Raw genomic sequence first — 285,978 nt, 5'->3', positions numbered from 1 at the left:
CTGACTCCAAAGCCCGAGCTCTTTCCACTGAGCCACGCTGCTTCCCCATATAGAGACGGTCCGTACCCAAAAACGGGCTCGGATCATGCGGTCCCAAATGGAGCCCACAGGCTAAGTATGAGGGAGAAGAGATATTGAATCCCCATTTTACAGATGAGGAAACCAAGACGGAGAGAAGTGACTTGCCAAAGATCACAAGACAGGGAAGTGGCAGAACCGAAATTAGAACTCAGGACCTGTGAGTCCCAGGCCTGCGGTCTTTCAACTAGGCCGGGCTACTTAAGCTTTCTTAATTACTGGCCATAGGAGGACCTGGTGGTGACTAGACAAAGTCTGGGCCTGGAGCCGTGAGAGATGTGCTACTGACTCCTCCCTCCAAGAACTGTGTTGAGCTACTTCATCTAACACTGTAAATTTTGTCAATTTATTGTTGCTTCGCTTTCCCCTGACTGTGAGGCTTCTTTGAAACAGGGACCTAGTCTAATATAAATATATTAGGATATATAATAATTATATTATAATAAATGATATCTAATATGATATAGCATATATAATTCATATAATATAATTTTATAATTTAATATATAATATATGATTATATGATATAATCATATTATATTATAATCATAATAATCATCATGATTATTATATCATTAATCATATTCATATAATCATATTATATTACACATTAAGTGATAAAATTATATTATATGAATTATATATGCTATATCATATATATTATTTATTATAGTATAATTATTATATATATAAACAATATAATAAATAATATATCATATTATATATTATTTATTATAGTATAATTATTGTATATGTAAACAATATAATAAATAATATATAATATGATATAGTATATATAATTCATATAATATAATTTTATAATTTAATATATAATATATGATTATATTATATATTATATTATATATGGTATATGGTATATATAATATATGATTATATTATGTATGGCATATAATATAACCATATTATATTATATATTAAATTATATCATATGGATTATATACTATATCATATTACATATTATTTATTATAATATAATCATAATATGATATAGCATAAATAATTCATATAATATAATTTCATAATTTAATATATAATATAATTATATTATATGTGGTATATAATATAATTATAATTTATATTATATAAATATATAAATATAAATATAACTGAGTAGTTACCTCAGTTTTGCGTCGTGTTTCACCCAATAATAAATGTTCAGGGCGTACCAATTATTACCAGAGTTTCTAGTCTGAGCTCCTAAAGGCGTGGGGTAGTTTTAAAGTGAGAACAGTTCCTCCTGAATTTGACAGCTGCTCCTGATGATGGGTGAGGGGGCCTCTGTCCTCCCCTTCATCATCATCAACTGTATTTATTGAGCGCTTACTGTGTGCAGGGCACTGTACGAAGCGCTTGGGAAGTACAAGGTGGCGACATAGAGAGACACTCCCTACCCAACAGTGGGCTCACAGTCTAAAAGACTTCTCCAGTCTTCTCTAGAAGACTCCCCTTCTCCAGGGAACTGCCCCAAAAACCCTTAGAGCATCAGTACAATGGAGGAAACGGGGTCGGAATGGGTAGAAAAGCGTGTGATGATCTATGGTAGTCAGGGCAGCGCTTAGTACAGAGCTCTGCACATAGTAAGTGCTTAATAAAAGCAGCGTGGCTCAGTGGAAAGAACGCGGGCTTTGAAGTCAGAGGTCATGGGTTCAAATCCCGGCTCCGCCACTTTCATTCAATTGTATTTATCGAGCGCTTACTGTGTGCAGAGCACTGTACTAAGCGCTTGGGAAGTACAAGTTGGCAACATATAGAGAGAGTCCCTAACCCAACAGTGGGCTCACAGTCTAGAAGAGGGAGACGGACAACAAAGCAAAGCATATTAACAAAATAAAATAAATAGAATAGTAAATATGTACAAATAAAATAGAGGGATAAATCCGTACAAACATGTATACAGGTGATGTGGGGAGGGGAAGGAGGAAAGGCGGGGTGATGGGGAGGGGGAGGAGGGGGCAAGCGCTCAATTAATACTATTGATTGATTAGTTTGCAAAGAACAGCACAAATGCCTCGCGTTTCCACTTCCCACTTTATTCTTTCTTCCCGGGACACAAATAATAATAATGGCATTTATTAAGCGCTTACTATGAGCAAAGCACTGTTCTAAGCGCTGGAGAGGTTACAAGGTGATCAGGTTGTCCCAAGGGGCTCACAGTCTTGATCCCCATTTTACAGATGAGGTCACTGAGGCCCAGAGAAGTGAAGTGACTTGCCCAAAGTCACACAGCTGACAAGTGGTGGAGCCGGGATTTGAACCCCTGACCTCTGACTCCAAAGCCCGGGCTCTTTCCATTGAGCCACGAACCAGTATGATGATGATGATGGCATTTATTAAGCGCTTACTATGTGCAGAGAATAGTGCTCTGCACATAGTAAGCGCTTAACAAATGTCATCATTATTATTATTATTAAATACGACTGAATGAATGAATGAATGAACAAACACCATCATTTTCATTCGAGAAGCAGCATGGCTTAGGGGAAAGAGCCCGGGGTCAGGAATCAGTGGTCATGGGTTTGAATCCCTGCCCCGCCACTTGTCTGCTGGGTGACTTTGGGCAAGTCACTTCACCTCTCTGTGCCCCAGTTACCTCATCTGTAAAATGGGGATGAAGACTGTGAGCCCCACGTGGGACAACCTGATTACGTAGTAAGCGCTTAACAAATGCCATTATTATTATTATTAAATAGAACAGTGCTTAGAACAGTGCTCTGCACATAGTAAGCGCTTAACAAATGCCATCATTATTATTATTATTATTATTAAATACGATTGAATGAATGAATGAATGAATGAAAATGAATGAATGAATGAACAAACACCATCATTATTATTGGAGAAGCAGCATGGCTTAGGGGAAAGAGCCTGGGGTCAGGAGTCAGTGGTCATGGGTTTGAATCCCTGCCCCGCCACTTGTCTGCTGGGTGACTTTGGGCAAGTCACTTCACCTCTCTGTGCCCCAGTTACCTCATCTGTAAAATGGGGATGAAGACTGTGAGCCCCACGTGGGACAACCTGATTACGTAGTAAGCGCTTAACAAATGCCATTATTATTATTAGTAAATAGAACAGTGCTTAGAACAGTGCTCTGCACATAGTAAGCGCTTAACAAATGTCATCATTATTATTATTATTATTAAATACGATTGAATGAATGAATGAATGAACAAATACCATCATTATTATTCGAGAAGCAGCATGGCATAGGGGAAAGAGCCCGGGGTCAGGAGTCAGTGGTCATGGGTTTGAATCCCTGCCCCGCCACTTGTCTGCTGTGTGACTTTGGGCAAGTCACTTCACCTCTCTGTGCCCCAGTTACCTCATCTGTAAAATGGGGATGAAGACTCTGAGCCCCACGTGGGGCAACCTGATAATCTTGTATCTACCCCAGTGCTTAGAACAGTGCTTGGCACATAGTAAGCTCTTAACAAACACCATCATTGTTATTAGAGAAGCAGCATGGCTTAGGGGAAGGAGCACGGGCTTGGGAGTCAGAGGTCATGGGTTCTAATCCCTGTTGCGCCACTCGTCTGCTGGGTGACCTTGGGGAAGTCACTTAACTTCTCTGGGCCTCAGTTTCCTCATCTGTAAAATGGGGATTAAGACTGTCAGCCCCTCGTGGGACAACCTGAGCACCTTGTGTCTCCCCCAGCATTTAGAACAGTGCTTGGCACATAGTAAGTGCTTAACAAATGGCATCATTATTTTAGAAAAACAGCGTGGCTTAGGGGAAAGAGCACGGATTTGGGAGTCAGAGGACATGTGTTCTAATCCTGGCTCCACCATTTGTCAGCTGGGTGACCATGGGCAAGTCATTTCACTTTTCTGGGCCTCAGTTACCTCATCTTGAAAATGGGGATTAAGGCTGTGAGCCCCACAGGGGAAGACCTGATCACCCTGTATCTATCCCAGCGCTTAGAACAGTGCGCAGCACACAGTAAGCGCTTAATAAATACCATTATTATTATTATTACCCAGCTCCGCCACTTGTCTGCTGTGTGACCTTGGGCAAGACGCTTCAATTCTCTGTGCCTCAGTTCCCTCATCTGTAAAATGGGGATGAAGACTGTGATCCCCACGTGGGACAGCCTGATTACCTTGGATCTATCCCAGCGCTTAGAACAGTGCTTGGCACATAGTAAGCGCTTAACAAATACCGTAATTATTATTTTAATTAGGAAGAAATGGGGCGGGGGCTCGCTCCTAGTAGACAGGCATCAATAACATCAATATAAATGAATAGAATTATAGATATATACACATCATTGATAAAATAAATAGAATGATAAATATGTACGTATTTATATGTAATACATATGTGGCTCCGTGGAAAGAGCCCGGGCTTTGGAGTCAGAGGCCATGGGTTCAAATCCCGCCTCCGCCAAATGTCAGCTGTGTGACTTTGGGCAAGTCACTTCACTTCTCTAAGCCTCAGTTCCCTCATCTGTAAAACGGCGATTAAGACTGTGAGCCCCCCGTGGGACAACCTGATCACCTTGTATCCCCCCAGCGCTTAGAACAGTGCTTTGCACATAGTAAGCGCTTAACAAATGCCATTATTATTATTATTATATGTAATATGAAGGCTTCCTGGAGGAGGTGAGTAGATCCTGAGAGTCCGTCCTCAAGGGTGTGTTCACAGTTGGGAGATGGCACCGCACCTTAGTCCGTTATTCACAACATCCCAGTTCATCCAGTTCATGTGGGCAGGGATTGTCTATTGTTGAATTGTACTCCCCAAGCGCTTAGTACAGTGCTCTGCACACAGTAAGTGCTCAATAAATCCAGATGAATGAATGAATGATGTCTGCTTTCCCATGTTGGATGTGTGTATGGGGCTCCTTCAAAAAATGTTGGCCTGCTCAGGCACAAACATTACCTTCCAAGGGAAGTTCATTTCCCCAAACAAGCTCCCTCGTGCAGACTTGTTACTCTGCCCGACTTTTCCCTGTTCCTCTTGCTATTTCAGTTTTTGTCAGATGTTGTGATATATTGTGTGGACTCTGATAAAGGAGCCACACAAGGAGTGGGTTTATGAGACTGTTGGAGAGCACTTTTTAGCCGCTTGGTCATCATCATCATCATCATCAATCGTATTTATTGAGCGCTTACTATGTGCAGAGCACTGTACTAAGCGCTTGGGAAGTACAAATTGGCAACATATAGAGACAGTCCTTACCCAACAGTGGGCTCACAGTCTAAAAGGGGTGGGGGTGGGGGGTCATGCCCAAAAGTTCCCGGATGCTAGTGTGTGTAACTTTTATTTTGGGAGAAGACGTCATCCTCAGATCCTTAAGTATGGATAGATGAGGAGACCTAAAGAATCTACAGGATGGCTAGGGGGGAACCCCAACTGTCTGGTCATGGAAGTCGGGGGGATAGGGAACATTATAAGGATCCAGAATACCCTCCCTCCACACATCCGCCAAACTAGCTCTCTTCCTCCCTTCAAAGCCCTACTGAGAGCTCACCTCCTCCAGAAGGCCTTCCCAGACTGAGCCCAATCAATCAATCAATCAATCAATCAATCAATCATATTTATTGAGCGCTTACTCTGTGCAGAGCACTGTACTAAGTGCTTGGGAAGTACAAGTTGGCAACATAGAGAGACAGTCCCTACCCAACAGTGGGCTCCCCTCCTTCCTCTCCCCATCCTCCCTGCCTTACCTCCTTCCCCTCCCCACAGCACCTGTATATATGTATATATGTTTGTACGGATTTATTACTCCATTTATTTTACTTGTACATATTTCATTCATTCAATTGTATTTATTGAGCGCTTACTGTGTGCAGAGCACTGTACTAAGTGCTTGGGAAGTACAAGTTGGCAACATAGAGAGACAGTCCCTACCCAACAGTGGGCTCCCCTCCTTCCTCTCCCCATCCTCCCTGCCTTACCTCCTTCCCCTCTCCACAGCACCTGTATATATGTATATATGTTTGTACGTATTTATTACTCCGTTTATTTTACTTGTACATATTTCATTCATTCAATCGTATTTATTGAGCGCTTACTGTGTGCAGAGCACTGTACTAAGCGCTTGGGAAGTACAAGTTGGTAACATATAGAGATGGTCCCTACCCAACAGTGGGCTCACAGACTAGAAGGGGGAGACAGAGAACAAAACAAAATAAAATGAATAGAATAAATATGTACAAGTAAAATAGAGTAATACAAAACGAAACATATTAACAAAATAAAATAAATAGAATAAATATGCACAAATAAAATAAATAGAGTAATACAAAACAAAACATATTAACAAAGTAAAATATGTAGAATAAATATGCACAAATAAAATAGAGTAATACAAAACAAAACATATTCACAAAATAAAATAAATAGAATAAATATGTACAAATAAAATAGAGTAATACAAAACAAAACATATTAACAACATAAAATAAGAATAAATATGTACAAATAAAATAAATAGAGTAATACAAAACATATTAACAAAATAAAATAAATAGAATAAATATGTACAAATAAAATAGAGTAATACAAAACAGAACATATTAACAAAATAAAATAAATAGAATAAATATGTACAAATAAAATAGAGTAATACAAAACAAAACATATTAACAAAATAAAATAAATAGAATAAATGTGTACAAATAAAATAGAGTAATACAAAACAAAACATTAACAAAATAAAATAAATAGAATAAATATGTACAAATAAAATAGAGTAATACAAAACATATTAACAACATAAAATAAATAGAATAAATATGTACAAATAAAATAAATAGAGTAATACAAAACAAAACATATTAACAAAATAAAATAGAATCAATATGTACAAATAAAATAGAGTAATACAAAACAAAACATATTAACAAAATAAAATAAATAGAATAAATATGTACAAATAAAATAAATAGAGTAATACAAAACAAAACATTAACAAAATAAAATAAATAGAATAAATATGTACAAATAAAATAAATAAATCAGTAGAGTAATACAAAACAAAACATATTAACACAATAAAATAAATAGAATATGTACAAATAAAATAGAGTAATACAAAACATTAACAAAATAAAATAAATAGAATGGATATGTGCAAATAAAATCAATAGAGTAATACAAAACAAAACATACTAACAAAATAAAATAAATAGAATAAATATGTACAAATAAAATAAATAATTGAATAAAGTACTAAATATGTTTTGTTTTGTTCTCTGTCTCCCCCTTCTAGACTGCGAGCCCACTGTTGGGTAGGGACCGTCTCTATATGTTGCCAACTTGGACTTCCCAAGCACTTAGTCCAGTGCTCTGCACACAGTAAGCGCTCAATAAATACGATTGAATTGACTGAATGAATTACGCTATTTATTTATTTATTTAATTTGTACATATTTATTTTATTTTGTTAATATATTTTGTTTTGTTCTCTGTCTCCCCCTTCTAGACTGTGAGCCCACTGCTGGGTAGGGACCGTCTCTCTATGTTGCCAACTTGGACTTCCCAAGCGCTTAGCCCAGTGCTCTGCACACCGTAAGCGCTCAATAAATACGATTGAATTGATTGCATGATTTACTCTATTTATACATATTTATTCTATTTATTTTATTTTATTAATACGTTTTGTTTTGTTCTGTGTCTCCCCCTTCTAGACTGTGAGCCCACTGCTGGGTAGGGACCGTCTCTCTATGTTGCCAACTTGGGCTTCCCAAGCGCTTAGCCCAGTGCTCTGCACACCGTAAGCGCTCAATAAAGACGATTGAATTGATTGAATGAATTACTCTATTTATTTAATTTGTACATATTTATTCTATTTATTAATATGTTTTGTTTTATTGTCTGTCTCCCCCTTCTAGACTGTGAGCCCACTGCTGGGTAGGGACCGTCTATGTTGCCAACTTGGGCTTCCCAAGCGCTTAGCCCAGTGCCCTGCACACCGTAAGCGCTCAATAAAGACGACTGAATTGATTGCATGAATCACTCTATTTAATTTGTACATATTTATTCTATTTATTAATCTGTTTTGTTCTCTGTCTCCCCCTTCTAGACCGTGAGCCCACTGCTGGGTAGGGACCGTCTATGTTGCCAACTTGGACTTCCCAAGCGCTTAGCCCGGTGCTCTGCACACCGTAAGCGCTCAATAAAGACGATTGAATGAATGAATGAATGAATGAATGAATGAATGAATGAATGAATGAATGAATGAATGAATGAATGAATGAATGAATGAATGAATGAATGAATGAATGAATGAATGGTAGCGTTGGCGGCAGCTTCGGGCTGTACGACGCATGCGCCGAGGCCCGGCCCTCAACTCGGCATTTCATTGGCTGAGGAGCTCGCCGGCGCAGGGCGGGGGAGGGAGCAGCCGGAGGTGCGCAAGCGCAGTTGCGGGTTGGACTGGCCTGCGCATGCGCACGAGGGCGGCGGCATGGCGGGCACCGGGCTGGTGGCCGGAGAGGTGGTGGTGGACGCCCTGCCCTACTTCGACCAGGGCTACGAGGCCCCGGGCGTGCGGGAGGCGGTGAGTGAGGACCGTCGGGGTTGGCCCTGGCCATTCAGTCATTCAACCCTATTTATTGAGCGCCCACTGCCTGCAGAGCACTGGACTAAGCGCTTGGGAAGTCCAAGTTGGCAATCAATCATCAAACAATCGTATTTATTGAGCGCTTACTGTGTGCAGAGCACTGGACTAAGTGCTTGGGAAGTCCAAGTTGGGCAACACATGGAGACGGTCCCTACCCAACAGGGGGCTCGCGGTCTAGAAGGGGGAAACAGAGAACAAAACATATTAATAAAATAAATAGAATAAGTATGTACAAATCATCATCATCAATCGTATTTATTGAGCGCTTACTGTGTGCAGAGCACTGGACTAAGTGCTTGGGAAGTCCAAGTTGGGCAACACATAGAGACGGTCCCTACCCAACAGGGGGCTCGCGGTCTAGAAGGGGGAAACAGAACAAAACATATTAATAAAATAAATAGAGTAAGGATGTACAAATCATCGTCATCAATCGTATTTATTGAGCGCTTACTGTGTGCAGAGCACTGGACTAAGCGCTTGGGAAGTGCAAGTTGGCAACATATAGAGACAGTCCCTACCCAACAGTGGGCTCACGGTCTAGAACGGGGAAACAGAACAAAACAAAACATATTAATAAAATAAATAGAGTAAGTATGTACAAATCATCATCATCAATCGTATTTATTGAGCGCTTACTGTGTGCAGAGCACTGGACAAAGCGCTTGGGAAGTACAAATTGGCGACATATAGAGACAGTCCCTACCCGACAGTGGGCTCACAGTCTAGAAGGGGGGGACAGAGAACAAAACCAAACATACTAACAAAATAAAATAAATAGAATAGATAGGTACAAGGAAAATAAATAGAGTAATAAATATGTACAAACATATATACAGGTGCTGTGGGGAAGGGAAGGAGGTAAGATGGGGATGGAGAGGGGGAGAGGAAGGAAGGGGCTCAGGCTGGGAAGGCCTCCTGGAGGAGGTGAGCTCTCAGTAGGGCCTTGAATAATAATAATAATAATAATAATAATGGCGGCATTTATTAAGCGCTTACTATGTGGAAAGCACTGTTCTAAGCGCTGGGGGGGATACAAGGTCATGAGGTTGTCCCACGCGGGGCTCACAGTCTTCATCCCCATTTTACAGATGAGGGAACTGAGGCCCAGAGAAGTGAAGTGACTTGCCCAGAGTCACACAGCTGACAAGGGGCGGAGCCGGGATTTGAACCCATGGCCTCTGACTCCAAAGCCCGGGCTCTTTTCCACCGAGCCACGCTGCTTCCTTCCTCCGTGAAGGGAGGAAGAGAGCCAGCTTGGCGGATGGTTAGAGGGAGACCATTCCAGGCCCCGGGGGAGGACGTGGGCCGGGGGTCGATGGCAACATAGAGAGACGGCCCCTACCCAACAGCGGGTTCGCAGTCTAGAAGGGGGGAGACTTATTGAGCGCTTACTGTGTGCAGAGCACTGGACTAAGCGCTTGGGAAGTCCAAGTTGGCAACGTACAGAGGCGGCCCCTACCCAGCTGCGGGTTCACAGTCTAGAAGGGGGAGGCAGAGAACAGAACAAAACATATTAACAAAATTAAATACAACAGTAAATATGTACAAGTAAAATAGAGTAATAAATATGTGCCTTCCCAGACTGAGCCCCCTCAATCAATCGATCAATCAGTCGTATTTATTGAACGCTTACTATGTGCAGAGCTCTGTACTAAGCGCTTGGGAAGTCCAAGTTAGCAACATATAGAGACAGTCCCTACCCAACAGTGGGCTCACAGTCTAAAGGGAGAGACAGAGAACAAAACCTCCCCCTCTCCATCCCCCCCGCCTTACCTCCGTCCCTTCCCCACAGCACGTGTATACATGTATATATGTTTGCACGTATTTATTACTCTATTTATTTTACTTGAACCTCCTTCCCTTCCCCACAGCACCTGTATATATGTTTGCACGTATTTATTACTCTATTTATTTTACTTGAACCTCCTTCCCTTCCCCACAGCACCTGTATACATGTATATGTGTTTGCACATATTTATTACTCTATTTATTTTACTTGTACATATTTATTCTACTTATTTTATTTTGTTAATATGGTTCTCTGTCTCCCACGTATTTATTACTCTATTTATTTTACTTGTACATATCTATTCTATTTATTTTATTTTGTTAATATGTTTGGTTTTGTTGTCTGTCTCCCCCTTCTAGACTGTGAGCCCACTGTTGGGTAGGGACCGTCTCTATATGTTGCCGACTTGTACTTCCCAAGCGCTTAGTACAGTGCTCTGCACACAGTAAGCGCTCAATAAATATGACTGATTGATATGTACAAGTAAAATAGAGTAATAAATATGAACCTTCCCAGACTGAGCCCCCTCCTTCCTCTCCCCCTCCTCCCCCTCTCAATCTCCCCCGCCTTACCTCCTTCCCTTTCCCACAGCATCTGTATATGTTTGCATGTATTTATTACTCTATTTATTTTACTTGTACATGTCTATTCTATTTATTTTATTTTGTTAATATGTTTGGTTTTGTTGTCTGTCTCCCCCTTCTAGACCGTGAGCCCACTGTTGGGTAGGGACCGTCTCTATATGTTGCCGACTTGTACTTCCCAAGCGCTTAGTACAGTGCTCTGCACACAGTAAGCGCTCAATAAATATGACTGATTGATATGTACAAGTAAAATAGAGTAATAAATATGAACCTTCCCAGACTGAGCCCCCTCCTTCCTCTCCCCCTCCTCCCCCTCTCAATCTCCCCCGCCTTACCTCCTTCCCTTTCCCACAGCATCTGTATATGTTTGCATGTATTTATTACTCTATTTATTTTACTTGTACATGTCTATTCTATTTATTTTATTTTGTTAATATGTTTGGTTTTGTTGTCTGTCTCCCCCTTCTAGACCGTGAGCCCACTGTTGGGTAGGGACCGTCTCTATATGTTGCCGACTTGTACTTCCCAAGCGCTTAGTACAGTGCTCTGCACACAGTAAGCGCTCAATAAATATGACTGATTGATATGTACAAGTAAAATAGAGTAATAAATATGAACCTTCCCAGACTGAGCCCCCTCCTTCCTCTCCCCCTCCTCCCCCTCTCAATCTCCCCCGCCTTACCTCCTTCCCTTTCCCACAGCATCTGTATATGTTTGCATGTATTTATTACTCTATTTATTTTACTTGTACATGTCTATTCTATTTATTTTATTTTGTTAATATGTTTGGTTTTGTTGTCTGTCTCCCCCTTCTAGACTGTGAGCCCACTGTTGGGTAGGGACCGTCTCTATATGTTGCCGACTTGTACTTCCCAAGCGCTTAGTACAGTGCTCTGCACACAGTAAGCGCTCAATAAATATGACTGATTGATATGTACAAGTAAAATAGAGTAATAAATATGAACCTTCCCAGACTGAGCCCCCTCCTTCCTCTCCCCCTCCTCCCCCTCTCAATCTCCCCCGCCTTACCTCCTTCCCTTTCCCACAGCATCTGTATATGTTTGCATGTATTTATTACTCTATTTATTTTACTTGTACATATCTATTCTATTTATTTTATTTTGTTAATATGTTTGGTTTTGTTGTCTGTCTCCTCCTTCTAGACTGTGAGCCCACTGTTGGGTAGGGACTGTCTCTATATGTTGCCGACTTGTACTTCCCAAGCGCTTAGTACAGTGCTGTGCACACAGTAAGCGCTCAATAAATACGACTGATTGAGTGATATGTACAAGTAAAATAGAGTAATAAATATGAACCTTCCCAGACTGAGCCCCCTCCTTCCTCTCCCCCTCCTCCCCCTCTCAATCCCCCCCTTACCTCCTTCCCTTCCCCACAGCACCTGTATATATGTTTGCACGTATTTATTATTCTATTTATTTTACTTGTACATATTTATTCTGTTTATTTTACTTTGTTAATATGTTCTGTTTTGTTCTCTGTCTCCCCCTTCTAGACTGTGAGCCCACTGTTGGGTAGGGACCGTCTCTATATGTTGCCAACTTGGACTTCCCAAGCGCTTAGTCCAGTGCTCTCTGCACACAGTAAGCACTCAATAAATATGATTGATTGTGGCTCAGGGGAAAGAGCCCGGGCTTTGGAGTCAGAGGTCATGGGTTCAAACCCCGGCTCCGCCACTTGTCTGCTGTGTGACCTTGGGCAAGTCACTTAGCTTCTCTATGCCTCAGTTCCCTCATCTGTAAAGTGGAGATTAAGACTGTGAGCCCCATGTGGGCTTAGTACAGTGCTCTGCACACAGTAAGCGCTCAATAAATACGATTGATGATGTGGGACAACCTGATTACTTTGTATCTACCCCAGCGCTTAGAACAGTGCTTGGCACATAGTAAGCACTTAACAAATACTACCGTTATTATTATTATATATACAGGTGCTGTGGGGAGGGGAAGGAGGTAAGGCGGGGGGGATAGGGAGTGGGTGGATGGAGAAGAAGGAGGGGATTCAGTCTTTTTTAATCATGGCTGCTACACACCGGGTAATCGGCACCTCAGGGGACTGGAATAGGGCCCAGTCACTGTTGACCATATTGGCCGAAGTGCTCCAGGTTTGTTGTGTTTCGTCCTCAGGCAGCCGCGCTGGTGGAGGAGGAGACCCGCAGATACCGGCCCACCAAGAACTACCTCAGCTACCTGCCCGCCCCGGACTACTCCGCTTTTGAGGTACCCGGGGGCGGCCCAGGGGGGCGGGGGCCACCCGTTCTCATCGGTTGTGCCCTCTCATTCAGTCATTCAGTCGTATTTATTGAGCGCCCACTGTGTGCAAAGCGCTTGGGAAGTCCAAGTTGGCAACATCGAGAGACGGGCCCTACCCAACAGCGGGCTCGCAGCCTAGAAGGGGGGACAGACAACGGAACAAAACATATTAACACAATAAAATAAATAGAATAAATATGTACAAATAAAATAGAGGAATAAATACCTGCAAACATATAACAGCAAAGCCCTACTGAGAGCTCACCTCCTCCAGGAGGCCTTCCCAGGTTGATCCCCCTTTTTCCTCACTCCCCCCACCCTACCTCCTTCCCCTCCCCACAGCACCTGTATATATGTTTGTACAGATTTATTACTCTATTTTACTTGTACATAGTTACTATTCTATTTATTTTACTGTGTTAATATGTTTTGTTTTGTTGTCTGTCTCCCCCTTCTAGACTGTGAGCCCATTGTTGGGTAGGGACTGTCTCTATATGTTGCCAACTTGTACTTCCCAAGCGCTTAGTCCAGTGCTCTGCACACAGTAAGCGCTCAATAAATACGATTGAATGAATGAATGAATGAATGAATGAATAGGTGCTGTGGGGAGGGGAAGGAGGTAAGGAGGGGGAGAGGAAGGAGGGGGTTCAGTCTAGGAAGGCCTCCATAAGGCCTCTCCCAAGCGCTTACTAAGTACTTTGCACACAGTCAGCGCTCGATAGAAGCAACGTGGCCTTAGTGGCTAGAGCCAGGGCCTGGGAATCATTAGGTCATAATAATAACGATGGCATTTATGAAGCGCTTATTATGTGGAAAGCATGGTTCCTAGTGCTGGGGACATTACAAGGTCATCAGGTTGTCCCACGGGGGGCTCCCAGTCTTAATCCCCATTTTACAGATGAGGTGACTGAGGCACAGAGAAGTGAAGTGACTTGCCCCAAGTCACACAGCTGACAATTGGCAGAGCCGGGATTTGAACCCATGACCTCTGACTCCAAAGCCCGGGCTCTTTCCACTGAGCCACGCTTCTTCTCATGGGTTCTCATCCCGTCCACTACTTCTCTGCTGTGTGACTTCGGGCAAGTCACTTCACTTCCCTCGGCCTCGGTTACCTCATCTTCCAGATGGGACGGTGAGCCCTGTGTGGGACAGGGATTGGGTCCAACTCGATTAGCTTGTATCTATCCCAGTGCTTAGTGCAGTACCTGGCACACAGTAAGCGCTTAACAAATACCATTATTGCTATTACTACTAATAAAAATAAATACGATTGAATGAGTACTACCAATAACAAATACCATTAATTGATTCGATGTGGTGTCGGGGGGGCCAAGGGACTGGCTATTTATAGACTCATTTTGGTATTTGTTTTAGTGTGCCTCAAATTGTAGAATCCAGAACCGACTACAATCTCTAGTAAGGGTCTGGTCAGAGTCGAATATGACTGGAGGGAGATTTTACAGTTTCTACGTACTGTAAACTATGTGCCAAGCATAGTATTAAACTCTGGGCTGATACACTGCAATTAGATCAGATGTAATCCCTGTCCCATATGGGGCTCTCATTCTTGAGAGGGAGAGAGAACGTGTATTTTAGCTCCACTTTACAGATGAGGGAACTCAGGCACAGAGAAGTTAAGTAACTTGCCCAAGCACAGCGTCAAGCAGTAGAGGGGGGATTAGAACTCAGGTCCTCTGCCTCCCAGCTCTTTCCTGTAGGACACGCAGCTACCTATTTAAGTGCCTCAGCACCGTGCCGTTTTTAAAACGGCTATCTTGGACGTTGGCTGTTTCTGATATTTTCGTGCCCAACTGAAAGGTAATTCTCCCTGATTTATATCTACAGACCGACATAATGAGAAATGAGTTTGAAAGACTGGCTGCCCGGCAGCCTATTGAACTCCTCAGCATGAAGCGGTGAGTCCGTTTTCCTGGGTTAGCGCGGGCTGGAGAATGTCGATTGCCAAGATTTTTCTTGGAAAGGACCATCTGACAGTTTCAAGCAGAATTTAGACAGGATCGTAGAAATGATCTGCTTATTTAAATGCTGAAGTGTATACTCTGGGGTTAATCTACGTTAGCCTTTCTTAAAAAAAATCCCTTTTCTTCTGGTCATTTAATTCCGTCATTCACCATTAGCATCTTAGTACATACTTGTCGATTTATTTCATTTAGTCAGTGTTGCTTTTCCCACTTGTATCTGTTTTTCTTCTGTGCACTGTTCTTTTCTGTTTGTTGTCTCCCCCTTTAGATTGCAAGTCCTCAGGGGCAAGGACCATGCCTTTTGTTCTTATATGCTCACAATCACCTAGTGTAGCGCTCCGTACGTAGGTGTTCAGTAAATTCTGGTTCTTTGGCCTGAATTTCAGATATGAACTTCCAGCCCCATCCTCCGGACAGAAGAACGACATCACTGCCTGGCAGGACTGCGTGAACAACTCCATGGCTCAGCTAGAGCATCAGGCAGTGAGGATAGAGAATCTGGAACTTATGTCTCAGCATGGCTGCAATGCCTGGAAAGTATATAATGAGTAAGTAATGGGCAATCTCCTCCTTTCAAATATATTTTAATGGAGAGGTTATACAGAGAAACTGCTGAAGGCATTAACTCCATGAAAGAAGCTTATTACCAAAATTTTTTAGTAGAAGGGAATCCTTTTTTGCGGTCTGGATGAAATATATCACCGTCCTTTAGTAGTATGCACATTCTAGACCTATTTGACTAGTTTCGGTAATAAAGATGGCTTAATTTGAGTTTTTGTTAACTGTAATATTTGGGCACAGCGCTAAAAAACGTTAGACATGAGAAACAAAGTGAAAAGAACATTTTGGAGCCAGCTAGTTTATTTGGGGAGCCAGTTTAGATGTGATTTACAATTTAAAAGACTTCAGAGAGCATAGGAGGATGTGCTTACCTTCAGTGCTTCATTGTAAGGACTTTTTGACAAGTGTGGCCACTCCCAGCAGAGCATCATCATAAAGTCTTGACAAGAAATTTTGGGGGGAGTTCCAGGTGCCCTCAAAGGGCACTCCGCACCCCCTCAGATATCATCTGTGCACTAAAGAGGAAGGCCAGGGAGGAACACAGAGGGGAACTGCATAGGAAATTGCTTCTGAGACTTCAGTAGAGCAAGTGATCCACTACTTGAGTTTTGGCAAGAAAATTGGTCTTCCTTCATGTAAATCTTGCTTTGTAGCATATTTGCAAATGATGACCAACCGCTCACCTTGTTTTCCCATTTTTCTTCAATCTTAAGAAATCTGGTTCATATGATTGAACAAGCCCAGAAGGAGCTGCAGAAACTGAGGTAACTCTTTTACACTGGATTTAGGGGAATCTGAGCAACATTTTGGAACTGGAGCTTGGTTTATTATTTTAACTAAATGAAACTTTGAATTTTAATCAATCAATCAATCGTATTTATTGAGCGCTTACTGTGTGCAGAGCACTGTACTAAGCGTTCCCAAGCTATTCCCAACATATAGAGACGGTCGCTACCCAACAGTGGGCTCACAGTCTAGAAGACTGTGTCCTATAGACTGTGAAGGAGAGGCCGTCCACACAGAGGGTCCCAGCCCCAACTCCCCGCCCAGGTCTCACAGCCCACCTCCTCATTTCCTACCCTAAACCTTCCTCTGCAAGTCAACAGGAGCAGTAAATGCAACCTCACAATAGAGGCCTAGAGACATCCTTTTGTCATATAAAGTATGGGACTGGCTTCTATACTTTCCGTCTGGAAAGTCTTTGCTCCGTCTCTTCAATACTCAAGTTGAGGGGAAAATAAAGGAAAGCCTAAATAACTTTTAGGCGTCTCTGCCCATATACCTTCCTGTGTGACCTGCTGTTTAAAATCGAGTTTCTGTCTGTATTATTTAATAAGGTAACTCAAGGTGGTAATAGCAGAATACTTGTTTTTAGTTTTAAGTTGTGTTGAATTATTCCCTTACAGGAAGCATATTCAAGACCTGAACTGGCAGCGTAAGAACATGCAGCTCACTGCTGGTTCTAAATTACGAGAAATGGAGTCAACGTGAGTATTTAAAAATGCCATCTCTGTTCCAGCCTGTTTCTTTTCCATTAATTCTGAGTCAGGCTTCTGATGTCCCAGAGGATAGGGTAGCAAATGAGACTAACAGTTTAGAGCAGTGTTTCTCCAAGTAGGGTGTTGGGGGAAAATGAGGGAGTGGAGGGACCTGAGCTTTGAGGCTGTGTCCACAATCACCTACTCCTTTCTCCACACCCGCTTCTCTCCACCACATCCCCTCCCCACCGCTTAGGACTGAACCTAGCTTCCATTTTCCCTTTATCATTTTCCTTCTTAGCAGTTTTCTTTTCCCCTTTTGTGCCCAGGTTTAGACTATAGCTCTGGAAGGACATGATAATCTCTGGAATGACTAAAACAAAACAAAAAGCTGTTATTTTCTCTTTTCACAGTTTGCATTAGTCCAGAAGCTATATATAAATGCTCCCAGCCAGACCTTTTTTCTGTCTTTAGTGGACAGTCATGGGTTTCCTGGATGGAAATGCTTGAGAACCTAAGTTTTTGATTTTTAATTTTTGAGTTGTCCTTAAAGAAGTGAGCTTTTCATAAACAGGAAAAAAATTCACTTTATTCCCTCCTCATCCAAATGTCATTTGATTTTCCTCCTATTTTAAAAAGATCAAAGATGCAAAAAAAAACCCTTCCATTTTAATAGCACTCTATTGCTTTTATTGCCTTGCCTTAGCAAAGGCACGTCTGCATTATTGTGACTGTGTAGCCAAAGGACATAAAGAATTTATTAGGTGACAACTGTGTGTCTCTTTTTATGTTCTGTTCCAGTTGGGTATCCCTGGTCAGTAAAAACTACGAGATTGAGCGGACTATTGTGCAACTAGAAAATGAAATCTACCAAATCAAGCAACAACAGGGGGAAGCAAACAAAGAAAACATCCAGCAGGATTTCTGAGGAAATGAACCTGAAGGAAGGGAGGAGAGGTGGGGGTTGTCACGAGTCTCCAGGTTTCAGAACCATTTTCATCCCGTGAATAGTAAAAGCACATTGAGAAACGGGGGGGCCAGTCTGAGGGTTCACGAGTGGAATATATTTTGTTATGGATCTTGCAGCATCCATGTATCAAGTAATGATTCTTCGAATTATATTTAATTCAACCTGCATGCTGTGTCGGAAATAAATTTTTAGCTTGTTAGAATTTTGATAATGGAAACTCATCCGATTTTTATGAACCAGAATATCACACATCCCGAATCCTCTCTTTGGAGTAATGGGTTTCATTGAAGATTTCAAATTTTGAGGGGTTCCATTTAGCTGAAATAACGATTTGAACCCAGATTTGATTGTTAGTTTCCGTATACAAATACTCAGCCAGAAACTTAGCTTTGCAGAATTGTAGAATGATGGATTGATTGTCGTCTCAGTGACCTACCTTGGTTCTAAAGGGAAGGAAGGAAGGAGAAAGCTTAAGTTCCTTTTCCTACAGAAGACAACAGCGGTGGGGGCCATGGGTAAAGCCAGGCACATAGGAGGGGCCTTAAACCAGGGCAGGAGAAATTCTGCCTCATTGCTTTTAGTCAGCAGAGAAGCTGAAAATCGTGTGGAAATGAGTTTAGACAGAACCCACCCCCGTGCTTTGTCCTGATCAATCAATCAGAGGTGTTTACTGTGCAGAGAGCACTGTACTAAGCGCTTGGGACAGGACAACAGAGTTGATAGACACCTTTCCTGCCCATGATGAGTTTACAATCTAGAGAGAGGGAGACAGGCATTAATATAAACCAATTGCAGAGATGATGGTCGCCCACTTTTGGAAAATGACACTTCCCCTTATTAGGAAAATGCTGACATTTTTGCTCCTGGGGACATTCTAAAGTATGCTGCAACTTAGGGAAGGCACACAGTGCTTAACGAACACCATCATTAGTATAAAGTTTGAGACGGTAGAAGCACAACCAAAATGGTGAAGGATTGAGCAGTTGTCCTCTGAGGATATGGAGAAATTAGGGCTCTTCAAGCTGGAAAGATGAAGGTTGAGGGGATGTTTGAGGCCAACTACATAAAGATATAGCTTGGACCATGTGAGCTGCTGAATTCAGAAGCAAACTGTCATTCACCAAATCCCATAACATCAGTCGGAGAGGGAACCCGTTGAAGCTTCTTAAATTTAAAATAAAGAGACACTTGTAGAGTTTGATAGGCTTTTATCACAGGAAGCGCCCAAGTGAATATCACAGTCAATGATATTTATTGAACCCTAACACTGTACTAAGTGCTTGGCAGAGTACAATATGCTGTAGCTCCCTGCCCCATAAAGAGCTTACAGTTTAGAGAAAGACTATTTCTAGACTGTAAAACAGAAAACCATAGCTTCAGAAAGAATTTAGGGAAGTTCGTTAGTATGAACTCTATAAAAGTTATTAAAGGGAAAGTTTGGGATCCTGAGTACATGAAAGTTAACTAGATGAATATGTGATAGATCCAGACTGGTTTAGAGAATTATATGAAAATTGTGTTTAAGTGCTTAATATGTGCCAGGCTGAAGAGTCTCAAGGAGGTGAACCATCCCAGAGTTCTTCCAAGCATTATTTGTTGCCATGATCTGAGACTAAATCCTGGGGGCCTGGATTGACCACTTGTCCAATCTGGTCATGGCATGTCTTTAAAAAGCTTCCAGACCTCTTTAAGATTTAGGAAATCTCTCAGGCAGTGTTGTAGTTCAGTAACCACTAGCGGGTTAAATGCATAGAGAAACGTGAAGTGCATAGAGAAAGTGTCCTGGGGGAGAAATGCCCTAAGGTTTTCCAAACTACTCCCAGGACTTGTAACAGGATATTGGCTTTATCATGGTGCTTTTGTGTCCTGGGAATGGGATTTGTTATTTGTGTTATCTCCTCTTGCCCCCAAGATTAAAGTCATTTCAAAGAGTCCTGGTTGTGTCCTAGGTTTGCCGGGTACAGAGCTATCTACACACCCGCCTTGTCCACCTGTGGTTCTTGTCTTTCCACATTTTAGATTCCCCCCATCTGCTTCCTCTGCTCTGCACTGAGCAATCTTGCTGGAGATGCAGAAATCTAAACCCCTGCCACTACAAACTGAGACTGCCACTACAAATTTACCCTCCTGCTATAACTGAGAAGAGAAGCAGCCTGGCCTGATGGCAAGTGGCAAGAGCGTAGACTTGGGAGTCAGAGGACGTGGGTTCTAATCTCAACTCTGCCACTTGTCCGTTGTGTGACCTTGGGCAAGTCACTTAGCTTCCCTGTGCCTCAGTGACCTCGTCTTTAAAATGGGGATTAAGACTGTGAGCCCTACGTGGGACAACCTGATTATCTTGCATATACCCTAGTGCTTAGAAGACTGTTTGGTATATAAGTAAGCATTTAACAAGTACCATAATTATTATAACTGCACTTTCATCTGCACAATAGATACCTCCTTGACTTCCTTACCCATAACTCCTGCTGATTTCAGATATTTCACTCCAAGCTGAGCGTGGACACTTGCTCCTCTAGTTCCCCGATGACCTTAATATTTTGTTGACAGGACAGAAGATATCAGATGTGAACTTCCTCAAGGGCCGAATACACCTCAGTGTTCTTCCCAGCTGCTTCACAGGAGATCTCCTGGTGTCCTCTTAAAATCTGTCTCTCTCACTTCCTAACAATTCTTGCTCCAGGCCACTGCCTTCTTCCCCTCTTGTAGGGTACCAACGGATTATCTTTTTTCTTTATGGTGTTAGGCACTAACTGTATGCCAAGCGCGGTTCTGAATCCAGGGGTAGATACAAGCTAATCAGGTTGGACACAGTCCTTGTCCCACATGGGGCTCACAATCTTAACCCCCGTTTCACAGATGAGGTAACTGCAGCACAGAGAAGTTAAATGACTTGCCCAAGGTCACAGCAGAAAAGAAGCGGAGCTGGGATTGGAACTCTGATCCTTCTTCTACCAACTCCTCCTTCTCTGCCTTCAGATAAGCCCAAGTGAAAAAGCTTGTTTTGGAGGACCTAATTGCATCCTCCAGTTATGGCCCCATATCCTGGTTCCTAGTCAAGTCATCATCATCATCAATCGTATTTATTGAGCGCTTACTGTGTGCAGAGCACTGAAAAGGCTATGTACAGCCAGTGCCTCTACTTCCACTCCTTTCTTTTCTTAATTCCTTACGATCCGGACTTTCCCCTCTTCAGTCATCAAGTTCTCCAATGTCCCCCTGCATTCTTTAGATAATTGGAATGGATTAATGAACCAAGAGTGACATTTAATAGCACTGTTACAAAACAATCCATGTTGTTTTTATTCTTTTGCTACCTACATGCTACTTATTTTCAACCCAAATTTGTGGAATAACCATATATAATTTTAATGCAGTAGTACGTATCACCTTCTGGCTCCCTCTTTGCTACTGTTCTGCCGCTAAATTTAATGAGCATTCTTCAAATGCAAATCCCTTCTGTATTAAAAAAATGCTCTTATCAGCTAATCAATAGTTTTGAACCCCTACTCTGTGTACAGTGCTGAACTAAGCCCTTGGGAGCGCACAACAGAATTAGTATGCATGATCCCTGCCTTCATGGAGCATAAAATAAAATGAAGCAGTTTTTCAAACAAAGAAAGCAGGATCAAATATCTCAGCATTAAGTAGGGACCTTTTTCCTAGAGATTAGAATAATGAAATGAGTCTTTCTGTATGTGCTAATCAAATGTAATTGTTACATTGTTATGACTGACATTTTTCACTGATTAATACGTAGTTACAACACAGCATAACATGGGTTTGTTACTTTCAATGCATATTTGCCTTTAGGCCACTACAATTTCACAGAAGTGTCATGGAAACTGGGATTTCTTTCATACACTATTATTACTGCCACACTAATAATAATAATAGTGGTATCTTTTAAGCACTTACTATGTGCCAAGGACCGTACTAAGAGGGGTGGATACAAAAGGGAACCAGCATATTGTAGAAGACAGAAATACTAAAACAGACTTGCTGGCATCAGTTTGAAATTGACTAAGCATCCCACAGAGATGTAGGTGGAGTTGACCACTTATTAGCTAGACCTTTACCATTGCCATAGTAACCAGTCATGTGCAATGGTGAGGCTGACTACTTTGAGGGAGAAAGAAACTCATTAGAACAGTCATGCCCAATATATATATATATATATATATATACCGTGCCTATATAGTGGGTGAGAAGGAAGGGACCCTATGGGCAGCACTCGTGAACAGTGAGGGACAAAATGTGAGCCCAACAGTGGACAAGGGCTCTTTCCCCACCAGGTCTCTCTCTGAGCACACACAGAGAAGCAGAGTGGCTTAGTAGATAGAGCACTAGTCTGGGAGTCAGAAGGTACTGAGTTCTAGTCCCGGCTCCCCCACGTGTCTGCTGTGTGACGTTGGGTTAGTCCCTTCACTTCTGTGGGCCTCAGTTATCTGTAAAATGGGGATTAAGGCTGTGAACCTCGTGTGGGACGGGGACTATGTCCAACCTGGAGGGAGAACAGGTATTTAATTCCCATTCTACTGAACGCTTGCATGCTTAATTTTAAAATCTGAATGGGGGTAAAGCAAATCCATTTGTTAAAGAGTACCTAAAAAGGAACAGGTAACAAGATTGTTGCGTTAAGTGCTGGGCCTGTATTAGGCCCCTTGTAACTACCCTGGTGCTTGGCACTTAGTAAGCACTTAAGTACCGTAATTATTATTATGATTACTACTGAGCTCTTGCAGGCTGGGGTCTGGGCACCAAGGTCTTGGGTCTCTTTGACCGATTGGTCTGTGGGTCTATCGGGCAGAGAGGGGAACTCTGATCGGGACAAGGCCTGTTAGGACCCAGCCAATAAACTCAGCTCTATCGCTTGCTCCCGGCAGCGCTTGCAGGTGAAGAACTGGAGGAGTTGCACGGACCCCTGGCTAACAGAGCTCACAGTCTAAGTAGGAGGGAGAACAGGTATTTAATTCCCATTCTACTGAACACTTGCATGCTTAATTTTAAAATCTGAATGGGGGTAAACCAAATCCATTTGTTAAAGGGTATCTAAAAAGGAACAGGTAACAAGATTGTTGCGTTGAGTGCTGGGCCTGTGTTAGGCCCCTGTTAGAGCATAGCTTCTTGGGGGTAGGGAATGTATCACCTGGTTAGTCTGTACTTTCCAAACATCTAGTGATAATAATGATAATAGTAATTGTGGTATTTGTTGAGCATTTACTATCTGCTAAGCACTGTACAAGCCCTGGGGTAGCTACAAGAAAATCAGGTTGGACACAGTCCTTGTCCTACATGGGGCTCACAGTTTAAAGGGGAGGGAGAACAGGTATTTAATCCCAAATTTACAGATGAGGGAACTGAGCCCACTGTTGGGTAGGGACTGTCTCTATATGTTGCCAGCTTGTACTTCCCAAGCGCTTAGTGCAGTGCTCTGCACACAGTAAGCGCTCAATAAATACGATTGATTGATTGATTGAGGCACAGAGAAGCTAAGTGAGTATCCCAATCAGACAAGTGGTGAAGGCATGATTAGAACTCGGGTCACCTGAATCGCAGGGCCATGTTCTTTGCACTAGGCCACAATGTTTCTTCACTTAACAGTGAGCCGTACCAAGTTGGCACTCAAATGCAGCCGTTGCCACTACTACTACTACTGCTACCACTACTACTATAGAGATTGTGAAAAATAACAGCCCCATTTAGAAAACACTCCAGAATCTTCATGAAGAGAGATGAGGCTATTGTCAAAAAGAGTGTTGAGAAAATGCTTTGAAGAGAAGTCATTATTATTAAGGTCCATGGAGTAATTTTGCTGTGTTGTTCACTTATTTATTCTTCATCGCCACCCACACAAATATCTGCCTTCTGTCAATTTTCTAAAATATTTGACTTTCTACTTTAAGAGCAGTAAAATAGCTACAGACTGATTTCCAGCTGGTAAAATGCCCCCAACTGGGCTTATGACTAACATTGTTTTACTTTTGGTATTTGGTTTAATTTTTCATTTTTAACTTCTGGCACTAAATGCCCAGTGCATGTGGGATACATTCTGCTCTAGTGATATGGCAGGTAGGGGTGGTACAACTGTTAAACCACAGTGCAGTCTGAAATCTCCTGTGGGCCAAAAGTGTACAGCCCTTAAGTGCAAAAAATGGCAAAATTAATTAGGAAGTACACTTTCTCCTTACTTAACAGTGCCCCTGTGATGGATATAAACTTGGTTCTCCAAAGAGCCCTTTGAAGAAAAATAGATATAACCCAATTCTTCCATATTTAAATTCTGCTGTCCAGTATTCATTCAGTCAATGTCAGATTTATTGAGCGCTTACTGTGTGTAGAGTACTGTAATCAATCAATCAATCATATTTATTGAGCGCTTACTATGTGCAGAGCACTGTACTAAGCGCTTGGGAAGTACAAATTGGCAACATATAGAGACAGTCCCTACCCAACATTGGGCTCACAGTCTAAAAGGGGGAGACAGAGAACAAAACCAAACATAGTAACAAAATAAAATAAATAGAACAGATATGTACAAGTAAAATAAATAAATAAATAGACAGAGTAATAAATATGTACAAACATATATACTTATATACATATATATTGTACCAAGCGCGTGGGAGAGTACAATAAAACAGAGCTGGTAGGCATGTTCCCTGCCCACAGTGAGCTGACATTTGATTCCAGGGACAGATGTCTTTTAACACTTAATCACCTATTTGCATAGGCAAAGGCCTTTAGAAAGATGTGCTGGCTATCAGTTGATGCTTCAAAATCAGTATTTTGTCTTGTGGATACCAGAATAGGGCCCTGGCTTGTTTACCAAGAGGAGGTCTATAATGGATTGATCTATGGAATCATGTCCTAATGCAGAGATGTCGACTATCCATTTTCAATCTATCAGTGGTATTTATTGAGTTCTTACTATGTACAGCCCACTGCACTTTGGCTCTCGGGAACTGAACTACAATAGATCTGGAATAATATTAACAGTATTTGTTAAGCGCTTACTATATGCCAGGCACTGTGTCAGATATGATTCCTACCTTACAGGGGCTCAAAGTCTAATGGGGTAACAGATATTAAAATAAATTACAGCTAGGGGAAAGGCAGCGTTTAAGGATCTGTGTACATAAGTGCTATGGGGCTGGGGTGGAGCATCAACTTTGTTCCCATTTTGGGTGCAATGATAAAGACGAGGCAGAGTGTTTTGGGGGGCATTGGAGTGGTGAGGCTTTAAGGGGTGGGCAAAATGAATGGAGGAGAGAAGGAAAAAATGGAGAGGACAGAAGAGAGAGGAAAGGAAGAAGTTAGTGTTGGCTTCTTGGCTGTCTCCTCTGCTGTTGCTGCTGCTGACCCCAGTTGATTCAGAGCTGCTTTAGCTGTGGCGGTAACAGTGGCAGCAGCTGCAGCGAGTAGCAACCAGTAGCAGCCAACAGTTTGGGGCTTGGAAGGAGCACAGTGGCTGTGGAGACGGGCCCTACGGGGTTAATACAACAGCAGCAGCAGCAGCCCTGGATCCCAGGCACCCCGCTAAATGATTTGGGAGGCCTCAGGGTGAGGCAGGGTACAGCTTGCCCTTGCTACGCTCTGTGACTGGGAAGGGAAGGAGCTTCAGACAGTCCTCTTTAGTCTTGGGGCCAGGCTGAGGGTTGCGTGGACTTCTGCCAAATGGCAAAAATTGGAGCATGCATCTTGGCTCCACTGCTGGCCCTTTTCAGACCCCAAAGTGTGGGCTGGGCTAGCTATGGCAGACCACCCTGTACCAACAGCTGAGAGTCTCCCTTGCTCAATGGAGCTGGACCACCTTGATCTAGGGAGCAGGGCCAGAGGGAAATAAATCTCTTTGAAGTTCTAGGGAGTTGGGCAACAAAATAACAGTATTAGGGGGAGCAGTATGGCTAGTGGAAAGAACACGGGCCTGGGTTCTAATCCTGGATCCACCACTTGCCTGCTGGGTGACCTTGGACAAGTCGCTCTACTTCTTTGTGCTTCAGTTTCTTCACCTGTAGAATAGGGATTCAGTACCTGTTCTCCCTTGTACTTTCACTGTGAACCCCTGTGGGACACAGACTGTGTCTGATCTGATTATCTTATATCTACCCCAGTGCTTAGTACAGTGCTTAACATATAATAACTGCTTAACAAATATAATTATTATTATTCAAGTCCTTAAATATGGAAGAAATAACCTCAAGATAATTCTGATGCATTTCTTTTGCCCACTTCACTAATACTCAGAAAAGCTCTAGGTAGAAATATTTTTCAAATTATCCACAAAATAGGCAGGCCTATTGCTTTCACTTTACAGTTGGAAAAACTGAAGTTTAGAAGTTAATTTTTCATGGCGTCAAACAGAACATCTCTGGCATGCACAGGAACAGAACTTAGATCTCTTGTCTTCCTATCATATGCACTGCCCCTTAAGTCACTCTTCCCTAACTAAATCCATGAATTAGTAGACTTAGTTTAGTTGAGAATAAAGTACTCTCGTTCACATTTCAAAATACTGATGTGCTGTCGCAACTCATTCATTCAATCGTATTTTTTGAGTGCTTACTGTGTGCAAAGCACTGTACTAAGCGCTTGGGAGAGTACACCATAACAACAGAGACAGACAACTGTTAGCAAGACTATCTTTCAGAGGGCAAATCCAGAAATCAGGAAAACTTGGAAGTCAGTTTTAAAGAAGTGGGTGGAAAAAGCTCTGGTAGATGTCCCCACCTTTTCATTATAACCTCCTGATGGGAGGTGGGGAACTAATCATGTTTGCCAACTGCTGTATTATCCAAAGTGCTTAGTACAGAAGGCTGCACAAAGTGGTCATTAAGTACCATTGATTAACTGATAAAGACTTTGTAAACTGTAAACATAGTATCATTGAGTGACTTATGGGACAATTCACTCTGCTACATTTTTATAATCTTTATTTTCTGTGAAAGACACAAAAAAGCCTCCTGATTTATTTTGAAAGCAGGATGAAGTCTTGTGAAGTTGAAAAGACACAATTCAAAAGCTTGATAAGAAATGTTTTTCTGGGTCCTGGCTGTGATCCAGCCAGCTGAACAGTCGTTCTTTCTCAGTAGCAAGTGGATGCTTGGAGGAATTGGGTGCCAGTTGCCCTCCTTGACCACCATCTCAATGTCGAAGGACATTTATCTAACACTCCTACCTCTTCCCCATTTGGGACTGCTAGTCCATGAACTTCTCCAAATCCTTTTCTTGGATTAACTAATACATATTTTCTGCCTGCACAACTTCTTGCCATAACAAATTCAACAAATTCGTTATGCTTACCTCCCAGTGCATAAAGAAATATTTTTTATTAAAAACTAATTTTTAATAACTTCAAGCCGCCAATAAGTGTCCATTTGTCCTGGTGTTATGGTGTTTCAGTGAACAAAAATTCTCCATGTTCAACCTGTCAACCAATCAGTAGTGCTGTACTGGATGTTTGGGAGAATAAAAAAGAGTTACTAGAAATGATCCTTGCCCTCAGGGAGGTTACAATGTAGATACTACAATATAATACTCAATAATCAATCAGTGGTATTTATTGAGTGTATACTGTGTGCAGAGCACTGTACTAAGCACTAGAGAAAGTACCATATACTGGAGTTGGTAGACACACTCACTGCTCACAAGGAATTTACAGTCTACAATCAATCGTATTTATTAAGTGCTTACTGTGTGCACTTGGGAGAGAACAATATAACAGTTGGTAGACATGCTGCCTGCCCACAAGGAGCTTATGGTCTAGAGGAGGAGAAAGATGCAGAAGGAAGTGGCAGAAGAAGAAATGAGGGCTTAGTTGGGGAAGACCTCTTGGAGGAGTTGTGCTTTAAATGAGGTTAGTTCAGCGAGAAGTAAGTAACAGAGTATATAAGATATGCTCATAAGTGCTACAGGGCATTGTGAGTACTTAAGTGTGAATACTTAGGTGGTGTGAAATAGCCCACTTAAGATCAATTACTATCTTGCAGAGCACCGGTACTAAGCACTTGAAAGAGTACAATACCACAGACTTGGCAGACATGTTCACTTGCATGTTGTCTTGGCAGACAAGCTTATAGTCTAAAGGAGAAGACAGGCCTTAATATAAATAAATGACTTATTACATATAATTTAATGCTTTGGAGTTGAAGGTGGGACGAATATCAAATGCCCAAAGGTCACAGATCCAAGTGCCTCGACGATGCAGAAGGGAGTGGGAGCCGGGAAAAGAGGGCTTAATCAGGGAAGGCCTCTTGGAGGAGATGTGATCATAAGAAGCCTTTGAAGATGGAGAGAATGGTAGTCTGGCATACATGGATGGGGAGGGAGTTTCAGGTTAGGAGGAAGATGTGGGAAAGGGGTCGGCAGTGAGATAGACGAGATCGGGGCCCGGTGAGGTAAGAGGGGATCAGTTGATTGAGTGCTTTCAAGCCAATGGTAAGGAGTTTCTGTTCCTGTAGAGGTGGATGGGCAACCATTGGATGTTCTTGAGGAGTGGGACGACATGGACTGAACTTTTATTTGGAAAAATGTTCCGTGCAGCAGAATAAAATATGGACTGGAATGGGGAGACGGAAGGCAGGAAGGCAGATGGAGTAGTCAAGCCGGGACTGGATAAGTGCTTTGATCAGCATGGCTGCAGTTTGGATGGAAAGGAAAGGATGGATTTTAGCACTGTTGTGTAGAACCGACAGGATTTGGTGACAGATTGGCTATGTGGGTGGAATGAGAGAAATGAGTCAGGGACAACGCCAAGGTTATCGGCTTGTGAGATAGGGAGGATAGTGTTTACGTGATGGAAAAGACAGGATTTAGGTGAGAAGATAAGGATTCGAGTTTTGGACCTGTTAAGTTTGAGGTGTCACTGGGATATCCAGGTGGATATGTTCTGAAGGCAGGAGGAACTGCAGAGAAAGAGAAAGGTCAAGACTGGAGATATGGAATTGGGAATCAGCTGCATAGAGATGGTAGTTTTAAGCCATGGGAGTGAATGAAGATCTGGGGCATATCAAGGGGGAAGAATAAAAGTGAATCATGAAAGGCCTCCTGAAGGAGTTGTGATTTCAGAAGCACTTTGAAGATTGGGAGAGATTTGGTCTTTTGGATATGGGGGAGGGAGTTGTAGGCAAGGGGTGGATGTGAGCCAGAGGTGAGAAGTGGGAGGGACAAGAACCATGGTACAATAAGTAGGCAGTAGATACCAGATCACGTTTCTTAAAACCAATTGTGAGGATTTTCTGGATGACACAGAGAGAAGTGGGCAACCACTTGAGGTTTTTGAGAAGTAGAGACGTGAGCAGAATGTCGTTTTAGAAAAACGATCTGGGCAGCAGAGTGAAATATGAAACGGCGAGGCCAGGAAATCCATACCCTTCATCAGTCAATCAATCCAGTTATCGCCCCATCTCCCTCCTACCATTCCTCTCCAAACCCCTTGAGCGAGTTGTCTACACCCACTGCCTCCAGTTCCTCTCCTCCAATTCTCTTCTCAACTCCCTCCAATCTGGCTTCTGTCCCCTTCACTCCACAGAAACCACCCTCTCAAAGGTCACCAATGATCTTCTCGCCAAATCCAATGGCCTCTAATCCTACTCGACATCTCAAGCTACCTTTGACACTGCTGACCACCCCCTTCTCCCAGAAACACTATCCAACCTCAGCTTCACTGACACTGTCCTCTCCTGGGTCTCCTCCTATCTCTCTGGCCGCTCATTCTCAGTCTCTTTCACAGGCTCCTCTGCCTCCCACCCCCTAACTGTGAGTCCCTCAGGGTTCAGTTCTGGGTCCCCTTCTATTCTCCATCTACACCCACTCCCTTGTAGAACTTATTTGCTCCCATGGTTTCAACTACCATCTCTGTGCAGATGATTCCCAAATCTACATCTCCAGTCCTGATCTCTCTCCCTCTCCGCAGCCTCACATTTCCTCCTGCCTTCAACACATCTCTACTTGGATGTCCTCCTGTCACCTCAAATTTTAATATCTCTAAATCAGAACTTATCTTCCCACCCAAACCCTGTCCTCCCCGTGACTTTCCCTTCACTATAGAAGGCACCAGCATCCTTCCTGTCTCACAAACCTGTAACCTTGGCGTTATCCTTGAGTCCTCTTTCTCATTCGGCCCATGGATTCAATCCATTACTAAATCCTGTCTGTTTGACCTTCACAACATCACTAAAATCTGTCCTTTCCTCTCCATCCAAACTGCTACCACATTAATACAATTACTTATCCTGTCCCGCCTGGATTACTGTATCAACTGCCTTGTTGACCTCCCTGCTTTCTGTCTCTCGCACTCCAGTCCTTACTTCACTCTGCTGCCCCAGTCATGTTTCTACAAAAACATTCAGGCCATGTTTCCCCCCTCCTCTAGAAACTCCAGTGGTTGCCCATCCACCTCCACATCAAACAGAAACTCCTCACCTTGCTTTGAAATAAGTACTCAGTCTCATCGCCCCCTCCTACCTTACCTCGCTACTCTCCTGCTACAATCCAACCCACACACTTCGCTCCTCTAATAATAATAATAATGATGATGATGGTATTTGTTAAGCGTTTACTATGTGCCAAGCACTGTTCTAAGCGCTGGGGTTAATACAAGGTCATCCCACATGGGGCTCACCGTCTTAATCCCCATTTTACAGATGAGGTAACTGAGGAACAGAGAAGTTGAGTGACTTGCCCAAGGTCACACAGCAAACAAGTGGCAGAGCCAGTATTAGAACTCACATCCTCTGACTCCCAAGCCTGTGCTCTTGCCACTGGCCATGCTGTTTCTTTAACCTTCTCACTATACCTTAATCTAATCTATCTCGCCACTGACCTCTTGTCCACATTCTGCCTCTGCCCTGGAACACCCTCCCTTCTCATATTCGACAGGCAATTACTCTCCCACGCTTAAAAGCCTTAATGAAGGCACATCTCCTCCAAGAGTCTTTCCCTGAGACCTCCTTTCCTCTTCTCCTGCTCCCACCTGCATCACCCTGACTTGCTCCCTTTATTCATCCTCCCTCCCAGCCCCATAGTATTTATGTACATATCTGTAATTTACTCATTTATATTAATGCCTGTCTCCCCATCCAGACTATAACCTCATTGTGAATAGGGAATGTGTCTGTTTATTGTTGTACTGTACTCTCCCTGACTCTTAGATCAGTGCTCTGCACACAGTAAACAATAAATACAACTGACTGGCTCAGGGCACTGTACTGAGCATTTGGGCAAAGGCAATACAATAAAGCAGGTAAACACAGTCCCTGCCTTCATTCATGTCTCCTCTGAGCCTGCAATCTTTGTAGACTGGAATATTTACTTTTGAGTTTAACCTCATATGGAATGTCCATCAATCATTTAGGTGGCTCTTTTCTAGCTCTTGTGGACAGGGATCATGCCAACCAATTATTTTGTATTGTTCTTTCCCACGGGCTTACTACAAAGCTCTGCACACAGTAAGCCCGCGAAAAATATAATTGTTTCACTGATTGATTCTATTATTTCCTTCCTAAAATGTGATGCCCAGAACTGTATTTGGTATTTTGGGTATGGACACACCATGGTTATGTATAACGGCAACACTGGGCCATTTGCTTTTTTTCCCCCTACCACCTTTCTGATGATGCCTAAATTTTTTTGACTGTTGCCACATATTTGACCACTGTTTAAAATAACAATCCACAGACACTCATATCTCTTTCCCAAATCTGCCGGGCAGCTTCCTTGATGGCAAGGTAGATTCCAGACAATTATCTCTCTCCAGGAGTTGGTGAGCAATGACCCAGGTTGGGTACAGAGAGGTAAAAGTTTCCCACTGCCTTTATTCCTCCATAGGTTGCCCCTGGGATTTCCCTGTGGAGTATTGGTGGCTTGAGGGAGAATTCCCTACAGCTACAATGGAGAGATAGAATTCCCCTACTGTGGGAAATCCCTTTCTTAGCAGTCAGGACCAGGGATTTCCCTTGCTGTAAAGAAGAGTTGGGGATCCTCCTTCTCCACCACCACCACCACCACCCTCAGACACAATCTAAGATGCACAATGCCTAAGGGCACATATAGTCTTACGGCCCCCACCCCCCACTATGCCCCCCAATATCCTTTTGATGAGTAAATGCTGTCGTCCCATTGAGGTAAGGACAATGTCCTTTGGACATCTGATATTCACCCCACCCCCAACCCCATAACACTTACGTACATATTAGCATGGCATAGTGGATACAGCACAGACCTGGGAGTTAGAAGGTTATTCATTCAATTCATTCAGGAGTATTTATTAAGTGCTTACTGTGTGCAGAGCACTGTACTAAGCGCTTGGGAAGTACAAGTCGGCAACACATAGAGACGGTCCTTACCCAACAACTGGCTCGCCGTCTAGAAGGGGGAGACAGACAACAAAACAACAAAATAAAACATGTAGACAGGTGTCAAAATCGTCAGAACAAATAGAATTAAAGCTATATGCACATACAGCACATCACATCATTAACAAAATAAACAGAATAGTAAATATGTACAAGTCAAATAAATAGAGTAATAAATGTGTACAAATATATATACAAGTGCTGTGGGGAGGGGAAGGAGGTAGGGCTAGACCTGTATATATGTATATATGTTTGTATATATTTATTACTCTATTTATCTTACTTGTACATATCTATTCTATTTATTTTGTTAGTATGTTTGGTTTTGTTCTCTGTCTCCCCCTTCTAGACTGTGAGCCCGCTGTTGGGTAGGGACTGTCTCTATGTGTTGCCGACTTATACTTCCCAAGCGCTTAGTACAGTGCTCTGCACACAATAAGCGCTCAGTAAATACAATTGATTGATTGATTGAGGAGGAGAGGAAAAAGGGGGCTCAGTCTGGGTTTTGGGTTCTAATCCAGGCTCCACCACTTGTCTGCTGTGTGGCCCTGGGCAAGTCACTTCACTTCTCTGTGCCTCATCTATAAAATGGGGATTGAGACTGTGATCCCGGCTTGGGACAGGGACTGTATCCATTTGATTTGCTTATATCCACCCTAGCACTTAGTACAGTGCCTGGCAACATAGTAAATGCTTAACAAATGCCATCATTATTACTTAAATGATTTATTATAAATGGTTTAGTCATATTAAAGTCTGTCTTCCCCTCTACACTGTAAACTCATTATGGACAGGGAACTGTCTGCTAATTCTCTTGTACTGTACTTACCCAAGTACAGTGCTCTGTATGCAGTAAACACTCAATAAATACCACTGATTTGCTGATTGATAAGGGGACCTGAAGAGGGAGCAGAAGGCAGAATCTTTAACCACAAGGAGACAGAAAATGTATGTGCAGTCAGTCAATCATATTCATTGAGCACTTACTGTGTAGAGCACTATAATAAGCATGTAAGAGACATATTCCCTGCCCACAAGGAGCTTACAGTCTACAGGGGGAGACAGACATTAGTGTAAATAAACAAATTACGGTACATTAAGTGCTGTGGGGCTGGGAGGGAGGATGAATAAAGGGAGCAAGTCAAGATGAAAAGGAAAACAGCGATTCAGCTGATAGGTACTGATAAATAGTACTACTATGTTATAAATGGCTTTCATGGATGTTCGCCCTTTATGAATGGGCTCAACCTTTCAATGAATGAATTCCGTATTCCACTCCACCTTGAGAAACTTCAAGGTTGTTGCTTCCTCTCATGTGCAGAGTTATTTCCTTGGGAATTTCCTGTACAGTCCGGGACTCCCTTCACTCCACAGAAACTGCCCTGTCAAAGGCCACAGATGAGAAACAGTGAGGCTTAGTGGAAAGAGCATGGGCTTGGGAGTAAGAGTATGTGGGTTCTAATCCCGGCTCTGCCACTTGCCTGCTCTGTGACCTTGGGCAAGCCCTTCACTTCTCTGTGCCTCAGTTACCTCATCTGTAAAATGGGGATTAAGACTTGTGAGCCCCACGTGGGACAATCTGATTACCTTCTACCTACGCCAGCGCTTAGAACAGTGCTTGGCAAATAGTAAGCGCTTAACAAATACCGTAATTATTATTATTATCTCCTTCTTTCCAAATCCAACAGCCTCTACTCCTGTGAGCCCGTTGTTGGGTAGGGACCGTCTCTATATGTTGCCGACTTGTAATAATAATAATAATAATAATAATGATGGCATTTGTTAAGCGATATGTGCAGAGCACTGTTCTAAGCGCTGGACTTCCCAAGTGCTTAGTACAGTGCTCTGCACACAGTAGGCGTTCAATAAATACGATTGAATGAATGAAATCCTAATCGTCTCTGATCTCTCAGCTGCCTTTGATACTGTCGGCCACCCCCTTCTCCTGGAAACATTATCCAACCTCGACTTCACTGACATTGTCCCCTCATGGTTTTCCTCCTTTCTCTTGGGCCGCTCATTCACAGTCTCTTTCACGTGCTCCTCCTCTGCCTCCCAACCCCTATCTGTGGAAATCCCTCAAAGCTCAGTTCTGGGTCCCCGTCTATCCTCTATCTACGCCCATTCACTTGGAGAACTCATTTGCTCCCGCGGCCTCGACTACCATCTCTGTGCGGATGATTCCCAAATCTGTATCTCTAACCCTGATCTCTCGCCTACGTTTCAGTCTCACATTTCCTTCTTCCTTCAGGACATCTCTACTAGGATGTCATCCTGTCTCCTCAAACTTAACACATCTAAAATAGAACTTATCTTCCCACCCAAACCTTGTCCTCCCCTGACTCTCCCATCACATCACTGTGGATAGTACCATCAACTTCCCTGTCTCACAAGCCTGTAAACTTGGCGGTGTTATCCTCGATTCATCTTTCTCATTCAACCCACATAGTCAATCTGTCATCAAATCCTGTCGGTTCAACCCACCCCTTCCTCTCTATCCAAACTGCTACCATGTTAAACCAAGCACTTATCCTAGCCCGCCTTGATTACTGCCTCAGCCTCCTTGCTGACGTCCCCACCTCCTGTCTCTCTCCATTCCAGTCCACATTTCATTCTGCTGCCCAGATCATTTCTCTACAAAACCATTTGATTCACGTATGCCCGCTCCTCAAGAACCTCCAGTGGTTGCCCATCCACCTCCACATCAAACAGAAACTCCCTACCACTGGTTTAAAGCACTCAGTCATGCTGCCCCCTCCTACCTTACCTTGTTGGTTTCCTACTACTACCCAGTCGAACACATTTCACTCCTCTGATGCCAACGTACTCACCGTACCTCAGTGTCATCTATCGAGTCACTGACCTCTCACCCACATCCTGCCTCTTGCCTGAAATACCTTCCCTCTTCATATCCCACAGGCACTCTCCCCACCTCAAAACCTTATTCCAAGCCCATGTCCCCTAAGAAGGCTTCCCTAAACCCTCAATTCCTCTTCTCCCACTCCCTGCTAACATCACCCTTGCACTTGGATTCACACCCTTCACTCACCTCTTCCCCAGACCCATAGAACTTACGTATATATCCCTAATTTATTTATTTATATTAATGTCCGTCTCCCCATCTAGACTCTAAGCTTGTGAGGGTAGGGAACATGTCTACCGACTCTTATATTGTACTCTTCCAAGTGCTTAGTACAGTGCTCTGCAAATACGATTGAATGAATGAATCCATCCTCCCTCCCCCTTACCTCCTTCCCCTCCCCACCGCACCTGTATATATGTATATACGTTTGTACATATTTATTACTCTATTTATTTTACTTGTACATATTGACTGTATTTTATTTTGTAAATACGTTTTGTTGTCTGTCTCCCCCTTCTAGACTGTGAGCCTGCTGTTGGGTAGGGACTGTCTCTATATGTTGCCAACTTGTACTTCCCAAGCGCTTAGTACAGTGCTCTGCACACAGTAAGTGCTCAGTAAATATGATTGAATGAATGATTGATTGACTGAGGGCAGGGATTGTGTCCATCTACCCTTTTGTACTCTTCCAAGCGCTTAGTACAGTGCTCTGCACACAGTAAGCACTCAATAAGTACCATTGTTTGATTGATTTTGTCTTCAACCACCTGATCAGAGGAAGACTTCCAGGGAAATTGGGAGCTATTGGTCTGCCAACCATGCTGCCTCAGGAACCATTACAGCTGAGTTTACATTTACAGCCAATTAGTTAATACTACTTACTGAACACCTACTGTATGCAGAGACTGAACTAAGTACTTGGGTAAGTACTGTACAGTTACAAGACATGATTTCTACCCTCAGGGAGCTTACAGTTCAGTAAAGAAGATGGAGAAAAATAATTTAGTTAGGAGGGAGAAGGAAAAATGGAAATCATCATCATCATCAATCGTATTTATTGAGCGTTTACTATGTGCAGAGCACTGTACTAAGCGCTTGGGAAGTACAAATTGGCAACATATAGAGACAGCCCCTACCCAACAGTGGGCTCACAGTCTAAAAGGAAATGTATATGTGTCAGTAAAAGTGTAGCTAAGAAAGGCACAAAAGTACCACAGTTGGTTGCAAGTACACAAGTGGCACAAGTGCTTTTTTAAAATCATATCTGCTAAGCGCTTACTATCTTCCAGGCACTGCACTAAGCACGGCGGTAGATACAAACTAATTGGGTTGTACACAGTCCAGGTCCCACATGGGGCTCATAATTTTAATCGCCATTTTACAGGTGCGGTAACTGAGGTACAGAAGTTAAGTGACTTGCCAAAGGTCACACAGCAGACAAGTGATGGAGCCGGGACTGGAACCTCAGGCCCCTGCTCTATCCACTAGGCCAAGCTGCTTCTCTGAAGTGGCTGTTGGGAGCTAACAACCTGGGGAGATTAGAAATTAATCAGGGATGGCCTCCAGGAGGAGGTGAGGTGTCAGAAGGGCTTTGAACAGCTGAGAATTGTTGTCTGCCAGATTTGGATTTGCATCCTTCATTCACCCCACCCTGTGTCATCTGGACAGGAGGGTGACCAGGTTTTCCTCTGCCAGGAGAGTGGGGCAATCTTCCCGTTCTCCCTCTCTGTCTTCATTTTCCTGCCTCCTTGCCCTCCCCACCTGCCATCCACTGCTTAATGTTGCTCCCGCCGCCACCTGCTGCAGCTGCCAACCCCTTCTAGGGCTGCCTATAGGATGGCTACGCTGGGAGTTGGACTGGGATGGGCCCAGGAAGAGAGATGGCAGGAGTGGCAAGGACAGCAGCTGCAGCCACTTGTATCTCTCTGTTACTGCCTTTATGTTTCACAATCTTCACAAAACTTAGGCTCAAAAAGAGCCCTTCTTTTCTTAATGGTAGTGCATCATTTTGGTCCTTTTGCCAAAAATGACTGTTTTCAGCTGTGGTATAGCATTTTCTGAGGTTTTGTTTTGCAGTATAACTTAAAACGTTTCCTCTGTTTTCCTTCCTTTCGGTGACCCAATTTCGGCTCACCAAACACTAGCTGTTTACCCATCCTATCATTTTTCTCACGTGCCCAACTTAATGTGGGCTAAAGTGAGTGTAACTTCAATGTGAGGAGACTGACTTCATTTTAGGAGTTTGATGTTTGTGACCCTGCCTTGCCATTTGATGCTGGGTATAGTCCATAAGTGACACCAGTGGGGCTGAACGTGGGACTGTGTGGATTCAGGAAGGAGAGAAAGTGGGACAGCACTTACAGCTCTCTTGACCTTTTGTTTGCTCTGAAGGATGATACAATGTTGCTGCCAGATTTTCACAGCTTCTCAAAGGATGTGCTGGTCTTCTTCATTCATTAATAATTATGGTATTACTATGTGCCAGGCACTCTACTAAGCACTGGGGTGGATACAAGCAATTCAGGTTCATTCATTCATTCAGTTGTATTTATTGAGCGCTTACTGTGTGCAGAGTGCTTGGGAAGTACAAGTTGGCAACATATAGATACGGCCCCTACCCAACAGTGGGCTCACAGTTTATAAGGGGGAGACAGAGAACAAAACATATTAACAAAATAAAATAAATAGAATAAACATGCACAAATATTTATTCAATCATTTTTTAAACACTTACTGTGTGCAAAGTACTGTACTAAGCACTTGGGAGAGTACACTATAACACCACATTCCCTGCCCAGAATGAGCTCAAAGTCTAGAGGGGGAGACAGACAATAATATACATAAATAAATAAATGACAGATATATACCTATGTGCTGTGGGGATGGGAGGGACGATGAATGAGGGGAGCAAGTCAGGGCAACGCAGAAGGGAGTGAGAGAAGGGCATAGCCAAGGAAGGCTTCTTGGAAAAGATGTGCCTTCAATAAGGCTCTGAAGTGGGGAGAGCACTTATCCTTCTGATACGAGGAGGGAGGGATTCTTGATCCAGTTTTGACTCTCATCTATTGTTGCATCATTTGTCAGTGGGCTGCCTTGGCAACAGCATTCTGAGGCATTATTTAACTCTGTTTTGCTAATATGGAGTTTTGGCTTTGTGTAGGCCGATGAATCATTTTGGTTTTCTTTGGACTTATCGTTAGCCTGTAACACCTGGGTGATTCGGCCAAGTGTAGCCTTTAACCCCCGGGAGATTCGGCCAAGAGGTTTACAATCATCTGCACGTCTTCTTGGATGTGTACTTGTAGGTGGCAGATATCTACCTACAGCAATTCTCAAATGACTGTTTCACGACTTTGGATAATGTCTGAGTCTGTTGAGTTAGGAGAAATTCTTCAGGCTGAAGCATATTCTAGCACCGGAATCCAAGTTTCTAAAGTACATTTTCCAACCTGCCTGCATAGACTAAATTGAACAGGATTGATCTTATTATGCATCTCTGCTTTACCTCACTGACAGGGTGATATGGATTGGACAGGTTTTCCTTGGCTCAGACTGTGCTGACCCTGTTGTCATGAAGTAGTCTTAGAATCTTAATGAACTTTTCAGGGCATACAAATTTGCTAAGCAATTTCCAGATAAGCTGATGGTACCAAATGCTTGTTATTATGATTACTGTGGTTTTTGTTAAGCGCTAATGTGCCAGGTGCTGGGGTGGATACGCCCAAATCAGGTGGTGCCCGGTCCCTTTCCTGCATGGGACTCACAATCTTAATCCCCATTTTATAGATGAGGTAACTGAGGTACAGAGAAGTGAAGTGACTTGTCCAAGGTCATACAGCAGACAAGTGGTGAGCTCTTTGTGGGCAGGGGAGGTGTCTGTTATTGTATTGTACTCTCCCGAGTGCTTAGTACAGTGCTTTGCAAACAGTAAGTGCTCAATACATATGACTGAATGAATGAAGTTATGGAGCTGGAATTAGAACCCATGACATTCTGATTCCCAGGCCCATGTTCTATACATTACGCCATGCTGCTTCTCAGTCTCATTGCACACTCCTTGCCCACGTCCTCCCTTTGGCCTGGAACTCCCTCTTCCTCCACACGACAGACCACTACTCTCCCCAACTTCAAAGCTTATTAAAATCGTATCTCGGGGAAGAAGGCAAGAAAAAAAACATGAAGGACCCAAGGAAAACCGGGGCCTCCAGTGGGACTCGATTTTTCATTCATTCCATCGTAATTATTCTAGGCTAGATTTGTTCTAGACTGTGAGCCCACTGTTGGGTAGGGACCGTCTCTATATGTTGCCAACTTGTACTTCCCAAGCGCTTAGTACAGTGCTCTGCACACAGTAAGCGCTTAATACGAATGAATGAATTTGAGCACCAACTGTGAGCCCCCTCCAATTGTCCTCTCCCCCTCCTCATCCCCCCCAACCTTACCTCCTTCCCCTCCCCACAGCACATGTATGTGTTTGTATGTATTTATTATTCTATTTATTTTATTTGTACATATTTATTCTATTTATTTTATTAATATGCTTTGTCTTGTTGTCTGCCTCCCGGGTAGGGACCGTCTCTATATGTTGCCAACTTGTACTTCCCAAGCGCTTAGTACAGTGCTCTGCACACAGTAAGCGCTCAATAAATACGATTGAATGAATGAATGAATGAAATAACTCCTCCACAAGGCCTTTCCCATTTAAGCCCTCTTTTCTCCTAATCCCACGCCCTTCTGTGTCACACTTGGATCTGTCTGTACCCTTTAAGCACCTGATATTCAGTCCACCCCCCAGCCCCAAAGCATCTATGTACATATCCATAATTTTTTTTTAAAACTGTCTGCCTCCCCCTCCACAGTGTAAGCTCCTTATGGGCAGTGAAGGTGTCTACCAACACTATTGTATTGTATTGCACCTAAGTGTTTAGGTGCTCTACACACAGTAAAAGCTCAATAAATATCATTGATTGACTGATACAAGTCTTGGTGCTCTTCCCTGCACTTTTCCTGTACTTGATGCTGTAAAAATGATGTCTGAGGTGCCAAGTTGGGATCATATTCATTCATTCAGTTGTATTTATTGGGCGCTTACTGTGTGCAGAGCACTGTACTAAGCACTTGGGAAGTACAAATTGGCAACATATAGAGACGGTCCCTACCCAACAATGGGCTCACAGTCTAGAAGGGATCTGAAGGGATCTGAAGCCCCTCTGCAATTCCAGGAGCATTCAGCTGACAATATTCTTCAGTAGTTGTTCCAGAAGTTCTTTGGCTAGGAATCTTGCTGGCAGTGGAGAGTAATGTGGTATATAATAGATGACACCAGACCTAAAAAGAGTCTTCATGAGTAGTCAGAAATAGAAAGCTGGCAAGGGAATTGGTGAGACCACTTGATCATGATATAAAAGGTGCATGCAGGAATGGAAAGGGGATAACTAAGTGGTTCATTCTTCAGTAACTGTGGCATTTGTTAAGCGCCTACTATGTGCCACGCACTGTACTAGCCATTGAGGTAGATCCAAGACGCACGTACAGTCCCTGTCCCACCCTGGAGTTCAGTCTGAGGGCAAGGGAGAACAGGTAGTTAACCCTGATTTTACAGATGAGGAAACTACGTGATCTGCTCAAGGTCACACAGCAAGCAAGTGGTGGAGCTGGAATTAGGACCCAAAGTCTCTGACTCCCGGGGCCTTGCTCTTTCTACTAGGCCGCAGTGCTTCCCTGAATCAGTTTTTTATTGATAGAGAGTAATAGGTAGTAATAGTAATAGGGAGATTTTACAGCCAAACTTTTTTCCATAGCTGACAAGTCAAACTGATGAATCAAATTGTGGTTAACACACATCATAGGGACCGTCTCTATATGTTGCCAACTTGTACTTCCCAAGTGCTTAGTACAGTGCTCTGCACACAGTAAGCGCTCAATAAATACGATTGATCAAATTTTAGGCTAGAGATTGTTTACCCAATCTCTCATCCTCAGGGGAGCTACAGAACCCCAAAGAGGGTACAACCATTATGGTAAACATGGTTTCCCTTAACATCTGGGATACTGCGGAAACACCACAGGATATCAGGGATGTCATCATCACCATCATCATCTTCAAGAAGAAAGGAAAGACTGCCTGAATTGTCAGTGAGCCTGTGTGGACACTGGCAACCCTGATGGTACCACCCTCCTCTCTCCCTTTCTCTCCACCTAAGAGTTCTGAAGAAATTTGGGAGGGAAATTAAGAGCTCTGAGAAAATGCGGATGCTCCATTGTTATGAACTGCCTCTTTCCCTGAGGCCTGGCAAATTGTCATTCGAGAAATGACCCTGGGCAAGAGAGGCTGAGGAGCCTCACTTATATTCCTGGAAAACTACAGAACCTATCCGGGAGCTTTTGGGAAAAATGAGGGGAGAACGGTGAGTACCCGAGGGCTTGAGTGACACAGAAGTGCTGAGGTGGCAGATGGGGGAAATGGCAGATTAATCAGGGAAGGCATCTGGGAGATGTAATTTCAGAAGGGCCTTGAAGATGGCAAGAGTAGTGATCTGATAGACCTGAAGTGGGGAGGGAGTGCCAGGCAGAAGCGAGGGCACGGACAAAAGGCCAGCCAGAACGAGGAGGGGCTCTTCAGGCTGCTACACAGATGGGCGATAGGGTAGGGTGAATGTGTACAGATTTCTGATAAATTGCGTCCTGTCCAGGTTCCTCGTTGCATTCTTCAGTATGATTACAAACAGTAAATTACACAGGACAGGACCCACTTCACATTCTTGCTTTACCTCATTAGCTGAAGGCAATGGATTGCATGGGGCTCTCCTGGATCTAACATAGCCAGCTGTACCATTGTGAAGCAGTCACATAATTTTAAGGGCTACCTCAGGTCAGCCGCTTCTACTGTGGATGTCATGTCTGTGGGGGAGTGGGAAGAATCCGTGTCTCAACTCCAGAGAAAGCTGGACAGATTTATAGCTCTGAAAACTTTTAGTTTTGACAAATCTTAACGTTATTAAGATCATCCACAGGCTACTGTAATCTCCCAAGTACAGGCCCCTGGTACAGTACGTCGATTGATTGCATTGCTGGTTTGATTAAATGCATATTACTTTTCCGGAGACTCTGGAGCTTATCTGAATTAATAACAATTCTATACATACTTGTACCTTGGTTTTATGTAGCGGTTTTGCTTTTTGTTAGGATGATGTCCAACCTTTTATTGGCCTTTTCAGCTGCAGTTGCACAGTGGACTAACAATTTGATAGAACAATGGACAGTGTCACCAGGATTTTTTTTTTATAACTCCTTACTAATGGCTCTGGACCTATTGTGGAGTTGTGGCTTGGATTATTTTTCCCTTGTTCATATTGTCACAGAGAAGCTCATCTACCATTTTTTGTTCAGTGGCTCAGTTTGATGATTTTCTGCAGTTTATGTACATCAGTATTTTATCGTGTATTATCTGCAAACCATTTATCATTTGCTTAGCAGCACCTACAAATGTGGAGATTTCGCTGCTCACTCTTCTTTATGAAAACATTACATAAAATTTGTTCTGGCACTGGCACTTCTCCAATACTCTGTAATATGGGCTGTTGGATACAGGGTGTTTGGGAAAGTGTGGATGGCTCAGCACAACCCATCATCACTACTGAAAACCTCAAGTGCAGATTTTACTGCACTTATCCTTACCTTACCCTAAAAAATACCCCCACAAGCAGACAGTTCTAGATAAAGTTGAATGAATGATTGAATAAATAAAGAAGCAGCAGTGCTGTCTGACAATTTCCTGAATGACCCTATTTCACAAGGAAAATAAAAAAGGTGCCCCCACAATTGCCTGCTTCAATCAAGCTACGTCGGACTCCATAGTAGGCCATGGCCAGAGAATTGCACACTTGCAGGGCCAAGACTTATGGAAATAATTAAAAAAAAAACCCCGCCAGGTTACATAAAGATAAAAAAGGTTAATCTTAAAAAATAACAAAGACTGTATCACATAACCTCACTAGAATTGATAGTGCAGTGCTAGACTATTGGATGAGTTTCACCAATTACAGTGGTTTACCCTCTTTATAGCAATACACTCAGGGATTGGTTTTACAATTTTGCCAGTCTTCTAGATGGTACCTACTGAGGTGAGATTTTAATTACTGAATTTGTGAAATCTGTTGCTAGCCTGTAAACTTTTCCTTAAAAAATCTAAGTGGCTTGTGGTCAGGGATGGTGTTTACCAATTCTATTGGATTGTACCCTTTGAAGCACTTAGTGCAGTGCTCGGCCCATAGTCAGCGCTTAATACCATCGACTGATTTACTGTTGGAAAAACATCTGGGACACTGAAGATGAATGACTTGTATTTTACATTACCATGCCAGTTTTTTCCTTCCTACTACGTAAAGTGTGATTTTTATTTATCAGCTACTACAATTTTATACACCTTAGTTGTGACCTATAGTGATTTACCTATCACCTCCTGGATTGCATTTGCAGTTGCCAACATGGGAGAAATTACTGTTTGAAAAGAGGAAAATCCACTGGTGAAGCCCCCAGTGTTTGATAAATACCATGAATACCACTATCATTTCTACCACTTCATTTTATTATCCTATGCTACGATCCACCACACCTCCTTGGCTCTAGGGTAATAGGTCAGAATTTGTATCACCAAATAATAGCATTTGAGCACTAGTGATATGATAGGTATTTTGTGATTTGTGGAATAACTTTCGCCAACCCTAAGCACTTGAGTCTGTATTTCTTAAAAGCTTAAATTCAAATCCTCATACTCTGTCGCTTCCCCTATCACGCTGGGAAGCAGCTTGGTTCAGTGGAAAGATCAAGGGCTTGGGAGTCAAGAGGACATGGGTTCTAATCCCACCTCCAACACTTGTCATTCATTCCTTCAATCGTATTTACTGAGCGCTTACTGTGTGCAGAGCACTGTACTAAGCGCTTGGGAAGTACAAGTTGGCAACATAGAGAGACGGTCCCTACCCAACAATGGGCTCACAGTCTAGAAGGGGGCGACAGAAAGCAAAACAGAAGATATTAACACAGTAAAATAAGTAGAATAGTAAATATGGACAAGTAAAATAGAGTAATAAATCTGTATAAACATATATACAGGTGCTGTGGGGAGGGGAAGGAGGAGGGCGGGGTGGGTGAAGAGGGGGAGAGGAAAAAGGGGGCTCAGTCTGGGAAGGCCTCCTGGCGGAGGTGAGCTCTCAGTAGGGCTGTCTGCTGTGACCTTAGGCAAGCCACGTCACTTCTCTGTGCCTCAGTTACCTCATCTGTAAAATGGGGATTGAGACTGTGAGCCCCACGTGGGACAACCTGATGACCTTATATCTCCCCAGGGCTCGGCACATAGTAAGCGCTTAACAAATACCATTATTATTATTATTATTATTATGTCTGTCTCCCCCACTAGACTCCTTGTGGACAGGAATCGTGTTCACCAACTCTGTTGTACTGTACTCTCCCAAGCGCTTAGTACAGTGCTTTGCACCCACAAAGCACTCCATAAATATGGATAATAATAATAATAATGGTATTTGTTAAGCATCTGCCTCCCCCTTCTAGACTGTGAGCCCATTGTTGGGTAGGGACCGTCTCTATATATTGCCAACTTGTACTTCCCAAGCGCTTAGTATAGTGCTCTGCACACAGTAAGCGCTCAAGAAATACGATTGAATGGATGAATGAATGTGCCAAGTACTATTCTAAGCACTGGGGGAATCAAGGTGATCAGGTTGTTCCACGTGGGGCTCACAGTCTTCACCCCCATTTTACAGATGAGGTAACTGAGGCACAGAGAAGTCAAGTGACTTGCCCAAAGTCACACAGCTGACAAGTCCCCCTCCCCACCCCCCCCGCCTTACCTCCTTCCCCTCCCCACAGCACCTGTATATATGTCTATATGTTTGTACGTATTTATTACTCTATTTGTACATATCTATTCATTTTATTTTGTTAATATGTTTTGTTTTGTTCTCTGTCTCCCCCTTCTAGACTGTGAGCCCACTGTTGGGTAGGGACCGTCTCTATATGTTGCCAACTTGGACTTCCCAAGCGCTTAGTACAGTGCTCTGCACACGGTAAGTGCTCAATAGATACAATTGAATGAATGAATAAATGAATGAAAGTGGTGGAGCCGGGATTGGAAGCCACGACCTCTGACTCCCAAGCCCGGGACGGATAACTTATGTGACTGGCCTGTTACAGGAGCGAATGCGCGCAAAGAAGGGAAAAGTTTCCATGACTCTTTTTAAAACGTTAAACCGTCACTGTTCATGGATTTGGCCTAAGAGTGTCTCCTCGCCCCTTGTCTTCCTCCTCATCGCCACCAAGTGCGGTCGGAATGGAATGTGCATAGAGCTTTAATTCTATTTGTTCCGACGTTTTTCATTCATTCATTCAATCGTATTTATTGAGCGCTTACTGAGTGCAAAACATTGTACTAAGCTCTTGGGAAGTACAAGTTGGCAACATACAGAGACGGTCCTTACCCAACAACGGACTCACAGTCTAAAAGTTTTTCATTCATTCATTCATTCAATCGTATTTATTGAGCACTTTCTGTGTGCAGAACATTGGACTAAGCGCTTGGGAAGTACAAATTGGCAACATATAGAGACGGTCCTTACCCGACAATGGGCTCACAGTCTAAAAGCTTTTCATTCATTCATTCAATCGTATTTATTGAGCACTTACTGTGTGCAGAGCACTGTACTAAGCGCTTTTGACAACTGTCTCCACGGTTTGTCTTGTTGTCTGCCTCCCCCTTCTAGCCTGGGGGCCCGTTGTGGGGTAGGGACCGTCTTTAGATGTTGCCGACTTGTAATAATAATGACTGCACTTATTAAGCGCCTACTATGTGCAAATCACTGCTCTAAGTGCTGGGGAGGTTACAAGGTGATCAGATCCCTTCTAGACTGTGAGCCCGCTGTTGGGTAGAGACCGTCTCTATATGTTGCCAACTTGTACTTCCCAAGCGCTTAGTACAGTGCTCTTCACACAGCGCTCAATAAATACGATTGAATGAATGAATGAATGAATCAGATTGTCCCACGGGGGTGGGGGGGGTGGGGGGCTCACAGCCTTAATCCCCATTTTACAGATGAGGTAACTGAGGCCCAGAGAGTGAAGTGACTTGCCCAAAGTCACCCTGCTGACAAGTGGCAGGGCCGGGATTTGAACCCATGACCTCTAACTCCAAAGCCCGTGCTCTCTCCACTGGGCCACGCTGCTTTCCGAGCGCTTAGCACACATTCATTCATTCAGTCGTATTTATTGAGCGCTTACTGTGTGCAGAGCACTGTACTAAGCGCTTGGGAAGTACAAGTCGGCAACATAGAGAGACGGTCCCTACCCAACAGTGGGCTCACAGTCTAGAAGGGGGAGACAGAGAACAAAACATATTAACAAAATAAAACAAATAGAATAGATATGTACAAGTAAAATAAATCAATAGAGTAATAAATACGTACAAACATATATACATATATACAGGTGTTGTGAAGAAGGGAAGGAGGTAAGGTGGGGAGGAGGGGGAGGAAGGAGGGAGCTCAGTCTGGGAAGGCCTCCTGGAGGAGGTGAGCTCTCTAGACTGTGAGCCCACTGTTGGGTAGGGACCGTCTCTATATGTTGCCAACTTGTACTTCCCAAATGCTTAATACAGTGCTCTGCACACAGTAAGCGCTCAATAAATACGATCGATTGATTGATTCTAGACGGTGAGCCCACTGTTGGGTAGGGACTGTCTCTCTATGTTGCCAACTTGTACTTCCCAAGCGCTTAGTCCAGTGCTCTGCACACAGTAAGCGCTCAATAAATACGATTGATTGATTGATTCTAGACTGTGAGCCCACTGTTGGGTAGGGACCGTCTCTCTATGTTGCCAACATGTACTTCCCAAGCGCTTAGTCCAGTGCTGTGCACACAGTAAGCGCTCAGTAAATACGATTGATTGATTCTAGACTGTGAGCCCACTGTTGGGTAGGGACCGTCTCTCTACCAATCAATCAATCGTATTTATTGAGCACTTACTGTGTGCAGAGCACTGGACTAAGCGCTTGGGAAGTACAAGTTGGCAACATATAGAGACGGTCCCTACCCAACAGTGGGCTCACAGTCTAAAAGGGGGAGACAGAGAATCTATCAATCAATCGTATTTACTGAGCGTTTACTTTGTTCAGAGCACTGTACTAAGCGTTTGGGAAGTACAAGTTGGCAACATATAGAGACAGTCCCTACCCAACAGTGGGCTCACAGTCTAAAAGAGTGGGCTCACAGTCTAGAGGACAAAACATATTAACAAAATAAAATAGAATAGATATGTACAAGTAAAATAGAGTAATAAATACGTACAAACATATATATATATATATATATATATATATATATATATATATATATATATACAGCGTGGCTCAGTGAAAAGAGCCCGGGCTTTGGAATCAGAGATCATGGGTTCGAACCCAGACCCCGCCACCTGTCAGCTGTGTGATCTTGGGCAAATCACTTAACTTCTCTGGGCCTCAGTTACCTCATCTGTAAAATGGGGATGAAGACTGTGAGCCCCACGTGGGACAACCTGATCACCCTGTATCCTCCCCAGCGCTTAGAACAGTGCTTTGCACATAGTAAGCGCTTAACAAATGCCAATTATTATTATTATTATTATACAGGTGCCGTGGGGAAGGGTAGGAGGTAAGGCAGGGGGGATGGAGGGGGGAGATGTTGCCAACTTGCAGCGTAGCTCAGTGGAAAGAGCCCGGGCTTTGGAGTCAGAGGTCATGGGTTCGAATCCCGGCTCCGCCACTTGTCTGCTGTGTGACTTTACGCAAGTCACTTAACTTCTCTGTGCCTGTTCCCTCATCTGTAAAATGGGGATTAAGACTGCGAGCCCCCTGTGGGACAACCTGATTGCCTTGGACCCTCCCCAGCGCTTAGAACAGTGCTTTGCACATAGTAAGCGCTCAATAAATACTATTGATGATGACGATATCATTACTATTACTTCCCAAGCGCTTAGTCCAGTGCTCTGCACACAGTAAGTGCTCATTAAATACGATCGATCGATTGATTGGCTATCATTAAGCGCTTACTACAGTGCTCTGCACACAGTAAGCGCTCAATAAATACGATTGATGATGACGATATCATTACTATTACTTCCCAAGCGCTTAGTCCAGTGCTCTGCACACAGTAAGCGCTTAATAAATGCTATCATTAAGCGCCTAGTACAGTGCTCTGCACAGTAAGCGCTCAATAAATACGATTGATGATGACGATATCATTACTATTGCTTCCCAAGCGCTTAGTCCAGTGCTCTGCACACAGTAAGCGCTTAATAAATGCTATCATTAAGCGCCTAGTCCAGTGCTCTGCACCCAGTAAGCGCTCAATAAATACGATTGATGATGACAATATCATTACTATTACTTCCCAAGTGCTTAGTCCAGTGCTCTGCACACAGTAAGCGCTCATTAAATACGATCGATTGATTGGCTATCATTAAGCGCTTACTACAGTGCTCTGCACCCAGTAAGCGCTCAATAAATACGATTGATGATGACGATATCATTACTATTACTTCCCAAGCGCTTAGTCCAGTGCTCTGCACCCAGTAAGCGCTCAATAAATACGACTGATGATGACGATATCATTACTATTACTTCCCAAGCACTTAGTCCAGTGCTCTGCACACAGTAAGCGCTCATTAAATACGATCGATTGATTGGCTATCATTAAGCGCTTACTACAGTGCTCTGCACCCAGTAAGCGCTCAATAAATACGATTGATGATGACGATATCATTACTATTACTTCCCAAGCGCTTAGTCCAGTGCTCTGCACACAGTAAGCGCTCATTAAATACGATCGATTGATTGATTGGCTATCATTAAGCGCATACTACAGTCCTCTGCACACAGTAAGCGCTCAATAAATACGATTGATGATGATGATATCATTACTATTACTTACCAAGCGCTTAGTCCAGTGCTCTGCACACAGTAAGCGCTCAATAAATGCGATTGATGATGACGATATCATTACTATTAGTTCCCAAGCGCTTAGTCCAGTGCTCTGCACACAGTAAGCGCTCATTAAATACGATCGATTGATTGGCTATCATTAAGCGCTTACTACAGTGCTCTGCACCCAGTAAGCGCTCAATAAATGCGATTGATGACGACGATATCATTACTATTACTTCCCAAGCGCTTAGTCCAGTGCTCTGCATACAGTAATTGCTCATTAAATACGATCGATTGATTGATTGGCTATCATTAAGCGCTTACTACAGTGCTCTGCACCCAGTAAGCGCTCAATAAATACGATTGATGATGACGATATCATTACTATTACTTCCCAAGCGCTTAGTCCAGTGCTCTGCACACAGTAAGCGCTTAATAAATGCTATCATTAAGCGCCTAGTCCAGTGCTCTGCACCCAGTAAGCGCTCAATAAATACGATTGATGATGATGATATCATTACTATTACTTCCCAAGCGCTTAGTCCAGTGCTCTGCACACAGTAAGCGCTCATTAAATACGATCGATTGATTGGCTATCATTAATTGCTTACTACAGTGCTCTGCACACAGTAAGCGCTCAATAAATACGATTGATGATGATGATATCATTACTATTACTTCCCAAGCGCTTAGTCCAGTGCTCTGCACACAGTAAGCGCTCATTAAATACGATCGATTGATTGACTGGCTATCATTAAGCGCTTAGTACAGTGCTCTGCACACAGTAAGCGCTCAATAAATGCGATTGATGACGACGATATCATTACTATTACTTCCCAAGCGCTTAGTCCAGTGCTCTGCGCACAGTAAGCGCTCAATAAATACGATCGATTGCTTGACTGACTGAAGGGAGGAATGAATGAAAAATGGAGTCGCAGGTTCTCCTTGGGTCCTTCGTGCCCTTTTCTTACCTTCGTCCCCGAGAGCCGGAAAAACGGAAAGATCCAGAAACGAGGGGGCAGAATGGCGGTACCGGGGAGAGGAAGGGGGGGAAGGAGCGACCCGAGGGTGCGGCAATGGCGGCGGGTGGGAGCGTCGTCTGAGGTAAAGTCCCGTCGACATGGCACCGTCGCCTCAGGCCCCGCGCGACGCTGAGGAGACGACGGCACGCGGGCCCGCCCCCTCAGCGCGCGTGCGCGCTCGCTCCCGCGCGACGCTGAGGAGACGACGGGACGCGGGCCCGCCCCTCAACGCGCGTGCGCGCTCGCTCCCGCGCGCCGCGGTGAGGGAGGGGGGGAACTCTCGTCAGGGGAGAAGCCACTCAACGCGCGTGCGCGCTCGCTCCCGCGCGTCGCGGTGAGGGGGCGGAGCTCTCGTCAGGGGAGCAGCCACTCAACGCGCGTGCGCGCTCGCTCCCGCGCTTCGCGGTGAGGAGCTCTCGTCAGGGGAGCAGCCACTCAACGCGCGTGCGCGCTCGCTCCCGCGCGTCTTGGCGAGGGAGGGGGGAGAGCGGTGAGGCTGGATCCGCCCCCTCGCCGCGGGGCGGGGGCGCTCTCGTCAGGGGAGCAGCCGTCACCTCCCTCAGGCCCCGCGCGACGCTGAGGAGACGACGGGACGTGGACCCGCCCCCTCTACGCGCTCGCTCCCGCGCGTCGCGGTGAGGGAGGGGGGAGAGCAGTGAGGCTGGATCCGCCCCTCGCCTGGGGAGCAGCCACTCAACGCGCGTGCGCGCTCGCTCCCGCGCGTCGCGGTGAGGCTGGGTCCGCCCCCTCGCCCGGGGCGGGGGAGCGCTCGTCAGGGGAGCAGCCACTCAACGCGCGTGCGCGCTCGCTCCCGCGGTGAGGGAGGGGGGAGAGCGGTGAGGCTGGATCCGCCCCCTCGCCCGGGGCAGGGAAGCGGCCCCTCAACGCGCATGCGCGCTCGCTCCCGCGCGTGGCGGTGAGGCTGGATCCTCCCCCTCGCCCAGGGCGGGGGAGCTCTCGTCAGGGAAGCAGCCGTTGCCTCGTCCCCTCAGCGCGCGTGCGCGCTCGCTCCCGCGCGTCACGGTGAAGGGGGGGGGAGCTCTCGGCAGGGGAGCAGCCACTCAACGCGCGTGCGCACTCGCGGTGAGGGAGGGGGAGAGCGGTGAGGCTGGACCCGCCCCCTCGCCCGGGGCAGGGAAGCAGCCCCTCAACGCGCATGCGCGCTCGCTCCCGCGCGTGGCGGTGAGGCTGGATCCGCCCCCTCGCCCAGGGCAGGGAAGCAGCCACTCAACGCGCGTGCGCGCTCCCTCTCTCCCGCGCGTCGCGGTGAGGCTGGATCCGCCCCCTCGCCCGGGGCGGGGGAGCTCTCGTCAGGGGAGCAGCCGTCGTCTCGCCCCCTCAGCGCGCATGCGCGCTCGCTCCCGCGCCTCGCGGTGAGGGAGGGGGGGAGCTCTCGTCAGGGAAGCAGCCCCTCAACGCGCGTGCGCGCTCGCTCCCGCGCGTGGCGGTGAGGCTGGATCCGCCCCCTCGCTCGGGGCGGGGGAGCTTCTCGTCAGGAGAGCAGCCACTCAACGCGCGTGCGCGCTCGCTCTCTCCCGCACGTCGCGGTGAGGCTGGGTCCGCCCCCTCGCCCGGGGCGGGGGAGCTCTCGTCAGGGGGAGCAGCCGTCGCCTCGCCCCCTCAGCGCGCGTGCGCGCTCGCTCCCGCGCGTCGCGGTGAGGGAGGGGGGGAGCTCTCGTCAGGGGAGCAGCCCCTCAACGCGCGTGCGCGCTCGCTCCCGCGCCTCGCGGTGAGGGAGGGGGGAGAGCGGTGAGGCAGGATCCGCCCCCTCGCCCGGAGCAGTGAAGCAGCCCCTCAACGCGCGTGCGCGCTCTCTCCCGCGCGTCGCGGTGAGGCTGGATCCGCCCCCTCGCCCGGGGCGGGGGAGCTTCTCGTCAGGGGAGCAGCCGTCGCTTCGCCCCCTCAGCGCGCGTGCGCGCTCGCTCCCGCGCGTCGCGGTGGGGGGGGGGGAGCTCTCGTCAGGGGAGCAGCCACTCAACGCGCGTGCGCGCTCGCTCCCTCGCGTGGCGGCGAGGCTGGAGCGGCCGTCGCCTCCCTCAGGCCGCGCGCGACGCTGAGGAGACGACGGGACGTGGAGGGGGGGGGAGGGAGGGGAGGGGGCGGGCGGGCTCGCGCCCCGGAAGCCCGCCCCCTCGGCGCGCGTGCGCGCTCGCTCCCGCGCGTCGCGGTGAGGGAGGGGGGAGAGCGGTGAGGCGAGGTGGAGGCGGGGGGGGGGGCCGCTCTCGCTGCGGCTGCGGCTGAGGCGGGGGGCGGCGGGTTCAAAGAGGAAACATGGCGGAAAACAAAGGCGGCGGTGAGGCCGAGAGCGGCGGAGGAGAAGGGGGGGGCGGCGGCGGCGGCCGGGCCCGGAGCGGCGGAGGCGGAGCCGCCGCTCGCCGCGGCGCTGGTGGAGGAGGCGGGGGACGACGACGAGGACGACGACGGCGGCGGGGCGGCCGAGGACCCCGCGGCCTCCACATCCACCTCAACCACCACCACCACCACCACCACCTCATCGTCGTCGTCGTCGTCGTCGTCGTCGTCGGGCCCCGCGCCCCCGCCCCCCGCGTCGGGGCCTCCCCCCGGGCCCCCGGCCTCGCTGCTGGACACCTGCGCCGTGTGTCAGCAGAGCCTGCAGAGCCGGCGCGAGGCGGAGCCCAAGCTGCTGCCCTGCCTGCACTCCTTCTGCCGCCGCTGCCTGCCCCAGCCCGAGCGGCAGCTCAGCGTGCCCATCCCCGGAGGAAACAACGGAGACATCCAGCAAGGTCAGCCACCGCTCGGGTGGACTTGGGCATATTTAGTGCTCTATTTTATTCGTACCTATCTAATTTATTTCATTCTGTTGGTACGTTTGGTTTCGTTCTCTGTCTCCCCCTTTCAATCAATCAGTCAATCAATCGTATTTATTGAGCGCTTACTATGTGCAGAGCACTGTACTAAGCGCTTGGGAAGTACAAATTGGCATCACATAGAGACAGTCCCTACCCAACAGTGGGCTCACAGTCTAAAAGGGGGAGACAGAGAACAGAGCCAAACATACCAACAAAATAAAATAAGTAGGATAGACCTTCCTTTCAGACCGTGAGCCCACTGTTGGGTAGGGACTGTCTCTGTACGTTGCCAGCGGATGTATTTGTGCATATTTATTACTCTATTCGTACATATCTAATTTATTTTATTTTGTTAATATGTTTGGTTTTGTTCTCTGTCTTCCCCCTTTCAGACCGTGAGCCCGCTGTTGGGTAGGGACTGTCTCTCTACGTTGCCAGCGGATGTATTTGTGCATATTTATTACTCTATTCGTACATATCTAATTTATTTTATTTTGTTAATATGTTTGGTTTTGTTCTCTGTCTTCCCCCTTTCAGACCGTGAGCCCGCTGTTGGGTAGGGACTGTCTCTAGACGTTGCCAGCGGATGTATTTGTGCATATTTATTACTCTATTCGTACATATCTAATTTATTTTATTTTGTTAATACGTTTGGTTTTGTTCTCTGTCTCCCCCTTTCAGACCGTGAGCCCGCTGTTGGGTAGGGACTGTCTCTAGACGTTGCCAGCGGATGTATTTGTGCATATTTATTACTCTATTCTATTCGTACCTATCTAATTTATTTCATTCTGTTGGTACGTTTGGTTTCGTTCTCTGTCTCCCCCTTTCAATCAATCAATCAATCAATCGTATTTATTGAGCGCTTACTATGTGCAGAGCACCGTACTAAGCGCTTGGGAAGTACAAATTGGCATCACATAGAGACAGTCCCTACCCAACAGTGGGCTCACAGTCTAAAAGGGGGAGACAGAGAACAGAGCCAAACATACCAACAAAATAAAATAAGTAGGATAGACCTTTCTTTCAGACCGTGAGCCCACTGTTGGGTAGGGACTGTCTCTGTACGTTGCCAGCGGATGTATTTGTGCATATTTATTACTCTATTCGTACATATCTAATTTATTTTATTTTGTTAATATGTTTGGTTTTGTTCTCTGTCTCCCCCTTTCAGACCGTGAGCCCGCTGTTGGGTAGGGACTGTCTCTAGACGTTGCCAGCGGATGTATTTGTGCATATTTATTACTCTATTCGTACATATCTAATTTATTTTATTTTGTTAATACGTTTGGTTTTGTTCTCTGTCTCCCCCTTTCAGACCGTGAGCCCGCTGTTGGGTAGGGACTGTCTCTAGACGTTGCCAGCGGATGTATTTGTGCATATTTATTACTCTATTCTATTCGTACCTATCTAATTTATTTCATTCTGTTGGTACGTTTGGTTTCGTTCTCTGTCTCCCCCTTTCAATCAATCAATCAATCAATCGTATTTATTGAGCGCTTACTATGTGCAGAGCACTGTACTAAGCGCTTGGGAAGTACAAATTGGCATCACATAGAGACAGTCCCTACCCAACAGTGGGCTCACAGTCTAAAAGGGGGAGACAGAGAACAGAGCCAAACATACCAACAAAATAAAATAAGTAGGATAGACCGTCCTTTCAGACCGTGAGCCCACTGTTGGGTAGGGACTGTCTCTAGACGTTGCCAGCGGATGTATTTGTGCATATTTATTACTCTGTTCTATTCGTACCTATCTAATTTATTTTATTCTGTTGGTACGTCTGGTTTCGTTCTCTGTCTCCCCCTTTCAGACCGTGAGCCCACTGTTGGGTAGGGACTGTCTCTAGACGTTGCCAGCGGATGTATTTGTGCATATTTATTACTCTATTCGTACATATCTAATTTATTTTATTTTGTTAATACGTTTGGTTTTGTTCTCTGTCTCCCCCTTTCAGACCGTGAGCCCACTGTTGGGTAGGGACTGTCTCTAGACGTTGCCAGCGGATGTATTTGTGCATGTTTATTACTCTATTCTATTCGTACCTATCTAATTTATTTTATTCTGTTGGTACGTTTGGTTTCGTTCTCTGTCTCCCCCTTTCAGACCGTGAGCCCGCTGTTGGGTAGGGACTGTCTCTATACGTTGCCAGCGGATGTATTTGTGCATATTTATTACTCTATTCTATTCGTACATATCTAATTTATTTTATTCTGTTGGTACGTTTGGTTTTGTTCTCTGTCTCCCCCTTTCAGACCCCACTGTTGGGTAGGGACTGTCTCTAGACGTTGCCAGCTTGGACTTCCCAAGCGCTTAGTACAGTGCTCCGCACCCAGTAAGCGCTCAATAAAGACGATTGGTGATGATGTATGGAGCGCCTACTGCGTGCGCGGCACTGGGCTGAGCGCTTGGGGAGCAAGGTCAGCCAACGCTCCGTCGTTCAGGCGGATGTAGTTGTATATATTTATTACTCTATTCATTTTATTCGTGCATATCTACTCTATTTTATTTTGTTAGTACGTTTGGTTTTGTTCTCTGTCTCCCCCTTCTAGACTGTGAGCCCACTGTGGGGTAGGGACTGTCTCTACATGTTGCCAGCTTGGACTTCCCGAGCGCCTAGTACAGTGCTCCGCGCCCAGTAAGCGCTCAATAAAGACGATTGATGATGATGTATGGAGCGCCTACTGCGTGCGCGGCACTGGGCTGAGCGCTTGGGGAGCAAGGTCAGCCAACGCTCCGTCGTTCAGGCGGATGTATTTGTATATATTTATTACTCTATTTATTCATTTTATTCGTGCATATCTACTCTGTTTTATTTTGTTAGTACGTTTGGTTTTGTTCTCTGTCTCCCCCTTTGAGACTGTGAGCCCACTGTTGGGTAGGGACTGTCTCTAGATGTTGCCAGCTTGGACTTCCCAAGCGCTTAGTACAGTGCTCCCCACACGGTAAGCGCTCAATAAAGACGATTGATGATGATGATGTATGGAGCGCCTACTGCGTGCGTGGCACTGGGCTGAGCGCTTGGGGAGTCCCAAGTGGGCAACATGACTGCACACAGTAAGTGCTCAATAAATACGATTGATGATGATGTATGGAGCGCCTACTGCGTGCGCGGCACTGGGCTGAGCGCTTGGGGGGTCCCAAGTGGGCAACATAACTGCACACAGTAAGCGCTCAATAAATACGATTGATGATGATGATGATGATGTATGGAGCGCCTACTGCGTGCACGGCACTGGGCTGAGCGCTTGGGGGGTCCCAAGTGGGCAACATGACTGCACACAGTAAGCGCTCAATAAATACGATCGAATCATCAATCATATTTATTGAGCGCTTACTGTGTGCAGAGCACTGTACTGAGCGCTTGGGATGTCCAAGTTGGCGACATGTAGAGACGGTCCCTACCCAACAGCGGGCTCACAGTCTAAAAGAGGGAGACAGACAACAAAACCAAACATGCTAACAAAATAAAATAGAGTAGACATGTACAAGATAAATAAATCAATAAATAGAGTGATAAATATCATCATCATCAATCGTATTTATTGAGCGCTTACTGTGTGCAGAGCACTGGACTAAGCGCTTGGGAAGTACGAGCAGCGTGGCTCAGTGGAAAGAGCCCGGGCTTTGGAGTCAGAGGTCATGGGTTCGAATGAATGAATTGAATGAGCCCCCTCCAATTGTCCTCATCCCCCCCGCCGCCTTAGCTTCTTTCCCCTCCCCACAGCACATGTTTGTACTTATTTATTACTCTATTTTATTTGTACAAATTTGTTCTACTTATTTTATTTTATTAATACGTTTTGTCTTGTTTGTCTCCCCCTTCTAGACTGTGAGCCCACTGTTGGCTAGGGACCGTCTCTATGTGTTGCCCACTTGGACTTCCCAAGCGCTTAGTACAGTGCTCTGCACACAGTAAGCGCTCAGTAAATACGAATGAATGAATAGCGAGCCCAACAGCGGGCTCACAGTCTTGAAGGGGGAGACAGACAATGAACCAAAACACACTAATAAAATAGAGTAGTTCATTCATTCAGTCGTATTTATTGAGCGCTTACTGCGTGCATAACACTGGACTGAGCGCTTGGGAAGTCCCGAAGCAAAGCATATTAATAAAAAAGAGTAGCTCCTTCAGTCGTTTTTATTGAGCGCTTACTGTGTGCACAGCACTGGACTGAGCGCTTGGGAAGTCCCAAGCGGGCAACGCAGTGAGCCCAACAGCGAGCTTACAGTCTAGAAGGGAGAGACAGACAACGAAGCAAAGCATATTAATAAAATAAATGTAGTAGTTCCTTCATTCAGTCGTTTTTATTGAGTGCTTACTGCGTGCACAGCACTGGACTGAGCGCTTGGGAAGTCCCAAGCAGGCAACAGAGTGAGCCCAACAGCGAGCTTACAGTCTAGAAGGGGGAGACAGACAACGAGCATATTAATAGAATAGAGTAGTTCCTTCATTTAGTTGTATTTATTGAGCGCTAACTGCGTGCATTACACTGGACTGAGTGCTTGGGAAGTCCCGAAGCAAAGCATATTAATAAAATAAATAAATAGAGTAGTTCCTTCATTCAGTCGTTTTTATTGAGCGCTTACTGCGTGCACAGCACTGGACTGAGCGCTTGGGAAGTCCCAAGTGGTCAACAGAGTGAGCTCCCAGTGAGACAGACAACGAAGCAAAACATATTAATAAAATAAATAGAGTAGTGCCTTCATTCAGTCGTTTTTATTGAGCACTTACTGCGTGCACAGCACTGGGCTGAGCACTTGGGAAGTCCCAAGCGGGCAACAGAGTGAGCCCAACAGCGAGCTTACAGTCTAGAAGGGGGTGACAGACAATGAAGCAAAGCATATTAATAAAATAAATGGAGTAGTTTATTCATTCGTATTTATTGAGCGCTTACTGCGTGCACAGCACTGGACTGAGCGCTTGGGAAGTCCCAAGCGGGCAACAGAGTGAGCCCAACAGCAGGCTCACAGTCTAGAAGGGGGAGACAGACAACGAGCATATTAATAAAATAAATAGAGTAGTTCCTTTATTCAGTCGTTTTTATTGAGCGCTTACTGCATGCACAGCACTGGGCTGAGCGCTTGGGAAGTCCCAGGCGGGCAACACAGTGAGCCCAACAGTGGGCTCACAGTCTAGAAGGGGGAGACAGACAACGAAGCAAAATATATTAATAAAATAAACAGAGTAGTTCCTTCATTCAGCCGTATTTATTGAGCACTTACTGCGTCCTTAACACTGGACTGAGCGCTTGGGAAGTCCCGAAGCAAAGCATATTAATAAAATAAATAGAGTAGTTCATTCAGTCGTTTTTATTGAGAGCTTACTGCGTGCACAGCACTGAACTGAGCGCTTGGGAAGTCCCAAGCGGGCAACAGAGTAAGCCCAACAGCGGGCTCACAGTCTAGAAGGGGGAGACAGACAACGAAGCAAAACATATCAATAAAATTAAATAAATAAATAGGGTAGGTCCTTCATTCAGTCGTATTTATTGAGCACTTACTGCATGCACAGCACTGGACTGAGCGCTTGGGAAGTCCCAAGCGGGCAACGTAGTGAGCCCAACAGCGGGCTCACAGTCTAGAAGGGCGAGACAGACAACGAAGCAAAACATATCAATAAAATTAAATAAATAAATAGGGTAGGTCCTTCATTGTCGTATTTATTGAGCACTTACTGCATGCACAGCACTGGACTAAGCGCTTGTGAAGTCCAAGTTGGCAACATAGACGGTCCCTACCCAACAGTGGGCTCACAGTCTGGAAGGGGAAGACAGACAACAAAACATAGTAATAAAATAAAATAAATAGAATAAATATGTACAAATAAAATAGAGTAATTCAATCGTATTTATTTAGCACTTACTGTGTACAGAGCATTGGACTAAGCGCTTGGGAAATCCAGGTTGGCAACATAGACGGTCCCTACCCAACAGTGGGCTCACAGTCTGGAAGGGGAAGACAGACAACAAAACATAGTAATAAAGTAAAATAAATAGAATAAGTATGTACAAATAAAATAGAGTAATTCATTCATTCAGTCATATTTATTGAGCACTTACTGTGTGCAGAGCAGTGGACTAAGCACTTGGGAAGTCCAAGTTGGCAACATAGCGAGGTCCCTACCCAACAGCGGGCTCACAGTCTAGAAGGGGGAGGCAGATGATGAAACAAAGCATATTAATAAAATAAATACATAGAGTAGTTCATTCATTGTCGTATTTATTGAGTGCTTACTGTGTGCAGGGCACTGGACTAAGCGCTTGGGAAGTCCAAGTTGGCAACATAGAGAGACGGTCCCTACCCAACAGCGGGCTCACAGTCTAGAAGGGGGAGACAGACAACGAAACAAAACATATTAATAAAATAAATAGAATAAATATGTACAAATAAAATAGAGTAATTCATTCATTCAATTGTATTGAGTGCTTACTGTGTGCAGAGCACTGTACTAAGTGCTTGGGAAGTACAAGTTGGCAACATACAGAGACGGTCCCTACCCAACAGCGGGCTCACAGTTTAGAAGGGGGAGACAGAGAACAAAACATATTAATAAAATAAAATAAGTAGAATAAATATGTACAAATAAAATTAATAGACTAATAAATACGGACAAACATGTATACGTATATACAGGTGCTGTGGGGAGGGGAAGGAGGTAAGGCGGGGGGGATGGGGAGGGGGAAGAGGGGGAGAGGAAGGAGGGGGCTCAGCCTGGGAAGGCCTCCTGGAGGAGGTGGCCTGCCAGGGTGCCCGGGCCCCACCGGGATTGTGGGGAGGAAGGAGGGAAGCGACTTGAATTGGACGTCGAGGGCCCGGAGGCAGCAATGCCTAAAAAGGGGTTGGGGCGAGGAGCGCCCGCTGCACTTGATAATAATAATGATGGCATTTATTAAGCGCTTACTATGTGCAAAGCATTATTCTAAGCCCTGGGGATTCATTCATTCAATTGTATTGAGCGCTTACTGTGTGCAGAGCACTGTACGAAGCGCTTGGGAAGTACAGATTGGCAACATTCATTTATTCAATCGTATTTATTGAGTGCTTACTGTGTGCAGAGCACTGTACTAAGCACTTGGGAAGTACAAGTTGGCAACATAGAGAGACGGTCCCTACCCAGCAGCAGGCTCACAGTCTAGAAGGGGGAGACAGACAACAAAACATATTAGCAAAATAAAATAAATAGAATAAATACGTACAAGGAAAATAGAGTAATAAATATGTACAGATACATATAAATATACAGGTGCTGTGGGGAGGGGAAGGAGGTAAGGCGATGGGGAGGGGGAGGAGGGGGAGACAAGGTGATCAGGTTGTCCCACGGGGGGCTCACAGTCTCAATCCCCATTTTCCAGATGAGGTCACTGAGGCCCAGAGAAGTGAAGTGACTTGTCCAAGGTCACACAGCTGACAATTGGCGGAGCCGGGATTTGAACCCCTGATTCCAAAGCCCGGGCTCTTTCCACTGAGCCACGCTGCTTCTCTAACCACTTGATCGGTGACATCTCACGTCTCCTTCTCCGAACGGCGGGACGGAGAAAAAAAGCAGCTCTCGGGAACCTCTCTGACACTGTTAAGGGCAGAAGGGGGGAGGAGGGCGGGGAGAAATTCGCTTTTCCCTCCCCCCTCTGCCGGCCTCTCCAGAAAGGGGGAGTGGAAGTGGAGGAAACGCAACTTGTCAATCTGGAGCAATTCGACTGCCTTCGAACCGGAACCACACTTTCTAACGTGACCCGAGTTTGGCTATCTTCGCATTTTGGGAGTGGCAGGCCTAGAAAGTAAAATAACCTTTATTTTTCACCCCTCCCCCCAACCAGTCAACACCACATATTGAGTGCTGAGCGTGTGTGTGGATCATTCATTCATTCATTGAATCGTACTTACTAAATGCTTACTGTGGGCAGAGCACTGTACTAAGCGCTTGGGAAGTACAAGTCGGTAACATATAGAGACCGTCCCTAAACAACAACGGGATCACTGTTCAAAGTGCCGGGATGAGCGCTAGCGAATTGGCGGACATGATCTCTGCCCTCACAGAGTTTACAATCTGACAGAAAAAGCAGTCGCCGTGAGCAGAATTTGAATCCTCCAGTGTGACAGTGGATTTTGAGTCCAACATCTAAACCACTCAGCCATCAAAACTGCCAGAATGAATTTCCTCCCTGTGTTCAATTTTTCTGCCCACCTTTTTTTTCTTTTAAAGTGGACATCATTCTGTAGTTACTGTGTTACGTTGTGAGTCTCTACTCACTGGAGGAAGTGAGGGCTACAACATTAGGGAACCGAGAAAGGATGGGGGTCAACCTAAATTTCTTCGGCTTGTCCTTTAGTTGAGACTTCAGAGAATAGCCTCTTCCAATTTCAGAGGTTGCCTGTCTCTCAAAAAGTAAACGCATGCAGTTGTCAATTATTTTATAGTCTCTATTATAACAGTAAACCTGGACAGCTTGATAGGGCGGCGACTAAAATCTGTTTTAGATTTCAACTTAGACCCTCTCCAGGGGCCCATATCCCTGCTAAAATAGTAGAGTACCTGAAGCTACGGCTGCTGCTCTCAAATGACTCTCACCAACTCTCAAGGACACATGGGAGAAAGGCATATATGGTGGTTGTATGACTCTGAAATGGTGCATTCCTTACACTTCTCACTTCATACTCTCTCTTTACTGGCTCCAGTTCTAGCAAATTCCCACTATAAAGTATTATTTGGCCCCAGCTCTGCCCATACATTAACTATCACCTTAGGTTTAGTGGGTGTAGGATGGTGTAGAATCTTGAGAAAGAGGAAACTCAGATAATAAGGATCCCTCATCTCCCCCCCCCACCCACCCCAACACACATTGTGTGCATAATCTGTCTTCAGTCCCCACTGGAATTGATGGTGCACCTGTCCTCTCTCACCCCTTACACTCGGAGCCCTGAGCAATTAGGTAGACAAGGCCTGTGTCTAATCTGATTATCTCATTTCTACCTGAGCAGTTCGAACAGGGCTTGGCACATAGGAAGCACTTAACAAATACCATTGTTATTATTCAGCAATAGGTTGGTCTGGTCAAATTCACCTAACCCAGGGTTCTCCAAGCTGCTTCTTTGACTTTATGCAACTCCCCGGCTTCCTGTATATTTTTTATGTGGACATCTTGATCACTGGTTATGGTAAGGTGAGAGGTCGAGAAGAAAAACAAATGAAATGATCCCTCATCTTAAAAGAAGCCATAATAAAACCGAACAAAAGTTGCTTGGGAATACACTGCACCGAATTTAATACTAGCATGCAAACATTGCCCAGGTATGCTGGTGGACCTCCTAAGGTTCAAATACCTAGATGCTACCTTCAGGAAAAATCCTCCTGGGGAACCACAACTCTAGGAAGGTGTTAGTTACAGTGTTAAACAAACAAATCAGTTTTAATTGCTTGGTTGCTTTTGTTTCCCAAAATATTGAAAACAAAAATTTTTCAGTTGGGTTAACTTGGAGTTGTCACTTTTGGAGTGCATTTCCTGAACTTCTGACTCTGACTTCTATAGTTTATTATCAGAGCTACTTGGAGTATTTAAACGGGGAACTTTTTTGAGCCACATTTGGTTTAATAAAAAGAGGTTTATATGTTCCTTTCTGGCTTTATAATGAATGTTTATGTAGTCGTAAAGTTCTGTCTGTGTAGAAGGATTTGATCTCAGTAGTTGTCAGACTTTTTAGGTACTTTGGATTTTGACTACACCAAGCTAGGATTTGCAAAAAAGTTTTTAATATGTCATTTGAATTTTGAGAACTTGCAGTTTTAAAGAGTATTCACAAATTTTCGTAGGCACTCCCCTTTTACGCTTCCATTTTTTTATGATGATGTTAGTATTTCAATTTAAAAAGTCATATTTTCATGGCTTTTAAATTCCAAAAAATCAAAGACAAAGTCTGATGTGCTAAATTTTTTATTCCAGTATGAGTGTGTTGTCAGTTTAACTGCTTACTTTGAGTAAAATAAATGGAAATTGTTAAAGGTTAAAATTATGCAGCCATATTTCTCAGGAACATGCAACTGGAAAAATGTCCCTAGATGAAATCCTTGAGGCTGGGGTGCTTCTCCAAGTTCACAGTTGACATTATTGTAAAAATGCTTTTCCGTTTTGTGGGGGGAATTGAGGGTTAAAAGTGATTTTAATGGCCAGGCCTTCCTTAGATTCATTTTTGTACGGTGTATCTTGCATTGTTTACCTCTCAAAATGCATATCTTATTAAGAATTGATTTGCCCTTCCCTGAGGAAAAGTGCTCCCTAATGTGCTGAAGATGTTATTGGTACTTAAGTCGGAAGAAAATGATCCTAAGTATTTACTTTAGTGTGCACACCCACTGATACAACTGCGGCATTGCTACTACTTCAGAGAAACAATGTCCATTTAGCTGGATTTTGACCACCTTTGTTTCTCTGACTCGGTCTTTATTGCCTCAGTTCAAAGACAGTGGACCACCTTATTTGTGTTGTGAGATTAATCACTGAATGAGAACTAGCCGCTGTAGCAGAGGTAGGCCCAGACGATCTAACTGCAGGTTGAAAAATTACAGAATCCACATATTAATGGGCTTACTAGCTCATATTAATCAGCTCTGGTGACAAAGATTTGATCCTGGTTGCAGTTCATGTTGGTATGGCTTAAAAGCATTTGGTTGAGCTGAGGAAGACCTGGAATTTTTCCAGGAGATTGCAACCTTGAGTGTCCCTTTTTATTGGCCCAGGAGTTTCCTAGATTGACTGCTAATGTCTTGAGGTGGTGGGGAGGGTAACTAACAGATCAGCACTACTTCTCCATCCCACGGACAGCCTGTCTGGACTGCCTCGAGGGTAGTGGGGGTCCCTGCAGGAAGTAGAGACAAGATGGAGACTGGAAAAGCCCAAGCATCTGCCAGCCAAACAGAATGTTCTGGCATCATAGTATTCCAGGAGGGTGGGGAGATGGTACTAATGGCCTAGATTCCAAACGATAAATCCCGTCTGTATGGTGTAATACATGCTAGTGTCCAGTTGGCACCCAACTTTAGGTTTGCTGCATGCAGAAATCAGAAAAAAATAGGGTTGTTTTTTTTTTAAACCAGAAAATTCCTTTCCCGGGCAGATACAGTCAGGGTATAAAACTTGAAACCGAAGGCTTATGAGCAGGGATATCAAAGTATTGGATATAGAGCCCTTTTTCCTATCTTATTCTTTCACTCTTAGATGGATTTATAAAAGAATCTATTGAATTGATTTTTTTTCTTTTGAATACCACCCTCTCCCCTAAAGGGGTATTTCCTGAGCCCTTCCCCCCCCCGCCCCGCCCGTGCAAACTCATTGAGATTTTTTTTCTTACAACAGATAAACTCTTTAGAGGAAGTTCATGTCTTTCAAAAAAGAGTCTGTCAAGCCTATGCTTGGTCTCTGACAGACAAATTCTCAGAAGATCACCTTGTTAGGAGGAATTGTAGTAATAGAAATTAGTCACAACGTAGAGGAATTCTGTTTCTGTGAATACCAGGATTTGGGGGGTTGAAGAAATGGTGAAGGGAATACTTTTTAGAAACTACATGGCGGGGGGCGGGGGTTCTCTTTTATTACTCCTAAAAACTTGTACATTCAGATGTGTGAGGAATAGGTCTCCCAGCATTGGGCGGATTGATTTCCTGGCTTAGCCCTACTGCACCATCTCGTGCAATACCTCTTAATATTTATAAATAGAGCCAAACAATTATGGATTTGGTCCATTGTTTCCCGTGAAAATGAGGCAGAAATAAGAAAAGTGGAGGCTTTGGGCTGCAGCTGAAAGGTGGCTGCTGCTAAATGAAGAGGATCCCCTGTTAAGTAAAAAAAAAAATACATAGACATAAAGGGGATAAAAATGATTGAATAAATGAAACAGCTGCATGTGGTCTGTGGATTGCAGCTGGAAGGAGGCTTCCCATTAGGCTAAGAAATACATAAATATGAAATGAGGCAGCTGCAAATTAGTTTTTCCTCATTCAACTGACCCTGAATTGAGATAATGGATAAATGGAGACCATAGCTACCATCATCCCATAGGTGTTAAAGTTGTTTGGTCTTGCTAGAGAAGTAGAGACAGCGCCCTATCTGAGCTGGGAGGTATCTTTCTGTGGGTCACCGATTGGGTTGGTGCTAATACCTCAATTTTCATACATTTACACACATATATTAGGACCTCTTAAAGCTAATTAGTACTAAGAATTTGCATACTATTAGGGTCTCCTCAAGCTTAAAGATTAAGCTTAATAGCTGTGCACATAGAAAAAGTCTCCATTTAGTGCACCACAAAGTACAGAAATTTCATCTTAAAAATAATTTAAGCCGTGATCATTTTATCAAGAGCTAATGTGCAATAGTGGAGGCCCAGAAAATGGACTGTGGAATGAAGAATGTCAGCTTTTCAAAAAATGAATCATCATCACATTCATCAAGGGCCTTTATTAAACACCTGTGTACAAAGCACTGTTCTAGATACTTGGGGATGGTACCAAAAAGGTACATTGTCCCCGCCTTCGGGTCATAAATTTTAATGGCAAAGCTCTTTGTGGGCAGGAAATGGGTCTCTTGTTATATTGTACTCTTTCAAGCGCTTAATACAGTGCCCTGCATATAGTAAGTGCTCAATAAATGACTGACAAATAAAAATTGCAAAATATGCAGCAAGTAAAAAAAAATGAGAACAGATAAAAATGAGCAACTACGCAAATAAGATCTCATCCTTGAAAGTATTTATTGAGCACTTACTGTATACAGAGCACTGTACTGAGTGATTGGGTGAGTACAGTACAGTAGAGTTGGCAGACACATTCCCTGCCCACAACAAGCTTACAGTCTAGAGGTACCCATAAGTGTTAAGCTGGCTGCTGAAATGATGGAATATTTGTCCCAGAATGCTTGTTGAAGGAAGTTAATTGTAGGTGGGTTTTGAAAATGGAGAGAGAGCTTCATGTGGAGAGAAGAGGTGTGCTTAGTGGGTCAGAAAAGGTAATTACAATTAAAACGTTAACGGGGGAGCAAAGAAATGGAGCTGGGGCGTAATAGGAGGAGGAAAACTTTGAGGGCAGTGGTTGGATGCTTTGTTGTGTGAGAAGAAATGGGCAGCCAGTGGAGGTTTTTGAGAAGGGAATCAATGGTGTTTATTGAGTGCTACTGTCTGCTGAGCACTATACTAAATGATTGGAAGAGTACAACTGAATTAGTAGAAATGATCCCTGTCCTTTAGAAGCTAACAGTCTAATGGGAAGTACCGATTTCTGAGCCACACTTTAAGAAGATGTGTGTTGCTGAATCTAGACAGACTGAAGAGAAGAGGGTTGAGGTGGGGGAAACCAGTAAAAATGCTCCCGGAACAGGCAGTCAATCAGTGGTTTTTAATGAGTGCTTACTGTCTGCAGCCATTACTGAGCTCTTGGGAGAGTACAGTACAACAGTTGGTAGATATGTTCCCAGTCCACTAAGAGCTTACAGTGTAGTGGAGGTGATGACCAAATTAAGATCAGGGAAGCAACGGAGTATAAGGGTATGTATGTAAATGTTGTGGGGATGGGGTGAATAGCGAAGGGCTCAGTGGGGTCTGGGCATAGGTGATGCAAAAAGGAGGGAGAATAGGGTAGGAAGGTGAGAGGTTAGCCAGTGAAGGCTTTGTGGAGAAGATGATTTTAGAAGGGCTTGGACAATGGGGAGAGTAGCCGTCTGTTGTTATTAAAGTGAGAGGGAGTTCTAGGCAGGAGAGAAGGTGTGAGTTAGGAGCCAATAGTGAGAGAGGTGAGTTTGAGACACAGTAAGTAGGTTGGCTTTAGAGGAGTGAAGTGAACGTGCTGGGTTGTAGCTAACCAGATGCGAGGTTAGGAGGGAGAGAGCTGAGTGAGTATCATAAAGGCTATGGTAAGGAGTTTTTGTTTGATATGGAGGTGGATGGGTAACGATTGGAGGTTTTCAAGGAGTGGGAAGATATGGACTGAATGATTTTTCAGAAAATTGATTGATTCATTCAATCAGTTGTATTTATTGAGTGCTTACTGTGCGCAGAGCACTGTACTAAGCGCTTGGAAAGTACAAGGCAGAAGAATGAAGTATGGTCTGGAGGTCAGGCCAGGCAGGGAGGCAGAGAGGTCAACAAGGAGGCCGAGGCAGTAGTCAAAATGGGAAATAAAGGCTTGGATTGGTAGGGTAGCAGTTTGGATGGAGAGGAAAGGTTGAATTCTAGAGATACTGCGAAGGTAGAACCGACAGGATTTCGTGACATTGAATGTGTGCACTGAATGAGAGAGATGAGTGGAAGATAATACCGAGATTATGGGCTTGTGAGTCAGGAGGATGGTGGTGTCTGTGGTGATAGGAAAGTCAGGGGAAGGACAGGGTTTGGGTGGGAAGATGAGTTCTGTTTCAGGCATTGTTTAATTTGAGGAGTCCCTGAAGGCAGGAGGAAATGTGAGATTGCAGAGCAGAGAGGTCAAGGCTGGGAAAGGTAGATTTGGGAGTCTGTGTGGAGATGGTAGTTGAAACTGAGGGAGAGAATGAGTTATCCAAAGGATGTAAATGGAGAATAGAAGGAGACCCAGAACTGAGCTTGAGGGGACCCCTGCAATTAGAGTGTAGGAGGCAGAAGAGGAGCCTGTACGTGAAAGACCGAGAATCTGATTAGTTTATATCCACCCCAGCGCTTAGTGCCTGGATCATGGTAAGTACTTAACAAATTCCATTTTTAAAAAACAGAGTGAACAACAGAGATAGGAGGACCCGTAGAGGACAGAGTCAGTGAAGCCAAGGTTAGATAATGTTTCCAGGAGAAGGGGGTGGTTCACAGTGTCAAATGCAGCTTGGAGGTCGAGAAGGGTTAAGGAGTCCTCTGAATTTGGCAAGAAGGAGGTCGTCAGTGAGCACGGAGAGGGGGGCAGAAGGGGGCAGGAGATCTCTTGAGACAGCAGGGAGGGATGAGGTAGTTAATGAAGGAGAAGGGTGCAGGGTGTGTGATGATGAGAATACAGAGGATTAATGGTGAAAAGGAAAGGGTGGTTAATGAAATACAGAGGCTGAGCTGAATTCTGTTCAGTCTGTCTCCACCTCTACACTGCAAGCTCCTTGTGGAAAGGGAATGTGTTTACTATATTGTTCTCCCCCAAGAGCTTAGTACAGTGTTCTGCACCTAGTAAGTGCTCAATAAATATGATTGGTCGATTCACATTTACAGCATGATGGTGTTGTACTTTGAAATTTACTAGATTTTTTGTGACTTCTTGGAGTTTTATATGGAAAGATCTAATAACAATATATAAAGATTAAAAAATTGAAGGTTCTGTAACGTGACTAAAATGTCTACTTTTCCCTACTGAACCCTTTTTCTGATGCTCCCACCATCTAATCATAAAGACCATGCTCTCCTTTAGAGCAGGACTTATGTTGTCCATCTCAATTATATTCTCCCAATTGATTAGTATATAGTACTCTGGATAGAGTTAGCACATAATAAATACTATTGATTGATTAACCAAGGCCCACGGAAATGAGAAAGAGGAGCCAGGGGTAGATGAGGAGAAGGTGGCAGTGTCAGGAAGAAAGCCTTGGAACACCTCTTGATAGATCAAGAGGATTTGGCTGCCTCCTCAGAGTTTGGGGAAGGAGGAGGTGCTGTCGGCAATAATTACAAGCTGAACAAAACAGGCTGCCTCAGATTTTTTCCTAATTAAGAGGCTGGCTGAAGTGTGGGGAGGGAAAGAGGAGATCAGAAAAAGAGTGGAAGGAGGTGTCAGATGTACTGTCTACATCACACAGATTTAATCCCTGATCTTTTTTTGATGTTTAGCAGGGGGCACTGTAAAAGGTAGATATAGTATATACCCAATCAATCAATGGTTTTTATTGAGTGTTCACCGAGTGCAGAGCACTGTACTTAATGCTTGTGAAAGTACAGCACATCCAGGTGGGCAAATGTGATCCCTGCCCACAAGGAGCTGACATCCTACGGGAGGTTACGGTCTGGTTAGAGAAGCTGCATGGCTAGAGGAAGGAGCAGGGGTGTGGGAGTCAAAGGGCACGGTATATAATCCTGGCTTGGCCACTTGTCTGCTGTGTGACCTTGGGCAAGTCACTAAACGTCTTTGTCCCTCAGTTACCTCATCAATCAATCCATCAATGATCTTGAGTGGTTACTATGTGCAGAGCACGCCCACGTCTCCCCCATCCTAAAAAAACCCTCTCTTGACCCCACCTCCCCTTCTAGTTATCGCCCTATCTCCCTCCTACCATTCCTTTTCAAACTCCTAGAACGAGTCGTCTACACCCGCTGCCTCGAATTCCTCAATGCCAACTCTCTCCTTGACCCCCTCCAATCTGGCTTCCGTCCCCTACACTCCACCGAAACTGCCCCCTCAGAGGTCACCAATGACCTCCTTCTTGCCAAATCCAACGGCTTCTACTCTGTCCTAATCCTCCTCGACCTCTCAGCTGCCTTCAACACTGTTGATCACCCCCTTCTCCTCCATACTTCACACTGCTGCCAGGATTGTCTTTGTCAGGAAACGCTTTGGGCATGTTACTCCCCTCCTCAGAAATCTCCAGTGGCTATCAATCAACCTATGCATCAGGCAAAAACTCCTCACCCTTGGCTTCAAGGCGGTCCATCCCCTCGCCCCCTCCTACCTCACCTCCCTTCTTTCCTTCTACAGCCCAGCCTGCACCCTCTGCTCCTCTGCCGCTAATCTCCTCAAAGTGCCTCGTTCTCGGCTGTCCCGCCCTCGACCCCCGGCCCACGTCATCCCCCTGGCCTGGAGTGCTCTCCCTTTGCACATCCACCAAGCTAGCTCTCTTCCTCCCTTCAAGGCCCTACTGAGAGCTCACCTCCTCCAGGAGGCCTTCCCAGACTGAGCCCCCTCCTTCCTCTCCCCCTCCTCCCCCTGCCCATCCCCCCCGCCTTACCTCCTTCCCCCTCCCCACAGCACCTGTATATATGTATACAGAGTCTGAGCCGCAAAGAGTCCCCTTCATGGGCAGCCGCCCCCTCATTCCCCAGCAACCCTGGTGAAGCGACCAGGCCTGGAACCAGAGTGTTGGTGGGCTCCCCTGCCCCGACCCTGTCCTCTCAGGGCCTCAGTTTACCTGATTTTGCAATGGGGTGGGGAGGAGAACCTGAAGGAACCCTGGAGCGCAGGACTGGCAGTCAGAAGGCCCTGGGTTCTTATTCTGACGCTGCCACTTGTCTGCTGGCCAAATCACGTCGCTTCTCTGTGCCTTAGTTACCTCATCTTTCAGACTGTGAGTCCCATGCGGCCTTCTCCAACTAGGCCCTCATTTCCCTGCTCCCACTCCACTCTGCATGCCCGCCTGGGCCTGGATTTGCACCCTTTATTCACGCTTCCTTCAACTCCACAGCACTTCTGAACATATCAATAACTTATTTATGTCAATGTCTATCCCCCCCTCTGGACTGTAAACTCATTGAGAATGGTGGAGAATGTGTCTACCACATTTTCGTACATATTGTGTCTTGTACATGTTTACCATTCTATTTATTTTGTCAGTGATGTCCATCTGGCTTTACTTCTATTTATTCTGATGACTTGACACCGGACCACATGTTTTGTTTTGTTGTCCGTCTCCCCCTTCTAGACTGTGAGCCCGTTGTTGGGTAGGAACCGTCTCTATATGTTGCCAACTTGTACTTCCCAGGCACTTAGTACAGTGCTCTGCACACAGTAAGCGCTCAATAAATACGATTGAATGAATGTATATATGTTTGTACATATTTATTACTCTATTTTATTTGTACATATTTATTCTATTTATTTTATTTTGTTAATATGTTTTGTTGTGTTCTCTGTCTCCCCCTTCTAGACTGTGAGCCCACTGTTGGGTAGGGACCGTCTCTATATGTTGCCAACTTGTACTTCCCAAGCGCTTAGTACAGTGCTCTGCACACAGTAAGCGCTCAATAAATACCATTGAATGAATGAATGAACACGCTGTCCAACCTTGGCTTCACTGACTCCGTCCTCTCCTGGTTCTCCTCTTATCCCTCTGGCTGTTCACTCTCAATCTCCTTTGTGGGCTCCTCCTCCCCCTCCCATCCCCTTACTGTAGGGGTTCCTCAAGGGTCAGTTCTTGGTCCCCTTCTGTTCTCTATCTACACTCACTCCTTCGGTGAACTCATTCGCTCCCACAGCTTCAACTATCATCTCTACGCTGATGACACCCAAATCTACATCTCTGCCCCTGCTCTCTCTCCCTCCCTTCAGGCTCGTGTCTCCTCCTGCCTTCAGGAAATCTCCATCTGGATGTCTGCCCACCATCTAAAACTCAATATGTCCAAGAGTGAACTCCTTATCCTCCCTCCCAAACCTTGCCCTCTCCCTGACTTTCCCGTCACTGTAGATGGCACTACCATCCTTCCTGTCTCACAAGCCCACAACCTTGGTGTCATCCTCGACTACACGCTCTCGTTCACCCCACACATCCAATCTGTCACCAAAACCTGCCGGTCTCACCTCCACAGCATCGCCATGATCCGCCCTTTCCTCTCCATCCAAATTGCCTGTCTAGACTGGAAGCTCCAGGGAGAGTGGGAACTGTGACTTGCTTATCTTGTATCTATACTACTGCTTAGTACAGTGCCTGGCATATAGTAAGTACTTAAGTACTATTATTATTATTATCAGGCAGTGTCAAACCATAGCATAATCCAGGTGGCATCAACTCATGACCCCGTGGATGACTCCAGAGTTTAAATCCTAACCCCAGGATTTGGGAGAGACCCCCCTGCCCCCCAGTCATCATACAAGTTTATATTGGGTGCCTACAGGGTGCATAGTCTTAAAACTAGTTGCGATATGTGTTATTCGTATTTACTGTGTGCTTATCATGTGCAGAACACTGTACTAAGCGCCTGGAAGAGAACAGTATCACAATATAACAGGCACAATCCCTGCCCACAGTGAGCTGATAGTGCCATCTTGCCCTCAAAAAATGAACGGTGTTATAGGAAAGAGAAAATGAGGTGAAATACGTTTATGTAAATATGGAAATTGAGTTGACATGATAAGTATCTACTTGGATAATTGTACTCTGGTGCTGTAAATCTTTATGACTTCATTTGGCACGATCTTCCTTTTTTACTTCATTTAAAGAAACCATTATTTGTTCCCTCTCTCCATATCTTGTACTCAGTGGTACTGCACCCCAAGAGTTGCTGCATTTCAAAATTTGTCAGTGGTCCGGGAGGGAAGGAATGACATTCATTTGGGTGCACATCCATTTACTTGCTTTCTGAATGAATGATTTATACTACTCTTGATGTATAGTTAAATTTTTAAAATGCTCTGAAGCTCTTAATTGGTCTCTGTTCTTGTTAGGTATTGGTCATTAGACTCCAGAATAAATTTGCATATTAATAAAGGGTCTAAATTGTAGACAATGATGTAAATTGAATAACTGGCAATAAAATTTTACATAGCTAAGCAACTGGAGAATCTTCCTGAAGTAGTTAACCAAAAAAGAGCTACAACTTGTAAAAATCATAGTTAATTACTATTTTTAATCATTTTCCATAAAATCCAATAGGTGTGTGCCTCCATATTGTAACTCAGAAAGTTTTAAACTGACAAATATTTTTGGTAACCTGTAGTCTTTGCTGGAGTTGCCTGTGGTTTTATGTTTTCTGGCTGAAAGCAAGCACTTCAGTGGTTAACTCCTTGAGGGTGGGGATCATGCTTACCTATTCTTATTGTACTGACCTTGTCTACATATTATTATGTACTTGTAAGGTGCTTAATCAATCAGTGGTATTTACTGAGTGCTTACTATGTGCAGAGCAGTGTACTAAGTACAATAAAACTAGCAGACACAGTCCCTGTCATTGAATAATATTTATTGAGTGCTTACTATGTGCAGAGCACTGTACTAAACGCTTGGAAAGTACAATTCAGCATAACGAGTTTACTGTGTGCCATGAACTGTGCTAATTGCTGGGGTATTATTTATAATGGCATTTATTAAGCACTTACTGTGTGCAAAGCACTGGTCTGAGAGCTGGCAGGGGAATACAAAGTGATCAGGTTGTCCCACATGGGGCTCACAGTCTTCATCCCCATTTTTCAGATGAGGTAACTGAGGCACAGAGAAGTTAAGTGATTTGCCCAAAGTCACACAGCTGACAAGTGGTGGAGCCGGGATTTGAACCCAAGACCTCTGACTCCAAAGCCCGTGTTCTTTGCACTGAGCCACGCTGCTTCTCATCATGGTAGGTGCGAGGTACGAGACAATCAGATTGCACACAGCCCCTGCCCCTGCCCCACATGAGGGTCACAGTCTAAGTAGGAGGAAAGTAGCAGATAAGTGGAAGGGCCGGAATTAGAACCCAGGTCCTCTGATACCTAGGCCTGTGCTGTTTCCACTAGGCCACACTATTGTATTCTCCCAAGAACTTAGTACAGTGCTCTGCATGTGATAAGCCCAAATACCATTGATTTGATTGATTGAAAAGTACAAGAGACCAAGTCTGGCTGGTTGAATTCTTATTATATGGATGTGGAAATTTGGTGGCTTCAAGTGAAGGTTGCAATTTATTCATTCATTCAATCAGTCGTATTTACTGAGTGCTTACTGTGTGCAAAGCACTGTATTAAGCGCTTGGGAGAGTACAATATAACAATAAACAGACATATTCCCTGCCCACAGCAAGCTTATGGTCTAGTTACTTCCCAATTAATACAATGCAGCCATGAAATTTATGACATAATTGGTTTCTGGAAACTACGTATTGTTGAAACATTGTAGATTATGAACCGAGGTCAGGCACCCTAAATGTTACTAAAATTACTCAGAATTGTGTACCACATCATTTAGACAAGTACTATAGCTAAACGTTTGAAAATATTCAAATTGACAGAAAAATCACAAAAAGTAAAAGATAAAGTACAGAAAGAAATATAGAACAAAGCTGTACTTCAGTGTTTATTACCTCTAGGAATAGCTTTAAATATATAGTACTATTAAGATTTAACAAAAAATGAGTTTGCTGGTGGATTTGACTGGGTGAGAAAGTGTGAGAATGAGAAAAAGAGCTAGATGGGAGTGAAAGCTATTCCTGGTTGTTTTTATTTAAGAAGTTCCAGAGTTGTTAGCAGCCACACATGCAGAGCGTGCCATTTACACAACAGAAGATTTGTTAAAGGCATTGTTATTTAGGTATTATCTCTAGGGCTTGAGATAATCAATCAGTCATATTGAGTGCTTACTGTGTGCAGGGCACTGTACTAAGCACTTGGGAGACTACCACCCAACAATATAGCTGACATATTCCTTGTCCACAGTGAGCTTACAGTCTAGAGGAGGAGACAGACGTTAATATAAATAATTAATGGATAGGAACATAATTCTGCAGGTGGGTAGTGAATAAAGGTAGTAAGTCAGGGCAGTGCAGAAGGGAGAGAGAAATGAGAACTTAGGGAAGGCCTTTTGGAGGAGATGTGCCTAATTGTCGGATATGAAGAGGGAGGGCGTTTCGGGCCAAAAGCAGGATGTGGGTGAGTGATCAGCGGTGAGATATTGAGATCTGGTGAGAAGGTTGGCATTAGTGGAGCGAAGTGTGGGCTGGGTTGTAGTAGGAGAGTGATGAGGAGAGCACTCAAGGTGATTGAGTGCTTTAAAGCCGATAGTAAAGAGTTTCTGTTGGATGCGGAGGTGGGTGGGCAACTACTGGGCAGCTTGGCATAGCGGGCACAGCACTGGCCTATGAGGCAGGCAGTCATGAGTTCGAATCCCAGCTCCGCCACTTGTCTGTCGTGTGACCTTGGGTAAGTCACTTCACTTCTCTGGCCCTCAGTGACCTCTTCCATAAAATGGGGATTGAGACTGTGAGCTCCACAAGGGACAGGGACTGCGTCCCACCCAGTTTGCCTGTATCCACTCCAGTGCTTAGTACAGTGCCTGGCACATAGTAAGTGCTTAATAAATACCATAGTTATTATTTTCATTATTGTTATTGAAGAGTGGGGAAACATGGACTGAACGTTTTTATAGAAAAACGATCCGGGCAGCAGAGTGAAGTATGAATTAAAACGTTCTCCCTTCTCCTGGTTCATTCATTCAATCGTATTTATTGAGCGCTTACTGTGTGCAGAGCACTGTACTAAGCGCTTGGGAAGTACAAGTTGGCAACATATAGAGACGGTCCCTACCCAACAGTGGGCTCACAGTCTAGAAGGGTTACTTGGATGTGTTGGGGAGCCGGCTTCCCCAGTGTTTTGGGGGTGGGGGAAGGGATGATGCCAGCCGATTTCAGGGGAGGGATTGAAGTGGTAGAGAAGAACCTGTGCATCTGAAACACATCAAAGCAGCTGCCTGTAAATGGGTGGACCCGGAAGGGAGAGGGAGGGAACACCTTGGAATTGAATTGAATTACCCGGGTGACCTGTGGTGAGAAAGAGCTTGGGCCTGGGAGTTGGGGGACTGGCTCTTTTATTTGCCTGCTTTGTGATAGTGGACAAGTCATTTAATTTCTGTGTGACTCAGTTACCTCATCTGTAAAATGGGGATCATTAATAATTATTATGGTATTTGTTAAGTGCTTACTATGTGCAAGGCACTGTACTAAGCACTGGGGTGGATACAAGCAAATCAAGCCGGACACAGCCCCTGTACCACGTGGGGCTTACAGTCTTAATCCCCATTTTACAGATGAGCTAACTGAGGCCCAGAGAAGTGAAATGACTTGCCAATGGTCACACAGCAGACAAGTGTCAGAGCCGGGATTAGAACCCATGACCACCTGACTCCCAGCCCCATGCTATATCCACTGTGTCATGCTGCTTCTAAATTAAATCCTTATTCTCCCTCTTGTATAGATAGTGAACCCCATGTGGGACAGTGACTGTCTGATCTGCTTATCCTATCAACCCCAGGACATAGTACATGATGCTTGGCACATTGTAAGCGCTTAACAAATATTTGTTAATATTATTATTGTTGTTATTGCAGTGAGAAACTCTAACCTTAGACCCCCCACTCCCAGACCCTCCTTATCAACGCCATAGGGAGCCAGAAGAAGCAACATTAAGCAAAGGAAGATGAGGAAGATCCACAAAACCAGTGGGACAGTGTGGGTAGGGTTATGTAATGGGTACTTTTGGAGTCTGTTGTCCTCCTAAAGTTGTATCTGCTATCATAAACTTGAAAAAGGTGTAAATGAAAGAAACAGTTTGGTCTAATGGAAAGAGCATGGGCCTGAGGGTCAGAGGACCTGGGTTTTAATCCTGTCTCTGCCAATTATCTGCTATATGACCCTGGGCAAGTCATTTCACTTCTTTCACTTGTGCCTCAAGTTTCCTCAACTGTAAAATGAAGATTAAGTCCCCTTTCTCCCTTCTGCTTAGACTGTGAGCCCCATGTGCGACAAGGGACTGTCCAACTTAACTTGTACTACTACTTAAACAATAGAATACATGAGAAAAAAACGTAGAGGGTTGTGGCTAGAGGAGCAGAATTTCAGGCTCCTAGCTGCTCAAAGCCCAGCAGGGGCCATAAGGGACCTCTATAGCAGTCGCTACTCCTGTTCCAGGATTGTGTGGAGGCCGTGAGTTACAGCTGCTTTTCTCTTTTCCCGGCTGGGATGGAGGCTTCTGGATGACGTGGGGAAAACCTGGTATGAGTTTCCAGGGAGGCAGCGTGACCGGCCGTCTTCCGGGGAAGACACCGAACGTGCACTGCGGCTGCTTTTCTCTTGGCTGGTGAAAATAGGTTTTTAATTTCTGTTGCATTCAGTTCAGGTACAGAATTCGACAATGCCCGGATTGTGTTATTGAATGACTTAATGTTACGGGAAAATCACATTATGGTAGCCATTAGGTTAATGGAAATTAATGGAGTAGTGGGACGAATGGGTCAAAGACACCCCTATTACTGCCATTTTTGAATATACATTTCCGGATTGTTGGTAGGTTCAACACTAGCAGAATGTTTTGCTTCCATATTACTCACTGCTATTTTACTGTATTAAATAATGTAAAATTGTAGTACTGTACACTGAGGCAGAAGCTGGGGGGCATCCTACTAGTATACCTTGATAAGCAATGCTATGTGCAAGTGCACAGCTGTTCCTTCTTACACTGAATTTACTTGTTCTGACTTGTGATACCAGAAGAGCCACATGTTGTGAGAAGATCCCTAAATCTTCCATCATGTTCTGTGTAAATTGTGCAGTGAAAACACAAGTCATAGTAGGGGTGGGTATGCCTCAGATGTTTAGGAGGGGACAGTGTTTGAGCCAAGGCAAATGCAAAAACCAAAGCATTATTCATTCATTCCTTCATTCAGTCATATTTATTAAGCACTTACTGTGTGCAGAGCACTGTATTATGCATTTGGAAAAGTACAGTACAACAACAGTAACATTCCCTGCCAGCAACAAGCTCACAGTCTAGAGAGGGAGAGACAGACATCAATACATATAAATCAAATGAGAGAGCACTCCACCAACAGTAAAATTCACATCAATCAATCAGTCGTATTTATTGAGCAATTACTGTGTGCAGAGCTCTTGGGAAAGTATAATACAACAGAATTAAAAACGTTCCCCGCCTGTAGCACGCTTACGCTCTAGTGAGAGACAGACATGAATATGAATAAATAATCTATAATATATAATTTAAAGATGTGTACATAAGGGCTGTGAGTTTGGGGGTGGGGCGAATATCAGATATCCAGAAGTCACAGATCAAAGTGCACAGGCGACGCAGAAGGGAGAGTGAACTGGGGAAAAGAGGGCATAACTACATATCATTGTCCAGAAACAGTGCTAAATAAAGAGCGTTATAACGGGGAATCCTGTGTGTGAAAGTGGGTGAAAACTGTCTTATTTCTGATAGGAACACAAATTTTGGCTAAGAATGTTAGGTGTCTTAACCTTATGCTGTTGTGTGTAGATTTGAAATAGAAAGATTTTGGAACAGTACCTGTTTTGTATGAAAAGTGGTTTGCAAACAAGACTGAAAATCATGGTAAATATGTTAACATATGTAACAATCCACCTCTGTTTTATTGGGTTATTTATTACTTTGTGGTCTCCCAAATCATTAGCAGATAATGAAGTCCCTTATAGTAGAAGTAATAGTATTTATTAAGTGCTTATTGTGTTTAGAGCACTGTTCTAAATGCTGGTAAAGAATACAAAGATGGGGGAATTAGACCTAACTCCTGTCCCTCTATGGGGGCTGCATGATCCAAAAACAATTTCAGAAAACAAACATTGAAGAGTAAAGTAGTTTTTATTGACTTTCTATGATTTTTAAGAATGTCAGTTTTTGCCAAGTACCTTTTGGGGCAGAGCCTTGTCTTAGGCACTTGAGGAAAAGACAATAGAAGACAAAGATGTGGCTCCGAGTTTCTACTCTAATAGGGGAAAACAGACAGGCAATTACTCTCCCGTCCTTCACTGCCTTAGTGAAGGCACATCTCCTCCAAGAGGCCTCAGGAGAAGCAGTGTGGTTTAGTGGTAAGAGCACGGGCTTGGGAATCAGAGGTCATTGTTTCTAAACCCTGCTCCGCCATTTGTCAGCTTTGTGACTCTGGGCAAGTCACTTGACTTCTCTGTGCCTCAGCTCATCTGTAAAATGGAGATTAGGACTGTGAGCCCCCCGTGGAACAACCTGATCACCTTGTAACCTCTCCAGCGGGTCGTCAGGCGGCCGGCCGGTCCTATGGACTGAGCGCCCACTGTGTGCGGAGCACTGTATGAAGCGCTGGTTCGAATCCCGGCTCTGCCACTTGTCACTTGTGTGACCTTGGGCAAGTCACTTCACTTCTCTGGGCCTCAGTTCCCTCATCTGTAAATTGGGGACTAAGACTGTGAGCCCCACATGGGACAACCTTGATCACCTTGTAGCCCCCACAGCGCTTAGAACAGTGCTTGCCACATAGCACTTCACAAATACCATTATTATTATTATCAACAGTGTTTGGCACATAGTAAGCACTTAACAAATACCATCATTACTATTATTCCCAGATTAAGCCCCACTTTTCCTCATCTCCCACTCCCTTTTGCACTGCCCTAACTTGCTGCCTTTGCTCTCCTCCTTCACCCCCTCAGCCCCACAGCATTTATGTATATATCTGTAATTTTATTTATTTGTATTGAAGTCTGTCTCCCCCCCCCCGCCCCCCCCAGTAGACAGTGGGCTTGTTGTGGGCAGGGGTTGTCACCGTTTATTGTTGTATTCTTTTCCAAGCGCTTAGTACAGTTTCTCTGCACACAGTAAGTGCTTAATAAATATGGCATGCAGAGATATGGGGTTTATTTTTTAGCGAGGCTTTGGTGGATATGAGGGGAAAGAGCATGTTCAAAGGATAGGAAGCAGGACAGTCATGAGTGAAGTACAGGTAAGAAAAGGTTAGCTTGGAGGTTATAGAGAATGAAGATAGTGGGAAGGTTAGAAACGGCTGGGATTTGTGGAGAGAAATGGCCATTGTTATCACTGTCCCACTTGGGTAATAGGGATTCGGTAGCAAGTCCACGAGAAGCAGAGTAGCCCAGTGGAAAGACCCCAGACCTGAGAGTCAGAGGACTGGAGTTCTAATCCTGGCTCTGCCAGTAGTTTGCCCTGTGACCTTGGGCAAGTCTCTTCACTTCTCTGTGCCTAATCTGCAAAATGGGGACTAAATCCTCCTCTCTCCAGTTTAGACTGTGAGCCCAATGTGGAACAGGGACTGTGTCCAACCTGATAAATCTGTATCTACTTCAGCCCTTAGAACAGCACTTAGTAAGCGCTGAACAAATACTATTACAAAAATTCCTGAAGGGTCTGCACAATAGGATCTTAGTTCAGTCATTCATTCATTCAATCGTATTGAGCGCTTACTGTGTGCAGAGCACTGTACTAAGCGCTTGGGAAGTACAAGTTGGCAACATATAGAGACGGTCCCTACCCAACAGTGGGCTCACAGTCTAGAAGGGGGAGACAGAGAACAAAACAAAACATATTAACAAAATAAAATAAATAGAATAAATATGTACAAATAAAATAGAGTAATAAATACTTACAAACATATATACATATATACAGGTAATTGGGATCCATTAATAAAGGGGAGCTGTCATAGTTCATGACAGCTCCCCTTTATTAATGGATCCCAATGACTCCACGTGCCTGGGGTACACAGCGAATATAACTGTAGTGAAGGATTGTGCCAATATATCCTCAGCACCCTGCTAGTTAAATGATGTTCAGCTCTTCCCCTCTACCCAAATCTCCTGAATTCCTGGCCATTCCCTTAGTGATCACTGCTTCCTGCTTGGCACCAATCCATGTTGGCTGCAAGACCCCTGCAGCCTCCTTTACCCCTCGACATTGGGCCCCAAGATGCGCTCTCACTTCAGCAGCATCTGTCTTCTGAAATTTTTAAAATGCTGGGTTGGGGTTTCCGTGGCAGTGACTCTTATGACTACTGGACTCTGAAAAGCCTTTCCTGGGTGTCAAGGAGAATAGAACTTTTACGCCTAAACTGTTACACCTATGGTATTTATTCTTATTTTTGTCTTTTTATGTTTTCTGGTGTTTCTTTCACCTTACTTGTTCATCACCCCTCCCCTTCAGTCCTACCCCCTTATCCTGTGAACCCCTTGAGGGCCAGAAATCCTGACTATTTAAATTGGGTACTTGTTCCCATCATCATCATCAATCGTATTTATTGAGTGCTTACTATGTGCAGAGCACTGTACTAGGCGCTTGGAAAGTACAAATTGGCAACATATAGAGACAGTCCCTACCCAACAGTGGGCTCACAGTCTAAAAGACTGTGCTTAGTACAGTACTTTGCACATAGTTACTGATGATGATAGGAAACTCTTAATAGGTACTATTACTACTGCTACTACTTAAGTGTCTTGTTCATCTAAGAGCCCTGCAGGTTGAGGAAGTTCCTCCTTTTTGAGGACGATTATGAGTTCCTTTAGAGTGATGAGGAAATTCCTCTTTTTGGTGATGCCAGGATTCCTTATCCCTCCTTTTTGATGATGGATGTTTGATAAGACAAACAGTGGTGGCTCCCCTTCCAGTGATGGCAACAGTTCCACCGCAGACGATTGGGTGAACCATGGCCACTGCAGGGTCGGTGTGCTGTCTTGCTGCCATTGAGTAAAGCCTTTTAGACTGTGAGCCCACTGTTGGGTAGGGACTGTCCCTGTGTGTTGCCAATTTGTACTTCCCAAGCGCTTAGTACAGTGCTCTGCACATAGTAAGCGCTCAATAAATACGATTGGTGATTTGGCTAGTTGGTGCTCCATTGGGCCTCTGCCAACAGGTCTCCATTGAAGGAGGCAAGTGGAGTGTTCTGCATGACTTTTTAAGAAATTGATGCTCGTAGCTGAAGAGGCGAGAAACTGGGGATGGACAGACCAGTGCAGCAAGTCCATCTGAGAAGATACACAGTTATCTTCTCCAGAAATGGTGGATGTGTGAAATACTGTGGAGAGAAAAAGCAAACCTACAGGCTTTAAAGAGCATATGAATGTGGGAGGTGAAAGGCAGAATGTAGACACCCAGGTTTCGAGCTTCTGGGGTGGGAAGATGGTGGTTTTGTCAACTCTGATTGGCAAGTTAGGATGGGGAATAGCTTCAGAAGGGAAGGCCATGAGCCCAGTTTTTGCCTTATGGAGTTTAAAATGCTGACAGATCATCCATGCGGAGATATAATGGGGAGAAAAGTAATTCCAAGATTGTAAAGCAGGTGAAAGGCCTGGTTGGTGAGGTAGATTTAGGCATCCTCTATACTGTAAGCTAGTTGTGGCCAGGGAATGTGTCTGTTATGTCGTTTATACTATACTCACCCCAGTGCTTAGTACAGTGCTTCACACTCAACTCAGTAAATACAGTTGACTGACTGATTATCTGCAAGATGGGGAGGCAGAAGAAAGTAAATGGAGGAGCTCTCTGAGAAGACGAATGTAGAGTCAGAAGAGTAAAGAACTCAAGATGGCCTTACAGGATAACCATTTATACTCATAGTTAAAAGGAGGTGGAGTGGCCTGTAAAGGCCAGGAAAGGAGACTATTAGCCAGGAAAGGAGACTAATACAAATATACAGGAATACAAAGTGGAAAAACACCACAATTTTTAGGAGATTTATTAAATGGTATTAAGCCTTATTTTAAGGAAAAACAAGTAATTCAGTTGTTTTAAAACTATTAGATTCAGAATTTCTCCCCTCAGCAAATTCCAACTAATTTGAGTAAAGCCTTTAAAAATTGAGATTAAAAATTTTTTATTAGTGATTTATGTAACCAGATTACATAATCTTACACAAGGCAATGCTATTTTAACATTCTTGAACCCATACTCATTTTCTTTTAACAACTTGTTCTTGAATTAGTGATTATCATTATTAAAATACATTTTATTTGGGAATTTTTGGACACTTTATTACAGGATTGTGAATATTAAAGTATTAGCAACATTTTTGCTCTGGCTTTGAATTTAGTAAAGAAAACATTAAATCGATGAATTTCTGCATATTAAGAGATTTGTAATGCAGATATCTTTGTTCTTAAATAACTGGAATATTAGAACTATTGTCTTGATGTGTGCTATTGAAAGTTAGTCAGTATTTTAGAGGGGAAAGGCTTATTGGAAATGTTATGACTTTTATTTTTTGATTTGAATTAAAAATTGAATTTTTAGCATTTTACAATGATTGGCTTGTACTAGAGAACTCTTTGGACATGGATGTGTCTTGCTTCTGTTATACTCTCCTGAGGGCTTAATTCAATGGTGAGCCCTCAGCTGCTCAGTATATGTCACTGATTAGATTTTCAATTTACAAATAAATTGTCTTATGTCTTTGAAAGTTCTTTGAATTTGCAATGAGAGGGAAGATATGTGTGATGGAATGTGGACAGTTATAGGTTGAATGGGATGTTTCTATATTATACAGAGATATGTATTTCTAGTGTGGTTTGAGGTCACTACTTACTATTAATTGACAAAGTGTCCCTTTGTTCAATTCCTGGTTATTAATGCAGTTGATAGCTGTGAGATCTCTGAATATCTGTCCCTTATTTTTCAGTACAGTGATAGTTTGATAATAATAATAATAATGTATTATGCAATTTTGTATCAAGCACTGCACTAAGAACGGGTGTTGCTGCAGGACAATCAGGTTGCAAACAGTCCCTGTCCCTCATTGGACTCACAATCTGTATAGGAGGAAGAACAGGTATTGAACCCCCATTTTACAGATGAGAAAACTGAGGCACAGAGAAATCATGAGACTTATCCAAGGTCACACAACCAGCAAATGGCAGGGCTAGTATTAGACCACAGGATGTCTGACGTCCAGGCCTTTGCTCAGGTCTAAAAGCTAACTTTTTGGTAAGAAGTGAATAGATGGGAGAGTATTTTCAGTCTTGAAATGCTTTAATGGGGCTTAATAAAAAGAATATTGGCTACTTATGTCGGGACTAGGGAAGTTGTAAGGAAAATAATTTCTTGCAAAGGAATTTAAGGGCGGTGTTTATAGGCTTGTAAAGGAGTTTATAGGCTGGGGGTGTAGCCAGCCTAGCCAATATTTAAAAACAGCTTCTGGTCACCTTGGGAGTCGAAGGGCTCTAGAGAGAATCTCAAACCACACCAGAACTGGTGTAGGCATACAGAGCAGTTGGGAACATTGCTGAGTCCAGGAGAGCAAAGGAAAGAAAATCAGCGTAAAAAGACCAAAAAACAAAGAGTTAGTGGAATGTTTGGGAAGCGTTTTCAGGCAAGGGACATAGGTTTCCAGGTTTTACAGTATAGCAGTGGAGGCACTCCTAAATAAATTACAGTTTGGGGGAGTAATAGAGTTATATGAAATGTGACCCTGAGGGCTACGGGGCCATGGTGGTACTGAAGGACTGAGGTGGCTGTAAGCTCATTGTAGGCAGGGGATGTGTCTGTTATATTGATATATTGTACTTTCCCAAGTGCTTCGTACAGTGCTCTGCACACAGTAAGCACTCAGTATATACAATTGACTGACCGAATAAATGTTGTAATTATTATTTTTAAAAGATAGTTTTTCAGGTTCAGGAACAAATAACACTCCTATGTCTGTATATTTTACTCTTTCTTACCTTCTAAATATTCTTGTTTTTATGCCGCCTTTTGAGTGTAAATTCCTAGTGATCAATCAATCAATCGTATTAATTGAGCGCTTACTGTGTGCAGAACACTGTACTAAGCGCTTGGGAAGTACAAGTTGGCAACATATAGAGACAGTTCCTACCCAACAGTGGGCTCACAGTCTAGAAGGGGGAGACAGAGAACAAAACATATTAACAAAATAAAATAAATAGAATAGATATGTACAAGTAAAATAAATAGAGTAATAAATATGTACAAACATATATACAGGTGCTGTGGGGAAGGGAAGGAGGTAAGGCAGGGGGGATAGAGAGGGGGAGGAAGGAGGGGGCTCAGTCTGGGAAGGCCTCCTGGAGGAGGTGAGCTCTCAGTAGGGCCTTGAAGAGAGGAAGAGAGCTAGCTTGGCGGATGGGCAGAGGGAGGGCATTCCAGGCCAGGGGGATGAGGTGGACCGGGGGTCGACGGCGGGACAGGCGAGAACGAGGCACAATGAGGAGATTAGCGGCTGAGGAGCGGAGTGATCATGGAATGTGTCACTTCTGTACTTTCCAACAGGTCTTTTTGAAAATGCAGTGCACGTAGTGGGTTGCTCAAATGCTACTACTACTCATGGGAAGCATAACATGGAATATAGGGACTCCAGGAGGCTAAAGCTTGAACTCCACACAGTCAGATCTGAGGGGCAAAGGAGAAAGCTGCAAGAGGAATTTAGGTCAGAGAACTAAAGAGCTTAAAACGCTTGTGTTAAGAACAAGGCATTGAAGATGGAGTGGTGTTCAAAAGAGGTAACATGCCAATTCTTCTGTTTAATTTGGCGAAAAGATTGATGGCCATTGAAGAATGTTGCTGTCTTGTCTATCACTCTGCCAATGAAACTACAGTAGGGTTCCTCTTCTGGTCTCTTGCTCTTCAGGATGAGCATTGCTTAACTAAAAATAGAGAGGGGCAAGATGTGTCTTATCTCCCGCAGGACATGCACTTTACTTGTTGCTTTACTGAGCCATGCACGCTCTCACCTGTTCCCTCCTATGCCCAGTGATGCCCATTGCAAGACAGATAGTAGGGGGAATGGGAGCAGTGTGTGGTCATAGAATATTTCTGAGGTTTCGTATGATGACTCAGTTCATGTTTCTCCGCTCCTCAAGAACCTGCAGTGGTTGCCCATCCACCTCTACATCAAACAGAAACTCCTTATTATCGGATTTAAAGCATTCAATCACTTTGCCCCCTCTCCTATCTCACCTTGCCACTCTCCTACTTCAACCCAGCTCACACACTTTGCTCTTCTAATTCTAACCTACTCACTGTACCTTGATCTCGTCTATCTCACCACCAACCTCTCAACCATGTCCTCCCTGCTCATATCCGACAGAAAATTGACTCTCCTTCTACTTCATAAACCATATTGAAGGCACATCTCCATGAAGAGGCCTTCCCTGACTAAGCCCTCCTTTCTTCTTCTCCCACTCCCTTCTGTGTTGCCCTGACTTGCTCCTTTTATTCACCACTCCCCTCTCAGCCCCACAGTAATAGTAATAATGATGGCATTTGTTAAGCGCTTACTATGTGCAAAGCACTGTTCTAAGCGCTGGGGGGGATACAAGGTGATCAGGTTGTCCCATATGGGGTTCACAGTTTTAATCCCCATTTTACAGATGAGGTAACTGAGGCACAGAGAAGTTAGGTGACTTGCCCAAAGTCACACGGCTGACAAGCGGCGGAGTTGGGATTAGAACCCATGACCTCTGACTCCCAAGCCCGTGCTCTTTCCACTGAGCCACTCTGCAGTACCTGTGTACATATCCGTAATTTATTTATATTAATATCTGTCTCCCCCTGTAGACTAAGTTCATTGTGGGCAAGGAATGTGTCTGTTATATTGTGTTTTACTGTCCCAAGCACTTAATACAGTGCTCTGCACACAGTAAGGCTCAGTAAATAGGATTGATGGCTTGAAAGTCACTGTTGAATAGGATATTTAGAGTGGTTTATTAAAGATATGATGTCTCTTCCCCTTCTTGAAAACACAAATGAAAAGCAGCATTTCCCTCTACTTGAAATTCCCGGCCATTAGCTTCAATCAAGACTGTCCACTCTGTATCTCCTCCTTTGTAGCCTCTGTCCAACCCAGTTTTCTTGTATCCACCCCAGTGCTCAGAACGGTGTCCGGCACATTGTAAGTGCTTAAGAAATCCAGCACTTAGTACAGTCTCTGGCACAAACTAAGCGTATAGCAAGTACCATCATCATAGTTAAACCCTAATTCACACTCTACACTCCTCCCAAACTAACCCCATTATAAGTAGGTAATAATAATAATAATGATATTTAAGTGCTTACTATGTGCCAAGCACCGTTCTAAGCTGTGGGGTAAATATAAGGTGATCAGGTTGTCCCAAATGGGGCTCTCAGTCTTAATCCCCATTTTACAGATGAGGGAACTGAAACACAAAGAAGTTAAGTGGCTTGCCCAAGGTCACTCAGCAGAGAAGTGGCAGAGCCGGGATTAGAACCCATGTCCTCTGACTCCCAAACCCGGGATCTTTCCACTGAGCCCCGCTAAATCTCAACTCTCCCATCTCAAACCCATTGCCCATACCCATCACCCTTCAAATCTGCTGGACAACAAACAGTCATATTTACTGAGTGCTTACTGTGTGCACAGCGCTGTATTAAATCTTGGGAGAGTACAATATAGCAGAGTTTGTAGATATGTTTAAGCGCTTAGTACAGTGCTCTGCACATAGTAAGCGCTCAATAAATACGATTGATGATGATATGTTCCCTGCCCATAATGAGCTTACAACCTAAAGGACCACAACCCTCTCCTCCAGAAATAGTTTCCTAATTTTGACTGCCTCTGGTCACGTTCTCTTGTCTCTACCATTTGCTTGTGTGTAACCCTGGGCAAATCACTTATGTTCTCTGCACCTCAGCTTCCTCATCTGTAAAGTGGGGATTCAGTACTTGCTCTTCCTCTTTAATACTGTGGGACAGAGATGGTGTCTGACCAGATGATCTTGTATCTACCCCAATGCTTACTACTGTGCTTGGCACTTAGTAAGCTCTTAATACAACCATTATTATTGTTAGGCTATCTGAGCAGCCTCCTTCAGCACTTACGTATATTTTGACTTAAGTACTGCATTTATTTATTTTTCCATTCTCTTGCTCCCAGGTGAATCTCTTCCTCCTGCACGTATGCCTTATAACTGTGCCCGTCTTCCCCATTAGATTATAAAATCCTTGAGAGTAGTTAGTGTCTTTTGCTTTTATTGTACTAGTCTCTCAAGTGCAAGTACTGTGCTCTGAACACAAGCATCCAAGAAATAAACATTTTTACTATCAGTGATTTGGGATCACCTAGCAGGTGATGTGTCCAAGTGATACCCTAGAGGAATTGATTAGTTTTATTTAATATCTTTATTGATGTTTTGGACCCAGGAATTAAGAACATGTTCATCTGATTTGCAGCTGTTAGGAAATTAAGGTAGCTAACATTCCGGAAGACAGCAGTAACCCTCAAAATGACTTAAATTGGAAATATCGTATGAAAATAGTTTGGAATTCAGTAGGGACAAGGGTAAAGTTGTACACTTAGACACAGAAACCAAGTACATTTAGCTCTCCTGTAACATAGGAGTTATATTCTTGCAAAACCCTGTATTAATGCAGCTACAAGTAGTTTTATTAGCGGGGTCCAGTGCCTTGCACACACTGATTCTTTTGTGGCATGCTGATCCCAAAAGGCTTACACTGTTGGAAGAACATTCTCTGATTTCCAGTGGTATTTAGTCAAACTGCATAATAAAAACACTTGGAAGCAGAATCGAGTGTACCACAAATACAGGAAAATTGGTTGGTACAAGTAACATTAGAGACCTGGAGGTCTTTGTTGACTACAAGAAAAGAATGTGAAAAATTCCCTTTGGGTAGGTCAGTGGCCCATCGAAATCCAGGATTCCTTCTCCATCTGGCTTCACTTCTATTTATCCTGATGACTTGACACCGGACCACATGTTTTGTTTTGTTGTCCGTCTCCCCCTTCTAGACTGTGAGCCCGTTGTTGGGTAGGGACCGTCTCTATATGTTGCCAACTTGTACTTCCCAGGCGCTTAGTACAGTGCTGTGCACACAGTAAGCGCTCAATAAATACGATTGAATGAATGTATATATGTTTGTACATATTTATTACTCTATTTTATTTGTACATATTTATTCTATTTATTTTATTTTGTTAGTACGTTTTGTTTTGTTCTCTGTCTCCCCCTTCTAGACTGTGAGCCCACTGTTGGGTAGGGACCGTCTCTATATGTTGCCAACTTGTACTTCCCAAGCGCTTAGTACAGTGCTGTGCACACAGTAAGCGCTCAATAAATACCACTGAATGAATGAATGAATGAACGAAGGTCACCAGGGGCACTAGGAGGAATAGTGGGGTGGTAGAACCCTCTTAACATCTGTCTTCCTGTTTGGGCGTGCATCATCTAACTTTAACTTTTGACCACAGTACCTCTTCATGGGCCCATGAAACTACTTAGGCCCTTTTCAAGCATCCCTAACTTTACCCATTGCTCCTCTTAACTTATCCAACATCTTCTTGAAACTGTATTTTTGTCTACACGGTTTCTTGTGTTGTCAATATCTTCACCACCACTTGTGGTGAATTCATTTCGAATCCATCACCTTCAAGCTTAAGCAATTGGCCCGTAGTCCTGGTGATAACAGCAACTCAGGGTTTTCGTGTGTGCGTCCAGTAGCCACTTGTAGTACTGATGCCACCAGTCAGTCCCATCTTAAGCCCTTATACTTTTGTGTATATTCAGTTGTTTTGCGTTCACTGTTTTCAACCAGTCTGTGTCTTTTCCAGTATAGGGTGCAGTGTCTCTCTTGTACTTCTGTTAGGCTTTCCGAAGCACTTAGTACAGTGTAATACACTCGGTGAGTGCTCAGTAAATACCATTGCTCCTAGTATATATGTAGATGAGTGTCAGCAATTTCGTGTTACTATTCTATTTATTTTGTTAATGATGTACGTATAGCTTTAATTTTATTTCTTCTGACGATTTTGACACCTGTCTCCATGTTTTGTTTTTTTGTCTGACTCCCCCTTCTAGACTGTGAGCCCGTTGCTGGGTACGGACCGGCTCTATATGTTGCCAACTTGTACTTCCCAAGCGCTTAGTACAATGCTCTGCACACAGCAAGCACTCAAGAAATGCGATTAAATGAATCAAGTCAGTATAGGCGCGGCATGTATTAATAGACGCATATACGCAAAAGCTGTGAACTATTTCTTCCATTGTACTCGGAGAAGCAGCGTGGCTTAGCGGAAGGAGCGTGGGCTTGGGAGTCAGAGGTTGTGGGTTCTAATCTTGACTCCGCCGCTTGTCAGCTGTGTGACTTTCGGCAAGTCACTTAACGTCTCTGTGCCTCAGTTACCTCATCTGTAAAATGGGGATTAAGACTGTGAGCCCCATGTGTGACAACGTGATTGCGTTGTATCTACCCCAGTGCTTAGAACAGTTCTTGACACATAGTAAGTGCTTAACAAATACCATAATAATAATAATTATTATTATTATTACAGTGCTTATGCCCCCACTGGCGTATCATGCCCAGTTTGGTCACTGCATTTCAGAGAGGATGTTCCCTGGTGAAAGTGAATTATTTTGGGATTACTTGGGGGATGAAAAACCATATGTAGGCTTGCTTTGGGTGGACCGTAAAATTCTTGAGAGTAAGGACTGAATCTACCAACTATTGTATTCTCTTGAGTGCTTGCTACAGTGCCCTAGAAAGAGTAAGTGCTCAATAAATGTCATTGACTGTGGATAGGCATGGTTAAGCTAATTTTATTGGGTGGTATATTGATGTGAATACTTTAATGAGAAATATGGTACTCTAGTAGTTTCCAATTAGGCTAAATACGATTCATTTGTATAATGTGCATTCACATTTCTGAATGTAATACTCATCAATCAGTCAATGATATTAACCATCTAAGGGAGTTGTTAAATTGCTTTGTAAAGGCATTGTGGCTTAGTGGAAAGTGCATGGGCCAGAGAGTCAGAAAACCTGTGTAATACTATTGTACTATACTCTCCCAAGCGCTTAGTACAGTGCTCTGCACATAGTAAACGCTCAATAAATACCATTGACTTACTGACTAATCCTGGCTCTGCCATTTGCTGTGTGACCTTCGGCAAGTCACTTAACTTCTCTGTGCCTCAGTTTCCTGAGTCCCAGGGACTGTGTCCAACCTGATTAACTCGTACCTACACCCAGGCTTAGAACACAGTACTTGGCACACAGTGCCTGACGAATACCACAATTCCTTTTATATTATTATTAATTATTATTATTGCTAGTGTGGAATTTTGTATCTAGCCTTTAGGAATAAATCAGAAAAGCAACATTTAACTTATTCAAATTTAGAAGTGGCTGGGGGGGTGCACACATTTTATCCAAGATAAAACTTGACAATGGAAAGTGCCCAGTACAGTTGGCTGAAACTTCTTCCTAAGGTAGGGTTGCCCTGTTGGAGGACGTGTGTTTGGAGATAATAACTCGCCTTTTAAGAAGAGGACGAGAAAGGGATATGAGTTGTGCCATAGCCAGTTAAGACCCCGAAACTGGGCACCTTCCCCATTTGGAGAGACCTTCTGTAGGCCAGCCCAGAGCCTGGGGGATGGGTGCGAGGCCCAAGGAATCATGAGTAGTAGCAGTCTTGTGAGTGAGAGCTGCAAATCAGGAAGCTAGTGACTCAATCATTTCTGAAGGGTACTGACAAAAGAGTGAGAGGCCTTCCCCTCAGCAGGAAACTCCTGAGCACTCCCCAGTCTTTCCCAGGACTGCTTCTGGCCCAGAGTAGTCCAGGCCCAGGACCGCCTGCTCTGAGTGGAGATCGAAGTTGTGGAAAGATGGGTGTTTGCCATTACAGAGTTGACATGAAGAAACCTCTGGGCTTGGCTCATTTGTCATTTTTAAAGTCTTCAAATTTGAAGAAGGCCTGCGTTACTCTGGGTGAACTTATTCTAGTTAGGGGAAAAGGCCAATGCAGGACCCCTACTCTGGGATATGTTGTGCTCGCAATATCCTCTGTTTTGCTTAATGTATGTAGCCTCTGGCACTGGTTTCTCTTTTGACTCCCAATCTCGTAAGTCCTTGCCAAGCTTTTGCTTGAAAGAATCAGTCCTTGGTAGTGATGTGCTGTAGCAGTGGTCAGCTAGTCAATCAATTATTGTGGATATGCTCTTTGTAAAGCATTGTACTAATTGTTAGGGAAATCAAGCAATCAAGTGTATTTATTGAGCACTTACTGTGTGCGGAGCACTGCACAAAGTTATTGGGTGAGTACCATGCAACAGAGTTGGTAGACATGTTCCTTGCCCACAAGGAGCTTGCAGTCTAGATGGGGAGAGATTGAAATAAATTACAGATAGGAAAAATAATAGAGTATAAGGAAAGGTACATAAATGCTGTAGAGCTGGGGTGAATATCAACGTGCTTAAGGGGTACACAGCCAAGTACATAGTTGATGCAGAGGGGAGATTGGATAGGGGAAATGAGGTCTTAGTCATGGAAGACTTTTTGGAGGAGATGTGATTTTTAGGAGGGTTTTGAAGGAGGAGAGTGGTATTTATACTAATGTCTGTTTATTGTTTTATTGGACTCTCCCAAGTGCTTAGTAAAGTGTTCTGCACACAGTAGGCACCCACTAAATACCATTGAATGAATGAATGAATGAAATGGAAAAGAGTTCCAGGCCTAAGGGAGGACATCAGCATGGGGTCAGTGGCAAGAAAAACAAGATTGAGGTACAATGAATATAGTTTTTTTTTTTAATGGTATTTGTTAAGCACTCACTATGTGCCAGGCAGTGTACTAAGTGCTGGGGTGGCTCAATGGAAAGAGCACGGCCTTTGGAGTCAGAGGGCATGGGTTCAAATTCCAGCTCTGCCAATTGTCAGCTGTGTGATTTTGGGCAAGTCATTCAACTTCTCTGTGCCTCAGTTACCTCATCTGTAAAATGGGGATTAAGACTGCGAGCCCCCCGTGGGACAACCTGATCACCTTGTAACCTCCCCAGCGCTTAGAACAGTGATTTGCATGTAGTAAGCGCTCAATAAATGCCATCATCATTATTATTATATAAGCTAATCAGATTGGATGCAGTCCATGTCCCATATAGGACTCACAGTCTTAGTCCCCATTTTACAGGCGAATTAACTGAGGCCCAGAGAAGTTATGACTTGCCCAAGGGCACACGGCAGACAAGTAATGGAGCTGGGATTAGAACCCAGGTGCTTCTGAATCCCAGGCCAATGCTCTAACCATTAGACCATGTCTGTTGTATGCAGAGCACTGACTTAAACTCTTGGGAGAGTACAACAGAATTAGTAGATACGGCAACTACCCTGCAAGAGCTTACCATCAAGCAGTGGAGACAGACACTAAAATTAGATCAGAGGATGTAATGATAATGATGGGGTTTAAGTGCTTACTTTGTGCCAGGCACTTAGAAAGATATGCACATGGTTGGTGGGAAGAGGCACGCCTTAAGATCACATCTCCTTCAAGAAGCCTTCCCTGATTAAACCCTCTTTTCCTTGACTCTCTCTCCTTTCTGCATCATCTATCTTTCTGTATCCTTTGAGCACTTGGTAGTTATTCCACCCTCAACTCCACAGCTCTTCTGTCTCCCCCTTTAGACTGTAAGCCTGTCTACCAACTCTTGTACTCCCAAGCACTTAGTACAATACTCTTGGCCCAGTAAGCACTCAGTAAATACCATTCATTGATTGAACCAAGGCGAGGTACTTTAATTTTAACAGAATGACTCCGAGTTCATTCATTCAGTCATTTATTAAGTGCTTACTGTGTGCAGAGCACTGTACTAAGTGCTTGGGAAGTACAAATTGGCAACATATAGAGACGGTCCCTACCCAACAATGGGCTCAAAGTCTAGAAGGGGGAGACAGACAACAAAACAAAACATGTGGACAGGTGTCAAGTCATCAGAATAAATAGAAGTAAAGCTAGAAGCACATCATTAACAAAATAGAATAGTAAATGTGTACAAGTAAAATAAATAGAGTAATAAATCCGTTCAAACATGTATACAGGTGCTTTGGGGAGGGGAAGGAGGCAGGGTGGGGGGGGATGGGGAGGGGGTGAGGAAAGAGAGGGCTCAGTCTGGGAAGGCTTCCTGGAGGAGGTGAGCTCTCAATAGGGCTTTGAAGGGAGGAAGAGAGCTAGCTTGGCGGATGTGCGGAGGGAGGGCATTCCAGGCCAGGGGGAGGATGTGGACCAGTGGTCGGTGGCGGGACGGGCAAGAATGAGGCACAGTGAGTAGGTTAGCAGCAGAGGATCGGAGGGTGTGGGCCGGACTGTAGAAGGAGAGAAGGGAGGTGAGGTAGGAGTGGGCGAGGTGATAGAGAGCCTTGAAGCCGAGTGTGAGGAGTTTTTGCTTGATGCGTAGGTTGACTGGTAGCCACTGGAGATTTTTGAGGAGGGGAGTAACATGCCCAGAGTGTTTCTGCACAAAGATGATCCTGGCAGCAGTGTGAAGTATAGACTGCAGTGAGGAGAGACAGGAGGATGGGAGATCAGAGAGGAGGCTGATGCAGTAATCCAGGCGGGATAGGATGAGAGATTGAACCAGCAAGGTAGCGGTTTGGATGGAGAGGAAAGGGCAGATCTTGGCGATGTTGCGGACTTGAGACTGGCAGGTTTTGGTGACGGATTGGATGTGAGGGGTGAACGAGAGAGCGGAGTCGAGAATAACACCAAGGTTGCGGGCTTGTGAGATGGGAAGGATGGTAGTGCCGTCTTCAGTAATGGGAAAGTCAGGGAGAGGGCAGGGTTTGGGAGGGAAAATGAGTTTAGTCTTGGACATCTTGTGTATTCACTCAACTAAATTAGCGATATAGCTACCTCAGAGTATTTCCTATTGTAAACAGCTACCCTATTGACATAAAATATGATTGATAAAATCACAGAAGTTAAAAATACAGTACTGCATTGAACAGTCTGTGTTACCTCTACAGAGAGACCTAAAACAGACAGATTTTTAACCCTTTTTTAATTAAGATAGGCTTGTGGGTGGGTTTGGGTGAAGCTTCTGGAGCATATTGAGCACTTACTGTGTGCAGAGCACAGTACTAAGCGCTTGGAAAATACAGTTCAGCAATAGAGACTGTACCTGCCCACACCCGGCTTACAGTCTAGAAGTGGGGAGACAGACATCAAAGCAAGTAAACAGGCATCAATAGAAATAAATATAAATACTTAATAAAAATAAAATTATTATTTTTCTAAATGTGACCCGCTGATTTTTGTACTTGTTTGCCAAACCTGGGGCTTGGCATTTGCACAAGGGCTGTAGCTCCAGTGGCCCCTAGGAAGTGGGCTAGAGCTCAAGGGGTGGGGTGGGGCTAGGAGGCAAAAAGAAAAAAAAATATGTCTACCAGCAGCCTGGAAGAGAGAGATTCTGAGGACTTTCCAATCTGGATCTGTTTCACTCGTTTGTTATTTTCTTTCGGTTTCATTTTGTGAGTGTGTGGGTCTACAAGTATGTGATGTGATCATTTAAGGATGAATTTCATTTTTGGTTGTGTTTTTATTTAGAATGGGGGGGAAAGGGGAGTCCTGGGACCCAGAGTTGACTGTGGCTTCAATAAAGAGACGTGCTTCAGGTTACACTGAGGACCCGGCTAGAGGGGAAGGGGTGTTGGAAGGAGGATCCCCAAAACTCACGGGGGCAGGGGAAGAAGAAGGACACAGTCTGGCTAGGTTTCACAGGAGGGACTGGATAAACTGCGTGGCTTAGTGCAAAGAGCACGGGCTTGAGAGGATGTGGGTTGTAGTCCCAGCTCCACCACTTGTCTGCTGTGTGACCTTGGGGAAGCCACTTAACTTTCCTGTGCCTGTTACCTCACCTGTAAAATGAGGATTAAGACCCTGAGCCTCATGTGGAACAACCCGATTACCTTGTAACTATCCCAGCGCTTAGAACAGTACTCAGCACATAGTAAGCACTTAACAAATGCCATAATTATTGGGAAGCAGCATGGCGTAGCAGATAATAATGACGGTATTTAAGTGTTTACTATGTGCCAAGCATTGTTCTAAGTGCTGGGATAGATAGAAGATCATCAGGTTGTCCCACATGGGGCTCATGTCTTAATCCCCATTTTCCAGATGAGGTAGCTGAGTTGCAGAGAAGTGAATTGACTTGCTCAGTCACACAGCTGACAAGTGGAGGAGCTGGGACTAGAACCCATGACCCCTGACTCACAAGCCCGTGCTCTTGCCACTAAGCCACATTACTTCCCAATAGAGCACAGGTCTGGAAGTCAGAAGGTCATGAGTTCTGATGCCACTTCCGCCACTTGTCTGCTGTGTGACCTTGGGTAATCAATCAATCGTATTTATTGAGCGCTTACTGTGTGCAGAGCACTGTACTAAGCGCTTGAGCACTAAGCCACTTATGGGCCTCAGTTCCCTCACCTGTAAAATGGGGAATGAGACAGCGAGCCCCACGTGGGACAAGGACTGTGTCCAATCCGATTTGCTTGTATCCACCCCAGCACTTAGTACAGTGCCTGGCACATAGTAAGCGCTTAACAAATGCCATGATGATGATGAAAGGAGGGAGAAGTTGGGCATCTAGATCACATCAAAGCAGTTCTTCTCTCACTTGTAAATGGGTGGGCAAGGGCAGGGACTGCTTTGAAACAAATTCCTCCTATCTCCAGTGAGAGCATCTGGGCAGACCAGTGGTTTTCTGCTCAGCTTCCTCTCGCAGTTGCCCCCTGCCACCCATTCCATCCCCAGTGGCCCTCACCCTCTGAGTCTGAACAAGCTGGGCTGCAGGGTAAGAGGGACCTGCTCAGAGATCCTTGCAGCCGCTGCCGCTCAGTCTGCTCTTGTCTGGGGTGGCAGGGAAGAAAGGGACCGCACAGTAATCCCCCTGGCTGCTGACACTTCTGCTTCCCGCCCCCCGCACCTCCCGCAACTCCATCCCCACTCCATCCCATCTCAACTTAGTGCCTCATCAGTGGGTCAGCAGCAAAATCAATCAGTGGTATTTGAGCACTTACTATGTGCAGAGCACTGTCCTATCAGGGAGAGTACAGTACAACTGAATTAACAGAAACATTTCCTGCCCATAACGAGCTTACAGTCTAGAGGGAAAAGCGACATGAGGCAGGAGTTGGCTGTGGAGGCCGGAGAGACAGGATGAGCAGGGTAAGAGAACAAGAAAGCCATTAAGGCGTGAGACACGGGCCTGTCTGATTTGCAGCTTGATGTGGTAAAGTAGGATCCAACATCGTAAACCTGAATCAGAGATTGTCCTAACCTGGATACTCATAGTTGAGCCATGATGGTCAGTTTATTGAGTTGAAAGGAATTTTTTTTAAATGGTATTTGTTAAGTGCTTACTATGGTGTAGTGAGAAGCAGCATGGCATACAGGACAGGCCTGGAAGTCATTCAGTTGTATTTATTGAGCACTTTCTATGTGCAAAGCACTGCACTAAGCTCTTGAAGTTAGACCTTGAATCAGAAGGTCATGAGTTCTAATGCCACTCCGCCACTTGTCTGCTGTGTGACCTTATTATGTGCCAGGCACTGTACTAGGTGCTGGGATAGATAAGAACTAATCAGCTTGGAAACAGTCCATATCCCCAGTGAAGCTCACAGTCTTAATCCCCATTTTGCAGATGAAGTAACGGAGGCACAGAGAAGTTAAGTGACTTGAGAAGTTAAGTGACTTAAGTTATGAGACAGACAAACATCTTCGTCATTTTTGGAGGCAGGTGACCTAACTGGCCTGGGGCCCAGGCCATACAGGTGATGGGGGTCCAGGCTTGTGCTACTGACTTGTAGATTCCTCGTCCCAAGTCTTTATGACTGGTCCGGGACTCAATCTGTTGTTGTGTGAGACTCCATCATCCTTATCGTCATCATCAAGAGAGACTTGCAGCATGCTGGCAGGGTACAAAGGAAACAAATCCAGCCCTCTTTCCCCACTATACAGGTGAAGTGGCCAGCCCCAGCTGCCTATAAGGCCCCAAAAGCAATGGGGGTAAAGCTAATGGCCTCTCTCTTCTTGTCCCAGTGCCTTTGGAGGGATACCCCCTGCCCTTTACTCTTTGGAGCTGGTGATGGTTGAGTGGGGAGGAATCTGGATTTGTGGGTCTGTGTCGGTCTGTCTTCATGGCGCAGGGCTTAGTAAGGGATTGCAGAGCAACTGCAGGGACAAGGGAGAAAGATGGAGAGGAAGCAATCCCTACTTGATGACTAGCTGGTTGGATTAGCTGGACAGCTGTTGCTTTCATGATGATGACAGGTCTAAGGCTGGATAGCTGCTGGCGTTCCCAGTTGTCCGTGAGGTGAATGAGGGAGGAAATGAATGGAGCTATCCCCCAAGCCGATTGGCCATGCAGCCCATCACCCCTGGATCTTTCAGCAACATGGTTGGACTAGTCCATAACCAAAACGGTCCATCTTATACTGGGATCTTTATTCTTTTAGCTAAAAAAAAATAACCTTTATAGGTTAATAAGACCTTAGAACTCCTTTGAATCAAGCCACACTTCAAGGCACAGATTATCTTCAACTCAAGACCAGATATTATCAGTGTAAACATTTCTAATTACATTTTTAGCATTTAGTATTAAACATTTCAAAAGTAAGCCTTAGGTGATGAACCTTATATCCCATAATATTCCACTTAATCTTAACTAGTTTTTATCAGTATGAAGCGTTGATCTGTGTGTTCATTTGCAGTCATTGGTTATACAGCAAATTTTATAATCTTTGCAGTTGTTTTCTGGCACAATTGACTACGAGGAGATCTTCAACTGTTGCTTGCCATTTTCTTAGATTGAATAGGCGATCAACAAAAATCATTTCCATTTGGGAAATAGTAGTCCCTGCCATCTGTATAGGGTACTAGGTCTCCGTGTTGACCTTGTGTATAGCCTTGAAAATACCTTGCAACCCAGAAAAAAGAGTGGCTTTTGGTACGAACAGATGACAAGGACAGATCTGTTAGGAAATGGAGATTCAACATGCTATTTTGCCAAGCTGCAATTCAAAAATAAATTTTTCTTTGAGACATCAGCACCTGTCTGTATTATTCAACATTTATTATAATTCTGTAGCACTCTTCACAATAATATTGACTACTTAATAAAGTTATTTTGACCAGCGGTGTCAACTGTTCATTTTAATAATATAATCAGATAGAAGACAGGCTGAGCATAGTCCGTATCCCACAGAGGGTTTAAAGTCTGTTAGGAGGGAGAGCAGATAGTCTCCATTTTCCAGATGAGGAAACGGAAGCACAGCAGTTAAGTGGTTTGTCCCAGGTCACGCAGCAGGCAAGTCGCAGAGTCAGGATTGGAACCCAGGTCCTCTGTCTCCCAGGCCCATGCTCATTCCAATAAGCCAAGCTGCTGCCTTTGACCATGAGGTAAACTTGGGGTGGGTCCTTGAGGGCATTGGGGATTTGAAGTGATGGGGAAGAAAAAGAGAGGGTGAAATAGAAATGGAGAACATATTTTTTATACTCTCCTACTTCTTCTTTTCTCTCTCTCCCCTTCCCCCCTCCCTCCCAACACACACAGGCCATTTGCTAAACAATTGAGGACTCAGCTGTGGTTTGCCTGTGCCAAAGAGTAGGCAGTTTTTAATATTATTAGTAGTAATAATAATAATAATACTTGTTAAGCACTTATAAGCACTCTTCTAAATGCTGGGGTAGATATAAGGTAGTCAGGTTGAACACAGTCCCTGTCCCACATGAGGCTGTCTTAATCCCCATTTTACAAAGGAGGGAACTGAGGCCCAGAGGAAGTGAAGTGACTTGCCCAAGGTCACACAGCAGACGTGGTGGAGCTGGGATTAGAACCCATGACCTTCTGACTCCTAGGTCTGTGCGCTTTCCACTAAGCCATGCTGCTTATCATTTAGGAACCTTGCCAACACCACAACAAAAGTAATATTTGTGTAGTTATTTGTATGCTATCTGTATTTAATTGTTTCTATAATTGTCTGTTCCCCTTTCCTAACTCTAGATTTTGAGCCTATTTTGGACAAAGATGGTTTTATTAGATTTTTCTTTAGGATATACACCCTGTAAGAACAGTTGATTTGAAACTCTCAATCAGTGATTTTAATGATCTTTCTGGATGTCTATTGTAGGAATAAACTTTCACTGCCTTTTATCTCAGATGTTTAAAATAATGTTCTGCATGTTTCCCCACTCCTCAAAAGCGTCTAATGATTACCTGTTCCTCTCCACACACTATGATACTCTTGACAATTGGTTATAATGTGCCCATAATCCATTCTCTCCCCACTCTTTTGTCCCATTACATCCAGGCTTGCACTCTCTCTTCCTCTCAAGCTAATCTACTTACTGTGCATTACTCTCATCTCTCCTACCCTACCTGCTCATTCATTCATTCAGTTGTATTTATTGAGCGCTTACTGTGTGCAGAGCACTGTACTAAGCGCTTGGAAAGTACAAGTCGACAACGTATAAAGACGGTCCCTACCCAACAACGGGCTCACAGTCTAGAAGGGGGAGACTCACGCCCTCCCCTCTGCCTGGAACTCTTTCACTTCACAGACAACAAATCACAACATTCACCATCTTCAAAGTCCTTCTGAAAGCCCCTCTCTTCCTGATTATTTTCTAATCTACTTTCTATCCCCCAGGTCCCACTTCAGTTCTGTACCACCATTAAAGTACTCAGCCTCCTAGAGCCCCCATGGTACATTTTTTATACTGTCTTACTTTCTCCTATCTATAATTTAGTTTAGGGATCTGTCTCTCTCCTGTGTTCTTAAATGGTTGAGAGCACAGAACTCTACCAAACAATCAAGCAGTCAGTGGTATTTATCAGCGTGGTTCAGTGGAAAGAGCATGGGATTGGGAGTCAGAGGTCATGGGTTCTAATCCCAGCTCCACCACTTGTCAGCTGTGTGACTTTGGGTAAGTCACTTAACTTCTCTATGCCTCAGTTCCCTCACCTGTAAAGTGGGGATTAAGACTGTGAGCCCCACTTGGGACAACCCTGATTACCTTGTATCCCGCCAGTGCTTAGAACAGTGGTTGGCACATAGTAAGCACTTACCAAATACCAACATTATTATTATTATTATTATCAGTCTCTTACTGTGGGTACAGCACTGTTAGCTCTTTAGAGAGTACAGTACAACAGAGTTGGTAGACATGTTCCCTGCCCATTAGAAGCTTACAGTCTAGAGGACTGTACTTTAGAGTGCTCTTCCTTTAGTAGGCACTCAGTAAATACCTTCGATTGCTATATATCAGAATCCGTTTAGCTATGGCAGTATATTTAATACTTTGTAGACCACATATTTGTGTTTGAAAATCAAAATATGCCATTGTTGTTATTAGTAGGTATTAAATACCTTTGTGCAGAGCACAGTTCTAAATATTTGGGGGTCATACAATAGAAGTAATAGATGTAGTCCCTACCCTTGAGCTTACATGCTAACAGTGGTAATAGACAGACAGAAGATATAGACATATAGTAATTTACTTGAGGGCAGGGATTGTGTCTACTTATGTTATTTTACTCTCCCATGTGCTTAAGCACTTTGCATACAGTGAGCACTCAATAAATACCATTGATTAATTGGTAGGGGTAAAAGCATATAGACACAATTGATAAAAACAAAAATAGGCATAAAAGCAAGCAAATGGAATAAGCAGATATTCGTATGAATCCTAAGGGAGGCTGCTGGAAATGACATGAACAGGGAGATGGTATTATTCGGGGAATGCATCATGAAAGAGGTGGTATTTTAGGAGGGCTTTGTAAATGGCAAGGGGTTGTTGGGGAATTTGAAGGAAACAAGTGTTAAATCAATTGGGGTAAGATGTGTAGAATGATTTTTTTTTCTAAACAAAGATTCCACTGAACCAACAGCTGCCCTGGGAGTAAAGTGCTAAGGGTGGTAATATATGCAAAAGTGGTTATTGGGGTGACATGATTTGGAACGGAGGGATTTAATCCCCAGATGCATCCTGAAGGAGATGGGACTTCAGGAAGGCCTTGACGATGGTAGGAATTATGGTCTGACAGAATTGTATGGTGAGGAAGTTCTCAGGAAAGAGGTTGGCATGAACAAGAGTTCAGTTGTGAAAGAATTAAGAGCAAGACCCACTAAAGGGCTATCTTGAATAGAGATGGAGAGAAGTGGATGAAAAGAGTAGACATTAATTCAATCATATTTATTGACCGTTTACTATGTGCAGAGCACTGTACTAAGAGCTTGGGATAGCACAGTACAACAATACATTCCTTGCCCACAACAAGCTTACAGTCTAGAGGGGGAAGACCTATTAATATAAATATAAGTAAATAAATTACAGGTGTATACATAAGTGCTGTGGGTCTGGGAGGGGGAAAGGGCAAAGGGAGCAAGTCAAGATGACATAGAAAGGAGAGGGAGAAGAGGAAATTGGCGATTAGTCACGGAAGGCCTCTCGGAGATGTGCCTTCAGTAAGGCTTTGAAGAGGGGAGAGTAATTTTTTGTTGGTTTTAAGGAGGGAGGGCATTCCAGGCCAGCGGCAGGATGTGGCCAAGGGATCGGTGGCGAGATTGACGAGATCGAAGTGCAGTGAGGTGGTTAGCATCAGGGGAGCCAGTGTGTAGGTTAGGTTGTAGTAGGAGAGTAGCAAGGTGATGTAGGAGGGGGCAAGGTAGTGGACTGCATGAAAGCCAATGGTGAAGGGTTTTTGTTTGATGTGGAGTTGGGTGGGCAACCACTGAAATTTTTTGAGGAGTGGCGTGCCATGTCCTGAGTGTTTTTGTAGAAAAGTGATCCGGGCAGCAGAGTGAAGTGTGGACTGGAGTGTGGAGAGACAGTAGGCTGGAAGGTAAGCATGGAGGCTGATGCAGTCATCCAGGCGGGATAGGATGAGTGATTGTATTAATGTGGTAGCAGTTTTGATGGAGAGGGAAGGGCGGGTTTTAATGATGTTGTGAAGGTGGGACCGACAGGATTAGTGATGGGTTGAATGAGAGAGAGAAGTAGAGGCTGTCGCCAAGGTTATGGGTTTGTGATACATGAAGGATGGTGGTGCTGTCTACAGTGCGGGGAAAGTTTTGGGGGACAGGGTGTGGGTGAGATGATAATGAGTTCTGTTTTGGACATGTTAAGTTTGAGGTGACTTGAAGACATCCAAGTAGCGATGTCTTGAAGACTACAGAGAGGGAGAGAGATCAGGGCTGGAGATGTAGATTTAGGCGTCATCTACATAGAGGTGTAGTTGAAGCTGCGTGAGTGAGTGAGTTCTGTGGGTGTAGATGGAGAATAGAAGGGGAGCCAGAACTGAACTTTGAGGGACCCTTACAGTTAGGGGGTGGGAGGAAGCGGAGGAGCCCATGAAAGAGACTGAGATTGAACAGCCAGAGAGAAAAGAGAAGAACCAGGAGAGGACAGTGTCACTGAAGTCAAGGTTGAATAATGTTCCCAGGAGAAGGGGGTGGCCAGTATGGTCAAAGAGGCAGCTGAGAGGTCCAGGAGGATTAGGATGGAGTACAGGCCATTGGATTTGGCAAGGAGGAGCTCATTGGTGACCTTTGAGAGGACAGTTTCTGTGGAATGAAGGGGATGGAAGCCAGATTGGAGGGAGTCAAGGAGAGAATGCAAGGAGAAAAATGGAAGGAAACCAATGGTTAGGAGTTTCTTCTTGCTACAAAGGGAGGTGGGTAGCCATTGAAGGTGTTTAAGGAGTGGAGGGATAGAAATATAATCTGGAGAGCATAGTATAGTTACAAGAGGGGAGAGATTGAAGGTGGGAGACCAGTGAGAAGGATATAGCAGTATTCTAGTTGGAGATGACAGAAAGGAATATGAAATTGAAAAGCAGGTGGAAGGGTTAGGGAATAGGTGATAGGTGATGCCAATGAAGCAGGTGAAGTCCTGAGCGTGAGTGTATAATCAGAAGAGTAAGGGACACAGGACAGAACCTTTTGGGACACCTGCAGTTATGGGATGGAATGGTGAAGAAGACTGAGAAGGAGCTGCCAGAATTTTAAGAGGAATTCATTATTGGACCTTTTCCAAGTAGTAGGAAGTGACCTTGAAAACTTCATCCACACTCAACTTCTTCCTTTCCACACATTGAAATGATAAAATCCAACCTGTAAAACATACCTGCATGTTTCTTAGCTTCCTGCATGTCATGTCATGCCACAGGTTATCTGCCTTCTTTTACAAGATGTTGATGAAGTCTTTCATGTTTTTCTGAAATTTTTTTTAAATCTATCATTTCCTTCAAAGGAATCAGTGTTACCTTGTTGGTAGAAAGTATCTTTCAGAAAAGCCCACATTTTCTATTCTCATTTGTCCTTGTACCTGTGGTTCCTTTTCCACAGAAGGCCGTCCAGATTTATTTCATTCTCCAGAACCTTCAAATCATGAAAGTTTGGGCTTTCTTTTGTGGTATTCTGTACACTTGCAGTAGTAATATAGCCATCCACAGCCATCTTTTAGACTATGAGCCCATTGTTGGGTAGGGACTGTCTCTATATGTTGCAAATTTGTACTTCCCAAGCGCTTAGTACAGTGCTCTGCACATAGTAAGCGCTCAATAAATACAATTGATGATGATGATGATCCACAACTCGTGATGATCAGTCCAGTTTTTAGAACCTTGCAGGGCCCTGGTGATTTGCACATTTTTCAAGCCCTGCTACTCGATGTTGATGTTAGCAACAAAAGTGTCATTGTTCACCCCTTGGGTGCATCCATGATACGGTTCAGTGGGAAGCAGGAGACATTATTGGTAATTATGAATTGCAGTCTGGCACCCTCACTGACCAGAAGTTAAGTATGGCTGTTCAACATTCTGGTCCCATGCAGTACAATGACTGTTATTTGCATTTTGGAATCATTTCAGATGTTCGGTGACAGATATGCATGAAAATGCAAGGAAAGCAGAGCAGTCGATGCCAGCTGCCACAGAATAATAATAATAATAATAATAATAATTGTAGTATTTAAATGCTTGCGGTGCCAAGCAATGTAGTAAGTGTTGGGGTAGTTCCAAACTAATCAGAAACAGTCCTTGTCCCTCATGGGACTCACGATCTAAGAATTGAATATGATAGGCATTGCTTAGGTCTACTGAGTTTTACATTTTTAAGCATCTTTTACCTTTTGATACAGCTTGTTCGCTTGACAGATTTCCATTCTGAGTATGTAGTCATTGCATAATTCTTCAAGTTGGATTTTCCAAACTCCTAAGGGCCATGATACAGTTGTCTTTGAAGTTAATTGTAGGTCTCACCACTCTTGGCTTTGTTCTGTATATTTCTTTCTCTTGTATTACAATGAACACACTTCAGTTGTACCTTTGGCACAGAGTTGAGGTATTTCAATGAATTCCATTCCCTGGAATTCTAGGGGTAATAATAATGTATTTGTTATGCGCTTACTGTGTGCCAGGCACTGTAGGGAGCACTAGGGTAGATAAAGGTTGTCAGTTTGGACACAGTCCCTTGTCCCCCATGGGGCTCACAGTCTTAATCCCTTACACTTGGCTGCAGTGTGGTCTTGGGCAAGTTTAACAACTTCTTAGTATCTCTGGTTTCTCATCTTAAAAAATGGTGATGATACATTTTTCTCTACCCCTTAGGTTGTGAATCCCATGTGGGATAGGGATTGGGTCTGATTTTTTACATGTACCCGCCCCAATGTTTCATACAGTGGTCCGTACAGAGCAGATACTTAAAACACAAACACACTCACAGTCACCAATGTTTTAGAAACTGATATATTGAGAACTTTGCTCAAAACAAGAATTTAAAAACTTTTGCTTGGTATTAAGAATAGAGATCCTCTAGCTCCACTTAAAGTATCTTAAAGTTTTTTTTCTGTGCATGTTAGGCTCTAATATGGTAACTTTTAAATAGTGTCATGCAGTTATAATCTGCATTTAGGTAGACGCTGAAATCGTCTACCTTCTTCTCCAATTTTGCCACTTGTAAACAACCCCATGGCAGTATTCAGTCAGTCTGGCAATTATTGAAATACCAGACAGATCATCAGTTGTATGTATTAAATGCTTACTATGCACAGAGCATTGTTCTAAGCACTTGGGAAGATGAAATGCTGTCATTACATGAAAATATATAGGTAAGCTGTGATGAGTTAGAGTGATAGTGTATGTTCTTCTAAAAAAATGTAATATGGAAGTGAAAAGGGGGACTTAACTACATATATTTCAGAGGAAGAACCCCAGGTAGGAAAAACAAGTTAGACCATCCTGTAATAAAAAACAGGTATCCCAATGGAATCATAATTGCATTTATTAAACATCCGTGGGCTCATGACTGCTAAAAGCTGGACAAATTTTAAAGTAAAATGCGTCCTTTGGCTACTGACTTTATAGTCCAATTATAGAACACATAAATGAGGCTCATATGTAACTGTCATGAGTTATATATAAACATAGGGAAAGCTAACAACATTTTTGTTTTTACACCATCATATTTTAAATAATTTTCCTGTTTGGAGGGGGCAAGATTTCATGTCCTAGCATAAGTTTATGAGGAAGACGAAGGAGCAGAATTGGAACTGAGAGAGGGATATGGGGGAGGGGTGGGGTGAGGACTTGGGGCGGGCATGGTGAGGGCACCAATTTCTTAGGTCACGTTGCTCCCCCTTTCCCCCCATGCTACTGTCTTCTGTGGTTGAATTGCCCTTGTTTTTAGAGCTGAAAAGACCTATGCGTTGATCCATTAGAAAGACCAGTGCCTGGGAATTAGGAGCTATGGATTCGAGTGCCCTTTTGCCTCCTTGGGCTGTGCCATCAGTGGTGAAAGTTTCTTCCGAAAGAACCATGATTGGTGTTACACAAGGGGGTTGGGCACAGCAGCAATCCTGAAAACTAGCTGGCTAACAAGGGCAAAGACGGCACTTTGCTGTGTGCTGCATCATTTCATGACCCAGTGGGGACATGATTGGCTCTGTGCAAGGCACTATCATTTTAATCAATTCCTCTGCTCAGGTTCTTGGTCCTCAAGTTTTAAGATTGAAGCTCATCTGCTCTGTCGCTGACCCCCCTGGCTCTTGTCTCTTCATTCATTAATTCAGTCATATTTATTGAGCGCTTACTGTGTGTGGAGCACTGTACTAAGCACTTGGGAAGTACAAGTTGGCGACATAGAGACGGTCCCTACCCAACAGTGGGCTCGCAGTCTAGAAGGGGGAGACAGACAACAAAACAAAACATGTGGACAGGTGTCAAGTCATCAGAATAAGTAGAATTAAAGCTAAATGCACATCATTAACAAAATAAATGGAATAGTAAATATGTACAAGTAAAATAAATAGAGTAATAAATCTGTAGATACATACATACAGGTGCTGTAGGGAGAGGAATGAGGTAGGGCAGAGGGGATGGGGAGGAGGAGAGGAAAAGGGGGGCTCAGTCTGGGAAGGCCTCTTGGAGGAGGTGAGCTCTCAGTAGGGCTTTAAAGGGAGGACGAGAGCTAGGATGGCGGAGGGAGGGCATCCAGGCCAGGGGGAGGACGTGGGCCGGGGGTCAACAGCGGGACAAGCGAGAACGAGGTACAGTGTGGAGATTAGCTGCAGAGGAGCAGAGGGTGCGGGCTGGGCTGGAGAAGGAGAGAAGGGAGGTGAGGTAGGAGGGGGCGAGGTGATGGAGAGACTTGAAGCCGAGTGTGAAGAGTTTTTGCTTGATGCATAGGTTGACAGGCAGCCACTGGAGATTTTTGAGGAGGGGAGTAACATGCCCAGAGCGTTTTTGCACAAAGTTGATCCGGGCAGTAGCGTGAAGTATAGACTGAAGTGGGGACAGTCAGGAGGATGGGAGATCAAAGAGGAGGCTGATGCAGTAATCCAGTCGGGATAAGATGAGAGATTGAACCAGCAAGGTAACAGTTTGGATGGAGAGGAAAGGGAGGATCTTGGCAATGTTGCGGAGGTGAGACCGGCAGGTTTTGGTCTTCCCTCTCCAATCCACACCTCACTTTGCTGCCCAGAACCTTTTTTTTTAAAAAAAAAAAAAAAAGTTCAGTCCATGTCTTCCCACTCCTCAAAAACCTCCAATGGTTGCCCATCAGCCACCACATCAAACAGCAACTTTACTCAATTGACTCTCTCCTTTCTACCTTATTCAATCGTATTTATTGAGCACTTACTGTGTGTAGAGCACTGTACTAAGCTCTTGGGAAGTACAAGTTGGCAACATGTAGAGATGGTCCCTACCCAACAGCGGGCTCACAGTCTAGAAGGGGGAGACAGAGAACAAAACCAAACATATTAACAAAATAAAATAAATAGAATAGTTAATATGTACAAGTAAAATAGAGTAATAAATATGTACAAACATATATACAGGTGCTGTGGGGAGGGGAAGGAGGGGGCGCAGTCTGGGAAGGCCTCCTGGAGGAGGTGAGCTCTCAGTAGGGCTTTGAAGGGAGGAAGAGAGCTAGCTTGGCGGATGTGCGAAGGGGGGGCATTCCAGGCCAGGGGGAGGATGTAGGCCGGGGGTCGATGGCGGGGCAGGCGAGAACGAGGCACAGTGAGGAGGTTAGTGGCAGAGGAGCAGAGGGTATGGGCTGGGCTGGAGAAGGAAAGCAGGGTGGTGAGGTAGGAGGGGGTGAGGTGATGGACAGCCTTGAAGCAGAGAGTGAGGAGTTTTTGTCTGGTGTATCAGTTGATTGGTAGCCACTGGAGATTTTTGAGGGGAGTAACAGGCCCAGAATGTTTCTGCACGAAGATGATCTGGGCAGCAGTGTGAAGTATAGATTGAAGTGGGGAGAGACAGGAGGATGGGACATCAGAGAGGAGGCTGATGCAGTAATCCAGTCGGGAGAGGATGAGAGATTGAACCAGCAAGGTAGTGGTTTGGATGGAGAGGAAAGGGCGGATCTTGGCGATATTGCGGAGGTGAGACCGGAAGGTTTTGGTGACGGATTGGATGTGAGGGGTGAACGAGAGAGCGGAGTCGCGGATGACAGCAAGTTTGCGGGCTTGTGAGATGGGAAGGATGGTAGTGCCTTCAACAGTGATGGGAAAGTCAGGGAGAGGGCAGGGTTTGGGAAGGAAGATAAGAAGTTCAGTCTTGGACATATTGAGTTTTAGATGGCGGGCAGACATCCAGATGGAGATGTATTGAAGGGAGGAGACATGAGCCTTATCTCACTGGTGTCCTACTACACCAGTGTAGAGAATAATAATAATAATAATAATGGCATTTATTAAGCACTTACTATGTGTAAAGCACTGTTCCAAGTGCTGGAGAAGCAGCGTGTCTCAGTGGAAAGAGCACGGGCTTGGGAGTCAGAGGTCATGGGTTCTAATCCCAGCTCCGCCACTTGTCAGCTGTGTGATTTTGGATAAGTCACTTGACTTCTCTGTGCCTGTTACCTCATCTGTAAAGTGGTGATTAAGACTATGAGCCCCATGTGGGACTCAGCGCTTAGAACAGTGCTTGGGACATAGTAAGCGCTTAACAAATGCCATCATTATTAACCCAAAGCGCTTGGGAGAGTACAGTGCAACAGAACTAGCAGATATGTTCCCTGTCAATGAGAAGCTTATAGTCTAGAGGGGAAAACAGACATGAATATGAATAAATAATTATAAATAATTTATAATACATAATTTAAAGATTCATTCAGTCAGTCATATTTATTGAGCGCTAACTGTGTGCAGAGCATTGTACTAAGTGCTTGGGAAGTGTATGTTGGCAATATATAGAGACAGTCCCTATCCAACAACGGGCTCACAGTCTAGAAGGGGGAGACAGAAAACAAAGCATGTGGACAGGTGTCAAGTTATCAGAATAAACAGAAATAAAGCTAGATTCACATCATTAACAAAATAAATAGAATAGTATATATGTACAAGTAAAATAGAGTACAGATTTATAAATCTGTACAAACATATATACAGGTGCTATGGGGAGGGGAAGGAGTTAGGGTGGGGGGTGGGGAGGAGGAGAGGAAAAAGGGGGCTCAGTTTGGGAAGGCTTCCTGGAGGAGGTGAGCTCTCAGGGCTTTGAAGGGAGAAAGAGAACTAGCTTGGCGGATGTGCGGAGGGAGGGCATTCCAGGCCAAGGGGAGGACGTGGGCCAGGGGTCGACGGTGGGACAGGCGAGAACGAGGTACAGTGAGGAGGTTAGTGGCAGAGGGTGCAGGCTGGGCTGTAGGAGAGAAGAGAGGGTGAGGTAGGAGGGGGGCAAGGTGATGGAGAGCCTTGAAGTTGAGCGTGAGGAGTTTTTGCTTGATGCGTAGGTTGACAGGCAGCCACTGGAGATTTTTAAGGAGGGGAGTAACATGCCCAGAGTGTTTCTGTAGAAGGATGATCCGAGCAGCATTGTGAAGTATTGACTGAAGTGGGGAGAGACAGGAGGATGGGAGATCAGAGAGGAGGCTGATGCAGTAATCCAGTCGGGATAGGATGAGAGATTAAACCAGCGAGGTAGCAGTTTAAGTTCTGTGGGGTTGATGGCAGGGTGAATATCAAATGTCCAGAGGTCACTGATCCAAGTGCACAGATGTTGCAGAAGGGAGGGTGAACCGGGGAAAAAAGGGTTTATTCGGGAAGGCCTTTTGGGGAAGGTTTGACTTTAACAGTGATTTGAAGATGGAGAAAGTGGTGAGCTCACATGTATGGGGGAGGGCAGAGTTTGGGTGGGAACCTCCCAGAGAGTAATGATTCAACTTGCAGTGGCCCTGGCATCTTTTCCTCACAGAGCCAGGGATGAATTTAGAAAGTAGAAATTGAGATCCAGTTAACGAGACGTTTGTAATTTGTTGTCAGCTCTTTCTGTCTATATTGTGTTGTGTCATGTAACATGTTTCCCATGGAATAAAATTTGCAGGCCAGATCTTGGCTCCACTTATCCTCCCCACCTAACGTTCCCAATTGACTTTGAAATCGAGTGGAGAGAGGATATGCTTGGATAGGCTGTTCCTGGCTGTCTCCATTTGGGCTGACCCATTCCTATCTGACTACATTTATAGTTTAATATTTAATATGGATAAATCAATTTTACACTTAGTGCTGCTTTGTCAAAGTAGCTTGGTCCAACTATGGGGCGATTTATAATTCTTTGGGGTAATCTGTGGTACTCATCACCTCCTCTGGACACTTCTGCCGAACCCAGCTGCTTTTAGTGCATCTGGTATGCCCAGTAATTGGTCTCTCCAGTTCTGAAAGTGGCATTTGAGTAGTTTGGGGGGTGGATCCTGGGGGCTCTCTTTCCCAATTTTAGACGTGGCACTGGTCTCTGTGCCAGGAGTTGGGGATTACTGGGACAGCACAGAGCACAGACACCATAAATTTCAGGAAGAGCCTTCCACCCCAAGAAGGAAACGGGGAAAAAAAGGGAGAGGAATTGAATGAAAGGGGTGTACCGCGGAGCTGGGTTGGCAGAACCTTCGAGCTCAACCATCCTTATTTGCTTGCCTACGCATCCTCGAGGCGATTCGAAAGCCGGGAGTTGATTTCTGTTTCCAGGAGTGGAACGGTCTGGCTCCTCCACTCTCCAGAGGTCAGGTCACTCTGTCAGTGAGCATTAGGTAACACAAGAAAAAAGAGTACACCACGTAGCCAGAATTTTTATTTGATTTGATTTTTGGCAAATTGTGTTTTTTCAGAAGGACACTTGTAGCTAATGATTTCCATGCATTTCATGTTGCAGTTGGTGTGATCCGGTGCCCAATATGCCGCCAAGAATGCAGACAGATAGACCTTGTGGATAATTACTTTGTCAAAGACACATCGGAAGCACCCAGCAGCTCTGATGAGAAATCAGAACAGGTATACATGGTGCTTCCTTACCTTTTTTGTTCTATATCGTGAAGTAACTCAAAGAGCTAGCAGAATCGCCTCTGCTTGTCCCAGGATTATGAAGTGATATCAAGCAGGCACAGAGGAGGACAGAAGCAGGGGATAAACGCAAAAGCCAACATTTTGGTGATGGGTTAGCATCCGTAGGGGAAGGTAAGCATGGAAATTCCAGCCATTGGTACCACTAGCGTGGCTGTGACAGCTGGAGTTCATTCTTTCCTGCCCCTGCCATTGCTGCTCCACTCTTTCTCCGTTTTCCACGTAAACAAGAACTTTAAAGAGCTTGCTGCTCCGCTTATTGCTGTGCTCCCTGGCGTCCACTGCTTTAAGAAGCCCAGCAAGAAGCGGAACGGCAGAGGTAGTCAAGAATAGAAACCACAGCTACTGCTGGCCGTTATAACCACAGTGCCCGAGGACCGTGGGATTTTGTCAAATGTTTTTATGGGCAGTTTCTTGGGAGGGTATAAAAATCGTGTTCCAAATAGTAATTTTGGGCACAAATAAGTTAAGACTTCTAATAGAAACCCTAATGTACATAGCAGTTTAGAGCCTTGCGTTGGCTGAAATTTTGTGGATGTTTCGATTAATGCTCCATGAGGAGAACTGCTGTGCATTCGTGAGTTCATGTGTGTACTGTTGTCTCAGGGAGCAGTGATGCATAGTTGATAGCGCCAGCACATAAAAACAGCCTGACCTGGTATGCAGACAGTGCATACCAATTTACTAATTTAGGCTAAGATCCAAACTTTCCAATCTTTTGATTTGGAACTGGGATATTGCAAGAAAATAATGGTGTTTGAGAGCAATTAGTTGGACATGGCTTTTCCTAAACAGTGTTTGGCTTTTCCAGCGCAGATGTAAACAGAAAGTGAGAGCAGAGTAAATAAGTCATTGTGCCTTTAAGAGCAGATTAGAAAGTCCCTCCGATGTGTCTAATTTGAATTGTTACATTTTAGTGTATCTGGCCTCCCTTCCTATTTTCAGGTGTGTACTAGTTGTGAAGATAATGCTAGTGCGGTTGGCTTTTGTGTAGAATGTGGGGAATGGCTGTGCAAGACGTGCATAGAAGCACATCAGCGTGTAAAATTCACTAAGGATCACATGATCAGAAAGAAAGAAGATGTCTCAGGTAAGGAGTAGGCGGTTCTCATTACTCTTCCACCCACTGTCCAACTGTCATCTTGTATATAGGTGGGTAACATGATCTAGGGCAGCCATTCAGAAGCAGGCACTTGCCGGTGACAGTTGTCATTGCCTTTTTGACATTGATGGAAAAGCACTAACTTTGACATGCAAATCACTGTAAATGTGGACAATGAATTCCAACTCAACAGTTTAAATGAATATGCATTTATCAGGGGTTTTAAGCCTTTTCCATTGGCCTTGGCGTGATGAGTTCTGAATTTCAGCATGGCATTAGCAATTAGGAATCCAATTAAATGCCGTAAACTTAATTTGAAATTTTTTCAATGATTTATTTTGCAACAGAAGCTGTGGGAGCATCTGGTCAGCGTCCTGTTTTCTGCCCTGTCCATAAACAAGAACAGTTGAAACTTTTCTGTGAAACGTGTGATAGACTGACATGTAGAGACTGCCAGCTATTGGAGCACAAGGAGCATAGGTACAGATGTTGAAATTATTCACTCGATTAACTGGAGGTTCTTAAAGGTTTAAATCATTAAGCACCTACAATTGCGCATCTGGGAGTTTGGGGGTACTAGGTCTCATCTCATCAAGGATTGAATTCAAGTCCTGACCTAGGGCATCAGAGCCAGCTGTCCTTTGTTGCAAATGGTTATTTTTTCCATAGCTTTAATAAAACTATTTTGAAAATGGATTAGTGGTGGTCAAGAGGAACTTTTGCTACTAGACTGTCTTTCCATCTGAGTGAAGTTTTACTGGTTGTTTGCAAACAGGATTCTTTAAAATTGCTCTTTTAGTGACTGGCTATTGGATAGAAGTTCTTAAAGGTCACATATTTTAGAAGCCTTCCTCTATTCTGCACATAAACTCTGTGCAGATGCTTGTTACTGAAACTTCAGATAGCCCTGTTACTTCCCCGCCAAACTCCTCTCCTAGGTTCCTTAGACACTGATGATGACTTTTCAACAAGGAGTTGACCATTGACTGGCCTTCCAAAGTCTTAAAAAAAATTAGTGAAGAATTGTTCTAAGTTCTGTTTTCTGAAGCTCAATTAAAACACATACGTATTCTGTTATTAGCATCAGTAATTTAGTAAAACTAAGCTATTAGCAGATTTGAAGTTGGGCACATCTACTTGCTCAAAGTTCTTGTTCAGATTTGTTGGTCTCCAGAGTACTTTAGGAAATGCACTTTCTGTATCTTGGCTTGAGTTATGCTTGGAAGTTACAGCATGGATGTGGTTAGTTACGTCTAGTTCTGTTTACCTAAAGTCCTCCTGAGAGGACTCAATTGATAAAAATCACCTTCAAAATATGCCTGCCTAGCAAATGGCTGCAAGTGACCTTAAGAGGCTTACCACATTTTTACAATTCCTTGTATTTATACTATGCTTTCATTTTCCAAAGTACTTTCACATGAGCTGTTTCATTTCGCTCTCAAAGCGGGAGATGAAGATGTTATCCCCTGATTACAAATGAGTAAACGGTGGCCCAGAGTTCTTCCCCAGAATTACCCAGATGGATGAAGAAATCAGGTTTTTTAATTCTTGGGCCCTTTCCACTGATAACACAGCCTCCCATCCATACCAGGCCCCACTGCATCCCATATGCGGTTTTGGGAATACCGAAGACATTTTAAATTAATTTTAGAACCCAGCTTATCTGGGCTCTCAACCGTTCAGCATCGATATCTTAGTCATTTTGTGACATAAGTAGTTATGAGCTGCCCTTTTGGGTGGAATCCCTCTATCTAAACTCCACATATCTGGAAAACTGTTATCCAGATTTGTGGGGCCTATATATGAGATTGATGTTGGACACTGCTGTAGTGAAGCTTCTTCTCTAACGCTGAATAAAATTTAAAAGCCTTGTTTAAAAAGGCAGCATCGTCTAGTAGAAAGAGCACAAGTTTGAGAATCAGGAGACCTGGATTCTAGTCCTACGTAGCTTTGCCACTGACTGGGGGACTTTTCAGATGGGGAAACTGACTCAGAAATAAAATCTGAAAATCACCACTTTCTCTACCACACGAAGATATTGTGAGGACAAAATGAAGTAGCCGATGTGAGAACACTTTGCAAAAATAAAAGCACTGTACAAATTTAAAGTGGTATGATTATTGTTAAAACCACTGGTGATATATGGAGCTCTTTGTAAGCCTTTCCAAGGTTTCCCAAAGGAAATCTTGAGTGTATTGACTCAGTACTCTTTGTAATGAGACCAACAATAACACCCAAATAAATATTACAATATTTTACTGAACACCAGGGTCCCAGAGCTAATGGTGGAAGGACTGAGATTCCCGATGGTGTCCAGAGGGACCGTAAACTCTCCGTTTTATTCCCTTTCATTCGGCCCTTGGAGAAGCGCCCCTGAACAGCAAGGGGATGGTTTGGTGTCCAGCCAGCCATCATCCTTCTCAAAAATCTCCAGTGGCTACCAATCAATCTGCGCATCAGGCAGAAAGTCCTCACCCTGGGCTTCAAGGCTCTCTATCACCTTGCCCCCTCCTACCTCACCTCCTTTCTCTCCTTCTATAGCCCAGCCCACACCCTCCACTCCTCTGCCGCTAATCTCCTCACCGTACCTCGTTCTCGCCTGTCCCGCCATCGACCCCCGGTCCACATCCTCCCCCTGGCCTGGAATGCCCTCCCTCTGCCCATCCGCCAAGCTAGCTCTCTTCCTCCCTTCAAGGCCCTACTGAGAGCTCACCTCCTCCAGGAGGCCTTCCCAGACTGAGCCCCTTCCCTCCTCTCCCCCTCGTCCCCTTCTCCATCCCCCCCATCTTACCTCCTTCCCTTCCCCACAGCACCTGTATATATGTATATATGTTTGTACATATTTATTACTCTATTTATTTATTTATTTTACTTGTACATATCTATTCTATTTATTTTATTTTGTTAGTATGTTTGGTTTTGTTCTCTGTCTCCCCCTTTTAGACTGTGAGCCCACTGTTGGGTAGGGACTGTCTCTATATGTTGCCAATTTGTACTTCCCAAGTGCTTAGTACAGTGCTCTGCACACAGTAAGCGCTCAATAAGTACGATTGATGATGATCCTTCCCAAGGCTGGCTGCACGAAACTCAGAGGAGTCTTCTCTTCCCCTTCATCTTCCCTCCAGGCATTAATATAAACATTGAAGGGATTTTTAGTGTCAGCGGGGTAACAAATATAGAACACCGATCCAAAAAATGCCTTTTCCTTTCCTGTAACCCTTTCTCCTCCATGGGACTCTGTGTAACTCCCTGAAAGAATCCTCATGCCCACGATCCTTTTGTCCGTTCCCCTCAGCGTTTCCTGGGGAATCCCAGGTTTCAGGTTCACCCCCTGTCCATCGTTTCAGCTGAAATTGCTGTAGATCCTCGTGATTGTTTCCCCACTTAGTGGAAGGAGCTACACTTCTCAGGGGTCCTAGTCTTTGGACCCCAACCTGGAGAACCTTCCTCCCGCATCCTGTCCCCCGGATTGCTCGGCCCCAACTCTGATTTTAAAATGGTCGAGGGGCTGCGCCTTCTTTTGCCACACCTCCCTGTAGAAGGGCTGTGTTCCAGGTAGGGCCACAAGCTAAATACCTTGGTACTTAAGCAGATTAGCTTTCCCTGGGTAGGGAATGGAGGAGGCTTCAGGAGGGAGTTTCTACTTGTCCTGCAATTTCTAAAAGTAGCTGCCCCCCACCCACCCTCTGCCCCACCACACACAAACACAGTCCAGTTGTCTGAAATCATGAATTTGAAATTTGTTGTTCTTGTCGAGTCAAAATGAGAGACATAGCCTCTGAACTGATCACCGTGTACTCACCCTAGTGCTTAGCACAATGCTTCACACACATCAATCACTCAATGAAACCATAACTACATATATGGAAGTATCATATTTACCCTCGACTGTTCAAAACACAAAGGGCTCCTAGTTTCATTTCACCATTTTATATGTGAGGGGACTGCTTTTGATTGCGGGGTTTTTGGTGGGTTTTTTTTTTAAATCATGTGACAATCTTTGTCACAGTTGATTATTAGTGGATTTTTGTAAATAAAGAGCTCCCATCTAGTCCAAAAAATCTCTACCGTGGTTAATTCTAAACTGGCCTATATTCAGCAGGTGAAGTTGGAATAGTTACCATTATTAGCCAGATGCTTCTGGCAACCCTTTTCAGGGTAGAAGTTTTTCCCAGCAATGTGGAAACCACTAGCATAATATTTATCTTTGTCTTTAAAGCACCATTTACTCTGAACCTGAAACAGTGCCAGATTTGGAGTTGGCAACGGTCTTAAGCATGCTATTCCTAAGTATAGGAGATCCACAAAGACACCGCTTAAAGCCCCTAACTCATTAAAAAAAAATGTGAGATCTGTAAATATTTTTAAATATGCATGATTTTGTTGGGATCATGCTCTACAGGGCTGGTCTGTTGTAGTAAAATGAATAATAACAATTGTGATATTTGTGAAGCACTTACTCTGTATCAAGCACTAGATGAGAAGCGTCATGGTACAGTGGATAGAGCACGGGCTTTGGAGTCATAAGGTCATGAGTTTTAATCCCAGCTTCTCCACTTGTCTGCTGTGTGACCTTGGCCAAATCACTTTGCTTCTCTGTGCCTCAGTTATCTCATCTGTGAAATGGAGAGTGAGACTGTGGACCCCACATGAGACAGGGATTGTGTCCAACCTGATAAACTTGTATCTACCCCAGTGCTTACTAAAGTGCCTGGCACACAGTAAGTGCTTAACAAATACCACTATTACTATTATTACAAAGGGCTAGGGTAAAAAAGTAGCCACAGTCCATGCCCCATATGTGGCTCACAATCTAAGGGGTTGGGAGTGGAGAACAGGTATTTATTTAATCCACATTTTATAGATGAGGTAACTGAGGCACAGAGAAGTAAAGTGAGAGTGGAGTGACTTGCCCAAGGTCACATAGCAGACACGGGGCACAGTTGAAGTTAGAACCCAGGTCCGATGACTCCCAGGCTTGTGCTCTTGCCATTAGGCCACACTGCTTCTCGAACTCTAGTAAACTCTCCCAACTACTTAGTACAGTGCTTTACACAGTTGGCATTCAGATACTATTGATTGATTTCTGATCTCCTGCTTGCATTTGACAATGACCTGCTTCATCACCTGCACTTAAACTAATTCACTTTGATTTTTGCCTCGCAATTCTGGTAAAAAGAAGTTGGGAAGGAAGTTAAAACATTGACTGAAGTAAGGCATTTCTGGGATCCAGGATATTAATTCTCTGTAATACCCTTGCCCCATTCATTCTGCATTGGGTTAATTGTAAGATCACATGTTTGGAATCTGATGAAGAAAATAATTTTATTTGCAAGGTCCCAAAAAACGTGGAGGTGGCACTAAAATTATCTTCCTTAGCCAACCTTTTAACTGGACGAAACTGAATTATGTCCAGAGATCCTAATAGAAAAGTCAACGATAAAATTAAGAGTATCTTGGCTTAATAGCCAGTATGGAGACCACAAAATCTGAGGATTTTATCCTGTGCAATTTTTATTTAGTTTTACGGCAGATCATCTGACCTCAGTCTCCCATATTGTTAATTAACCGTGAAAACAAAATGAACCTGTAAGTCGGCAGCATTTTTTCCAACACTTCCCACACTCAGTAAGCCTAAGAGTAGGTCCACAAGTACTAACTGAACTAACACTATGCTGGGTGCTTCAGCAACCTGAACAACCATAGCATAGGTGCTACAGGCTTTAATTTCAGTAAATTAGCAGCCCGGCTCGAGGGGCAATGGCCTTCCCACTGGAGAGACTGTCCTTGTGCTGATGTCCCATCTAGATTTGGCCTCCGGAGCCGCGCCCCTGCCCAACTCTTGAGGAAACTGGGAATTCTATGTGGGACAGGGACTCTGTCCAACTTGTTTAACTTGTATCTTCCCTAGGGTTCAGAACAGTACTTGCCACATAGTAAGCACTTAACAATTACAACAGCAATGATAATAAATTATACACCTGCCAACAGCCTGTTTTTTTAGGTCAAGCTCACTCAGTTGTTTTGCTGCTGAAATGGTTGATGGTCACATTTTTTTCCTACAATTATATCTATAAAATGTGTATTATATATGTGTATGTATATGTGTATTCATATATAATCATTATATATGTGTGTGTATATGTATTCATTCACTTGTATCTACTGAGTGCATGCTGTGTGCAAAGTACTGTACTAAGCACTTGGGAGAGTACAGTATAACAGCACATTCCTGCCCATAACGAGCTCACAGTCTAGAGGGGGAGACAGACATTAATATAAATAAATACATAAATATATATATATTTTATATATTGTATATATTTACAGATATATACATGGACTGTGAGCCCACTGTTGGGTAGGGACTGTATCTATATGTTGCCAGCTTGTACTTCCCAAGTGCTTAGTACAGTGCTCTGCACACAGTAAGCGCTCAATAAATACGATTGATTGATTGATGTACATACGGATACACACATTTTTCATTGCTTTCCTGAATAAAGTAAAAATCCCCGGATCATTTGCCAGTAAATGAAAGTGTATGAAGGGAGGAAGAGATAGTTATAACAGAAAGGGAATAAAACAAACTTTTAAGTCTTATCATAGTTAATGCCTTCTTCTTAAACTAATATTAAAGGTTTTAATAGGCTGTACATGGGATAGTGAACTTATTCTCTGCTCTCAAAATGTCATCCTTTCGCTCTCAGTATAATTATTTCAAATGTAGAAGCTATTTCAAGGAATTTTTTAAAAATTGTAAATTGGTTTCTAGGAGGAATTGCATTTTATAACAAATTTTAAATTTATAATGAATAGTGCTTTAACATGGCTTCCTTGTTTCCCACCTGTTAATTTTCCCTGTAGCTTCTTTTTGGAGGATGAAGGTGAAAAACACTGACTATCTAATATTAAAGTATTTCCACAGTCAGTATTTTTCTTGGTGATAGTTGGAAGAACATCCACGACCCCCGTGCTTTAGAGGATTTACTGGATGATCCATTTCCCTCAGTAGGTAATTGGATTAGCCCTAGTAAAACTGAAGTGACTACTAGCTTCCCTTTGCTGGGTCTCCTTCAAACAGGGCCACATCTCACCAGGAGTTTTCCTTCTCCCAGTCTTCCCCGTGGGGACACTAGGGAACTACCACCCAGAAGGAGAATTTCCAGCCCAGTGCCTGTGGGACCCGGGAAAAGGGAACTTCCAAAGACAAGGGAGAGAGAACAGAGACTAGTAAGAAAGGGGTGTGGGGAGGAATTGAACTGAAATCGAGAGGAGGAAAAAAGAAAGTAGAAAGAGGAAAGATGGGAAAGGAAGTAAAAGAATAAGGGCTAGGGAAGGGGAAACTTGCTAGCCTCTTCTTTCTCCTCTCTCTCTCTTATAACTTCCTCCCTAACAGTGACTGAAAAGGGAAATTTTAAAGCTGATAGGAGTTTTCAGTCAACCAGACACTTCCTTCCTTAATGGTGTCCTTCCCCTCTTGCCCTCCATTCCACTGCTTGCTACTTGCATCCTGATTATAGCCGTAACATTGCTGCAGGGCGTGTTGTTGTATACCTGGGGACGGTTAAAGAGGGTTTGGATGGCTTAGGGCAGCATAGCTCTACCACAGTAGAAACAACCCAGGAGACCAGTCATGCTAACAGCAATATATTCTTTCTCTTTCCTTCCCAAACTCCCAACCTGAAGTTCTTTAAAAAAAAAATAGGCTGCTGAAGAAATAGCAGGGCTCCTTAGCCACATTTTTGATAATAATAATAATGGTATTTGTTAAATGCCTGCTATGTGCCAAGCACTGTTCTAAACGCTGGGAGAGATACAAGGTTATCAGGTTGTCCCAATTGGGGCTCACAGTCTTAATCCCCATTTTCCAGATAAGGTAACTGAGGCCCAGAGAAGTGAAGTGACTTGCCCAAAGTCACACAGCCCACCTCACCCACTCAACTTGGTCACACCCTCAACCTCATCATCTCCTACCGCTGCACTATCTCCACCCTCACCAACTCTGAAATCCCACTCTCTGATCATAATCTTCTCACCTGCCTCCTCACTCACACTCCTCTCCCCTGTAAATCTATATTACTGCCTCACAGAGACCTCTGCTCTCTCGACCCCATCCATCTTTCTGAGCGCCTCAGACCCCACCTCCCCTCCCTGTCCTCTCTACCCAATCTTGATGATCGGATTACTGCTCTCAACTCTACCCCTTTCCCTTCGCCGCTCTCGTACCACTAACCCACAGCCCTGGATCACTGCCACTGTCTGCCTCCTTCGCTCTTATGCTCGAGCTGCTGAACACTGCTGGCGTAAGTCTAAACACCATGCCAACCTCATTCACTTCAAGTTTATCCTTTCCTGCCTTAACTCTGCCCTCTCCTCTGCCTAACAAAACTATTTCTCCTCCCTTATTGACACCCATGCCCATCATCCCCGTCAACTCTTCCGTACATTTAACTCCCTTCTCAGGCCCCCTGTTCCTCCCCCTCCTCCATCCCTCACCCCCAACGATCTGGCCTCCTACTTCATTAGTAAAATTAACTCCATCAGGTCTGAGCTCCCCAAAGTCACCCCTCCCCCCTTCTCCAACCCCCCGGCTCTCAACCCTCTCTGCTACTCTCCCATCCTTCCCAGCAGTATCTTCAGATGAGATTTCCTCCCTCCTCTCAAGTGCTACTCTGGCCACCTGTGCTTCTGACCCCATTCCCTCTCATCCTATGAAATCTCTCGCCCCTTCCCTCCTCCCCTCCTTAACTTCCATCTTCAACCGCTCACTCTCCACTGGTTCCTTCCCCTCTGCCTTCAAACATGCCCACGTCTCCCCCATCCTAAAAAAACCCTCTCTTGACCCCACCTCACCTTCTAGTTATCGCCCCATCTCCCTCCTACCATTCCTTTCCAAACTCTTGAACGAGTCGTCTACACGTGCTGCGTCGAATTCCTCAACACCAACTCTCTCCTCGACCCCCTCCAATCTGGCTTCCGTCCCCTACATTCCATGGAAACTGCCCTCTCAAAGGTCACCAATGACCTCCTGCTTGCCAAAACCAATGGCTCCTACTCTATCCTAATCCTCCTCGACCTCTCAGCTGCCTTCGACACTGTCGACCACCCCCTCTCCTCAACATGCTATCCAACCTTGGCTTCACAGACTCTGTCCTTACCTGGTTCTCCTCTTATCTCTCCGGCCATTCATTCTCAGTCTCTTTTGCGGGCTTCTCCTCCCCCTCCCATCCCCTTACTGTAGAGGTTCCTCAAGGGTCAGTTCTTGGTCCCCTTCTGTTCTCTATCTACACTCACTCCCTTGGTGAACTTGTTCGCCCCCACGGCTTCAACTATCATCTCTACGCTGATGACACCCAAATCTACATCTCTGCCCCTGCTCTCTCTCCCTCCCTTCAGGCTTGTGTCTCCTCCTGCTTTCAAGACATCTCCATCTGGATGTCTGCCCACCATCTAAAACCCAATATGTCCAAGACTGAACTCCTTATCTTCCCTCCCAAACCTTGCCCTCTCCTTGACTTTCCCATCACTGTTGACGGCACTACCATCCCTCCCGTCTCACAAGCCCGCAAGCTTGGTGTCATCCTCAACTCCGCTGTCTCATTCACCCCTCACATCCAATCCGTCACCAAAACCTGCTGGCCTCAGCTCCGCAACATCACCAAGATCCGCCTTTTCCTCTCCATCCAAACCGCTACCCTACTGGTTCAATCTCTCATCCTATCCTGGATTACTGCATCAGCCTCCTCTCTGATCTCCCATCCTCCTGTCTCTTCCTACTTCAGTCTATATTCACGCTGCTGCCCGGATCATCTGGTGTGGCTCAGTGGAAAGAGCACGAGCTTGGGAGTCAGTGGTCATGGGTTCTAATCCTGGCTCCGCCACTTATCGGCTGTGTGACTTTGGGCAAGTCACTTAACTTCTCTGTGCCTCAGTTACCTCATCTGTAAAATGGGGATTAAGATTGTGAGCCTTGTTTGGGACAACCTGATCACCTTGTATCCCCCCCAGCGCTTAGAACAGTGCTTTGCACATAGTAAGCGCTTATCAAATACCATTATTATTATTATTATCTTTGTGCAGAAACACTGTGGGCATGTTACGCCCCTCCTCAAAAATCTCCAGTGGCTACCAATCAACATGCGCATCAGGCAAAAGCTCCTCACTCTTGGCTTCCAGGCTGTCCATCACCTCGCCCCCCCCTCCTACCTCACCTCCCTTCTTTCATTCTACAGCGTAGCCCACACCCTCTGCTCCTCTGCCGCTAACCTCCTCACTGTCCCTTGTTCTCACCTTTCCCACCGTCGACCCCCGACCCATGTCCTCCCCCTGGCCTGGAATGCCCTCGCTCTGCACATCCGCCAAGCGAGCTCTCTTCCTCCCTTCAAGGCCCTACTGAGAGCTCACCTCCTCCAGGAGGCCTTCCCAGACTGAGCCCCCCCATTCCTCTCCCCCTCCCCATCCCCCCCGCCCTACCTCCTTCCCCTCCCCACAGCACCTGTATATATGTTTGTACAGATTTATTACTCTATTTCACTTGTTCATATTTACTATTCTCTTTATTTTATTTTGTTAATATGTTTTGTTTTGTTCTCTGTCTCCCCCTTCTAGACTGTGAGCCCACTGCTGGGTAGGGACAGTCTCTATATGTTGCCAACTTGTACTTTCCCAGCACTTAGTACAGTGCTCTGCACACAGTAAGCGCTCAATAAATACGATGGAATGAATGAATGAATGAAAGTGGCGGAGTCGGGATTAGAACCCACGACCTCTGACTCCCAAGCCCAGTCCACTTAGCCACGCTGCTTCTCAAGCAGTTCTCCTGAGTATGCCAAATTTGCATGCTAGGAATTGTGCCCTTCCGTATTTTTTGTGTGTACAGCCTGACCTTTGGTGACACTTATAGTGGTGGTGAAATCCTCGTGGCACTGGCCTCAAATGAGAACACCTATATACTATACACTGTCTTGGAGGGGACAAAAAAATTAATCTGTTTGGAAGTTGAGGATTTTAGTAACTCTTATGTCTGAAATATTATCGTAGTTATGCTCATTAAAATCAAGTTCTATTAAGATTGGATTTGTACCATTAAACCAATATTACAAATTCATTTCAGCTAAATGGGGGGCATGAATTGACTATAAGACACTTAGCTCCCCGCCTCACCCCTCACCTTAACTGGCTGATCTTCTACTGCAGCCCACCCTGTACCCTTGATTCCTCTTTGGCCAACCGAGTTACTGTACCTTGATCTCTTCTTTCTCACCGCTGACCCCTTGCCCGCCTCCTCCCTCTGGCCGGGAACTCCCTCTCTCTTCATATCCAACAGACCACCACCCTCCCCACTTTCAAAGTCATGCTAAAATCACATTTCCTCCAAGAGGCCTTCCCTGACTAAGCCCTCATTTCCCCCACTCACTGTCCCATCTGTGTTGCCTGTGCATTTAGATCTTTACCCTTTTACACTTTTACACTTTACCCTTTTACACTTTTACACTTTTTACACCCCACCCTCAGTCCCACAACACTTGTGTACATATCTATCCTTTAGCCTGCCATTTCCCCTATCTGTAATTTATTTCAGTGTCTGCCTCCTCCTCTGGGCTGTAAGTTCCTTGTGGACAGGAATCACAGGGACTGTCTCTATGTGTTACCAACTTGTACTTCCCAAGCGCTTAGTACAGTGCTCTGCGCACAGTAAGCGCTCAATAAATATGATTGATTGATTCCCAAATGCTTAGTACAGTGCTCTGCGCACAGTAAGCGCTCAATAAATACGATTGATTGATTGATTCCTTCCTCTCCCCCTCATCCCCCTCTCCATCCCCCCATCTTACCTCCTTCCCTGCCCCACAGCACCTGTATATATGTATATATGTTTGTACATATTTATTATTCTATTTATTTATTTATTTTACTTGTACCTATCTAATTCTATTTATTTTATTTTGTTTGTTTGGTTTTGTTCTCTGTCTCCTCCTTCTAGACTGTGAGCCCACTGTTGGGTAGGGACTGTCTCTATATGTTGCCAACTTGGACTTCCCAGGCGCTTAGTACAGTGCTCTGCACACAGTAAGCGCTCAGTAAATATGATTGATTGATTGATTACCAACTCTATTGCATTGTAGTCACCCAAGTGCTTACTCTAGGGCTCTGCCGCCCAATAAGCATTAAATAAATCCCAGTGATAGGGTGAATAAATGAATGACCAATTTCTGATACTTTCTGGTCATTTCTGATAGTTTCTCATAGTCAAATTCACTGATCACAAAAAAGATCCTTAGAGAAAAATGAATGAAAGTTGTCTTGAAATTCTTGCCTTGATAATAATTTAACCAAATTGTCAAATGGGTTTAGGCAAACCCATTTATGTTTATTCTAGAACCATCTTTTTTTTAGGGTGGAAGATGCCACCTTTCTATATCAGTTTTGAAGGAACTTTAAATCGTTAAATATCTTGTTGAGAGAAAAAGGACTCTTGTGAATATAGATATCTAAGGCTGTCCTAAAAAAAAGAAAGGTGCCTGACGGATCAGGTGCTAGCTGATTAAGGCATTTTGAAGAAAAGCCCCTAGCCTAATCTTGATTTGTGATCAGTTGCTGATTAATTAGCTTCATCCTACAGGAATTTACGTTTGACGCATGTTGTAGAGTTTCAAAGGCCCATATCAGGTGGCTTTTAATTACCCGACTTGACCCAGGAAAATTTTTAGAACCTAAATTACTTGAAAATTTTCAATTGTTTGTGTTTTTTCTCCTTTAATTCCATCTCCTTAATCCCCTTCTGTCTCTTTCTACTGTTGTTAGTCAGCAGTTTCATCCTCTATCCTGTCCCTCCTCTCTGAATTTCCAGAGTTTAATTCTCTTCTGTCGGCTTTCCCCTCCTTTAACCCTTTTCCCCATTCCCTCATGTTCACTTTTCTTTGCTAACTCCTTCTGGTGCAGCCAGCCCCCCATCCCAGCAGACAATCAAGAACGTGCCCAGATGCTTATTTCTGGCTGTGTGGCCTGGGGCGAGTCATTTCACCTCTCTGCAAAATGGGGATTCAGCACCTGTTTTCCTTCCTAAACTGTGAGCCAGACCACCCCTGAACTTGTACTGAGTTGGACAGTAAATTAAATTCAGTTGGATTCAGATTGGCTCTGATAAGCAACAAATCTCTTGCAATGCTTTTCCTCTTCTTTTTCCTCGGATCCATTTCAGGAGTATTAATCAATCAATCGCATTTATTGAGCGCTTACTGTGTGCACAACACTGTACTAAGCACTTGGGAAGTACAAGTCGGCAACAGATAGAGACAGTCCCTACCCAGCAACAGGCTCACAGTCTAGAAGGGGGAGACAGAGAACAAAACAATAACATCAAAATAGATAAATGGAATTATTAATAAAATAAACAGAATAATAAATATGCACAAATGTACACAAGTGCTGTGGGGCGGAGAAGGACGTGGGGGGCAGTGGGATCATCAAACTGGTGAAGAAGTTATCCCTTACTGTCCTACAGGTCCTAGTAGTCCCCTGGGCAATTGCATATGCATATCAATCAATCATATTTATTGAGCGCTTACTGTGTGCAGAGCACTACTAAGTGCTTGGGAAGTACAAGTTGGCAACATATAGAGACAGTCCCTACCCAACAGTGGGCTCACAGTCTAAAAGGCCTGGAATACCAATACCAACGCCTGGAACTGAGCCTGGACATTTCTGCTTTAGCCTGGTCTGACTTCCATTCTGGTTCAGTGCTTGGATGACATGGGTCAGTGCCAGGCACTAGGTGGGACTTGACTGGGCCTAATATTTCTGGCTTGTTCAGGATCATCATCAATTGTATTTATTGAGCGCTTACTGTGTGCAGAGCACTGCACTAAGCGCTTGGGAAGTACAAGTTGGCAACATATAGAGACAGTCCCTACCCAACCCTACCCAACAGTGGGCTCAGAGTCTAAAAGATGCAGCGCTAATTCACATCCTGTATTAGGAATTTGATTATTTCATCCTCCAAGGTGCTCCCCTCAGTCTGACCCCAGTAATAGGGAGCTATCCCTTCCCAGCCCCTTCCAAATTTCACACACTCACAATCGCACAGTGGCTTTAGTTGGGGTAATAGTAATAATAATGGCATTTTATTAAGCACTTACTGTGTGCCAAGCACTGTTCTAAGCGATGGGGAGGTTCCAAGTATATATGTATATATGTTTGTACATATTTATTACTCTATTTATTTATTTTACTTGTACATATCTATTCTATTTATTTTATTTTGTTAGTATGTTTGGTTTTGTTCTCTGTCTCCCCCTTTTAGACTGTGAGCCCACTGTTGGGTAGGGACTGTCTCTATATGTTGCCAATTTGTACTTCCCAAGCGCTTAGTACAGTGCTCTGCACATAGTAAGCGCTCAATAAATATGATTGATTGATTGATTGATTCCAAGGTGATCAGGTTGTCCCGCCCTCGAGGACAGAAACAGAAAGAAGGGAGGCCCCTCTGTGTGATTTTGTGCTCATTCATTCATTCATTCAATCGTATTTATTGAGCGCTTACTGTGTGCAGAGCACTGTACTAAGCGCTTGGGAAGTACAAGTTGGCAACACATAGAGATGGTCCCTACCCAACAGTGGGCTCACAGTCTAGAAGGCCAAAGGACTACATACATAGTACCACCTTTTCCTAGGGATGCGGTCCCTTCTCTGTGTGTTGTGGAGTGTGTGCTCGATAATGCGTCTATGGCTATTTTAACTGAATTCTCCATTTCTTATCACCTCAGGTCCCATTCCCCTGACTTGTGCTTTCCCCAAGTAGGGCAGATATTGAAACTGCATACACATTTGCAGTTGACAATGCAACCATGTGGAGTTATATTTCCCGGTAACAAGTTTGGTGTTGGTTGTTCTGTTTAGTTAAGAATGTGTGTGGGGATGGGGGAAGGCGGGGGGAGAGACATACTAACAACCTACCTTGATACTAGTTTGAAACAAAACTTGAAAGCTTTAATTGCAAATCTTTACTCTAGCAGTAAGTGGGGTTATGTCGTGCTTTTAAAGGTATCAGTTTTTGGAAGAAGCATTTCAGAATCAGAAGGGTGCAATTGAGAACTTATTGGCCAAGCTTCTTGAGAAGAAGAACTACGTTCATTTTGCAGCCACTCAAGTGCAGAATAGGTAAGTTTTGCTTGTTTTGTCTGGAGCTGTTTTTAGGTCTCATCAGATTATAGAAGTGGATTTAAAATTTTATAAAGCCTCTCAATTGGACTCTTACCCTAGTTTTTTAGATGCTGCTATAAAATCATTTTAAAAGTTTATAATTACCGACTGTGCTGTTGGATATTCTTTCTCTTCCTTAAGATACAGATTAAAGTGTACTAAAAGTAGCTATTAAGAGAAATTTTTTTCCAACATTACTGTTATTCTAGGATCATTTTAATTCTGTGAGAAGTATTGAGATTCCCATTTTTTTTTTTTAGTTTGGTTTTGGCTATCTTCAGACTCCAGTTAGTAAAATGAATGACTTTAGCTTTCATTTTAGCCGAAGGAAAATAGAATATAGTGTTATTAATGGAATGTTGAAAAGGGTGAGTGGAATTTTAATCACCTCCTCTTTTCCACTCCCCTCTGGGATTACATTTATGGTATCGGCCGAAGGAGATCACCTGAGGTTGCGTGTGAAAGAGGATTTTTTAATTTGTGAAGGAATACGGTGGTGGTCTAGGCAGCTTTCAGCAGATGTGTTTTTCTCCTGTTGTACTCTACCAAGTACCTAGTACAGTGCTCAACAGTGTTCAAAAATACTATTGATTGATTTAACATGTAAATAATTCCAAATTATTCTCCACATAATAAATCCAACCCCCCCAAATTATGGAAAATTCAGTTCAGTGACTTTTGTAGTATTTTCCCAGACCCCAAGATTTTCAGAGACCTGGAATAAAGTGATAACCTAATGCTGCATCTCTCTTTTCAGGATAAAAGAAGTAAATGAAACTAACAAGCGAGTAGAACAGGAAATAAAAGTGGCCATTTTCACCCTTATCAATGAGATTAATAAGAAGGGGAAATCTCTCTTACAGCAGCTTGAGGTACAGCTCTTCAGCTCTCTTTCTCTTCTGTTGTGGCAAGTGCCTGTTGGAAGCTTTTGTTTCAGATTTGAGGGGTTAGGGAGGGTTGAAAAGTAGGCACATTTTAAAAAAATGAGTTATATTAAACTAAGTAGTCCCTACACTTCGTACCCCATAGGAGAGACCCTAGAAAGGTATTGGGCTCCCCTCCCCTATTTGAGTCATTACTGGTGCCTTTGCTCACTCTTTAAATTCTGTGATTCAGTTTCCTGTTAACAAGCACCTCAGCCTCTGTTAAACCAAGTTTATTGACATCGTTGTGTTAGAAGTGTAAGCGTGGTCATGCAGCAGCAGGCCTCTAATGGTGTCTCGGTTGCATTCTTTGGCCTTTAGTGCTGTAATTAGAAAAGTTAATGTTTAGGTGCAGATTTCCACATGAGAGTGACATCTGCCCATAAAGTCTAACCCAGTTTAAGACTGCGTTTGAAGCTGATGCATTTCTGGTGCATGCAGTTGAGTGACTCATAAAAGTGGAAAGGCTGTTGTTTGAAAAATTTCAGTATTTTAAAGTTACTATGCCCAAGGAAAGTATTGCTGTTAATAAATGAAACAGCTTTATTTTGTTTTGAGACATTTGAAGTCGAAATAGGCTTTCCTTGTGTCTCCCAGCTTCCATTCATGTCCAAATTCACTCTGATGTGATTTTCCTCAGAGTAAGCATATCCGTGTTTCCATAAGGCATTGTGGAAACTTTTAGCATCTGATTGCCGTCAGAGGAGGCCCTGCTTTTTGTCCAGCGGAACCAACACAGTTGTAGGAGCCAAAGACCGGGCTTGTGGTCCTGGCTCTGGTGGGGTGCCTCCTGGGGCTATACCATCAAGGCATAAGGTTTCTGAATGAAGAGCCACCTAGGATGAAGGGGGAGGTGGACAGACCCAGAGGGACTCCCCAAAAAGCTGGCTAATGTCAGCAGCGAAGACCACAGTGGTTTCCGAGGCACTGTGCTGTAATCACTTTGACCATAAATGAGCCCTCCACATAGTTTGGGTGGGGGGTGAGAAAGACTACACCTTTGAAGGGCACTTTGCACTATTACTTAAGCCCTGCCCGTCTGCTCCCTTTTGCACAATTGGCCGACATGAGGGAGCGTGAGGGGGGCTGTGCAACCCAACTTCACTCAGTTCCTTTGTTCAGGTTCTTGCTTGGTCCTGAAGTCGTGCAGGAGACTGCATTCCATGAAAATGGGGGAACTTAGTATTGCGGGCTGATATGCCACTAGTCCAGTGCTGCCAAATAGATGTGTAGGATCTGGTATTTCTTACAGGTTTTTATGTTTCATGTGGCAGATTGGTTTTTAATTAAAATCTAATGGTGGGCCTAAAATACTTCGCATCTCCTGTGATGAAAAACGTTCGTTCATTGTCCTTGCCCAGTTTCTATCTGACTTATCTGCTGCCCACCTTCTTATGTTGCACCAGAACCCCCCAGTGACAGGGATGAGTGAGTTCGAGGGGCACTAACTGAACAGACCACTAGCACTACAGTCGGTCTTTCACACAGGTTCTTGTTTCAGAGGCTCACCTGTCATGTAAGACGAGAGACTCCATTTTAATGGACTCCTATTTTTGTTGGCTTTCCTGCCCTGTGAATGCTTTTTAGTTGTATCTTTAAGAATGTTTGAAGCCCTTTGAGGATTCTTTTAATTTACGAGTGCCTCGTAAATGTGATTATTGACTCAACCTAATGCTGTCTATCCTGCTTTCATGCCTATGTGAACCAAAACTGCTTTTTCCCTGAAATGAGTTTGTGCTGTTCCTTATGCACGTTATTGACTGGGGAAGCATCCATTATGACAGAAACTCTCTAGATGAGTTCTGTCTTTTCCGGCTCCTCCTCAAGTTACAGCGTTCTACAAAATGGGGATACCACTTTGTCAAAGGTGTTTATAAATGCTCACATTGTCAGTGATTGTTTTAAAATGAGAAAGTTCTAGTTTAACATTAGCAATCGTACGTTTTATTGCAGACTGTTACAAAGGAAAGGCAAATGAAGCTGATACAGCAGCAAAATGATATCACGGGCCTCTCAAGACAGGTGAAGCACGTGATGAACTTCACCAACTGGGCGATCGCAAGTGGTAGCAGCACAGCCCTGCTTTACAGCAAGCGACTGGTAAGGCATTTTGTGACGTCGTGAAAACGATCCAGCGTCTGCAAGGCAAAAATTTAAATATTCTCATTTGATTGCTATAGATTGATTATGTGGTATAGCTAGATTGTCAACTCCTTGAGGGCAAGGATTGTGCCTTCTAGCTCTATACAACTCTTCCAAGTACTTAGTGCAGTGCTTTACACACAGTAAGCCATCAAACACTATTGATTGACTTCTGACTTGGACCTTGCCTTTAAAAATGACATGATAATTTTTGTAAAATTGGCTCCACCAAGTGCACCTTTTTTCCTTCATCACGTTTGGTCTCAATATCTAATTGACTTGAAAATTAACGCTAATGCATTTTTGTTTCCCTTCAGATTACATTTCAGTTACGGCATATTTTGAAAGCGCGGTGTGATCCGGTCCCAGCTGCTAATGGAGCAATACGCTTCCATTGTGACCCCACCTTCTGGGCAAAGAATGTAGTTAATTTAGGTGAGAGAATTTCTGTTCTGTGGGTTCGTTATCGTAATCATTATACACCGTGGGGAAAACATCACTCAGCTGCAGGAAAGGGGAAGGTGAAATAGCTGGAAGGGGTTAATGTGTTTAATTTGTGAAGTGTGGGGTTTAGATTTTCCAAACCTCCAGAAATGACCTAATCCAAGTAAAATTTCCATCCATAGACTCTTGCTAAAAATGATCTTTGGTTGCCTTTAGTAGGTCTGCATCTCATTCTGAAAGAACACCCTTCTTGCCTTGCCGGTACGCCCCATGAAAATGTCAACAGCTTGAGTAGATTCCTCCAGCTCTGGGTGCCTCTAAGCAGATTACCTTTTTCTCGTAGATTAACAGAGGGCTTTTAGGGAGCGTTGTCATCCCTATTGCCGTGCCCACACACACACACACCCCACCCCAGAGGAAATCACAAGAAAGGAATCTGAAATTTTTTTCTTTTGGTCTCATAACTGTTCTGTAGCATCCCTCCTCCACACTTGCTGTTACAAGGCTTACCAGCCTTCTAGCTTTCTATATTTGCTGCCATTCCTTGGCACACCATGCTTACCACCACCTGCAAAGGACCAACACCCTTCCGCACAGTAGCGTGGTAGTAACTATGCCCATTGGTATCCATGGTAAGTTGGTGGTGCCTCATTAAGCACTTACCATATGCCAGGTACTGCTGGAGTAGATAGAAGATAATCAGGTCCTGCATGGGGCTCACAATCTAGGAGGGGGAACAGATATCGAATCCCCATTTTGCAGATAAAGGAACTGAGGCACAGAGAAGCGACGTGACTTGCCTCAGGTCACACAGATGGTAAGTGGCAGAGTTGGGATTAGAATCCTGGTCCTCTGACCTCTAGGCCCTTGCTCTTTCCAGTAGGCCACACTGCTTCTCATGTGTGAGCTTTGTCTAACCAGGCTGCCTCCATTGGTTTCTCCCTGGGTGCTCCTGGCTCAGAAACACACTCATCTTTTGGTCTTGCTTTGGTTGCCTGGTGAGAAGAAACAACTTTGGCTTTGCGCAATTCTTGGCCTGTTTTTTGTGTCACCACCTTTGGTATCAACCTTTCTCCCACAAAAATTTGAGTTCTTAGCACCAGTATGACTTTTGCTCCTCTCTTACCGTAGTTATTTCAAAACCTGGTGATTGAAAACAGAAGCCTTTAGTAACCATTACTAGTTCTCCTCCTTCACTGTGGCATAATCTCTTAGCACTTAGCTCCTTGTTGCAATTACATCAAGTAGCCTGAGATCCATAAAAACTCAATTCTAGCTCCTCTTTCTCCAACCAGAAGTTTTTTCTCTCCTCCTTCCCGTACTTCACCCCAGAAATAACCACTTAGTGGTTCAAGGGGAATGAAAAGAAAGTGATGAGAGGGGTGCATTTATTCAAGTTGTCCCCATGAGGAAGGATTCATTCAGCAGAATAGTAATATTTCTGGTATTTGGTGAGCAGTTACTATATGCCAAGCATTGTGCTGAAAGCTGGGATAGATTACAATACAATGAGGTCAGGTCCAGTCCTTGCCCTGCATGGGGCTCCCAGTCTGAGCTGCAGGTGGAACGTGTACTTCATTCCCATTTTATAGATGAGGAAATGGAGGCACAGAGAGGTTAAATAACTCAAGTGGTGGAGTTGAGATGAATACTTTGGGCTCCTGATTCCCAAACCTGTGCTCTCTTCAGCCCCGCTGATTCCAAGAATACTTACTCCCTATCACCTCTGGGCACTAAAAAGGAAGAGCGATCCAAACAATTGGCCTCACTTGTGCTTGGTGAAGTGATAGCTAAATGCCAACCAATCCCAGTACAGCCTGTACTTCTTTTTGGTTATATTAAGTCTCCCACCCTCCTCGTTTTCTTTCTTTTTCAATCCCTCAGGTAATCTTGTTATCGAAAGTAAACCAACCCCCGGCTACACTCCTAACGTGGTCGTCGGACAAGTTCCTCCAGGGACGAACCATATCAGTAAAACACCTGGGCAGATTAACTTAGCACAGCTTCGGCTCCAGCACATGCAGCAGCAGGTGTACGCACAGAAACACCAGCAGTTGCAACAAATGAGGCTGCAGCAACCAACGGCAACTGTAGCAGCAACAACAACAACCCACCCTAGACAAGCAGCCCCTCAGATGCTTCAGCAGCAGGTACGGTGATCATCCGTCATCCGTAATTCAGTAGTCCGCTGCCATACTAAAAGCCGAAGCCAGCGATGAAGCCTTGGGTTTCAGGTCGTTGTTCTCAAGGTGGAATAGTTTTTATTTTGGCGGATAGTGTACCTGACCCTAAAGGTAAAAAGGTGGTTGCTCATTTTAAGGGGCAGTGACTCCTTACCATCCTGCATCAGAAGTGGTCATTCGTGAGGCGGACACCCTGTTGGCCTGGAAAAATGTACACACCTTACACCCTGACCATTCCTTACTTAAAGGGCAGAGCATCCCGTGTTTAATTTTAAGCATGCTGCAGAAGCAGGTTGATCTTTTATGCCCCAGGAGATGCTAATGTGTTCTTTCAGCACTGATAAAGGTAGATTTTATTTGTCCACATCAGACCTACTGTTACAAGAGATAAGTTAAGTCTTGGGTTGTCTAGAGTACGAGGCCTAAAAAAACCCAAACCCTCCCTCTTGCAGCCCCCACGGTTGATCAGCGTCCAGACGATGCAGAGGGGCAATATGAACTGTGGGGCTTTTCAGGCCCACCAGATGAGGATGGCACAGAATGCTGCTCGAATACCAGGGATACCCCGGCACAGTGGACCTCAGTACTCAATGATGCAGCCACACCTCCAAAGACAAGTATGCCCTGCATTGTGTTCCTCATCTTAGCCTCACTGCCGGCCCCTCCAGGGTCTCCAACTTTCCATTCTGGGCGTGCGGACAAACCTGGAGGGAGGGAGCGCGGGTTTTGAAGGGCAGGAACGTTGGGATGGGGAGGAAGAAGGAAGGAGTGGAGGGAAAGGGAGAGGAGGGAGGGCCTGGAAGAAAGAGAAGGGAAGGAGAAAGGGCGGAAACAAGAGGAAGTAAGTGGTGCAAGAGGTGCCTCTCCTCCTTTATTGTCTCGCTGCCGGTCCTCACCAGACAGGGTACAAGAAGCTCCTTCAATCCAGTTTTGGAATCATCCGTCCACTTGCTCCCATCCCAGCCAAATCACATGCCACACAAGACCACACGAGCCCCATTGCCGTGGCAGCCACAGTGCTGCTGCGGCTCCCAACTTAGGACTCTAGATTGCATCCAGTAAACTATTTGGAGATCCCAGTCCCCACTCCTGGATTGAAAACCCAGCCTGCCGTCACACCATAAGACTCCAGCACCCGCGCCAACCGTGGAGACCCCGGCTCCAGGTGGCAGGGGGCAAGTGATGGAACTGCCATTTTGGCCGCGCCTCTGCTTCTTTCCCAAATCCAGGGGCAGGATGGACTAGCTAGGTTACCCTTCGTGCCCAGAAAAACTGGGGCGGGGCTGTCACTCTATTGATGTCACCCAAAAATGCCAAATCCAGAGAATCATGGCTCTTCGGAATGGGCACCTATAAACCCCTTTATTTTTAAAGGATTGCTTTGTAAATGTTGAGTAAAATAACAAGGTAGTTAGATGTTGGCATTATGTACATGTGCATTTTTTGTATTTCATATGCTTTTTTCAGGAGGGGAGGGGGGAGTAACTAACGTTCAAAATAAACACATTTACTTTAAAAAATAATAAAAAATCACTCTCTCATATCCCCCCAAATATATGGCAAATAACGAACACATAGTATCATGTTTCTTTGTTTCCCATGCAAAATAGCTATTCCTAGACATTAAATTGGCCTTCTAGTGGTTACTACAGTAAATGTTGCATCAGTTGCACCCACGATTTGAACTCCAAAACCGAATATTAAATCTATAGCTTTTAAAGAAGTAAGTACGGTAGGATGAACCGTTGCTTTGACCACCTTTAATATGTTGTCCTCTTTTCCCCTCCTCCCCCCACCCCCCTTTCCCCAGCAGCATTCTAACCCAGGACATGCAGGGCCCTTTCCAGTTGTTTCCGTGCACAACACCACAATAAATCCAACTAGCCCAACTACAGCAACCATGGCCAGTGCAAATCGTGGTCCCACCAGCCCGTCTGTTACAGCAATAGAACTTATCCCATCAGTAACAAATCCAGAGAATTTACCATCCCTACCAGATATTCCGCCAATTCAGGTTAGTGAATTGTGGGGCATTTAAAACTTAACATGAGAAATACTGAGCTCAAGATTTTGGTTTCCCCTTATGTTAGAACACCTTAATCTTGATTCAGATTTCTCATTTCCTGTGGCTTTAGCTTGAATAATACTTAAGCAATGACGTTACATAGTTTCACCGGTACGATATTAAGTTAGACGTTGGAGAAAATTTGGCATGCTTAATTAATGTTTAATTACCCTAGTGTCACTGACAGTATTTCTGCTTTATAGCCTTGTTGGTTTCATATATTTGGCATACGTGAGTGGTTTTAATATTTTATTTCTGAGGAATTGGCTTTTTAAGGCACCATCCCACATGCGGAGTCAGACGCAAAGCTGCTGGCAGTTGTAAACAGTGAACACACCTCCTGACTGACTCAGCTGGAACCTGTTTTACTTGCTTTTCAGAGTCAGTTTGGTCCCAATCCTGGTTAAGCTGACACTCATTAGGCCACTGCTACTACTTGATTGATTAAAGAAACAATGGAACCCTTCAGAGTGGAGGGGAGGAGAGACATGGCATTAATTTTGTCATGAGGCTGACTTGTTGATATCCCTCAATGAGTTCATCATTGGTAGTTTTCACCTACCAATCTACACCTTAGGTTCTTCCCCTTTAACATAAAGGAGCAGTTCTGATTAGTAGAATTTCCATAGGTGTAATGGAGTAGGAGGCTTAAACATTCTTTAGAAAACAGCTTCCCGGAGTTTATACGTAGTCTAGAAAAGGATAAAGCAAAGCCAAAACAAATGGACATAAAGCAACTTAAATTCTAATATATGCTGGTGAGATGCGAGGGGAAACCCGGTACTACTTTTGCTTAATCAAGAAAGTAGTCCCCAATAAAATATCCCTGAGTGCTGGACTTAGAAATTTTGGTAAGGAGATAATGTGATGGATGGGAAATGGGCTTAAGAGAGGATGTGAGGTATGGGGTCTGAAATTAGTTTGGGAGAGGTGAATGGTAGAGGTGGTGAATAATTTAGCCTGTCTGGAAAGAGCAAGGCAGTGGTAGCAAATGAGAAAGGCAGAATGGGTTAGACCTCAAATATTTTCAACTTTGAGAAATATGATCATTTTAATAACAGTGCATTTCAATCTTTGATTATTAATTAATTTTTAACATTTATCTAGTGTCTCCTGCTTGCAGAGCCTTGAACAAAGCATTTAGGGGAGTATAGTAGACATGATCCTGGCCTTCAAAGTGTCAACAGTGCATTCATATTCAGCTAGGAAACCTCCAACTTCCTTCTTGACTGTAAACTTCCTTTAGACTGTAAGCTCGTTGTGGGCGGGGAATATGTCTGTTATATTGTTATGTTGTACTCTTCCAAGTAGTTGTTATAGTGCTCTGCACACAAGCGCACAATAAATACAATTGATTGACCCTCTCTAATCAGTTTCCACCCTCTTCCAAAACTGAGACCCTACTCTCCAAGATCACTAATGACCCTCTTGCCAAATCTAATTGACTCTAATCTGCCCTAATTCTCCTCAACTTCTCAGCTATCTTTGTCTGTGGACTGCTTCCTTCTCCTGGAAACCCTCTCAAACCTTGGTTTTTCGGCGAGGTCGCCCCTTGTTCTTCTCTCTCTCAGGTTGATCTTTTTCATTCGTCTTTGCCCACTCTTCCACTGTCTCTCACTTCATAACAGGACATATACATATGGTTGTCCTTATTCAAAGAAGACACCACTAATGGGGAAATTCACCTCTGGGTGCGTTTTTGGCCAAAAGAACCAATGCGGGACTCACGGTTCCAACCCCATGAGAATACAGAAGCTGTTACTCGTTGTGTCGTCCTGCTCAATGTTTTCAGAGCTTAACGCTGTTTCCTCTTTGGCCCCCCTGTCCCATATAAAGCTTTTGCTCAGGGTCACTCCTTTCTTGTTAGCACGCTAGTCTGTTCTCAAAATTTGACTCCAGTTTTCAGCTAGGATCCAGCCTCGCCTGGGCCTATGTTTTATGGTGTCCTTAAAATATTTCCTTTGGCCCTTCTGCTTAGTTTCCCAGTTTCAGCTCACCCGACAGCAGTTGTTTGGGTCTCTTCTGTGGATCATTCTCTTCTCTGATGAATTTCTCATCTCCTCACCCTATATCCCTCCTATTGCTACTTTGGCCCTACCGGAGCACCTGGGTCCCCGTACCCCCTCTCCCTCCTTACCACTTTTGTATTTGTCTTTGTGGTCTGTTACTTTGATCCGCAACTTATTGTGTGTCTCCCCTGCTAGATTGTCAGCCCTTTGAAGACAAAGATTATGTCTGCTAATTATACTGTACTCCCCTAAATGCTTTGTTCAGGGCTCTGCACGCAGGAGGCACTAAATAAATATTATTTATGAAAGCGGCATGAATAATCAAAGATTTAAAAAATTCAATTAATATTTGAATTTTGTCGGTGCAAGAATTGAATATGCTTGATGATATTTGCAGCTGATAAATAACAGATTCACATTCACTTCAAGCATTTTGAGCCGCACTAATCCTGGCAGAATTTGCTTAATTAGTCAGCTTGAGTTGTATTTTTGGGTGCTGATTAAGTGGCAGAAATTTCCTTTGAAATACCAGTGTCATCTGAATGCAGTATTACTTCAAACAACGCAAAGCCAAACTGTCAACTCTTCACTCTTCTGCTTCCTCACACCCATGTTCTCTTCCATACCTGCTGCTACTGCTGCTCAGGGGTGATCAACTGCCTGTATTTGAAAGCTAATTCCTGCCTCAGCTTTGGCCCCCATCTCCTTTCACCTCTTAAAATTACTTGTTTCCAACCTCCTCCAACTCTTACTATTACCTTGAACCTTTTAAACTCACTCTTCGGGCTCCTTTCCTCAGCCTTCAAACATGCCCTAGTCTCTTATATGGGGTGAAAGAAATATCTGAAACCCAGCACACCTTTCAGGTACTGACATTTTTCCACTTTCCCCTTCCCATTTAGAGCTCCTCAAAACAGTTGCCTGCCCAAAGTGCCTCCTTTTCCTCTACCTACTTTTTTCAGTACCTCCTACAATCTGGATTTCACTCTTCATTCTGAAGGCTCATGTTCACCAAGTTTTGAAATGTATTTGTAGCAAAATATAGATGTCTTTTTGCTGCTTTCAATAGTTAATCATCCTTTCCTCCTACCCGCTGACTCTGGCCTTGATTTTACAGACACAGTATTCCAGTGGTTCTCATCCTAACTTTTCCCTGCACCATCTCAAGTTGCCTCTTCTGGATCCTTTTCCTCTTAGGTTTTGACTGTCATGTTCCTCAAGATTCTGTTCTGGTTCCTTTGCTCTTCGCTAATTTCAATTAACATCTTTTTGTGGATGATTCCAAAATCAGCATTTCTGATTTTGTTTCTCACCTGCTCTGTGGATCTGTATTTCTTCCTGCTTTTGTGTACATCTGCACCTCCACCTTCCCCCAATAAACACTCCCCTCTAACATCTTTGCCTTTGACAAGCTCACAATTTAGTGTCAGCACTGACTCCTTTTTCATATTTATGTACAAAATTCAGTCTCTCTAGAAATCTTATCATTTTCCCCTCAGTAATATTTCCCAGATCCATCCAATATGAGCCCTCATCACTTTCGTGTTAGATTTCTTGGATTAGGCTCCTTACAGATCAGCTTGTCCCTTCTTGCAGAGAAGCAGCGTGGCTCAGTGGAAAGAGCCCGGGCTTTGGAGTCAGAGGTCATGGGTTCAAATCCTGGCTCCTCCAGTTGTCAGCTGTGTGACTTTGGGCAAGTCACTTCACTTCTCTGGGCCTCAGTTGCCTCATCTGTAAAATGGGGATTAAGACCGTGAGCCCCCTGTGGGACAACCTGATCACCTTGTAACCTCCCCAGCGCTTAGAACAGTGCTTTGCACATAGTAAGCGCTTAATAAATGCCATCGTTATTATTCTACAGTTCATCTTAAAGCTGCATTCTAGACTTCTAGAATTGTGAGCCCGCTATTGGGTAGGGACCGTCTCTATATATCACCAACTTGTACTTCCCAAGCGCTTAGTACAGTGCTCTGCACACAGTAAGCACTCACTAAATACTATTGAATGAATGAATGAATGCATTTGTCATCTTTTTAAAATACCAACTAGAGCATATCATTCCCTGTCTCCCCTTACCTCCCTCCCTTGCCTCCCCCAACCAACCCCGTCTTAAAACTCTTCATTCATTCCCCATTGCTTTTTTCTTTCTTACTTATCATGTCAGTTTTTTCGTTGGTCTCCTGCCCCCAGCCTCTCCCCCCTCTAATCTATCCTATACAGTGCTGCAGACATTTCAGATCAGTTTCCTGAAGCATAGCAAGCCACATATCTCTCCAGTCCTCAGAACACTCCACTGGCTCCTAGTGTCCCTCTGCATCAAGCAGAAACTCCTCACAATTGGTTTCAAAGCTATCCACCAACTCTCCCCACCTTACACATCTTCTCTCCTCACCCTTTCTCCCCAGTTCACTCCCTTCATTCCTCCCAAGCTAGGTTTCCAATTGGAACTCACTCCGACTCTCTCCCCTCAGTCCCTTTGTCATGCTGGACCCCTGGCTTGGAGCCTGTACAGTCTGAGAGATTACAGCCCTGTCTGTGTTCAAAGTCTTCTGGAAGCCTCCCTGCCCTCCCCAGTTAGTCCTCGGCATCCCAAATTATATCAACTCATCAACCATTTCTCACACTTAATGTACTTATTTGTGTCCATCCTTAGCACTTAGGTTTATCTATATTCACTTGTCTATTCAGTCGTGCATTTTGCTTACTCTGTAAATACTTTTCAGTCTGTTTCCCCCTTCAGAGTATAAGTTGCTCGTGGGAGGAGAATGTGTCACTTGCTTGTTTTGTACTTCCTGAGCACTTAGTACAGGGTATTGTACCCAATGGACACTCAGTAATTGCTGTTATTACTAAAACAGAAACTCTGAGACATCTCTTTTCTTCTCATACTCCAACCCAGCTTGTGCTTTTTCCTCTTCCCAAGAGAATCTCCTAATCGTGCTTCACCCTTGACTCTCCTTTTCTCCGTCCTGACTCTCACACCATTTGTCTCCCCGTCTCAGCTTCTCAAACCACATCCTTCCCCTCCTTCAAAGCTCTTCCTTAAAAATGTCTCAGTGAGGCATTGTCTGATTACTCCTTCCACCATCCCTTCATGCCACTCCCCCAAGTCCTCGTAACAGTTTGTTAGTGGCTTATTTTTTCATTTACATTTGTTGTTTTTATCCAGTGGTAATTAGAAGAGTGCCAAGCACTGTACTGAGTGCTGGGTAGATACAAGATAATCAGCTCAGACACAGCCCCTGCCCCACATGGAGTTCACAGTTTAAGGGAGGAGGAGGAGAAGAGATACTTAATTCCCATTTAACGGATAAGGAAACCGAGGCCCAGAGAAGTTGGGACTTAACCAAGATCACATAACAGGCAAGGGGTAGAGCTAGAATTAGACCCCAAGACTTCTAACTCCCAGGCCCGTATTCTATTAATTAGACCATGCCACTTTCCTGTTCTACTTGTAACAGTTTTAAGTGTCATCTCCAGAAGATAATTAGCCCTGTGAAGACAGGCATCTCAAATCACATCTTCTTCTCCAAGAGGCCTACCCTGATTAAGCCCTCATTTCCATTCCTCGTTTTACTTTGGGTTGCTTATCTACTTGGATCTGAACCATTCAAGCACTGAATATTCACCCTGCCTTCAGCCCCACAACACTTGTATGCATATCCATATACTTACTCTGCCATTTCCCCAATATGTAATGTATTTTAAAGTCTGTCTCCCCCTCTAGACTGTAAGTTCCTTGTGGGCATGGATTGTATTGTACTCTTCCGTAGTATAGTGCCTCACACAGAGTCAGCGCTCAGTAAATACCCTTGATTGGTTGACTGTAAGTACTCCAAGCACCTACAATAGTCTGCATCCAGGTTTTTGTTAGAATTATTGGAACTGACATTAACCACTTTCCTATCCCCAGCAATGAAAAAACTTTTGAATCTCCAGAATTGTTAACTGAAACATGAGGTGATTTCCACGGTGAATATCGTGGCCCTGCATGGTACTGTTATTCATCTGAAATTTTCCCATTTAGCCATACAGATTAATGATTCAAGGATTAAAGTGGAAAATAATTTCAGAAGTATGAATGAAAACTGACCAAAAGTAGCATTAAAAGTAGAGTTGCAAAAGTAGTCCAGTGGTCTTTTGTGCATGCTTTTTCTTAACAATTTCCTCTGCCAAATGTGCAGACCAATTAGAAGCAATTTATACTGATTGACTTCTTTCAGCTTTGGGGCAGGGAACTCTCCTTTAATTGATAGGTGCAGATTGTGTTGAATTTATCATTTCACCCCCACAGGGCTAAAAGGGATGACATGTCTCTTTTTTTTTTCTTTCTTTCTTTTTCTTTCCTCTTAGTTGGAAGATGCTGGTTCAAGTAGTTTAGATAATCTACTAAGTAGATATATCTCAGGCAGCCACCTACCCCCTCAGCCTACAAGTACCATGAATCCCTCCCCAGGACCCTCAGCCCTGTCTCCAGGATCGTCAGGTAAAGGGGACATGCGTTGTGATCGTAACTAATTGTGAAACACTAAAATTAGTCTGACAAACCCTCCTAGCAAATACCTTGTAATACCAGGCAACAGTTTTGCCGTCTTCCTTTTTGGAATTGATTTTCATTGGTATAGTTTTGGTGTAACCATTTGGCAAGCATTTCGTTTTGTTGTTGCACAGACTCACAACAAAACAGTTTTTGTCTCAGCCTTTCTGTTTTTGCTGTTGTGTTTGTAGATGATATTTGTGGGCACTGACACAAACACACTCAGTGATCCCAGAACTGTTGTTTTTTTGGGTAGATTACAGATAGGGAATCGCTGACCATTCTTCCAACAGTGCACGTCTTATCTGGGTAGAACACGATTCAGTTTCAGAAGAAATGATTGTGCACATGTCCGCAGAGTCAGTCATGACACACACACTCTGATGCAAGTTTTCTTTAATGTGCAATGAGCCAAGAATGTATCCCCCGTGTTATAGGAGAACGGACTGAACCTTGTAATTAGAAAACTAACTTGCTTCAAAGAAACGTAAAAACAAGGTTCCCCAAAAATCAAATGGGGGATTATAGATTAAAATATTTAGCAATGTCTTATTTCTCTCATAAGACTGCATTTACTGAGGCTTGGTATTTGTGATGTAGAATTCGCATGCAGTTTCCCAGGCTTAAATCAGAACCAGCTCCCCACTCCTGCTTGTGGTTCATTTGATATTATACTTGAAGGTGATGGCAAGGATGGCATCATGGTGTACGGCAGAATTCAGAAGAATATGGGCCTCTTGGTGCCAAGATTGACAATACGATACAGGTCTAGAAGCCTCCTTGTCTGACAAGAAGGAAAGCGCATTGCTCTGTTGCTCTGAAGTCATAACAATTCATGCTTCCAGGGGAGAATTAGAATAATTTCATTTATTTTACAAATAGCACCTGAATTCCCCAAAACATCTGCATAAAGCTGTCCCTGATTTGACAGTTTGGATTGCAGAAGAGGATGGCGTTTGATGAATTCATGTTAGCATTTTGGCTTGGATTTAAACCAAGTTTAGAACAGTCATGTGCCTACTGGAGTGACATGATGCTTGAGATTTTAACAGAAGGATTCCTGGGCATTTAACTGAAAAAGCAATTGAAAGAAACCAAGTGAGGTGACTTACTAATGAGTGGTTTGGATGTTACCAAGTGACGTAGGGGAGCTTCTGATATTCAGTAATTGCTACGTTTAGCAAATAAGTGGGAATACTAAGCCTCCTTGTATTTTTGCCTTTGGCATTGCCTCTGTCCCCATTTTTCAGGTTTATCCAATTCCCACACGCCAGTGAGGCCACCAAGTACCTCCAGCACAGGCAGTCGAGGCAGGTGAGTGTATGCACCTCTTTGGGAATTGGATTGGGCAAAGGGTAAAATGGAATGGAATCATTTGACACTTCTGAAAGGGTAGTAGTTTTTTGGTTTTTGGGTTTTTTTATACATTAAAGCCAGTGAAATATCTGTGTTTAAGGTGTCTCTAAATCAGTCATCTTAATTGAATGGTGTGGAGAATGCCCAAATATCTCTGAGGAATGGCCCTACTAGACGATTTTATTATTTTTTTTTGTAAGATTGTTTGACATCGTTGGGGAAATGATGATGAGGTGGATAGTTGCTCAAGTAGTGCAAATGTTAAGATTTGTTTTCTAATCGTCTGTGATTTCTCTGAACCGTGATGCATAACTTTCCCAGTAGCCTCATAAATCACTAATCCAAGCTGAGAAGTCCATTTGCCATCTTGGCTGAAGTTCCAAAAGCATGATACCTCCAAAGGCTTGACCCACCAAAAAGTCAGCAAGTTATAAAAGTTAACAGTTATAACTTGACCAGTTGATTTCTTTAAGGGACCAGTCAAATGATTGGACTATGCCCAGGTTTGGTCTAGTTCTTTAATATATGTTTCTATGTAATATAAGGACTTTCAGAGAAATCTGAGCACTTTCACAAAGTCTGAGCTCTATTGAAAAAAAGTCCAACATGAAGCTAACACTCGTGACAGTAAAGATGCAGTAAAGCTTCTGTTTGGGACCTCTGAAATATTACTAACATTTTAGTGGGCTTCACCGTAATGATGATTCTGGTGGTCATGCAGTTGTGTATTTGGATTTGTGTGCCGAACACTCAGACGTGTGTGATTTTTTAGCTGCGGTTCATCTGGCAGAACTGCTGAGAAGACAAGTCTGAGCTTCAGGTCTGACCAGGTGAAGGTCAAACAGGAGCCTGGAACCGAAGAAGAAGTATGCAGCTTCTCAGGAGCCGTGAAACAGGAGAAGACGGAGGATGGCAGGAGGAGTGCTTGCATGGTATAAACCTACTCTGTGAAGTCCTATGGGGCCCTATGCATCTGAAGGGTGTTTTAAATGTGTGGGTGTGTTTCTGCCCAACTGAGTTCTCCGCCTCTGAAGCTTTGGACTGAGGACATCTGAGGCACTTGTCCTCAGGTCATGTATCAGGGGGCTTTCCATTCCTCATTTGTGGTACGGGCCAAATCGAATAGGGCACGACTACTCAAGAATCAGCTTCAAGTACTGAGTGGGAGAGCTGGTCTTCAACTACTGCTGCCGTTTGTGAGTTGAATGATGGGCAACAGTATACATTATAGGGAAGAGTTTCCAAATGCATTGTTGTCCGTCCAGGTACTTGATGAGAATTAAATATGAAGAACCAGCCTCATTTGTCTTAAACCCTCTCAACCTGCATTGTGACTGGGCTGCCTGTGAAACATCAAAGGATAAAAGTTAATGACCCAAGGTTGCCTTGTTTTTAGACTTGACAATAGATAAACATATTGTACCGTGAGCATTTCAAAATTGTTTCAAAAGCAAGGGTGAATAGACTTCTCTCACTGCAGAATACCTCCCCCGTAAATTGTTTCAGGGTCATGCCAGTCTGGCATCGCTTGTAGTTAACCTTGGGACAGTCCAAAACTAGGCTGACTCACTGCTTTTTTTGGTTCCTTGGGTCAGCAGTTACCAATTTCAGGTTTCAAGGGCATTGCTGCCTCTCTAACCCATGGGTTGCTGAATTCAAAAGGATTTTCACTCAAATTCCTGTCCAGAGGGCTAGGGTGGGATTGGCTGAGGGGCTTCTTCCCATTTTCCCAAAATTTCCACAGCAGGAAGAGGAAAGACAGTCAGGAATCCACTTCAGTGCATGTAGGGAGGACTGCAATTTGTGTAGACATTTCAGACACTCATCAGAAGGGTTTGGCAGCAAAATTAAGACTCAGAATGAATTTTGGAAACTAAAATGGGCAGCAAGTTAGTTCATTCATTCATTCAATCGTATTTATTGAGCGCTTACTGTGTGCAGAGCACTGTACTAAGCGCTTGGGAAGTACAAGTTGGCAACATATAGAAATGGTCCCTACCCAACAGTGGGCTCACAGTCTAGAAGGGGGAGACAGAGAACAAAACAAAACATATTAACAAAATAAAATAAGTAGAATAAAAATGTACAAGTAAAATAAATAGAGTAATAAATACGTACAAACATATATACAGGTGCTGTGGGGAAGGGAAGGACATATCTGTGAGTCTCTAAAGAGCCTGAGTTACCAAACGAGGGATTAGGTGACTCTGTAAAGTGGAGGCAACTGTATGGATTTTCATGCCGTTATTTTGTTTTAGTTGAGCAGTCCCGAGAGCAGCTTGACACCTCCTCTGTCAACAAATTTACACCTGGACAGTGAGTTGGATGCATTAGGGAGCCTGGAAAATCATGTGAAAACGGAACCCATGGATATGAACGAAAGCTGCAAACAGTCGGGGCTCAGTAGCCTGGTCAATGGGAAGTCCCCAGTGCGAAGTCTAATGCACCGGTCAGCCAGAATTGGCGGGGAAGGCAACAACAAAGAGGATGACCCAAATGAAGACTGGTGTGCTGTGTGCCAAAACGGAGGGGATCTCTTGTGCTGTGAAAAGTGTCCCAAGGTTTTTCACCTCACTTGTCATGTTCCAACTCTTCTCAGCTTTCCAAGGTACTGGAAGTCATACCTGTTCGGTTCCAGAAAACTTTATTGCCTAAAAATTCTCAAAGTTAACTCATCAGAAAATTAGAATCCAATGCCAGAATCCTGATTCCTCAGCCTAATTCATTGTATACCGACTGTCTTCCAGAGATGACTGCTTCAAAGACCCCCGTGGATGAACAGCTAGTAGTAGTTCTGTATGCCCCTTCTCCGATCAAAGCCCTGTACTAAGCTCTGAGAAAGAAGTATGTAGATTAAAATCTGGATACGGTAATCTAGGCAGTGTAAGAATAAGGCGAACGAGTGTTGGTGACAGACAAATAAGGAAAGGTGAAACAAAAATGTGAAAGAAGGACGACAACTAATGGCAGTCTCCTATCCCATTGGTTTGCTGGAGAAACAGAGCAGCACAATTTTCAATCAGTAGTATTAATTAAGCACTTAGTCTGTGCAGTGTGCTGGGGTAGAGACATCCTAAACACGTCAGATGCGGTCCCTATCCCACATGGGGCTCTCAGCCTTTGCGGAGGGAGAATGGATAGTTAATCCATTTTACAGATGGGAAATTGAGATTCAGAGAAGTTGTGATTTACTTGCCCACAATCATTCAGCAGGTACATGGCAGAGCTGAATTTAGAAACCAGACCCCCTAACTCCCAGGCCTGTGCTGTTTCCACTAGGCCACACAGCACTTTAGAAAGATCAGTCAGTCAGTCGTATTTATGGAGCTCTTACTGTGAGCAGAGCACTGTACTAAGCACTTGGGAGAGTATAGTATATTGTTATAGCAGACACATCCCCTGCCAATAATGAGCTTACAGTCGAGGAGGGAAGAGACAGATATTACTATAAACAAATAAAATAACTTTGCTAGGCACTGGGGTAGTGCCTGGCACCTAAATAGACCCTGGGTCTCATGATTCTCAGAGCAATGCCCAGTTGACACTGTACCCTTCTGTAAAAAACTGCAAGTTCCACTTAAACACCTAGAATTGTTTCCCCCTCTTTCCTGTCTTATTGTTGACTGGAGAGTTTCTGAGAAACCTGGCAACCTGCCTGCTTAGTTCTTTGCCAGCCAACTCTGTTGTACTCTATCCCAAGTGCTTAGAACAGTGCTCTGCACACAGCAAGCGCTCTATAAATACCATTGATTTGTTCTTTAAAGTGCATTTGGATCAGTGTTAGGTTTGGGCATTCTCGGATACGTTCTTCCGGTTTTCAGAATAAATGCTTGAAAGCCAGCTGAGACATTCCATTTTAATGCAGGGAAATGTCTCATATGGTTTGTCACGTGGTTAACTTGGGCAGAGGTTTTTTGAAAATCAGAGTAATTTCGGAATTTCCCAGTGGGAAACTTATAGCCTGGCTCTACTGTGTTCAGCCACATGCCATTTGGAAAGGTTGGGACTCATAAACAGCGGTAGCAGCTAGAAATAAATCTCTAGAACTTGCCCAAGAAGTGGTAACATGGACTAATTTTGTGTCTTTTTATTTAGTGGGGAGTGGATATGCACGTTTTGCAGAGATCTTGGCAAACCAGAAGTTGAATATGATTGTGACAATTTACAGCATAGTAAGAAGGGAAAAACTGCACAGGGCTTAAGTCCCATGGACCAAAGGGTAAGTACCACATGTTGTGCCTAGTCCAGTCTGTAAGCTAACTTCACCGATGTTTAGTTGTGGCCTTTGTGGGGTCGGTCTTCATAACAACCTTTTCCATGTAATATTCACCCAGCATGACCCACTTAGGTTTTCATAATGAGCAGCAACCCAGAATTGTGGATGTAATTTCTTTCCAATAAGCTCAGCTTGGGGATGCTGAGTAATGGAACTAATTTCAGTTGAACGTGTTGCTGGTTCTATGGAAGTAGATAACATTGGCCAAAATTACTTCCCCTTTCTAGAACCATTCACCCATTTGGAAATGGATTTTGTCTGAGGGGAGTTGTAAAGCATAAATAGGGGGAAACAGTGGGAAGGAAAAGTGGCAAAAGTTTCCCCTGTGACTTGAGAACTAAAGAGAAAGCTGTTCCTCCTAAACTGTGAAGAGATTTGAGGTACAGACTACTATCTTTTAAACTAGGTTATATACCTGGTTGAAAGTTGAGGCTATAATTTACTGTTACTCTTTCTCAAACCTTTTCATTCATTTGTATTTATTGAGCACTTACTGTGTGCAGAGATCTGTATTAAGCGCTTGGGAGAGTGCAGTGCAACAATAAGCGGTCACATTCCCTGCCCACAAAGAGTCCACAACAGTCTAGAGGAACCTTTTGGGGTATGGGCTACCTAAAAGGATAAAAAATGAGCCTCTCTCCTCAGGCTATTTATTTCCATGAAAATCTCAAGCAGGTTTCCTAAGCATGCACTCTGTTCTGGAGACTGTTAAAGTGCTGATATTTTGTATGTAAGAAAGATTGTTCGAGAAAAACCTTTTTAAAACCATCTAACATCCATCTTTTCCCCCTCCCCTTTATAATCAGAAATGTGAACGACTTCTGCTTTACCTCTATTGTCATGAGCTGAGTATTGAATTCCAAGAGCCAGTCCCAGCTTCGGTGAGTTTGTGAGCTGCATGTGCAGTTGATGCCTTCAGAGGTCAAAGTTTTAAGTTAATTTGAAGCAAGATTATGGAAGAATGTTAGGCAGACCAAGGTAGTGAAACCACAGGTTCTTATTGTTATACCAAGCTCTTTTTGGAGGTTTACAATAAAAATCTGTGCAGATTAGCACAGACCCCCAGTCTCTGGGCTTGAAAGGAGTCAGCCCTGAGGTAAATCAATCAATTGATCAATTGTATTTGAGTACTTACTCTGTGCAGAGTACTGTACTAAGCACTTGGGAGAGTACAGTACAATAACGTTCCCTGTCCACAGCGAGCTGACAGTCTAGAGATGGGGAGACAGACATTAATATAAATAAATAAATTACAGATATGTACGAGAGTGCTGTGGGGCTGGGAGCGAGGATTAATGAAGAGAGCAATTCAGGGCAATGTAGAAGGGAATGGAAGAAGAGGAAATGAGGGCTTAAGTCAGGGAAGGGCTCATGGAGTTGATGTGCCTTTAGTGAGGCTCTGAAGGGCAGGGAGAGTAATTGTCTGTCGGAGATGCGGAGAGAGGCCTTTCCAGGCCAGTGGCAGGACGTGGGCGAGACATTGGCCGTGAGATAGATGAGATCAGGGTACAGTGAGAAATTTGGCATTAGAGGAGCAAAGTGTGTGCGCTGGGTTGAAGTTAGAAATTGGTGAGGTGAGGGAGGAGGGATCAAGGTGACTGAGTGCTTTAAAGCCAATGGTGAGGAGTTTGTTTGATGCAGATGACATAGTGATAGAGCATTGGCCTGGTCATGGGTTCTAATCCTGGCTGTGCTACTTGTCTGCTGTGTGATCTTGGGCGGGTCACTCCACTCCTCTGTGCCCCATTTACCTCACCTGTAAAATGGGAATTGAGACTGAGCCCCATTGGGGACAGGAACTGCTTCCAACCCCATTTGCTTGTATCCACCCCAGTGCTTAGTACAGTGCCTGGCACATAGTAAACCCTTAACAAATACCATCATTATTATTTTGGGCAACCACTGGAGCTTCTTGAGGTGTGGGGCAACATGGCCCGAATGGTTTTGTAGAAAAATGATCTGGACCGCAGAGTGAATTATGGATTGGATTGGGGAAGAGACGGGAGGCAGGGTAGTCAGCAAGGAGGCTGATACAGTAATCAAGGTGAGGTAGATAAGTGATTGGATTAGCGTGGTAGCAGTTTGGATGGAGAGGAAAGAAGTTGGTAGCTATGTTCCCTACCCACAAGGAGTCTAGAGGCAAATAAGTTTAATAAAAATCCATAACCATGTCTTAATTCAGACAATTAATACTCACTATACCTAAATCGGTAGTTACTGAGCTATCAGTGACTAAACAACTGGGAAGCTTTCCAGCCTGATAGGTTAAACCAAAATTGAACTTCAAGGTAGGGTAACGGTTTTGAGGTGTTTTGGTCAGTAAGAGGTACAGTGCTACTGAATAACTGGGATATTGTTCTGAATTAACCATGATGAAATTTAACACTTACTTTCTCTGGAGGGGATCACAGTACATCTCAGTTGTTAATACTATTGATAATAACGATGGCATTTGTTAAGAGCTTACTATGTGCAAAGCACTGTTCTAAGCGCTGGGTGGATACAAGGTAATCAGGTAGTCCCACATGGGGCTCACAGTCTTAATCCCCATTTTCCAGATGAGGTAACTGAGGCACAGAGAAGTTGTGACTTGCCCAAAGTCACACAGCTAACAAATGGCGGGGCCAGGATTAGGACCCAGGACCTCTGACTCCCAAACCCAGGCTCTTTCCACTGAGCCACGCTGCTCATCACGATACATTGATTTTGGTTAGTCTTGTTAAAACATTGGAAGTATCCAAATCCCAACTCCATTAGGAGTTGTAATAAACCTCTCAAAGGCTCTGTGAGTGGCTCTGGAACAGCCGTGAAACTTCCAGCGTATACTCTGAGAGAGGTTATCTCAGTGCAGTTTTCACAAGCAATAATTCGCATGGAGAAGCAGCCTGGCTTCGTGACTAGAGCAAGGGTCTGCGAATCAGGAGGACCCGGGTCCTAATTCTGGTCTGCCACTTGTCTTCCATGTGACTTTGGGTAAGTCACTTAACTTCTCTGTGCCTCAAGACTGTGAGCCCCATGTGGGACATGAACTGTATCCAGCCTGATTTGCTTGTATCTACCCCAGTGCATAGTATAGTGCCTGGCAATAGTAAGCACTTAACAAATACTATTTTAAAAAATCAGCAAAGTTTGGAGTTCATGGAGAGAAAAGAAAATAATGTACCAAAAGGTGATCTAAGCTTTCCTGTCCAATATGAACAAGATAGTCAAAGGCAAGTTCATGTTAAAAGGCTTTTTCCCAGTAACCCAGCAGAAAAGAGAATGAATGAGTTCTAAGCCAAAGTTCTGGGAGGCTTTGCTATTTTTGCTTTCGAGGAACAAGAAGAAACTCCTTTTATGTGTGATAAATTTATGGGCAAATTCCTTTTCAGTGTGGTCCCTTAACCTCTCCAACATGCGGTTTGAGTGGCTGTTTGGAAGACAGTGCAACCCAACATAATCCTCTAGCAAGAATTTAAATTATGTTGGCTGGAATAAGTAAAATTCTAACCAATTAGCAAGTGTCTGAGGAAGGCTCCTTAAAAATAACATCAATAAGATCACTTTCCAGAATGTCAAGTCTGTTCAACTAGAGACAGTGATTCTCAAATAATTCCTTTTCACAGGCTGCTCAAATAGATTCTCTTTAGTCACTTCAATCGTATTTATTGAGCACTTACCTTGTGGAAAGCACTGTACTAGGCACTTGGGCTCGTACATGAAACCTTGTTCCCCTAGACATGGTTTCCACCCTCTTAGGACATTCTCCACCTTATGATAGTGTCCAAATGCCTCTCATGACTCATGATATATATAGTCGTGCATGGGCCAAAAATATAACATCGTATGTTAATTTACTCTTCTGGACAACTCAGACTTTAGTTTCCCAAGAGTTTAAGTGCAAAATGCTTAACTGCCCAGTGATTTTCTCCCTCTCCTCATATGTTATTGTGCTCCACTGCCTCCTGGAACTAATGGAAACGGAAGGGGAAGTTGCACGCCTTCATTCCCCTCTTTTATTTTTGGCTTGGTCCAAACCCATGCAAGGTTTAAACTCTAGGTTGTTGTGGGGAATTTTGAGTATGTTCCTTTCTTTTTTTTTTAACTTGTGTTAGAAAAAACATTCCAGAGCATTTGATTTACGCCACCTGCTATAATATCCTGATTTTTATTTAAATCTACCTGCCTCTGAAAACAGATAGATATGCATTTTCTAGGTTTGGGCTGAATAAGGTTGTTCAGGGAGTTGTGTTTTAAAGGTAAATTTGTCTTTACAGATACCAAACTACTATAAAATTATAAAGAAACCAATGGATTTGTCTACGGTGAAAAAGAAACTTCAGAAGAAACATTCCCAACACTACCAAATTCCAGATGATTTTGTGGCAGATGTCCGGTTGATCTTCAAGAACTGTGAAAGGTTTAATGAAGTATGTTAGCTTCCAAGCCGTAGAGCCATAGGTGGTTTTCCAAAAGTTTTTTAATAACTTTTAAAAAGAAAATTCTTTTTCACAAAAGCTAAAATCAGGTGTGGATAAAGGTCTGAAGGGGCAAGAACAAAGATCTGTGGGAAGAATGCCTCAGACGATTTCAGATTTCTGCTTGCCTCCTGCGCTGAATAGTGGACTTGAAGCGGCCAATAAATTCTTTGTACCCCAAGGGGTTCTGAACTAAACATTTTCATGTAGGTAGTAGGAAGTGCTAATGAGTGACTCCCCCTTCATTTGGGGAAATTCACAAAGACCCCTCCCTGGTTTTAACTGCAAAGCATCTGTACATTTGTCTTTATTTTTATTCTCTTGGTGTCCTGTCGTAGTCTACACCTCTCCTCCCCAGGCCCAGAGTTTTTAAAGCAATAAACCTGTCCTTGAAATCTAGAGGCACAGCTGCTTTTTGAAATCACAGTAAACCACAGTAAATTCAGCTTCAGAATTCTTGGGACCTTTTTACTCTGGTCCCCTCCCTAGGGTATGGCCAATATAAAGAAATAAAGACAGGATGACCTGTCAGGAGCCAAGGAAGAACTTTGACCAAATCCCAATTCACAGAATTGTTTTCCAGAGCATGGATTTCCTATTGACTTTGGGAAGAAATCTTATCCCCCATTGTCTTCAAGAAAGAACCTGTAGTTGAGGAAAATGGAGTTCCAAAGAGGTTTCCGCTTCTGACTCTGGAAACCTCCAGTACTAACGAGGTCTGAAAGTTAAAGGGTAGATGCCAAGAGTCTGACCGAATTTCTGATGCATGCAGTTGTACTGGCCTCTGGAAGCCATTGGAGTAGAATGAGAAGATTTGATTTGTGTGGTCAGAAATACAGAAAAGATGAGCATGTGTGCGAATGAGATGCAATTACTTTTATAGAAAGCTTGTGTTTTTGGTTGTCTTGAGGGTTTATTATAATGTCGCGATGTGCCTGGGAGCAAGGTAAAGTACAGTGTGAAAATACAACTCGTCCCGCTAACAGAGCCCAGTGAAGAAAGTTGGCTGTACATTCTTTTGAATCTTAGAAACCAGTCGATCTGGTCATAACAATCTGTTTTCCCTGTTATGGCTGACTTTAGTCATCCAACCCTATGCAATCTCATAACTTTAGAAAGGATTATAATTTCCTTTTTTTTGACTCTGGTATCCTTTTTAGATGATGAAAGTTGTTCAAGTTTATGCAGAAACACAAGAGATTAATTTGAAGGTAAGCGTTTCAGACCGTGCACACTTGGTGAAGGGCCGTGCATTACTATCAGGTGAATGTTCTTATCTTTTGCTTGCAGGCTGATTCAGAAGTAGCACAGGCAGGGAAGGCAGTTGCATTATACTTTGAAGATAAGCTCACAGAGATCTACTCAGACAGGACCTTCCCACCATTGCCCGAGTTTGAGCAAGAAGAGGATGATGGTGAGATAACTGAGGACTCCGATGAAGATTTTATACAGCCACGTAGAAAACGCCTAAAATCGGATGAGAGACCGGTGCATATAAAGTAATCTGACATGGACCTAAGTGAATTGTAAAAACTGTTATTTAAGTGTTGCTGGAATTATCATGCCTACGGTGGCCATCTCCTTGAAGAAGCTGATAGCGTTTAGACAGTATTAGAATTTAAAAAAAAAATGTTTGGACAGAAAACACATTCTTGTCAAAAGGGGAAAATCAGTTGAAGAAATTTTTTTTGGAAAGATTTGAAATCCCTATTTTTTACTGAGGAAGGCGATCTCTGTTCTCACAGGTCGAGATGGGTGAATGTTGAGGATCATGGGGTTTTTTGTTTTGTTTTGTTTTCTGGTGTAGGATATTGTCTGTACAGGTAAATAATTGGAGTCCCATTGCTTGTTAATTTCTCCCTTAGGACTGGAACAGTACAGTTACCGAATCATCTTTTTTCAGCACTGGACTGTTGTCTAGTCATACTAAAGGTGGCATTGACCAAACCCCCCCACTTCACATGGACTCAGTTGTGTGTTGAATCATGTTGTTCTCATTTGAATGCTATTGGGCTTAACTGACTTCCGTAATTCAGATCAATCTGGTTCCTTTCCCAAAGCCTGGGTATTATATAGGAGATAAAACCTCAGATCACTTATCAGTAAACTTTCAGGGACTAGCAGGCACTTGAACTGAGCACTGCAGTTTTGGGTTAGCCATAGTAACTTGGTTGTGGATCATGTACGTTGATAATGGAATCTCATCTAGACGCACTCCCGTGCCGTTGACCGTCCCATTAAATTTGTTAGATTCTATTGTCCCCGTGAAAGAGGCAGAATGTTAGCTTCAATATTAGATATTTAATCTTCTGTACTTTTAAATTTTAGTCAGAGAAGGTAATAACTGGCGGTAATCCAGTCTTCCTTCGTATCAGTTTTCTGATGACCACTATTGGCGAACAATCGATCAACTACCAAATGTGTAAAATTTCCTGTATTTCACATTGTCTTATTTGTAAATAGTGGACTGAAATTCCTGGCAGATTAGCAACATTTGCTAAGCCTGTTTTTTTTAAGCTAATATGTATTCTTACTAATGTTCCTATCAAGAGTGGATTTGTAATATATTCCGTCTATTTCTAACATTACATTCATATTTTGAGGTTCTATCTTATTTTCCTAGAGAACAGACTTCTCAAAGACTACTTCAAAGGAGCTTCTGAATGAAACGTCCAACACATTGATCGAGTCCTATTGGGGTTAGGTTACTCATCCATCTGCAGAGCGTGTGTGGCATTTGTGTGGATTAGGACTGAAAGAACTCGGAAGCCCGCTCCGAGTGCATATCCTGAAAATGAGCCGGTCCCTCCGCAGCGGAGCACTGGGCGGCACACCCACCTCTGCCCCGATCTCAGGAGCCCTGGACAGTTCAATCGGCATGTAGTTTTGGAGATGCTCATCTTCGCTTCATTTGCTTTGAATGTTCAGTTGCAAGATGGGCATTCTAGCTAGCCCTTATAAAGGCTTTTTCGTTGTTGTTGTTGTTGTTGTTGTTGTTGTTGTTGGATCGAATTAGAAAACTCCTATATTTGTAAGGACGCAGGACAGATTATGGTGACCAAAATAGAAGAACTTGCCATCAGATAGTTTTCTCAAATGCTATAGATCTGTGGCAAATCACTTGCCTTTATTTACATTCAGCATGAGCAATTCGTGACAGGTTATCAGTAGGATATTATTTGACTTCTCCATTCTGTAGAGGGAAATGTTTTAACACAATATTTTGAATCACTATCATTGATCAACCTATATAGAAGTACTCTAGGGAAATCTTGCTGCACATTTCTTTCGATTTGCTTTTCTCTTCTGTTCCGAGGGAAGAGTATTAGGGGTATGATTCAGAATATTTGTTAAATTCAGTCATTTCTGCTATAACCTGCATTTTTTTCCTTTCACGTTTTAAACGTGACGTGAGTTTGGTCTGGGTATGGCGTGATCCACAAGTTGGCACAAGGAGATTCAGTGCTGGAAGAAACGGTTGTGCGCTTGCATCGGGTGTTGGTCAAGGCTTCATGCCGCCGCACCTCTGCCTCAGCTTTTGTGTTTCTCTGTGTCTGTGTAATTTTATAATCTTTAATATAGTAAAATAACAATGAGTGTGCCAAGAATGTAAAGGCTTTCTGCTCCTGGTGGATATAACACTAATACAGGAATTTCTATCAAATTTCAATCACAGCAACATTCTCAAGCAGTAATCTTTATCAGTAGTTTCTGTAATGCGATTTTCTCATAGTCATGTGGATCTTCAGGAACCCAGCTACCGGGTTATAGGAAAAATGACTTTATTTCGGAGACGGCGTCAAGCCATTCCTTCATTTTTGTCTAGTTCTAGTCTGGCAAGAAAACTTTTCCTCCTGAAGTGAAAAGTCCAACGTGAATCCCATTTGTTGGATTGTAAAGACTGGTTTCCCCATGCCTGCAAAGTGACGCATGTCTTGGGGAAGCCCTTTGGCTGTAGGAAGAATTGATGTGGGCGTTATAATTTCCTTTCTAGTGACCATTCCCTTTAGTATGACAGTTCCTTGCATATATGCCTGTCATCATTTTTAGTTAATCATTTCATGAGCAGTTTGGAAAATACAGTCTTTTCAAGTTATATAAATGTTTCCCTAGTATTTATGGCCCTTGGAAAAACACAAGTTGTCCCAACAGTTCAGCTTTGAGACTTGAGTTGCCATTTCCAAATGTCATATTCAAAAGGTCTCTATGTCTTCGGTAGGTTGTAAGCACGATTCTTTGTGCTAGGAAATGATCATTCATGCCACTGTGGAGTAACTATTGAAACGACAGACTTGTAAATTCCATTCTCCGTCACCACCGAGCCACAATGCAATTTGGACCTATTCGTGTTTTGTTCTCGCATGCTGATCAGTACGCTGTTACAAAAGTAGTTCTTTTAACCCCCTGCAATTTATAGACTATGGTAGAGAATACAGCATCGGACCTTTTGTGTCAAATCTCGCAGATCGTACAAGTGTTCCCAGTAGTTTGTGCATAAATAACATTAACATTTGAAGGTTGAGGTTTTGTTTTGATATGCTCATTTGTAGTTAGTCTTTGTAAAAGAGTCAGTATTTTGCAATTGGCTTGGTTCAACTGTCTCTGACAACCTTATCAATTTAATGGACATCACTTAACTTTTGCCCTCTCACAGCCAACCACCACCTCCCACCCCTCCACCCCTGCCCCAACTTTGAACAGAAAGTAATTGACACCTTTTTGGGTAGCCAAATTATCTTTGCAGTGTTACATCAGAAGGCCCAGTGTGCTGTTGGGGGGGTTTTGAGGAATTTTCTTCGCATGATTGGATGCATGTAAAAGTTATGAGCTCAGTGGAATTTCGAACAAGCCTTATACTAGGAGTAAACCTTCAAACCAGCAGCCGTGGAGAGAAGACCTCACGCCTGCTGCGGGGTTGATCACTTGCATTGTTTGGTATGCTGTGTGTTACCTGGTAGTAACGTATTTGGTGGCACCAAATTTCAATTTCTCCTTTAAAGGAATTCAAACACTTTTAAAAGATCGGTCACCCAGCTCACTTTTCGTTGTAACTGGTCCTGAGATTTTTAAGTTAATCCAAAGAAGTAAAGGCAACTTGCTTTGAAATAGAAGCGAAGAGTATATAGCGTGCTAATTGTGGACTTCTCAATTACCTCAGCAGGTATCCTGCCATGTAATTACTAGTGATTAGTGCTATTAATTTAATCAGCTAAATAGATTCAGGTCTCTTACCTGTTCCCTGGGTTAAGTGGCCTGCCGTGTGATATTTAGGCTGAGTTGCTATCCAAAAAGGGGGCATCATTCCCTCTCTCCCCTCTCCCAATTTTAAAAGTAGACGTGCTCCGTAAATGTAGATAGCTCATTTCTTGTCAAAGGTCAGCATTCAGTGCCACTCGCTCCGGCATTGACTGTCAGCATACTCAACACTGGATCAGTGAAATATTTTAAAAACTTTTTTTTCTCAGCTAGAACAAACTAAGCTCTTCAAATGAATCCACATCCGACACTGTCGTAGAAATAGTTTTTCTTTACTAGTTGACCCTTTTAAAACTTAAAGGAACGAACGGCAGCAATGTTTTCAAGTTTCATTTACTGTGTGGTGATGTTCTGGCCCCAAGCTCTCCTTTTTATTTTTATTTTTCTCCCGGTTCTCTTCCTCGAAAAAGCAATAAAACTGCTTTAAGTCTGTTGCCTAATAGCATGACATATGAATCCTTTCCTTTGGATAGTGGTTTTATAGGAAAGTTTGTATGCATATCACCAAGTCTAGCTTTTAAAAAAGTTTAAAAAAAAATGTGCAGGAGTTATTGACACTATAGTGTGGCATTTTATTTTAAAAATTGGGGAAAGTTACATATTTTTTTAAAAGTAGGTGTTTGAGTAAATAATGGAGGTACTTTTTTTAAGAAAAAAATTTATATGCCACAGTTTACATAGACATATTTCAAACTAACCTATACAGTGTAACTGTTCAGATATGGTGGCTTCTTTTACTCTGTCAAGATGCATGTACAGTAACTCTTCCATAGTATTTCCTTGTGATTGCCTACTTGAGTCCTTCTTTATATGCTTTTTAATGTATCTGAATCAAAATAGTTTTCCAAAAAATTGCATTAATTTGGATATATTTATTGTAATTAATGAACTGCTAAGTGTATGAAATGCAGTTAATTAATGAACTGCTAAATGTAAGAAATGCAGTTTAGCCCTTTTCTAACTGATCTTTACAATTGAAGACACTGTTCTTTTGAAGTCATTAAATTTGTACGTGGGGCGGCACTCGTGAAATTTTACGAGTGCCACCTCAGTGTTCCCTTTAAGAGTGTGACCTCAATTTCACATATAAAAGAAATGCATGTCCTCTACTGGTCTGAAAACTGTAGGCATTTATGATGTTTAAAACACAATGAAACGTGTATATAAGCCTATAAAAGAAGATTTGTGCAATTGAAAGCCTGTTAATTTTGTATGTAAACATACCTACACATGGAAGGGTTAGACTCACGGCATTCTTAATGATGGTTTCTGGCTTCCAGTATTTAAACTGGTACTTTTTTTGCACATAGTTAACTTGACTCATCCTTCAGTATGATTCTTCAAAAAAAAAAAAAAGTGCTGTTTCTGTGGTATTGTATTCTCTGAATAATCATATTTAATTTTTTAACGAGGTTACAGTTCCTGATTGTTCCGTTCCTGTGTTTTTTGCTGGTGTGTAATAAAGGCAAGTTTTTCTTTTCATGGTTATTTAATACATTAGCTGCCTGTAAATATTTCTTGTTAGAATGCTCTGGAATGTGTTGTAGAAGTTGTATTAGATCAGTTAAAAGCATTGTTTGAGAACCACTTTGTTTTGGTTATTTCTATTAAATTAGAAAAATGAAATGTTTTCCAATTGTGAGATTTTTCTCATTGAGCTGGGCATCTGTCTGTTTCAGTGTTCAAGCAGTTAAATGAATGATTATGTTTTTTATTACAAATAATTTTCACATTTTTGACGTGGGCACAAGTTTTGCTTCGTAACTAGCCAGAAGATATGTAACCCTTTTCTTTATAAGGATTTTCTGAATCACTCTCGTATTTATCTTCATAGCACATCGCACAGGCTGTGTATTCAAGCCCGCAAACACCTCTGTGAAGAAGAAAGGGACAGAGAAAATTAGCCCCATTTAAAAAACAAAAAACAAAAACGGGCAGTAGACTGAACAACTTGCCCAAGGACACCCAGAACTAAAACTAAGTTCTGACTGTTGGTTTAGACTCTAAACTAGAGGGTTCTCAAGTGCAACCACCAACCAAATAAAGTAATACGTGTTCTCAAAAATGCCAATTTTGGGCTGGTAGCTCGTTATTATTAACATTATTAAGTTCGCATTTGCATAGATAATTTCAACTAAAAACCTTTTATCGTTACGCACTTTGACGCTCACCCCAACCCCACAGTACCTAACGTAAATATTCTCTAACTTTCCTATTTTCCCTATCCATATCCTACTTTAATGTCTGTCTCCCCCCATAGATCATTAACTCCTTGAGCGCAGGGATCCCATCTACCAACTCGTTTAAGTGTTCGGTATGGTGCTCAACACAATAAATACCATTGGTTGATAGGTATTAAAAGGTGTGGCTGCAGTAGATACAGCAAATTTATATTTGAAAACCTCTAGATCTTTTCACTTGATTATGGAATCATCCATAGATCTCCCTGGTTCATCTGAAAGCACGTCTCGATTCCCAAAGTCAACACTAAAGATATAAAAGCTGTGATGCAGGCTCCCTGTTTTTCAGTTTATAACTAGGTGTTTGGGGAGTCCCCTAGCCCCAAAGCCATTGGTTTCTAAAAGCTGTCGGATGAGGGGTTTTCTGTACCGGCATTGTATAGTGTGTATGTTATACCCAAATTTTAATAGGGATTTTGTTCCACACCCAAGTCTGAAAACTTCGGGGTGAGGCCGGTTTTTTATCACTCCCCTAGTCTGTTTAGAGATGACCAACAGTGCTAGAGACAGAATCAGAAACCAGCTGCTCTTTAACTGGAATTTTTAGCATTCAGGAAGAATCATCAAGTAATTTCCTTTTCTGGCAGCAAGGCTATTTCACTGGGGAGGATTGAATTTCTTCTCTGTCAAAAATTGTTTCCTTTGAGACAGAGCAATGGCTCCTGCAGAGCCTAATGTGAATACTCTCCCTGCATTTGCACCAGGACTTAGACTCCCCCAGGCATGGCAAATGAGAAGGCCCTTAGCATACACGTTTATTGGTCAGGTTCAGTGAGGAATGAGGTAGAGATAGTAGTAGTAGTAGGTCCCATCCCATACTGTCCCACCCCTTCCATTTCCATTCTGGCAAGGGCCTTTGGTTTCATGGTTCTAAGTAGCCTTTTTTTTTTTTACTTGGAAGGAGAAACTGAGTCTCGCCAATGATACCAAAGAACTGAACAGGTCTCTCCATCCTTGGCTATTTCCCTCACATTCTGGAGTGACCTCTGGGCCTTCCTGCTGAGATATCTGCTTTTGTAGCTTAATTCGTCCAGCTCTGCCAGAGCAGGTTGCATTTTGGTTAAGTTGTTTTGGTGGTTATGGAATTAGGGAATGTGTAAGTTTAACAGTGAGAGCCTGTTTGGATGCAGGATGCTGCAGTGTACATGTGCAGACACCGTGAGTTCTACATTAATTTTTCATGACTGTGGGATTGTGTGAGAACACAGCATCTTCATGTTGAGAACCAGGTGTGCCAAGTCTGCTCATCTCTTCTTCCTTTCCACACGCCGCCCCCCCACAACACACACACATACACACGAAGCATCTCTCGTACCAAGAGCCTTTATTTTTCTGGTTTTGAAAACAACAGTCTAAGCTTCTCTAAGCTCCATAACCAGAGATTGAAACTGTGGCCCAGTTTAGCTCGAGTTCTCAGGACCCCAGACTTCTTAGACACTGCAGATGGGCTAAACATATAAATGTAGAAAAATTCATTATTCAGCCCCAAATGTCTGGCAGCAGTAACAAAATTTGCCTGGAGGAACATAATGAGGGTTGTCACTGATGTGAATTCTCCTAATTATTAGTCCATCCTTTAACATCCCCAGCTATTTTATCTAGATAAACCCATCTTTCTGAGCATAATGAGAGAGTTGGCTTACTTTGCTGCCTCTTAAGCCTTCATGCTGCAAGGGACCCATCCTCCAGGAGTGACCTTACTATATCTCTCTGTCAAGGAGGAAATCAGATGAGGCAAAGTGAACCATGATGACTTCCTCCTGCTCAGACTCTGACCAAAACGCAAAGATGGGATTTAGTACGGATCCAGCCAGAGGATTTTCTCGCGGGTAACGGCTCACCCTGGAAGGAAGACTGTCCAATTGAGAAGGACGTATCCAAGTTTCCGAAACCCTGAAGAAGCTGACTGAACTCAGCAATGAAGTGGAAAGTGAACTGAAGTACGTTAAGCGCTGTATTGATGACGGAAAGACTCAATCTCTCTCAGCATCTGCTCAATTCACACAGGGCAAACTCCGGCCCAAGGTAAAGAAGAACCTCTCCAGGGCTTTGCCACCCTCGGGACAATAGTTCATCAAGGATGGCGTGGAAGAAGGCTTCCGAAGCTGACGAGATTGAGGTGAGAGGTAAAGTCTAGCCAACTTCTTGTAAGATTGTGATCCATTAGTGTCCAGTGTTGAGCACATCACCTTTGATAGAGGTCACCTCTTGGAGCAGAGCACGCAGCCCATCCTTCAAAACATCCTGAGCAGGAAGGGCAATTTGTTATGATCCTCATCCGTTCCCTGTACAATGACTGGAGAGAAACAAGAGGTTTCACAACAACATCCACAACAGCCTGAGAAACAGGACCTTGGCCTGATCAAAGACTTGGTAAGAAACTGCTAATGAACACTTGGGTGCATACACTTCCCTGCCTCCTTCTCCACTCTAGCATTTAGATACGTGTCTTTTAAACTTAGACTGTAAGCTCGCTGTGGGCAGGGAACGTGTCTACCAACTCTGTGATATTGTACTCTCCCAAGTACTTAATACAGTGCTCTGCACATAGTAAGCACTCAATAAATATGATTGATTGACTGATTAAACTCCTGCTTCCCGTTACCTCCAAGTTATTTAAGTGTCTGTCTTTCCTGCTAGATTGTAAGCTCCTTTGAGATCAGGGATTGTGTCTACTAACTCCATTGTATTCTCCCAAGCACTTAGTACAGTGCTCTGCACACAGTAAGCGCTCAATAAATACGATTGAATGAATTTGAGCGCCGACTGTGAGCCCCCTCCAATTCTCCTCTCCCCCTCCTCATCCCCCCACCTTACCTCCTTCCCCTCCCCACAGCGCATGTATATATGTTTGTATGTATTTATTACTCTTATTCTATTTATTTGATTAATATGTTTTGTCTTGTTGTCTGCCTCCCCCTTCTAGACTGTGAGCCCGCTGTTGGGTAGGGACCGTCTCTGTATGTTGCCAACTTGTACTTCCCAAGCGCTTAGTACAGTGCTCTGCACACAGTAAGCGCTCAATAAATACGATTGAATGAATAAGCATGCAGTAAGTACAGAGTGATTGAAAGCCTGGGAAGTAGTGTGCCTTAATGGAAAGAGCTCAGGCTTAGGAATCAGAGGACCTGGGTTTTAATCCCAGCTCTGCCACTTGCCTGCTGTATGATTTCATTCATTCATTGATTTAATCGTATTTATTGAGCGCTTACTGTGTGCAGAGCACTGTACTAAGCGCTTGGGAAGTACAAGTTGCAACATTGTGTGCAGAGCACTGTGCTAAGCGCTTGGGAAGTACAAGTTGGCAAAGTTGAGTGACTTTTGACAAGTCACTTTGCTGTACCTCAGTTTCCTTATCTGTAAAATGGGGATTAAATCTTTCTCCTCCTTAAACTGAACGCCCTATGTGGGACAGGGACTGTGTTTGGCCCGATTATCTTGTATTTACCCTACTGCTTAATACAGTGCTTGGCATATAGTAAGCAGTTAATAAATGCCATGGAGAAGTAGCATGAAGATGATGATGATGATGATGATGGCATTTATTAAGCGCTTACTATGTGCAAAGCACTGTTCTAAGCGCTGGAGAGGTTACAAGGTGATCAGGTTGTCCCACGTGGGGCTCACAGTCTAAATAACCATTTTACAGCTGAGGTAACTGCGGCCCAGAGAAGTTAAGTGACTTGCCCAAAGTCACACAGCTGACAAGTGGCAGAGCCGGGATTTGAACCCATGACCTCTGACTCCAAAGCCCGGGCTCTTTCCACTGAGCCACGCTGCTTCTATCTGCTTGTATCCACCCCAGCGCTTAGTACAGTGCCTGGCACATAGTAAGTGCTTAACAAATGCCATTATTATTATTATTATTATTATTATTATTATTATTATTACTACTAATCCTAGCTCTGCCATGTGCTTTCTGTGTGACCTTCGGCAGTTACCTCATCTGTCAAATGGAGATTGAGTGTGAGCCCCATGTGTGATAAGATGCCATTTCAATAGAGACAAAAGCAATAATACCAGTTAATTTGCCAGTCAGGACCAGCTCTGGAAGACTGTTCAGCTGCACAACCAGGCAAGCAACATCTTTCTGAACCCCCCCTGTTGGGTAGGGACCGTCTCTATATGTTGCCAATTTGTACTTCCCAAGCGCTTAGTACAGTGCTCTGCACATAGTAGGCGCTCAATAAATACGATAGATGATGAACCCACATCAGCTTATAGGGAAGCGTCAAGGATCATTAGTACAGTGCTCTGCACATAGTAAGCGCTCAATAAATACGATTGATGATGAACCCACATCAGCTTATAGGGAAGCGTCAAGGATCATCATCATCATCAATCGTATTTATTGAGCGCTTACTATGTGCAGAGCACTGTACTAAGTGCTTGGGAAGTACAAATCGGCAACATATAGAGACAGTCCCTACCCAACAGTGGGCTCACAGTCTAAAAGGGGGAGACAGAGAACAAAACCAAACATACCAACAAAATAAAATAAATAGAATAGATATGTACAAGTAAAATAAATAAATAAATAAATAGAGTAATAAATATGTACAAACATATGTGCAAGCAAATCATGCAAATCGTGGGGTCACGTCATCCCAAACATCGCATGAAGTTCAGATGACAACAGGCCATTAAGAAACCTCTGTTGCATCAAAAATGCGAATGCTACCGTAAAGGAATGCCGGGACGTCTTTCTGGGATACAGCCCATTGAGCCTGTTCCTGGAAAACAAAGGAGATGAGAGTCTAATCTTCCTTTTTCCAGTTTTTATGGCATGAGAACATCCTGGATTTACAAAGAAAAGAAAATCCAAAATGATCTTTACAGAAAATCTTGGGCATCTAGAGAATTGCCTTTGCACTCAGAACATTTGAGATATCTACATCTCTTTTCCACACCCCCCTCCCCTACGTAGACCCGTGAAAACTGTTTAGATTCCAGTTGAAACAATACCAATTTGAAGTAGTGTTAATAGCTTAAGCACTGAAAGAAGTGCTTCTGTGTGTTGGATCAATCCCAATCTCACTTAGAGATGATTACCGCCCTAGACCTTAATCATTAAGACCTTAATTGGGCCCAACTTAACACAAAGCAGATAAAGGCCTCTCTCCCTGCTAACCAAGATGGAGACATCTAGGACATAAAGGCATTATGTTCTGGAAATCCTTAGGGTTGATGGCAGTGACCCTGGATCAATCAATCAATCAATCAATCGTATTTATTGAGCGCTTACTGTGTGCAGAGCACTGGACTAAGCGCTTGGGAAGTACAAGTTGGCAACATAGAGAGACAGTCCCTACCCAACAGTGGGCTCACGGTCTAAAAAGGGGGAGACAGAGAACAAAACCAAAACATACTGACCAAATAAAATAAATGACATGGATCCCTGGATGTCATGACACTGAGCAGACCTCAGATTATTCGGTGGACCCAGCAGTCGCCAGCATTTCGACCATTAACAACAGAAATTGGAAATGTCACTTCACTTCTCTGTGCCTCAGTTACCTCATCTGTAAAATGGGGATTGAGACTGCGTGCCCCACATGGTACAAGGACTGTCCAATGTGATTTGCTTGTATCCACCCCAGCGCTTACTATGTGCCAGGCACTGTACTAAGTTCTTAACAAATGCCATTATTATTATTATTATTATTATTATTATTATTATTATTATTGTTAATCCTAGCTCTGCCATGTGCTCTCTGTGTGACCTTGGGCAGTCACCTCATCTGTCAAACGGAGATTGAGTGTGAGCCCCATGTGTGATAAGGACTGTGTCCAATCTGATTGACTCCAGTGCTGATTGACTCCACTCCGGTACTTTGAACAGTGCTTGGCACATAGTGCGTAACTAGTGCCATTATTATTATCATCATGATTATTGACTAAGTGGATAAATAAGGGTGGGGAAAGCTGAGAAATTTCTGCTTGAGGCACAGAGAAATAGTCACTGAGGAGTTGAGGAGTAGGAAGATGTGTGCAGAACATCTAGGTAGGATCATATGTTGCCAACTTGTACTTCCCAAGCGCTTAGTCCAGTGCTCTGCACACAGTAAGCGCTCAATAAATACGATTGATTGATAGGAGAGTGAAATATGGGCTGGAGATAGAAAAAAGGCAGGAAGGTCAGTGAGAATTCTGGAGAGGTCAATCTCTGAGATTTTAAGTGGCATGGTGTCTATTTGGATGAAGAGGAAGGGGCAGATGCTGAAAATGTTGCGGAGGAAGAACTGATAGGATTTGGTGGTAGACCGAGTATAGCAGTTTAAAGAGGGAGAGACAAGGAGAATGGTGGCTTTGTTAACTGTGATGCAACAGTTACGTGAAGAAGAGGATTTCTCAGGGAGGAGAACTTCAATTGTGGATACATTATGTTGCCAACTTGTACTTCCCAAGCACTTAGTACAGTGCTCTGCACACAGTAAGCGCTCAATAAATACGATTGATTGATTGTGAGCCCACTGTTGGGTAGGGACTGTCTCTATATGTTGCCAATTTGTACTTCCCAAGCACTTAGTACAGTGCTCTGCACATAGTAAGCGCTCAATAAATACGATTGATTGAGTTTGAGATGCCAACAAGACATCCACGTAGAGACGTCCTGGAGGTAGGAGGAAATGCAAGATTGCAGAGGAGGGCAGTTGAGGCTAGCAAGTTGAATGATCTGCATAATAATAATAATAATGGCACTTGTTAAACACTTGCTATGTGCAATAATAATAATAATGATGGCATTTGTTAAACGCTTACTATGTGCAAAGCACTGTTCTAAGCGCTTGGTGGGGGGGGTACAAACTGACCAGGTTGTCCCACGTGGGGCTCTCAGTTTTAATCCCCATCTTAAAGATGAGGTAAATGAGGCCCAGAGAAGTGAAGTGACTTGCCCAAAGTCACACAGCAGAAAAGTGGCAGAGTCGGGATTAGAACCCATGACCTCTGGTTCCCAAGCCCGGGCTCTTTCCACTGAGCCACGCTGCTTCTTTAAAGGTGTGCAAAACTGAGTACTAGACATTTGGGGAAATATAGCACTAGTTAAGGGATGTGGCACCTGCTTTGCAATCTAATGGACAATCTTAAATTACTCCCTAGAGGGAATAAAACTAATCTGCCATTGGAAACAACATCATATTGTTTAATCCACATGACGACCTGCAGCCAACAGAATTCTAGGTATCCCAGAGAGTTTCTCAAGAGGATTGAGAAGCAGCATAACCTAGTGGGAAAAGCTCGGGTTTGGGAGTCAGAAGACCTGGGTTCTAATCCCTGTCCACCCTTGTCTGCTGGGTGACCTTGGTCAAGTCACTTCTCTGTACCTCAGTTACCTCATCTGTAAAATGGGGATTAAGACTGAGCCCCAGGTGGGATAGGGATTCTGTCCAACCCGGTTATCTTGTATCTCCCCCAGCGCTTAAGTACGACGCCTAGCGCAGAGTTACGCGTTTGACAAATGCCGTGAAGAAAATTTCACCTCGTGTGACAAGGCAGGCACCCAATTTGCCCCCAAGAGAGCCTGTTCTATTAGCAACATGCCAATAAGTAGTAATAATAATAATAATAATAATAATGGCATTTATTAGGCGCTTACTATGTGCAAAGCATCATCAATCATCATCAGTCGTATTTAGTGAGCGCTTACTATGTGCAGAGCACTGTACTAAGCGCTTGGGAAGTACAAATTGGCAACATATAGAGACAGTCCCTACCCAACAGTGGGCTCACAGTCTAAAAGCACTGTTCTAAGCGCTGGGGAGGTTACAAGGTGATCGGGTTGTCCCAGGGGGGACTCACAGTTTTAATCCCCATTTTACAGATGAGGGAACTGAGACCCAGAGAAGTTAAGTGACTTGCCCAAAGTCACACAGCTGACAACCGGCGGAGCCGGGATTGGAACCCATGACCTCTGACTCCAAAGCCCGGGCCTCCCTGAATGCATTTGGCAGACTCTTCTGCTGGAACCCACTCAGCACTTGGGAACCTATTTCAGTAGCAGCTTTAATTTCCTGACTTAGGGAGTTCGATTGTGTTGGACAGTCTCCCTAATTGAAAGGCTGACAAGACTTTTACACAACTTCGAATGAAACAGAAGTTCCCTGAAACCTTGATTCTCATTAAGTGTGTGATCTCATCAGTTCATCCCATCCCGCTTGCAATGAGCCCGGGTTGGGGACGTATGTACGTGATATATTTAACCTATCAGATGTGTTATTTTTGGTGTTCAATCAGTGGCATTTATTTTATTTTAATGGTATTTGTTAAGGGCTTACTATGTGCCAGGCACTGGATTAAGCGCTGGAATAGACACAAGACAGGTTGGACACAGTCCATTCCTCTCCCCCTCGTCCCCCTCTCCATCCCCCCCCATCTTACCTCCTTCCCTTCCCCACAGCACCTGTATATATCTATATATGCTTGTACATATTTATTACTCTATTTATTTTACTTGTACATATCTATTCTATTTATTTTACTTTGTTAGTATGTTTGGTTTTGTACTCTGTCTCCCCCTTTTAGACTGTGAGCCCACTGCTGGGTAGGGACTGTCTCTATATGTTGCCAACTTGTACTTCCCAAGCACTTAGTACAGTGCTCTGCACACAGTAAGCGCTCAATAAATGCAATTGATGATGATGATGATGAAGTTACCTGAAACCTTGATTCTCATTAAGTGTGTGATCTCATCAATTCATCCCATCCCGCTTGCAATGAGACCGGGTTGGGGACGTATGTACGTGATATATTTAACCTATCAGATGTGTTATTTTTGGTGTTCAGTCAGTGGCATTTATTTTATTTTGATGGTATTTGTTAAGGGCTTACTATGTGCCAGGCACTGGACTAAGCGCTGGAATAGACACAAGACAGGTTGGACACAGTCCATTCCTCTCCCCCTCGTCCCCCTCTCCATCCCCCCCCATCTTACCTCCTTCCCTTCCCCACAGCACCAGTATATATGTATATATGTTTGTACACATTTATTACTCTATTTATTTTACTTGTACATATCTATTCTATTTATTTTACTTTGTTGGTATGTTTGGTTTTGTTCTCTGTCTCCCCCTTTTAGACTGTGAGCCCACTGCTGGGTAGGGACTGTCTCTATATGTTGCCAACTTGTACTTCCCAAGCGCTTAGTATAGTGCTCTGCACACAGTAAGCGCTCAATAAATACGATTGATGATGATGGGGTTCACAGTCTTAATCCCCATTTTACAGATGAGGTAACTGAGACACAGAGGTGTTAAGTGACTTGCCCAAACTCACACAACGGACAAGTGGTGAAGCTGGAACCCGGTCTTCTGACTTCTGGGCCCACGCTCTTTCCACTAGGCCATGCTCCTTCTCCATTTATTAAATACTTACTGTATGCGGAGCCCTACTAAGCTCTTGGGGAAATATAATAAAGGTGGAAGGCAAGATCTCTGCCTTCAAGGATCTTGTAAGAAGTTTACAATCTAGTGAAACAAATTGCCTTCACTGGCTTTGGGCCAAAGGAGGAGAGGTCAAGGTAGGCCTATCCTGCTGTGCCTGGTGAGGACAGGGTCCAGTTGTTTTTATGGGACACTTTTGCCCCTCCAAGTCCTCCAGCATACAGGGATTACCTCAGGGCTGGTGAAATCACATCCACTTTGATCAGTCAGTGTTAATTATCTAGTACCTACTGTGTGCAGCGCGCTGTAATAATAATAATAATGATGATGGCATTTATTAAGCGCTTACTATGTTCAAAGCACTGCTCTATGCGCTGGGGAGGTTACAGAGTGATCAGGTTGTCCCACGTGGGGTTCACAGTCTTAATCCCCATGTTACAGTTGAGGGAACGGAGGCCCAGAGAAGTGAAGTGACTTGCCCAAAGTCACACAGCTGACAAGTGGCGGAGCTGCGATTTGAACCCGTGACCTCTGACTCCAAAGCCCACGCTCTTTCCATTGAGCCACGCTGCTTCTCCTGTACAGTACAGTACAAGGATCACTTTACTGATCCTTTGGGAGGGCACAATACAACAGAGTTGTATTTGTATTTTATTTGTTGCTGAATTGTAATAATAATAATAATGGTATTTATTAAGTGCTTACTATGTGCAAAGCACTGTTCTAAGCGCTGGGGGGATACAAGGTAATCAGATCAGGGGGCTCACAGTCTTAATCCCCATTTTACAGATGAGGTAACTGAGGCCCAGAGAAGTTAAGTGACTTGCCCAGTCACACAGCTGACAATTGGCGGAGCCGGGATTTGAACCCCTGACCTCCGACTCCAAAGCCCGTGCTCTTTCCACTGAGCCACGCTGCTTCCCACAGTGCTCTGTGGACAGTAAGTGCTCAATAAATGCAATTGAATGAATGGAGTGGACACCTTCCCTGCCTACAAGGCGCTTACAGTCTAGAGGGGGAGACATATTAAAATTTATTATGGATTTGTGCCTCAGTGTGCTATGGGGCTGAGGGTGGGGTGAATATCAAATACTTAAAGGTATACAGATCCAAGTTCATAGATGAGGCAGAAGGGGAGGGAGTTGGGCCTCTTGGAGGAGATGTGATTTTAAGAAGGTTGTGAAGGTGGGAAGAGCGATCGTCTGTCGTATAAAAGGGAGGGTGCGGGCAGTGGGTCGGCAGAAAGATGGATGAAATCAGTGAGGAGGTTGGTGTTAGAGGAGTGAAGTGTGTGGGCTGCTTTATAGTAGGAAACCAGCGACGTAAGGGTGGAAGGTGCAAGCGGATTCAGTGGTTTAAAGCTGGCAGGAGTTTCTGTTTGCGGAGGTGGATGGGCAACCATTCAAGATTCTTGAGGAGTGGGGAAACAAGGACTGAACTTTTTTTAGCAAAACGATCAGGACAGCAGAGTGAAGTAAGGACCGGATGAGCGAGAGGCAGGGAAGTCAGCGAGGAGGCTGAGACAGTACTCAAAGCAGGATATGATAAGGGCTTGAAACAGCATAGTAGCAGATTGGATGGAGCGGGAAAGGCATATTTTAGGCGGTGTGAAAGTAGAACCGACGGGATTTCAAGGCAGATTGAACATGTGAATTGAATGTGAGAGATTTGTTGCGGATGATGCCAAGGTTACAGACTTGGGAGGCGGGGAGGGGAGGGATGTTGTCTACAGTGATGGAAAAGACGCGGACAGACAGGGTTTGGGTGGGAGGAGGAGAAGTTCTGTTAATGGACAAGTTTGAGGTTTCGGTGAGACATTCAAGTAGAGATGTCCCAGACACAGAAGGAAATATGAGTTGGCAGAGAATCAATCAATCATATTTATTGAGCGCTTACTGTGTGCAGAGCACTGTACTAAGCGCTTGGGAAGTATAAGTCGGCAACACATAGAGACAGTCCCTACCCAACAGGGGGCTGGCTCACAGTCTAGAAGGGAAGGAAAGAACTCAGTGTTGGAGAGGTAGATTTGAGAATCATCTGAGTAGAGATGGTACTAGAAGCCGTGGGAGTGGATGTGTTCTCCAAGGGAGTGAGTGTAGGGGAAGAATAGGAGACCTGGAACTGAACCTTGAGAATTAAGCCTAGACCCCTCTAGACTGTAAGCTCGTTGTGGGCAGGGGGTGTGTCTGTTTATTGTTGCATTGTACTCTCCCAAGTGCTTAGTACAGTGCTCTGCGATAAGTAAATGCGATTGAATTAATCCTCTCATCTTGTCTTAGGCTGTCGAGCCGTCTCCAACCCATAGCGACGCCATGGACACATTCATTCATTCAGTCGTATTTATTGAGCGCTTACTGTGTGCAGAGAACTGTACTAAGCGCTTAGCACTGTACACATTACAGTACAGTACACTGTACTGTTCTGGGACACATCTCTCCCAGAACGCCCCAACTCCATCTGCAATTGTTCTGGTAGTGTATCCGTAGAGTTTTCTTGGGAAAAATATGGAAGTGGTTTACCGTTGCCTCCTTCTGTGCGGTAAATTTGAGTATCCACCAAAGGATATGCCTCTGCTTGACTCTACCTCCCATAGTCAAGACTGGTAGAGTACTGGAAATTCCTCAGGTGTGACCCTGAGAGGGGAATCCTGTCGTACTCTCCCAAATGCTTACTACAGAGCTTGTTGCAGGCTAGGCTCTCAATAAACACTATTGATTGATAAGTGAGGAAGCTTTATGTTTAAGTATGTTTTCTATATCTTTCCCAATGGTGACAGGCAATGATAAAGCTAGGAGAGAGATCAGGTCTTCTATTTTGGTTGAGTAGTTGAGTTCCCCTAAAATTGTCTACGCATTTATAGCAACTGCAGCTGGCATCTTGAAGAAATATGGCGTAGGATCAGTTTTGCTCTGGGTGGAAGCCAAACTTGGTTTCCCTGTAGCCGGGCATTGAGATAGTACATATACCGATGCCACTAACTACCTGATCAAGGCAGTTGCTTCTAGATAGATACATCTCTTCATTCATTCAATCGTATTTATTGAGCGCTTACTGTGTGCAGAGCACTGTACTAAGTGCTTGGGAAGTACAAGTTGGCAATATATAGAGATGGTCCCTACCCAACAACGGGCTCACAGTCTAGAGGGGGAGACGGACAACAAAACAAAACATGTGGACAGGTGTCGAGTCATCACAATAAATAGAAATAAAGCTAGATGGACGTCATTAACAAAATAAATAGAATAGTAAATATGTACAAGTAAGATAGAGTAATAAATCTGTACAAACATATATATAGGTGCTGTGGGGAGGGGAAGGAGGTGGGGATGGGGATGGGGAGGAGGAGAGGAAGGAGGGGGCTCAGTCTGGGAAGGCCTCCTGGAGGAGGTGAGCTCTCAGTAGGGCTTTGAAGGGAGGAAGAGAGCTTGGCAGACGTGGGCCGGGGGTCGACGGCGGGACAGGTGAGAACGAGGAACAGTGAGGAGGTTCGTGGCAGAGGAGCGGAGGGTGCAGACTGGGCTGGAGAAGTAGAGAAGGGAGGTGGGATAGGAAGGGGCGAGGTGATGCATCTTTTCTACTGGAGTCTTTTGTAGTTTGAAAGAGGTGGGTCCTATGGAGGTGATAGACATGTCCCAGAACTGTGGATTCAGTGGCGAGAGATCAGGGTTTCTCATAAACACCGAAGGGCTCTTGTAGCATGGGACTTTGACTCTTTGCAGAACTCTGCATTAAAGAAAAATCACGGTGTAAAACTCACCGAGGCCAAAACTGCACCCGTGCTGTATCGGAAAGACTCACATCGTCGGAACGGTCCCCTGGTTCTTCCACTTGCCTAACCTAAATGTGTAGTGAGTATACTTGCTTGTACTGCACTATTTTTACTTTCCAAAGGCATTTTCACATCAATTATCCCATTTTAATCATCACAACTTCCCTTTGAGGGATGGAGAGGCAGGTGATAGCCCCATTTTACAGATGAGGAAACTAAGACACAGATTAGCAAAATGAGTTTTCCAAGTTCACACAGTAGACTAGTGCAGAATTGAAATTAGAGCCTAGATGTCCTGACTTGCAGCCACATGTTCTTTTCACCAAGGCCCCTCTCTTTTGTGCCGGTTGAACTACTGATCCCTTAACTCCGCCATCTGGGAAGGACCAGATGGACTGGATTGACACTTGGTTTTTACCTTCTCTAGGGAAGGTAGATCAAGCGAGAACCTGTCCGTTTTCCTCATACCCCTGACCCCAAAAGATAACCACCCAACCATACGGGTTGATCTGGAGCCCCTTAGGTAGCAAGAGATGAGAGCCAGCTGGGAATCAGTGTAGCCTAATGGAAAGAGCAGGGTCCAGGGAATCAGAGAACCTGGGTTCTAAACTCGACTCAGCCTCTCGCCTGCTGTGTGACCTTGAGCAAGTCACTTAACTTCTCTGTGCCTCAGCTTTCTCATTCGTACAGTGAGATTCAATACCTGTCTCTCTTCCCATTAGACTGAGCCTTAGGTGGGACAGGGACCTTGTTTGACCTGCTATCTTGTATCCACCCCACCGCTCAGTACAGTGCTTTGCACATTGTAAGCAATAAACACTTCTTCTTCTTCTTATTATTATTATCAGATGAGATGCTCAAAATATGAATTCAAAGTGGGAAGGCAAGGCAGAGTGTCCCAGGGAGTGTTTGGCCACTGAACGGTGACCTGAAGTGCTTGACCATTATTGTTGATATGTTTTCCAGGCTTGACTCATCTAATCATTCTAACTTTATGGCATTGCCAGCCTCATTCCCAGATCAACCCTTAGCCTTGACTTCGACCCTCAATCTACTTTGCTATTTAATATAAGCCGACCGATAGAAGACAATGGAAAACCAATATGAACTATAGGAAGCCAATGCTAAGTTTATTATATAAATCTTATTTGTACATAGTGAACAAACTAATAGTGTTTTATTAATCTATTAAAAGCAAACATATGGGAGGCATATATATCATATATATCCTCTATGTATATCCTCAACCTTAATTGGTTCTGATGACAGAGAAGCAGCATGGCCTAGCGGAGAGGGCACCGGGCTGGGAATCAGAAGGACCTGGATCTGACACTTGCCTGCTGTGTGACTTTGTGCAAGTCACTTATCTGTGCCTCAGTTACTTCAACTGAAAATGGGTATTAAGACTGTGAGTCCCATGTGGGACGTGGACTGGGTCCAACCTGATTAGCCTTCATCTACCCCAGCATTTAGTACAGTGACTGGTACATAGTGAGCGCTTAACAAATACCATAAAAAAATTTAAGAGACAGAGCAGTTTTTGCGTTTTATTTCTTATTAGTAGAAGAAAACAACAGTCCGTTTTAGCCACTTGTATTCCAAAATTGCATACCCCCAGATGGTTCAGAGGGCCATTTGAGAGCGTTCTTCACTTGAACGTCAATAAGTCCTCTGGACACAGTGCAACAACATTCTTGATGTCAACCAAAAGGCCGGTCCCTAGCCTGAACTTTATTTCTTATTAATATAAGCAAACCAAGCAAACTTGTGTATAACTGAAGTTATCGTTTACTTTCAAGAGAATGTGCAAAGGGATTAAGCCTTAAAGTTTTACTGCTTTTTGGTGGGATGCTTCCTATCTCCAGACCTGGAAGCCCTGGGCATGTCTTCTGGCCATCTAGAGCACTCCGGATGGGAGAGGTCAGATCTTTTTAAGTGTAGGTATTGCTTCCCTGGATTATCATGCTTTCTTTGTGCTGCACTGAACGCTTTTGTTCTTAAAAAAGACTGCACTAAAATTACGGTAATTGAAATTGTATCATATTCCCCTAAACCTTCTAGGAAATCTTGGAGCTCCTCGGCCTGTCGCTGTAGCTTTCCAGAAGTGATAGCCCCGTGGTTCCTCAGGCCATGTGAGGTGCCCATGGATGAGGACGCTTTGTTTCAGACCCAACCCCACCATGCTGTAACATACAGTCCCTTCTTGACACGCACTGAGCTGATTGCCAGCCTTTGCCAGCCCATCTGCTCCTGCTTCTGCCAGCCCATCTGTTCCATCTCCTACGGAGCTGTTCCTTTCAGTTGCTGCTGGACTCTCATCTGTCATCTCTATCATTCACTCCCTCCCCAGCTGTCCCTTAACACGCGCCCCCAACCTCCCGGGGAACAGCCAGACTTCTTTTCGAATTCTCAAATTGTGTCATCTCCGTGGCAAATTTTAGCATCCTCCCTCTTTATCCATCGTCCCTTGGTTGAGGTTTAGCATTTCTCCATGGTGCTCAGGCTCTATTGTTCAGAATTTGCTGTCAGGTCTCTTGAACTACAAAGCTCAGTTTGATGATTCGCCCCTCTCCTGAATCCCTCGGTCTGGTTATTTGGTAGATGAGGAAACTGAAGTCTGAGGAACTGTTATATTCCCCCAGGTACCCACCTGTTTTCCAAAGAGTGTAAGCTTCTGATCAATTAATCATATCTATTGACTACTTACTGTGTGCAGAGCACTATAATAAGCACTTGGGATAATACAGTATAACAGAGCTGGTAGACACATTCCAAGCTCACAGTGAGGGATCACATCTCAAGCTTTTGTCGTACTTTCCCAAGTATTTTAGTATAGTGCATTGTACCCAGTGGAGGTTTGATGGGCAGGGAACGTGTCTGCTAATTCTGTTGTGCTCTCCCAAGTGCTTAGTACAAAGCTCTGCACATAATAAGTGCTCAATGGATACCATTAATTGATTGATTCCAACTATTAATTGATCCCAGAGGGTTATAAGATTGGGGCCCAATCCTTCTTATCTGATGAGTCCTTTGGCCAGAGATCATTATTAGCTCTAACATTTCAGTTGATGTTGGACAGGCTGAACTTTATTTCTTAGTAAGAGAAACAGACCAATAAGCTGATTGCAAAACAATACACATAAACCCTTGTATAACTACATTTTTTTTTGTTACATAGGGAGAAATCACCTAAGGAATATTTTTGCTTAGTGGAAAGACACGGGCAGGGAATGTGCCTGCTAATTCTGTTGGATTGATCTCTCCCAAGTGCTTAGCAGTGTGGCTTAGTGGAAAGAGTGCGGGCTCTGGAGTCAGGGATCATGAGTTCTAATCCTGGCACTGCCACTTGTCTGCTGTGTGACTTTGGGCAAGTCACTTAACTTCCCTGTGCCTCAGTTACCTCATCTGTAAAATGGGGAGTAAGACTGTGAGCCCCACGTGGGACAACCTGATTTCCTTGTATCTACCCCAGTGCTTAGAACAGTGCTTGGCACATAGTAAGCACTTCACAAATACCATCATTGTTATTATCATTATTACAGTGCTCTGTACATATTAAGCACTCAATAAATACCATGATTGATTGATTTGATTGATCGATAGCTGTTATCCTGGTTCAGTTTGAGTGTTTACAGTGTCAGAACCATGGCTGAAGCAAACAATATCAAGTCTTAGCCATCAGGATCCATTGTGGACCACCCCTGGTCCCTCTTTGGACCACACCAGGATATAAGTACTTACATTTTACACAGTTGAGGATTGAGCCAGGTGAACGGTTTTCCCAGTACTGGCATTTATTTTATTTTGTTAATATGTTTTGTTGTCTGTCTCCCCCTTCTAGACTGTGAGCCTGCTGTTGGGTAGGGACCGTCTTTATATGTTGCCAACTTGTACTTCCCAAGCGCTTAGTACAGTGCTCTGCACACAGTAAGCGCTCAATAAATATGATTGAATGAATCTAATCAGTCACCCACCAACCAAATCAACAAAATTCTTTTCATCCTGCCTGGAAACAGGGTACTAGTTACTAACAGTTTATCTTACGCTGTTGAATCATTTCCAATCCATAGAGACTCCATGGACACATCTCTCCCGGAATGCCCCACCTCCGTCTGCAATTGTTTGGGTAGTATATCCAAGATTGGTAGAGTACTGGCAACTCTCCAGGTGTGATCCTGAGAGGGTCACTAACAGTTTACCTTCACAATATCTATATGGGCCCTATGTAGATCAGGTTAATCTGTCCAACCTGATTAACTTGGATCCAACCCAGCGCTCAGTATATAGTGCTTAACACATAATATACAGTGCTTAACAAAAAACATTATTATTATTGTTGATATTACTATTGCAAAAACACCCATTTTCAATCTATAGTGACATACAAAAATCAAGAAGCAGCCCGAAATAGTAAGGTACCACTTCTCTAGCAGTAAATATCGTGATCACAGGGATTGGGGTAACCCAGCCTCAGCAGATTATTAACCAAAACTGCCTGCCCATATTGTAGTACTGACTTCTAGGGTCACAATGTCCAGTGCAGCTCACTGAGTCCAGTGTCTTTGCTGCTGCTTTGGGGTTCTGAGTGTTTGCTGGTTGTGTGGATTGAGGATTGCCTCGGTTTCTTTTTCCCAGTTGTAAGGGTCTGGGTGATAGTTAGCAATCTCTGTTTTGGTTCCCAGCAGAGAATAAGACATCCCTTCCCACTCCGCTTCATTAGTTGGTTTATCATCTCCTGTGATTCCTTAAAACAGTGATTCTGAAACGACTTTAGGGCTTTGAATCATGTCTCAAGAGCAGAAGCATATTCTGACCCCCGTATCCAGATCTCTTGTTTCATCTGCACAGAATAAATTCAACAAGATTCCTTATTAGAATGGAAGTCCCATGTGGGACAGGGACTATATCTGACCTAATTAACTTGTACCTTCCCCAGCATTTAGAACATCATCATCATCAATCGTATTTATTGAGCGCTTACTATGTGCAGAGCACTGTACTAAGCGCTTGGGAAGTACAAATTGGCAACATATAGAGACAGTCCCTACCCAACAGTGGGCTCACAGTCTAAAACAGTGTTTGACTCATAGTAAGTGCTTAACAAATACATTAAAAAAAAGGATTGTGTCCTTTTTTTAAAAAATGGTGTTTCTCAAGGGCTTACTATGTGCCAGGTATTGTACAAAGCAGTGGGGCAGATACAAGATAATCAGGTTGGACACAGTCCCAGTCCCACATGGGGTTCCCAGTCAAAATGCCTATATTACAGATGAGGGAACTGATACACAGAGAAGTTTTAAGTGACTTGCCCAGGGTAACACAGCAGACAAGTGGGTCCTCCGACTCCCAACCCCTTGACCTTTCCACTAGGCTGCTTCTCATTATGCATCCCGGCTTTATCCCAGTGGCTGTAAGGAATGGATCAAATGGGACCCACCTGACTCTGACATGGCCACGGTCTCCCCCTTCTAGACTGAGCCCGTTGTTGGGTAGGGACCATCTCTATTTGTTGCCGACTTGTACTTCCCAAGCGCTTAGTACAGTGCTCTGCACACTGTAAGCGCTCAATAAATATGATTGAATGAATGGCCAGCCTCCAACCAAGATTTAATGAACTTTTCTTGGGCAACCAGATTTACAAAGTAATTTCCAGGGTTCAGACCTACTTATAGTGTCAAATGCTTTCATAAGGCATTAGAAAACACATAGCGATCTTGATGCAGTTCCTTATCCCTTTTATACTGTGAGCCCACTGTTGGGTAGGGACTGTCTCTATGTGTTGCCAATTTGTATTTCCCAAGCGCTTAGTCCAGTGCTCTGCACATAGTAAGCGCTCAATAAGTACGATTGATGATGATGATGATGATATCTATTCTATTTATTTTATTTTGTTAGTATGTTTGGTTTTGTTCTCTGTCTCCCCCTTTTAGACTGTGAGCCCACTGTTGGGTAGGGACTGTCTCTATGTGTTGCCAACATGTACTTCCCAAGCACTTAGTACAGTGCTCTGCACACAGTAAGCGCTCAATAAATACAATTGATGATGATGATGTTGATACTTTTCCTGAATCCAATGAACTGCAGAGATTATGGCCATTGTGCCGCGCTGTAATTTGAAGCCATATTATTATTATATTATTATTATTAATTATATTTGATATATTAAATCGAGTGCTTATATTGGCATATTGTTATGAAAAATAATAATAAGAAGAAGGGTATTTAAGTGCTCTCTATGTATCAAGCACTGAATTAAGCGCTGGAGTAAATACAAAATAATCAGGTGAGACACAGTCCCCTGTCCGTCATCAGGCTCACAGTCTATGTATCAGGTTGGGGTTCTAATAATAATAATAGTGATTATTATTATTGTTATGGTATTTAAGTGCTTACTATATGCCAAGCATTGTTCTAAGTATCAGGGTAGATACAAATTAATCCCTGTCCCATCTGGGGCTCACACTCTTAATCCCCATTTTACAGATGAGGTAACTGAGCCCAGAGAAATTAAGTGACTACTTTCCCAAGGTCACACAGCAGATATGTGGCACAGCCAGGATTAGAATCCAGGTTCTTCTGACTCCAAGGCCTGTGCTCTATCCACTAAGCCATGCTGTCCTGGGAGCAATCGATCAACATCCTCAATCTCATCCTATCCCATCTGGACTACTGCATCAGCCTTCTCTCTGATCTCCCATCCTCGTGTCTCTCTCCACTTCAATCCAGACTTCATGCTGCTGCCCGGATTATCTTTGTCCAGAAACGCTCTGGGCATGTTACTCCCCTCCTCAAAAATCTCCAGTGGCTACCAATCAATCTGCGCATCAGGCAGAAACTCCTCACCCTGGGCTTCCACGCTGTCCATCCCCTCGCCCCCTCCTACCTCACCTCCCTTCTCTCCTTCTCCAGCCCAGCCCGCACCCTCCGCTCCTCCGTCGCTAATCTCCTCACCGTACCTCGTTCTCTCCTGTCCCGCTATCGACCCCCGGCCCACGTCCTCCCCCGGGCCTGGAATGCCCTCCCTCTGCCCATCCGCCAAGCTAGCTCTCTTCCTCCCTTCAAGGCCCTGCTGAGAGCTCACCTCCTCCAGGAGGCCTTCCCAGACTGAGCCCCTTCTTTCCTCTCCCCCTCGTCCCCCCTCCATCCCCCCAATCTTACCTCCTTCCCTTCCCCACAGCACCTGTATATATGTATATATGTTTGTACATATTTATTACTCTATTTATTTTACTTGTACATATCTATTCTATTTATTTTATTTTGTTAGTATGTTTGGTTTTGTTCTCTGTCTCCCCCTTTTAGACTGTGAGCCCAATGTTGGGTAGGGACTGTCTCTACATGTTGCCAATTTGTACTTCCCAAGCGCTTAGTACAGTGCTCTGCACATAGTAAGCGCTCAATAAATATGATTGATTGATTGATCAACATTACCCTTTAATAGTTGATCCAGGAGTACTTTGGCTAGAATCTTTCCCTGGAAGAAGGAAGTAGTGAGATCCTGCAATCTCATCTTTCACCTCTTTTTTTTTGGTGTGGGGGGGAAGATGATGCGAATGGGAGCACCTTTGACATCCTGTGGCATCTCCTCACCATTCCAAATGTTGAGGAAGACCGTGTGTAAGTGTCTAAGCAGGACGTCCCCTCCATGGTTGGAGAGTGTAGTGAATATGCCATCAGATCCAAGATCTGTGTTTTTCATTCTTCTTGGTCTTGACTGCCGCTATGACTGAAATTAATGGTATTTATCATTATCAATAGTATTTGAGTATTTACTATGTGCTTGGGAGAGAACATTTTTTTTTAATAGTATTAAGCACTCACTGTGTGCCAGGCACTGTACTAAGCACTGGGGTAGATATAAGCTTATCATGTTGGACACAGTCCCAGGCCCACAGGGGGATCACAGTCTCAATCCCCACTTTATAGATGAGGTAATTGAGGCACAAATAATTTAAGTGACTTGCCCAAGGTCACACAGCAGACAAGTGGCCAAGCTCGGATTAGAACCTACGTCCTCCTGATTTCCAGGCCCGTGCTCTATCCACTAAGCCACGCTGCTTCTCATTCAACAGCGTTGACAGACACATTTCTTGCCCACAGTGAGCGTACAGTCTGGAGGGGGAGACAGACATTATTGAGCGCTAACTGTGTGCAGAGCACTGTACAAAGTGCTTGGGAGAGTAACGTAGAGTTGGTAGAAATAACCCCTACCCTCAAGGGGGCTACGATCTAGTTGGGGAGATAGATGCTGAAATAAATTACAGATAGGGAAAGCAGCAAAGTGTAAGGATATGTTCACAAGTGGTTAGGGGTGGAGGGGGGTAGCAAAGTGCTTTTGGAGTAAATGCCATGTCTTTGCATCTTGGAAAGTTTTGAAGGACCTCATTTTCATTAAAGATTTTAATTTTGTCTATTACGTCTGCCTTTTCCTTGTGGTAAAGAAGTTGGTCCTAACTTTGTGAGGGGCAGTCAGACTTGCTTTATTGTGTAGCTCAATCAATTGTATTTATGGAGCTTTTTCAGGGTTCATTGTCAGTGATCTACGTTTTGGGTTGTGTGGGTAGCAGGGGATACAGAGAGTTAGACCTTTCCTTTGGTGACATTCAGAATTTCTCTTCCACGGTTCTGATGCTCCATTGTTCAGAATCGGTTGGAAAGCATTTGGAAAACACAAAGAATGGCACGATTATCCACCCCTATCCCCCGTCCCTGGGTTTAGCCATTTGGCAGATGGCACACTGAGGACTGTGGTAACAAGTGATTTGCCTGAGGTCAGATGGTCAGTCAGTGAATTGTGCGCTGGCTTCAAACCATGGTGGTTGTGGGATCACTGGAGCCCCTGACCGATATGTTGTTTAGGATCCATCTGCTGGGATGAGACAATCCCAGAACTTGTTGCCGGGGGACAGAAAGTGCCAGTTTTCTTCACCCTATTCATGAATGCAGTGGGGGGCCCCTGTGAAGTCTAAATCCAGGATTTAGAAATTTCACATTTTTTAAAAAAAATTCAGGAATATTTTCCTGATTTCCTTAGGAGCAAGAATGTTTTTCAGCATCATCAGGTCAGACAAATGTGCCACCAAACCCCTCTGTACATATTCAAATTTGTATTTTAATACAAATACACTTCCTTTGTTCAGAATTCTTTGAGGACAGGTCCAAGGGGAACCTGTGTCCCTCACTCACAGAGAGCTCACGCTCTAAAGATCAGGAAAGGGAGGGACCGACGACCGGCCCACAAGGAAAGAATTCCATAATTCTTATGATCAATCAATCAGTTGCATTTATTAAGCATTTAGTGTGTGCAAAGCACTGTACTAAATGCTTGGGAGAGTACAATATGGCAATATAACAGAGTTGGTAGACGTGTTTCCTTCCCACAGTGAACATACAGTCTAGAGGAAAAAGCAAAACCAATAAATTAAGCAAAACAATAAAAACCATTGTGCATCACAACTAATGGAATGGTTTTTCACCTCTCCATGGCTCTGGCAGGACCAACAGACAGAACCTTCCCAATGTTTTAAATGGTATAGATTACATGCAGCTTCCTCTCCTGCCTCTTCTGCAACTGAAGGACTGGGCCTTTTTTTCCCTTCCATTTGGTTTGGGACTCATTTTTCAATTTGTGAATTTAACCCACTGTCTAAAGAGCCTTTACAGTTTGCTCCTAACTCTTGGCCCCTCATCTGGTTTTCTCCTTTGACAACTCCTTGAGCGAGTTGTCTACACCCGCTGCCTCCACGTCTTCTCTTCCAATTCTCTCCTGACTTCCTGCAATCTGGCCTCTGCTCCCTCCCTCCGTGGAAATTGCCCTCTCCAAGACCATCAGTGACCTTCTTCTCGACAAGTCCAGTGGACTCTACTCCATCCTAATCCTTCTCGATCTCTCTGCTGCCTCTGACACTGTGGCAGCACCCTTCTTCTGGAAATAATAATAATTGTGGTATTTGCTAAGCACTTATTATGTTCCAAGCACTGTACTAAGCACAGAGATAGATACAAGATGATCGGGTTGGACACAGTCCCTGTCCTACATGGGGTTCACCATTCATTCATTCAATCTTAATCCCCATTTTACAGATGAAGTAACTGAGACACAGAAGTTCATTCAACCATATTTATTGAGCACATCGAATGCAGAACACTGTATTAAGCTCTTGGGCAAATACAGTACAATAATAAACAGTCACATTCCCTGCCTACAATGAGCTCACAAGCTAGAGTGGGGGAGACGGACATCGATACAGATTAATGAAATTGCAGATATGTACATAAGTGCTCAGAGGTTGAGAGGGAGGAAGGGCAAAGTGAGAAAGTCAGGGCAATACAGAAGCGGGTGGGAGATGAGGAAAAATGGGGTTTAGTCTGGCAAGGCTTCTTGGAGGAGATGTGCCTTCAACAAGGCTTTGAAGCAGAGGAGAGTGGTTGTCTGTCGGATTAGAGGAGAGTGGGCATTTCGGGCCAGAGGCAGGAGGTGGGCTAGGGGTTTGTGGTGAGACAGGTGAGATCGAGACACCATGAGAAGGTTAGCAGAAGAGGGACGAAGTGTGCGGGCTGGGTTGTAGAGGGAGAGAAGCGAACTGAGATAGGAGGGAGCAGGGTAATGGAGTGATTTAAAGCCAGTGGAGAGGAATATTTGCTTGAAACAGAGGTGGATGGGCAAGCACCGGAGTTTTTTGAGGAGCGGGGTGATGTGTCCAGAATGTTTTTGTAGAAAAATGATCCGGGCAGCAGAGTGAAGATGGACTGGAGTGGTGAGAGACAGGAACCTGGGAGGTCAGCAAGGAGCTGAGGCAGTAATCCAGGCTGGGTAGGATGAGTGATTGTGTTAATGTGGTAGTAGTATGAATGGAGAGGACAAGGCAGGTTTTATTGATGTTGTGAAGGCGGGACCGACAGGATTTGGTGACGGATTGAATATATGGGTTGATTCCAGCAATCCCTGAAATCTGCCTGCGGGGGTCTTGAGTCTGTCTGCTGTGCGGGACTCGCTTGGATTTTACCTGAACCATGAGATCTGACTCCAGCTGGGCCTGGCAGAGAGTAACGGGGACCAAATTGCACAGTCCATTTGGCAAGGTGATGCTCCACAAAGCCACTTATTGCTCTCTGACTTCCATTTTAGGGGAACCAAGAACAGCCCAGTTCATTCCCAAACCTGGGAAACAACTGGGTTAAGTGGAATCGGAAGGCTCCTCCAGCCCTGGGTTTCTATCAGTCAATCAATCAATCGTATGTATTGAGCGCTTACTGTGTGCAGAGCACTGGACTAAGCGCTTGGGAAGTACAAGTTGGCAACATATAGAGACGGTCCCTACCCAACAGTGGGCTCACAGTCTAGTGGAATCTCAGTTTTTTTTTTGTTTTTGCATTTGTTAAGCACTTACTATGTGCAAAACGCTATACTAAGCGCTGAGGAGGATACAAGGTGATCAGGTTGTCCCACGTGGGGCTCACAGTCTTAATCCCCATTTTACGGATGAGGTAACTGAGGCACAGAGAAGTTAAGTGACCTGCCCAAAGTCACACAGCTGACGAGTGGCGGAGGCAGGATTTGAACCCATGACCTCTGACTCCAAAGCCCGGGCTCTTTCCACTGAGCCACGCTGCTTCTCAGTTTCTCTCCCCACCTGAAGGATTCTGCCCTGTGCATCCAAACCAGATCAGTGTATGGCTTTATGTGCAGCGTTAGCACCCAGGCTCTGAGGACGCTTGAAACACACATATCTCGGTGGTGTGGCCAGAGCCCCGGGACTTCTATTCCCACCGTCGGACGAGGAAATCTGCAGTAATAACAATAATAATGATGGCATTTATTAAGCACTTACTATGTGCAGAGCACTGTTCTAAGCGCTGGAGAATTTGCAAGGTGATCAGGTTGTCCCATGTGGGGCTCACAGTCTTAATCCCCATTTCACAGATGAGGTAACTGAGGCCCAGAGAAGTTAAGTGGCTTGCCCAAAGTCACACAGCTGACGAGTGGTGGAGGCGGGATTTGAACCCATGACCCCTGACTCCAAAGCCCGGGCTCTTTCCACTGAGCCACACTGCTTCTCAGTTTCATCTCCCCGCCTGCAGGATTCTGCCCTGTGCATCCAAACCAGATCAGTGTATGGCTTTACGTGCAGCGATAGCACCCAGGCTCTGAGGACGCTTGAAACACACGTATCTCGGTGGTGTGGCCAGAGCCCCAGGACTTCTATTCCCACCGTTGGACGAGGAAATCTGCAGTAATAATAATAATAATGATGGCACTTATTGAATGCCCTCCTTCTGCCCATCTGCCAAGCTAGCTCTCTTTCTCCCTTCAAGGCCCTACTGAGAGCTCCCCTCCTCCAGGAGGCCTTCCCAGACTGAGCCCCTTCCTTCCTCTCCCCCTCGTCCCCCTCTCCATCCCCCGCATCTTACCTCCTTCCCTTCCCCACAGCACCTGTGTATATGTTTGTACATATTTATTACTCTATTAATTTTACTTGTACCTATCTATTCTATTTTATTTTGTTAGTATGTTTGGTTTTGTTCTCTGTCTCCCCCTTCTAGACTGTGAGCCCACTGTTGGGTAGGGACTGTCTCTATATGTTGCCAGCTTGTACTTCCCAAGCGCTTAGTACAGTGCTCTGCACACAGTAAGCGCTCAATAAATACGATTGCTTGATTGATTGATTAAACGCTTACTATGTGCAGAGCACTGTTCTAAGCGCTGGGGAATTTGCAAGGTGATCAGGTTGTCCCATGTGGGGCTCACAGTCTTAATCCCCATTTTACAGATGAGGTAACTGAGACAAGTTAAGTGATTTGCCCAGAGTCACACAGCTGACGAGTGGCGGAGGAGGGATTTGAACCCATGACCTCTGACTCCAAAGGCCGGGCTCTTTCCACTGAGCCACGCTGCTTCTCAGTTTCATCTCCCCGCCTGCAGGATTCTGCCCTGTGCATCCAAACCAGATCTGTGTATGGCTTTATGTGCGGCGATAGCACCCAGGCTCTGAGGACGCTTGAAACCCACAGGGACTTCTATTCCCACCGTCGGACGAGGAAATCTGCAGTCGGAGCGAGGTGAGCAGAGATCTGGCAATGTCAGTTTCTTTTGCCCTGTGGATGGCAGCAAGAGACCAGCTGCACAAACTGAACTGCAGCCCTGGGCCTTCCTCTGCCTCTGTTTACCGAGGCTGCTCAGATGGCTGAACGATGGTCTGTGACCTCACTGCCAGGGGAGAGATGAGCCTGAAAACTCCTGGAGCTGTATGGGCGGGATGGGGCCAGAGGAGCTGTTCAAAAAAAAAGGTGGCATTTGGTAGGCGCGACCTTCCTTTGAATGAGAAGAGAAGGAAAGGAGGAGGAAGGGGAGAAGAGAAGGAAAGGAGGAGGAAGGGGAGGAGAGAAGGAAGAAGGAGGGGGAGAAGGACGAGAAGAAAAGGAAAGAAGGAGGAAGGGGAGGAGAGAAGGAACAAGGAGGGGGAGAAGGACGAGAAGAAAAGGAAAGAAGGAGAAAGGGGAGGAGGGAAGAAGTGAGGGGAGAAGGACGAGGAGAAGAAAAGGAAAAAAGGAGAAGGAAAAGAGGAAGGGGAGAAGAGAAGGAAGGAGAGAAGGAGGAAGGGAAGAAGAAAAAGAAAGAAAGAAGGGGAGAAGGGACCTACAGTAAACCGTAGGTCTGCTGTAGGTAAGTCTGCCAGACTTCAGTTTTGAGACTATGGGACCCCAGCCCACACCCCACGGCTCCTGTGCAGAACTAGGTGGGATAATAGTATGTCATTTCCTGACACACCTGTCCAGGGAAATGCCACAAGACAGCAAAGTAAGGGATTAGCAGCATTGCCAATGTTGCCAATTTGTACTTCCCAAGCGCTTAGTACAGTGCTCTGCACATAGTAAGCGCTCAATACGATTGATGATGATGATTAGCAACCCTTATAATAATAATGATGGTATTTGTTAAGCACTTAGAATGTGCCAAGCACTGTTCCTTATCCCCAGTGGCCCCAAGAATCTCCTTACCTCTTTCCACTCAGCTGGACGCTTCCCCTCTTTCCAGCTCTAGAAACCCTGGATGCTGAAGTAAAGTGGGAGGGAAACTGCTCCAGTAATATCAGAGCACATTAATGATCATTCCTTCATTCATTCAATCGTATTTATTGAGCGCTTACTGTGTGCAGAGCACTGTACTAAGCGCTTGGGAAGTACAAGTTGGCAACATATAGAAATGGTCCTACCCAACAGCGGGCTCACAATTTAGAAGGGGGAGACAGAGAACAAAACAAAACATATCAACAAAATAAAATAAACATATATACATTCATTCATTCAATCATATTTATTGAACGCTTACTGTGTGCAGAGCACTGTACTAAGCGCTTGGGAAGTACAAGTTGGCAACGTATAGAGATGGTCCCTACCCAACAGCGGGCTCACAGTCTAGAAGGGGGAGACAGAGAGCAAAACAAAACATATTAACAAAATAAAATAGATAGAATATGTACAAGTAAAATAAACATATATACATTCATTCATTCATTCAATCGTATTTATTGAGCGCTTACTGTGTGCAGAGCACTGTACTAAGCGCTTGGGAAGTACAAGTTGGCAACATATAGAGACGGTCATCAATCAAGCAGCCAATCAATCATATGTAATGAGCACTTATTATGTGCTGAGGACTGTACTAAGCACTTGGGAGCGCTCAGTGTTACAGAGTTGGTAGATGGGCAGAAGTCCTTCCTCAGTGGAGACCATTTACTAAGAAATTGGACTTAGAATAAGGATTAGGACTTCCATCCTAATCCTCCTGGACCTTTTAGTGCCTTTGACACTGTATATATGTTTGTACATATTTATTACTCTATTTATTTATTTATTTTACTTATACATATCTATTCTACTTATTTTATTTTGTTAATATGTTTGGTTTTGTTCTCCGTCTCCCCCTTCTAGACTGTGAGCCCACTGTTGGGTAGGGACTGTCTCTATATGTTGCCAACTTGTACTTCCCAAGCGCTTAGTACAGTGCTCTGCACACAGTAAGCGCTCAATAAATACGATTGATTGATTGATTGATTGTTGACCACCCCCTTCTCCTGGAAACATTACCCAACCTTGGCTTCACTGACACCGTGCTTTCTTGGTTCTCCTCCTATCTCTCTGGCTGATCATTCTCAGTCGCTTTCGTTGGCTCCTTTTTCATTTAATGGCATTTGTTAAGCGCTTACTATGTGCCAGGCACTACCAGGTGCTGAGGTGAATTCAAGCAAATGGGGTTGGACACAGTCTCTGTCCCACATAGGGCTCACAGCCTCAATCCCCATTTTACAGATGAGGGAACTGAGACACAGAGAAGTGAAGTGACTTGTCCAAGGTCACACAACAGGCAAGTAGTGGAGCTGGATTTGGAACCCATGATCTTCTGATTCCCAGGCCCATCCTCTATCCATTCTGTCGCTCCCTCCCACCCTCTAACTGTGGGGGTCCCTCAAGGTTCAGTTCTGGATCCTCTTCGATTCTCCATCTACGCCCATTCCCTTGGAGAACTCATTAGCTCACATGGTTTCAACTACCACCTCTATACGGATGGTACCCAAATCTACATCTACCTCTCTCTCCCTCTGTACAGTCTCACATTTCCTCCTGCCTTCAAGACATCTCTACTTGGATGTCCTTCCGTCAAACTTAGCATGTCTAAAGCAGAACTCATCTTTCCACCCAAACCCTGTCCTCCCACTGACTTTTCCATCACGGTAGACAGCACCACCATGCCTTCTTTTTCACAAGCCCACAACCTTGACATTATCCTTGACTCATCTCTCTCATTCAGCCCCCATATTCAATCAATCACTAAATCCTGTCAGTTTGACCTTCACAACATTGCTAAAATATGCCCTTTCCCTGCCATCCCCACTTCAGTCTATATTTCACGCTGCTGCCCGGATCATCTTTTTGCAGAAACGCTCTGGGGATGTTACTCCACTCCTCAAAAATCTCCAGTAGCTGCCTGTCAACCTACGCATCAAGCAAAAACTCCTCAGTCTCGGCTTCAAGTCTCTCCATCCCCTCGCCCCCTCCTACCCCACCTCCCTTCTCTCTTTCTCCAGCCCAGCCTGCACCCTCCGCTCCTCTGCCGCTAACCTCCTCACTGTCCCTTGTTCTCGCCTGTCCCGCCGTTGACCCCCGGCCCACGTCCTCCCCTTGGCCTGTAATGCCCTCCCTCTGCCCATCCCCCAAGCTAGCTCTCTTCCTCCCTTCAAGGCCCTACTGAGAGCTCACCTCCTCCAGGAGGCCTTCCCAGACTAAACCCCCTTTTTCCTCTCCTCCTACCCTTCCCCCTGCCCTACCTCCTTCCCCTCCCCACAGCACCTGTATGTATGTTTGTACAGTGTTTTGTTGTCTGTCTCCCCCTTCTAGACTGTGAGCCCGTTGTTGGGTAGAGACATCTCTACATGTTGCCAACTTGTACTTACCAAGCACTTAGTACAGTGCTCTGCACACAGTAAGCGCTCAATAAATACGATTGAATGAATAAATGCTACCACGTTAATCCAAGCATTCATCTTATCCAGCATTGATTACTAGAGAAGCATTATTAGAGAAACAGCGTGGCTTAGTGGAAAGAGCACAGGCCTGGGAATCAGAGGTCATGGGTTCTAATCCCAGCTCCTCCACTGATCAGCTGTGTGACTTTGGACAAGTCGCTTGACTTCTCTGTGCCTCAGTTACCTCATCTGTAAAGTGGGGATTAAGACTGTGAGCTCCACGAGGGACAACCTGATAACCTTGTATCTACCCCAGAATTTAGAACAGTGCTTGGCACATAGTAAACACTTAACAAAAACCATTATCATTATTATTATTTTTATTATTATTATTATTACTGTATCAGCCTCCTTGCCAACCTCCCAGCCTCCTGTCTCTCCCCATTCCAGTTCATACTTCACTCTGCTGCCTGGATCATTTTTTACAAAAACTTTCATGCCATGCTTCCCCACTCCTCAAGAACCTCCGTCCACCTCCACATCAAACAAAAATTCCCCACCATTGGCTTTAAAGCACTCAATCACCATGGGCCTGCTTACCTCACCTCCCTACTCTCCTACTATGACCCAGCCCGCATACATCCCCTTTTAGACTGTGAGCCCACTGTCGGGTAGGGACTGTCCCTATATGTTGCCAACTTGTACTTCCCAAGCGCTTAGTACAGTGCTCTGCACACAGTAAGTGCTCAATAAATACAGTTGATTGATTGATTGATTGATCTCTAATGCTCACCTTCTCACTGTACCTCAACCTCATCTATTTTGCTGCCAACTTCTCGCCCACAGCCTGCCTCTGTCCTGGAATGCCCTCCCTCCCTCCTTATAACTGACAAACAATTACTCTCCCCTCTTCAAAGCCCTATTGAAGGCACATCTCCAGCAGGCCTTCACTGGCCAAGTCCTCTCTTCCTTTTCTTCCATTCCCTTCTGTGTTGCCCTGATTTGCTTCATTTATTCATCCCCCCCTCCCAGCCCCTCAGCACTTATATACATATCCTTAATATATTTATATCGATGTCTGTCTCCCCCTCTAGACTGTAAGCTCACTGTGGGCAGGGAATGTGTCTGTTTATTGTTATATTGTATTTTCCCAAGTGCTTAGTACATCAAGGCCCTACTGAGAGCTCCCCTCCTCCAGGAGGCCTTCCCAGACTGAGCTCCTTCCTTCCTCTCCACCTCGCCCCCCCTCCATCCCCCATCTTACCTCCTTCCCTTCCCCACAGCACCTGTATATATGTATATATGTCTGTACATATTTATTACTCTATTTATTTATTTTACTTGTACATATCTATTCTATTTTATTTTGTTAGTATGTTTGGTTTTGTTCTCTGTCTCCCCCTTTTAGACTGTGAGCCCACTGTTGGGTAGGGACTGTCTCTATATGTTGCCATCTTGTACTTCCCAAGCGCTTAGTACAGTGCTCTGCACACAGTAAGCGCTCAATAAATACAATTGATTGATTGATCACTCTGCACATAGTAAGCAGTCAATAAATGCCTCTCTCCCCCCATCTCCACCCAGTTTCCCTCTATTTGTCACCTCCAGCTCTCTTTTCAGCCTTGTCACTTCAGCTCTGTGTTTCTCTGGAGCTTGAATTGTCTCTTTCCCACCATTTTTTTTGCCTCTCCCTCGGAAGCGTCACCTCATAAATCTTATCCCCTCCATGACAGACCCTTAAATCCCTACCCCTGACCTTCAAAATGATAACCTGGCAACTCATACCCTGTGTGTTCAGAATTTGATTACATTAACTATACTTGATTGTCTCAAAAAAATTAGGAATCAGAGGAGCAGGGTCACAAGGTCCAACAGCTGTAAAGCAGGCTGGCGCAGTGTGCGTATCTGCTCTACAAGCATTTCTCTCTCTTCTTCCCCTCTCCCCCCACTGGGGTTTGGTTTCATCCTGGCTCTCCCTGCCTGTTAAGCAGCTTTGGGTGTATGGTAGGGAGTTGTCCTGCTTCTCTTGGATCTTCTCCTTGGTCATCATCATCATCATCAATCGTATTTATTGAGCGCTTACTATGTGCAGAGCACTGTACTAAGCACTTGGGAAGTACAAATTGAGTCCCTACCCAACAGTGGACTCACAGTCTAAAAGGGGGAATCTACTTCAGCGCCTGGACTTAACAAGCACCCTAAAACCAAAGGGCTTCCTAAATTCCCAACACGCTGTACCACACACCACGGTGAGAGTTATTTATTTAGGCCATCTCAGCCACACACACAGAGAATAGCATCTGTCGTCATTTCAGGTCCAAGTGAAGGTCCCGTACGGTTTTCTGGTCCAGGCGGAGAGCGTTGGTCCGAAACACCACTGTGGTCCCCGGGCGAAGTTTTTATTCCTCCTCGTAGCCGGTTGGGAGAGGATTAACGTGAGGGTTGTGGAAGAGGGTATGGTTGCCATCTCCCCACGGGAAGGGCTTGGACCTGATGCGGAGATGGGGGTAGGCGATGAACTCGGGCCTCTCGTGACCGCCGTGCTGCTGCTTCAGGTAGGCGTTCAGCATACTGACCCCCACCCCGGGGAGGGCCACTAAATAGGTCAGCAGCTTCCAAGTGAGAGCTGAGCCATCATCCCCGTGGGCCCCGCTGGCCCCGGTCGCCATGGTGCGCCTCAGCGGGCCCGTCGCCCCTCGCAGCCGCCCGCCCATCGCCGCCGCCATCTTCGCCAAATTTTGGGTCAAATTTTGGTCAAATTTAGGGGGCCCATTGTTACAGTCCTCGTGTAACATCCATTTCTCTAGAGTTCTAATACCAGTGGGAGAAGCTTTGCCAACTGGACCTGACTTCTCATCTCTCCTGATCTTCTCCCTGTGCTGGAGATGTAGCCGACAGGATTCTCTGTACACGAGAGCTGTTCACACGTATACTTTCTGTGGCCTCATGGAAAGACCAGGATTGGGAGTCAGAGGACCTAGGTTCTAATCCCAACTCTGTCACTAGCCTGTTGTGTGACCTTGAGAAGTCACAAGATCTCTGTCCCTTGGTTTCCTCATCTGTAAAATGGGGGTAAAATACCCATTCTCCCTCTTCTCTAGACAGTGAGGCCCAGGTGGGACAGGGACTGTATCTGACCTGATTTTGTATCTACATAGTTCAGTGCTTGGGGAGTAGTATGAGTTTAAAAAATACCATTATTATTATTACAACAATACACAGCTCTCTCTTGCTTTGTTCATACACTTTAGAGCTGTTCCTTCCACAAGGAGTTGTGTGAGTACCATGTTTAGGTGTATGAAATAGGTCAGAATTGCAGTCCTTAAAATAAGCCTTTGCAGAGAACCCTCTGGTTATATAACTGCCTAGGCTACCCTCTGCCAGATGATTTTTCCATGTGAAGTTTAAGATTGCTGCTCTTGTAAGATGTCCCTTCTGCGTTTTCTTTTCTCTGTTCCTTCTCACCATCACTAATGTGGGAAGAGAGTGAGGGCTCCAGAAACAGTTGCTGGATGACTGGAATATTTTGCTGAAGGCCAAGCTTGACATGGGACATGTGGGCTGTCTTGTAAGCCAACTGGATTCAGCTCTCACTTCATTCAACCCACTTTCTGGCTCATATATTGCGGTCCACTGGGGAAAGTGTGTGTGTGTCTGTGTTTGTCTCTCATAGAATAATCTAGGTAATCAGAGTGACCTCTGAACAGAGACTGAAGTTGTGATGACCAGGCCTCAGAAGAAGACAGTGAGCCAAATACAATAATAATAATAATGGCATTTATTAAGCACTTACTATATGCAAAGCCCTGTTCTAAGCACTGGGGAGGTTACAAGGTGATCAGGTTGTCCCACGGGGGGCTCACAGTCTTAATCCCCATTTTACAGATGAGGTAACTGAGGCCCAGAGAAGTTAAAGTCACACAGCTGACAATTGGCGGAGCCGGGATTTGAACCCATGAACTCTGACTCCAAAGCCCGTGCCCTTTCCACTGAGCCACGCTGCTTTCCCAATAACTAATTATGGTACTTGTTGGGTGCTTTCTATGTGCCAAACACTGTTCTAAGAGCTGGGATAAGTACAAGTTAATCAGGTTGGACACTGTCCCTCTCCTACATGGAGCTCACGCTCGTAATCCCCATTTTACAGAAGAGGGAACTGAGGCCCAGGGAAGTTAAGAGACTTGCCCAAGTTCTTACAGCAGACATGGGACAGAGCCAGGATTATGATACTCTGGGCTTCTCTGTGCTCACTGTTACTTGGCACCAGGGCCTGGAAAAGCCAACTCAATGGGCCACAGGCAAGGGCCATCTGAGCTGATGGGGGTGGCTCCTGCCACCCAACTGGGAATGCCCAGTGTGTGTTTGGAGGGCAAGGTCCCCAACTGACATGGCTACAGCATTGTCTACCCCAAGCTGCCAGCTGGGATGAGAGAATCGGGGTAAGGGTTGGGGGTCTGGAGCATCCAGTAAGGCTCTAGTCACCTGTTAAACAGAGAATAGGCTGGGATGGAGTCCTAATGATTTCTTTCTGGGTAAGGAAAGCTGGAAATTTCCCAACAGATTGGGGTGGGTTGAGAGTGGGGAGGTGAAGCGTGTGGACATGAAAGGCATCAGCCCGAGTCTTGGCCTTCTGCTGGAGGCTCCAGGGGACTATAACGCTTTTTTCCCACATGTTTGAGGCGAGCAGAGCCATAATATCTATGAAAGTGTCTGATGAAAATGTGCCATTTTATTTGCCGTTACCCAAGAGAGGGTCTTTCAGCTGAATCAGTCAGTTGTATTTCTTGAGCACTTACTATATGCAGAGCACTGTACTAAGCACTTGGGAAAGTACAATATATCAATATAACAGACCCATGCCCTGCCTGCAGTGAGCTTACAGCCACCTCAGCCCTTCCACACCACCGTGGCCCCCGTAGCCTCAGGGTCTCATTTTATATAATGCTAATCAATCTCCAGTGGGTCAGGCACGGTGGCCAGATCTACAAGAGACACTAGCTCTTCCTTCTGGGGTTGGGGGCCAAGGAACCTTGGATACAAAAGGGGTCTGGGAGTTAGGGGGACCTGGGTTCTAATTCCACCTCCGCCACATGTCTGCTATGTAACCTTGGGCAAGTCACTTAACTTCTCTGGGCCTCAGTTACCTCATCTGCATAATGGGGATTTAGAGTGTGAGCCCCATGTAGGACAGGGACTGCATCCAACCTGATTAACTTTCATCTACCTCAGCACTTAGAACAGTGCTTGGCACATAGTAAGAACTTAACAAGTATCATAATTATTAATTATCATTATTATTATCTCAGCCAAGCATAGAGCCTAGGCTTTGTCAATTAACCTGTCAACCTATTTAATAAGTACCTACTGTTTACAGAGCACTGTACTAAACTCTTGGGAGAGTTCAGTACACTGGAGTTGGTAAACACGATTCTGCAGGGAGGGACAGATATTAAAATAGATAATTAGATTAATAGATAAAATAGACATTAAAATAGGTGCAGCAGAGACTTTAAGGAAATGTACATAAGTGCTGTGGAGCTGGGCTTGGGAGAAGTATTAAAATGCTTAGAAGGTTTAGACTCAAGTGCATAGGTGATGCAGAAGGGAAGGAGAATGAATAAATTGGGGAGATGATAATTAGTGAGGAAAGGCTTCTTGGAGGAGGTAGGATTTTAGAAGGGCTTTGAAGATGGGAGAGTGGTGGTCTGTTGAATCTGAAACGGGAGGGAGTTCTAGGCAGGAGGGAGGACATGAGCAAGGTTCTCAACTATTAGAGAGATGAGATCGAGGTAAAGTAAGTAGGTTGGTATTAGAGGAGCACAGTGTGCAGGCCAGATTAAACTGGGAGAGGAGGGAGGTTAGGTAAGAGCGGGAAAACTGAGTGCCTTAAAGCCAGTGACTGAGTTTCTGTTTTTGATGTAGAGCTGGCTGGCCAACTATTCGTGGCACTAGAAGAGTTGGGAAATGTGCACAGGACATCATTTGGAGAAAAATGATGGGTTCTGCAGAGTGAAGTATGGTCTGGAAGCGGGAGAGCCTGGAGGTAGGGGGTGAGTGAGGAGGCTGATGCAGCAGTTGGGGTGGGATGTGACAAGTGCTTGGACCAACATGGGAGCAGTTTGGAAGGAGAGAAAGGGGTGGATTCTAGAGATGTTGTGAAGCCTTAAACAAGACTTTAGACATTTAATTGCCCTGAGGTGACTGCCTATCTCACTATCTGAAGTAAATCTTGGACCTTGATGGGCAATATGCTTCATTCTTTTCCAGACAACTTTGACCAACCAATCACCTGTTTCATGAGATACACAAACCGAGCAATAAACTGAACCCTAAAGTATTACCCAGTGCAGTGATACTGTGCAGAGAAGCAGCGTGGCTCAGTGGAGAAGAGCACGGGCTTTGGAGTCAGAGATCATGGGTTCAAACCCCGGCTCCGCCAATTGTCAGCTGTGTGACTTTGGGCAAGTCACTTAACTTCTCTGTGCCTCAGTTACCTCATCTGGAAAATGGGGATTGAGACTGTGAGCCCCACGTGGGACAACCTGATCACCTTGTAACATCCCCAGCGCTTAGAACAGTGCTTTGCACATAGTAAGCGCTTAATAAATGCCATCATTATTATTATTATACCCATTCATTTTTAGGTGACAGATTACTGCACCTGTATATATGTATATATGTTTGTACATATTTATTACTCTATTTATTTATTTATCTTGTACATGTCTATTCTATTTATTTTATTTTGTTAGTATGTTTGGTTTTGTTCTCTGTCTCCCGCTTCTAGACTGTGAGCCCGCTGTTGGGTAGGGACTGTCTCTATGTGTTGCCGACTTGTACTTCCCAAGTGCTTAGTACAGTGCTCTGCACACAGTAAGCGCTCAATAAATACGATTGATATTGATTGGAGGACTTCCAAAGAAGACTAGAAGAATCTACATTAAGTCACTTTTGGCCATATTTCCCAGTTTGGGCCATATTTCCCAGTTTTTCTCATCCCAATTTATTTTACTTCTGGAGTTTTCCCGAGGAGTACTCCTGAGGCTTTACAAAACTCTGAAAAGGAAATTTGGACTCCAACCCACTGCTGGCATTTACCTCCCTTGTTCAGATATCTTCAGGAGATAAAGGCATCCGGGTTGTTAAAGCGTAGGAGGGTGAAATGGTAAGTGATCTGAGAAATTCCAAGACATAAGTTGTCTAAAAATGAAAGGAATTATTATCCTTATTGCGCATTGTCAAAAATCAAATAAATGAGCAATACAAAACCCCAGATTTAAGGGTCTTTGTATACAAAGGCCCATAATGCAACAGGAATTATGTACATAGCATGTTTTTCTCCCACTGCATTGACAATAGCTTTAGTTGTGAAATAGGTACTGTTTCATTTAATTGTAATTCTATTGTATTAGTCATTCAATAGCTACCGAATAGACAATGAACTCTGGGAATTCCCTTCTGTAAAAAGGTTTCAGAATAGATTATTTAATCATCACAATGGAGGGGTTTTTTTTCAGCTCTTCCTTCAGATTTCCACAATGAGGGATTTAAGGAATGGAAAAGACCAAAGTGAAGGGGACAGAAGCGCTTTGCTTCTGCTGCTTTTACTGTTTCGAAGAATGAACGACTGGGACAATTATACTGGAAACAAACTCCTTCATGTCCGGAGACTCATAGGACCAAACAGGTTAACAATAGTTCAAGGTGGAAGTACCTGGCTTGTCTTTTTTTATTCTGCTGAGTTGTTTCCTCCCCACAGTGACACCGTGGACACATCTCCCCCAGAACGCCCTGCTCTCCATCTGCAATCGTTCTGGTACTGTAGCCATAGAATTTTCTTGGTAAAAATACGGAAGTGGTTTACCATTGCCTCCTTCCACGCGGTAAACTTTAGTCTCTGCCCTCGACTCTCTCCCATGCTGCTGCTGCCCTGCACGGGTGAGTTTTGCCTGGTAGCAGATCGCCTTCCACTCGCTAGCCACTGCCCAAGCTAGGAATGGAAAGGGAAGGCCTCTGTTTGACTCTCCCTGCCGTAGCGGAGACTGGCAGAGTACTGAAAACTCTCCAGGTGTGACCCTGATAGGCATCCTGGCTTTTAGCTCAAGGTAAATAATGATAATTGTGGTATTTATTAAGTGCATATCACATTCATTCATATTTACTGAGCGCTTCCTGTGTGCAGAGCACTGTGCTAAATGCTTGGAAAGAACAATTTAGCAACAGATAAAAACAATCCCTACCCAACAATGGAAGCCTAATACTATGCTCTGGGATAGGTAGAAGATAATTATGTCAAACACAGTCCCTGTCCCACTTGGGACTCACAGTCTAAAGGGGAGAAAAAACAGGTATTTAATCACCATTTAACAAACAAGGACACTGAGGCCCAGAAAAGTTGCGACTTGCCCAAGATCACGTAGAAGGCAAGTAGCAGAACCCATTTTAGAGACCAGTCCTCCGACACCCAGGACTATGCTCTTTCCACTAGGCCAGTGTATCTTGATTATCGCAGGGAAAAATGTGGGCAATAGCAGGAAAAAGTGCTGCTACTACAGCAACACATAATTATCATTACTGATATTTCTTAGGCATTTATATTTTGTCTCACTGCCCTAAGATCTCTCTCTGCCAAGCTGCCTCAACTGGCCCAGACCACCTCACATCAGAACCACTCACTGCCTACCGTCCTGCCCCCAGGACACAGATTTTGCTCCCACACTGGTGCGACAGAGAAACATCTTTTCCTTCATCTTCTCCGTCCCTCCAGCCCTGCCGAATCCACCATGGAGAACACAGAACAGGTGTGGCTGTCTGACATCCTGGTAACAACCACCAAATTTTTACATATCAACAGCTGTCTTCCTTCACATAAACCAAGCCCTCTGTTTACTCCTAAACATTTGCCTTTTCACTGTTAAGGGCCCAATGTCCCACATTCAGGTCAGCATTTTAATCGTGGAACCACTGGATTAAGCAGTTATTGTTGTTGACATCCTCCCCTATAACCTTAAACTTCTCTCAGCATGTCTCTTAATCCATTCCTCCATCCTCATCCTCCCTTCCCAGCACCCTCCCTATCTCTCTCCATCCAACTCCTCCCCATCCCCACTTTTCTTCTCCACCCCATCCCTACTATTCTGACCCCCCACAGCCCCTCATCCCCTCCTCCCACACTGCCTGCCCCCCATCAGCTCACTCCCATCCAAGCCCTCACCACCCCTCGCTCCATCCCCTTCCCTCCACCATTCCCACCCCCCACACAGCCTCATCTGAGTGTGGCCTGTGGACTCCTCACTCCATTATAAGAATTTTCCTTCATCATTGACATGTTCCTGATCTGTTCCCTGCTTCTCCTCACCCAAGCGCTTAGTACAGTGCTCTGCACATAGTAAGCGCTCAATAAATACGATTGATTGATTGATTGATTGATTGATCACTGAAATCTGGCTCTCCCTAGTGACACTGCTCTATCCCCTGCTGCTCTATCTAGAGGGGACCTCATCTTCTCCCATTCTCCCGGTCTCACTGGGAAAGGCGGAGGAGTTGGCTTCCTTCTCACTCCCCAGGGTTGCTTTTCCATCCCTCTCTTTCCCTTCCTTTGAAGCCCATATCATCCATCTCTGCCACCCAGTCCAGATTCTAGTAACGGTCATCTACCACTCCCCAGGTCCCACCTCCCACTTTTTGAACCATTTAAATCCCTTTCTCACAATCCTTCTCTCTTTCTCCACCCATATATTGATCCTCCCAGAATTCAGTGACCACATGGATGTTCCTGACGGCCCTTCCACTGCCTATTTTCTATCACTCCTCAACTCCACTGATCTCCCGCTACACCCCTTTATTCACCGCTCCCTCAGTCCCAAAGCATTTATATACATATCTGTAATTCATTTATTTGTATAAATGTCTGTATCCCCCTCTACACTCAAAGCTCACTGTGGGCACACAGTGACTGTAAGCCCACTGTTGGGTAGGGACTGTCTCTATATGTTGCCAACTTGTACTTCCCAAGCGCTTAGTACAGTGCTCTGCACACAGTAAGCGCTCAATAAATATGATTGATTGATTGATCTCTATCAACTGTTATATTGTTATATTGTACTCTCCCAAGCACTCTGCATACAGTAAGCGCTCAATAAATATGACTGATTGACACTGGGAGAAAACTTTACTATTGACTCGGGCACTGTGAGTGTAGCCCACAAGAGGCTTATGATATGAACTTAGGAGGAAGGGTACATAGAGAAGGAAAACAGAGGGATCTTTCAAAATTTCACAGAAATAAGTCAAAATTCACAGCAGCAAGGCCTAGTGGAATGAGCCTGCTAATGGAAGGCAGAAAACCAGAATTCCAGACCCAAGGACACCACTTGCCTGCTGTGTAATTTTGGGCAGGTTACTTAACTTCTCTATGCCTCAATCTGCTCATTTGTAAAATGGAGATGCAATTTTTCCTTCCCTCTTAGACTGTGAGTCTCATGTGGAACAAGGATTGTGTCTGATTCGATTATCTTGCACCAACCATAGAGCTTAGCACAGTGCTTACTGCTAAATAAATGTCATCATTAATTCACCATTGTCAGCAGCTGAAGCTTTGGCTGCAAACAGAGCAGGAAACCTGGGCTCCCCACTCCTCCAGCCACCTTGGTGACATCTGTCCATTGCTTCTCAGTATCCTGGTTGAGCCGATGGCAGCTTTTTACCTGTCCTTCCCTGAGGCTCCTCTGCTGGAAAGCTTTTGGAAACCTTCTAAGAATTCTTCTACAAAAGGGCCAAATTGAGTTGGCAACAGTATTTAAAATTCAAACCTTAGCGTATTTCCTTGATTACTGGGTAATTGTCTATTTGCACACAGTAATAATACTTTTCTCATTTTATTTATTTATTTATTTATTTTATTGATCTCATTTTATTCTTACACCACCTAGGAAGTAAGAAGAAATGTATATTATTATCTTCATTTTTCAGATGCAGAAACCGAGGCTAGAGAGGTTAAGTGACTTTTCTGAGTTTATCCAGCAGGTTAGTAGGCAAAGTTAGGACAACTCCCAGACCTCCCTATTCTGATGACTTGACACCTGACCGCATGTTTTGTTTTCTTGTCTGTCTCCCCCTTCTAGACTGTGAGCCCGTTGTTGGGTAGGGACCGTCTCTATCTGTTGCCAACATATAATCAATCAATCGTATTTATTGAGCGCTTACTGTGTCCAGAGCACTGTACTAAGCGCTTGGGAAGTACAAGTTGGCAACATATAGAGACAGTCCCTACCCAACAGTGGGCTCACAGTCTAAAAACTTATACTTCCCAAGCGCTTAGTACAGTGTTCTGCACACAGTAAGCGCTCAGTAAATACGATTGGATGAATGAATGATACCTAGAGTTTTCCCTTCGATGTTTGTTCTTGTGATGATGTTATTTATACTGGCACATAGCGGGGCCTTAATAAATACCATCCCTAACTGGATTCCTGTTTCGTGTCTGTTCTGATGTCAAAAATCTGGTTGGTGACTGCGAAAATTCAATTCCTTTACAACGGACACAAGTTCCCTCTAGTGGAATCTGACAGCAAATTCACTACTTCATAATTCCGGTCTGCATATTTTGGGTTTTTATAAAAAAAAGTTGGTCCAGTACTTTGGGAGATAATTACCAGGTGGGGACGGTATGGGACGAGGCAGATAACTCAGGTAAAAACCAGTTTATTGTTTTTTTTAATTCGTTTCATTTTTATGCTTCACATACCACCTCTGGGAGGCAAGGTTTGTGATGCAAATTCATTCATTCATTCATTCATTCATTCATTCATTCATTCAATTGTATTTATTGAGCGCTTACTGTGTGCAGAGCACTGCACTAAGCGCTTGGGAAGTACAAGTTGGCAACATATAGAAGCAGTCCCTACCCAACAATGGGCTCACAGTCTAGAAGGGGGAGACAGACAACAAAACATGTGGACAGTTGTCAAGTCATCAGAATAAATAGAAATAAAGCTAGATGCACATCATTAACGAAATAAATAGAATGGTAAATATGTACAAGTAAAATAAGTAGAGTAATAAATCTGTACAAACGTATGTACAGGTGCTGTGGGGAGGGGAAGGAGGTAGGGCGGGGGGTTTGGGGGGGAGGAAGGAAAAAGGAGGCTCAGTGTGGGAAGGCCTCCTGGAGGAGGTGAGCTCTCAGTAGGGCTTTGAAGGGAAGAAGGGAGCTAGCTTGGCGGATGTGCTCCCACATGTTTAGTTCAGTGCCCTGCACATATAAAGTGCTTAAATACCATTGACTGCTTTGAAGGAACACAAGCACTATCATTTTTTTTTTAAATGAACACAACATCTCAACTACTTTGTGGCTAACAGAGCAAAGTAAATGCAACCATTCTTAATTAAGGACGGCTGATTCTTAGGGCCAATAGGAAACATAATATCCAAAGCTTGGCTTTGAGGAAGGGCTGAATATCAGAATGAAAGGAACAATGATACCCACAAAAAGATTAGCAAAAATTACCCAGGAGAACACCAGAGTCTTGGGGAGAAAGAAAATCATGCAGGAAAACAATTACTAAGCATTTAAAAATTATTATTGTGTTTGTTAAGAGCTTACCATGAGTCAAGCACTGTTCTAACAGCTGTTCTAAGCACTTGCGGATTCACGTTAATCAGGTCAGACACAGTCCCTATCTTACCTGGGGCTCACAGTATAAGTAGGAGGGAGAACAGGTATTTAATACCATTTTACAGTTGAAGAAACTGAGGCATGGAGCACTTGTGACATGGCCAAGGTCACACAGCAAGCAATTGACCAAGCCAGGATTAGAACGTGGGTCCTCTGCTTCCGGAGCCTGTGATTTTTCCACTGGTCCAGGCTGGCCACATCTTCCAAGTATCACATTTCAAAATGCTTGTCAATTGTATTGAAGACTGGAAATACTGGCAATTAATCATAGGTGAATTATACTGACAAGCTGAAAATACCAGAATTAGGATGCATTCATAAATGGACATGTTGATTGTGTCAGTAACAACGTTAAGAAAATTCTAATAATTGAAACAAATTAAATCTTGGGGATGTTTTTGAGTTTAACACTAATTGAAAAATATATAGCTCAAAGAGTAGAAGGTAGATTAAATTGGTTAAAACCCTAAAAATCCATACCCTATTCCTAATACTTATCTGGCATGGAATTATGACTCTAAAACTGGAGCCTAATTCGGAGAGGATTCTGTGAAATTGTCAGCCTAATAACTCGTGTGTGACAGAGTGACGAAGAGAGGGATTTCTGGTCCTGGGTAGGGACTGTCTCTATATGTTGCCAACTTGTACTTCCCAAGCGCTTAGTACAGTGCCCTGCACACAGTAAGTGCTCAATAAATACGATTGATTGATTGATTGATTGATTGAATGCAGATTCTCTCAGAAGCTTTTGCCACCCTTTCCACCTCGCCAGGGTGGAATAGTGATGGATTTGAGGGCAGGAAGCCTCAGGAGTTTGATGAAGTAGTGTCAATGCGGTGACATTTTTACTAAGATTATATCTTGTCCACTGCCTGCCTTCTTTCAGTCTGCGGGCAACTAGAACTGTGCACATTTATAACCCTCGGAAATACTGTGAGATCTTATCAGTCATCGAGTCACAGGGAAATCAGGGCAGGAGCTATTTAAATATCAGATTTACCTCTCTAATAAACAATGCTGACACTTTCCTGAAAGAGGCAACGTGGTCTAGTGGAAAGAGCACGGGTCTGCCAGCCAGGAGACTGGGTTTTAATTCCTGTGCTGCCCTCACCTGCTCTGTGACTTTGAACAATACACTTAACCTCTCTGGAACTCGGTTTCCTTATCTGTAACATAGGGATAAGGTACCTGATCTCCTTACCTCTTAGTTTGTGAGACCCTTGTTTGAGCAAAGACTGTGACCGGTCTGATGATCCTGTAGCCACATTACCGCAATACTTGTCAAATGGTAAGTGCTAAATAACATAAACTAATAATACTAATAATTTCTAGACACTCTTGAGGGTAGAGCAAGTCCCCATCCCTCAGAAGTTGCCTGAGGGATGACAGCCACCCTGAGCACCTTTTTATGCTTTGTGACCAAAAAAATAATAATAATGATGGCATTTAAGTGCTTACTATTCATTCAATCATATTTATTAAGTGCTTACTGTGTACTATGTGCTTGTACTATGTGCCAAACACTGTTCCAAGCGCCAGGGTAGATACAAGGTAATCAGGTTGTCCCACCTGGGGCTCACAGTCTAAAGTTTTAAGTCTAAAAAATGCAAACCATTGCTTCAACCACTGAGTTGCCAAGGGGCTGTAATCTTTCTGGGCTCCCATTGCACTCATTGGCAATACAGATAACCAAGGCCGCAATGCTAGAGAACACAGTGCTTAGTATTCATTCATTTAATCATGTTTATTTAGAGCTTACTGTGTGCAGAGCACTGTACTAAGCACTTGGGAGAGTGCAATACTACAGTAAACAGACATATTCCCTGCCCACAATGAGCTTACAGTCCAGAGGAGGAATGAGGGAGTGCTTAGGGCACAGTAAGTGCTTAACAAATACCAGAATTATTAATATTATTATTATTATCCTGTGTCTGTCAGGAAATCTGGGTGGTCCTGAGATCCATGTGAGCCCTGGAATCTCCTTCATCGCAGACTGTGATCCCACTGTTGGGTAGGGACTGTCTCTATATGTTGCCAATTTGTACTTCGCAAGCGCTTAGTACAGTGCTCTGCACATAGTAAGCGCTCAGTAAATGCGATTGATGATGATGATTAAGCACTGGAAGCTGGTATAGTGAGTTCTCTTGAACCCCTTAGCAAGGTCTCTGGGGTTGAAGGGTCTCAAGGGCTCCAAGGACCAGGAAGCTCAGAGCCCCTGGTATCAGCCCACCCTCAGTCGTACCCCTCCATTTTACTATGCACAACGACAGCAATGCAACACCTTGTGTGGGGCCCAGGGAAGGGAATGAATTCTCCCTCCTCAACCAGAATCTGAGCAAAGGAGCCTCTGAAGAGGGGTGTGGATCCAAGCCTCCCTCTTGGAGAGAAGAGGGATTTTCTCTTCCCACTGAGACAGGGGATTTTTAGATAATAATAATAATAATTTTGGCATTTGTTAAGCGCTTACTATATGCAAAGCACTGTTCTAAGTGCTGGGGAGGATACAAGGTGATCAGGTTGTCCCATGTGGGGCTCACAATCTTAATCCCTATTTTACAGATGAGGTAATTGAGGCACAGAGAAGTCAAGTGACTTGCTCAAAGTCACACAGCTGACAAGTGGCGGAGCCAGGATTTGAACCTATGACCTCTGATTCCTAAGCCCGCGCTGCTTCTCTAGATGAAGAGGAAGGGATGGATTCTGGAACTGTGGTGGTATATGAGCCAGTAGGATTTGGTGGCAGTCTGGTTGTTGGGGTTGAAAAAGAGGGAGGGAGAATGGGGCAGGGAATTGGTCTGTTTACTGTTGTATTGTAATAATAATAATAATGGCATTTATTAAGCGCTTACTATGTGCAAAGCACTGTTCTAAGCGCTGGGGAGGTTACAAGGTGATCAGGTTGTCCCACGTGGGGCTCACAGTCTCAATCCCCATTTTACAGATGAGGTAACTGAGGCCCAGAGAAGTTGTGACTTGCCCAAAGTCACACAGCTGACAATTGGCAGAGCCGGGGTTTGAACCCATGACCTCTGACTCCAAAGCCCGGGCTTTTCTCCACTGAGCCACGCTGCTTCCCAAGCATCTAATACAGTCTATGCATACAGTAAGCCCTCAATCTATTTGATCGAATGAATGAATAACTCCATACTGAATTACCCTGTAAGATACTTCCACTCCCTATATTTCTGATATTTTGTTATAATGAACTCTTCCCAGCACTTTTTACAGTGCTCTGCACAAAGTAAGTATTCAATAAATGCAACTGACTTACAGATTTCTGGTACTCTGATACCCATTCCGGGCTTATATCAGCAGTTTGGGTCTCTTGTGCCTTTTATTTTCCTGGCAAAGAACTGTACTAGATCAATCAATCAATCAATCAATCGTATTTATTGAGCGCTTACTTTGTGCAGAGCACTGTATTAAGCGCTTGGGAAGTACAAGTTGGCAACATATAGAGACAGTCCCTACCCAACAGTGGGCTTACAGTCTAAAAGGGGGGGACAGAGAACAAAACCAAACATACTAACAAAATAAAATAAATAGAATAGATATGTACAAGTAAAATAAACAAATAAATAAATAGAGTAATAAATATGTACAAACATATATAAATATATACAGGTGCTGTGGGGAAGGGAAGGAGGTAAGATGCGGGGGGATGGAGAGGGGGATGAGGGGGCAGTGCCGTTGGTTTTCCACTAAAAAAGTAGCTGTGTCCTTCAATAACTTTGTGTTATGGAAAAATTCTTGTCGTACTCTCTCCTTGACCAGTACCATACAGCTGTTTCTTCGCCAAGACTGTGAGCCCATTGCTTCTAGACTATGATCCCGTTGTTGGGTAGGGACCGTCTCTATATGTTGCCAACTTGGACTTCCCAAGCGCTTAGTACAGTGCTCTGCACACAGTAAGCGCTCAATAAATACGATTGATTGTTGAGTAGGGACCGTCTCTATATGTTGCCAGCTTGTACTTCCCAAGCGCTAGGTACAGTGCTCTGCACACAGTAAGTGCTCAATAAATACGATTGATTGATTGATTGATTGATTGATGGGGATTAAGGCCCTACTGAGAGCTCACCTCCTCCAGGAGGCCTTCCCAGACTGAGCCCCTTCCTTCCTCTTCCCCTCGTCCCCCTCTCCATCCCACCCATCTTACCTCCTTCCCTTCCCCACAGCACCTGTATATATGTATATATGTTTGTACATATTTATTACTCTATTTATTTATTTATTTATTTTGTACATATCTATTCTATTTATTTTATTTTGTTAGTATGTTTGGTTTTGTTCTCTGTCTCCCCCTTTTAGACTGTGAGCCCACTGTTGGGTAGGGCCTGTCTCTATATGTTGCCAATTTGTACTTCCCAAGCGCTTAGTACAGTGCTCTGCACATAGTAAGCGCTCAATAAATACGATTGATGATGATGATGATTAAGACTGTGAGTCCCCCGTGGGATAACCTGATCACCTTGTAACCTCCCCAGCGCTTAGAACAGTGCTTTGTACACAGTAAGCGCTTAACAAATACCATTATTATTATTATTATTATTATTATTCTAGTCTAACCACTTGATGAAAACAAGGGTTAAAAGAGAACTGGCTGTACTATTTGGCATCACAAAAAGGCAACAAGTGATTCATTCATTTATTCAATCGTATTTATTAAGTGCTTACTGTGTACAGAGCACTGTACTAAGCGCTTGGGTAGTACAAGTCGGCAACTTAGAGAGACGGTCCCTACCCAACAACGGTCTCACAGTCTAGAAGGGGGAGATTGACAGAGTGATTGACACAACACTACAGTAGAGACCCTCATCCTCATGGATGGACAACTCTACTAAAAGACAAGTCTCTACTTCAAGGGTTCCAATGCTATTTTTTGGATGGCAGAAGCCACGCAAATCCAGGAGCCCCTATGTTTTTTCAAGAAGTAAGTGGATAAGTGCCAACTTTTACAGCAAAATTGTGATACACAAAATTATGTTAGCCGAGATTCAGGTATACTTGCATTTCTCTGTTTTCCTTTCTCTGAGGAGTCTGTAGTTGACGGATGCTGAAATAGTACTGAATGGCAACTTTCAGCTTCCCACCCCTCATTGCACCAGCAGTCCTGATTCCCTTGGATCAGTTATTGGAGTGAATGAGTGAATGTAATTTCCTCTGCAAAATCATTGAACTAATAATAATAATAATAATAATAATAATAACAATGATGGCATTTGTTAAGCACTTACTATGTGCCAAGCACTGCTGTAAGCGCTGGGGGGGATACAAGGTAATACACGGGGCTTACAGTCTTAATCCCCATATTACAGATGAGGTAACTGAGGCCTAGAGAAGTTAAGTGACTTGCCTGAAGTCACACAGCAGACAAGTGGCGGAGTCGGGTTTAGAACCCATGACCTCTGACTCCCAAGCCTGGGCTCTTTCCACCGAGCCACGCTGCTTGAGCACATCCTTGATCCCAGAGCAGGAACGAGAGGGTGGAAGAACCAAGTCTTTAGCAGATTTTAGATGAGTGCATTTTGAGGGATGAAATCACTGTTCTATCACACTAAGACAAATGGGAAAATATGCAAGTTCAGCTGGGCAGCGTCAGAGGACTGAAGTGTTTTGGGGTTTTTTTTTTTTTGGTCAGAGATTTTTGGAGAATAGAGAATTTGGAGACTGCCTTCATCGAACAATTCCCTTCTCCCTCAGCTATTAGAGGAAAAGTCGCACCAACAAAGCAGATGTGAGGACTGACTATTCACCATTGGTGCAATATAAAACTTCAGTGGCTGCTTATCCAACTCCATATCAAACAGAAACTCCCTACACTGGATGGAGGGCCTCCAAGTCCTTGCTGATCTCTTAATACAAACCAGTTGACACACTATGTTCCTCTCACGCCAGCTGTACCCCATCTTGTCCATCTTGCTGCTGACCCCTTGCTCACGTCCTCCCTTTGGCCTGGAACTCCCTCCCCCTTCATATCCAACATCCAATCCCCCAACCTTAAAACCATCCTAAAATCACATCTCCTCCAAGAGGCCTTCCCTAACTAAGCCCCCATTTCCCCTGCCTGCCCTTCTTTCTGTGTCATCTGTGCCCTTGGCTGTGTGTAGAGAAGCAGCGTGGCTCAGTGGAAAGAGCCCGGGCTTTGGAGTCAGAGGTCAGGGGTTCAAATCCCGGCTCGGCCACTTGTCTGCTGTGTGACTTCAGGCAAGTCACTTAACTTCTCCAGGCCTCAGTTACCTCATCTGTAAAATGGGGATGAAGACTGTGAGCTCCCCATGGGACGACCTGATCACCTTGTAACCTCCCCAGCGCTTAGAACAGTGCTCTGCACATAGTAAGTGCTTAATAAATGCCATTATTATTACCCCTTAAGCCCTATGATACCTATCCCAGTCCCACAACACATATATATATATCACATATATATATATATCACATATATATATCACATATATATATATATGTGATATATATATATCATCAATCATCATCAATCATATTTATTGAGCGCTTACTATGTGCAGAGCACTGTACTAAGCGCTTGGGAAGTACAAATTGGCAACAAATAGAGACGGTCCCTATCCAACAGTGGGCTCACAGTCTAAAAGAGTATATATCCTTATACTCTGCCATTTCCCCTATCTGTAATTTATTTTAATGTGTGTCTCCCCCTCTAGACTGTAAGCTCCCTGTGGCCAGGTATCTTATCTACCAACTCTAATGTATTTTACTCTTCCAAGTGCTCTGCATACAGTAGGCACTCAATAAATACCAGTGATTGACTAATTAATAAACAAAAATCTGAAATCCTTGTCATGGCTCAGTATTTCCAATGAATGCTTGACCCAGTTCACACAGAGCAGAACCTAGCTCAAATGGAAATGTCTGAAATAGCCTTTCTGAGAAAGGCTCTCCAGAGACCTCAGCACAAAACAAAATCAGGCCCAAGACAAAGGGGATGCCAGCAATGCCATGGAACAGGGTCCCAATTTCTAGGGACCTCCAATTTTTTTCCAATATAATCTCTTTTTCATACTCAATTTGTTTTAGTATAAATGCATTCTTTTCTTCAAATCTTTTGGGCACACTGTTCTCAGATGTGTGTTTGCATTTTTAAACTACACCCCATTGCTTTAAAGATTTCAAGTTATGACTGTTGTTTGCTGCCATCCCTGCGCTGGTGTATCCTGCAGTCCCAGCGAAGAAATAATTCAGCTGTTTGGGGAAAAGCTGGTTTTTTGTTGGCACCTAGCAGTGCACCTTCTTCAGTGCAAATGAGGTAATCACTTCAACTTCACCAACACACAGCCAGCACTGTTTCATAGAAAGAAATCCGGATAAATAAAAAATAGGATTCAAAGCTCTGTGGTTAAATCCTAGCTGAAGACCTATGGTTTAGTGGATAGAACATGGGCCTGGGAGTGAAAAGAATCTAAATTTTAATCCTGGCTCTGCCACTTGTCTGCTGTGTGTGACCTTGGACAAGTCACTTAACTTCTTTGTGCCTCAGCTACCTCATCTGTAAAATGGGGATTAAGACCGTGAACCTCATGTGGGACTGGGACTGTGTCTAACCCATTTAGCTTGTATCTGCCCTGGCACTTAGTACAGTGCCTGGCACATAGTAAGTGCTTAATAAATACCACTTATAAAAACCAAACCAGGAAAACAAAAATGGAAGTTAAACTGGTTGAGGCTACTTTAAAAAGAAAAATCCTTAAGAATCAGGCTACAACTCGAATACTATATTTTTAATGGAATATATATTTATACCTTGAGGACAGAAGAAAAAAGAGTTGTGACTGAAGCAGTAATTAGCTCCACTGTTTCTTGAGAAGATTACTGTTATATAAGTAGGTATAGTAAAGCATATGACACAGGGTAATGGTTTTTGAAGTCTGCTCCTGTAAAATCTATGTATTTTTTTTTTTTTAATGGGTGCAGTCACTTGAACATAAACGAAGCTTTGTTTTTTCAATCCTATGTGTCTATGATCCAGGGCAGACTCCTCAAACGGTGCATTCACTTAATTACAAGAATTTTTTTTAACCTTGAATGTTTAGTGGAATCTCTACAGGCCTTACCTGGAGAGTCTGATTTCTCTCCAGCTTCTTGCTGCTGATTGCAGGTCTAGGATGTGCTGAAAACTTGAGCAGAGAGAAAAATAACTGTTAACCTTGTCCCCGATTTCCTTGGAGTGCAAGAGAAATTCTCTCTTGAATCGATGCTGCGCTGAAATGCTTGTTAAAGTTGCATCGATTCTGTTCTCAGTAGATGTGCTAGTCAAAAAAGTTTGTCTGCCAACACGGCTTTATTGGCTATGAAAATGATTTTCCTTTCATGCATTATTTAGAGACCCAGGTTTAATAAAGCCATGGGCACTAAAATGTTAGAAATGGGTAGTGTTGCCTTTTCTATCTAGGAGAAGATGCTTCCTGTGTTTGAGCTTTGGGAACCTGAAGAGGCTGAGGTGGCTAATCTTCTCGGTGAGTCATTCCCACATTCTGGAAGGTTTCTAGAATGATGCCCAAGACACTCTGGCACTGACACTTGCCAGCTATGTGACATTGGACACATCATTTAACCTCTTCGTGACTCAGTTTTCTTAATTTCCTCTAATACCTGTTTCTTATCCCTCTTAGGCTGTGAGCCTATGTGGGGCAGGGACTGAGTCTGATCTGCTGATCTGTATCTACCCCAGTACAGTATCTGGCACAGAGTAAGTTCTTAATAATACCAGTCTTACACAGGTTTGATCCAGGGATAGGAGGGGAATTGAAGTCATAGAGCTACTTCCCGAAAGTAAGTGCGGTAATTTTGCTCTTTAACCTCTCCCTCGGACCAAGCAGTGAGGCACTGGTTTCAGGGGTCCTGCTCCAGACAGTTATTGTTGGGTCAATCAATCAGTCAAGTCTCGGACCTCTCTGTGGAAGGGATGGCATCCCCTAAAGCAGGAGGTTCAGAGCTGTTACCTTGATTATCTTATTCCTAAAGAACAGCTCTCTCTTTTTCATATATTGTGGAACAATATTCCATCATAAAAACTGTAAATCTTACCCCTTTAGATTGTAAGTGACAACCTCCTTGCAAATGCCAGTTGCCAGTTGTTAGAGAAGCAGCGTGGCTCAGTGGAAAGAGCCCGGGCTTGGGAGTCAGGTCGTGGGTTCTAATCCCGGCTCCGCCACTCGTCAGCTGTGTGACTTTGGGCAAGTCACTTTGCTTCTCTGTGCCTCAGTAACCTCATCTGTAAAATGGGGATGAAGACTGTGAGCCCCACGTGGGACAACCTGATCACCCTGTATCCCCCCAGCACTTACAACAATGCTTCGCACATAGTAAGCGCTTAATAAATACCATCATTATTATTATTATTCTGAGCTGGTTTCCAATCTGGTTAACAATTAGACATTAAATTCCTTGTGGGCATTGACTGTGTTGTTTTCATGTATGCCAAAGCACAAGGTATTTTTATTATTATAGTGGTTAAGTGTTTATTATATGTCAAGTGACGTTCTAAACATTGGGACAGTTACAAGTGAGCCAGGTAGGATGCAGTCCCTCATTCATGTGGGGCTCACGATCCAAGTAGGAGGGAAAAACAAATCCACCCAGGGACAGCTTGTTTAATTAGAAGCAGCATAGCCTGATTTCCTCAACTGTAAAATGAGGATTAAGACTGTGATTCTGACGTGGGACAGGGACTGCGCCCAACCCTATTATCTTGTCTCTACCCCAGTGCTTAGTACAGTCCCTGGCACATGGTAAGCACTTAACAAAACCCACAATAGGAATTGAATCCCTATTTTACATATGAAGAAACTGAGGCTTGGGAAACTAAAGTGACTTGCCCAAGGTCACACAGTTGTGTGGTGGGGGGAGGGGGGGGGGTGTCACAGCGAGATTAGAACCCTTGTCCACTGTTTCTCCGGACTGTGCTTTTTCCAGGAGTCTATGGTACTCCCTCTGCACCCTATAGGCCCCTCTACACCCTATAGGCCCTCAATAAATGTTTGGTGACTGGCTGACAGACCAAGTTGCAGTGAATGAATAAAAAAGTGAATGAGTTTTAGGGTAAATGCTACAACGGACATCCAAGATCCTGAGTCCGCCCTCTTGCAGGAGGCCTCTTCAAGGAGAAGCCACAGATTTCCCTGCCATTAGAGGTAAGCACTTTGTAGACATATGTTCCACCTCTTTTCCAAGTGCCTAGCATAGTGCTTTGTACTCAGTAGTTGCTCCAGAAACACCGCTGACGGATGTCACTGGCACAGGTTTCTGGCCGCCTCAGAAGTGGCTTAAGAGGACTGACTTTGGTCCTGTTTAGTGGCGCTATCTTGGAGCTGAGAGCAGCCATTGCTCACCCGTGATAGTTTCTAATTCTGGGAGGCTGAAGCAGCAGCGGTAGCCCACCCGCAGTGTGAGAGCGTACCCCGTCCCAAAGCCATTTCTCTTTCTTTCACCCCCTCCGGTATCAATGGCCTGCAAGCTGCGGGACGGAGGAAGTGAACATTCCAGGGAAAATCCCTAAAAGACTGCATTTGGCTCACAGGCTTTGCGGTGGGAAAGCGATTTAACCGGTACATTTTGGCCATGCAGTGAGAACACCATCTGCAGCAGTGTAAGCATCTATTTTGCAGCTGCCAGAGCCTACTTGAACTGATTTGAAAGATTAGTAAACAGCTTCTCCATGAGGGTTTTGATTTTTCGATCTGTCATATCTCATTTTGCCTACAGAATATTGAATGGGACCAAGGGCAGTGTTGAGCAAAAGTGTCTAATGATCAAGGGAGTTAGAATGGAATTTAACTCTCCTTGCCTTGATTTCAGTAATAATGCAGTTGTGATAATGAACACATATTTTGCAGCTTTTAAAATCGATTTTCAAACACTGATTGAGCATCATCCATATTTTAGGTACTGTAGAGAGGGATATATCCTGGGACAAAATAATTGATGTACGGCTTTGGTGTTCGCTGTTTCAATTACCTAAATAAGGAACAAACCCATTGCATCCTGGGTGAAATGCTTCCAAACTGCATTTCAGTTGCAAAGCAGGTAGCAATTTGCTAATCTGTTTTTTGCTGTTTTAGTGATAAAGTGGCTAAAATTGCTCACTAATTAGAGTGGAAGTTTTCACTGTTACCCCCTTCAAAATCCCAATTTCTATTTGCAGTGGGTGACTTTGAAAAAAGCATTCAGATTCACTAGAGTTTTCATCCTCCCTGTTTCCTTTGCTACAATAAGTACCTATTTCTACCTAATGATAGCAAGCCATGACATTCCAGTTTTCAATTTATTTCTCAATCAAGTTTTGTTTGTAGCTCGGGCAATTGAAATGATCAAGGCCCTGGTCTCAGGCAAGACGGTGATTCTTTGATTGCAAGACAAGAAGAAAGGTAGGGGGAGATTCATGTCAGACAGCTTGGTGTGTGTTCTTTTTTTAAAAACTTTCATGCATTCATTCAATCGAATTCATTGAGCACTGTACTAAGCGCTTGGAAAATACAGTACAGCAATAAGAAGAGACAATCCCTACCCACAATGGGCTTACAGTCTAGAGGGGAAAATTGTGGAACTTGTTAAGCACTTACTATGTGTCAAGCACTGTTCTAAACACTGGGGTAGATACAAGTTAATTAGGTCGGACACAGTCCCTGTCCCACTTGGGGCTCACACTCTTATCCCCATTTTATAGATGAGGTAACTGAGGCTCAAAGAAGTTGTGACATACGGTGGAGCAGGATTAGAACCCAGATCCTTCTGACATGTCCAAGACTGAACTCCTTGTCTTCCCTCCCAAACCCTGCCCTCTCCCTGACTTTCCCATCTCTGTTGACAGCACTACCATCCTTCCCGTCTCACAAGCCCGCAACCTTGGTGTCATCCTCGAATCCGCTCTCTCATTCACCCCTCACATCCAAGCCGTCCCCAAAACCTGCTGGTCTCAGCTCTGCAACATTGCCAGGATCTGCCCTTTCCTCTCCATCCATACCTCTACCCTGCTCGTTCAAGCTCTCATCCTATCCCGTCTGGACTACTGCATCAGCCTTCTCTCTGATCTCCCATCCTCATGTCTCTCCCCACTTCAATCCATACTTCATGCTGCTGCCCGGATTGTCTTTGTCCAGAAATGCTCTGGGCATGTTACTCCCCTCCTCAAAAATCTCCAGTGGCTACCAATCAATCTGCGCATCAGGCAGAAACTCCTCACCCTGGGCTTCAAGGCTGTCCATCACCTCGCCCCCTCCTACTTCACCTCCCTTCTCTGCTTCTCCAGCACACCCCGCACCCTCCGCTCCTCTGCCGCTAATCTCCTCCCCGTACCTCGTTCTCACCTGTCCCGCCATCGACCCCCGGCCCATGTCATCCCCCGGGCCTGGAATGCCCTCCCTCTGCCCATCCACCAAGCTAGCTCTCTTCCTCCCTTCAAGGCCCTACTGAGAGCTCACCTCCTCCAGGAGGCCTTCCCAGACTGAACCCCTTCCTTCCTCTCCCCCTCGTCCCCCTCTCCATCTCCCCCATCTTACCTCCTTCCCTTCCCCACAGCACCTGTATATATGTATATATGTTTGTACATATTTATTACTCTATTTATTTATTTATTTATTTTACTTGTACCTATCTATTCTATTTATTTTATTTTGTTAGTATGTTTGGTTTTGTTCTCTGTCTCCCCCTTTTAGACTGTGAGCCCACTGTTGGGTAGGGACTGTCTCTATATGTTGCCAACTTGTACTTCCCAAGCACTTAGTACAGTGCTCTGCACACAGTAAGCGCTCAATAAATACGATTGATTGATTGATTGATTGATTGACTCCCAGGCCTGTGCTCTATCCACCAGGCTATGCTGCTTCTCCTTGGAATTATTCATTCTCAGGAGCAGGGATGAGCGAGATCTTCATTGGCTGTCCTTCAGGTGTTGGTTCTATGACAGCTCGGCAACTTTTACTTCCAGGTAATGTGTGGTCAACGTTTTTAACGTTCTGATCTCACTTGTTGTTCCCACCCATCGATGACACAAGCCTTTTCATTTACTTGCTTTTCTTTCACCCTCCTCCCCTCTACTCCCCAGCCCATCGTTTTGATTAATGTTTCATTGGAAATCTTTAGGATGGCTCCTTGTTCAGTGCTGGCTCAGCTTCTTATTCAACAGCCTTTGTGTTGTCTTGTTGCCCATGTTCAGAGGGTGTGTGTTCTGTTTTCACATATTGACTGTAGTGGGGTTGATATAACACATGGTGGCTTTCTCCCATTTCCCCCATGCCCTTCTGCATCACCCTTGCACTTGGATCTAGACTGTGAACCCGTTGTTGGGTAGGGACCGTCTCTATAGGTTGCTGAATTGTAGTTCCCAAGTGCTTAGTACAGTGCTCTGCACACAGTAAGTGCTCAATACATACAATTGAATGAATGAATGAATCCTCAGTTGCCGAGCCCTCCCAATAGCGTTTTCAAATCTCCGTCCTTGTTGCTCCTCTGCCTTCTGACTTAAGCTATATCCCCATAGCCTCCACCCTCTCCCTGACCAAGCCAGCCCCACACCCATAATTGAATCCATCCTCTCCATCCTCATGGCCCCCCAAGCTTCCCCCACCAGGCCGTGTGGATCCCTTAAAGCCTGCTCTGTCCCACCCTGAACCCCCAAAGTTCTCAGTGAGGCTTGGGGAGGAGAATGGAAAGGACAGTATAAAAGAGCCATGAAAAGGGCGGGATAAATGAGAAAGGGAGATGTGTTGGAAGAGAGGGGAGGGCAGAGTGAGGAAAAAAAATAGATGAAATAAATGGAAATGCTTTTACATGCTCAACAGGCGGGGATGACAGGTGGGATAGGAATGCCCAAACTATCTTGTGTGCGTCATCAAGAAGCAAAAGACGGCCCTCTGACGCATGCCTCTACAGATCTAATTACCCCCTGCCCGACCCCCAGGATCAGTTATCGTCAGTCTAGTTTACAGTGTAGGGAGCATCTCAGGGCACTCCAAACCCCTCAACTACCCAGCTGGGCACCAGCCCAGAAAGCATGCCTGCAAAGGAGGCTATCTCTATGCTGCAAAGCCCCAAAGTCCTGAGTAAACTCCAACACTTAGCCAGTTTTTCATTAGAGAAGAGAGGAGATGATGCAGGGTAATTTGAATTCCTGCTCCCGAGTTAATTTTGAAATCCCAGGGTTCATGTCTAAGGCAACCATGCTCTGCAATTGGTCCAGCTCAGCTTCCTCATCCAGTTGTCCCAGAGCTCTGAACTCGGGTGGGGAACTGACAGCTGCAGCTTAATGCCACTAAAATCTCTTCAGAGAAATGTAGCAAATCTGTAAAATTTAGGCAGAGTGAAATAAATAAGGGGAAAAATAACCAACTGATCTTTCTCGGCTGGGGAGGAAGCTTGTCTGAGTTTGTGGCGTCAGAAAAAACACCTTCAATATTTTCACAAACCAGAGAATGTGAGCAGGAGGCCTATTGAAAAACAGTACTTAGCTCAAGAACATGATCAAGTGTCACCAAGGGAATAGGATTACTGTAAAGAGCAGTTTGCTGAATCAATGCCTTCTCTGAGACAACTCCAAGTTGGGTTTTTTGAAAGCAAATTGTTTTTCTTGTTAGCCAAGAGCTCTATTGTTTCCACAGACAAAAGCCCTAGAAAAGAAAGGCTTTCTGTCTCCAGAAATTCTACCTAGTTTTTGACAGTTCATGGTCAGTGCCCAGTTTATCCAGTGGGATGTGACTGCATTGTTTATAGGCAGTTCACGTTCTTTCTAAACCAGTGCTTAGTGGAAAAGAAAAACACCCCCAAAACTAAGAGCATCACTTGGGAGCACTACATAGCTTTAAATTATTTCTTTTCCTTTCATTTTACCCCAAGAGACCACATATTAAAGCCTTAACATGGCTGGATTCTGGGAACAAATGAGGTGACTCCCCTCAGCCAGCTGCTGTCAGGTAGGAAGGACTTTGGCTTGGCCCTTAGATGAGGCCAAAGCTCCTTTTACTTTGTATTGTGGCAAAGACAAACCTCCTCTGGGGACCGAGTCTGTTGGGTGGAATTTTACGCTGTGCTGCTGTGAGTCCATCAATAACAGCAAGAAAAACAGCAGAGCCTTCCTCCCTCTGTTTTTTTCCCTTTAGCTGGCCTTACATACATTTAATTTCATTATCCACAAGACACTTCCTCTCTCTCTGACTTCCTGTTTTCCTCCCTTCCTCTTTTGACCTCCCCGTCTCTCTTTCTCTTCCTCCTTCCTCCCACTCTTCTTCTTTTTTCCCTCCCTTCTCCATTCCTTCCTCTTTTTTCTTTCCTCTGTTACCCCCTCCTTCTTTCCTTCCCTCCGTCTTTCTTTCCCTCCCTCCCTCCCTCTCTTTTTCTTTCCTTCCTCTGTTATTCTCTCTTTCCCTTTCTCCCTCTTCCTTTTCCTTGCCTTTTCCTATCTCTTCTTCACTCTCTCTCCCCACTTCCTTTTATCCTGTAACTTAGTCAAGATTTCTAGGTTTCAAAGATTCAAGGTTTTTCAGTGCTGGAGAGGGAAATGAAGCCCAAAGCGAAACTGGGGTTTGTGGACTCAGAGAAAGAAACTACTTGAGTATTTTGTATTATTGTACTCAAGGTAGAGTAATGTTTAAGTTGTAATTTTCATATAAGTTGAGGACTTTAGTTCCCAGATTTCCCTAACAAACAAGGTAAACAGTACAATTTTCCCAGTTTGGGTTTGTCGCCCAGCTGTTGGAAAGAGTGTATAATTGTTGCTTTCATTTAATAGCACATATTAATAACAAATGTTTTCATTTTTGAGGACATAAATATGTAACACTTTGGTGAACATTTCAACAAAAATTTCAGTGTATAGATAACGGGACCAGATGGAAGGAATTCTGCTTTCTCCATAAACCTCTCCTAAGCAAGAATTATTAACTGTGATGAAAACCATGAAACCTAGAAAGGTAGGAGTCTTAAATTGGTGTAGAGTGATGTATCTTCCCTATTAAAAAGCCAGTTTAACTGCTCCTGAGGGTGGTAAAATCACTTAAATAAGGAATTCCTTTGCAATTGAGAAAAAAAAAAGACACATTGAAATTTTCCCATTGGTCCCAGAAACTCATTGCGCCACAAAAATACCTCCTATGCTTCCTCCACCTCCCCAGAGGAGTTCCTTCCATTCTAAAGAGATTTTTGAGCAAAACCTGACTAGTATTGTTCTGATCGCAGACTCATACAGCTAAGCTCTAACTTGAGAGAGCTTTCTGCCTCCTGGCAAGTGAATGGTCAAACCACCCAGGACAAAGTCTGTTTCTTCAAAATCTCCAGGGATGGAGACTCACATCGTATACTTTTGCTCTTGTCATGTCTTAATCTGTCAAGTCGTCTTCGATCCATAGAGACGCCATGGACACATCTCTCCCAGAACGCCCCACCTCCATCTGCAGTCGCTCTGGTAGTGTATCTTTAGAGTTTTCTTGGTAAAAATATGGAAGTGGTTTACCATTGCCTCCTTCTGTGCAGTAAACTTGTCTTCACCCTTGATTCTCTCCCATGCCACTACTGCCCAGCACAGGTGAGTTTTGACTTGTAGCAGATTGCCTTCCACTTGCTAGCCACTGCCCAAGCTAGGAATGGAATGGGTATCCTTCTACCTGACTCTCCCTCCTTTAGTCGAGACTGGTAATAATAATAATAATAATGATAGAATTTATTAAGCACTTACTATGTGCAAAGCACTGTTCTAAGTGCTGGAGAGGCTACAAGGTGATCAGATTGTCCCACGGGGAGCTCACAGTCTTAATCCCCATTTTACAGATGAGGTAACTGAGGCACAGAGAAGTTAAGTGACTTGCCCAAAGTCACACAGCTGGCAATTGGCAGAGCCGGGATTTGAACCCATGACCTCTGACGCCAAAGCCCAGGCTCTTTCCACTGAGCCATGCTGCTTCTCCAATAGAGTACTGGGAACTCTCCAGGTGTGACCCTGAGAGGGGATACCCTTGGTAGTCAAAACCAGCTAATAATAACAATGACATTTGTTAAGCTCTTACTATGTGTTAAGCATTGTTCTAAGTGATGGGGGCAGAATCAAGCTAATCAGATTGGACACAGTCCCTGTCCTACAAGGGGCTCATAGTCTTAATCCCCATTTTACAGATGAGGTAATTGAGGTACAGAGAATTTAAGTGATTTGCCCAAAGTTACACAGCAGACAAGTGGCAGAGCTAGGATCAGAACTCAGGTTCTTCTGATTCCCAGGCCCGAGCTCTTTCCACTAGGCCATGCTGCTTCCCTACATGACCATGATGGGGGACCGTGACCATGCATCCCCCATCCTAAAAACAAACCCTCCCTTCATCCCATGGGTTCCACCAGCTATCACCCATCTCCTTCCTACCATTCCTCTCCAAATTCCTTGAGCCAATTGTCTACACTCATTGACTCCTTTTAGTAATTATAATAATAATCATCATTCTAATCATATAATAATAAATATTATTATATTTTATAATATAATATAATTATAATTATATAATAAATTCTATAATAATAATCATCATTATTATTATTACAGAATTTATTAAGCACTTACTATGTGCCAAACACTGCTCTAAGCGCTGGGGAAGATTCAAGTTAGGTTGGACACAGTCCCTGTCCCACATAGGGCTCACACTCAATCCCCATTTTATAGCTAAGGTAACTGAGGCCCAGAGACGTGAAGGGATATGCCCAAGGTCACACAGCAGACAGGTGGAAGATCTGGGATTAGAATCCAGGTTCTTCTGAATCCCAGGCCCATGGTCTATCCACTAGGTCACACTGCTTCTCCCCCAAATCTGAATCTAGATCTAAACCAGAAAACATACATGAAGAAGCAGTGTGGCTCAGTGGAAGGAGCCCGGGCTTTGGAGTCAGAGGTCATGGGTTCAAATCCCGGCTCCACCACTTGTCAGCTGTGCGACTTCAGGCAAGTCGCTTAACTCCTCTGTGCCTCAGTTCCCTCACCTGTAAAATGGGGATGAAGACTGTGAGCCCCCCGTGGGACATTCTGATCACCTTGTAACCTCCCCAGCGCTTAGAACAGTGCTTTGCACATAGTAAGCGCTTAATAAATGCTATCAAAAAAAATCCTCACTATTTTCTACCTTCAAACTCTCACCTGACTAAACTATTGCATCTGTCTCACTACTGGTCTCCCAGACTCTAGACTCTATGACCTGGATTCTAATCCTGGTTCTGCCACTTGTCTGCTGTGTGATCCTGGGCATGTCCCTTCACTTCTCTGTGCCTCAGTTCCCTCATCTGTAAAATGGGGATTAAGACTGTGAGTTCCATGTGGGACATGGACTGTGTCCAACCTGATTACCTGGTATCTACCCCCCAGCCTGTACCCCAGAACAGTGCCTGGCACATAGTAAGTGCTTAACAAATACCATTTAAAAAAAAAAAGAAGTGATCGCCGGAGACATGGGGGAAGCAGGTTATAAATTAATAAAAATGTTCTTGCTTGGCTCCACACCTGTCTGATGCATCTGATAATTAACATTTTCAAAGTCATGTAACAAAAATAAAGCTGACTTCTTCCTTATTAGATAATTGGGTACATTTTGAATCTGGCTTGCCAGGGACAAATATAGAACCATATTCTCTTAGCAAAATTTGCCCTCTTCTCACCAAACAGTTAAGCCTCCAACACAGGGGATTAGGCATATTCCCATAGGAAATAGGAAATTCCCATAGGAATTTTCCTTCCTGTTGGAAACTTCCACCATTTTTTCCTATTTTGAAGATGTTTTTGCTAAAGTAGTTACGTTTTTTATGCAAATCCTTTTTAACTCTGATTAATTTAACCATAATGAATTTCACTGATCATTTTTCTTTTTTCATGGAAACTGCTCTTTCAGCCCGTCAGCAATGACTTAGACTAATCCAGAATCTGGTAACTACTTTCTCTAGCAAAAGCCCTAACTTTTTTCTGGATATACATAAATTGGATCACTGCTGCAGATTTTATAATGAATCTAATGACTATCATGATATTTATTGATATTATAAATGATATTTATTGAATGCTTACTGTGTTCAGAGCACTGTCTTAAACACTTGGGAAAAGTAACCCCATAAAAGAGTTGGTAGCTATGATCTCTGCCCTCAAGGAGTTTACAATCTAGTGGGGGAGACAGTCCTTAAAATAAATTACAGAGAGGGGAAGTGGCAGAGTATAAAAATATGAACACAGAGTGTTGTGGGGCTGTGGATGTTGTAGTATCAAAATGCTTAAGTGATACAGACACAGGTGAGGTAGGGAGGATGAATAGATGGGGAGATGAAAGATTAGTGGAGGAAGGCTTTTTGTAGGAAATGTGATTTTAGTAAGGCTTTGAAGATATGATGGTGCGTGGGATTTTCATTCATTTATCCAGTTGTATTTATTAAGCACTTACTGTGTGCAGAGCACTGTACTAAGCTCTTGGAAAAATACAGTACAACAATAAACAGTGACATTCCCTACCTACAGTGAATTTATGCAAGTCGGGGAGAGGAGAGTAGCTCTAGACAGAAGGGAGGGGTTGATGGTGGGAAATTAAACCTCCCGTACCTATTTTCTTGAAAAAGATTAAAACTCACCAATATTTAGAAATTGCGATGAGGATATAAAAGATGAGAAATGTTCACAGTCATCTGGAGAACTCTTTTCATCTTCAAGATTTCTGATCGAAAGGTGTCGTAAATATGTGTCGGGATATTGGAAAGCAAAGCAAAGCTAGGTGAATATTTTGTTCCTCCCCCAAATAACTTTTAAATCATGGAGCATTTCTGTAAGAAAAAATTCTATTTTACCAAAGAAAAAATATATCAGAGTGAATAATTTAGGAAGTCCAGGACTACCAAAGGAAGCAAAGCAGAATTGCCTAAGCCCACAAAGCCTTGCATTTCTTTAGGGAAATAAACAGAGAAATAGCCAGTGCATTTCACAAGGAGGGTCGGCTTTAATAATTCTAAGGTTTACCTCAAAGTAATGTTAGAATAATCAAATCATTTTTTGTATGATGTTTTCTGAAGCCTCCGGCAATCTGGGCAGGTCTGAGTCCATTTCACTTTCAAAGTCCTTAAGGAGAGAGACATGATCCTTCCTGGACTATGGATCACGTTTAACATTTGATTTTCCATGGGCAGTGTCAGAAAATGTTTTAGAATTTAAAGAAATCGAGCAATTAAATGATATTTCTCGTCCAACAGTGAAAATCCCCCTATTACTCCTGTCAGAAAAGAGCAACTGCTGCAAGAAAGGATGTTCCCTGCCCTTAAGGAGCTAACAATCTAGTGGTTCAACCTGTCTCCAGTGTTTCAGTGGGGCTGGAAGAAAGATCAGTTCATCTTGTTACCCTGTCACAGAGTATTGAATTTGACTTCTTCCTTTATTAGAAGCTACATGTGCCCTTCCTGTTCAATGATGACATGGCTGATGATGAGCAATACTATCTGGGAAAGATCCATGGGTGACTGACTCCCTTCTGCTTCATGTGCATACAAAGATAGTTCCTTCCTGTACTAATGTGTTTGTCACATACAGGGCCTGATTCTTAGTATTTTGATTTTCACAAAGCCTTCACTAGGGAGATACTACAGAGGCTCAGTCAACACAGATATACATCTCTTAGCACACTTCCCAGAAATTTGATCTACTGTTCCAGCCACGGGTATGACTAAGAATAAGCCGGATAGAACAGTTATGCAGCCCTGCTTTTATTCCTTTGTTGTGGGGGAAGGGTCAAACAGTTGTGTGGCTGAAAGGAAGAGAGGACAGATTACAAATAAGGGTGAATTTGAAATGGCCAAAGTGGGCTTGGTGCCAGATTTTTGCCAACAACGCTCTTCAGCATGAGCACAGAGTGGATGAAGCTTATTCATTCATTCATTCAATCGTATTTATTGAGCGCTTACTGTGTACAGAGCACTGTACTAAGCACTTGGAAAGTACAATTCATGGTGGTGATCCAGCACTGGCGATTGGTGGCATGATTTTGATGAAGGGGAAAGGGAAAAGAGGGGATGAGGGTGTTTAGTTCAGCAGAGAGGGTGGGCTTGAGCATGTGGATTCTTGCATCAAGAGAGGGGGGATTGGATAGGGAATGTACATGGAACATGATGGCCTGGGATAAGTACAAGAGGCCTAGAGATCAAAGGTCACTTTAAGGGGGAGAAGAGTTTTGAAGGGAGGGGCTGGGTGGAATAGAAGGCAGGATAGGATCATCATCAATCGTATTTATTGAGGATATTGTGATCAGAAAGCAGTAATTAAGAGTTGATAAGTTTAGAGAAGCTATAATGACTCATGAAGATGCAGTCTACTGTGTGTCCAAGTTGATGAGAGGAAGCGGGAGACTGGATGGTCATCAGGAACATCCATATGGATCATCATAGGGGAGGATGAGGAGAAAAGCAGTTGAGAAAGGGGTTAAAATCACTCAGAAAATTGGAGTCATGGCCAAGGGGATGATGGTAACCAGTGGATGGTAGAAGCAAATAACATGGATGTCAGAGGAAGAGAAGGTGAGGAATGGAGGTATTGAGATGATGTGAAAGAGGTATCATGATGAAGATGGACAAGAGCAGGCCATGAGGAGCAGGCCATGAGTCGGGGGACTGGGGGAAGGTGAAGCCCTGGGACAGAGGAGCAGGGAAGACAGAATTTTCAGGAGACAGGTGTCAGAGATGATGAGAAGAAGCCATGATTGGGTTGGGAAGAGGTCAAGGATGAAGGAATGTGGCCCAAAATGGATCTGGTACCCCATAGGCAGCATCGGGAAGGGAATATGGGTTGGGGGAATGGAAAGGGGATGGCCCAGGGGGTGACAGTGGGTTGGATGGGAGTGAACTGACAGGATGCATTGCTGCAGATGGGTGGATTGAGTTGGTGACAAGACAGAATGTTGTAGTATGGGAACTCTGCTATATTGCACTCTCCCAAGCACTTAGTACAGTGCTCTGCACATAGTGACTGCTCAGTGAATACCATTGATGATGATGATGATGATGTGGTGATCAAAGAGTAGAGTCAGGGAGGTAATGGTGAAGAGACCACAGCTTCCAGTCTATGGTTCTGAGAGGCCACAAATTAAAGTATTATTAAAATGTTAAAGTATCTTTACAGTGCTAAAGAATTATTATTATTTATAATAATTGGGGTATTTATTCAGCACTTATTAGGTGCCAAGCCAAGCACTGAACTAAGCACTGGTGTAGATGTGAGATAATCAGATCAGATGCAGTCCCTGCTCCATAAGGGACTCACAGTCTAAGAAGGATAGACAACAGATAGTTAATCCCCATTTTAAAGATGAGGAAAATGAGGCACAGAAAAGTTGTGATTTGCCTAAAGTCACAAAGCTAAAGTCACAAAGCAAGCAAGTGGCGGAGATGGGATTAGAACTCAGGTCTTCTGATACCCAGGCCCATGCTCTTTCCACTAGGCCACTAGGCCCCCTCCCTCCCTCTGCTCTGCCCCCTTCCCTTCCCCCCAGCACTTGTGTGTATTCGTACATATTTATTACTCTATTAATGATGTGTGTATAGCTATAGTTCTATTTATTCTGATGGTATTGACACCTGTTTACTTCTTTTGTTGTCTGTCTCCCGCTTCCAGACTGTGAGCCCGTTGTTGGGAAGGGACTGTCTCTATATGCTGCCAATTTGTACTTCCCAGGCACTTAGTACAATGCTGTGCACACAGTAAGTGCTCAAGAAATATGATTGAATGAATGAATATGCGCCAGATCACCACTCTCCCTACCTTCAAAGCCTTATTAAGGTCACATCTCCAAGAGATCTTCCCAGATTAAGCTCTCTTTTCCCTGGCTTACTCTCTCTTCTCTCTCTTCTATGCTCTTGGAACTGTATCCTTTGGGCATTAGATACTCATGCCCTCCTCAGCCCCATAGCCTTTACATACGAATCTATATATATCTGCAATCTATTTATATTAATGTCTCTCTTCCCATCAAGACTGTAAACCCATTTTGGGCAGGGAACATGACTACCAACTTTGTTATATTGTACTTTCCCAAGTGCTTAGTACAATACTCTATGCAGAGTGCTCAGTACAAATAATTGATTGATTGATGCTTATTACAGTGCTTGGCACATAGTAAATGCTTAATAACTACCCCAATTACCACAGTTACTATCACCTCTCTGCTCTTTGCGAAGGAAGACTTGCAAGGGGGATTTTGCTGCCACTTAATAATTGAATGAATCATTCATTCATTCACTCATTTATTGAGCACTTATTGTGTGCAGAGCACTGTACTAAGTGCTTGGGAAAGTACAATACAACAATAAACAGTGACATTCCCTGCCCACAATGAGCTCACAGTCTACAGTGGGGGAGATAGACATCACTGCAAGTAAATAAAATTACAGATATGTACATAAGTGCCATGGGGCTGGGAGTGCAGAAGGAGTCCTTACCTGGTGTATAATCTGGTTTTCTAATATGCTCACTTATTTTCAATCGATCAATCAGTGGTATTTACCAACAAATCAGAGCTATTTATTGAGAGCTTACTGTGTGCAGTGTACAATATAACAGAGTTGTTGGACATATTCCCTGCCCACAACGAGCTTACAGTCTACACTCTGATATGCATGAGTCTACACTCTGATATGAGAAGCAGCGTGGCTCAGTGGAAAGAGCCCGGGCTTTTGGAGTTAGAGGTCATGGGTTCAAATCCCGGCTCCGCCAATTGTCAACTGTGTGTCTTTGGGCAAGTCACTTAACTTCTCTGTGCCTCAGTTACCTCATCTGTAAAATGGGAATTAAGACTGTGAGCCCCCTGTGGGACAACCTGATCACCTTGTTACCTCCCCAGCGCTTAGAACAGTGCTTTGTACATAGTAAGTGCTTAACAAATGCCATTCTTCTTCTTCTTCTTATTATTATTATATGCACGACATCCTTTTGCTAAGCTCTCTGGGAATCAGTTGAGGGCCAACAAGCTGAAGTGGGCCTCTTGCCAGGAGGGTGGCAGCCCTGGGGAAGGGGGCTAAGCGACTACTGTGAGTGGAAAAGGAAGTCACCCTAAGGTCACTGGGGCTGGCAAGAAGGGACTTAATTGAAGGACTAAGTGCCAAGCAGATGAGAATGCTATACTAGCTGGAAATGCTGTCACACAGGGGATTGGCAACCTTTTTGAGCAGAAGAGACAAATGAAATGATGAAAACTTTGCGCAATTGGTACCCAAGGAGTGGTACAATTTGCAGCCCCACACTGACCCATGAATTGTCAGCTGTGTGACTTTGGGCAAGTCACAACTTCTCTGGGCCTCAGTTACCTCATCTGTAAAATGGGGATTGACTGTGAGCCCCCCGTAGGACAACCTAATCACCTTGTCGCCTCCCCAGCACTTAGAACAGTGCTTTGCACATAGTAAGCACTTAATAAATGCCATTATTATTTATTATTATTATTATGTCACAATGTGCATGGTTCAGTGTAATGATGTCATTGCACTAAATAGCTCCTTCATTGCAGTAGTTGTTGCCAGTTGGGTTGGGAAAGGGAGTAAGGGAATAAGAGGGAAAGGGAGCAGGTAGTGGAAGGAAGTGGGAAGAGAAAAGAGGGGAGGGGAGAAGATGGGGGGAAGGGAGCCAGCAACAGATAACCCTCTGAAATGCCTTTCAGCAAAAAGGAAGGCCTCTGGAGGCCAACTTTCTGGTGGGGCAGGTGGGCTTCAGTTTCCTACCTGGGGACCCCGGGGCCCACGGAGACCCTGGGGCACCCTCAAGACAGGATTTGCACAATTTTGAATCAGGAATCTTTGACCCAATCTGTGCGGAGAGGAAATTCTATCCCTCTATCATCCACAGGGAGACCCTGGGGCACCCTCAAGACAGGATTTGCACAATTTTGAATCAGGAATCTTTGACCCAATCTGTGCGGAGAGGAAATTCTATCCCTCTATCATCCACAGGGATAGGGATGCCCATTAACCCTGGATGTCCCCCTGGGCCTTATGGCTTTTGGGCCAGTGTCTCCCCCTGCTTTTCCCCTGGCTCCTTCTCTGGCCTAGCCTGAGGGGATAATTCAGAGGAACTCTCCCTCCACATTAGCACTGGCACGAGAAGCTGATTGAGGATGGGTTGGGAGGATTTTCCCGCTTTTGTCCTACTGGCTCAGTGGAAAGAGCCCGGGCTTTGGAGTCAGTGGTCGTGAGTTCAAATCCCGCCTCTGCCAATTGTCAGCTGTGTGACCTTGGGCACGTCACTTCACTTCTCTGGGCCTCAGTTCCCTCATCTGTAAAATGGGGGTTGACTGTGAGCCCCCCCGTGGGACAACCTGATCACCTTGTAACCCCCAGCGCTTAGAACAGTGCTTTGCACATAGTAAGCGCTTAATAAATGCCATTATTATTATTATTATTACTTTGTGAATGAAGGGGATGATAGGGAAGAAAGAGAAGGAAAGGGAGAGAAATAGAGGATGAACTTACATGAGGTCATTTTCTTCCTCTTCTTCCTCTACCACTGCTGCCACTTAGTGCTGTTGCTCCTGTACCTGGCTTGAGTGGGGGGTCCATGATAGCTGCTTATAGTGCCAGGCACAGGGGGTGAATTCAACCCTTGTCCTAGTAATTTTCTGTCCTGCGCTTAGCCCACCCACAGCTGCTATCAGTGTGCCAGGCCCCCAATCCCCGACCTGGGGGCTGCTCTTGAGGCATTTGATAGTTTCCTTCCCTGCTGGGTGACTGCCTCAATGCTGTTACAGCTTGCCGCTGGCTCCAGCAGGTGAGAAGGAGCACATGGACTGGGGGGAGGGAGAATGACAGCAGTTCCAGCTTTCCCTCTTAATAATAATAATAATAATAATGGTATTTGTTAAGTGCTTACTTTGTGCCAAGCACTGTTGTAAGCACTGGGGTGGTTACAAGGTAATCAGGTTGTCCAGAGAAATTAAGTGCCTTGCCTAAGGCCACTCAGCAGACAAGTGGTGGAGCCGGGATTAGATGTCCATGCCCATTAGATGCCCATGCCCAAGCCACACTGCTTCTCTAATAATGATGGTATTTGTTAAGTGCTTACTATGTGCCAAGCACTGTTCTAAGTGCTGGGGTAGATACAAGGTAATCAGGTTGTCCCATGTTGTCCCATGTTGTCCCCCTCTCCATCCCCCCATCTTACCTCCTTCCCTTCCCCACAGCACCTGTATATATGTATATATGTTTTTACATATTTGTTACTCTATTTATTTATTTATTTATTTTACTTGTACATATCTATTCTATTTATTTTATTTTGTTAGTATGTTTGGTTTTGTTCTCTGTCTCCCCCTTTTAGACTGTGAGCCCACTGTTGGGTAGGGACTGTCTCTATACGTTGCCAACTTGTACTTCCCAAGTGCTTAGTACAGTGCTCTGCACACAGTAAGCGCTCAACAAATACGATTGATGATGATGTGGAGCTCCCAGTCTTCATCCCCATTTTACAGATGAGGTAACCGAGGCACAGAGAAGTGAAGTGACTTGCCCAAAGTCACACAGCTAATAAGTGGCGGAGCAGGATTAGAACCCACGACCCCTGACTCCCAATCCCGTGCTCTTTCCACTAAGCCTCACTGCCCCTTCTGTCCGCTGAGGAGGGGAGCCGCTATCTTGACTCCCCCCAGACCCCTTTCCAGCTCAAAGGAGCGGAGTGGTCCAGCTCTGTCCTGCCTATCATCCTGCGTAGCTGAGAAGAGGAAGCTCTGCACATAGTAAGCGCTCAATAAATACGATTGATTGATTGATTGAAGTTTCCCCAGAATAACAGGGCTGAGTCTGTAGGTGGACGTCTATGTTCGAGAGCCACATTTGATTCCAAGAAGAGCCAAATGTAGCTCTCGAGGCATAGGTTCCTGCCCCTATTCCATGATGCTTCCCACTTTTGGCATAATAATAATAATAATAATAATAATAATAATAATAATAATAATAATAATAATGGCATTTATTAAGCGCTTACTATGTGCAGAGCACTGTTCTAAGCGCTGGGGAATTTACAAGGTGATCAGGTTGTCCCATGTGGGGCTCACAGTCTTAATCCCCATTTTACAGAGGCCCAGAGAAGTTAAGTGACTTGCCCAAAGTCACACAGCTGACGAGTGGCGGAGCTGGGATTTGAACCCATGACCTCTGACTCTAAAGCCCGTGCTCTTTCCACTGAGCCACGCTGCTTCATGACAAAGAGGGCTCAGTCGAGTTCTGAATTTAGGTTTGCAAGTTCTTAATGAATGAGAAAAATTGATAGTTCTTCTAAAGTAAACAATTCCTTTGTCCTCCTCAACTGAGATAATAGGTAGGACATGGGATACTGCCATTACTTGATGCTGCATAGACAATAAAACTATCAACAATCGTAAACATTTAAAATAAGAAAAAACAAAGATAAAAATGTCGGAATCATGTGCAACGCTAAGTACCATCCATAAGTTTCAAGGTGGATTTAGGAATGCCCCATCTGTCATTCTCTGAAACTGCTGTCAGCCAGGGGGGACTCAAGCATAAAGTATCATTGGAGTGAAGCTGAAGTCATTAAAAAATATTGCATTTGTCCAGTGACACTTATGTATTTCTGATTTATTACACCGGAATTTTAGGATTTTCCACCACCGGTGACTTTAGTGAGAGCACACTAGGCATATTAAATAAAATCATCTGCTCTTCACAGTTAATTAAAGATGCGTCTTTCTCAAATGAATTACCAGCATCTGATCTTGAGAAATGAAGCCAACCAGCTCCATCTGCCTGCTCACCCCTCCTCAGCGATGGTAAGTGTAATTAGCTCAACTACACCACTAGCTTAACAAATATTTTAAATTAATGTGGGTTCCCCTTCCATGAAAACTGATCTTACATAAGATTTATGTAGCTCAAATGAAAAATGACAGATATCGGTCTGATGTCTCTAACATTTGATGGTAGCTGTCCCGGTAGAAAGAGCACTGCTTTGGGAACAAGGAGCCCTGGATTCTAGTCCCACGTCTGCCTGTGCCTAGCCAAGATGGATGACAGCAGCACATGCTCTTAACAATGCTCTGTCTCCTTCTTGTCTACACACTTGTCTCATTCTGGCAGGGATGAGAGACTGTGAGAGGCTCTGCCCAAGCCACTAGCCCTATAATCAATTCTGCCGCATGGGTTTCCAATGCTGAAATTTCAGGCCTGAAGTTTCATCCATCATTCCTGATGGGAAACTCCCTTCAGCCCCACTCTGTGGAAAGGGAGATTGAATAATGCCTTCTAAATTCACCTAGAGACACCTGAGCTGACAAAGTGAGGAAATAGTTCCCCTACCTGTAATTTAGTTTTATGTCCGTCTCCCCACCGTAGACTGTGGGCAGGGAACATGTCTACTAACTACTGTATTGTACTTTCCCAAGAGCTCAGAACAGTGCTCTATGCTCCATAAATACCTCTGATTGACATAGGGGAGAATGTATGCGCCTCTTACAGCACAAGCATGTGCTAAGATGTCTTTGTGTGGAGTGGATAGTGCCACTGAGGCCGTGGCTACATTTTCACGGACATCTTATTATTAGCAGTAGTAGTAGTAGTAGTAGTATTATGACTACTACTAATAATAATTGCAGAATTTATCAAGCATTTACTATATGTCAAACATTTTACTAAGCACTGGGATAGATACAGTTCATTCATTCATTCAATCGTATTTATTGAGTGCTTACTGTGTGCAGAGCACTGTACTAAGCACTTGGGAGGTACAAGTACAGTTCGGTCACATCAGATCCTGTCCCTGTCCCCCTTGGGACTCACAGTCTAAGGGGCAGGAGAACAGATATTTTACTGTCAGTATGCCCACTGCAGCTTACCCACTGCAATACTTACAGTGATTGTAAGTTATGCCCACTGCATTACTATTACTATCACTGCAATACTCAATGCAGCTTGAAGAACTGCACTGGGCGGGAGTGAAGGGGCAGCAATGCAAACCCGCCTCTTAGGCAGCGATTCTCCACATGAAGCAGGGGGATATGTCTTCCTCAAATGGAGAGCATGGAAGTTGCCAGAGGGAAGTCATTCTCCCCTCTGCAGCCTCTGAGAATGGGCTCTTGGCTCTCTGGACCCTAGCTTGGGAGCATCAGATTCAATGCTAATCCTGGCTCCACCACTTGTCTGCTGTGCAACCTTGGGCAACTTCTTAATATCTCTGTGCCTCGGTTACCTCAACTATAAAATGGGGTTGAAGATTTGGAACCCCATGTGGGACATGGACTGTGTTCAACTTGATTGGCTTGTATCTATCCCAGTGCTTAGAACAGTGTCTGGTACATACTAAGTGTTTATACCATTAAAAAAAAGAAAGAAAAAAAGATGCTGGTAGTGGTAGTGGTAGGTCGTGATGGGATCAGCAGGGCCGTCATAAGGGTAAGGGGCAGACAGAACACTTGTCTGGGACCTCCACTATGATTTCCTCCCTTCAAGGTCCTACTGAGAGCTCACCTCCTCCAGGAAGCCTTCCCAGACTGAGCCCCCTCCTTCCTTTCCCCCTCACCCCCCTCTCCATCCCCCCATCTTACCTCTTTCCCTTCCCCACAGCACCTGTATATATGTATATATGTTTGTACATATTTATTACTCTATTTATTTTACTTGTACATATCTATTCTATTTATTTTATTTTGTTGATATGTTTGGTTTTGTTCTCTGTCTCCCCTTTCTAGACTGTGAGCCCACTGTTGGGTAGGGACTGTCTCTATATGTTGCCAACTTGTACTTCCCAAGCGCTTAGTACAGTGCTCTGCACACAGTAAGTGCTCAATAAATACGATTGATTGATTGATTAATTGATTTAGGTGATCAGTTTCGTCCACCAGTGGCTGCCAAGTTTTGGGGGGAGGTCATTGATTGGGAGAGACTTTCATGCAAAACCGAGAGACTCCCCCCCCTGAAAGTAAGAGGTCCCGACTAGGGCAATTTAAGAAGAGGAATTACTGTATCATTAATTAGTTCTATTCCTTAAACTCTGTCCTCCCCACCTGCCCCTCCCACAATCATTGATAGGCCCCCTGGACATAGTCTTCTTGGGCTACTATTTGCCCAGCACCAGCTTTAAGCACTAGTAAAGGAGATTAAGATCTAATAACCGGTCACTCATTATTACAACTTTTCCCACAGAGTGACTGGTTTTAATTCCTGGGTGTAGCTATTTCTGTACTCTTTTGTTGCTAATTATTCTACAGCCCTCCGATTTTAATCATTGTCAAAAAAATCCATCTTCACCTGATAACAATGGGGATAATCATTTTTTCATTGTTTCCTTATTTTGGAAACACCCTGTGCTGGAAGTCTGGGAATTTTATAAATGAAAAGCTGAACAAAAGATTTTTGGGGTGGAAAACCAGGTCTAATCTGAATTTCATTCTTAGGGAATATTCCACTCATTCATTCATTCAATCGTATTTATTGAGTGCTTACACTGTACTAAGCGCTTGGGAAGTACAAGTCGGCAGCATATAGAGACGGTCCCTACACAATAACGGGTTCACAGTCTAGAAGGGGGAGACAGACAACAAGACAAAATATGTAGACAGGTGTCAAAATCATCAGAACAAATAGAATTAAAGCTATATGCACATCATTCACAAAATAAATAGAATGGTAAATATGTACAAGTAAAATAGAGTAATAAATCTGTACAAATATATATACACAAGTGCTGTGGAGAGAGGAAGGAGGTAGGGCAGGGGGATAGGAAGGAAGAGAGGAAAAAGGGGGCTCAGTCTGGGAAGTCCTCCTGGAGGAAGTTAACCACTTCACTTTGTTCCTGATGGGATTTAGTGGATAGGCTAAAGACTAAATTCGAAAGGTAGTATGAGTGACAAACTCTATCTAGTGACATTTATGGTGGAAAGAGCAAAAGTAGAGAATGGGAAACATTCAATTAAGAGAAAACATAGAGAATGGGAAGCATTCAATTGAGAGAACTACCTTAAAACAGAATAAAGGAAAAGTCTAGTTTTAGTGGAATTATTTCTAAAGAGGAAAGGCTGTTTCAGATTTATCATCTTCTTGGAAAATCACTGCTGTTCAGATCTCCTCCATTGCAACAATCAATCACAGTACTTGGCTAACGATTTCTGAAACGCTAACGGAAAGAATGGATGAGGTTTGTAACTGCAACTGTTTGATGGGGAAGAGGAGATAAAGGGTTATGAGAGATGAAGGAAGGGCTCTCTGTCTTGCGCAGTCAGCACTCTCACCTTGGCAGGAGCTCACGAATATTGTCTTTTCATCCAGGAGGACTATTTCCCCCTCCCGGAGTCACCAGAATAGATCAATAATCATTTGGATGGAATCTGTTTCCCCTTTATATTCCAAGAGGCTGGGCTCATTGTTCAGGGGCCTATGCTAGAGCTGTTTGTTCCTGAGGTGCAAAATGATTCCACTAAATCTCCCTTGACATTTACCACAAGTTTCCATTTTCCTGCCTTCAGTGATATCTCTAATGACCTAAATAGGAAAGGAGCCAACTTCCAGGTAACAAATATTCTATAGCGGAGAGAGATGGATGATCAGGCAGCAGAAGATAAAGAATAAGAAGAGACACATCTACAGTAGAATGAGACTCCTGTTCTTTAAGCCAGTTTCAGCAAAAATAAAAAACACCACGGACTTAGACTGATTTGGTTCATATATTTTTATGGTATTTGTTAAGTACTTACTGAGTGCCGGCCACTGGGTCTGATACAAGTTAATCAGGTGAGAGCTCACCTCCTCCAGGAGGCCTTCCCAGACTGAGCCCCCTCCTTCCTCTCCCCCTCCTCCCCCTCCCCACCACCTTACCTCCTTCCCCTCCCCAGAGCACCTGTATATATGTTTGTACGTATTTATTATGCTATTTATTTTATTTGTACATATTTATTCTATTTATTTTATTTTGTTAAAATGTTTTGTTTTGTTCTCTGTCTCCCCCTTCTAGACTGTGAGCCCACTGTTGGGTAGGGACCGTCTCTATATGTTGCCAACTTGTACTTCCCAAGCGCTTAGTACAGTGCTTTGCACACAGTAAGCGCTCAATAAATGCGATTGAATGAATGAATGGACGCAGTCCATGTCCCACATGGATCTCACAGCCTTAATCCTCATTTTACAGATGAGGTAACTGAGGCACAGAGAAGTTAAGTGATTTACCCAAGATCACACAGCAAAGTGGCGGAGCTGGGATTAAAAACCAAGTCCCTGGTTATGTTTAAAGAGGTAATTGATCTGTAAAGAACTAGCATAGTGTAGTGGATAAAGCATGGGCCTGGACTCAGAAGGTCACGGGTTCTAATCTCAGCTCCACCACTTGTCTGCCAAGTGGCCTTGGGCAAATCTCTTCTCTACTTCAGTTATCTCATCTGTAAAATAGGGATTGAGACTGTGAGCCCCTCATGGAACAGGCACTGTGTACAATGCAATTCACTTGTATCCACCGCAGCATTTAGTATAGTGCCTGGAACATAGTAAGTGCTTAACGAATACCATTATCATTATTATTAGCTTCCTTTATTTTTATCGGCTTCTGAGTTCCCCCTACTTTTTCATCTTCCAGAATCATAGGTGATTTTGCTCTGAAATTCCTTCTGTCTCCTCTACTGAACAAAGAACTGATGACAAGGTTAGCATTCTGATCCCAGACCTGAAAGAAATTGTCTAAGAAACATGGTAATGCAAACAAATATAAGCCTGCTGTGGGCAGGAAATGTGTCTTGTTTGCTATTGTATTTTAATCTCCCAAGCACTTCGTACAGTGCTTTGCACGCAGTAAGCGCTCAATAAATGTGATTGATTGAATGAATGAATATGTGCCAGTTTTTCATTTTGAGTGAGAGACTAAAATAAGGTGGTGTTCTTAGTGGGCTGGAGTGTGGAAGTGGCAGGCAGACTTCCAAGAGCTAACGCATAAGAGAGATTTATTTTAGGTGTCTTCACCCCGATAGGAAACTCTTAGCTCTTTTTAGCCCTGCTTGAAGCCCCAAGGTCAGCTCAAAAACCTGAGCAGAGAGTGAGTGGCCTTTCATCTGTTTTCCAGCTGGTCTGTCCCTTATTAGGTACAGATAGTGTTCCTGACATCTCTGTGTCTGGTATTTTCATTTAAAGCCACAAGCTTCTCTCTGTTTCATCCCCTGCCATTGACTCTGAACTCAGCTTGGAAGTGACACCTGTTTTCTGAGGGAGCGGGGAGGGGAGCACAAGTACTCTGGAGTGTGTGTGTGTTTATGTGTGTATGGGTGGATTCTCCCTCAAAGAAAGGTTCTAGATTTGGACAAATGGCTTCCAATTCAGTTGTACTCTTCCAAGTACTTAATTCAGTGCTCTGCGCACAATAAGTGCTCAACAAACACCATAGATCGATTGAAATGCATTCAAATGATGGTACTGTGATACGTGGGGTGTTGGGTATAATACTCACATGCAGCCTGTGGCCTCAGTGTCTGGAATCTGCAAGGGCTAGCAGTAGCCACCCTGGACCTGGGATGAGCCTCCTTCAGAGTCCAGCCCAAAACACTCGGGGGTAGTAAATCATGGCTTTGCCCCACTCCTTCCTCCTATTGGAAACTCACATGGGGCAATGACTCTTCCCCCCATCCCCTTAGAGTTGGCACCTGTGAATGGAACCATTGGCAATCCTGTATGTGTTGTAGGAAGGTGCTCATTGCTCATCCCCCCTCTAGAATGTAAGCTTGCTGTGGGTAGGGAAGGTGTCTGTTGTACTGTTATATTGTACTCTCCCAAGCGCTTAGTACAGTGCACTGCACAATGAAAGTGCTCAATAAATATGATTGAATTTGTTTTTCATCATCACTATGACAGCTTTTCTCTTGCAAGAGTTTTATTCTTCAGCTATAGTGACAATGTAATAAGAAACCTAATTTTTCCTTATTACCGTGTTTCCAGTCCTGGGACCTGAAAAAAATGTGTTTCCTGTGGTTGTTTTAGGAAATGTGTGATTTAAATATAAAGAGGGGAAGCTTGTCACCTAGCTGGATTTCATTCCCTGTGGAATTAGGGATTTTAGAGCCTATGTGCACATTTATATTACCACTGGTGCTCAGGTTAATAATGCCATCTTAGTCTGTCTCCCCCTTCTAGACTGTGAGCCTGTTATTGGTAGGGACCATCTCTATGTGTTGCAGACTTGTACTTCCCAAGCGCTTAGTACGGTGCTCTGCACACAGTAAGCGCTCAATAAATACGATTGAATGAATGAATTAGAACTGAGGTGCTATATTCAGCATCTACTTTACCTTTGAACTGAGTGTTTCATCTCCTCAGGGTTTGCACCAAGTCTTGGGCACAAACCCCATTGTCTTTCTTCTCAGCTACCACCTAAGGAAAGCCAGAGTCAAGGTGATGATGATGATGATGATGATGATGGTATTTATTAAGCACTTACTATGTGCAAAGCACTGTTCTAAGCGCTGGGAAGGTTACAAGGTGATCAGGTTGTCCCACGGGGGCTCACAGTCTTAATCCCCATTTTACAGATGGGGTAACTGAGGCCCAGAGAAGTTAAGTGACTTGCCCAAAGCTGACAATTGATGGAGTTGGTATTTGAACCCATGACCTCTGACTCCAAATCCCGTGCTCTTTCCACTGAGCCACGCTGCCTCTAGGTGGGAGCTCATCCTTTTAGCTGATAACTTCATACACAAAAAAAGTGATGTGGAAAAGGTTTCACTGAGCAGCCTCTTGAGAACTGCCCTACTAACCTACCACCATGTTCCTCATGACTTTTTTAATCCGAGAAACAAAATCAAGGGAGAACTTTGTGTTTCTTCCGATATTCTACTGTTCTCTCAAAGTCGTCGTCTTCTCTGTTCTCTTCTCTGAGTGATAGGCATACATTCATATGTACATCCAAGCACTTTGTGTAGTGCTCTGCACACAGTAAGCACTCAATAAATATGATTGAATGAATGAATACATCCATCCATCCACACCTACAGATGAGGCTGGAGGAAGTGGGGGGCAAACAGGACAACTTTTCCAAGTTCTGTATAAAGTGGGTCATTGAGAAAGCCAGGGAATTCACAGCAACACAGAGATGTCAGTTCAGAGCTGACTCTGACCCTATCCCCATTCCCATCTCCACAACTGCACCAGCCCAGGTAAGGTTTCTCACCAGGAGGTAGTGGATTTTTGGGGTGGAGAAGTTGGGAAATAGAGGCAGAGTCCTTGGAAGCCACAGTGACCTATGGCCTCTAGACTGTAAGCGTGCTCAGTGTTGCAAAGTTTCAACATCTTCAGCCCTTGGGCTCTAAACCAGTAATCTGCTAAACTCTGGTACTAGGTCATTTGGGAAGTTTTCATCCATCTATAGAATGGACAAGGCAAGAAACTGACAGAAAATCGCTGCCAACGGAGTGGCTGTTTCGGAGCTGCTGGGTCTGAAGAGCCCAAGCTGCACTTCAGGGTATTGATTGGGATTAATGGAGTGGACTGACCTCCCTTCATGGCACTAATGTGCATTTAGCAATGCAGGTTTTAATTATGATGTTGCAACTTATTTGATAAAATACGCCGGGGGTAAAGCATTAAAAGATCACATGTCTATTCACGTCTAAGAAAATACATTTTTCTGCCAGCCTGGGTTTAGTTATTGCTGCCATTAGGGGGATTTTATTGGATGAGACATCCTGGGATAGCTAAAGTAATACTATATCAACTGTTGGGAGGGGATGAAAGCACGGGCATCTGTCTCTCAGAAGAAGCTGATTGGCCAGGGTCTTCCATTCACAAAACTAGAAGGCTCATCACAGGCATGGGTGAAAGAGAACTTTGCTTTAGATCCCAAGGTGAGAAAATTACCTTCTCTCACCCTGGAGCCCTGCTATCCTTATCAGAATGTCAGCTGATCCTGAGGCTCTAATGTCTTCTAGATCAGTGGTTCTTAATTCTTATTTCGTTGGCCACTGTAACATTTTTGAGGCCGTGCTTTTTAAAACACAGCTCTAAAAATGATAAATGGTTTTAAACTGATGTTACTTAGGCAAATGAAAATGTAATGAAACATGTGAAAAATGCAGCTTCAATCAATCGTATTTGTTGAGCGCTTGCTGGGTGCAGAGCACTGAACAAAGTGCTTGGGAGAAGACAACATAACAGAGTTGGTGGACACGTTTGCTGCTCACGATGACTTTACAGTCTGGAGGGGGATTTTTCCGAAGAGAAAATTTGTTATTTTGATTATTTGTTTTTGGCTATGCTAAAACATGATCAGCTGGTGGCACAGGAGTACCACAGCTGTGGACTTTTTTTTTTAATGCTAAAAAATGTTTGACGAGGGAAATATTCAGCATGGATTCTATTTGGAGAGGCCAGGAGCATACCCTTCTGGGAGTTGGTGCCCAGCTGCCCTGCCTGGCAGAGGGTCCCGGGTGGACTGCCTGATGCCGACAAGATTCTCGGGGAGGAGGAGGGACCTGCTTCTTGCCTGCTGCTGACTCTCTCAGTCCTCCCTCCCTCCATCCCTCCCCTGCCCCTAGCAGCACCGGGCAAGATGCTATAGGTTGCTGTACAAATCATGGTACCAAGGGTTGTGGCTGTGTATTTGGCGAGAAGACCCTCGCCCTTGGGTTTAGGCCCCTGCCTTGTGGTTTTAATGATCTCGGCCTCCTCCCCTGGCTTCAGAACTACATTTGGTTCCAGGGAGAGCCATATATATCTTTAGACTGTACGCTTGTTTTAGGTAGGCAACATGTCTACTGACTCAGTTGTATCGTACTTTCCCAAGTGCTTAGTACAGTACTCTGCACACCTTGAGAAGCAGCATCGCTTAGTGGTTAAAGAACAGGCCTGGGAGCCAGAAGACCTGGGTTCTAATCTCAGCTCTGCCACTTGCCTTCTGCGTGACCTTGGGCAAGTCACTTAAGTTCTCGGTGCCTCAGTTTCCTCACCTGTAAAATAGGGATTCAATACCTGTTCTCCCTCCTACGTGACTGTTAGCCCCATGTGGTACAGGCCTGCATCTTTCTGGATTAACTTGTATCTACAAGTTAAGGAAGCAGCGTGGCTCAGTGGAGAAGAGCACGGGCTTTGGAGTCAGAGGTCATGGGTTCAAACCCCGGCTCCGCCAATTGTCAGCTGTGTGACTTTGGGCAAGTCACTTAACTTCTCTGTGCCTCAGTTACCTCATCTGTAAAATGGGGCTTGAGACTGTGAGCCCCACGTGGGACAACCTGATCACCTTGTAACCTCCCCAGCACTTAGAACAGTGCTTTGCACATAGTAAACGCTTAATAAATGCCATTATTATTATACCCTAGGGTTTAGACAAGTGTTTGACACATCAATCAATCGATCTTACTTCTTGATCACTGACTGTACAGAGCACTGTACTAAGCACTCGGGAGAGTCTTGTCTTGTGGCATTGAGACATTTCTGTCCCATAGCGACACCATGGACACAGCTCTCCCAGAATGCCCCGCTCTCCATCTGTAATCGTTTTGGTAGTGTATCCATAGTTTTCTTGGTAAAAATATGGAAGTGGTTTACCATGGCCTCCTTCCACGCAGAAAAATTAAATCTCCACCTTTGATTCTCTCCCATGCCACTGCTGCCCAGCATGGTTGAGTTATGACTTGTAGCAGATTGCCTTCCACTCACTAGCCACTGCCCAAGCTAGGAATGGAATAAGTAGGCCTCTGCTTGACTCTCCCTCCCATAGCTGAGTCTGGTAGAGGACTGGAAACTCTCCAGGTGCGACCTTGAGAGGGGCACTTGGGAGAGTACAATATAATAATATAGCAATCACATTTCCTGCCCACAATGAGCTTACAATCTAGGGGGACACATAGTAAGCGCTTAACAAATACCATTAAAAAAGGTAAGCACTCAATAAATACAATTTATGAATCGATATGGTTCCCAAGCCATAGGTTGCCATAACCATATTAGGCCTTATTCGCTCTGCAACAAACCATTCTGATTACTACGAGATGTTTAGCCACTTTAGCCCAGGCTCCCTCAGGAACGCGGACTCTAACGAAACAAATGAACTAGATTTGCAACCACCTTGTGTTTTGGTGAAAACAGTTTAAAGTTTTACAATATTGGGTATGGAATTGCTTTAAGACTCAAGCAAGGAAATCCTGTAATTAAAAAAAGTGCTCCCAAAATGTTGTTTTCTCTTAAAATAACACTGAAATAGAGCCGAATAAATGTTTACAGTTAATCTTGCTCTTTTTTCTCTAGCTGAATTCAGAATGAATTTAGTCTTGCAATGAACATTTATATTGATGTGTAAAATGCTTATAAAGTTTTCGAAAACATGCCCAAGGCTTAGGTGAAAGTACGAAACGAAATTACTGAAACTGCCACTTCAATTTTCCTGTTTGAAACTCTGTTTCCCAAAGAAATTCTGAGATCAGTATGCTGAGTAGAGACGCTTCACACATGATATATTTTATGTACTGTAAGACTATATGATAGATGAAAAGGAAAAAAAAAACCTGCTTGATCATCAGAAAATTTACCCTTGGAAAAGTGATTTAAAGCCCCCAAAATGCAAAGAAAAAACTCAGTTCTAACATTCTGGTTAAATGTTCTTTTCTTCTTCCCCACAAGGAAAGGTTTGGAAAGGAAGACTCCAGGCCTGGATACCAAACCTGGGGAATTAGCCAGAACTGGGTACTTTTATAAATACTTCACAGGGCAGAAGCTGTAAGCTCCTCAAGACTGTAAGCTCATCCTCTAGACTGTAAGTTTTTTATAGGCAGGGAATGTGTCTATCAACTCTTGTATTTTACTCTCCCAAGTGCTTAGTACAGTGTTTTTCACACAGTGAACGCTCAAAAAATACTATTGAAAAAAGAAGAGGCTGCTGCTGCCTTCCCCTACACATGCTTCACTTCTCCTTGTTAACCACTTTAACAGAGGGCCTCGTGGCCTAGCGGAAAGATCACAGGGTTCGGAGTCAGGAGATTCAGGTGGTAATCCCAGCTCAGCCTCTGGGAAAATGATCTTGGAAAAATACCAGCCCCTCTGTGCCTCAGTTTCACTCCTTCACTTCCCTAATCTCCTTGCCAAAACAACTTGAGCCTGGGGTAGCCTAACAGTTTTTAATCAACCCCTTTCCTTCCATTTTAGTGTTATTTCATGTAAGAATATATAGTGTTCATTCATTCAATCATATTTATTGAGCGCTTACTGAGCACAGAGCACTGTACCAAGTGCTTGGGAAGTACAAATTGGCAACATATAGAGATGGTCCCTACCCTCTTTTATAGTTTACATAATTGTTTTCTTTACTATTACAATTTTCCAATAGTTTAGCTCCCAAGATTGGGAGAACAATAGAGGTATTAGGGGCTTGCTTATGCCAAGCACTGAACTAAGCTTTGGTGTCAGATAAAAGCTAATCTGATCAGACAGAATCCATGCCCCATGTAGGACTCACAGCTTTTCATTCTAAAATCCTTTACTTCTCTGACATTCATACACTTCTTTAAATCAATTTCTTTTTTTTTTCTCATATATAAATGCTTCCAGGGAAGTTAGCCTGATGATCTGCTTTCCAAAGCTCATGACTGGCCATTCTGTACATTTTTTAAATGGAGCAACAGCTGCCCTTATTTCTTCCTAAAATAATAGGTGGTGGGGAACATATCCTTAACCTTTTTGTTGTCTGGTATCTTTCCAGAGATCTCGTCTGTGGCTTAGTGGACAGAGCATGTGCCCGAGAGTCAGATGGACCTGGGTTCTAATCCTGACTCTGCCACATGTCTGCTGTGTGACCTTGGGCAAATCAGTTCATTTCTCAACACGTCAGTTATTTCATCTGGAAAATGGAGATTAAGACTTTGAGTCTTATGTGGGACAGGGACTATGTCCAGCCTTGTCTCTGCCCCAGCACATAGTAAGTAAGTAAGTACATATAGTAAGTGCTTAACAAATACCCAAATATTATTATTATCATTATTGCCATCAATTGATTAGGCAGAAGGCCAATTGACAGAAGTATGTTGATTTTTTTTAGATAAGTAACAAACTGAATATACTTTTGCATAGGCACACAAGTGACCACAAAATTACTTCTCTCATTAAGATTTTCAATTCTCACCTTATTCTTAAAAAAGCAAGTCTACTGTTTAATGCTTGAATCTCTTTAGAAGGTACTCATTAAAAAATAGAGCCTGAGTAAAAACCTTTATGCTTGAATACAAATTCCCTCACGGTGCCCACCTCCAAACCTACACTTGAGAACCCTATGGAACAGGTTGCAACCCTGAGGTTAAAAATGATAACTTATTCAGATCCATAAATGTCTCAGCATATCCTTGCATTAAAAAACCCCAAATTTATTTCTGATAAACTCTTCTATGTAAACCTTTTTCAAACTTCTTGGGTTCCTGCAAATTTCTTACCCTTCACACACACTTCTAATTGTTCATTACTACCTGATTTGAAGGATTTAGCACTCTCTAGTTCTAATCAGAGCTATGGAATTGTTCTGGGTAGACTTTCATTCTGCAGGTCTGGGAGGGCTTTGTCTGAAAGTCTCTCATTCATTCAATTGTATTTATTGAGCGCTTACTGTCTTATAAGCTCTTTTGAGGAATTTAATCTAATATGATATCCTTCCTTTTTGTGGCTGCCCCAAGTCCAGGTTTGACTCTCAACTTCACAGGTCAAGGCCTTGGGAACGTTTTTCCAGAACTCCCATGGTTTGTACTTCTATCTAACCTTGGACAGGATTTTCTTGCTGGGAGAAGAAATTTAAATTCACTTAGTTGAGAGGAAAGTAGAGCAGTGGGGTACGCTATCCCTTCCTTACTCCCTACATGGTGCCTGGGATCAAAAGTATGATTATTCCCAGAGTGACATTTTTATTGAACTGAACAAAAAAATCCTTAATTTTCTCAGGAGGAAGCTATCCTCATATGCAGTCATGCCTTTCAGCATATTCCTTTAATCTGGTTGTATAACCAAGTAAACCTGCTGTTGGTCAGTTTCAGGGTCAGTGATTTCACTTGTGCAAGTTCTGGATGTTCCTGGCTCCCCATTACTACTTCGGGCCAGCCGATCCCATTGTCCTCCAAACAAGAAGAAAAGATCAAGGAGCATTTTTTGATTCTTTGAGGCTGATGAAGTGGGACAAAGACATCTGCTTAGAGATACTCAAAAAGCCCCATGTTGGGAAAAGGCCTTCTCTTTCTTCTCCAAAGTGACCTCTGATTTAATCGTTCTTTTGCTTTCTAGATTTGGGATTTTTTAAAGATCTTTTTTCTAATGATATTTTCACATTATACACAAACTACCAAATGGAAAAAAAAAATATCAGACAAGCGCCTCAATCATTAAGAAATGATTTGAGGCATTCATCTTCTCACACTCTAGATACATCACTGCCTCCTGATAATTCACTAAGAAATGGATTTCTAGCTAGACAAATGTATATGTTCAGTCTGAAACAGAGCAAGACCGGTCACACACAGCTGCAAGGGAGAAAGGAAGAGTAAATTTATTCACCTAATAAAGGGGCAAAATTCAAATCCAAAGTCATAAATTGCCTTTGGAATCCCAGCTGCTGAGAGGAGCTGCAAATCAAAGTAATTTGGATTAGGGTTTTATTACCTGATTTCCAATTTCTTGAATCAAAATAAAGTAGTATCCTTCAACATTAATTTAGCATAGAAGTAATGCAATAATTAAATAACTGCATATAAATCTGATGAATCAAAAGGTTTGCTTTGGCCATGAAACCCCAGGTGCTCAGTATTGCAAGTGCCCAAGCAGACCTGACACAGTGGCCCAGGACTCCCCATGAGAAAGAGTAATGGGGCTTGGCACGGGTGGAAAGAAGCCTGAGGTCACATAATGCATAAAACAGTGGTTCAGCGTATCGAGGTGTACGAGAGTGATCGAAACCTATTTGGAAGCTGTTAGTTTGATTCTGAAGCACACAATGGCCTGGGGAAGAGTATTTCTTACCTGGGTCCTATTTTAGCACTATGGAATCACAAATAAGATCATAATGCAGGGAAGAGGAGGCATTTAGGGAATGCTTCAAGCTCCCCTTACTCCTGGGAGTTGAGATCCAGGGCTCACACTCGGCACAAGGGCCCTCCACAGCGGCTTTACTCCCAGCCTGGGAAGTCGTGTGGCCTACTGGATAGAGTATGCACCCCGGGATCAGGAGGACCAGGATTCTATTCCTGGTTCCACCACTTGTCTGTTGTGTGACCTTGGGCAAGTAACTTAACTTCTCTGGACCTCAGTTGCCTCATCTGCAAAATGGGGATTAAGAATGTGAGTCCCATATGAGACACGGACAGTGTCCAACCTGTTTCTGTGGTCTCTACCCCAGTGCTTAGTACAGTGCCCAGCACAAAGAAAGCACTTAACAAATGCCATTAAAAAAATTTCCCCTGAAATATAATGAAACCAGAGCGACAGTTAGACCGGCATGGAGAGACCCCTTTTATGAAGAATTCCAAAGGCAGCATTCATTTATCATCATTTTTGAATTTTGAAAAACATCTGTTGAAAGAAAAACAAATACGTAAGCAACAGTTGGATCGCCTGAAATTAAACCATAATGAGTTTAAAATGGGCAAGGGGGTATCAGAAGATGAATTAGCTACGATTAAAATTATTATTCTTGTTTTTATTTCTAAAATTCATGAGGTGTTTTCCTTGTGCCAAGCACTGTAGTAAGAGCTGGAGAAAGAAATAAGGTTATTGATACCAGGGCCACAGGAGGCTCTCAGTTTAAAAACTAGAGAGAGTACAGACAAATTGGGAAAAAAAATAACTGGAGAAATACAGTAAAACTCTATGGATACACTACCAAAATGATTGCAGATGGAGGAGGGACATTCTGGGAGAGATGTGTCCATGGTGTCCCTATGGATCAGAGATGATTCGACAGTATAAGACAAGACAATAAGAATAAAAGGAAAAACAATGGTACTCTTCTGCTGGGTGGGGCTATGGTCAACACAAGGCTGTCTGTTCAGGAAGAGATCTTGGAGGACATTAAAAATAAAATAAAACAAGTGGATGGATAATTAATGAAGAAGGGCAACAGGAACTACTCCCAGGCATGCAAAGTGCTGACATTTACAAGATCTCTAGAGACAGTTGGACTAGATTGGAGACAAAGAAGCAGAGTCTCCCTAAAAAGCAAACAGTGATATGGGGAAGAGAGGAAGGAGAAAGATTTTCCAAGAGGATGGTATGACTGGAGGGCTCCCCTGGTTTGTTGCTGAATTTTATGTGGGTGTCCCCTTTAAATTGCTATTATTTCATTTAGGAATATCAAATAATCTACTGAAGTTGTCTCACATATCCAAGAGTTGGTTTTGATGAGGAAAATGTATACAGAGAAATGAGATTGGTCCAGTGTCTTTAACATCATGTAAAAGTAAGCATCTTGTAGTTTAAAAGAACCCCCCATAAGATTTTAGTAGATCATTTGAGGGATCATTAGCCAGCAAATGAAATATCATTGCTGGAAGAAGGCCGAGATGACCAAGGTTCAGATAAATTCAACTTAAAATGTAACAAGAGCTAGAATACATGCTGAATTTAGCTAATCCAATAAACTAATCCAGAGTATCACTGTACTCTGTACTGTACTGTACAAATCTTTGCTTTGTAATTCAGTGCTGACTAAATTGGAGTTTTTCCAAGATTATTGTACTATGCAAGGCTAGAATAATGTCCTATAATAATAATAATGGCATTTATTAAGTGCTTACTATGTGCAAAGCACTGTTCTAAGCACTGGGGAGGTTACAAGGTGATCAGGTTGTCCCACGTAAGCTCCTTGTGATCAGGGATCATGTCTACCAACTCTGTTCTACTGTAATTTCCCAAGCACTTAATACAGTGCTCTGCAAGCAGTAAGCACTCAATACCATTGATTGACTGATTTATGTATTTATAGGTTGAATTTTCCAAGAAGCACTTATGAGATTTTGTCTGGAAAGTCAAAAGGTACATGATTGGTAAAATGAGTTTTTTAAGTCAAAAAAGTTTAACTACTTTTAACTAATTCAGTTTCAATCATTCTTTATTATGCTGTTTTTATTAGTAAAGCTAGTTGTTACTCTATTTTACTTGTACATATCTATTCTATTTTATTTTGTTAATATGTTTGGTTTTGTTCAATTGTTTGTACGATTGATTGATTGATTGATTGATTCCCTAGTGGAGAATGAGGCTTTCAGTGCTAGAAGTGAACTGGAACTGGTCTGTAATTGGCTGCTTTGTAAGAAGAAGTCCCAGAATGGGCATTCCCAGATAGACGAAACTGGGGTGTGGGGAGAACACATGGGGGATGCTTGAAGCAGGGCCTTCAAGGCCCTGCTGAGAGCTCACCTCCTCCAGGAGGCCTTCCCAGACTGAGCCCCTTCCTTCCTCTCCCCCTCGTCCCCCTCTCCATCCCCCCATCTTACCTCCTTCCCTTCCCCACAGCACCTGTATATATGTATATATGTTTGTACATATTTATTACTCTATTTATTTATTTATTTATTTTACTTGTACATACCTATTCTATTTATTTTATTTTGTTAGTATGTTTGGTTTTGTTCTCTGTCTCCCCCTTTTAGACTGTGAGCTCACGGTTGGGTAGGGACTGCCTCTATATGTTGCCAAGTTGTACTTCCCAAGCGCTTAGTACAGTGCTCTGCACATAGTAAGCGCTCAATAAATACGATTGATGATGATGATGGTCCCTGTAGTCGGGGAAGAGCACTGTGGGAGAGGAGGAAAGTAGTGGGGGATATGGTGCTTCTGTCCATGTGCAGGCCAACTGGGGAGGGTTTGTGTCCTTTGGCCAGCTATCTGCCATCCCTTTGATTGTCAGCAACTGCAGTTCGACTTCTTTCATTTAACTCCACCCCGAAGCCCAGGGCTGAGTGTTCAGCATAGTGTTCAGTGCCTGACTGGCCTCTTTTCTCTCTTTTCTCAGCCCCCTGAAAGCCTACTAGTTCACCCCCATGACTATTGTTATCTCCTCTCCCTTGAGAGCTAACTCACCTCCAGAGTGGAAAGGGAAACGGGGTAGGGGCCAGCAGAGGTGCCAGCCTTTCAATCAGATTTTTTTTTTTTACTCTCAGCACTATAGACTTTCCGTATGATTTTAGGAAAATTTGACAGGTGTGGCAAAGTTTGTTGAAGAAGTAATTATTTTCTAGCTCTGGCCAATCTGAATGGAACAAGCCCTTTTCTGTGGTGGCTTTGTCAAGGAGAGTATTTCCGGCAAAAATATATATTTTGGAGCTCCAGTCTGCGGGGGCAAAAATAAGCTCTTATGCAAGCCAAACATCTGTAAGAATTGCCTCCTGGAGACCAAAAATCAATCAATCAGTAGTATTTACTGAGTGCTTACTGTGTGCAGAGTACTGTACAAAGTGCTAGAGAAGGTACTTTTTATGATATTTGTTAAGCGCTTACTATGTACCAGGCCAGTACTAAGCACTGGGGGAGATATAAGTTAATTGGGTTGGACGAGTCCCTGTCCCACATAGGGGTCACAGTCTTAATTCCCATTTTACAGATGAGGGAGCTGAGGCACTGTGAAGATCACACTACGGACAAGTGGTGTAGTCAGGATTAGAACCCAGGTCCTTCTGACTCCCAAAGCTGTGTTCTATCCATTAGGCCATGCTGCTTCTCCAATTGAATCCCTCCTGTTTGTGGAGCTCTGTAATCAATCAATGAGATTTATTGAGCAGCAGCATAGCATAGTGGATAGAGTACAGGACGGAAAGTCAGAAGGTCATGGGTTCTAATTCCAGCCCCGCCACTTGTCTGCTGTGTGACCTTGGGCAAGTCACTTCACTTCCCTGTGCCTCAGTTACCTCATCTGTAAAATGGGGATTGAGAATGTGAACCCCACGTGGGACAGAGACTGTGTCCAGCCAGATTTGGCTGTATCCACCCCAGCACTTAGTACAGTGCCTGGCACATAGTAGGTGCTTAACAAATACCAGTATTATTATTATTGTTATGCGCTTACTGGGTGCAGAGCAGCACCATACTCAGAGCTTGCTGAGGTGCAGCAAAAGTTCTTTGTGGGAAGGGAACAGGTCTTGTGCTTCTGATGTAACTTCAGAAGGGCTAAGTACAGTGCATTGCACTTTGTGGTGCTCAAATAATACCATTACTATTAATAGGTGCTCAGTAAATGTGCAGGAGAAGTAGAAGAAGAAAGGACTTACATTCTAATGGAGGAGATGGGTAAATCATGAATAAACAAGAGTTAGAAAAGACAGAATAGAATAAAAGAGAATGGATATTATTAATCAACCCAAGTAAACAAATAAATTAATAGTAAATAAATCAGCAGATAAATGCCCTGAGGTAACTTGGGTTTGGTATGATCAGGAAGGCGTGGGATTCATCTGGTGACTTTTTAGAAAGGCTTCCAAGTAGGGAGGGAGAGCTGTAGTTTCTCAAAGTAAGTGGGGAAGAGACTTCCAGATGCAAAACAATATGTGGATGAAAATCTCAGTGCAACAAAAATTGCCCATTCTGAATGTAAATATTAGTTTCAAGTTTGTGACATTTCCTTGTCTAAAGAGGGAGGGGACGGAAGTGTCAATCCAGTGGGTTCCCAGGAGGCAAGTATAAGGAAATAGTGGCATCCAAAAGAATCCTGTCTGAGCTGGCAAACTGCTTTGGAAATTACTGTTCACAACCTCAGCATTATTGTGTTGGAGAAGGCTGAAATCAATTCTGCACTTAAGAAACAGGGCTTCGGGTTATTTTCTTTAAGTGTTCATTTGTTTCTTTCCTATGTGGACTTGGCCAGTGGAAGTGAAAGAGCCCAGAAGAAGGAAAATAGTCAGTACCAGTGATTCGTTTATCTGAGGAGGCTCATACTCTATTTTTGAATACGAATTGGTCAAAAAGAAAACAGGAGGGGAGGCAGAGTGGGCTAATGGATAAAACAAAGTCCTGGGTGTCAGAAGGACCTGGCTTCTAAAGCAAGCTCCACTGCTGGTTTGCTGTGTGACCTTGGGCAAGTCACTTCACTTTTCTGTGCCTCAGTTACCTCATCTGTAAAATGAGGATTAAGATAGTGAGCTCCATGTGGGACATTGACTGTGCCCAACCTGATTAGCTTGTACCTGCCTCTGTGCTTAGCACAGTACATGGCATGTAGTAAGCGCTTAACAAATACCATCAAAAAAGGAGGCTATTCTAAAACATCCCTATCAATCTGGGAAGTCTTTCTACATGTACACCAAGGCTGGCAGGGAAGCCTCTTTGGCGTAGAACAGGAAAACATTTAGGGTGAGAGGGTAAAACGAAGCAGATCATTGTTTCAAAGTGATACTTAAAGTAATTATCCAGAGAATAATGAGGAGCCATGCAACAAATGCAGAAGGATGGGCTCTCCATGGTGACAAAAGATAAAAAGATAGAAACGGAGCTTTTAATTGGAACAAAGGGACTGTGGGCAGTGAATAGGCCGGGCCAGTGAAACAAAACACATATTCCAGAACAGACAAATCTCTAGAAGAGCCTCGATCAGCTTGAGTTTGATGGTGATTACGGCAGAAAAACATTTCACAAGCATCCACAGCCTGCCAAATGACCTCAGGGACAAAGAGAGGGAAGACAAGGCTGGAAAACAATGCATTTCATCGGTTATAGGACTCGGAAGTCTGAAAAAGAGGTCTTCTGTGAAATCTAACCTCAGGATTTGAGAGATCCTGGACTAAAACTCTTCATTTCATTTCACCTCACAAAGGGGCCCTTTGCCAGCGCTGGCTCTGTCCCTGCCACCGGTTTCACCAAACAGCTATTAATGCTGTGTTTCTTTCTTCATGCCTTTGTTCCTCTTCAATTGTATGCAGATAGCCTGGGCTACAATTGAAAAGGGACTGAATAAATGTGCCCTTGTGGGTGGGGAACAAGAATGCCCGTGCTTTCATTCATTCATTCATTCATTCATTCAAATGTATTTATTGAGTGCTTGCTGTGTGCAAACCATTGTACTAAACGTTTGGGAGAGTACAATATAACAATAAACAGAAACATTCCCTGTCTACCATGGTTCTGCTGTGTTGTGCTTTCCCGGGCACTTGTGGGGTAGTGCTGGGCACCCAGGAAGCATCCTCTGCACAAGGGCAGTGACATGGACTAGGGGAAAGAGCACAGGGCTGAGAGTCAAACACCCTGGTTCCTAATCGTGGCTCTACATCTCATCCGCTGTGTGACTTTGGGCAAGGCTCTTGACTTCTCTGAGCCTCGGTTTCCACACCTGTAAATTTGCACTCTTTATGCACCCCACCCTCAGCCCCAAAGCACTTATTTACATACCCATAATTTATTTATACATATTAATGTATATCTCCCCCCCTGGACTGTAAACTCCGTGTGGGCAGGGTCCATGTCAATCACTTCTATTGTACTCAATAATAATTAGTCATTATGGTATTTGTTAAATGCTTACTGTGTACCAGGCACTGTACTAAGCACTGGGGGAGGTACAATCAAATCGGGTTGGACCCAGTCCCTGTCCCACATGGGGTTCACAGTCTCAACCCCATTTTACAGATGAGGTAACTGAGGCATTGAGAAGTAAAATGACTTGTCCAAGGTCACACAGTAGACAAGTGGCAGAGCCGGCATTAGAATCCATGACCTTCTGATTCCCAGGCCCGTGCTCTATCCATTACACCAAGCTGTTTCTCAACCAAGCACTTAGTACAGTACTCTGCACATAGTATGTGTTTGATAAACACGTTTGTTTGATTGATTGTAAAATGGGGGTTAAATTCTACTCCCTCCTATTTAGACAGTAAATCAATCAATCAATCAATCATATTTATTGAGCGCTTACTGTGTGCAGAGCACTGTACTAAGCACTTAAGTGAACCCCATTTGGGATAAAGACTATATCCAACCTGATATCTAGGACTTAGTACAGTGCTTAACAAGTACTATTAAAAAATGAATTGGTATATTTCTCTACAATGATTACCTGATTGCTTCTGGTTCTTGAGAAAACAGAACTTCAGCTTTGCTAACTTTTTATGAAGGATTCGCTGTGGTCAGCTGCCCTGAACTTCACAGTAGGACAAGGGCTTGGCATCTTTGAGATAGACCAACAAGTCAACTTTGAACTTGTCAGAGAGGGGTGAGTGATCATCTGCTGGTTTCATAGAGGTGGATGAATTAGGAACAGGGAAAACTGTATTGGTTTATTACTATCTTGTGCCTTGTTTGAACAAATAATCCCAGTATAGCAGTGGGAAGGACTGTGAATGAACCAAACACTTGATAGAGCTTTTCAAATATTCCCAGCAGTTTCTATTACAAAAGTAACACAGCACTTATATACATATCCATAATTTATTATATTAATGTCTGTCTACCCCCATAGACTATAAGATCATTGTGTGCATTCTACCAATTCTGATATATTGGTAGATATATATCTTCTAGACTGTGAGCCCGTTGTTGGGTAGGGACCGTCTCTGTATGTTGCTAACTTGTACTTCCCAAGCGCTTAGTACAGTGCTCTGCACACAGTAAGTGCTCAATAAATACGATTGAATGAATGAATGAATGAATATATGGTACTCCCCCAAGCATAGTACTTGTGTTCTACACACAGTAATCACTCAATATATACCATTGATTGACTGACAATGTAGTATTGCTCATTGGGAATGACCCACTTAGAGTTTTCTGCTGTTATCAATTTTTGAAGATGTAAATGTTATTTCTAATTACCTTTAGCTCCAAGTTCCTTAGAAATAATTTGGAATCCTTCCATGGAATTTCAGATAAAGAATCTTAGTCTTTCTCGTTATGAGCTGAGTCTGAAAAGGAATTCACTTTCCAGCAGCCTTAAGATGGTAAGGCAGTTCTTTGTAGACAAGTCATGCCAAACTCTCTCCTGGAGATAGGCTGCAAAATAATAATAATTACGGCATTTGTTAAGTGCTTACTATGTGCCAAGCACTGTTCTAAGCACTGGGGTAGATACAGGGTAATCAGGTTGTCTCACGTGTGGCTCACAGTCTTAATTCCCATTTTACAGATGAGGTAAGTGAGGCACAGAGAAGTTAAGTGACTTGCCCGAGGTCACACAGCAGACAAGTGGCAGAGCCAGGATTAAAACCCACGTCCTCAGACTCCCCAGCCAAGGCTCTTTCAACTAAGCCACGCTGCTTCTCTAGCCAAGCTGCATATGTAGTTTAATATTTGTACGTGGGCTGTACTTTAAAAATACAGCAAAAAGCTAATGAATTATTTGTAGAAGGATTAACAATTTATTAAATAGAGCAAAAGGAAGTAAAATGAAGTGTCTTTTTTTTTAAAAAAAAGAACCAAAATATTTGCATGCGCTTTTCCATGAGCCCTGCCCACGTACTCGCTTACTGCATTCTGCCTCCTGGAAGGAACATGATGGGCAGGAAGGAGAGCGTGACTGGCTCTGTGCACTCCTTTAAGCAGATTCCTATTCCTGAGACTCATCAGACACTAAGGATGAGCGAGTCCCTCTCTCCATCCATCCATTCGTCCGTCCATCTATCCATGCATTCATCTATCATTCTTGCTGATTCAATGCAAGTGGGTACGTCTTTCATAGGTCCAAAACAAAGGGAGAGAAGAAGGTAGAAAAGAGAAAGAAAGAGGAGAGATAATATAGCAGATAAGAGATCAAAAACAGGCTGACATACACAGAGATAGACATGCAGAGATACAGGACAGAAAGAGATGGCAGACAAAAGAGTCACCCATATCTGCATGTACCCTCTCAAAAACACTCACACACTTTTTTTACTCTCCATCCACCTTTTTGTTCTCTCTCTTACCGCACCCCCACAAGCACACTCCACTCATCATCATTATTATTAACATCATCATTATTATTATTAACAAATACCATTATTATTATTATTATTTTAACAAATACCATCATTATTATTAATCCCCACTTTACAGATGAGGGAACTGATGTAGATTATTCTCTGGGCCTCAGTTTCGTCATCTGGAAAATGAGGATGAAGACTGTGAGCCCCCCCGAGGGACAACCTGATCACCCCGTAACCTCCCCAGAGCTTAGAACAGTGCTTTGCACATAGTAAGCGCTTAATAAATGCCATCATCATCATCATCACACCTGACCCAGAATTTCTGTCACCCGGAAGACCTTCCCATTAGACAGCAGCAGCAGCACTGAGAGAGAGGAGCAGTGGAGAGTGATCATCCTCAACCCCTGCCGAACAGCTAAGGGTCAGTGGTGAGATAGATGAGCAAGCTGGCTCTAGAGGAGCAAAATGTGCAGAAAGCATTAGGGTAGATACAAGATAATCCAATCAGACGCAGTCCCTGTCCTACATGGGCTTACAGTCTAAGTAGGAGCAAGAACAGGTATTGAATCTCTGATTTGCAAACAAGGAAATTGAGACCCAGGGAAATAAACTTAGTTGTCCAGGGTCACAGAACTAGCAGGTGTCAGATTCGGGATTAGCACCCAGATCCTCCAACTCCCAGGCCTGTGCTCTACCCACTAGGCTAAACTCTTCCACATCCTTCTCCTTCCGCTTCCTCGCTGTGGTCAGCTGCCCCGAACTTCACAGCAGGACACTGGCTTGGCCTGCTTGAGGTAGACTAACAAGTCAACTTTGAACCTGTCAGAGAGAGGAGAGTGATCATCTGCTGGTTTCATAGAGGTGGATGAATAAGGAACAGAGAAAACTGTATTGGTTTATTATTATCTTATGCCTTGTTTGAACATAAAATCCCAAGATGAAAGGCTGTTTATCCTTCTTCCCATTTTGTGAAGTATTCAGGCCTTACTAGAAAGTTTCTCTCTATGTTACAGCCGGAGATAAATGCCTTTCTTTGTCCAAATAAAGCTCAGTTAGATAATAGCGAGCCTGGCTCACCTCAAAGAGCACAATTCTGTTAGTTACTGTGATTACTACCCCATCTTAGCTTTTCTTTTGTCTCTGAAGAAAGTTTCCAAGCAGATTCAATTTAGCAGTACGAGTTGGCCATATAACAACAACAAATCCATCCATTCTCCGGACAGAATATAAGCCATTTCTTTCACAAAGGAAGTGCAGTAATGAAAAAAGTCTCTTTCCATAGTGAAAAAGATGCGAGAAGGAGGAAATACTTTAAACTATTTAAAAATGAGGCAAACTAAGATGGTTTCTGGGAACATCTGCCCTGGGAAAGGAAGAGATTCTTGAATGGCCCTAGGCAAGTGATTTGCAAATAAGAAGCAGGCAATTTTGCATGAGGAGATAGGAGAAGACTCATGAATTCTGAACTGGGGAATTAGTGCTTGACAATGAAGCCTAATTTCCAAATTTCAGGTTAATAAGCAACCCTCAGGGCTTGCTGCAGTTATGCTTCATGATGTTCTTTTAGAGTACTTCCTGTTTGGCTCTAAATATCCCAAATGGGGTGGCTCAAGTTGCAGAATATTCCCCAGGTTATTTATATTTTTCCATGAGCAAAATCATTTTTTGAGTTTTGCTCATATTTTTAACCAGTTTTAGTTCCATTTAGTCCTCATCTCTCTGTTCTTACTGCTCAGGGGCACATCTTCTAATTTAATATCCGTGGTGAACGTTCACGGTCCGCTCCCAGAAGTCTAAAATGGATGGTTTAAAAGAGAGAAGCAGTGTGGCCTAGTGAAAAGAGCATGGTCCTGGGAGTCAGAGGACCTGGGTTCTAATCCTGGCAACACCACTTGTCTGCTGTGTGACCTTGGGCAAGTCACAACTTCTCTGTGCCTCATCATCATCATCATCAATCGTATTTATTGAGTGCTTGCTATGTGCAGAGCACTGTACTAAGTGCTTGAAGTACAAATTGGCAACATATAGAGACAGTCCCTACCCAACAGTGGGCCTCAGTTACTGCATCTATTAAAAGGGGAGCAAGACTGTGAACCTTTATGAGACAGGGACTCTGTCCAACCTGATTATCTTGGATCTATCTACCCCAGTGCTTAGTACACATAGTAAGTCCTAGCACAAACCATAATTGTTATTATAATTATTAAAACCACCTGACCACTTCTTGCAGCCCCCAGCTGGCTAACCAAAATGAGAGAAAGGAAAGAATGCAGCAGATCAATCATTTATCAGCTGTCTTCCCCTGAATGGTAGTCAGTGCTAACCTGAACAAGCAGCCCAGTTGGCGAGGAATCAGTTATAAACTGCCAGAGTGCCCCCGTCTTTGTAATGGAAAATGTACCTGCTCTGGCAAGCTACAAGTGTTAAGTCTATGACTTCAGAAGTTCTAAGAAGGGGGTTATAAGGTCTCTGCAATTCTCCTAAGAGATTTCATCATTTAACTTCACATTTCACAAAGCATGATTTGGCTGAATCGACAGGCGCTAGTTAATAAACCAAGCATTAACTCCAGATAATGACTGATTTCACTGATGATATGACTAATTTTATTGCTAACTTGAAACAAAAAAAAATGCACTTCTTCCATAGAATGAACTCTCCCTCTCTGTTGAAGTGTGGAATAGAAAGATCCAGAGACTCCCATTGCTTTTAAGACTTCTAGGCAGGAGTTCACCATTCTTCCATTGTGGCTATTGAAAGAGTATGAACTCCACATGAAAGCAGGAATCAGTGAGATGTGTCCTCAGGCAGGTAAAAGAAAATATAAAAGAACAAACAGGTGCTGCTTACGAGGCAAATTAAAGGAGGTCCGTGCAGAATGTTATATATAGAAAGGAGCATTTCCTCCATATCTCTCAGTATCTCCCAAACCCTCAGTCTTGGAATATTCAAGCATCACTGGATCAGGTGAACAGTCCATCTCTCCCAGTATTCCATTTTCAACAGTGGCAACCGGATTTTTGGAATCTATTTTCTTGTATCTACTCCAGCGCTTTGTACAGTGCGTGGCACCTAGTAAGTGCTTAACAAATACCACAGTTATTATTACTCAGCCTTGTGTTGTTTTCTCTCTTTGACATCCATCCTAAGGTTTAGGGATGAATGATTATGGCTTCCCTAAAGTTTCCCTTCTGCAGTCTTATCTTTCTCTCTGGTAACTTATTACAGACCACTTATCCATGAATTGATCCATATTCCAATAATTTATTGTAATTCTCCTTTACCCAAAGTATACAATCAGTGACAAAAAAATGGGAGAAAGGGACACATTTTGGGAAATCTTCTGAATTCACCCTCTTTTATATGAGGTGGTAAAATTAAATATGAAAATATTTTTCACACCTAACTTGGACATAGAGCACTAGGACAATCTTGATTCTTGTATTTCAAATGCTTGGGAAAATTAAGTTAATGGTTAAAAGAGTCTAGGTCCCCTACTACCTCTATGTGTATGTTGAGGCAGAGTAATAATAATAATTGTTGTATCTGTTAAGCACTTACTATGTGCCAAGCACAGTACTAGGCGCTAGGGTAGATATGAAGTTGGACAGAGTCGCTGTCCCACTTGGGACTCACAGTATAAATAGGAAAGAGAACAGGTATCAAACCTTTTATCATCTTGGCATTATTCTTGACTCCTCTCTCTCTTTCTGTTGTCACTGCTTGTTGGTTTTCCCTCCACAGGATCCACTCCTTTCTCTCCATCCAAACAGCAACCATACTGGTCCTGGCACTTGTCATATTCCCCCTTTGACTACTGCATCAACCTCCTCACTGATCTTCCTGTCTCCCATCTCTTTCCTTTCCATACTTCACTCATACTTCACTCTTTTGCCCAGATCTTATTTTCTAAAATGTCATTCTCCACACATTTCTCCACTCCTAAAATACCTCAAATGGGTACCCAATTCTCTCTGCATCGTGCAGAAACTCTGAAACACGATCTGTATTCCAAGTGTTAGAGACTCTGAAGTTACTCCCTTAACATATGTCGTTTCACCACTTCCCTCTTGAATATTTTTCCTAATTCAAATTAGAGCTCAGCAATTAAACATTCCCTAGATAATAACTATGCATATTATTTTAATATAATCACATAAACATACGGTCTTTGGTATGAAAACAAAAGAGACTCTCTGCCTTTTTGTTTAGCTGTCTACTAACTCCAAAAGGCAATACTTTTTAGACCCTTGCCTTTGTCTTCAAGGGACAATCACTAATAGTTTCTCAAAAATTAAAATCATTCATTCATTCATTCAACTGTATTTATTGAGTGCTTACTGTGTGCAAAGCACTGTTCTAAGCGCTTGTTAATTACAAGTTGGCAACATATAGAGACGGTCCCTACCCAACAGCGGGCTCACAGTCTAGAAGGGGGAGACAAACAACAAAACGAAACATATTAACAAAATAAAATAAATAGAATAAATATGTACAAGCAAAATAAATAGAGTAATAAATATGTACAAACATATATACATATATACAGGTACTGTGGGGAGGGGAAGGAGGTAGGGCAGGGGAATGGGGAGGGGGAGGAGGGGGAAAGGAAGGAGGGGGTTCAGTCTGGGAAGGCCTCCTGGAGGAGGAGAGCTCTCAGTAGGGCTTTCCAAACCTTGATGGAAATATAGGGTTTCATCACCAACTCTGGTTTTGTGTACTCACAATTAGGATTCTACAAGTCACGTTGATTATCACACCAGGGCCACATTTTGAGTAATTCTGGTTGCCCTCACTTTCCAAATCATCCAGGCTCTTGCTCAGTACCCTGGTGCTTCCAAATAATTGTGCTTTTTTTTTGTAATGGCATTTTTTAAAGTACTTACTATGTGTCAGGCACTGTACTAAGAAACTTTGTGCCACAGGTTCCAGTCAGTCCTCTCCATTTTTCTCCTAATTACACTACCTGTAATTATTCATTCATTCATTCAATCATATTTATTGAGCACTTACGGTGTGCAGAGCACTGTACTAAGCACTTATTATGGTCACTAAGTGGATATCAATCCATCGGTAGTATTTCCTGTGTTCTTGTTGTGTGCTTACTGTGTTATTTATTGAATGCTTACAGTACTAAGTTCTTGGAAGAGTACATTACAACAGTTTGTAAGCCCTTTCTCTGCCCACGAGGAACTTACAGTTTAGAAGAGGACAGAGACATTAATATAAATAAATTATGTATATGTACATAAGTGCTGTGGGGCCTAGAGTGGGGTGAATATTAAGCACTTAAAGGGTACATGTCCAAGAGTATAGGCGATGCAGAAGGGAGAAGGAGTAGGGGAAAGAGGGCTTAGTGAAGCAGTGTGAAAAGGAAGTGGAGGCATTGGATCATCTAGCACATGCAGGGAATGTGGCACTGTGGAGAAGCATTTTGGTGTGAATCAATCAATCAATCATATTTATTGAGCGCTTACTGTGTGCAGAGCACTGTACTAAGCACTTGGGAAGTACAAGCTGGCAACATATAGAAACAGTCCCTACCCAACAGTGGGCTCACAGTCTAGAATCCACTATGGGAAGTATTAAGAGAAGTGAGGGCAACCAATTTGGCTGAAGCCACGAAGGGTCTGGCTCTATTTCTTCCATAAACTTATAATAATTATAACTCTGGTATTTTGGTCTCTAAACCATGGTTTTGCATTCAAGAGAATTTTCAGAAACCTAACCTCAGTATTTGGGGAGGAAAAATTGAATTTTCCTAGCCCTTGACTATAGACAATCAGGGAAGATTTAAAGTTTCGGTTTAATTTTTTTATGGTATTTGTTAAGCTCTTACAGTGCCAGGCACTGCACTAAGCACTGGGGAAGATACAAGCAACTCAGGTTGGATACAGTCCTTGTCCCACATGAGTCTCACAGTCATAATCCCCATACTACAGATGAGGTAACTGAGGCACAGAGAAGTTGTGACATACCCAAGATCACACAGCAGGTAAGTGTCAGAGTGGGATTAGAACCCAGGTCCTTCTGACTCCCAAGCCAATGCTCTAGGCCATGTTGCTAGGATTGAATCAGAACTTGGAGAGAGAAAATAGCTTTTAAAAAACCATCTTGTAAATGGTAAAAGTTCTTCTGATCCTAGGGACAATTTAAAGTCATTGCACAATTATCTAGGGTAAATTTAATTGCTGGGAACTAATTTGAATTAAGAAAAAAAGTTCAAAAGGTAATTGCTGAAAGGATATATGCTAAGGGAGTTACTTCAGAGTCTCTCTCACACACTAAGAATACTGGTGGTGCATGAGGAACTGGGCCCTCAGAGAGTTCTTGGTGTTAAGTGAAACATCATCGTCATCATCATCAATCGTATTTACTGAGCGCTTACTATGTGCAGAGCACTGTACTAAGCGCTTGGGAAGTACAAGTTGGCAACACATAGAGACAGTCCCTACCCAACAGTGGGCTCACAGTCTAGGAGGGGGAGACAGACGACAAACCAAAACATATTCACAAAACAAAATAAATAGAATAAGTATGTACAAATAAAATAAATAAAAATAAATATTCATTCATTCATTCATTCAATCTCACTCACTGAGCTCCCACTGTGTGCAGAGCACTGCACCGAGCGCTTGGGAAGTCCAAGTTGGCAACATCTAGAGACGGTCCCCACCCAACAGCGGGCTCACAGTCTAGAAGATGGCAGAGTCTGGGGGTCTCCAGAGTCAGAGGTTGTGGCGAGGGAGGGTCTTGGGTCCCAGGGGGTGGGGGTCATTCATTCATTCAATCGTGTCCATTGAGCACTCACCGTGTGCAGAGCACTGCACCGAGTACTTGGGACATCATTCAGTAAATCTGTGACCAATGGTCCAGGTGGTCACTGGGTACCCCGAGTGTCAGCCACAGAATAATAGCAGCCAGATAAAGGCACTGAACCTGCTTAGGTCCAGGGCAGATGATCTGGTCATCTGCGGGGCAGCTCAAGGAGCTTTCCATCTACCAGCATCAAAACTAAGAAGGACTGACAAGCTGGTCATCTCTGGAACTGCTCAAGAAGATTCCACACATTAGCATCAAAACAAAAATCTCTCAAGGAAAGCATTCCTGCACTGTATCAACAAGGCAGAAGGATCAGAATTGTTTGCATCATCGAAAGACTTTCCTCGAGAAGAGGTTTCCATAGGAGATCATCAAAAGAAAGGAGGAACTTGCTCACTCTGAAGGCCTTTCTGTTGAACTAAGCAGAGGAGTCTGGGCCTTCCCAGACTGAGCCCCTTCCTTCCTCTCCCCCTCGTTCCCCTCTCCATCCCCCCCATCTTACCTCCCTCCCTTCCCCACAGCACCTGTATATATGTATATATGTTTGTACATATTTTTTTACTCTATTTAATTTATTTGTACATATCTATTCTATTTATTTTATTTTGTTAGTATGTTTGGTTTTGTTCTCTGTCTCCCCCTTTTAGACTGTGAGCCCACTGTTGGGTAGGGACTGTCTCTATATGTTGCCAATTTGTACTTCCCAAGCGCTTAGTACAGTGCTCTGCACATAGTAAGCGCTCAATAAATACGATTGATGATGATGATGATGATGGGAAGTTTTAGAAATTTGGATTGCTTTGGCCACAATATTTTGCTGCAAGGGTGTGCATCTTTCAGATGATCCTAGGATGGTGCACCATGAGGTCAATGAGTCGCTTTAATAAAAAGAATCTCTGGTAAGCCATGATCCTGGTGGGTGGTCCCTTCGTTAATGGTTACCTAGTGTCACAGTCCTGTAAACGGAGTGGGTCAGTGGGAACAAAATCTTCTTATCCTTTCTAACCTGCAGCCATGGTGCAGGTATCCATGGCTCAGGCTAGGCTAAACGGTGGATATTATAGGTTTGCTAGGAGGGTAGCAGCCTGTGCACTCATACCTCCTGCCAGTACATTAGTCTCTGCCCCAAATGCCCTGCCATCCCCGACTGGGGCAGAGTCATGCAAGCTGTGGCTGAGATATCTGAGGGCAGAGCAGGGCCAAGAGTGGGGAAGGAGTAGGGGAGAGCCAGAAGCAGAGGAGGGGTGACCTTACAATGGGCTTTGGCACAGTTTTTTGTTACTTGGACAATGGTGGCAGTGGCTGCTCTTTCATTCAAGGCAGCTCTAGCGGACCTTACTCACACTGACACCGCACCTGACCCATATCCACCTTCTAATATTAATTAATGATAATAATAATGGTGGTATTTGTTAAGGGCTTACTATGTGCCAGGCACTGTACTAAGCACTGCGGTGGTTACAAGCAAATCGGGTCGGATACAAGTCCCACATGGGGCTCACAGTCTCAATCCCCATTTTGCAGATGAGGTAACTGAGGCCCTAGGTCACACAGCAGGCAGGTGGCAGAGTCGGAATTAGAACCCACGACCTTCTGACCATGGCCTGTGCTGTATCCGTTATCATCATCATCAATCGTATTTATTGAGCGCTTACTATGTGCAGAGCACTGTACTAAGAGCTTGGGAAGTACAAATTGGCAACATATAGAGACAGTCCCTACCCAACAGTGGGCTCACAGTCTAACAGGGACAGTCTAAATCCGTTATGCCATGCCACTTCTAATTGTCCACTTAGGCTACAACTTTTCTGGGGGTGCACTTTCCCGGACTCCTCCCCACTTGTTATGATATTGTGACTGGAGAATGGGAGGAAGATATCCCCAAACAAAAACACCCTCCAGCCTGTAACCTGCTGGACTGGAAACAAATATGAGATGCAAAGACAGAGCAAGGAAAGTGCAGACAGATGGACACATAAAGGGACATCAGACATCCTGTTGTGAGGACTCCCAAAAGGTGACTGGGGCTAGGCTAGATGTACACGGCTTCAGAAACTTGCACCCTACATGCTTGAGGTTCTCCTCAAAACTATTGGATTGATCTTTGTTTTACAGCTGGGTCACAGTTATGGAAACAGTATGGCCTAATGGAAAGAACATGGGCCTGGGACTCAGAAGAACTGGGTTTTAATACCAGGTTTGTCACTTGCCATCTGTGTGACCTTGGTCAAGTCACTTAATTTCTCTGGGCCTCAGTTTCCTCAACTGTAAAATGGGGATTAAATACCTACTGTACCTTCCCTTTAGTGACCCCCGTGTGGGTTGGGGATTATCTTTTATCTACCCCAGTGTTTAGTTCAATGCTTGACATATGATATTTGTCCCACCCTCAACCCCACAGCACTTATGTGCTTATCTATAAATTGTATTATAATTTTTTTTAGATTAATTTCTATCTCCCCGCCTAGACTTGTAAGCTCAACTAGGGCAGGGAACATGTCTGTCAACTCTGTTGTACTGTAGTCTCCCAAGTGCTTAGTACACTTAGTTCTGCACATAATAAGCACTTAATAGATTCTAATAATGACAGTAAATGCTTAACAAATGCCACTTTTTTGTCATTTTGTTGTTATTCAGACTTTCTAATCAGGTTTGGCAAAGGAATTGCAGGAAAGGGAAAAAAAAGTTACATGTTTTAGGAAGCAAAGAGATTGGCTGCCTACAACCTCTGGAGGTAATTATGGCTTCCTGGGATGAGTTTGCCTTCACTGCCAGGTGTGGCAATTTTCATCCATTGTTCAGGTGGGGTGAGGGGTGGAGCTACGGTTTTTTAAGGAATTATTTAGAGACCACTTCCATCTGTGCTTCCTGCTCTCTGCCATTGCCTGCTTGGTTCTTTCCTTGGTTTGTAGTGATGTGTGGTGAGTGTTCTTTTTGATAAAATAGGCCAGTATCATAAAGATTGCCCTTTTGGGATTTATGATTCAAAAGCCTTAAAGTGCATATGTGGTTTGAGCATATGGTATACATCTTTAAATCTGTGTGGTTTTAAATTTCCATTTGACTCTCAATTTTTTCCTACTTTAATTTTGATTAAACACTGGCTTTGGCCATTATTTGCCTGGGAATCCATTTTAAGCCATGATTACCAGGGCTGTTGTATGATTTCCACTTGGGTCATGGCCAGAGTCCCTGCCTCCTTTATTCCTTGGGAGTATATAGGAAACAGGGTGGTTAATCTGCTTATTCCCGGCCCTGTGCCTCTCACAAAGCCATCCCAATTTCACAAACAATGCGAGTCAAAAAGCCCCAAGGGCTCAATCAATCAATCACATTTATTGAGCCTTTACCATCTGCAGACCACTGTACTGAGTGATTGGGAGAGTACAGTACAACAGAGTTGGTAGAGCGTTAGTTGCCTCAAGCAAGTTCAGGTTGTATGAAGAATTTTTCTAATGAAAAATCCTCTGCACAATTCCTCTGGTCCTAAGCAAACAAGACCATTCAATCATATTTATTGAGTGCTTACTGTGTGCAGACCACTGTACTAAGCACTTGAGAAGTACAAGTTGGCAACATATAGAGATGGTCCCTACCCAACAATGGGCTCACAGTCTAGAAGGGGGAGAGAGACAACAAAACAAAACATATGGACAGGTGTCAAGTTATCAGAATAAATAGAAGTAAAGCTAGATGAACATCATTAACAAAATAAATAGAATACTAAATATGTACAAGTAAAATAGAGTAATAAATCTGTACAAACATATATACAGGTGCTGTGGGGAGGGGAAAGAGGTAGGATGGGGGGATGGTGAGGGGGAGAGGAAGGAGGGGGCTCAGTCTGGGAAGGTCTCCTGGAGGAGATGAGCTCTCAGTAGGGCTTTGAAGGGAGGAAGAGAGCTAGCTTGGCGGATGTACAGTGCTCTGCACATAGTAAGTGCTCAATAAATACGATTGATGATGATGATGTGCGGAGGGAGGGCATTCCAGGCCAGGGGGAGGACGTGGGCCAGGGGTTGAAGGCAGAACAGGTGAGAATGAGGCACAGTGAGGAGGTTAGTGGCAGAGGAGCAGAGGGTATGGGCTGGGCTGTAGAAGGAAAGAAGGGAGGTGAGGTAGGAGGGGGTAAGGTGATGGAGAGCATTAAAGCCAAGAGTGAGGAGTTTTTGCCTGATGCATAGGTTGACTGGTAGCTACTGGAGATTTTTGAGGAGGGGAGTAACATGCCCAGAGCATTTCTGCACAAAGATGATCCGGGCAGCAGCGTGAAGTATAGACTCAAGTGGGGAGAGACAGGAGGATGGGAGATCAGAGAGAAGGCTGATGCAGTAATCCAGTCGGGATAGGATTAGAGATTGAACCAGCAGGGTAGCGGTTTGGATGGAGAGGAAAGGGTGGATCTTGGTGATGTTGCGGAAGTGAGACCGGCAGGTTTTGGTGACAGATTGGATGTGAGGGGTGAATGAGAGAGCGGAGTCGAGGACGACACCTAGGTTGCGGGCTTGTGAGATGGGAAGGATGGTAGTGCCGTCTACAGTGATGGGAAAATCAGGGAGAGGGCAGAGTTTGGAAGGGAAGATAAGAAGTTCAGTCTTGGACATATTGAGTTTTAGATGGCGGGCAGACATCCAGATGGAGATGTCCTGAAGGCAGGAGGAAACACGAGCCTGAAGGGAGGGAGAGAGAGCAGGGGCAGAGATGTAGATTTGGGTGTCATCAGTGTAGAGATGATAGCTGAAGCCATGGGAGCGAATGAGTTCACCAAGGGAGTGAGTGTAGATAGAGAACAGAAAGGGACCAAGAACTGACCCTTAAGGAACCCCTACAGTAAGGGGATGGGGGGGGGGGGGAGGAGCAGCCCACAAAGGATACTGAGAATGAATGGCCGGAGAGATAAGAGGAGAACCAGGAGAGGACGAAGTCTGTGAAGCCAAGGTTGCATAGCGTGTTGAGGAGGTAGGGGTGGTCCACAGTGTCAAAGGCAGCTGAGAGGTTGAGGAGGATTAGGATAGAGTAGGAGCCATTGGATTTGGCAAGCAGGAGGTCATTGGTGAAATGTAGGGGATGGAAGCCAGACTGGAGGGGGTCGAGGAGAGAGTTGGCATTGAGGAATCAGAGGCAACGAGTGTAGACGACTCATTCAAGGAGTTTGGAAAGGAATGGTAGGAGGGAGACAAGGTGATAACTAGAAGGGGAGGTGGGGTCAAGAGAGGGTTTTTTTAAGATGGGGGAGACGTGGGCATGTTTGAAGGCAGAGGGGAAGGAACCAGTGGAGAGTGAGCGGTTGAGGATGGAAGTTGAGGAGGGAAGGGGCAAGAGATTTCATAAGATGAGAGGGAATGGGGTCAGAAGCACAGGTGGCCGGAGTAGCACTTGAGAGGAGGGAGGAGATCTCATCTGAGGATACTGCTGGGAAGGATGGGAGAGTAGCGGAGAGGGTTGAGAGCAGGGGGGTTCGAGAAGGGGGAGGAGTGACTTTGGGGAGCTCAGACCTGATGGAGTTAATTTTACTGATGAAGTAGGAGGCCAGATCGTTGGGGGCGAGGGAAGGAGGAGGGGGAGGAATGGGGGGCCTGAGAAGGAAGTTAAATGTATGGAAGACCTGAAGGGTATGATGAGCATGGGTGTCAATAAGGGAGGAGAAATAGTTTTGTCTGGCAGAGGAGAGGGCAGAGTTAAGGCAGGAAAGGATAAATTTGAAGCGAATGAGGTTGGCTTGGTGTTTAGACTTTCACCAGCAGCGTTCAGCAGCTCGAGCATAAGAGCGAAGGAGGCGGGACAGTGGCAGTGATCCAGGGCTGTGGGTTAGTGATACGAGAGCACAAAGGGAAAGGGGAGGGAGCGAGCGAGTCAAGCTGAGTAGAGAGGGTAGAGTTGAAAGCAGTAATCTGATCATCAAGATTGGGTAGAAAGGAAAGGGAGGCCAGGTGGGGTGTGAGGCACTCAGAAAGATGGGTGGGGTCAAGAAAGCAGAGGTCTCTGTGAGGTAGTAATAAATATTTACAGGGGAGAGAAGTGTGAGTGAGGAGGCAGGTGAGAAGGTTATGATCAGAGAGAGGGATTTGAGTTGGTGAGGGTGGAGATAGTGCAACAGTAGGAGGTGAGGTTGAGGGTAATAATAATAATGATGGCATTTATTAAGCGTTTACTATGTGCAAAGCACTGTTCTAAGTGCTGGGGAGGATACAAGGTGATCAGGTTGTCCCATGTGGGTTTCACAGTCTTCAACCCCATTTTCCAGATGAAGTAACTGAGGCACAGAGAAGCTAAGTGACTTGCCCAAAGTCACACAGCTGACAATTGGCAGAGCCAGAATTTGAACCCATGACCTCTGACTCCAAAGCCTGGGCTCTTTTCCACTGAGCCACGTTGCTTCTCTAAAGCTGGTGAGTGGGCGAGGTGAGGTGGAGCAGGAGATTGGCAGTGTCCAGGAGATATAGAAGGCGGGCGGCAGAGGAGTCACCAGGGAAATCACTACCCTGTTCATTGTTACAGCACCCCAGAGAGCTAGGAAGGAGATGTTTTCTTGGTTTTCCTGTTGAGGAAAGTGAAGCAGAAAATAGTTAACTTTCCTATCAGGATAACTCTTTTAACTGCATTCATATTCTTCTTTCTCCCTCTTTTATATAAAAGATCAATCTCATGTCTAATTCATTTGAAAATTTTCCAGTTCTACCTGTGGTAAAAATAGAAGCCTCTGAGGAGTTTAGATTCCTGCTGAATTTATGAGCTCTCTGAAAGTTCAGTAACTGGCTTATACAAATCTTTCTTTCAGTGAATTAAGTGTCGGTGGGAGGGCCCACGCTGATATATCCAGGAGACCAATGCCTTCTAATCATCAAATAGCTCTTTGTTTTGTTTTTGGATGGAAATAACATCACTGATGACTGAGCTGTTGACAGTTTCACAAATGAAAGTTGTTGTGTTGATACTTACCAACTTTAATTTTAGATGATTTCTTTTATTGCTTTTTGTGCTCATCAAATCCCATTTGTTTTACTCATCTTTATGGAAAGAGAGGACCATCCCTGTTTTTCTCTCTCCAGCACATGCTGAAGAACTCTGTTCCATGCACACTCCCTCTGCTTCCCACCCCCCAACAAGTCCTTGTTCCTGGAAATCCTCTCTAGCTTACCAGCTTCAGGTTCTTCACCAACCAGGCCAGTCTAGTTGAGCTGGAGAAATCTCCCAGGAAATGAATTTAAACACTTATTGAAAATAATATCAAAGGTGTACCCTCTTGGGTCTTATAGACCACCACCATCCTTCCCTTCTCACGAGCCCATAACCTTGGTGTTATCCTTGACGCCTCATTCAACCCACATATTCAATCTATCACTAAATTCTGTTGGTTCCATTTATTCATTCATTCGCTCGTATTTATTGAGCACTTACTGTTTGCAGAGCACTGTACTAAGCTCTTGGGAGGGTACAGTACAACAAGAAATAGACAAATTTCCTGCCCAGAACACCCTTACAGACCGAGGGTTGGGGGGGGGAGATACAAATTAATATAATATAAATTATAATATTAATATAAATAAATTACAGGTATGTACATAAGTGCTGTGGGTCTGGGAAGGGGGAAGAGAAAGGGAACAAGTCAGGGTGATGCCGAAGTGAGTGGGAGAAGAGGAAAGGGTGACTTAGGGAAGGCCTCTTGGAGGATTTGAGGAGTGAGGGCATTCCAGGCCAGAGGGAGGATGAGGACAAGGGGTCGGCAGCACAATAGGTGAGATTAAGGCACAGCAGGAAGGTTCCACCTTCACCAAAATCCTCCTTTTCTCTCCATCCAAACTGCTCCCACATTAATCTGATCACTTATCTTATTCTGCCTTGATTACTGCATCAGCCTCCTTGCCGAACTTCCTGTTTCTCCCCACTCCAGTCCCATACTTCTCTCTGCTGCCCAGATCATTTTTCTACATAAACATTCAGGCCACGTTTCCCATGTCCTCAAGAAACTCCGATGGTTGCTCATCCACCTCTGCATCAAACAAACACTCCTCACCATTGGCTTTAAAGCCCTCAATCACCTTTCCCCCTCCTATCTCACCTTGCTACTCTCCTACTACAACCCAGTCCGCATACTTTGCTCCTCTAATGCCAATGTACTCACTGTACCTCGATATTGTTTATCTCGCTGCCGACCTCTTGCCCATGTACTGCCTGTAGCCTGAAATGCCCTCCCTCCTCAAACCTGGTAATTACTCTCTCCCCTCTTCAAAGCCTTAAGAAGGCACATCTCCTCCAGAAGACCTTCCCTGACTAAGCCTCCTCTCCTCTTCCCCCACCCCCCTCTCCATCACCCTGACATGCTCCCTTTATTCATCCTGCTTTCCAGCCCCACAGCATTTATGTAAATATCTGTAATTTATATTAACGTCTGCCTCCCCCTCTAGACTAAGCTTGTAGAGGGCAGGGCATGTGTCTGTTTACTAGTATAATGTGCTCTCCCAAGCACTTAGTACAGTGCTCTGCACACAGTAAGTGCTCAATAAATACAACTGAATGAATGAATATAGACTTATACTCATTTTTTTTTTGTTGAGGGGAAACAACAGAAATGAAAACAAATTCTGTTAGTGGTTCCAAAAATCGAAATCAACTTATTCCACAGTCATTCAAATGCATAGGTTGACAAATCCAAGGCCTGGAATTGACTCTTGGCATCCTTCTTCTGTCTATAGGCCCCTCTGCTCTAGGAAAAAAGCTCTGATCAGGACCCAGTTTCCTAGAGCAGAGATGCCTCAGTACAGAGGAAGCGATCCATCTGACCTGCAGTCAATCATTCAATTGCATTTGAGTGATTATTGTGTGCAGAGTATTGTATTAAGCACTTGGGAAAGTACAGTATCACAGAGTTGGCAGACACATTCTTTGTCCACAAGGAGCTTAGAGTCTAGAGAAGGAGACAGGTATAAATATGAATAAATAAACTATGAGTGTGTATTTAAGGCCTTAAGCACTGCTGGCCTCACCAAATTTGAACCTGATTCATCAGAGGACCATGCCTGGTGAATCTTGCCACATGGAGAGGATCATATCATCTGGAGCATCACGTTTCTATTTATTACATAGAATGTGATGCATATGTTTATATAATATATAGCCACAAGGAGAGGGGAAGAGACCCTGGAAGGAAGTGATTGTGATTCCTGATTCTACAATGAAGTAATAGTAATAATAATAATGGCATTTTTAAGCGCTTACTATGTGCAAAGCACTGTTCTAAATGCTGGGAAGATTACAAGGTGATCAGGTTGTCCCACGGGGGACTCACTGTCTTTAATCCCTATTTTACAGATGAGGTAACTGAGGCACAGAGATGTTAAGTGACTTGCCCAAATTGACTTGCTGACAATTGGCAGAGCTGGGATTTGAACCCATGACCTCTGGCTCCAAAGGCCATGTTCTTTCCACTGAGCCATGCTGCTGCTTTTACAGAGAAGAAGTACAGGGAAAGAGGGTAACCTAGTGGAAACAGCACAGGCGTGGGAGTCAGAGGACCTGAATTCTAATTCTGGCTTTGCCATATACCTGTTGTGTGACCTAGGGCAAGTCACTTTACTTCTCTGTGTCTGTTACCTCATCCTCAACATGGGGATTCAAAACCTCTTCTCCCCTAACTTAGACTGTAAACCCTCATGTGGAACCAGATTATCTTGTATGTACCCCAATGCTTAGTACAGTGCTTGGCACTTAGTAAGCGCTTAACAAATACCATGATTATTACAGTGCTTCTCACTCAATAAATACTATTGCACTATATCACGTTCTCTAAGATTCCTAGATGCCCTGACCCTTTGCCTTGAACCTCCGCAGAAAGTAAACTCACCTGATTCACCTTCATTTCCTAAAATGAGTTATGTTGTGCCACACTGGCAAATCTGACCATCTCACCAGAATCTCCCACTTGATCAGTGGAGATGACAACCAACTCGATATGGTTGACTAACAGCTGACTCTTTCTCAGGCATCTCACTGGAACTAGTGTGGCAACTCCACGGGGGAGGTGAGGACCATTGCTTCTTTTCGAGCAGTGGAGGAAAAGCCATAGTTTTTACCCACCAGGCTTGACTTTCAGCCTCATTCATCCCACAGTCTTTAACAAGATTTGTGAACTTTCAAGCAGGGCTGAAAAGAATTAAAACTTTTTTTCTAGCCCATTATCTCCTTGAGACCACCTAACACTTTTATGCTATTAAAGTACTTATTACCATAGTAATGGTAATTGAGGTAGTTAAGTGCTTACATTATAGGCCAAGCACTGTACTAAGAGATACAAGATAATCAGGTCCCATGAGGCGGCTCACAGTCTAAATAGGAGAGAAAACAGATATTGAATCCCCATTTTGCAGTTGAGGAAACTGAGGTACAGACAAGTTAAGTGACTTGCTCAAACTCACACAGCAGTTAAGTGGTGGAACTGGGGTTAGAACCTGTCTTTTGCCTCACTAGGCCATGCTGCTTCTATTTACCTGGCACTAGGATAGTTAATAATAATAATAATAATAATAATAATGGCATTTGTTAAGCACTTACTATGTGCAAAGCACTGTTCTAAGTGCTCGGGGGATACAAGATGATCAGGTTGTCCCATGTGGGGCTCACAGTCTTAATCCCCATTTTACAGATGAGGGAACTGAGGCTCAGAGAAGTTAAGTGACTTGTCCGAAGTTCTGGGATAGGTGCAAAATAATCAGATTGGACACAATCCATGTCCCACACAGGGCTCACAGTCTGTCTTCATTTTACAGATGAGGTAACTGAGGCTCAGAGAAGTTAAGTGATTTGCCCAAGATCACCCCACAGACAAGTGATGATGATGGTATTTGTTAAGCGCTTACTATGTGCAAAGCACTGTTCTAAGCGCTGGGGAGGTTACAAGCTGATCAGGTTGTCCCATGGGGGGCTCACAGTCTTAATCCCCATTTTACAGATGAGGTAACTGAGGCACAGAGAAGTAAAGTACACAGCTGACAAGTGGCGGAGCTGGGATTTGAACCCGTGACCTCGGACTCCAAAGCCCGGGCTCTTTCCACTGAGCCATGCTGTGATTAGAACTCTGCCCCTCTGATTCCCAAGCCCATACTCTTTCCACTAGGCAATGCTACTTCCCAAGCCTTGTTCTGCTTGCTACCCCCTCTTAAGTTCCAACCCCCCAACCTTGCACCCAGACTCAAAATGAAAAGCTGGCACCTGAGACTCAGACCTGAGCTGGGAACTCTGCTAACAGAAAGAGCCAGTGATGGAGTTTGGCAGCCCTAGACAAATCACTATGGCTCGAGACCCAGCTTCCACATTTAGAAAGGGGCTGCTTCTGTTGGGAGAGGGAAAGGATTTAGAGGATGGAACTGCTTGTGGCCAGTTCAGTGTTAAATGCTTTAAGCCTTTCCTATTCCCTTCCAGGTCCCCTGAGACTGGATCTAGGCCTACTTATTTCCAGGGGTCCTGATGCCAGTTTTTCCCCTGATTCATTCATTCATTCAATCATATTTATTGAGCACTGACTGTGTGCAGAGCACTGTACTAAGCGCTTGGGAAGTAAAAGTTGGCAACATATAGAGACGGCCCCTACCCAACAACGGGCTGAAAATTGGTGGGTGGTGGCCTGTTTCACCCACTGCTAAAACCAGCTCTAGTTATAGACAATACCACGGGAAAGCACTTGGTGCATTGATAGTACTCAATTAATGGATCACTGCATTAACTCTCTCAGGTGAGAAATCAGTGTCCACCCAACACTTTCCCTTCCCAATGTTTGACTCCAGATCCTGTGGTCAGGGCAATCTGATCATATGCTCCCTAACTAGGATTTTCTGGCCTCACTGGTACCTGGGAAAGATCAATCAATCATTTGTTGAACGCTTACTGTGTGTAGAGCACTGTACTAAATGCTTGGGAGTGTACCCTATTAACAGAGTTGGTAGACTTGTTCCCTCTCCACAAGGAGCCAGGTGCTAATTTCAAATAGTTATCGAAACATGATGTCAGACTACTTCAATGAGTGGGATATGGCTACCTGCCATAATGTTACAACTGAGTTTGTATGCAAATCGTCAAAGCAAAAATGGGTTTCTGGTTGAGGAGAAAAAAAAATCAGCCTCTTAGGTGATTACCAAAGAAAGACATAACGGTTGAGTGGTAGTTTGTGGCAGATCATTCACCTACTGAGCTTGAAACTTTTGGTCAAGTTCCAATGGTGTTTATTCTGTCCAGTGGACAGGGTGTTCTCATTTTCTCTTTTTAATCTATAAACACATGGAGGAGATGGCAGGGAATTGTGGCTGACTGCCAGTTAGGTGCTAGAAGACACAGCCTGAAAAGAATTTTCAGGGAGGACAATCTAAGGTAGCAAGGCAACAAACATTTGAACTGCAGGGAAAGGTTGGGTACAGGGGAAAACAGTTCCCTGACTAAAAAAGAGCTGGAAAACTGCAATAAAATCTTTGCAAATCTTTGCATGCTATTAGGGTTAAAAGAATAGAAAAAAACAATAATAGCCCTTCCCACCCTGTTAAATACTTTGAAAACCCGCTGCTTTTTAAACAATAAAGCAACCATGCAGTCTCATTAAAGGAGCTATGGGAGTGGGGAAAATGCTCTTGGCCAATTTTCTTTCAAGTTCCCTAATTAGTAGCACAGCTGATAAAATGAGCCTTGAAGAGAGTATTCAAGTCTGCTCTCAATGGCTATGGACTTTTAGCAGTCTTCTGCTCCGTCAGCCCCAGGGACCCTGCCTGGTGAAGGTCATCCTTCTCTAGGGAGGGCAGCCTTTTCTACCACAATCCTCCTGAAGAAGCCCTTGAAGCAAATCTCCCGTCTTCTGCCAGAAGAGTTGGTTGTCGTTCCTGCAAATTGACAGACAGTAACTCCCTCGGTATCTCGGTGTCATCCATCCTCATCTCAAGACCGTTCCTGTGCTCTGAGATGCGAGGAAGCAGGGCTTTGATGCCTGTAAAGAAATGACTTCGGGTAGCAATATTTTTGAAACTGCCGGAGTCGATCATCATTATCACTCTCTCTCGAATACTTCTGTGGACAAGCTGAACTTTGACCCCAACTCCAGAATGACGGAAAGAAGGGCATTACAAGCATGATTACTTATTTTAGATTTTCCAAAGAAACCTCTCCCCTCTCCATCCTCCTAGGCAGCACATCCTTATCACTGTTGACTCTTAGGTGAAGTCCAAATATCTGGTTGACTAAAAGCCCTTTTAAAATACCATAGAAGGAGTATTTCATTACGAATTGTGAATCAGTCACTGGAGCAAAGATGAATCTAAAAATGTGAAGGCTTTGTGGTGGTATGCCCCTTCACCCCTCATGTGGAGTTTGAGGCTGGGTGGACTAAATCAAATATTCCTTCTCACCTAGTATAATGAAGATGGCATCACTGCATCTTTATGGGGGTTTTTCCTGCTTTAACTAGCCACTTGGAAGCGCATTTGATGTCCATTCCAACTGCTTGACACCCAAATTTCTATTTTCATATTTTAAAAAGGAAATCTGGTTGGAGGATCACTGGCTTCCAAATGTGGAATTGATTGGAGTTTTAACTGAATTAAATGTGATCCTGGTCATTTTCATGGGGCTAGATGATCTTCCACTTTGTGCAATTGCTGCTCTTTTCTCTTACCGTTACGACAGTGCTGACTGTTGGTTCAACCTTCACAACCTTGCTAAAATCCATCCTTTCCTTCCAAATTGCTACCATGTTAATCCAAGCATTTAGCCTATCCTGCCTCGATTGCTGTATCAGCCTCCTTTCTGACCTCCCTCCCTCCTGTGTCTCTCCACTCCAGTCCATAATGTCACTCTGCTGCCATGATCCTTTTTATACAAAAAAACTTCAGTCCATGTTTCCCCTCTCCTCAAGAGCTTCCACTAGTTGCCCAACCACCTCCGCATCAAATAGAAACTCCTTACCATGGGCTTTAAAGCATTCAATCACCTTGCCCCTCCTATCTCACCTTGCTCTCTCCTACTAGCCCGCCCAGCCCGCACACTTTGCTCCTCTAATGCTAACCTACTCACTGTACCTCCATCTCCTCTATCTTTCCACTGACATCTTGCTCACATCCTGCCTCTGGCCTGGAACTCACTCTCTCTTCATAGCTGGTGGACAATTACTCTCTCCATGTTCAGAGCCTTATTGAAGGTGTATTTCCTTCAGAAGGCTTTCCCTGACAAAGCCCTCATTTCCTTTTCTCCCACTCCCTCTGCATCACCATGATTTGCTCCCTTTATTGACACCCATCCTCCATCCAGACCCATAACACTTACGTACATATCTGTAAAATGTATTGATATTAATGTCTGTCTCCCCCTCTAGACTGTAAGCTTGTTGTGGGCAGGGAATGTGTCTACCAACTCTGTTATATTGTCATATCATACTCTCCCAAGTGCTTAATACAGTTCTCTGCACAAAGTGCTCAATAAATATGACTCATTAATTGGTGACCCATCCCAAATGGCTTATCAAACATTAATCCTGCCTAGGGTCCATACAGATGAATGCTCTGCTTTTACTGTACCTACTGTAAAAATGTAACAATTGTCACAAATAACTCGACAGCATTTGATAATAATAATTGTACCTACTACAACCCCAAAAGCGTTCATAAGGGGGAAGGACAGTATGAGAACGGGGAATGTGCCCCATGGTCAGTTTAGACAATATCCCAGGTTTCTTTAGAAAGAAGTGCATCATTAGGTAAAACTTTTGCATAAAAGAGGCCTTAATTTTGTTCCCTGTCTACCCATTAAAATGGTTTCAGAGGCTGTAAACCCATAGTCTGGATTGACCAACGGAAAATTTTAAAGCAGCAGCATTTCAGATTTTTCTTCTTTGAAACAAAACAACACTCTTTTTAGGTGTCTGATGTGGGACATGATGCCATATTGTTCCCCCATGGTGCTAGGGATCTCCAGTAGACAGAGCTCCTAAAGGGGAGCGGATGTGTCTCATGTTTCTTTTGTGCTTTCCCCAGTGCTTATTACAGTGCGTGGCACTCAGTAAGCATGCAATAAATACCATTGGCTTATTGATAGGGTTGCTTAGCTACAACTGAAGTTTTATAAAGTATGTGTATGTATATATACACACGGACATGACAGATAAATCTGCTAAATTATACCAACAGGTATGCATAGCTCTTGGGCTTCATGGATTCATCCCTAATGTTGAGGCTGGAAAAGGAAAGCCAATCACCTGACTTTCTCCTCCCTCCAGGCCTCTGTCATCCCCGCAGCTAAAGGCCTTTGGTACATGTGACAAAAAAACAGGGAAAGGGGATCTGATTGCCACTGCTGTCACCACCATGTCAAAAGCCCCTAAATGGGAAGTCCAACAACTCAGGAGGAAAGCCTGAGAAGGAAAGCCCATTTGGCTATGCTTTCCCTCTGCTGTGATTGTTCAGTTAATGAAAGACCAGAAACTTCTGAGGCAAAATCCACGAGTTTGTGGAGGGGATGTGGGTGGGGAAAGGGACAGGTTAAGAAAGTGTAAAGTGTAAACGGTAGAAGGGACAGAGAACAGGAGGGGAGAGTGCGACAGTGAGTGACAGAGTCAGATAAAGACACAGCCAGATCAACCGAGCCGGAGACAGACTGAAAAAGACAAGACAGGAAGTGAGACAGGGCACAGGGTGACAAGCAGAATGGAATATTTGCTGGTGAGAGTCGAAGCTCTAATGCAATTGCAAGATCAGAAGAGAGACAAAAGATGACAGGACCAAGGAAAGGAGGAATATTGAGGTGTAGGCAAAAAGTACACTGAGAAGGGAAAATGAGGAAAGACACGAAGTGGGGACAATATGACAGAGGGATGAGATAAGAAAAGGATCAGCTAGAGAGTGGAAGACAGATTTAATACCTTTGATTCATTCATTATTATTCATTATTATTACTGTGGTATTTAAGCACTTACTATATTCACTTATTCATTCAATCATATTTACTGAGAGCTTACTGTGTGCAGAGCACTGTACTAAGTGCTTGGGAAGTACTATATGCCAGGCACTGTGCATTATCACTTGTCTCCCTGTTTCCAGTTTTTCCACTTTCCAGGCCAGACTTCACCCTGCTGCCTGGATTATTTTTCTAAATCAATCAATCATATTTATTGAGTGCTTACTGTGTGCAGAGCACTGTGCTAAGCGCTTGGGAAGTACAAGTTGGCAACATATAGAGACAGTCCCTACCCAACAGTGGGCTCACAGTCTAGAAGGGGGAGACAGAGAACAAAACCAAGCATGTTAACAAAATGAAATAAATACAATAGATATGTACAAGTAAAATAGAGTAAAAAAAATGTACAAACATATATACAGGTGCTGTGGGGAAGGGAAGAAGGTAAGACCGGGGTGATGGAGAGGGGGACGAGGGGGAGAGGAAGGAGGGGGCTCAGTCTGGGAAGGCCTCCTGGAGGAGGTGAGCTCTCAGTAGGGCCTTGAAGGGAGGAGGAGAGCTAGCTTGGCAGATGGGCAGAGGGAGGGCATTCCAGGCCAGGGGGATGATGTGGGCCGGGGGTCGACGGTGGGACAAGCGAGAATGAGGCACGGTGAGGAGATTAGTGGCAGAGGAGCAGAGGGTGTGGGCTGGGCTATAGAAGGAGAGAAGGGAGGTGAGGTAGGAGGGGGCGAGGGGATGGACAGCCTTGAAGCCCAGGGTGAGGAGTTTCTGCCTGATGTGCAGATTGATTGGTAGCCACTGAAGATTTTTGAGGAGGGGAGTAGCATGCCCAGAGCGCTTCTGGACAAAGACAATCTGGGCAGCAGCACGAAGTATGGATTGAAGTGGGGAGAGACACGAGGACGGGAGATCAGAGAGAAGGCTGATGCAGTAGTCCAGACGGGATAGGATGAGAGCTTGAACGAGCAGGGTAGCGGTTTGGATGGAGAGAAAAGGGCGGATCTTGGCAATGTTGCGGAGCTGAGACCGGCAGGTTTTGGGGATGGCTTGGATGTGAGGGGTGAATGAGAGAGCGGAGTCGAGAATGACACCAAGGTTGCCGGCTTGTGAGACGGGAAGGATGGTAGTGACGTCAACAGTGATGGGAAAGTCAGGGAGAAGGCCGGGTTTGGGAGGGAAGACAAAGAGTTCAGTCTTGGACATGTTGAGTTTTAGGTGGTGGACAGACATCCAGATGGAGATTTCCTGAAGGCAGGAGGAGATGCGAGCCTGGAGGGAGGGGGAAGAGCGCAGGGGCAGAGATGTAGATTTGGGAGTCATCAGCGTAGAAATGATAGTTGAAGCCGTGGGAGTGAATGACGTCACCAAGGGAGTGAGTGTAGATTGAGAACAGAAGGGGACCAAGAACTGAACCTTGGGGAACCCCCACAGTAAGGGGATGGGAGGGGGAGGAGGAGCCTGCAAAAGAGACTGAGAATGAACGACCGGAGAGATAAGAGGAGAACCAGGAGAGGACGGAGTCGGTGAAGCCAAGGTTGGATAGTGTGTTGAGGAGAAGGGGGTGTCAATATACTACAATCCATATACTACAAATCAATATAGTACACATGTCTCCTCCTCAAAAATCACCAATCCCTCTACATGTGAAGCAGAAACTCCTGATTATTGACTTTGGAGCACTCTATCAACTCTCTCTCTCTTACTTCTCCACTGCCTTTTCCCACTACAACCATCTCGAAATGCTCATTCCCTATGTCACCACATCTCGTTCTCATCTCTCCTGTCTCTGGCTCCTGGCTCATGTCCTTCCTCCTACCTGGAAATCCCTCACCCTTCAAATTCACCGGACCACAGCTCTGTTGATATTCAAACTTCTGAAATACCACACCATTAAAGAAACTTTTCCCAATTCATTTTTTTTTCTCCCTAGGCTATATCCTCCCAATTCCCTCCTCAGCAGTTTTGTGCCACCTCTACACTCATGCACTCATAGCTCTTCTGTATTATTATTTATGCATGTACTCAGGCCACATATTAATTTTTTTCGATTCCCTTCTTCCTCATTTCTGTAAATTTGTCTGTCTTCCCCCACTAGGTTTTAAGCTCCTTGAGGGCATGGACCATATCTTCTAACTCTAGTTTACGCTCCCAAGTGTATTGTATAGTACTCTTCACCCAGAATGCATTCAATAAATATGATTGCTCGATTGACTAATGGATTGACTGATTTGGTTAAGTTTAAGTTCCCTGTGAGCAGGAATGATTCTTCTTCTCTGTCAGTCAATCAATAGTATTTGTTGAGCACTTACTATGTTCAGAGCACTGTTTAAAGCAGTTGGGAGTGTACAATGCAATAGAGTTGGTAAACACATTCCCTGCCCACAAGGAACTTACATGCTAGATGGGGAGACAGGGAGAAGAAGAGAGTATAAAGCTATGTGCTTAAGTGCTGTGGGGCTAGGATGAATGTCAAAGTGTTTAAAGAGTACACAGTCAAGTGCTTAGGTGATGCAGAGGGGAGGGCAGGTAGGGGAAACCTAGTCAAGGGGTTCCTTGACTAAGTACAGCTTAGTCAAGGATAACTTCTTGGAAGAGATGTGCTTTTAGGAGTCTCTATCAAATGTTTAGTACGGTGGACACAGTAAGCACACAAAAAATACCATTGATGGAAGGCCAAAGGGGAAGAAGAGGAGAATGATGGGTAGAGATAAGAAAAGAGAGGTGGGATTTATAAGATAGGAAGGGGGAAAGTACTGAAAGGAGGAAGAGTGCAACCCTTATCAAAACAGGTGCAGACCAGATATTTTTGGAGAGGGGAGGGGCATCTAAGGAAATCATTCAGGGTGCCCATATTCCTCAGCATTCTGTGTTATTTCATCCCAGCACCAGATTTCTGGAGATCTGACTGGAAAAAAAAATACAGAATATCAAGGCTTTTGTTATTCTCTTAGTTAACTGGACAACAACACTGCACTGCAGTTTTAGGATAATAAAATGATGAAAAATTCCATATTCTGCCAAACCATTAGGGGGAATGGAGCAGAAATTGTAAGTGATGTGCTTTTCCCTCTCTCTACATCCTGAATTTTAAAATAGAGAACTGCATCCACTGCCACAGTAATCAGAGTAAATTTCCCAACCATCCCTGACCAAAAGGGTCAAGCATAATAACTGGTATTATGTCATTTTATTTTTGGAATCCTAAATTTGTGTTAAATGTCCCCATTGAAATTTTCTTTCATAGCAGCATATACACATGTCACTGAATTCTAATACTGAGCAGAACAAAGCTTGGGTGGAGGAAGAGAGGAGGGAGTTATTCTTCCAAGGATATGTTCCTCTCCCCGCCTGCCCAAAAGAAGCAATTCCTCTATTATCATCATTTATTATTTACAAAGCACTGTAGGTGAACATGGCATTTGATGTCACAAAACACAAGGACCCTACCCAGAAGGGCCCGCTGTTTATCCAGCATTTTACGTATCCGAGCTGAACTGAAAAAATGGCAAGGTAAGGAGATGTGATTAGTGGGGAGTTTAACATTGGAAGTCAGAGCTGAAGAAATCTATCTCATTAGGAATTTAGAGAAAGACAAGGAGAATGCTCAGTGAATGAAGAATTGGAGTTTGCTCCAGGTTAAGAAAGGAGGAGGATCCAGACAAAGATTTTGAAGAAAAGATGACTTTGGCGAAGCTGACGGAATAAAACATCATTTTAGCTGTGACATTTTGGATGGATTACTGGAGGACAGCTGAGAAATGGGAAGGCCAGAATGACCTTCCTAATTTCCAGCTGCCCTGATGCTACTGTGGTGAGATTTTTATCAGTGAGATTGTGGGACTGATAAGACCAGTGTGGAACTGATAAGACCAGTGAGGGACTGACAGTCTCTGACAATTCCAAATCATGGACGTATAAAGATCACCCCTTACTGTCCAGTAGCATTGGTCACGCTCAATGTCTGGTGCCATTTTGTATCAAGGTCTTCCTGAGTCCTCTCTTCCAGAATAGTCACCCTGTGTCAAACTGCTATAACTTGTCATCTGCTGTGGTCTCCTAACTGTCCCGATAGGCCACATCGTTTGAGGTTTTGCTTCATTGTGTGTTTAAAGGATTCCTTTTGTCCACCCTCCTCACAGCCAGCCCATTTCAGCTCGTTATAAAGCAGCTCTTTGGGAATCTTCTTGATCCTGAGATACCCCACATATTGAACTAATCAGAACCTTCTGGTTCTCAGGACAGCTGGAAAACAAAACCTTTACTGTAGATGCCAAAGTCCACCTTTAGTGGTGGTGTCAAATGTTTCTCTAGACTGTAAGCTCATTGTGAGCAGGGAATGTGTTATTGTATCGTACTCTCCCAAGTGCTTAATATAGTGCTCTGCACACAGTAAGCTCTCAAATGTTATTGAATGAATGAGTGAGGTACAAACACTGTGCAGAAGGCTTTAATGTCGGTCTTCTCCCATGTGAATGTAAGCTCCTTAAATACAGGAATCATGTCATGGGTTCTAATCCTGGCTCTGCCACTTAGCTGTGTGACTTTGGGCAAGTCACTTAACTTCTCTGTGCCTCAGTTCCCTCATCTGTAAAATGGGGATTTAGGCTGTAAGTCCCATGTGGGACAATCTGATTACCTTGTATCTTCTGCCCACCCACCACTGTCAGTGCTTAGAACAATGCTTGGCATATAGTAAGTGCTTAACAAATGCCATTATTATTATTATCATTATGTCTACCGACTCTACTGTATTGTATTTTCCCAAGTGCTTAGGGCTACTCTCTGCTCACAGAGTCAATAAATACCATTGACTGATTAATGACTTTACGTTTCCACATCTGACACACAGTAAAAGTCATGTCCCCCACTGAGGACTGAAGTTTTGTTCAGGTTCTAATCTGTAAACCCCTTATTCATTCATTCATTCATTTTATGGGCAGAGATTGTCAATGCCCTTTCCAAAGCTCTTAGTACAGTGCTCTGCACATATTAAGCAACCAGTAAATACCTCTGATTGACAAATTAGGCAGGCATTATTGAAGTGTTACCCAGTTGTCAGTAATGGGAGAACTCTGGCTAGGGTATCGCCAGCAATGGAGAACAGTGAGTGCTCTCCATATTTGGCTGTCAGTTGTAACTTCTTCCTTCTTGAAGACTGAAAATAGTGATATATTTGAAACTGAGAAGCAGTGTGGCCTAGTGGAAAGAGCATGGACCTGGGCCTCAGAGGAACTGGGTTCTAATCCTGACTTTGCTGTGGGAACTTGGGCAACTCAATTTCTCTGTGCCTCGGTTACCTCATCTGTAAATTGGGGAATATAATAATAATAATAATAATAATATTGGCATTTATTAAGCGCTTACTATGTGCAAAGCACTGTTCTAAGCGCTGGGGAGGTTACAAGGTGGTCAGGTTGTCCCACAGGGGGCTCACAGTCTTAATCCCCATTTTACAGATGAGGTAACTGAGGCGCAGAGAAGTTAAGTGACTTGCCCAACATCACACAGCTGACAATTGGCGGAGCTGGGATTTGAACCCATGACCTCTGACTCCAAAGCCCACGCTCTTTCCACTGAGCCACGCTGCTTCTCTATATGACTGAGAGCTTCATGTGGAACACGAATTGTGTCCAACTTGATTAGCTTGTGTCTAACCCACCACTTAGTACCGTGACTGCCACATAATAAACACTTAACAAATACCATTTAAAAAAACTCTGGGCATTTTCCTAGAATTCTATTAATTGAGGAATTCTATACATTGTGCAGGTTCCTGAGAACAACCAATCAGTGCTACTTATTGAGCACTTACTGTGTGCAAAGGACTGTACTAAGTTCTTGGGAGAGTACAATACAGTAGGTAGACATCAATCAATCATATTTATTGAGCACTTACTGTGTGCAGAGCACTGTACTAAGCGCTTGGGAAGTACAAGTTGGCAACATAATGATGCCTTCTCTTTCTGCTTGAAGAAATTGGCAGGCAGAGGTGCAATTAGAGATAGGAGACTTGTCACTTGTCATAGCTCCAACTACTGAAATGAATTCATTCGAAATTAAAGCCATAACTTCACATGTTGACAGACTAACTGTGAGTTTTTACACTGCACATTTACTTCTGCCAGTTTGGAGCAGGCTAGCGTTTTAGCTTCATTGCTTTTTAAAAGTTCATTGCACCTTCAGAGTTTGAGCTGATGCATTTCTGTTCACTGAGAGGGAGATGAGTCAGGAAATATTTCAGAGAAAAAGTGCACTGGCCTCTTATTATAAATGCATTTCCCAGGACACTGAGAAACAGCGTGACCTAGCATGGACCCGGGTTCTAGTCCCGGCTCTGTCACTTGTCTCCCTTGTGACTTTGGGGAAGTCACTTAACTTCTCTGCGCCTCAGTTACCTCATCTGAAAAATGAGGATTAAGACCGTGAGGCCATGTGGAACATGGAGTGGTTCCAACTTGATTAGTTTGTGTCTACCCCAGCGCTTAGTAGAGTGCTGGGCTAATAGTAAGCAGTTACAGATATTTTAAAAAAAGACACTTTCCCTTCATCCAGCAAAATAAGGTTCTAGGAGTGGGCTTCTGTGAGGTTCTTTATTAGAAGCCAGTTTTAAGGCAAGCACAAACACCCCACATGTAGGGTGATAGAAACTGTAATATGCATAAATATACAGCAGATGGCTCCATGCACTGCCTTATATTGTAATCACTTTCACAAACTTTTATAGCGTCTTATGATTTAAAATCATACCAGCAAGTCCCTTTGACAGAGGGCGTGTATCTGTGGGTTCCTGTTATTGCAGCACCTTCTTGTTAGAGGAAGCAGAAATTGTGCAATCTTGTCCCAGCAGAGTTTGGAGCGTTTCCTGTGCCCACTTGGTTGACGATGGCTAGTGTCCTAGTGTTTAACATCCCTGCATGCAGACAGTCAAAAACCTAGTCTTGCTGCTGGTTCAATAATGTCATGGGAAAGTTAAGCTACAGGAAGTTGAATCTGAGCACATGACTAAATGTTTCGGAACAGCCCACCTCATTTTGACTCCCCTTCTAGGCTGTTAAGCTTGTCGTGGTCAGCGAATGAGTCTACCAACTCTGAATTATATTCTCCCAAACAGTAAGATGCTCTGCACACAGTAAACTCTCAATAGATACCACTGATTCAAAGATTCATAGATGGAGGGTTGTAGGAAAGCTGGGCATTGGGTATGACATTAGGATCTTATCTGAGGTTTCTGATTAAGAAGTCATTCCACAGCTCCGCTTAGTCTTCCAGGGGGCTGGCATCCTTATAAACCATTAAGAGTACTGTGAGCAGTAAACCACCCATGCAATGGTTTTAATGTTCCAATAAACCTAGAGCTTTTGGACATGTTCGCTGAAGTCAGTAGATTTGGAATTTGTCTTTTTTTTTTCAGCTTCCCTTAGTGGCTTCTTTGCCCTTTGTTTATCTGTGAAGTAAAGTGAAGTACTTCACAGATTGATGATGGGATAAAATGAATTTCGCTTCCAAATAATCTGAAATGATTTTCCAGTATGCAGCTGTTGCCTCTGGTTTGTCCCTTCTTACATGGCCCAGGGAGCAAAGTGATTTCGGCTATTAGAAACAGGCTGTTGAGATGTAATGGGACATTAACTTTTAGCATGTGTGGAGGAGCCAGAGGCAGTTATGGGCTGATACATTTTATCTGTATTGAATTCAGGTTTGTGACACTCAGAGCCACTCTTTAGTCACCTTTGATTTGTTGAGGAATGTAAGGTTGTTGGGTTTTTTTCATTTGCCAAGGGATTATGACAATATTAATATGAAGTATTTTAAATGGAAAAGGAGCAACCTACCACAGGAGATGTAGGTGCTCAAATTATCTACATTTTAAATCTATCTAAAGCCATGGCACATACCCCTTTCCTCTCTTTGTTGTCATGTGCTATAGTGAACCAGAAGTTTAATTGACTGTGGTTCTTGGAAGCCAGGAATTTTGGAAGTGTTCAGCATAACAACATCAGCCTTCAACTTCCTTCTGTTGCCCTGAGGAAGCTATGGATTCTGGAGGTTGTCTTATATTGTCCAACAGCTCGAGACCCCTCAAGACACATAGGGGAGGCCAAATATAATACTGCACTAGACATTCTGAGAGGTGGCATGTGATGCAGAAAACAATGTTTTGGAGTTAGAGAACTACTTTCTCCGCTTGGCTAATTAAAATGTATCCCGAATGAAAAATTCTTGGCACAACTCACGGCTCAATAGTAATAACGAGGATCATGATAGGTTAAAGACAAATATTATGGCTGTAAATAATTAAAACATCAATGATGCACTAGGTTCTGTAGAGCATACACATGGTTTCTATCATAAGAATATAACATAAATAATGTTCTGGAGTTCTGTCTTGACAGAAGCACCAAAGAATGGTTGAAGGAAAAGTATAACAGTTGCTTTCCTTGTCAACCAGTTCATGGTTATGGTGTTCCTTCTAGCATCCCTAAACTTTCCTTCTAATAACTCATCAACTTACCAATGTGGACACATGCTTGATCTCATCATCTTAAGTCACTGTACATCTCTACCCTCACCAACTCTGAAGTCCCTCTATCTGACCACAACCCCCCACCACCCTCGCCTTCTCTCCCACACACACCCTCCCCACAAATCTGTCCTGTTCCTCCACATTGTCCTCCAATCTTTTGGCCCCATCAAATTTTCTTAAGTCATCATGCCCCATTCAGTCACCATATCCAAACTACCTTTGCTTAACCAAACTGACACCTTTGACACCATCATCTCAACTGACTTTCCCCCCATCTCTTCTTTGATCTCATACCACAAACCCACAGCCCCAGATCACCTCCACAGTCTCCTTCCTGCTGGCAAGAATCCAGATATCAGGCCGACCTCAAGTTCACCTTGCTGGCTTTAACTCTGCCCTCTCCGCCGCCCAGCAACATTATTTCTCCGTCCTTATTGATTCCCATGCCTATTGCCCTCAATGGTTGACTCAGACTCCCCCATCTCTCTCCATTAGTGACCTAGCTACAGACTTTAATGACAAAATTGAAACCATCAGGCATGAGCTCCCTAAAATCTCTCCTGCTCCTCCCCAGTCTCTCCTTCCACCTGCCATTTCTTCAACTCTCCTCAGGAGATCTCTCTCTTCCTCTCAAATCCACCCCCTCTACCTGTGCCTTTGTCCCCACCCCTTTGCACCTTATCAAAGCATTTGTCCCTTCCCTTCTTCCCTCCCTGACTACCACCTTTATTTATACACCAATGGCTTCTTTTCCATTGCTTTAAATTATTTTCCATTGCTTTAAATTCTTTTCCATTGCTCATGTCTTCTCTACTTGGGGTGGGGGTGGGGGGCTCTCGACCCCACAGCTCCCTCCAGTTATCTCCCCACCACCCTCTTATGATTTCTCTCCAAACTCTTCGAGTGAGTTGTCTGCACCTGCTGCCTCCACTTTCTCTTCTCCAATTCTCACCTTGACTGCCTCCAGTCTGGTTTCTGCCCCCTTCACTCCACAGAAACTGCCTTCTCTAAGGTAGCCAATGATACCCTTCTTGTCAAATTCAACAGCCTCTACTGTATCGTAATCCTTCTCAACCTGTTTCTATTTCTCATTTGTTCATTCAATGGTATTTATTCAGAGCTTACGGTGTGCAGAGCACTGTACTAAGTGGGAAGTACAATTCAGCAACATATAAAAAATGGTCCCTACCCAACAGCCGGCTCACAGTCTAGAAGGGGGAGACAGGCAACAAAACAAGTAGACAGGTGTCAATACAAATGGAATAGAAAAATAGAATTATGTATGTATATATATATACATCATTAATAAAATAGAGTAATAAACATGTATAAATATACACAAGTGTTATGGGGAGGGGAAGGGGGTGATTGAGAGGGGAGAAGGAGCAGAAGAACGGGGGGATTCAGTCTGGGAAGGCCTCCCGAAGGAGGTGAGCTCTCAAGAGGGCTTTGAAGGGAGGAAGAGAGCTAGTTTGGCAAATGTGTGGAGGGAGGGCATTCCAGGCCAGGGATAGGACATGAGCCAGGGGTCGATGATGGGACAGGTGAGAATGAGGCACAGTGAGGAGGTTAGCAGCAGAGGAGAGGAGTGTGTGGGCTGGGCTGTAGAAGGAGAGAAGGGAGGTGAGGTAGGAGGGGACAAGGTGATGGAGAGCTTTGAGGCCAATAGTGAGGAGTTTTTGCTTCATGCGAAGGTTGATAGGCAACCGCTGTAGATTTTTGAGGAGGGGAGTGACATGCCCAGAGCATTTCTGTAGAAAGATAATCCAGGCAGCAGAGTGAAGTATAGACTGAAGTGGGGAGAGTTATTATCCAACATGGGCTTTGTTGACACTGTTCTCTCCTATTTCTCCTCCTATCTCTGTGACCCCCTCATTCTCTCAATCTCTTTTGTGGGCTCCTCCTCTGCCAACCACCCCCTGACTGTGAGAGTCCCTCAAGGCTCAGTCTTTGGTCTCCTCTATTCTCCATCTTGACCTACTCAATTAGAACTCATTTGCTTCCATGGCTTCAACTACCATTTCTATGTGGATGATTCCCAAATCTTCATCTCCAGCCCTAATCTCT

General features: G+C 43.9%; 3 protein-coding genes and 1 non-coding gene across 4 annotated transcripts; 2 read left to right on the top strand and 2 right to left on the bottom strand.

Moving 5' to 3' along the window:
• Window positions 1-8,497: 8,497 nt before the first annotated feature.
• On the top strand, window positions 8,498-18,506 carry BCAS2 (BCAS2 pre-mRNA processing factor). The gene is made up of 7 exons (XM_038749450.1): window positions 8,498-8,603; window positions 13,184-13,276; window positions 15,155-15,225; window positions 15,678-15,839; window positions 16,566-16,616; window positions 17,259-17,339; window positions 18,132-18,506. Exons 1-7 carry the CDS (start codon window positions 8,511-8,513, stop codon window positions 18,256-18,258), a joined length of 678 nt encoding a protein of 225 aa, XP_038605378.1. The 5' UTR covers window positions 8,498-8,510; the 3' UTR covers window positions 18,259-18,506.
• A 34,274-nt stretch (window positions 18,507-52,780) lies between these two features.
• TRIM33 (tripartite motif containing 33) lies at window positions 52,781-159,380 on the top strand. The gene is given in 21 exon segments (XM_038749210.1): window positions 52,781-52,833; window positions 52,835-53,253; window positions 111,168-111,286; window positions 112,301-112,445; window positions 112,805-112,937; window positions 127,503-127,619; window positions 128,419-128,533; window positions 130,538-130,684; window positions 131,044-131,161; window positions 133,055-133,320; window positions 133,806-133,970; window positions 135,167-135,367; window positions 141,781-141,913; window positions 143,215-143,278; window positions 144,093-144,252; window positions 145,579-145,928; window positions 147,416-147,539; window positions 148,403-148,477; window positions 151,853-152,005; window positions 153,214-153,264; window positions 153,344-159,380. Coding segments are annotated over 21 exon segments (3,321 nt in total). The 3' UTR covers window positions 153,557-159,380.
• Window positions 159,381-191,522: 32,142 nt separating this feature from the next.
• Window positions 191,523-191,887, bottom strand: LOC119930660 (cytochrome c oxidase subunit 6A1, mitochondrial-like). Its single transcript, XM_038749211.1, has one exon. It carries the CDS (start codon window positions 191,885-191,887, stop codon window positions 191,561-191,563), a length of 327 nt encoding a protein of 108 aa, XP_038605139.1. The 3' UTR covers window positions 191,523-191,560.
• Window positions 191,888-239,433: 47,546 nt separating this feature from the next.
• On the bottom strand, window positions 239,434-239,571 carry LOC119931033. The gene has a single exon (XR_005451902.1). It is a non-coding gene; the product is annotated as a small nucleolar RNA SNORA7 (small nucleolar RNA).
• Between the last annotated feature and the right edge of the window lie 46,407 nt (window positions 239,572-285,978).

Source organism: Tachyglossus aculeatus, chromosome 7 (assembly GCF_015852505.1).
Source record: "Tachyglossus aculeatus isolate mTacAcu1 chromosome 7, mTacAcu1.pri, whole genome shotgun sequence".
In the NCBI taxonomy this organism is placed as follows: Eukaryota; Metazoa; Chordata; class Mammalia; order Monotremata; family Tachyglossidae; genus Tachyglossus; species Tachyglossus aculeatus.
The sequence above is the reverse complement of the archived record's forward strand: the minus strand, read 5'-3'. Positions and strand labels throughout refer to the sequence as shown.

Excerpts from the sequence above, each read along its gene's own strand:
- BCAS2 (XM_038749450.1), top strand. The coding sequence starts at position 8,511 with ATGGCGGGCACCGGGCTGGTGGCCGGAGAGGTGGTGGTGGACGCCCTG. Across the intron at positions 15,840-16,565 it reads GCCTGGAAAGTATATAATGA|AAATCTGGTTCATATGATTG; the intron begins GTAAGTAATGGG and ends TTCAATCTTAAG. Across the intron at positions 17,340-18,131 it reads TTACGAGAAATGGAGTCAAC|TTGGGTATCCCTGGTCAGTA; the intron begins GTGAGTATTTAA and ends GTTCTGTTCCAG.
- LOC119930660 (XM_038749211.1), bottom strand. The coding sequence starts at position 191,887 with ATGGCGGCGGCGATGGGCGGGCGGCTGCGAGGGGCGACGGGCCCGCTG.